This window comes from Rhinoderma darwinii, chromosome 11 (assembly GCF_050947455.1).
Source record: "Rhinoderma darwinii isolate aRhiDar2 chromosome 11, aRhiDar2.hap1, whole genome shotgun sequence".
In the NCBI taxonomy this organism is placed as follows: domain Eukaryota; kingdom Metazoa; phylum Chordata; class Amphibia; order Anura; family Rhinodermatidae; genus Rhinoderma; species Rhinoderma darwinii.
In genome coordinates this window covers 57,090,210-57,378,567 of record NC_134697.1, presented here as the reverse complement: position 1 = coordinate 57,378,567, position 288,358 = coordinate 57,090,210, and the positions used below count along the sequence as shown (strand labels likewise).

Here is a 288,358-nt window from a genome sequence, read left to right as displayed (position 1 = left end):
TATCTAATTTTACCATGCTTAATACTGTCTGCTGAGCATTGGTATCCAATCCCATCATGTAATACTGTCTGCTGAGCATTGGTGTCCAATCCCATCATGTAATACTGTCTGCTGAGCAGCGGTTTCTAATCCTATATATCTTTCTTGGGGGTGGGGGACATATTTTGGGGCTTGTGCCCCTGATCCTTTAATACATTAGCAATGCCCCAGGCGGCTAATGCCTCATCGGTGTGTCAATTAAGCGCATGTTAGCACGTGGTGGAAATTTTCTGCTTTTCCGGATTTTGGCGCAAATTTGTGGCAATTACGCAATGAATCTGCTGCAAAATTCCATCAAAACGACGGAATTCTTGCACAACAGAGACATCAATGGTGATGGAAATGGAAACCTATGGTTTCCGTTTGTGTCTGTCAGGGCTCTGTTCCGACGGAAAGCTCAGACGGAACGTCGGAACGGAGCCCTAGCGCAAATGTGATCGAAGTCTTACTCCCACACTGTTTAGATTAAGGCTGGCATCTGAAACTTAAGGCCCCATGCACACAAACTTATTTTTGCGGCCGCAATTTACCCGCAAATCTGCAGGTGAATTGCGACCCCTTTCATTTCAATGGGCCCATGCACATGACCATGGTTTCCACAGTCCGTGCATGGCCCAGGATCCTGGACTGCAAAAAGAATGGGCATGTCTTATTACGGCCATGTTTTGCGGTCTAGGCTCATAGAAATTAATGCATGGCTACGGTCGTGTGCATGAGGCCTTAGTCTTAATAAATTCCCCCTATGGATTTCTAAAACAAAAAAAGGGATACTTTCTGCAAGTTTACTTCTTGCCACAAGATGGAGCAATTGTGATGTACAAAGACTACCAATAATTTTTTGCACTTGTTAAAGCTTTATTGGCACTGCGGTTCTACAGCTTCAAGGGAGTGCTATATATTTTATGTCAAATATAGAAGTCTATCCCGTCAGAGAAAAAATAGGGAGACCTTTCTCAAAGAAAAATTTTAGAAAATTTCCCTACTTTCCTTTGATTGGATCCAAAATGTACGGTAAACATTTTTGATTTTTGTGATCATACGTCCAAATATAGGAACTGCCTCAAATTCGCGCACTTTTGTACATTGTTGTAGTAAATTTTATGTATGCCTAGTTAATTTTGCCAAGAAAATTTAGAAAATTAGACTTTTTGTAAATTGTGAGGGACTTAAAACATAAAGTTATTTAGACTGCACAGCCCCTTTTAAAAACCATGGACACTAAAGACACCTAAAAATATCACTATGGGGCCTGTCCACATTTAGGGGATTTGCTGCCGAAAATTACCGCAGCATTTACGCATCAACTAGCAGACAATTTGCTGCGGAAATTCGGCCCCAATTCATGAAGTTTTTTTTATTGCATAAAATAGTGTGGATTTTTGCTGCGTTTTTTTTTTGTTGCTTTTGTTTCAAGGGCTGTGGGATGGTGATGTTTCTTCTTGCTGTGATGACCTTTACATCTCCTGTAAGAAATTCTGCAGCAAATTATACTGTACATTGTAGTTTGCTGCGGAATTGTGAGAAAATCAGTCCACTTTCAAGAGCAATAATTAACATGCTGCGGAAATAAAATTACGCACCGCAGGTGAATTTCTGGACGAAATTTTTCTGCAGCGTGTGGATGACATTTGTTAAATCACACCCACTTTCCTGCTGCTGTATTCCGCTGCGTATTTTACGTCCGCAATTAAGGACAGAAAATATGCAGCGATTCCGTTACGTGTGGACAAACTCTAAGAGCTAGTTCACACTAAGTTTTTTGGTGCTATTTTTGACTCGGGAAAACACGTTGGAAACCGTGCCAAAAACGGCTAAAATTGGAGGTGTTTTCTCCCGCTCGCAGGAAAAAACGCTGCCTGGAATTACGGCGGAAAATACTGCTTGAAAGCGTCGGCAAACATCTGTCCATTTATTTGAATGGGCTTTACGATGTTCTGTGCCGACGGTCATTTTTTTTACGCGCTGCTGTCAAAAGACGGCGCGTAAAAAAGATGCCCGCGTCAAAGAAGTGCATGTCACTTCTTGAGAGGTAATTGGAGCCGTTTTCCATGGACTCCATAGAAACACAGCTCCAATTACGTCCGTAATGGACGCAGCGAAAAGCGCCTGCACATGCCATTACGTCTGAAATTCAGGAGCTGTTTTCGCCTGAAAACAGCTCCGTAATTTCAGACGTGCACGTGTGAACATACCCTAACAAGCACAAAATCGGCAGTGAGAGCGGGGGGGGGGGGGGGGAGGGGGGCGCTAAGGCCGGGTTCCCACACAGTGTAAACACTGCGGAATTTCTGCAAGTGAATTCTGCACAGAAATTCAGCAGTATTCGCAGTAGCAGCAAAGTGGATGAAATTTTGCAAATCTCAGACACACGCGTGGGAACAAAACACAGAAAAGTTGTGCGGAAAGTGTTCTGCAGCATGTCAGTTTATGCTGTGTGTTTTGTGCTGAGATGCTGCGTGTTTGGTTCATAGACTTCAATGGAGAACAAAAATTCTGCACTAAAAATTGACAATGGAATTGCAGTTCATACTGCAGAAAACTTGCAGGTGCACATAAGGATTGCTATAATAAATGCTTCACATTAAATCCGCATGTGAAACCGCTGTGGAAAATCTGCAGCGTTTCTACAGCAATATGCGCAGCAATTACGCAGTTTATTGCTGCAGATTTCCATGACCGATTTATCTGTGTGTTTTTTTAGAATCCGCTGCAATTTTTGTGGCAGGGATTTCGGCAACTGAAAATCTGTCCCATTCATCCGAATGGGGTTATTTCTGCTGTTTACGAAAATCTGCAGCATGTGATGTCCATTCACACGTTGTGGTTAAGGTGCGGTTAAAACGCATTAAAATAATGCATGCATTTTGACCGCTATTTGGTGCATTTTTTGGATGCAGTTTTTTAATGCAGTTTTAACCGTACCTCAACTGCAAAGTGTGAATGGATCCTGAGACTTTCTTCACACGCTATTTGCGTGGCATTTTTATGGGCAAAAAAACCCAAAACGCATCTAAAAAATACTCGTGATCTAAAGATCATGTGATGCAAAGATTCCTCTCTGCAATACATGATTTACATGATTTATTCTGAAAAAGCTTCAAAAAAGAAACTCCATTTATAAACACAATACACATTGACAACTGCATTTTTTTTTTGGAAAGGAAAAAAACCCCTATGTAAGTCTATGGGAGACAAATGGCATTATCGAAAGATAAAATGAAAACGTCACCTAAAAAAAACCCATGTTTGTAGTGCATTTTATATTTCTTTTTTGACTTGTAGCTAACTTCTTCCCTCAGCGTTTATTGCTGCAAAGAACCCACCACCGTTTTTCTTAAAAATGTGAAGCCACCCTAAAACCAGATTCATATAGAGCAGTTTTTGCTAAAATAAAAATAAAATGTATTTTTTTAGGCTATGTGCACACGTTGCGTAATTTGATATTGAAAATCTGCGTCAAACTGCAGCTAAGCACCGATATTTCTGCAGGTAAAATACGGACTTAATTATGTGTATTTAGATGCGTATTTTACATATATGGAAACAGGTGCGGATTTTATGCTGCCGATTTTTGTGCAGTTTTTATAGGCTTGTCAGATACAACTCTGAAACAGAAACGCAGGATGAATTGACATTTTCAAATACGCACTACAGGTCAATTTAAGTGCAAAAAAAGGACTGCAATGTGTAAATGAGATTTCTTGAAATCTCATTTACGTTGCTGGTACTGTATTTTTTGTTATTTTGGTTATTGTATTTTCACGGATCCCTCAATAGACTCAAGTTTATGGTGATCCGTTAAGACGAGACCCACACGGGGGCAACTCGGAAGTTAAAAACGCCCGTTTTTCACGTCCGAGTTTCCCCACGTTCGTCTGAATTTGGCCTTACTGTGAATTTGTGGAATAGCCTACCTCAGTAGCTGGTCACAGAAGGAACAGTAGATGGCTTTAAAAAAGGCTTAGATCATTTCCTAGAACTAAAAAATATCAGCTCCTACCATATGTGAATATGTAGAATTCTTGTTCGAACGTTGATCCAGTCGGATTAAATCTTCCTCAGGATCAACAGGGATAAAACAAAGTTCTATTGTTTCTTCCATCCCTTCCCTTTCCCCCATCCCTTGGTTGAACTTGATGGACATATATTTTTGGACCATACTATGTAACTATGTAATCTACATAGACATCAGAACAAAATGTTGCACTCTTCCCATGAAAGGGATTGTCTCATGAAGAAAACCCCTGTCCGTAAACCTTATAAGGGAAAATGGATGTCATAGGGGGGTTCCCCACTCAGGACACCCTCAATGAGCTTGAATGAAGAGCTACACCTATGTAATGCTACATTTCTCCTTCAGCACTCGCTGTAGGGGAAACGAATAGCCTGATGTGACTTTCCCCGATAACAGCTGATTGCCGGGGGTTAGGAAGCCAGACCCACAGATGATCACCCAGCCGGCTTCCATACAAAAAGGGGTTGTCACACCAGCAAAAAAATAAATGAAAAAAATCATAACTACAGCTAGCTTTTTCCTGTATCCTTAATACCTTTTCATGGATCAGTGGCATGTGACGAGAGAATGTTATTCAAGGCGCCATTCCAACTGATAGGTGGTTCTCTCAAGAGATCCCAAGAAAAACATCCTGCTCTGTTGTAATCGCACTCTGCATACACGTGCCATGAACTTATTATTACCTCTTATGATTACTCTAATGCACTTTGATACTTGACGTGATACTTCAGAACAATACACCATGTGAGAGATGAATTTTCATTTTCACCAAAAATCCATTTATTACATATTAACGAATTTAAAACTAAAAAATATTTGTTATTCGTGTTTGCCATTTATACTGAGCATGTTATGAATTGACACTGAATCAGACTGGTTGGCTCACTGAGGATCAGCGACAACGTTGCTCCAACTGTTTCCATGATAGCAGGCACAAGCTGATAATGTGCAGGTCTCATCCAAAAGGACCCAGAATCCTTTGTTGTTGTATTCAGATACACCAGTTCCCAGCAGGATGCAGGCCAAAATAACGAATAATTCATGTTTATCGTTTTTGCAGGATGCAGTCTGACCGTGTGATGTTGGGGTAGAATTGGGTGGCAGTGCTATGTATGGTACACTTGGAAGGCACTGGGCAGCTCGCCTGGTCTAATAGTATGGGCGTCTCTAATAGACTGTAAGCCTGTATGGTGCACTACACATAACCTGTGCCTGGTACCTTTATAGAAGACTTATCTGGGTGCAAGTAGAACACTTAGGGTATGTGCACACTTGAAAAATCGGAAGCAGAATGCTTCCAAACATTTGCCCATTGATTTCAATAGGAAAACGGCGTTCTTTTCCAACGGGACATTTTTTTACGCGCCCGTTTTGAAAAACACCTGCGTAAAAAAATGGCAGCGAAAAAAAAGTGCATGTCACTTCTTGAGCCGTTTTTGGAGCCATTTTTCATTGACTCTATAGAAAAACAGCTACAAAAGCGGCCGTAAAAACGCAGCGAAAAATGCGAGTTGCTAAAAAAAAGTCTGAAAATCAGGAGCTGTTTTCCCTTGAAAACGGCTCCATATCTTCAGACGTTTTTGGTTAAGCATGTGAACATACCCTTAGGGTATATTCAGATGCAGTATTCATGTCGCAGTTTATTACTGCAACGAATGACAAAATTGCGGCAAAACTGTGTTTGTTTTTTTTTGCAAAATCACTGTAAAACCGCTGTATTTTTCAGTGATTTTGTGCTCGTTGCAACGGAAAATCGCGGCATGACAACTACATCTGAATAAACCATAAGGAGCCACCCCCTCATGAATGGTAGGTGTGTGATTGACTGTTCATCAGAATTTTGCACCTATGTGACCTCTCATATAGCATTGTGGCTTGTCTCCTACAGCTGTGAACTGGCGTTTTAACCTGCCCTTGTATCAGTGAATTTTTCAGTGAATTTTATGTACATTTAATCCCATTTTCTTTGATTTGTTTGTGGGATATTTTAGTCAGCAGGTGAACAAGAAGTTCTTGAAGTTGATGTGTTGGAAGCAGGATGCCCTATGGGAAGTAGGCAAACCGATGAAGGTAGTGTGAGGCTCTGGGAAATGTTTTTCTGAATAACCTTGAGTCCTGGCTGTTAATTTGGGTTCTGGCATTCATGTGAATGTTACTTTGACACGTACACCTGCCAAAACATTGTTGCAGACCAAGTAAACCCCTTTATTGCAATGGTATTCCCTAATGGCAGTGGCCTCTTTTTCAGCAGGAAAACGCGCCCTGCCACGCTGCATGCATGGTTTGAGGAACATGACAAAGAACAAGGTCTTGACTTGCCCTCCAAATTCCCCAAATCGCAAACTGATTGAGCATCTGTGGGATGTGCTGGAAAAACAAATCCATGGAAGCCTTAGGGTATGTGCACACACACTAATTACGTCCGTAATTTACGGACGTATTTCGGCCGCAAGTTCCGGACCGAACTCAGTGCAGGGAGCCAGGCTTCTAGCATCATACTTATGTACGATGCTAGGAGTCCCTGCCTCGCTGCAGGACCACTGTCACGTACTGAAAACATGATTACAGTACGGGACAGTTGTCCTGCAGCGAGGCAGAGACTCCTAGCATCGTACATAACTATGATGCTAGGAGCCCGGCTCCCTGCACTGTGTTCGGTCCGGGACTTGCGGCCGAAATACGTCCGTCAATCACGGACGTAATTAGTGTGTGTGCACATACCCTTACCTTGCAGTTTACAAGACTTAAAGGATCTGCTGCTAAACTCTTGGTACTGGATACCACAGGACGCCTCAGACCTCTTGTGAAGTCCATGCCTGGACTGGTCAAAGCTGTTTAATGGATCTAGAGCAGGGGTCTCAAACTCGGCCGGGTAAGTGGGCCGCATATAGAAAAAATGGGAAGTTGACGGGCCGAATTACTTTCAAATTTGATACAATACAACATTTTTGTTAATCAATTAGTTATTTGAACGACTATAATACTATATTACTAGAATAATAATACTCCAGTTTAAGTGTCGCTAAATGCAGTCCGGTGGCTCAGTTAGCACACATGTCAAGATTGGGCAGCCCCTTTTTAGGTGCCGCAGTGCCCTCTGTGGATGCTGCCGCAGTGCCCTCTGTGGATGCTGCCGCAGTGCCCTCTGTGGATGCTGCCGCAGTGCCCTCTGTGGATGCTGCCGCAGTGCCCTCTGTGGATGCTGCCGCAGTGCCCTCTGTGGATGCTGCCGCAGTGCCCTCTGTGGATGCTGCCGCAGTGCCCTCTGTGGATGCTGCCGCAGTGCCCTCTGTGGATGCTGCCGCAGTGCCCTCTGTGGATAATGCAACACACCCCTAGATAAGGCCACAGTGCCCTCTGTAGATAAGGCCACAGTGCCCTCTGTAGATAAGGCCACAGTGCCCTCTGTAGATAAGGCCACAGTGCCCTCTGTAGATAAGGCCACAGTGCCCTCTGTAGATAAGGCCACAGTGCCCTCTGTAAATAAGGCCACAGTGCCCTCTGTAGATAAGGCCACAGTGCCCTCTGTAGATAAGGCCACAGTGCCCTCTGTAGATAAGGCCACAGTGCCCTCTGTAGATAAGGCCACAGTGCCCTCTGTAGATAAGGCCACAGTGCCCTCTGTAGATAAGGCCACAGTGCCCTCTGTAGACAAGGCCACAGTGCCCTCTGTAGACAAGGCCACAGTGCCCTCTGTAGATAAGGCCACAGTGCCCTCTGTAGATAAGGCCACTGTGCCCTCTGTAGACAAGGCCACTGTGCCCTCTGTAGATAATGCAACACACCCCTAGATAATGCCAGTGTCCTCTTCAGATACTGCCACACACCCACTTGTAGATATTGCCACAGTGCCCTCTGTAGAGGCTGCCCCAGTGATGTCAGGGGCTTGCCCAGAGCTGGAGTCCTGGAGCAGAGCCGCTTCTGGTACTCTGCCTGGGATTCCAGCTCTGCTCCTGACATCACTGTCCATATATGGACAGAGATGTCAGGGGCAACCCCAGAGCTGGAGTCCCAGGCAGAGCGCTAGTAGGCTCTTCCTGGGACTCCAGCTGTGCTCCTGACATCACTGGGACTCCTGCTCTGGGGAAGCCCCTGACATCATTGTCGATGTATGGACAGCGATGTCAGAGGCTTCCCCAGAGTCCCGGAGCAGAGCCGATAATAGTGCTCTGCCCGGGACTCCGCTCTGGGAAAGACCCTGACACACTGTCCATATATGGGCAGCGATGTCAGGGAATTCCACAGAGTCTCGGAGCAGAGCCTGTACTAGCGCTCTGCCCGGGACTCCGGCTCTGGGGAAGCCCCAGACATCGCTGTTCATATGTGGACAGCGATGTCAGGGAATTAAAGAGTCTCGGAGCAGAGCCGATACTAGCGGCTCTGTGCCCCGCGGGCCGCAGATGACAGCCCCAGGGGCCGCATGCGGTCCGCGGGCCGCGTGCTTGAGACCCCTGGTCTAGAGGGACCTACACAATATAAGGCAGGTGGTTTCAATGTTATGACTGAACAGTATGTACTGTATATGTATAATCATTTGGATTGGAATTACACTACACCTTGACAAATTTACTTTACCATAATTGACTTTCACTGGCAGCTCTGCTTGCTTTTGGCCTCATGCGGCGAAATTGGTTGTGTGTAGATTGTACAGTGTTACGTGGAGCAATGCTTTTAAGTGCGTATACCTCTGTAAGGGTATGTTCACACGTAGTGTTTTCAGTGTTTTCATAGACTCTATAGAAAAAGACAGCTCCAAAAACGGCCGTGAAAAACGCGACTTTGATTAAAAAACATCTGAAAATCAGTAGCGGTTTTCCCTTGAAAACGGCTCCGTATTTTCAGACGTTTTTTATTTTGTGTGTGCACATACCCTGATACAGCATCCAATGGTGCACGCTGTGATTTATTTTACCACAGATTCCATATGAATAAGTGAGGACAAACTTCTGTATAAGAGTGGAATCTTGCAGAGGTATAGTATGGGCTCATTTGTTTCTATGGGTGCACAGATCCATAATACAGCTGTGTGCATGAGGCCATCAGATCAGTAACCTGAGGCAGCTAATCGATGAATAATTTTCTGTAGTCCCCTACTTCTAGCTCTGGGCCCATTCACGTTTTTTTTCCCCCAACGTTTAGTGTGTATGCCGGGAAAGCACCCAACGTACGCGCTAAACGTGTCCATAGGGATGGTATATGCTATACGTTAGTGTACCCCCCCCCCCCCTTTTTTTTTTTTCTTTACTAGTGTAGCCTACCCTGTTCCATTAAACCGGATCCTGCAAAAAAATGTAAACTGTCCGGTATCCGTTTTTTGGTTTGTTTTTTTAAAAACATATTTTTATTATTTAACCCCTTAGTGACCAGCCCATTTTAGGCCTTAATGACCAAGCTATTTTATTCGTTTTTCTATAGTCGCATTCAAAGAGCTATAACTTTTTTATTTTTTTCGTCTACATAGCTGTATGAGGACTTGTTTTTTGCGGGATTAGTTGTACTTTTTAATAGCACCATTTTTAAGTACATATAATATTTTTCTTAACTTTTATTAACTTTTTTTGGGGGGATTATAAAAAAAAACTGAAATTCCACCATTGTTCTATGCGTTTTTAAATTGACGCCGTTCACTGTGCGGCGTAAATAACATGTTGCCTTTATTCTATGGGTCGGTACGATTACGGCGATACCACATGTGTGGAGGTTTTTTATGTTTTACGACTTTTGCACAATAAAAACACTTTTGAACTAAAATTATTTGTTTTTGCATCGTTGCTTTCCAAGAGCCGTAATTTTTTTATTTTTCATCAATCTAGTAATTTTTTCGACTTGTTTTTTTGCGGGACGAGTCGTAGTTTTGATTGGTACTGTTTTGGGGTGCATGGGACTTATTGATTCATTTTTATTATGACTTTTTTGGGGGGCAATGGAAAAAAATTGCAATTTCACCATTGTTTTTTGCGTTTTTTTTTTACGGTGTTCACCTTGCGGTTTAAATTACATATTAACTTTATTAATTGAGTCATTACGGTCGCGGCGATACCATATATATGTACTTTTATTTATTTTTTACACTTTTACTAAATAAAACCACTTTTTATGGAAAAAAATGGTTTTATTTATTTTTCTACTGTACTTTTTATTAATAATCTTTATTTCACTTTGATGACTTATTTTATTAGTCCCACTAGGGGACTTTACTGTGCGATCTTCCGATCGCTGCTATAATGCTTTGGTATACTTCGTATACCAGAGCATTATTGCCTGTGAGTGTAAATCTGACAGGCAATCTGTTAGGACGTGCCTCCGGCGCGTCCTAACAGGCATATGTCCAGGGCAGACCTGGGGGCTTTTATCAAGCCCCCGGCTGCCATGACACCCCATCGGAGACCCGCGATTGCATTCGCGGGCCGCCGATGGGTGACAGAGGGAGCTCACTCCCTCTGTAAACAAAGTTAAATGCCGCGGTCGCTATTGACTGCGGCATTTAACGGGTTAAACGGCCGCGATCGAAGTAGACTTCGATCGCGGGCGTTGGAGCAGGAGCCCAGCTGTCATCAGACAGCTGAGCCCCGGCTCCAGCCTGCACGGGAGACCCGTGCAGGACTTAGGCTAGGCGAACGTGAAAAGGCGTCAGCCTAGCCTAAGGCCCCTTAGTGACAGATGTGAAAAGGCGTATTGGTGGTCACTAAGGGGTTAAATCACAACAAATACAATTATCAAACAGACGGTTTTCAGAAAAGGTTCTCTCAGGAGCATACATTGGTTAGCAAAGAAGAAGAACAAAAACAAAATCTTTTTTTTTTTTTTAATACAGATCATAATGATAATCCAATGTGTAGTTTCCCTTCTATCCAAAATATTATTTAAAACATTCTGATCGGTATCTGTTAACCTTCTATTTCCGTATATTCTGTCGCATCGATCCCTATCGCTGTGAAACTCTACCTTTCTGACCCAGTCCCCTTTGCCCTGGTACTTCCTGTTTTTCCTCCTTCAGGTGTTAACCCTAAGTCAGCTGAGCCATTTTTAATTTACCCAAGGTTCCTTTTATTTCTTCAGTGAGATACCATGTTGTGTATTTGAAGCTATTCACTACCTCACCAATGTCTGCATCCGGTAGTTGCTCAAGAAAGGGTTTCCATTTCTTAAAAAACCCAGCTGTCTTTTCCTTTTTATGTTTTGCCGCTTCTATTTTATCTGAAAACAGACAAATTCTCATTTGTTGTGTTAGTTGCGCTAGAGCCGGTATGCTGGGTTCCAGCCAATGTCTCAACAGACTCCTTTTAGCTATGATAAGTATGATATGTACCAGGGGAGGAGATGTGTGTCAAGAACCCCTCTCCCACCTCATCAGCTGAGGTCGCTGAGTGAAAGAGAAGTATCATGGGATCTGTTGGGAGTGTGGCCCCCCCATAGTTTCTGCACGTGGTCTAACACTATTTTCCAGTATCTCTGGGTCTCCGGGCATAACCATATGCTATGATACAGATCAGTGCGCGGTTGTTTACATTTTGGACATGCCTGCATTCTATTGAGATTATCAACAGTAGGTGGTATATTAAAAGCGTAGATGGCCGCATGCATAATTTTGAATTGAGACTCCCTCCACACCTCATTCACCACGTGTTTTCGGACTGTTTCCCAACCTTTCAAAATGGAAGTAGTAATGTCTGGTGTGTTCAGTGTGCGTCTCCAGTAAGAAAAATGGCCCCCCGTGCTCACCTTTACATACAAATCCTTAATTGTTTTATAGAGTTCAGACAACGACTTTCTATGTGTTCCTTCTCCAACCATCACATCAAATGAATTATCTATAATTTCTGGTTCTAAATTTCTTACCAATTTGGTGCAAAAAGACTTAACTTGTAGATATTGCCAGACGTGATTCGGTAATATCCCAAACTCTCCCACTAACTCAGGTAGAGTTTTTAATCTAGGTTCTGTGGCATGTAAAATGTGGCCCATTGTCTGTATCCCCTGTTGTTTCCACATGGTAAAGAGGGAGCTGGAGCTCCCGGCCTCAAAATCTATATGGGACCACAGTGGCAGATGCTTGGATAGCTGAAATGATAACCCCAACTTTTTTCTCACTTACTTCCAGCACATGATAGTGTCTCTCAACAGCAACGAGCCCCTAACATGTTTTGGGAGAGATGCTAGTTTGGTGTGTAATAATGCAGTGAGATCATATTTTCCTGCTAGCGCACCTTCCAGTGCACAATTGGAATAGTGATCGGAGTGATGCATCCAGTCCAAGACGTGTCGAAAGAGAGTGGCAATATTATATCCCCTCAGATGTGGAATGTTCAAAGCACCCTGCCAATGGTAGCCGTGTAACTTGGCTAAGGAAATGCGAGGGCGTTTATTCCGCCATATAAACTTTGAAATAGCAGTATTAAAGCTTTTGACATCCTTATGCTTCAAGAGAATGTGTAAAGTCTGTAGTGGGTATAACAACCTTGCAAAAGATATCATTTTAACCAGATGACATCTGCCAAACATTGAAAGTGGTAATTTCGCCCATCTTTCCAGTTCACCTTTTATTTTATGAAACAACGGTTCAAAATGTAATTTATACAGGGATCCCGGTGATTTCCCTATCTGTATCCCTAAGTATGTGATGTGAGTCTTCGCAACCTTCATGCCCATTTTCTGTATTTCCAAGTCCTTATAGGGATTATATGTCGATAAGCTCAGCATTTCACATTTATTTGGGTTAATCTTGAGTCCCGTAAAGGATCTGTAATGTCGAAACAATTCAAAGACTCTCTGTAGATGTTGTGTTGGATGCGAGAGAGAGTAGAATGTCATCTGCGAAAACTGCCGTTTTCACTTCTTTTTTCCCTACTGTTATACCAGTAAACAAACCGTCACTTTCTAACGCTTGTATCAATGGTTCCAGCGCCAAATCAAAAAATAAGGGTGACAAGGGGCATCCCTGACATGTTCCCTTGTGTAGAGTGAAAGCCTGGGATCGAAATCCCGGAGTGCACACCGCTGCCGTGGGAGTATTATACAATGCTTTTAAATACATTCGGAAACTACCCTTTACATTAAATTTATCTAGCACCCTGTTCAGCCATCGCCACTCAACATTATCAAATGCCTTCTCGGCGTCTAGTAGCACCAATGCTGGATGGTTGGATGGCGATGGCCAAGCCTTAATCTCGTCCATGACCCCCAAAACTTTCCTAATGTTTGTTACCGCAGCTCTTCCCTTGATGAATCCCACCTGTGATGGTCCCACTAACTGGGGCATTAAAACTGCCAATCGGTCTGCCATGATCTTTGATACCAGCTTCAGATCTTGATTTATTAGCGAAATTGGCCTATACGATCCTGGCTGCGAGAGGTCTTTCCCTGCCTTGGGCAAGACTTTTATGTTCGCAGTGTTCGCCGCTAATGGTATGTCAGTACCTTGCAATAGAGAATTAAAGTAGGCCAATAGTGTTGAGGTTAATTGTTCTAGTAGTATCTTATAAAATTCTGCCGGGTATCCATCAGGTCCCGGGGCCTTCCCATTTAATAAGCCTTTTATAGTACTTTGCAGCTCCTCTAACGTTATCGGAGCGTTTAGACTTTCCAATTGTTCTGAGGTCAAAGTGGGCAATTCTAAATTGGAGAGGAACTGACTCCCCCTTGTGTCATCTGCAGACAGATCTGTTTCATACAGTTTCTGATAAAAAGATTTTAAGGTGTCATTTATTTTCCTAGGATCAGTGTGTGATTGCCCTGTGTGGTCTGTCAGCTTTATTATATGTGTCCTTGGGCGATATCCTCTGGAGAGTCCTGCCAGCAACCTCCCAGCCTTATTTCCAAAGCAGAACAATTCGGCCTCATAGATTGATCTACCGAATCTTTCTTTCTTGTCCAACCATTCTTCGAAATTTAGTTTGGCTTCTACCCATTTATGCTTGTTGTCAAGCGACGGATCTGCCAGGAAGAGAGAGTACGCCCCTCTAAGCCCATCGCTATATTTCTGGTATGTCCATTTTTTTTAAATGAAACATAACCAATGAGCCTCCCTCGCAGGACCGCCTTAGCTGTTTCCCAATATAAGACCTGGTCTGTTTTGTGGGCCGCATTTTCACTTTCGTATTCTAGCCACGAACCTTTTAAGATTTCCTTAAAACCCTCATCAGTTGTTAGGAAGGTTGGAAATCTCCAGATAAAATCTCCTCCTTTTGGGTAAGCATCTGCCAACAGTAGACACACAGGGGCATGGTCAGATATGATCAAGTCCACAATGTCAACCTGTTCCAGACTTTGCAATAAATGTGAGCTTAGAAAGATATATAATCCAGTCTGGACCAAGATTTGTGATATGATGAATAATACGTGTATTCCCTGCCATCAGGATGTGCATGCCTCCAGCTATCTCGCAATTGCGTGGCCTGCAACAGGTCAGATAAAATTCCATCTGTGGCCAGTGTTTGTGTAGGTATATTACGTAGTCTATATTCATCTTCATGTACGACCGAGTTGAAATCTCCCCCCACTATTTTCTTCGCATTTGTGTCCGCTAATATGGTACATTGAAGAGCTTGAAAAAACTGACGATTGCTTGAGTTTGGCGCATATATATTGTAAATACTCAGCTCTCCCATCTGTGTGTCTAATAAGATTTGTATGAGGCGTCCCTCAGAGTCCACCTGTTTCGAGCGTAGCGTGGACGCCAAATTTTTATGTAATAGAATCATTACCCCATTTTTTCTGTTCGGTATCCGTTTTTTAGCATGGGTGCCTATGGGTACCGTATTCCACTGTATAACATCCGTTTAACTTGTACATCATGAGCTATTTATGATACATATGTTAAACTAAGAACATAATACTCTAAGGGTGGCAAATGCCTATGAACGATGCCTTAGTGCCATCCGTCATTCATAGGCTTTAGCGGCATCTGTTTAACGTATATTTCATAAAAAGCTCCCTAGTTGTATAAATACTATGGGTAACAGATGCCACTGTTTAGCATCAGAGAAAGCCTCCGTATACCGTATATGACAGTAGCTTCTTCCAATGTATACACTAAACATAGTGAAAAAACTTTGTAAGTGGGGCATAACTTACCAAGTATAAGTTAGAAAAAAGTAGGGGACAGATGAAAGAGTATGACTGCAGAGTCAGACTACAGTTTGTTGTCTGTTGCTATGGAGACATATAGGAGCTGTAGAAAGAAAGCAATAGGACCTTTTTTAATCAACACTATTTGCAAAGTTCATTCGTTTTTCATTCAAGATGGATTGGGACATTTTAAAAAAAATTAATTGTTTTTAAATGTGGACATAGTGACTGGGTAGCTGCAGAAATTCCCACAGCTGTCTGTCTACTTACACCAGTGGTTCCCTATGGGAGAATCCCTGAACTATTTTTCTATTCTGGGAATACCCTATGCACATTCCTACCTCAAAGGAGCTTGATGTAGCGATGAGTAAAGAATTTCTTAAATCTTGCTGCTGTGTTTTTGGGGAAACTTAGACCAGATTGTGAGGTATCCTAGGGTTCTAGGGAACCCTCGTTGGAAAAGACTAACTTATATAATAATTGCCAACATTCTAAAAAAAACGTCCAGGGTTACTTTTTCGACCAGCAGTGGGGAAAGTACGGACAAATATAAATAGCATACAATATATACTGTAGTAACCTAACCAAGCTTAATGCTTAGATATGCATGATGCCAGAGCCAAAAGCAGTGTATAGTTATAGTAACAGAGCTGACATAAGTGAATATAAAAATAAGCCAAAAGAGGAACAGTTGTCCATAGCAACCAATCCGATTGCTTCTTTCATTTTCAAAATGGCGTGTTAAAAATTACAGCTTATACCTGATTGGTTGCGATGGGCAACTACTCTACGTTTCCTTTGCACCAGTTTTGACCAATCTTCCCCATAAAGTCCTCATTGTAACATTTAAGGCCAGGCTTTCCCTCATCCAGACATGAAGACAATCACTCACACATTCCCCTCTACACTTTTATAGCATACCTCCCAACTGTCCCGGATTCAGCGGTGTCCAGCTGTCCTGGGTGGCCAGTGATATGTCCTGGTGTCAACTGTATCTGCATCTTTAGGACGCAGACACAGTTGAATCCAATGCTGAACCAAGGAACCGTCCGCTCCCTGCTTCAGCAATGTATGGACAGTTATGTTGGCTTTGAACTCTGTAGTCCCCAGCCAGCTCTCTGGCTGGGGACTCCTGTCTTGGGAAAGCTCAGTGGCTCCTCCAAGAGCAGAATCCCTGTCAAAAACATTGCCGACGCTCAGGCCAGGGATCCCGCTCCTGGAGAAGCCCCTGGCCTCACTATCCATATATGGAAAGTGAAGTCAGGGGCTACTCCTGGAGCGGAATCCCATGCCAGAGCGTTGCTGATGCTCTGGCCGGGGATTCCTATCCTATGGGGAATTCCTGGCGTCACTGTCAGGGGCTCCTCCTGGAGTGGAATCCCCTCCACAGCGTGGCCGGTAATCTTGCTGAGGATTCCGCTCCTAGAGGAAGCCCCAATGGCGATATCTTCGAGGGGGGTAGGCACTACCTACAGGGGACACTGTGGCGCTATCCGCTATCTACATGGGCACTGTGTGTGGCACTATATACATGGGTGGGGTCAGCTATTTGGCATTATACTGTGTGGGAAGCACTGTGGGTTTTTATATTGTGTGGGGGATTCTATGTGGTCATTATACTGTGGGGAGGTATTAGGCGAGCATGACACTGTGTGGGCTGAACCGACTGTGTATGGGCGGGGATTGGACATGGTTAGAGGCGTGTCTCAAAAAGAACAAATATTGCCTCACAGTGTTACGTGCGCCGCATCGGTTGTCCCTCTTTGCGATACTTGAAAGTAAGGAGGTATGCTTATAGAGCATCCACCTATTTAGCGCCACGAGGTAAAAGCACGCACACAGCATTAAGAAAACAACGTAATGTATGTTCACACAAGACAGATTTGTGGCAGAAAGGCAAGTTTGAGAGCCAAAAATCGCTGTGATACACTGCCAGAAAGTCATGCCATTAAGCACAACTGACAAGGTGCTGCCTTTAGAAAATCTTTTACTGTTTATTCTGTTGGAAATGCACTACTCTTTTATGTAAATATAAATCAGAAGCATGTGCACTGGCGTCGGAAGTAGGATGCAAGTATCCGAGTTGGTAAAGGCTTCTTTATCATTTTCGTTCACGGACAAAAAAACTGCCGGGATTCTGTTGCTAAGGGCTCATGTACACATCAGGATTTTTCTTCAGTGTGCTATCCATTTTATTAACGGATGGAACACGGACCCATTAATTTCTATGGGGCCATGCACCCATCCATTTTTCTTTTTTTTTTTTGCGGATCCGTGTGCCGATCCACAAAAACTCAGAGCAGATCCTATTCCTGTCAGTTTTTGCGGATCTGTCTCGCCCATTCTATTCAATGGCCCATTAAAAAAATTAACCATGTTTTGAGGATCCGATTTTTCCAACCATATAAAAGGATAGCATGCATGAATAAGGCCTAAGGCCGGATTCACACGAGCGTGTGCGTTTTGCGCGCGCAAAAAAACCCGGTGTTTTGCGCGCACAAAAGGTCCATAACAGCTCCGTGTGTCATCACCATATGATGCGTGGCTGCGTGATTTTAGCGCTGCCGCCATCATTATGACACTGTGTATGTTCGTAAACAGAAAAGCACGTGGTGCTTCCTAAGGGCTTATTCAGACGAACGTATAATAGGTCCGTGCAACGCACGTGATTTTCACGCGCCTCGCACGGACCTATGTTAGTCTATGGGGCCGTTCAGACTGTCCGTGAGTTTCACTCAGCGTGTGTCCGCTGCGTAAAACTCACGACATGTCCTATATTTGTGCGTTGTTCGCGCATCACGCACCCATTGAAGTCAATGGGTGCGTGAAAATCACGCGCAGCACACGGAAGCACTAAAACAGCAGTAAAACTATGAATGAAAACCGTAAAGCACCCCGTGCTTTTCTGTTTACAAACATAGTGTCATAATGATGGCGGCTGCGCGAAAACCACGCAGCCACGCATCATATGGTGATGACACACGGAGCTGTTATGGACTTTTTGCGCGCGCGAAACGCACACGTCGTGTGAATCAGGCCTGATACTGAGACTTTCCTAGCAAATTTGGGACAACTGTGACTTGGACTACACTCTGACAATTCGTCACCAGTCTACAGGCTTCCCTAAATAGCAGCTGCCATCTTGTAGCCAGTTGAGCAGTGGCGTAACTACCGCTGTAGCAGCAAAGCGGCTGCAACGGGGTCCGCAGCATGGGGGGCCTATGCCATCTGCCAACAAGCCCCCCCCCACCATGCCCGGTGGCGGGCCACTATGCCATGCCCGGTGGTGGGCCACTACGGGGCCTGCGCTGCCCGGCCCCTAACATTTAGGGGCTGGGCGGCACAGGCCCCCTTATTCCCGGTGGCGTCGCTAGCCATGCCCGGTGCTAGCGACAGCCACATTCATTTGTTTCTGCGTCCTCAGGGTGGCACTATATACAAGTGGGGAGCAGGGTGGCGCTATTTACAAGGGGGAGGGCTGTGTGGCGCACTCTACAAGGGGGAGGGCTGTGTGGCGCACTCTACAAGGGGGCTGTGTGTGGCGCACTCTACAAGGGGGCTGTGTGTGGCGCACTCTACAAGGGGGCTGTGTGTGGCGCACTCTACAAGGGGGCTGTGTGTGGCGCACTCTACAAGGGGGCTGTGTGTGGCGCACTCTACAAGGGGGCTGTGTGCGGCGCACTCTACAAGGGGGCTGTGTGTGGCACTATATACAAGTATGGCTGTGTGGCACTATGCACAGGGGGGTCGGTGTGCCACTATGCACAGGGGGGTCGGTGTGGCACTATATGCAAGGGGGAGCTGTGTGGCACTATATACAAGGGGGCTGTGTGGCACTATTAGGGGGTCTCTGTGGCAGAATCTGCAGGGGTCGGTGTGTGGCGTGATCTACAGGGTCTGTGTGGCGCGATCTACAGGGTCTATGTGGCGCGATCTACTAAGGGGGCTGTGTGGCACTATATACAAGGGAGGGGGCTGTGTGGCACTTTATATAAGGGAGGGGGGCTTTATGGTGATATCTACAGGGGGCTGTATGCCACTATCTACAAGGGGGAGGGGGGGCGCTATCTACAAGTGGGGTGTGACACTGTCTACAGGGGGCGGCAGTATCTACAGGGGGCACTATCTATAAGGGGGGCTGCGTGTGGCACCTAGGGGGGGCCCAGTCAAAAGTTTGCTAGGGTGCCCAGTCTTTCCTAGTTACGCCCCTGCAGTGGAGTAGGTGCTGCTGCAGTAGTATTTAATTGCAGAATGCTCAGTTTCTTACACTAAGGTGTGGCACATCTGCCTTCCTAGTGTTAGGCCTCTGTATTATAAATATATTACTGGTTCTTACTATACATCTGTTTATCTTACATCTTCCCATCCTTTAGATTAACCCTTTTGGGCCCATTTTTCCACACCAAATTATATTATGTTTCTTATTTCTATTTATTCCTCTTTTACATTCTGTCTAATTATAATGTTTTTTTTATCAAAGTGACCTTTCAAAGATTTACCGATATTTTATAAAAATCCATTACCCTTGCCAGCAGCTGTATCAACTACTAAAAGCTATTGATTTTGTGTAGTGTTTGAGACAGGAAGTTGTGTGGCTGTGAGAGGAGGAGGGAGTGGTGATTTTATGGTTCAATCTTTTTTATTAAAGTTTTCACATATAACAAGCATGACAATATACTTATTGTTTTCATAAGCACAGTACTACACAATTTGTCATACATACAGTCAAGTAATATTTTCAACATAACAGAAGCCTTGAATAACACGTAAAATAACACATAAACATACATAAAGTCCACAAAGTTGACATTAAGATGCCTCATTAAACTTACATTAGCATTTATCTTGTATACATTTTTAACAATTTTGTCTCGGATTGTTTTTGTCATTTCATCTTACTTAGTACCTTTAGGTTCTCCCCCCTCCCGTTCTCCCCAGCCATTGAAGCCATTAGTTTTTAAAATTAGGATTTATTTTCCATGCATCCCATATATTCGAAAAGGCTTGGGGAGCCGGTGATCCATATGCCACCATTTTCTCATACAGATATGTATTATTTATTTCTATTATCACTTCTTCTATTGATGGGACGTAATCGGATTTCCAATACCTGGACAAGATAATTTTAGCTATTACCAATATTTTGCATATCAGAACTCTGTATCTCGGAGGGATAATCTGAAGTTCCATAAATAATAAAGCCACCTGAGGTGTTCCTATGACAGTTGTCCCGCTAATATCCGAGATTATATTGAATATCTTTCTCCAGTACCCTAAAATACAGGGACATGTCCACAGAGTGTGTAATAAGGTACCCTTTTGGCCACAACTCCTCCAACACAAGTATGAGGATGTTGGATACATTTTGCTTAACCGTTCTGGAGTATAATACCATCTCAGTATTGTTTTCATTGCTGATTCATAATGCGAGCTGCATATTAGAGATTTGTTAATCCATCTGAACGCCTTGGCCCACTCCTCATTTTCAAAGGTAATACCTAAATCTCTTTCCCATTCCCGAAATGGATATGTCTTACCAAACTTATTTTTTCCCTCAATAAAAGAATATATATGTTTTAACCCTTTGCTTTGCTGTGTGAATACCTGAAAGATAGGTTCATTACCTCTGATCTCCTCCTGACATCTCACTGTCATAAAATGTTTAATTTGTATATATTTATATCTATCTTTCTCTGTAAGAGCATATATATCCGATATTCTCTCAAAAGGCATAATTTGGGACTTTACACATATTTTAGAGATGTCCGTGATACCCTTTTGGATCCATGTTGTCATATTTAAATTTGGGATCGCTAATTCCATTAGTTCCGTGGGGTAGGAATATATATCTAAAACATTGTTTGGTATTGACAGCTCGTGAAATTTTGACCACATATGTAGGGAGGCTTTAATTAATGGAGAAACCTTTAGACAAATGGGCATCTTCCAGTATGCAGCCTTCATCATCAGTTTCAAATTAAACGGCTGAGCTCCGTGGTTTTCAATTTGTACCCAATGTTTGTGGGTGTCCATTTGCCACCAAGATACAAGCGGAGATATTAGAGAGGCCATATAATAGTGGTATATGTCTGGTACACCAACCCCGCCTGCTTTCCTATCTTTGGTTAATAGTGTATATGAAGTCCTAGGTTTACCCCCAGCCCATATAAATTTTGAGATAATCTTCTGTATGGAAGCAAAGAATGACTTAGGGATTGAGATAGGGAGGGTGCGGAAGAGGTATAGAAGCTTAGGGAGTAGCATCATTTTAAAAGCTGCTATCCGTCCTATCCACGAAATTTCAAATTTAGTAATTCTCTGAGTCTCAAGTTGAACAATGTTTAACATTGGTATATAATTGCGTTTATAGAGATCCTTATGAGCTGAGGTTAATACTACCCCTAGATAATCTATCCCTTTTGGTTGCCAGTCAAAAAAGAATCGATTTTTCATAAAAGAAAGTGAATGACCAGCAATATTTATGGGGAGAACTTGAGATTTGGAGGTGTTCAGTTTGTAATGTGAGATGCGCCCAAATTTCGTGATAATGTCTACTGCTGCTTCAAGAGATTCCTCTGGATCTGATAATGTGAGGATCACATCATCTGCATATAGTGAAACGGTATGTTCCCGCTCTCCTATCTTTACCCCTTTAACCAAAGGGTCTTCTCTTAAGGCTTGTGCTAGTGGTTCTATTGATAGGACAAATATTAGGGGGGATAACGGACATCCCTGCCTGGTCCCATTGGAAATATGGAACGCGTCTGATAGAGCTCCATTTGTAAAAACCCTTGCTGAAGGAGCCGAATATAGTGCCATAATGGCTGTCAATATGTTACCCCTGAATCCCATATGTTTAAGGACCGAAAACGCATACATCCAATTAATCCGGTCGAATGCTTTCTCAGCGTCTAATGATACCAGTATGGAGGGTATGTTCTCCGTCTCCAGATAATGTAAAATGTTTAGGATGCGTCTGGTGTTGTCCGGGGCTTGTCTGTTTTTGACAAATCCAACCTGGTCAGGATTCACCAAATCAGGTATTAAAGGAGCTAATCTAACAGCTAATAATTTGGCATAAATTTTCAGATCTGAATTCAGTAATGATATAGGCCTAAAATTTTGTGGAACATCTGAATGCTTTCCTGGTTTGGGCAATGTTACAATTAGGGCCTCCTGGTTTTCCCTTGGGAACGAACCCGACTCCATAGCCTTCTCAAACACCCTTTGCATGTATGGGGCAAGAATAGGTTGAAATGTTTTGTAATAGTCATTTGCCAGTCCATCTGGTCCCGGCGATTTAAATGTAGGAAGGGAAGCGATAATTTTAGATATCTCTTCCTTTGTCACAGGAGAGTTCAGCTCCTCTATTTGTTCTTCCGTTAGTTTGCTAAGTTTTAATTTAGACAAGAACTGTTGGATTTCTGTTTCTAGTATTGGGAAAGAAAAAGGGTCTGAGCGCAGGTCATAGAGCGTACCATAATAGTCTTTAAATCTATTAGCAATCTCAATAGGGCTATATAGCTTACCATTCTCTGTTTTATTTTTCAGATAGGGAATTCTATTTTTAGTATGTTGTATCTTGATCCGGGAAGCTAGAAGTTTAGTTGCTCTATCATTCTGGGAGTAGTATTTGGCTTTCACCTTTTTTAAATTTTGTTGATAGCGAAAAAGGAGAGAGGTACGGAGTTTCTGTCTAAGATTCGCCAGGGCCTCTACTTGTGCCGATGTTTGTTGGGCTTTATTAAGTACTTCTAGTTGTTTGATTTCTTCAAGAAGCTTAGTTATCTGTTCATTCCGTACTTTTTTGTCCCTATGTCCCAGCTTAATAAATGTTCCCCTTATAAAAGCTTTATGGGCATTCCATAATGTGTATGGATCATTCACCGAGTCAACATTAGCCTCAAAATATTCCTGTAAATCTGTTTCAAAAATAGGTCTATATTTTGAGTGATTTAAGATGTATGAATTACTTCTCCATATGTATGTCTGTTTGGAATTGTGCGTCTCTTCTATTGACAAAGTAATGGCGGCATGGTCCGACCACGTGATGTTTTCAATCGTGGACGCCTGAGTTTTTGTTAAACTTTCTTTGTCTACTACAAACATATCTATTCTTGAATATGTTTTGTGTGCTGCCGAGAAGAATGAATAATCTCGTTCTGTCGTATGATGTGTTCTCCATACATCATACAACTCCCTCTGCCACAGTACTCTGCCCAGTGACGGTACATTTCCTCTGGCAGAAGAGGTTGTATCCACCTCAGGATCTGATATAGTGTTAAAATCCCCACATATGACAAGTCTCCCCTGTTTGATCTTATTTACCCGTCTTAATAGTTTGTGCACAAATCTTATTTGGCCTTTATTTGGAGCGTATATAGATGCTATTGTGTATATTACACTATTAATGGAGCAGACCAGTATGACAAATCTACCCATTGGGTCCACCTCCTCAGTAATAAGTTGAAAAGCCAGGGAATCTTTCATAGCAATAAGTACCCCTCTAGATTTGGAATGATAGTGTGCTTGAAAAACGCATCTGAAATTTGGATGCTTCATCCGAAAGGCATCCTTCTGTACAAGATGCGTCTCCTGAGCACATATGACATCGCACGATAGGCTTTTTGCTTCCGCCCACAGGGATGCCCTTTTTTGTGGACTATTTAGCCCTTTTACATTTAAGGAAAGAATTTTAAGTACCATTGGGAAATACAACAAGATTGATATATGTTAGAGATGCACCTGTCAGCGGATGAACTTTCACATAATGATGTGACCTCCGTATACTTAAACATATTGTCAGACTTTGTGGAAAAACAGACAAACAATAAACTTGAATAATCATGAGTAACCATGACTTTGTGTATAATGCCCTTGCGGGCAGACAAACAAAAAGGTCTAGCATTTTAGCTAACCTCAAATTTTCGGGTTTAGAGAACATTGTCCCTGAGTACCGAGTCTACAGGAAATAGCCGCTCGGTTTACCCGAGATCTCTCTTAGGAACCTCAGATCTTATCCCTTCTCCTCTGTTTTGCGGACTGCCATCCATCCGATATCGGTCTCGGAATTTGTCGTTGTGTTGGCTCTGCATTCGGCGCTTGTAAATTCCACTTGCGTAATAAGGCCATCCCTTCTTCCATATTCCTAACGATGTGGAATTCGTTATTACTGGATATAATCAGCCGCACCGGAAATCCCCACTTATATACAATCTTGTTTTCTCTCAATACCGCAGTAATCGGATTCAGTTGTCGACGAAGTTGAAGCGTTGCCGCTGATAGATCCGTAAATAACATTAGCTTCCGGTAGGGCTCTGGTAGATTTCCTAGCTTTCTTGTCGCCGCCATTAAATTCTCTTTGGTCTGATAAAAATGGATCCGAGCTAATACATCTCTAGGTATTGATTCTTCCAGGTGTCTAGGGCGAGGGACTCTATGAGCTCTGTCTATCAGCATATCAGATGGTCGACATGTGGGAAGCATAACATGTATAAACTTTTGAATAAATTGCTCCAACTCTTGGGGGGCTACATTTTCAGGTATACCCCTAAATTTGATGTTGTTTCTCCTTGACCTGTCCTCCAGATCTGCCACCTTGGTGCGGAGAAACTGCACTTCTGATTCCATTTGGTAATGTGCATCAATTAAATTATTATGTGAGCTTGCAAATTCTCCCATCTTGGATTCCACAGCGTGAACCCTTTGATCCACTTCCTGCACCGCTACTTGGAGAGGATTAATTAAATGGCCAATGTCCGTTTGCAATGAGCGTCTCAACGCTTGCAACATGTGCTTCATGCTGGACTCAGTAAGCGCCATGTCGGATGTAGGAATGCCCTCAAACATGTCCGCTGTCTCCAGAACCCCCATCCCTGGAATAACATCGTGGCTTACCTCATTGCTGAGGACAGACGAAAGTTGTATCTGCTGGGCATGACTCTTCTTGCTGATGGGGGATGGTGACGACGGAGCCGATGAGGAGAGCTCTCTTGAATGGCGTCTCGCTGGTAAGTCTGTTGCCGTGTCTCTCCCCTCCTCTCCCTCTTGGTTCCACTTATTTGCTGGAGATATTACCGGAGGATGGGGAGGTGCTGATGTACTGCGTCTCGGCATGTTCGCTGCAGTGCGCGCGTCCCTTTGTCCGGTCGGATGTTCAGACACCACGAGGCCTGTGCCTGCTTCTGCGGCCGCGCCATCTTGGCTTCTCTCTGATGTTGCGGAGAAGAAGAAATCCATCAACTTCTCCGGTTTCGCCGTCAGTTTTTTCTTCTTAGGCATGTCGGCAGCAGTTTCCCACGATTGATTCTTGTCTTTGAAGGTACTTGGTTATCTTTATCGTCGCTGTTTTAAGATCTCGGGTACGGAGCTAACCTCTCATGCAGCCATCTCGGTCAGCAGCCAGGCCACGCCCCGAGTGGTGATTTTATAAGACAGAGTCCAATAAATTTAATAAAACAATTGTAATCACAATCCAATGCAGAACAGCAAATTTCAGTCCCATGCTAATAAAGAATAATTAATATTTTAGATTCATTACTAGGTTTGCGATGACATTCAAGGTGTTGGGCCTGTCACTACCCTAGACCACCAGGGATATTACCATTAGACAACAGTGGACGCTGGCAATAACCCTTTCACTCCCCTAGACAAAGCCGGAATACGACCCTAGATCACTCTCCATAGGCCATAAACTCTATTTATAACCTCTAGACCACCAGGGATATTATCATTATTTCCTAAGACAAACTGGGAACCCATCCCTTGGGACAGGTGATAAATGTATGATTGCTGGAGGTCCACTTCTGGGACTTCCCCTTGATTACTATACAGGGGTGTCGAGTCCCACGTTCCTCCTCACTGCAAGACTAGGTGAAAAGGAGTTTGAAGAAAGCGGCTTTCGAGGTTATGTGATAAATGTGTTTTGTGTGATAACCCTTAAGCCACCTCAGATTGCCAGCATTCAGTGTTTAACCCTAGACACCTTCAGATCTTAGGAAACACCAGGTATTAACTCCTAAACTCCGTAGTTTTAGAGGTTGTTGCCAAAGTATTTTTAGAAGTATTCTGCTTCTTAGAATCTCTTGTCAGGACAGGATCAGTGCCACAGGATTTGAGGTCGGCTTATGTTGTACCAATATTTAAGAAGGGTAAAAAGGTGGAACCGAGTAACTACCGTCCAGTAAGTTTGACATCTGTGGTATGTAAAGTATTTGAGGGTATTCTAAGAGATGAACTGCAGCAGTATATAGCGGTGAATAATGTAATAACTGATAATCAGCATGGATTCATGAAAAACAGGTTGTGCCTAAGTAACATGCTTGGTTTCTATGAGGAGGTAAGTGCAAATCTGGATGTTGGTCATGCGGCTGATGTGATTTGATTGGTTTTTGCAAAAGCATTTGATATTGTTCCACACAACAGTTTTGTTCTGGAGCTGCAGACAGAGGGACTGGTGGACCATATATTCAAGTGGGTAAAGAATTGGTTAAGGGACAGAAAACAAAGTTGTTATAAATGGAACTTACTCAAAATGGGTTGAAGTCAGCAGTGGGGTACCAAAAGTATCGGTGTTAGGCCCAATTTGTCACGATCCGTGGGTATATGGACCCACTAGGCCGCACCGCCGTAGTGGTGTAGCAGCTGGCCAAACAGTCTATACAAAGTCCTAGTAAAAGAGTACCTGTGATAGTCATGACAGTAGCAGAGGCTTAGGCACAGATGAAAATTGAAGGTAGATGACATCACACATGGCGGATGATATCAGGCGTGGCAGATGACATCAGACGTGGTTTATGACAGCAGGTGTCACAGGTGGCACAACACCAACACTCTAAGGCTCAGGAACAAACACAGCACGGAATACAGGTAGCAGGGCACGGGAACAACAGGAACAGGATAACACTAAGGGACCATTTGCTACGACTAACATGGAAATACACAACAACGCTCAGGCAAGGAGTGAAAGGTCAGGGCCTTTTTTATAGTCCAGGGTGATATGGAATGAATTCATTATCCTTATAAGTGCGCTCTGGCCCTTTAAGGCTGGGAACGATTACACGCACCCTAGAATGAAGCGCTGGTCGGATGCAAGCGCTGGCGTCTCCTGGGAGGGAGGTGCCGGCCCGAACATAGAAGTCTGCAGTCATGGCCGTCGGGGGGTGAGTAGGAGTGACGGTCCGCGGCCGATACAGTACCCCACCTTACGTCCCTTCTTCTTGGGTCCAGAGCGTAAGAGTTATTTCTTAATGCGGGTAGGGGCATTAAGATTCTCTTCTGGCTCCCAGGACCTCTCCTCAGGGCCAAACCCTCTCTAATCCACTAAATAAAAAGTCCTTCCTCCTATACTCTTGTAGTCCAGGGTCTCTTTTACTTCGAACACCTAGGAAGAACCAGTGGGAGCAACTGCAGGACTAGGAGTTTCATTGTAGAGGTTCAGAACCACAGGTTTCAGGAGGGACACCTGAAAGGAGTTGGGGATTTTGAGGGTAGGAGGTAGCCGAAGCTTATAGGAGACCAGGTTAATCTATTGCAAAAGGTCCGAAGAACCTGGAAGCAAATTTGTACGAGGGCACCATCAGGTGAATATTCCTTGATGACAGCCAGACTGTGGTACCAGGAAGAAACTGAGAAGACTCTCTTCTTTGTGTATCCGCTTTTCGCTTCATGTGGTCAACTGCCAGCAGAATAGAGGACCGGGTCTGCTTCCAGATTTGTAGAAAGTCCACAAATGCAGAGTCATCTGCAGGTACCTGAGATGTAGCCAGAAAAGGAAGAGGGATTCGTGGATTCTGGCCGTAGACAATGTAGAACGGTCTAGAAGTAGTGGACTCACTTGTGTGGTTGTTATGTGAGAATCCGGCCCATGGAAGAAGCTGTACCCAGTCATCATGCTGCATGGAGATAAAGTGACAAAGATAATTCTCCATTGTTTGGTTCATTCTCTCGACTAGACCATTGGACTGGGGATGGTAGGCTGAGGAAAAGTATAATTTCACCTCCAGGAGTTTACAGAGGGCTCTCCAGAGTTTTGAGGTGAACTGAAACCCCTGATCAGAACGGAAAGCAAACGAAAGATGTGAAGAAAGAAGATTTGCCAGTGGAGCAGAAGGGGACAAAATGTGCCATCTTTGAGAACCGGTCCACCACCACCCAGACAGTATTGCATCCTGCTGAGGGAAGAAGATGCGTGATAAAGTCCATTGCGATATTGGAGCAGACCAGCCTGGAGTGAGCAACCTTGTTAGAAGCACAGACAGTGCAGGAAGAATCCACAATATCTTTGGGCAGCGTGGGCCACCAGAAATGCCGAGCAATCCTCGCGGGATGTTTCTAACTTTCAGTGCCAACTTGATGGCCAGTAACTTCCAATCCCCAATATTTATTTATTTCAGTTACTTATATAGCGCTAACATATTACGCAGCACTGTACAGAGGTCCTCTTTTACTGTACCCATTGGGGCTCACAATCTAAATTCCCTATTGGTATGTTTTTGGGGTGTGGGAGGAAACCGGAGTACCCGGAGGAAACCCACGCAAACACCATTGCAGATGTTGTCCTTGGTTGGATTTGAACCCAGGACCCCAGTGCTGCAAGGCAACAGTGCTAACCACTGAGTCACCGTGCTGCCCGATAGAGTAATTGCGCTCTGCGGGAGAAGAAAGTCTCAAGTAATAGCTACACATCACTGCCTTTCCTTTGAAGCTCCTCTGGAACAGAAGTGTAACTGCACCAAGAGAGGAAGCATCCACCTGCAATGAGCACTGTCAAGACACGTCAGGATGATGCAGAATTGAGGCAGAAGTGAAGGCACCCTTGAGTCTACTAAATGCAGTTTCTGCCTCTGGGGTCCACACCTTGGCGTTTATACCTTTCTTGGTAAGGGTAGAGATGGGAGCCATCAGTGATGAGATATTTGGGATAAACTGCCGGTAGAAGTTAGTGAATCCTAAAAAACACTGTATGGACCGCAGGCCCTGAGGATGTGGCCATCCAGGACTGACTTTACTTTCTCAGGATCCATCTTGATGCCTTGATCTGAGATGATGTAGCCCAGGAAGGGCAGAGAATTTTTTTTTTCAAAAATGCACTTCTCCAGCTTGGCATACAGGCGATTCTCCCGTAACCGCAGCAGACATTGACGGACATGCCTCCGATGTGTCGTCGGATCTGGGGAGAAGATCAAAATATTATCGAAATAGACCACAACACAGACATAGCGAAGGTCTCGGAAGATATAATTTACAAATTCCTGGAAGACCGCGGGAGCGTTACACAGACCGAAGGGCATCACCAGGTATTTATAGTGCCCTTCTCGAGTGTTGAATGGCGTCTTCCACTCGTCACCCTGACTGATTCGGATCAAATTGTAAGCCCCATGCAAGTCCAGTTTAGAGAAAATCCTGGCTCTTCATATACGGTCAAATAGTTAGTATATTAGTGGCAATGGGTATTTATTCTTGACCGTGATCTGGTTGAGACCACAGTAGCCAATGCAGGGTCGAAGGGATTTGTCTTTCTTTTTAACGAAGAAGAACCCGGCACCAGCCGGGGAGGAGGATCATCGTATGAAACCCCACTCCAGATTCTCCTTGACATAGGCTGACATGAACTGAGTCTCTGGCAAGGAGAGAAGATATACCTGAAGACGGGGAGGTGCAGCATCGGGAACCAGTTCAATCGGACAGTCGTATGACTGCTGTGGGGGAAGCATCTCACCCTCTTTCTTGTTGAAGACGTCTGCAAACTGAGCATAATGAGTGGGTAATCCCGTTAACGACTGAGACAGAGCATGCTGAACAGGATGGATCTTTAACAGGCAGCGGTGGAGACATTTGGAGCCCCATTGGAGAACTTCTCTGGAATTCCAGTCCAGGAAGGGGGCAGGTAACAGGAGCCAAGGCAGACCCAGCAGAAAAGGATTGATGGCTTTAGGCAAGACAAGAAATGTAAACAGTTCAGTATGAAGGACTCCAACTTGGAGATTCAGTGGCTTGGTCTCCGACACGATCGGATCGGGTAGAGGAAGTCCATTCACCGAGGCAACAGGCAGGGGCGTCTACATAGGAACTGTGTGCAACTAGAGACTATCCACTAGGTCTTGTTGGATGAAGTTTGCCGCGGACCCCAAGTCCAGATAGGCAGAGACCTGGTGCGTCTTCTCGTCGGACACTATGGTCACAGGAATGAACAGTTTGGAAAATCATTCCGCCTAGTGTTGTCTCTCCAACCAATCCTAGGCACTGGAGTTTTTTGGCTTTTGGGAACACAAACGCACAAAATGGCCTCCGAGGCAGCAATACAGACAAAGTCTGGTGGCAGATCTCGAGCGGCAAGCTCGTCTTTAATCTTAGAAAACCGTCCCTGCCAGAATGTAGCCACCAAGGCCTCGTTCCGGGTTAGTTCCGCAGCCAGGGTACGGAACTGAATGGCGTACTCGCTCATAGAGATGTCTCCCTGGTGAAGGGTCAGCAGAGATGCAGCAGCAGAAGAAACTCTCCCAGGTTCCTCAAATACTGTACAGAAAGTCTGTAAGAAACACTGTAAGTCACGGGTCTCTGGTCCCTGATGTCCAAATGGGGTTCGGCCTTGCCAGTAAGGAGAGAGATTATGAAGGCGATCCTTGCATCATCAAAAGGAAGGCCTTTGCATGCAGTCTGAAGTGGATCTGGCATTGGTTCAGAAATCCCCTGCAGGTCCTACCATCTGTCATAGTGAGGAGGTAGTGGCATGGAGAATCGTGAGTCGGCACTGGTACTGACAGGAGGTGTAACAGGAGGAACAGAAGGAGGAGCAGGAACAGGTGATGTGATGACTGCAGCTTGCGCATCCAGCAGATGTGAAATGGTGTTCACCACCTGGAGGAGTTGGTCTTGTCCTGACCGAAGGTCTCGCATGTCTGCCTGCATGACTTGTGATATCGTCATGGTCTTGGGTTGACCAGCGGGGTCCATGGCCTGAGCGTATTGTCACAATCTGTGGGTATGTGGACCCACTAGGCCACACCGCCGTAGCGGAGTAGCAGCTGGCCAAACATTCTATACAAAGTCCTAGTACAAGAGTACCTGTCATAGTCTATTCAGTAGCAGAGGCTTAGGCACAGATGAAACTTGAAGGTAGATGACTCCACACGTGGCGTATGATATAAGGCATGGCAGATGACACCAGATGTGGTGTTTGATCGCAGGCGTGACAGGTGGCACAACACGACACCAACACTCTAAGGCTCGGGAATAAATACAGCACAGGATACAGGCAGCAGGGCACGGGATCAATGGGAACAGGATAACACTAAGGGAACATTTGCTAAGACTATCATGGGAATACTCAACAATTCCCAGGCTAGAAGTGAAAGGGCAGGGTCCTCTTTATAGTCCAGGGTGATAATGAATGAATTCCATATGTGAGCTCTGGCCCTTTAAGGCCGGTAATGAACGCGCGCTAGAGACCAGTGCAGTGCTGGATGGATGCGAGCGCTGGCGTCTCCTGGGAGGGAGATGCTGGCCCAAACATGGAAGTCTGCAGTCGTGGCCGTTTGGGTGTGAGTAAGAGCGACGGTCCACGGCCGCTATATAATAATTTTTCTCTTAATGACCTTGTGGGTGGGATTGATAGCGAGGTGTCCGATTTTGCTGACGATACTTAACTTTGTAGGATGCTTAAAACTCAACATGACTATAAAGTATTACAGAGACCTAGATAAGCTGGGAGCATGGGCAAAAAACATGGCAGATGAAATTTAACAAATCAGCTAAGCAGCAGCACTCAATGTCAAGCAGCAGCTGCAAAAGCAAATCGGATTTTAAGGTGCAAAAAAGAGGGATTAAAAACCTGTGATTCAAATGTAATATTACCCCTCAATGAATCCCTTGTAAGGCCAGATCTTGAATATGGAATTGAGTTTTGAGCTCCACATTGTAAAAAGGATCTAGGGGAACTGGAGAGGGTTCAAAGGTGGGCAACTAGAATATTAAATGGGATGGGAGGTGTCGCTTAGGCTGGGTTCACACGACCTATTTTCAGACGTAAACGAAGCGTTTTATGCCTCGTTTTACGTCTGAAAATAGGGCTACAATACGTCGGCAAACCTCTGCCCATTCATTTGAATGGGTTTGCCGACGTACTGTGCAGACAACCTGTTATTTACGCGTCGTCGTTTGACAGCTGTCAAACGAAGACGGGTAAAAATACAGCCTCGTCAAAAGAAGTGCAGGACACTTCTTTCAGACGTAATTTGAGCCGTTCTTCATTGAACTCCATGAAGCACAGCTCAAAATTTACAGCTGTCAGACAAGCCTCGCAAAATGCGAGGAGGAGGAATTACGGCTGAAACGAGGCAGCTGTTTTCTCCTGAAAACAGTCTGTCATTTCAGCCGTAAATGACAGCTAGCGTGTGCACATACCCTTACAATGAAAGGCTAGAAAAATTGGGCTTGTTCAGCTTGGAAAAAAGGTATCTTAGAGGTGATCTTATTAACATGTATAAATATGAGTGGTCAATACAAAGAACCAGCACATGATCTGTTCCTTCCAAGTACTCTACAAAGGACCAGGGGACACCCAGTAGAAGAAAGACGTTTCCGAAATCAATAGAGAAAAGGTTTCTTTACAGTTAGTGATCAAGCTCTGGAATGCCATACCCCAAGAGGTAGTGATGGCAGATACTATGTCACCATTTAAAAAAGGGCTAGATGATTATTTACTGACGATTGGCATTGAGGGTTAGAATTAATTAATCATATATACACAAAAGGAGCTGCCTGCAACAGCCAAACCCAATTTCCCAACTACCACTGACAAGGAGAATAATACTCTTTAATAGCTACGTATAGCTGGACTAACCACAATTATGATTAAAATTATCACCAACCTAGATCGGACATACAAGTATGTAACCTGATTGAACAGGCATGTATATGTGTAACATAGAGATGTGTCGTCCCTAACCAGTTAAATTGTTTAACATATAGTGGTTAGCAATAAGTCCGATCAACGGCAGTGTCTAAAACATTAACAGCCCCCCCGACATGTTTCGCTAACAAGTAGCGTCTTCAGGGGCACACGGGGCTAATGGCGGCGCGGGGTAAATTAGATCCTGATATAGACACACACAATGACGTGTCTGAAGGTGTGTACGGCCGGATGGCCAATGGCATTGAGGGAGACAAGGACGTCTCTCAGCTGTGTTCAACCGACCAATGAACAACAGTGTAAGGTACCTCAATCAGAGACAGGTTGCGACGCATGCGCACAAGGATGAAAAAATGACTTGGTGTATTTAGACCAGCCGGGACCGCGACTTACCTAGTAAGTTGCTTGCGCCTGCGCAGATGTGACAGACAGGGACTTAGTGCCAGAGGCTCGCTCTAACTAGCGATGTCTACTGTCATATATACTAGTGCCAATTGCCAACTATGTCATGCAAGCGGCATTCAATGAGTATGAATCCAGCAATAGTAAGGGCACACAAAGCAACTATATAAGAGGGACCTGCAGTCTATTAAGACATGCACAAAGTAATTAAGCCAGCGTCAATATAGACTGACTAGATCAAATAAGGGGAGAAGGAAGGTTAAGGGGAACTACAGACATCCCTCCTCATATAACCTTAACGTGCTCCCTGACAGGTAATTGCCATATCGATGTTTACGTCACGGTCCGGGTTCTTAAACCCGATGCTGTGTCACAATAAAAGAAGGGAAGAGAAAAGTCATCCTTCTCAAATAGAGTGTCTCCAAAAACCCTATTTTTGGGACATGCCATATTTACAAGAATCAGTACAGGATCAATGAACATATACACACTATGTCAGTGATAGCCAAACGCCTCCATTATGTGGTCGAAATCCTAATAGTTGTCACTACGTAGATCATTCTAACCATTTGATCAGAATGATTCTCACTTTGTTAGATTATTTTATTTTTTTTTTTTTTTTTTTTTTTTTTTTTATTTGTATCATTTGGAAAAGTCCTCCACATCACTGTGAAGACCATTATGGCAAAGAGGTAATGGTGGACTATGAGTATTTCCTATAAATATATACGTAATTCCACAGAGGTCCATAAATATGGACAATAATATCGGGAAAAATTCTCGATGCTCAACTGTAGAGCTAAAGAAACGCACTGAAGGTAAAACCCTCATTAAGACCTAAAGGAGACATGGTATTAAGTCGGTGAATCCACCTCGCTTCCTCTTGCAGAAGTTTACGGTCCAAATTGCCCGCTCTGGGTCCCATTTTAACCTGGGCAATGCCCCAAAATTTAAGCAGCTTGGAGTTACCTCCGTGAAATTTTACAATGTGTCTAGAAAGAGCGGTATCCTCATTACAGGTCACCGCACTTATATGTCTAGACACACGTCTTCTCAATTCCTGACTGGTTTTACCCACATATAGCTTAGGACAGGGACACTTGGCAACATAGATCACTCCCTTGCTTTGACAATTCATAAATTGTTCAATTCTATATAGCCTACCATCGACAGGATTATAAAAGTTTTTTACAGTCGGCATTAAGGGGCAAAAGGAACATTTGCCGCAAGAGTGGAAGCCCTTCAGGGGTGACTTGAGCCATGTCGATGTGGTATTAGATTGTTTAGAATAATGGCTATGAACCAAAAATTCCCGTAGGTTCTTACCCCTACGGTAAGTGACACTAGGGTTGGCCATTATGGCATCTTTAAGATCAGGGTCAGCCATGAGAATAGCCCAGTGTCTCTTTAGAATTTGGACAACCTGAGGAGAACAGGCATCAAAGGTGCCAATACATCGAATGACCCCAGATGACTTATCCCTAGCAATTTCGCCAGCACTCGACAATAAATCCCTCCTCTCAGAAGCCCTTGCTCTAGCGTATGCCCTATGCAGCCATTTTTTAGGATAGCCACGTGCTGTAAACTTGTTGAAAAGACCATCGCATTCTGTTTGAAAGGCTAGGTCGCTCGAGCAATTGCGTCTAGCCCTCAAGTATTGGCCAATTGGTATGCCTCTCTTGAGGGCAGAGGGGTGATAGCTCTGCCAATGCAGAAGGCTATTGGTCGCAGTAGCCTTACGGAAAACATCCGTTTGGACACCGCCACCAGGATCCAACGATATCTCGAGATCAAGAAAATTTACAGTATGATCATGAATTTCATATGTAAATTTCATGCCAATATCATTGGCATTGAGCATAGACATGAAGTCACTAAAAGTGTTGACATCCCCATCCCAAAGGATGAGAATGTCATCAATATATCTCCCCCAAAAAGAAATATGTGAGGTGAAGGAGGAGAAATCATCAGAAAAAACTATAGTGTCTTCCCACCACCCTAAGAAAAGGTTCGCATAAGTGGGTGCACAGACCGTACCCATCGCCGTCCCCTTTATTTGGTGATAATATTTATGATCAAAAATAAAATAATTGTGAGTAAGTAAGAAACGTAAAAGTGACAAAACAAATTTATTGTGACTTTGGAATTGAGTGCCTTTAGTGTTTAAAAAGTGTTTTATAGCAGTGAGTCCTAATTCATGCTGAATGTTAGTGTAAAGCGACTCCACGTCTATGCTCGCTATCATTGTGGTTGAAGTAACATTGATCTCATGGATCCTGGTGACGGTGTCCTTGGTGTCCCTAAGGTAAGAGGACAGAGAAGAGACAAATGGTATCAACATTTCATTGACATAGTGGCTAATGCCCTGTGTCAGACTGTCATTACCCGATACTATGGGTCTACCAGGGAGAGGAGAAGTTGCCTTGTGCACCTTTGGCAGCGCATAAAAGGTTGCCAAAGTTGGAGTGGAATTATAAAGGTATTTAAATTCGTCGGTAGTGATAAGGTTCTCATTCTTAGCACCATTAAGGAGAGAGTATAATTCGGCAAGATACTTGACCGTAGGGTTCGAATCTAGAATGACATTGAGGGTTAGAATTAATTAATCAAGCACTGAATGATGGGTAATTTATTGAGAGCGGTTGAACTCCATGGACCAGTGTCTTTTTTTTTTCAACCTATAACTTTTCTGGCGCCATTTTTTAATCTATAAAACGTGCTATTTTCAGTTGTACTTACCGTTCCATAAACACTGAATGGAGTGTCAGGCACCTGCATGACCACCGCTCCATTCAAGCGGGGGTGCATTGAAGAGGATCTTGGGGTTCGGGACCCCTGTTCTCGCAATCGGTGGTGGTCTCATTGATTAGACAATTATCACTTATGATGTAGATTGTCGATTCTGGGTTAACTCCGTTAATGGCAGATTTATCGAAGAAGGCACCTGCAGTCGTAAATTTTACGCAACATATGTGAATAAAGTATTCTAGCTTTAACTTTAGCTAAAATGACACCACTTATGAAAAATCTGGGCTATTATTTACAACCGGAGGCTGAAAACCTGTTCAGATTCAGTTTACGAATGTGATTTATACCCACTGCTGTATAGTGAGGGTCATTTTTGGGTGAAGTCCGTTGGTAGAAATGTACTAACTCCGGCTTCAAAATAAAAATCAAAAATATTCTATACTATTGAATTAATTTATTAAATGCATAGCTTGTTGCATATTTACTTTCATATGAATTTTAGAGTTTAGACCTTTTAACCCATTCCCCCCCCCCCTGCAGCCCTTTTTTCCGATTTATTTTTTTTTATTTATTTATTTTTTTTCATTTTCGTTTTTTTCCTCCCACATTAAAAAAGCCATAACAGTTTTTTTATTTTTCCGTCGATATTGTCCTGTGAGGGCTTTATTTTTGCGGGACGAGTTGTAGTTTTTTGTAGCACCATTTATTGTGCCATATAATGTACTAGAAAACGGGAAAATAATTATTTGTGGGGTACAAAATGAAAAAAACAGCAATTCCTCCATGTTTTTTTGCGCATAGTTTTTACAGAATTCACTGTGCTATTAAAACAACATGTTATCTTTATTCTGTGGGTCAATACGATTACGGTGATAGCAAATATATATAGTTTTTTTCTATATTTTACTACTTTGACAAGTAAAAACTTTGGCGACAAAATAAATAAATTTTATTTTTTACACTAAATTCCGAGAGCCATAACTTTTTTTTATTGTTCCATCGATTTTAAGTGGTATGAGGGCTTATTTTTTACGGGATAAGCTGTCGTTTTTAATGATACCATTTTGGAGTACATGCAATGTTTTGATCACTTTTTTTTTTTTTTTTTTTTTGTGGGAGATGAGGTGAGATTCCGGCGTTTACAAATGTATTTTATTTTACACGGCGTTCACCGTGTGGGTTAAATAATGATATATTGTAATAGTTCAGACTTCTACGGACTCGGTGATACCAATTATGTTTGTTTATTAATTTTTTTACTATGCTCTAGGGGGAAATTTTTATTTTTTTACATAAAAAAAACTCTTTATTTTACTCCTTTTTACTTTTTTTACTTGTTTTATTCAACCAGTGATTGTTAGATAGCTTGCACGATATACTGCAATATATTCCGTGACCCTGCAGCAAGGCGTAAGCCGATGAACGGAACTACAGGAGGGAGAGCGGACAGACCGACACAGAAAGGGAGAAGGAAGACAGATGGCCCTTGTCTCCATGACCTTCATTGGTTAACAGGGGAAGACACGAGCACTGCTGTTCTACCCACTGTCTCTGGATGTCCACCCCCAAACCCACCTTACAAATTTCCATCACAGTTGAAAATGGTGCCACAGCCAGGATGGCCATTGCTGGTGCACTAGTTGCCCTATGGTTAAAGCGGCCTTTAATGGGCATACCTGCAGTCCTCTCAGAACTGCTAGATAGAACAGGAAGACCGTATTAAGGCAAGTACTCTAAAAAGCATGATATACTTTTTAAATATTTGTTTTATTTCTATTCATACTTGCACCTGATTTCCAAGGCATATACAAATAGATAGTGTTAGGAAACGTCTGTCACTTTTACGTTGTCATGACTACTAGCCAAGCTTCTGGGTGGCCCTGGTTTGAGATGCAGAGCCAATCTTATTTCTCTGTCTGCAACCTATCAGGGCCAAGGGTGGAGTATTTGAGTCTGTTCAGTTTTTCTTTGTTGCTTGAGATTTTCTTGTGAATGCATGTGTCTGATCAAGCTCCTGTTTAAACTTTAAATCACCTTGACTACTTGGCCTCTTTGAACTGGACTTCAGCGTTGTCTTTGGATTTACCCTCTGCTCACTGATTTGGATATTCTGCTTATGGCTGGTTTCGACCTCTGCAACTCCTGGTATTCTTCTGTTTTGCAATTTGGACTTTTAGTCTCTTCTGGTTTGAACTCTGCATGTTGACCACCTTATTCTGTAAAAGCAACCTGGGTTCTATGCGGTAAAAATCCAACCTGCCCTGCGGCAGGCTCTGGTGAAGACCATAGAGTAGCGTTAGACTCTGCCGAACAGAGTGGTGACGAACTTGAGGTAGCTGATTTACTTGTATGCTTCCCCTTTGGCAAATTGCTCGTATAGCAATTCCATAAACATTTACTCTGGGGAATTGCTCAAGTAGTGATTCCTTGGCAGATAGCTGCATGAAGTTATCTGCGTGCATGCTGTTCTGTTACATTGTTACTAATTACACATACATTTATACATACTGAGTAGATAATTAGGCTTCTTACACATGAGCCAGGTATGAAGGAGCAGAGTTTGGCTTACCAACTTCACAACCCTGTTTATAACCCTATAGCATAAAGCATACACATATTTATTATTCAGTTAGTCATATGTTTAACAGTATTCACTGTATAGTCTGAGGATAAGTTATAACAGGTGGATCTGTTGCTTGTTGCTGGGTGTGATGAACTGTATTTCGATGTGATGAACTGTGATGTCGCATACTTTGTCACTTGACCCTGGGATTGTAGAGTTCGTTCAGTCTAAGGAAAAACAATGACATTCCTTTTTATCCCCAAAGTGGCCAGACCTCTTAATTTACCCAGCCCATAAAACACAGACACATTAGGTTGGATAAATCTTGGCCACAGCAGCCATTTTATTGACAAACCTAAATAACCATAAACAACAGTTTACAAAGAAAATAACGAGGAAAGGGGAGTCGTTGGAGCTACAAAAATCTGGCACCAAACTGCCCATCTGCATAATATTTTACCACCAGCCATCTCCCCACAGGCTCAGGTGCACCATCATAAACTGCAGTTGGCTGTCTTTAAGTGCAACCACTCCCCAGGACACCACCCAGCAGGAGCCCATATTGAGCCAGACCCCTGATCAATTCTATAATTCGGGAGGGGCCACACCCATGATGAATCCCCCACACACAATTTACCACCAACTCCAAAGACCCCCAATCCATCACACGAACATACTTAGAAAACCTTCAAGTATGGGAGCCCCCTCACATCACTCAGGCACGTTCTATTCCCTGCTGGATCCGACGGGCTCAAAGGTCAATGCCAACCGCGTTAAGGTGGATGCCATCACCCAACCAAAAACTCCCCTGGCTGTCTTCAAAGTCATAGTGACGGACAAAAATACCCCCATTCCCGACAATGACAATGACAGGTGTACACGTACCGTTCTCGCATCCCTTCCACTCCATTTCCCAACCGTACTTATAGATCTGAGGATATTTCAGAGTCTGACATATCTGGGACAGACAAATCCAGACCATCTTCGGATGATACTAGGTTGGGAGCAAAACGAAAAATTAAAAGCAACAAATATAATCCATCCAAGAGAACACCTACTGTGTCCCAAAAATTTACTGCACCATGTTCCACTCACAGTGGACAACGTGCAACTTCCTTCACATCATCGGCATCTTCCTTTTGCTCGTCCCTCCTTTTACGGCTATGACTACAAATATACCATCAACCCCAACAATTATGGGGATCATTTCAAATGTAGATGTCCCAGGGAGAAATCCTATATCCACACCGGGTACAGGCTCTCTGACGAGTGGCCCTCCGAATGCTTTCCCTTTTTTAGGGATACACCATACTCCATGGAACCAGACCAAATAGCACGACAGGGTAATTACACCTCAGACGATCTACAGATTTGTAACCTTTCATCCTTTCAGTTAAGTCAACATCAAGAGACACTTCTACGTAAGGGTCTCTCCTACACTCCCACCTTTGCCTTTGATGAGTTTTCCTGGGTCAAAGACATTCATCTTTTTGCCAGAAAACTGGCATTGCACAAATATTTTAAGACATCCTATGGATTCCAACGAACGTAGGACCCTACAAATCCTTGAGGACTTGTCTGATGAAAATGAATATAGAATTAGCTCAGCCACGGGCCCTTTCTCTTCCTTACGTCCCAGATCACGGATGACCCCTCCATTTGCACAATATGCACATATTGACATTTTTGTCAAACTAGTAAGTTCTGAATTGGGTAAATTAAAAGCAAAAAAACATGGGATCAATAAAAATCTTAACAAAGTGGAACAGAATGCACTAGACACATTATGTAACAACAATGAAATTATCCTAAAATCCTCAGACAAGGGTGGTAATATCGTCATCATGGACCGAACCTATTATACATCCATGGTATATAAACTATTAGATGATAGATCTACGTATACCATCCTAGAGAATAATCCCACTAATCTTTTTATATCGGAATTACGCTCCCTACTCGATGACGCTAAATCCAGGGAACTCATTACCTCGGATGAATTCAAATTTCTGTATAACTCCACTCCTACCATTTCAACTTTTTATGCACTCCCAAAGATTCACAAAAACATTAGACCACTCCCTGGGAGACCTATTGTTTCTGGAAACGATAATTTGACACAGGGTATCAGTGCATACGTTGATGAAATGCTGGCACCTTTTGTTAAGGCCCTACCTTCCTTCTTGAGAGACACCAAGGACACCCTCACCAGAATCCAGGGGATTAATGTCACAGACACCACTTTAATTGCCACTATTGATGTAGAATCACTTTACACCAACATTAAGCACGATCTAGGTCTAAAAGCGGTACAATATTTTCTGAACACTAAAGGGATACAGTTTCAGGCACACAATGCCTTGATACTCTCCCTTCTTAAATTTCTACTCACTCACAATTATTTTCTGTTTGGCAAATTCTATCACCGAGTGAAAGGCACTGCCATGGGCACAATGATATTGGGATGAAATTCACCCACCGTATACACACAAACACTATTGATTTCCTTGATCTTCAGATCTCTCTGGATTCTGGTGGTGGTGTCCACACGGATATCTTCAGAAAGGAGACTGCTACCAATATCTTTCTACACTATGGGAGCTTTCATCCACCGGCTCAAAAGAAGGGAATACCAATCGGACAATACCTTAGGGCCAGAAGGAACTGCTCTGAGGAACACACTTTCCAGTTGGAATGTGATGCTCTTTTTCGGAAATTTTTGGCACGAGGCTATCCAAAGAAAACCCTACATCGAGCTTATGCTAGAGCTAGAGCTACCCCAAGAGAGGAACTACTCTATGGAAGGAAAATAAATATAGTGGAAAAACATGACAAAAATTCCACTATTAGATGTATAGGGAATTTCGATACCTGTTCCACTCAGTTTTCTAAAATCCTAAAGAAACACTGGTCTATTTTACAGTCAGATCCAGATTTAGTTGATGTGATTCCAAACACCCCGAACATTACCTATCGACGTGGTAGGAATCTTCGTGAATTCTTAACACGGAGTCATTATTCGAGATCGCTGATTCCTCGCAACACGTGGCTTTCATCTCCAACTGTGGGTTCCTTCCCTTGCGGCAGATGTTCTTTCTGTACATACATGCCCAAGACAAAGCATTTCAATAATCCCCTAGACGGTCATAACTATACCATCAGACATTTTATTAATTGTCAGAGCAGTGGCGTTGTATATGCCACCAGATGCCCTTGCCCCAAACTGTATGTTGGCAAGACCATCCAACAACTCAGGAGAAGGATCTCCAAACATGTCAGTACCATCAATACGAAAGAGGACACTCCCCTCTCCAGACATGTGAGATCCCTCCATGAGGGCGATCCTAAGGTCCTCCAATTTTTGGGCATTACCCAGGTAAAACTGGGTCCTAGGGCTGGCAACCTAGACAAGAGGCTTTTACAGGAGGAAGCCCGTTGGATACACAAGCTGAATTCTCTCAGCCCCAATGGACTCAATGAAGGCTTCACCTTCATGGCCTTTTTGTAGAAATGTACCTTTGTATTATGACATTACTGTCAGACTGACAGTTTATAAAACATAGTAACTACAAATTATATATGTACACCATGTCCAAAAATTCCTGATGTATATCTACTTATATTACACAGTGCTTACGAAGTATTTATGATATCACCGTTATGACATACAACTTAGTATTTTGATTCCTGCCTCCTTTTTCATTATTTGATCATCATCCACTGGATACATGGATATGTCTATCCCATTTGTATACAGTGACAACTTTTGTATGGTGTTCAAATATCCAAACTCATACGCTACATTCATTGGCGTCATGCCCCCCTGTTTACATTCCTACTGACATCCAATCCTACTAGCTGCTCTGCCGTGTCATGCATAGTTAGTTATTTATTTTCATTTTATAGTTTTCAATTTTTCTTTGCTCTTTCATGAAGGCACTGATGTGCTGCGTTCAAGGCATGTTAATATATAGCACTTCTATTAGTAGGTAAATCTTCACAAGCTATCTCCACTGTCTATACTTACGATTTGTATGACAGACGGCAGTGGCATTTACAGTCATTCGTTTTGACTGCTACACGCATGCGCGTGATGCATGCGATGATTGGACCTTGTCTTGGTGCATCTCATTGGCCGCTGACTGTCATTCATTTGGCATGGAGGCCTGTCATAGGGGATGAGAAATGATTGGCACGGAGGAGAGATGACGCTTTCATACGCAATGAGCACAAGTTTATATAAGGAGGAGAAAAACAAACGCGCGCTTAGTAGCCCCGAATTATCCCCTGAGGACGCTGCTTGTGCAGCGAAACATGTCGGGGGGGGGGGCGGCTATCGCCATTTTAATATTCACTGAGGGCTCAGCGATCCTTTTCACTTCAGTGTGACTGCATGAACAAACTGCAGTCTGCAGCTGCCGAATCAGCTTGTCACACTGTGTATAGCGATGTTCTATATACACTTATTCAATTTCCTATGACATGCTGGCCGTCCTTTGAAAACAATTTTAACCTTTGCTTGTTGTATGTCCTTTATTTGATACATTAATAAAAGTTAGATTTTAACTGATACAATTCAAACAGTGGTTGGGAAATTGGGACCTTTGAGCCCAGGCACATTATTTCTCATTCCCGACAATGAACCCAGAAACCGCCCGATTAACTTTAACCTGCGCCTTGTTCAGACGTGCCACAGACCGAGCGTGCCGCCAGGATTTTCAGGGGACAATTTCCGACCAAACAACTACTACTCCGGGAAAACAGGACCACAAGTGGAGGAGCTCATATTTAATGTCCCTAATGAGCTGCCTAAAGGGGCGAACACGCAGATCGTTCCGCTCCCCAGTGCACATCAGAGTGTAGCCACACCAATCGGTGGGGGGGATCTATAATGACAAAAGAAGAGAGGAGAGGAAGGGGGGGTTTAGGGAGAGGGGTGGTTAACAGGGCAAAACACTTCACACCAAAACAAACAGCACAGATATATTGTCACAATAACTGAGGACACACGTAAGACTGAAACCTGTAAGAATCCCATCGGTCAATGCGTTTCACCACGTTTCACCACTTCTGATCCTAACCCCCCAGGAGGCCGCCTCCGTTGCGGCCCCAATACAAAAGGAATGAGGAGTGAACAGCGACCAATCCTGCCCCAAGACCTGTAAACATCGGCCTAACACCCAAGTAAATTGATTCAGCGACAAATAGATCATGCTGTAACGGGCAAAACACTCTACCGGGCACAACCGAGCTGCAGCGGTGGCCCGTAACCCCACCCTCTTACTACAACCACATTGATCCGTCTGGAACTTCTAATCCAAAATTCAACACGCCTGTCCAACAATAAAATTTCTTTCGCCCGCAACCCGCCAGGCCTCTTAGTGCTAGGCGATACCAATTTCCCTACCCGAAGGGTCCAAAAAATGCCCACGAAAATGCCAACTTCTAGAACATTACTTCAAAAGCCGAAAAACAAACCCCCACCAACACTTTCCACAGGTGTTCTAATAATGAAAAGGCGACAACCATCAGGTAAGACCCTACCTTTACGATAACCCATCAGGGCCTGGCCCACCAAGAAATCCTTTGTGACATCCCTACAACCACGGAGTTTGAAACCAAAAGCTAGAGCTGCCACATACCGATTGACCCTGGATACTGACCAGCCCACAACAGAAGCCTAACCCAGGAAAACCAGCGGTGCCACCACCCGATCGCCATCCCTTCGCACATCAAGTAAACCAGCTAGCCATACCTCCCAATCCATCCGCGCCATGTCATGAGCTGACCAAGTGCCTAGACTGGATCAATCCTCCTGCCAACTCCCATAGCCATTCGGGGAAGGCAATCCTCTCTGTGTCTGCCTCAGGAGCCAAAGAGCGAAACCGATCCTACTGCAAGCGAGAAAGAGAATCTGCTATATAATTTTGAACCCCGGGAACATGCACCACAATTAGCCAGGCGTTAAGGGACAAACGCCGCAACACAAAATAGCCCAAGAGCCGAACCACCGGGGGGGGGGGGGGGGGGGGGGGGGGGGGGGGGGAGGACACCGACACGTTATTAATGGCTACTGCAACCCCCATATTGTCACAATGAAAGCGTACTTTGCTGTCCCGGAACCTGTCGCACCAAATATCCACTGCAACCAAAATATGAAATCGTTCTAGAAGAGCAATTTCCTTTACCAATCCCAGGTTGACCCACTCCGTCGGCCATCGCTACGCATACAGTTGACCCTTACAATAAGCACCGGGCCCTATGCCCCCTGCCGTGACGGTAAAGAGCTCCCAGACAAAACTATCGACCACCGGGGACGTACTAAGTGACTTACCATCATACGATTGTAGCAAATCGGACCAAACTGCCAAATCCGCTCTATGTACCTTATTCAGCCGAATAAAATGGTGGGGAGCCCTGACAATGACTGTCGCACCCGATAGACGCCTGCAAAAGACCCGTCCCATGGGCATAATTCGACAGGCAAAGTTAAGCTTGTCCAAAAGAGACTGCAGCTCTCTAAGGGAAATTTCCTGTAGATGTCGAGCCTGACTCACTGCCGCAGTGACACACAGAACCTCTAGCTTAACCCACGGAAGGCGATACTCCATCTTAACGGAATCAATTGTGATTCCAAGAAAAACCATGCACGAGCGCGGCCCCTCTGTCTTTTCAGGGGCCACGGAATGCAAAACTGTTTTGCCATCCATTCAATCGAGTGCAGCAGGGTAGCATACTCGGGGGAACCCGCAGGACCAATGCACAAAAATTGTTAAGGTAGTAGATAACAGTCGAGCTAAAAACCTCGAAGTAAGCTCAGGAAATCAAGCAGTCCATCGGGAGGCATCGATCCACGAAATAAGCCCCGTCCCAATAACACCCCAACATCCGCAGGCTATCGGGTTGCACCGGGAGAAGGTGAAAGGCAGACTCTGTCAATTTTTGCCATTACCGCACCCCCGCCGTAACGTCACACCCACTCCACATAAGACGTGTACACCACGGAGCAAAGTTCATGAGCGAGACCGTCGTTGACTGACAGCCCACGTGCATTAGATAAGTGGTGAAGGAGCCAAAATTTCCTCGGCTCCTTCTTGGGCATCACTCCAAGCGGTGAGACCACCAAGTCGGGGAGAGGGATATCTACAAAGGGGACTGCCATCCTACCTCTTGACTCAACTTCTCCCTGACCACATCATAAAATTGAAACGCCGAGCGCAAATTACGCAACGAAAATAGGACCTCATACGGGGGGATCCGAAAACCAACTAACCTTAGTATTGCCCTTGCTCTATCAGGAAATCTATTTAGGTAAGGTTCCATCTCTAACCACTTCACCGGGGCTCAGACCCTACACATGTAGTGCAGTGTATTAGAATTGCGATCACGGCCTCCTGTACAAAAATAAAAAAAAGTTTTAAAAGTAATCAAAAGTAAAAATCCCCCTTTTTCCCTATTTTTTTTGTAAAAAGTATTTAATTGTGCAAACGCCATAAGACATTAAAAAAACCTATAAACATATGGTATCGCCATAATCGTATCGCCCCGCAGAAGAAAGTGAATATGTAATTTATAGCGCACGGTGAACGCTGTAAAAAAAAAAAAAGGGATTAAAAACAATAGTAGAATTGCTGCTTTTTAGTCACCTCATGAAAACTACAATGAATTCCTCAAGGGGTCTAGTTTCCAAAATGGGGTCACTTTTAAGGTGCTTCCCCTGTAATGGTACCTCAGAAGCTCTGCAAATGCGACATGGCGTCCAGAAACCAATCCAGCAAAATCGACATGCCAAATAGCGCTCCTGCCTTTGTGAGCCCTGCCGTTTGTCCAACCAGCAGTGTATGACCACATATGGGATATTGCCATAATCGTGAGAAATTGCTTTACAAATCTTGTGGTGCTTTTTCACCTTTTATTTCGTGTCAAAATTAAAAAATTTCTACCTTTTTTGGGAAAAATGTGATTTTCAATTGCACAGCCTCACTCCACAAAATGCAGCATAAAACCTGTGGGATCTAAATATCCACTATACCCCTCGATAAGTTCTTTGAGGGGTGTAGTTTGCCAAATAGGGTCACTTTTGGGGGGTTTCCACTGTTTTGGTACCACAAGACCTCTTCAAACCAGACATTGTGCGTAATAAAAAGGAGGCCTCAAAAGCCACTACGTGCTCCTTTGCTTCTGAGGCTTGTGTTTCAGTCCATTACCACACTAGGGCCACATATGGGATATTTCTAAAAACTGCAGAATCTGGGCAATAAGTATTGAGTTGTGTTTTCTCTGGTAAAACGTTCTGTTTTGCAGAACGAAAAATGAAATAAAAAGGATTTTTTGACAAAAAAATGAAATTTGTAAATGTCACGTCTACTGTGCCTTAAATTTCTGTGAAACACCTAAAGGGTTAATAAACTTTCTAAATGCTGTTTAGAATACTTTGAGGGGTCTAGTTTCTAAAATGGGGTGTTTCTAATATATAGGCCCCTCAAAGCCACTTCAAACCTGAACTGGTACCTAAAAAAAAAAGAGGCCTTTTGAAATTTTATTCAAAATATGAGAAATTGCTGCTTATGTTCTAAGCCTTGTAACGTCATAGAAGAAAAAAGAGTGTTCAAAAAATTATGCCAACGTATAGTAGACATTGTGAACTAGTAGCTATTTAGGGTGGTATAACCCTCTGTCTTACAAGCAGATGCATTTTAAATTCTGAAAAATGTATATATTTTTTTCAAATTTTCTCTACATTTTTCACAAACATTGAATATATTGACCAAATTTTACCACTAACCTAAAGCCCAATGTCTCACGAGAAAACAGTCTCAGAATCGCTTGGATAGGTTTAAGCATTACAAAGTTATTACCACATAAAGTGAAATATGTCCGATTTGAAAAATCGGCTCTGAGCCTTAAAGGGGTGGTCCAAGATACCATCATATTTTCAAAAACCCCTTTAATGTATGTAATTTATAAATGTAAATACATTTGTAATATACTTACATTTTCCAAAGTGGCCCCGTTTCCAGATCCTGCTGTGGGGAACTTGACTGGTGACGTCACTCTCTGCACTGGCTCTGCCGCTTTGTTGATCTTGAATTTTTTGCCGGGTATACGATGCGTCACTTGTCACGTGGTGTATATCGGCTTGTTCTTCTGTAATGCGCATGCGCGGCCCCTGCTGTTATCTCGAGAACAGCAGGGACCGCGAAATCAGCAGTGACAGCGCATGCGCGTTATAGTCTGTGAAGCAGAACAAGCCGATATACACCACGTGACAAGTGACGTTTTGTCTACCCGGCAAAGAATTCAAGATCAACAAAGCGGCAGAGCCAGTGCAGAGAGTGACGTCACGAGTCAAGTTCCCCACAGCAGGATCTGGAAACGGGGCCACTTTGGAAAATGTAAGTATATTACAAATGTATTTACATTTATAAATGACATGCATTAAAGGGGTTTTTGAAAATGTGATGGTATCTCGGACAACCCCTTTAAGGCCAAAACTAGGCTGCGTCCTTAAGGGGTTAAAGAGGCTCTGTCACCAGTTTATAACTTCCCTATCTCCTACCTAATCTAATAGGCGCTTTGATGTAGATAATGACTGTTTTTTTTAAAAAAAATAATCGTTTATTATTGACCAAGTTATGAACATTTTTTGATTTTTGCACATTTTTTCTAAATACCCTACTGGACGTTTTTTTCTATTCACCAAGTGGGTATTGTATAGAAAAGTGTATGACGCTGACCGCGTCATACAATTTTCTTCATTCCAGCCTGGCTTGATTCACAGCCCAGCGTAATCACGCTGTGACGTGACATCCTCCCACAGGTCATTCACCAGAACGACGGAAGACTGAACAGACCTCTCTTCCAGCCGTGCCAGGACGTTTATCCGAATTTGCAGCGGCTGGAGGCGATGTCTGTTCAGTCTTCGGTCGCTCCGGTGAAGGACCTGCGGGAGGAAGTCACGTCACAGTGTGATCTCGCGAGATCACTCTCTGCTGTGAATCAAGCTGGGCTGGAATGAAGAGAAGTGTATCACGCTGATTTTAAAAAAAACTAAAAAAAAAAAAACAGTCATCTTCATCAAAGCGCCTATTAGATTAGGTAGAAGATAGGGAAGTTATAAACTGGGGACCGAGCCTCATTAAGGCCTTTTTACATGGGCCAATTATTGGGAAAACAAGCGTTCACAGAAAGCTCGTTCCCGATAATTGCCTTGTGTAAACAGGGCATCGATCAGCAGATGAAGCAGCAAACGCTCGTTCATCAGCTGATCGTGTAGCTTTAAATGTGTAAAATATTATCGTTGTCGGGAGCACATCTGTAAACAGGGAGACGCGCTGCCGAAGTGATACAAATGTATGGGCACGATCAATTGGAGTAACGGAAGTAAAAGGAGAAAACGAGCGCCGATCAATGAGATGTCTCGTTGACCGGTGCTCGTTGCACCTGCCGAAATTGGTGTAAAAGTACCTTTAGTCTACAACTTAGACAAATGCCTCAACAGAAAAGGTGATTATGTTGAAAACGAAACTATATAGGTCCTTCTAGTAGCTTTAGCTTTAGACTATGTGCGCTAGGAATTAGCAGCAGAATATAAATGCACATTTACAATGCTGAGAAATGCAGGCAGCTGAGGCACAATGAAGAAATAGACTAAGCTGGGGAGCACGAGGCTTCTCTGAGTACAATGGGCAGTGCTGTGGTTCATGAACAGCAGAATATTCATAACTCTGTACCAGTGCTTCCCTCTACCCTATCATGCTAATCACAAGGGTTTTTGGACAACACAAAAACTTCTAAGCTTTAAGAAGCAGCTGTAGAAATATATCTCATATTATACCTGTAACTTTGATTTTAAATACTGCCATTTTATTTCCCAAGAGACACAATTTGTTCAATCTTCCTAAACCTGACTTTTATTGTAATCACTTTCTACCGGTCTATTAACCCCTTCCCGCACCAGGCTGTACATTCACGGCACTGTCAGAAGGTACAGCGCCATAAACGTGCAGCAAAGGGATGGCTCAGGAGCAGTGGCAGATTAAGTAGACCATAGGCCCTGGGCTGTAACCCAAAATTGTGCCCCCCTTCTCCACCGCCACCCTGTAACTATTGTTAACACTTCCTTTTTGTCCAGGCATTAACAAATGGGTGTCACGACTCCCCTTGTCAAAAGGCTGTGTCCCTACATACTGACAGTCTCCAACCATTGCTGACAGTATCGCACCGTGTAGGGACCCATCCTCCTGACAAGGGGAATAGTAACACTCATTTGTCTATCAGTCCTGGACTGCACAATGGCTTTTTGTGAAATACAAGGATTTCCTATAATAAACATGTCAGGAGAGATGACAGATTCTCTATAAATCTAGTGACTCACAGGTGACGACGTAGTTTTTTTCCTCTTTTCTACTCCATCCAGTCCAGACTTCATGACGACTTCTCCCGGCCATGACCCATTTCTGCACAATTTGGCACTCCGATGTCTTCGGCTCCTCACTTTTCCAAGATTTCCACACCTATAAACAAAGATAAAATGATCATGGTGCCACAAACTTTGCCCCAGAATAAAATAGTACCAAACGCTGTGCCCCTAAATATTATAGCATCATAGACTGCGCCCCTGAATATAATTGTGTCAAACACTGTAAAGTAAAGCACCACATACACCCAGCCCCTGTAGATAGCGCAACACACAGCCCCCTTAACATAGTGCCACACACAGCCCCTGTAGATAGCATCACGTGCACACACCCCTGTAGATCGTGCCACACCCACCCCCTATAGATAGTGCCACCCCCCCTGTGGATAGCACCACCCCCCCTGTGGATAGCGCCACACACATCCCCCTGTGGATAGCGCCACACACATCCCCCTGTGGATAGCGCCACACACATCCCCCTGTGGATAGCGCCACCCCCCCTGTGGATAGCGCCACCCCCCCTGTGGATAGCGCCACCCCCCCTGTGGATAGCGCCACCCCCCCTGTGGATAGCGCCACCCCCCCTGTGGATAGCGCCACCCCCCCTGTGGATAGCGCCACCCCACCTGTGTATAGCGCCACACCCCCCCCTGTGCGTAGCGCCACACTCATCCTCCTGTAGATGGCATCACACACAGCCCAACCTATAGATAGCGCCACACCCCCTGCAGATAGCGCCAAACGCAGCCCCTGTAGATAGCGTCACGCGCAGCCCCCTGTAGATAGCGTCACGCGCAGCCCCCTGTAGATAGCTTCACACACAGACCCCCTGTAGATAGCTTCACACACAGACCCCCTGTAGATAGCTTCACACACAGACCTCCTGTAGATAGCTTCACACACAGACCCCCTGTAGAAAGCTTCACACACAGACCCCCTGTAGAAAGCTTCACACACAGACCCCCTGTAGAAAGCTTCACACACAGACCCCCTGTAGAAAGCTTCACACACAGACCCCCTGTAGAAAGCTTCACATACAGACCCCCTGTAGAAAGCTTCACACACAGACCCCCTGTAGAAAGCTTCACACACAGACCCCCTGTAGAAAGCTTCACACACAGACCCCCTGTAGAAAGCTTCACACACAGACCCCCTGTAGAAAGCTTCACACACAGACCCCCTGTAGAAAGCTTCACACACAGACCCCCTGTAGAAAGCTTCACACACAGACCCCCTGTAGATAGCTTCACACACTGCCCCCCTGTAGAAAGCTTCACACACAGACCCCCTGTAGATAGCTTCACACACTGCCCCCCTGTATATAGCTTCACACACTGCCCCCCTGTAGATAGCTTCACACACAGACCCCCCTGTAGATAGCTTCACATACAGACCCCCCTGTAGATAGCTTCACACACAGACCCCTCTAAATAGCTTCACACAGCCCTCCGCCACTTGTATATAGTGCCACACAGCCCCCCTTGTATATAGTGCTACAGAGCAATCCCCCCTTAGATATAGTGATACACAGCGCTCCCCCTTGTATATAGTGCCACACTGCGCCACCCCCCTTGTATATAGTGCTACACAGAGCCTCCCCCTGTTGGACCTGCAGCACTTGTAATAGCTCAGTATAATGTCCCCCATAGCTATCCCCACAGTATATTGCCACCCATAGCTGCCCCATACCGTATAATGCCCCCCCATACAATATAAGGCCCAACATAGCTGCCCCATACACTATAATGCCTCATACAGTATAATGCCCCCCATAGCTGCCCCATACTGTATAATGCTCTCCATAGCTGCCCCATACAGTATAATGCCCCCTATAGCTGCCCCTATAGCTGCTCCATACAGTATAATGCCCCCTATCGCTGCCCATACAGTATAATGTTCCCCTTAACTGTCCTATACAGTATAATGCCCCCGTATGTACCTAATAGAAAAAATAATAACATTATTACTTACCTTTTCCCGTTCCCACGACGGGTGGAGGATGTTCCCACTACATCGCGCCTGCCTGCGACAAGCCGCTCACGGCAGAGTGAATGCTGGAGTGAGGCTCCAGCATTCAACCCAACTGAATCTGCGTTCTGCGTGCACAGGTTTAGTTGGAAGCGGGACCAGCGCGGTCAGCGCTGTGTGGCAACGGGGGCCCTGTGGGCCCACAGGCTTAGGGGTCCAGTCAAAAGCGTGACCATGGCGACCACTATAGCTACACTACTCTCCACAGCGGCAGTTCGCAGCGCTAGAGCGTTGCATAGTTTTTTAAGATTATGTGCGGTTCGGGCGGCCATGGGCCCTCTGGAATCCTCGGGCCCCGGGTGGCCACCCAAAACGCCCATATGATCCGCCATTTCTCAGGAGCTGAGCTCACATCATTCGCAGTGGGTGTCAGCTGTAACTTACAGTTGACATCCTGCTACAATGATATAATGAGATCCTGGCTGTTTAACCCCTTAGATGCCGTGATCAATAGCGTCATGATTGATGGGAGCTGAGGGGCTGTCATGGCAGCCAAGAGCCTAATAAAATGCTCATAGGATTGTTAAGTTCCAAAAATTAAAAAGTTAAATAAAGTGAACCGAAAAATAAATCGGGTTCCAAATCAAAAAACACCTAAAATCCTTTCTTTCCCATTTTTTACAAAATTTTATATTATAATTGATATGACCGCTACTATAAATTGAAAGCGGTATTTATCCCATACAGTGAATACTGAAAAAAAAAAAAAAGGGAGAATTGTTTTGTTTATCCCACCTCCTTCCACAAAAATAAAATCAAAGCAAATCAATTAATTCTATGTAGCCCCAAATTATGCCAATGAAAACGACTACGTGTCCCCCAAAAAACAAGCCCTTATAAAGCTACCTCGACACTAAAAATAATTATGGCTTTCATATTCTGGCAATACAAAAAAAAATTAATTTGAAAAAAAAAGTGTCTTTATTGTACAAAAGTAGTAAAAAAATTTTTTTAAAACTATATGCGTTTTTGGTATTGCTATAATAGTCAGTTATTCCACATTGTGAATGCCATAAAAGCAAAACCCAAACTACAATGTCGGAATTGCTATATTTTTTCAGTCCTCCAAAAAAATATAAAAATGTATGGATCCTGCAGGGGCGGACATATTGCTGGTGCAGCTGGTTCCGGTTCGGCTGCACAAGGGCCTGGAGGGGAGGGGGCACGCTCAGCTTTCCTAAACTCTGTGTGCATACAGTGAAGGAAATAAGTATTTGATCCCTTGCTGATTTTGTAAGTTTGCCCACTGTCAAAGACATGAACAGTCTAGAATTTTTAGGCTAGGTTAATTTTACCGGTGAGAGCTAGATTATATTAAAAAAAAAACTGAAAATCACATTGTCAAAATTATATATATTTATTTGCGTTGTGCACAGAGAAATAAGTATTTGATCCCTTTGGCAAACAAGACTTAATACTTGGTGGCAAAACCCTTGTTGGCAAGCACAGCAGTCAGCAACTTTTTTTGTAGTTGATGATGAGGTTTGCACACATGTTAGATGGAATTTTGGCCCACTCCTCTTTGCAGATCATCTGTAAATCATTAAGATTTCAAGGCTGTCGCTTGGCAACTCGGATCTTCAGCTCCCTCCATAAGTTTTCGATGGGATTAAGGTCTGGAGACTGGCTAGGCCACTCCATGACCTTAATGTGCTTCTTTTTGAGCCACTCCTTTGTTGCCTTGGCTGTATGTTTTGGGTCATTGTCGTGTTGGAAGACCCAGCCACGAGCCATTTTTAATGTCCTGGTGGGGGGAAGGAGGTTGACACTCAGGATTTGACGGTACATGGCTCCATCCATTCTCCCATTGATGCGGTGAAGTAGTCCTGTGCCCTTCGCAGAGAAACACCCCCAAAACATAATGTTTCCACCTCCATGCTTGACAGTGGGGACAGTGTTCTTTGGGTCATAGGCAGCATTTCTCTTCCTCCAAACACGGCGAGTTGAGTTAATGCCAAAGAGCTCAATTTTAGTCTCATCTGACCACAGCACCTTCTCCCAATCACTCTCAGAATCGTCCAGATGTTCATTTGCAAACTTCAGACGGGCCTGTACATTTGCCTTCTTGAGCAGGGGGACCTTGCGGGCACTGCAGGATTTTAATCCATTGCGGCGTAATGTGTTACCAATGGTTTTCTTGGTGACTGTGGTCCCAGCTGCCTTGAGATCATTAACAAGTCCCCCCCTGTGTAGTTTTCGGTGAGCTCTCACCTTCCTCAGGATCAAGGATACCCCACGAGGTGAGATTTTGCATGGAGCCCCAGATCGATGTCGATTGACAGTCATTTTGTATGTCTTCCATTTTCTTACTATTGCACCAACAGTTGTCTCCTTCTCACCCAGCGTCTTACTTATGGTTTTGTAGCCCATTCCAGCCTTGTGCAGGTCTATGATCTTGTCCCTGACATCCTTAGAAAGCTCTTTGGTCTTGCCCATGTTGTAGAGGTTAGAGTCAGACTGATTAATGGAGTCTGTGGACAGGAGTCTTTTATACAGGTGACCATTTAAGACAGCTGTCTTTAATGCAGGCACCAAGTTGATTTGGAGCGTGTAACTGGTCTGGAGGAGGCTGAACTCTTAATGGTTGGTAGGGGATCAAATACTTATTTTTCTGTGAACAATGCAAATAAATATATATAATTTTGACATTGTGATTTTTTGTATTTTTTTTTTTATATAATCTATCTCTCACTGGTAAAATTAACCTAGTCTAAAAATACTAGACTGTTCATGTCTTTGACAGTGGGCAAACTTACAAAATCAGCAAGGGATCAAATACTTATTTCCTTCACTGTAGATCGGCACGGCCGTGCGGCAGATGGAGCTGGGGCCCCGCTCACAGAACGGGCCCCCTTCACATATGTTATTGATGGCATCAATAACATATATTACGGAAAGGGGCCCAATCTGTGAGTTGCCGAATGTGCGCAGGGTGGGAGGGGGCCCCCTTCATCTGCCGCGTGGCTGCACCAATCTTTTACTTAGAAAACGTATTAGGAGGGGAGGGGCCTGGCGAGGCTTGATCTGTCTGGTGTTCTTCGTCACCTAGTAACCAGCGTTGCGGTCAGATGCAGCACAACATCTTACAGTGATGCTCATTAGTTGACCAAGACCACCAGATAGCGCGCGCCGCACCTAGCAAGCAGTATCACCATCTTTGGACCAGTTATTTATTCTGGATAGCGGCACTGCTGAATTTAAGCCTAACAGCCAATCAGTGTTCGGGTTCTTCTTGCTCTGCTGTGCGTGCGTGCGTGCATGCGTGCGTGCGCCGTGTCGGGGACTGAATGAAAATAAAAAGAACTAGGAGGTAGTGGTTGCTGTCCTGTCTGTAGAAAACGTTTGGAGTGGAGCTCCGTGGACAATTAAAGGGGTTTGACCTTCTTTAACATTTATAGCATATCCACAGAATATGCCATAAATGTTCGATTGATGCAGTTCCCACTTATGGGACCTGCGCCTATCTCTAGAGCGGGGCCACCTAAACCCTGTTTTGCCCTTCTCTGCCCCTGCTGCTTCCCAGCCACTTCTTGATTTTATGGTCGGGGGTTACGAAAACAGCAAAGCTTGCTGAGTTATGCTGTTTCCGTAACTCCCATAGAAGTGAATGGCAGTTACGGAAGCGGCTCAGCACGGCAGCTACGCTGCTTCCGTAACTGCCATTCATTTCTATAGGAGTTACGGAAACCGTGTAGCTCAGTGAGCTTTGCTGTTTTCATAACCCCCGACTATCTACTCAGGAAGTGGCCGGAAAGCAGCGGGAGCCGAGAAAGGCAGAACAGGGTTTAGGGGGCCCTGTTCTAGAGATAGGTTCGGGTCCCAGAGGGGCGTCATGGCAAAGGCCGCTCTGCCGACAGCCATGACGATGCGAGGCTGGAGGAGGGGATGCAGACACTTGGATGGAGGAAGAGGACCGGATGTGAAAGGGAGGAAAAAGGCGGGCGGAAGTGAAGGGAACGGCGCGAAAAGAGAGGGAGCTGGAGAGTGACGAGCAGGAGTAAGAGGAAGGCCAGGTGGAGCCGGTGCCCGGACAAACTCCTAGGGAGAAGCCCACAGCTGGACCGCATGATACAGCAGGACAGGGAACTGCTGGACGAGTGACGTCAGAAGGAGTGTGGCAGCAACTGAGGACCGTCTAAGTGGAACGTGTCTCCCTGCAGCAGAGCCAAAAGCAGAGGGAGTTACAGCTGCAGAGGACTGACCAAAGCAGGAGTGGATTGGGCCATCAGCATCTGCTACCGGTACCGGCCATACACCTTAGCTCCCCTGACTAGGATCCTAGGCCCTTCCCAGGCACGGTATCCGTACCCACATTACAGTCAGTGACCCTCCAAGAGAAGTGACGGCCCTCGTTCATCCTGGTCACAGTGTACATGGAAGACTAGCCCTGAAATCCACAGATGACTTAGCCCGAATTAGGCCCAAGAACAGTCTTGCTACCTCACTAACCATGCCAGTGTCCCTGCGTGTCCTCCAGAGTGTAAACGTCTGTAATCACCATCTGTAATATTTGCATTGAACTGTTATTGATGAACATTGTTGGATCAGGAGCAGACCGAAAGAACGGTCAGGTTGACGGGACTTTATTGGACTATTAAGTGGACTTTGTATAAACGTTAGTGTCAACCTCACCTGTTCAGTTGCGTCCTTGGGGGTCCAATGTGCGGACCGCTGACTGAGGAGAGAGAGGGTTTGTCGCGAAAGGTAGCTGATAGCTCCACAAGGACCCGTGACGGTGCCAGTAGGTACGGGTAGTTCACTGATTCCCACGACACGACCCATGAGCCGAGGGTAGGCTGTCAGTAGTGGGTAGCTCCCACCGTGATGGACAGCGGCGTAACCGTAGCCAAGCCTGGCAACGTGGGGTCAGGCACAACCTCTCTCCGGGGGACTTCCAGCGGGATCGAAGTCCTCAACCTCAGGATTCCTATCTGCTCCGTTTATTTATATATATATATAATATATATGCGTCTATTCACATGGTGCTGTCAAGTCACGGATAATTGCTGCATTTACTACTAAATTGTGGCAAAATGGTGCGTTTTGCCGCAATTTTGCATTCATTGTGGCAATAAACCGCAATTTGATCACCATGTGATTAGACCCTTAGAATGTGTATATTATATCTAGTGGGTGTGTGTGTACATATATACAACGATCAGCCATAACATTAAAACTATGTCTTCTATTGTGTATGTCCTCCTCATGCCGCCAAAGCAGCTCCTACCAGCATCGGACTGGCCGACCGAAGGACCGGAGGATCCTCCGGTGGGCCCAGGCAGCGAGCTGCTTTTATCCGGCAGGGGAGCAGAGAGACATTGTCTCCCTGCTGCGCTGCTTACTCTTGTAACAGAACCCGCGGCATGAGGAGGGCCACGCCGCCCGGCACATAAATGTTATGTGCCGGGCGGCACGGGTCCCCTCATGCGCGGTGGCATCGCTAGCACTGGAGCGGGCTCTGGTGCTAGCGACTGCCACATTCACTTGTATCTGCGTCCACGGATACAATTAAATAGTATAGGCTGCAGGCCATGTTAGGCCTGCAGCCTATAAGCCGCTGAGACGGAGTCCCTGCGCAGGCTCGCGTGATGACGTCATTGCATCACGCTGGCCTACGACATCTGAGACAGTGGAGCGCTCTGTCCGTCGTGGGAACGGGGCTAGGTAAGTACAATTTTATTTATTTTTTTCGGAGGAGCTATCTACTAGGGGGAGTGTGTGCCACTATACAGGGGGAGCGCTGTGTGGTGCTATCTACTAGGGGGGCTGTGAGGCGCTACCTACTAGGAGGGCTGTGTGGCACTATACAGGGGGAGGGCTGTGTGGCACTATACAGGGGGAGGGCTGTGTGGCACTATACAGGGGGAGGGCTGTGTGGCACTATACAGGGGGAGTGCTGTGTGGTGCGATCTACTAGGGGGCTGTGTGGCACTATACAGGGGGAGGGCTGCGTGGTAATATCTACTAGGGGGGCTGTGTGACACTATCTACAGTGGTCTATGTGTGGTACTATTATTATTATTGTTGGGCCTAAATGGGTGTACTAGTATAGTGTGTGGCACCGAGGGGGCATTATTTCCATTTGGGGCACTATAGATGGTGAGGGTTTTGTAGAGGGTGGCAAGGTGCTACAAAAGCGAGAAGCCAAAGATGTTTGTGGTTCAAATTCTGCAGAGGCGATTTGTAGTTGGGAGAAGGTGTCAGGGTAATCTGGGCCAGATGAAGAAGAAAAAGGAAAAGTGAGCGACTCCAATCTGAGAAGTCACTGGATTTCACTGTATTGTATTAAAGGAGTTTCCCATCTTAGACATTTATGGCACATGCAGGGGAAATGCCAAAAATGTCTGATAGATGCGGATCCCTGCTCTGGTACCCGCAGCTATATCTAGAACTGACCGCAGGATCCAGGTGGAGACCAGTGGAGAGAGGGTCACATGTGCGCGCAGCTCTCTATTGTTGTATGGTTGTTATGGAAACAGCCGAGCAGCTCTTGCTCAGCTGTTTCCGTAACTCTCATTGAACAGAATGGAGAGTCTCTGGTCATTATGTGGTGGTAATACTGGTCTTTGGTTTACTACACGTTTTACTACGCAGTTAATATAGCTGACAGGTGGGCCTCAATAATTATTTCCTCTAGTGAGCCCAAGGTGTCCCACACTGGCTCCTACCCATTAAAGTATGGACCCCATAAGACCTCTGAAGGTGTCCTGTGGTATCGGACACTAAGGCCTCATGCACACGAACGTGTTTATTCGTCCGCAATTCACCCGGAAATCTGTGGGTGAATTGCGGACCCATTCATTGCTATGGGCCCATGCACACGACCGTGGTTTCCATGGTCTGTGCACTGGCTGGCAGCCTGGACCGCAAAAAGATAGGACGTGTCTTATTACGGGCCACATTTGCGGTCCAGGCTCATTGAGATCAATGTGTGCACAGTCCGTGATTTGCGGGCGGCCTGCGAATGACCCCCCGCGGCCATCCGTGCCGCGATCAAGGGCCGTGCACGCAGCTCCAGCCTAAGACACTAGCAGCAGATCATTTAAGTCCTGCAAGTAGAGAGGTAGGTCCTCCATGGATTGAACTTGTTTTTCTAGCACATACCAAAGATACTCGTTAAGATTGAGATTTTGAGGCCAAATCAACACCTTGAACTCTTTACAATGTTTCTCAAGCCATTTCTGAACAGTTTTTGCAGTGTGGCAGGGTGCATTATCCTGCTGAAAGAGGCGACTGCCATTAGGGAATACCGTTGCAATTAAGGGGTGTACTTGGTCTGCAACAATTATTAGGTAGGGGTACGTGACAAAGTAACATCCACATAACTGCCAGGACCTAAGTTTTCCCAGCAGAACATTGTCCAGAGCATCACACTGCATCTGCCGGCTTGCCCTTCGTGCATCCTGTTGCCATCTCTTCTCCAGGTAAGCAATGCACATGCACTTGGACAGTCACATGATGTAAAAGAAAATGCGCTAATCACACCAAACCATCTTCCATTGCTCTATGGTCCAGTTATGAGGATCACATACCCATTGTAGGCGCGCATTTGGTAGTGGAGAGGGGTCAGTGTGGGCACTGTGACTGATCTGCGGATACGCAGTACGAAACGCAGCAAGCTGCGATGCGCACACTGTGTTCTGCCACCTTTCTATATATATAGGCACCAATACTGAAAAGACACCGTAAAATATTATTCCCCAAAGCGGGGAATTGTGCTGCATTCACTCTTTTGTGGGATTGGATCACCCATGCTAGTCTTTGCTCCCTATGCAAATTTTGAGCCTTGGGTGCCTGTGACCCTGTTGCTCGTACACAGGTTGTCCTTCCTTAGACAAGTTTTGGTAGGTACTAATCACCACATACCAACAGCATCCCACAAGACCTGCCATTTTGGAGATGCTCCTACCCAGTCATCTAGCCATCACAATTTGGCCCATGCCTAATTCACTCAGATTCTTACATTTGGCGATTTTGACCCGGCTTCCAACACATCAACTTTGAGAGCTGACCGTTCACTTGATGAGACCTATATCCCACCCCTGGACAGATGCCATCGGTATGCGATTTATAAAGTATACTACAGGACCATAGCTAGGCTTTGCTTCACCTGGGGCAAAGGTTCAGTTTGTTGCCCCCATCCCTGTATCTAACTATACTGGCCAATTTGCTTGTTACAACCCCCTGGCACTCGGGTGCACATAATCCATTAGCCCCCCCAGCTACACCCCTTGTATATTATATGTAGTATGTGTGTATATATACATTCGGGCAGATTTACTAATCGTGTTTTGGACCGTGTAAACCTAAATTTGGCACATTTTCTGACTGCCTGGTCTATCACAGTGGTACATGCTGTATGATAAATTTGACACCTCTAGTTAGACACTTCTCTCTTCCTTATAACTTTTGTTGGTTGACTTACTTTTTAGCGCCAATTTGTGTAAATGTATGTGTGTGTGTGTGTGTGTGTATATATATATATATTATATGTAGTGTGTGTGTATATATATACATATATATATATATATTACATGGTGTGTGTGTGTGTGTGTGTGTGTGTGTGTATGTATATATATATATATATATTATATGTAATGTCTGTGTGTATAGATATATGTAATGTGTGTATGTATATACCTTAGTTAACGTGTGTGTGTGTGTGTGTATTTATATTATATGGTGTGTGTGTGTGTGTATGTATATGTATGTGTGTGTGTGTGTGTGTGTGTATGTATATATATGTATGTGTGTGTATATATATATATATATATATATATATATATATATATATATATATATATATATATATATATATATACACACGTGTGTGTGTGTTTATCAGGTTTAGGGAGGATTTACACGAGCGTGTGCGATTTGCGCGCACAAAAGGCACTTAACAGCTCCATGTTTCATTACCATATGATGCGTGGCTGCGTTATTTTCGCGCAGCCGCCATCATTAGGACACTTTGTGTGTTTGTAAACAGAAAAGCACGTGGTGCTTTTCTGTTTTCAATCATACTTCTTACTGCTGTTGCAGGAATCACACGCGTCCCACGGAAGTGCTTCTGTGTGGTGCGCGTGATTTTCACGTACCCATTGACATAAATGGGTGCGTGATGCACGAGAAACGCAGAACTATAGGACGTGTCGTGAGTTTTACGTAGCGGATGCTTGCTGCGTAAAAATCACGGACTGTCTGCACGGCCCCATAGACTAATAAAGGTCCGTGCGAGGCGCGTGAAAATCACGTGCGTTGCACGGACGTATATCACGTTCATGTAAATCTGCCCTAAATGTGTGTACATTACATCTATATATATATATACACACACACACACACACTTACAATTTGTGTATATGTTATATATGTGTGTGTATATAATATATTCTATAACCTAGTATGTTTGTATCTGTTACTAGGGAAATATTTTTTCAATTTTAAGGGTTAAAGCACAGCAGATGTGAGCATATTGTAGAGCAGGAGAAGTGGGAAAACCCCAAATGATCGCTGATTGGCTAATGAGGATCAGACAAGTGAGCAGCGCGCTGTGATTGGTCAGAGGTGGGTCAGGAGCTGTAGGCTGTTCACAGACGTGAAGTCTATGACCTACAGTTACCTCTATCTGAGTAGTTCACAGGTTTACCCGTAGTGCTGCCGCTTATTGGTCAGCTCATCCCTGCGTGTTACCCGGCAGCCAGTGACTGCACAGTCTTCAGGCCTCAGTGCACAGAAGAAGTGTGGGACGTGTTCAATAACAGTTGTCTGTAATGTTAGAAATATGTGTAACCACCACAGACGCCCCTGTAACACATTGCTAAACAAAGCTGATGCAAGGTGTGAAATGCGTTGCTTGAACAAACGTCCTGTCCTGACATATAGGTGAATGAATATCCGTGCAAAGCTGCACAAAATAGGTCAACAAGTTTACCTCTCCACGGCATTAAAACGGAGCAATTGCATCAGTTTGGCGCATGAATAGGGCAACATACGTGTTATTGAGTATACTGCAGACCACCGCTATAGGCTTTCTAACAATTTTGCAAGGATCTGGTTAATATGATAATTGCATATCCGTTCAGAAGGATGTTTACGCCTAGTTATTCTTTGATATGGTGCCAACTATTCCTTGGTGACATTCATTGACGTTTATTATTCGTTCCCTTTATGGAGTGACTAGAAATTCTGCTACTCACGTGGCGCAACGATAGGCCTGTGTGCAGACACCATTTTTAACTTGTAGGCTCAGTTTTATATATGGAACAAAGGGCTGGCACCAGTGGCGCAACTACTGCTATAGCAGCCGTAACGGCTGCTACGGGGGCCCGCAGCATGAGGGGGCCCATGCCACCCGCCGGCACGAGCCCCCCCCCCATGGCCGGAGGCTCCGCTAGCAGCTGCTATGGCTGCTACAGCGCAACACCACTGAAGGGGTTGTTCCTACAAAAGACATGCATCCCCCATCCACAGGATAGGGGATACATGTGTGATTGCTGGGACGCCCAGCGATAAGGAGAACGGGGGACCGAAAGTCCCCTGAAGTTCTCCATGACAAACCTCGGACTTCCGGGAGCTGTCTGCAGCTCCATAGAAATGACTTGCGCACGGGTCTCGCTTGTGCGCATGCGTGACCAGCGCTCCTTTCATTTTTATTGAACTGTGCAGACGCCGGAAGTCCAAGGTTTGTCATGGAGAACTTCGGGGGACTTTCGGTTCCCCATTCTCCTTATCGCTGCCAGCGATCACACATGTATCCCCTGTCCTGTGTATAGGGGATGCATGTCTTTTGTAGGACAAACTATAGGCCGTTTTTTTTTTGTGAGGGGCTATATGGCGTTATCTACAGGGGGGTCTGTATGGCGTTATCTACAGGGGGGGGTCTGTATGGCGTTATCTACAGCGGGGCTGTATGACATTATCTACATGGGAGGCTGTATGGCATTATCTAGAGGGGGGGCTGTATGGCGTTATCTACAGGGGGCTGTATGGCGTTATCTACAGGGGGGACTTGGGGCTGTAAGGTGTTATCTACAGGGGGCTGTGTATGGCGCTATCTACAGGAGGCTGTGTATGGTGCTATCTATAGGGGGGCGCTGTGTGGTGGAATCTATAGGGTGGCACTATCTACAAGAGGGGGGTTGTGTGATACCCAGCGGAGGGGGGAGGCCCCAGTCAAAAGTTTGCTATGGGGCCCAGTCTTTCTTAGTTGCGCCCCTGGCTGGCACCGCTATACTACCATAGTACGCTCTTTATATGGTGACTCTGTGATGTTAAAATTGCATTAATTTGTGTACTTCTGGGGCAGGGGCAGTTTTTTCTAAAGCCATAAAGTTGTACTAATTTTTAAGAAGCTGGAACCGTGTAACTACCAACGCCCTTTAAGTTTGACATCTGTGGTATCTAAAATCTTTGAGGGTTTTCTGATAAACGCAAAAAGTTTACAGTGGTGAATTATTTTTATTTTATTTTTTAATTCTTTATTTTAAAGTTTTCCATAACATATGCAAGGGGGATACAGAAAGGAAAAACAAAGGGGGAATACACAGTAAGGGGGGTAGATACATATCTCAAATTTGTCATATCATAAAACAAGTTATCAATAGTACATAGGTGCATGTACAGCAAATATCACAAGTTCTCATAAAATATTCCTAACATTGCATCTGATATGCTGTTATTTCACAGAGAACCAATCATCTTATAATCACCGACAACACTCGTGGCGTCTACTAAAATTTACTACCAGGAGTAATCCAGGTACCTACTGTTCATAGGATTAGGGGGTAGGCAGGAATAGGCACCTTTCGGCGTGGATAAAACAGAGAGAGAAAAGAAAAAGACAAAGAACAAACTAAAATGTATCAGACAGACGTATGTTTAAGAGTTAAGCGCCTCAAACTCTGGAGTGGCACGGAAATCATGCCACTTCTGCCAAGTCTGAAAGTGAGAGACAGAGCGCTGGTGGACTATAGCTATCGACTCTTCCATGTCGTGTATATGTGACATTTCCCTAATCCATTCCGACACCGTAGGGATAACAGTACTTTTCCAATGTCTGGGGATCACCATTCTAGCTGCCACCAGTATGTAGCCCAATAACGAACGGGCCCGTCCCTTGGTTGCCCCCGGTATTATGGATAGGAGTAATACTTCTGGGCTGTCCTCTAAGGATATGTCTAGGATGTTCTTGATCAAAGATAGTATTGATCCCCAAAATGGGCGAAGGATAGGGCAATCCCACCATATATGGGTCATCGTTCCCCTCGCTAATCCACAGCGCCAACACCGATCCGGTGTAGACGGGTATATCCGACTCAGAACTGCCGGCATCTTATACCACCGAGACAAGATTTTAAAATTAGTTTCTTGCGCTTTGCATGAGATTGAGAATTTATGGCATAAAGTAAATGCCCTGGACCAGTCAGCGGGTGGAATAGATGCCCCCAGTTCTTTTTCCCAACTTAGGGCATAGGAAGGTTTGGATATCCTCTTCTCTTCCAGTAAAAGAGCATAAAGCAGCGCTATCGGCCTCGGCGCCGTGGAGGACGAGGAGACCAGAGACTCGAAAGGGGTCATTTCCCTGGACAGGTGTCGGGAGTGTTTATTTTTGCTAAAATAGTGCTGCAGCTGAAGATAGTCCCACTTCGACCTTAAGGACCTGGCATCTACTGTGACCAAGTCTTCATACTGTCTTAATTGACCCGATACCATCACATTTTTAAACGGGACACCCAAGACCCCATCACCTCCCAGTCTACCCAAAAAGGATGGCTGCAATCCCGGGGCGAAATCCCTGTTCCCTACTACTGGCGTCAACGGCCCATTTATAGAGAACAGGCCAGTCCTGGCGAGGTACCTGTGTAGGGTACGCAATAGCTCCCCTACTACCATAGGTAAGGACTTGGATGCCATCCTACTGCCTGGTGGCCTAGGCGCCCAAGGAAGGGTGATCAGTGGTAGTTTCGTCTGGGCTGCTTCTAACTGTATCCACGTCTTGTCCGATGGGGTATGAGCAATGTCAAGTAACCTTGCCAAGGTTGCAGCCATGTAATAAAAGAAGCAATCCGGTAAAGCCAACCCCCCATTATTTTTCTGTTGTACCAGGGTGTGGCGTGCCACCCTTGGCCGACTCGAAGCCCAGACAAATTTCTTAAAGCAAACATTTAAATCTCGAAACAGCGTCTTAGGGGGGGTACAGGGTAGCATTTGATATAAGTATAGTAAGCGGGGTAATACATTCATTTTTAAGACATTGATTCTCGCTAGCCAGGACAGCCACTTTCCCTCCCATGCGTTCAAGTCTCGTCTTATAGTTTGTAAGAGGGGAACATAGTTCATGGCATATATTTGCGTTATGTCCGAGGGTATCATTATACCCAGGTATTTAATCGCCCTAGGTTGCCAGGTAAAGCCAAAAGAGGACTGCAAGTCTTGTAAGGTGCTGCTATCAAGAGATATGTTCAACGCCGTGCTCTTAGTGAGGTTGATCTTAAAATTGCTATGTCGGCTATACTCCTCAATAGTGGACATCAGTACCGGCAGGAAGATACGAGGCTGCGTGATGTATACCAGTACATCGTCTGCGAAAGCGGAGCATTTGACGTGATGTGCCCCGACCTGTATGCCGCTGATGTCCGGGTTACGCCTAATCGCCTGTAAAAGGTGCTCCATGGTTAAGGCATAGAGAAGGGGAGATAGGGGGCAGCCCTGTCTGGTACCGTTGTTTATTTTGAAAGTAGAGGATAGCTGACCGTTTATCCTGACCCTAGCTCGCGGGCCCGAATACAGCGCTTTTATACTTTGCAGCATGGATGGGCCTACTCCAATCTGTTCCAGAGTCTTCCACATAAATCCCCAGTCCACCCGGTCAAAGGCTTTCTCAGCATCGAGTGAGAGCAACATGCAGGGGAGTGAAGTCCGCTTTGCATGGTCTATAAGAGAGAAAGATTTCAACGTGTTGTCTCAGGCCTCTCTGGTGGGGACAAAGCCAACCTGATCCGGGTGGACTAGGGACCCCAGCAGGCCTCCCAACCTATTCGCCAATAATTTTGCGTATATTTTTGCGTCTGTGTTTATCAAGGAGATAGGTCGGTAGCTAGTGCACAATTGTGGATCCTTGCCCTCTTTGGGAATAACGGTGATATGAGCTAGTAAAAACTCAGGTGGTGTTGGTGCCCCTCCAGACAGCGCCTGTAGGGAACGTAACAATGTTGGAGAAATCCCATCGGACAGAGACTTATAAAAGGCTGCTGTGAACCCGTCTGGTCCCGGACTCTTACCCATTGGCAGTTGTTTAATTACATTCGTTAATTCCTCTAGTGTAAAGGGGGACTCTAATAGCTCAATATCTGCAGTGGCCAACGTGGGAAGAGCTGTGTCTAGCACGTACTTCGTCAGTGAGCGGGATTCTGGGGTTCCGCCGGAGCGGGGAGGTTGTACAATGCTCTATAATATTGTAGGAAAGCCTCCGCTATCTTTTCCGAGGTATGTACTGCTACCCCCGCCTCATCCTTGATCGAAGGGATATAGGAGGCTGACATCCGGTTTTTAAGCGCTAGGGCTAATGTTCTTCCGGGTTTATTTCCCCATTCATACATGGAGCGGGAAAATAGTTGGCGCAAGCGAGCATATTTTTTATTGAGCACATGCTGAATTTCCTGTCTTTTTAGGAGTAATTTTTGTAATGCGTCTTGCCTGCAGTGTACGTTTATGTTGGGTTTCCTGCGCGTGCAGTTCAGCAAGTAGGGAGTGCTTCCCATTTAATTCGCGGGGAGGTAGGATTATCAGCATGATCCTGTTCAAAGTGCGTCACTGCTCTTTCAAGATCGAGCTTACATAAGGAGTCTTGTAGGAGTGACTCATTGAGCCTCCATGTGTAAGAACCCCTCTGTTTGGGGAGTAAGGTGATCGCACAGAAAACAGGTGCATGATCCGACAACAATATATTCCCAATACGTGATGAGGTAATTTGAGGAAGCAAACTATGGTTCGACAAAATGTAATCAATCCTACTATAAGAGTTATGAACGTGGGAAAAGAAGGTGTAGTCCCTGTCCGACGGGTGCGCCAGTCTCCATACATCGCAGAGCTGCATGTCATGGAAGAGTTTTTTTATTTTATTCAGCTTATTATGTGCAATGCTAGATCTCCCAGATGAGGTGTCCCAGGATGTGTTAAGAGGTATGTTAAAATCACCGCATAAAAGCAGGCTCCCTTTCTTGAAGACTTGCAGTGCTTCTAGTGTCTTGATTAAAAATGCAACCTGATTTATATTCGGGGCGTATAAACTCGCAATCGTGTATATTTGTTCCCCTATCTCACAGGTGAGGAAGAGGAACCGTGCGTCAGGATCTGTTTGGACCTGAAGGACTTTGTGGGGGAGAGATTTATGAAGAAAAATAGAGACCCCTTTTGTTTTACCCTCTGGATTAGTACTATGATACATGGATGTATAGTATCTGTTCTTTATGTCAGGAAAATGGTTTGTGTGGAAGTGGGTTTCTTGTAGGCACACAATATGTGCTTTCTGCTTGTGCATTGCATATAGGACTTGGGACCTCTTCTGGGGGACATTGAACCCCTGTACATTAAACGAGGCCACATTGATATCAGTCATCTTGTCAAGAAGCAAGCACCCTTAACCACGTCTGTCTCCAACAATAAACAAAAAAAAAATAAAAAATATAGTAAGGTAAAGTAGTGGAACAAAAAAGAGCAAGGTAAAAGGAGAGGTGAGGAAAAGGAACCAAAACAAGCGACAGTAGATACTGTCAGCAGGATAATCTATCAGTAAAGCGCACTCGCGCTAATTCTTTACTAGTAAACTAGTTTAAACCCTATGAGGGGGTCACAGAAGACTAGACCAGAGAACAATTACTCCCTCCGAAGGACCAGGTCAAACCCTATAAGTCAAACAGTAACATATGAAACAGGAGAATGCAAATGACATTTAAGGAGAAAGAGAAACATTAGTAGAAATCTGCAATCACATCATCGCCAGTAGCATATTCACCCACTGGAAGCTGATAAAGAAACGGGAATGAGGAATCAGCGATCCCGGGGTCGTCTCGGCGGAGTGGCCGGTCTGCGACGCAGGCGCTGTGGTCTCGGCGATGATGGTCGCTCAGGAGCAATCCTCAGATCCCAAGAGGCGGCAGAAGACGACGTGCCCGATGGCTCTCAAAGGAAGCCTTCCCAGGCCGGGAGGGACAACCGCGGCAGTTCTAATTCTCGTAAAAAAGTAGGAAGCTCTTCCGGTACCGCAAGGCTTGCCATCGTGTTTCCCCACTTTACATGGAGAGCAAAAGGGAATCTCCATCTATAAGGAATGTTCCGGGACTGGAGAACCGATAATAAAGCTTTCAAAAGTGTTCTTTGTCGCAGGGTGCGCCGCGAGAGATCTGGGAAGTGAAATCGTTGCTCCATCGAAATCAATGGTCGGGAGAGCTCTTGCTTGCTGCATAATTTCCTCTTTGACTTCGAAGTAATGAATACGGCAAATTACGTCCCGGTGTCTACTGGGATCATTGCTGCGGGCTCTGAGCGCTCGATGGGCTCGATCAATTTCGATGTGGGACTCCACAGGTTTCTTCATGAGGCCATTGAAAATTCCTCTAAGGGTGGGAAGGAGGTCAGCCGTGCGTGTCGCTTCTGGAAGGCCGCGCACTCGTATGTTATTCCTTCGATTTCTATTCTCCAAATCGTCTTGTTGTGACGCCAGGAATCGTTGTTGTGTCGCTTGAGTCTCAGTGATCCTTTCCAACTCCTGTACGGACTACGAGATATGGCTTTTAAACTCCTCCAAGTCGTCTACTTGGGCATGTAGCGCCGTGACCTCACCTTGTACTCTTTGAAGATCTTGACGCCAAGCTGCTTTAAGGTCTGCAGCTAATAGAGACATGTCGTTCTTTGTGGGTAGGAGGGCAAGTAGTGCCTGTAGCTCCGGGTGTCCCCTCAGGGTTAGCGCTGCTTCATCAGGAGGGGGCAACCCCTGCATGGATCTCGCTCTCCCGGCCGTTTTAGGTGGCCAGTGACCACGGTGATCGCGACCTGGCTCCCTGACAGGTAATGCGTCTGCCTCCATACATGAAAAGCCCCTCTCTCTCTACTAATGCCTGGTACGGGGCTTGGTTTAGGTGCGTACAGCGTTTTCTTCGTCGGCGGGCTCAGGATTCTGTCGGCATCCTCTGGGCTTATCGGGGAGTGTGCTGGACTAACAGGAGGAGGTGCAGGGGAGGTTGCCACGTGGTCATGCGGCTGGGGAGCTGTACCCGCCGCCCAGTCTCGCTGTCCCGTGGGCTGGTGATGGTGGTGATTCCGCTCTCCTTCCCCCCTATCTGAGGGCTGATCGTCGGGGCATGGGCCCTGGTCTGACTCGCCCTCCACCACGGTTGTCCCCAGGCTTGGCTCCATTTCCGGATGAGGCGCCTCCGCCTCTGTCTCATGGTCCGGGCAAGATGGCGCCTGCAGGCCTACCAATCCGGCGCCCTCTTCGTCCGGGTCTACCAGCTCCTGGAGCGGCTGAAAAAACTTGCGGATGGGTACGTCCGAAGTGCCCGGTGTTTGTGGGCATTTGAGGGAGCTACGGGTCTTAGCTTTCCCCATTGCAGCGGTGTATTCTCCCGTTATTCACGGACCTGGCCTGGAGCTCTCTTTAGGTGCGTCCGCTCTCCAGTGCGCCTAGCCACGCCCCCCAAATATTTTTTTTTTAACAGTTAACCAGCACAGATGAAAAACTGCTCCATGCTGTTTCTATGAGGAGGTAAGTGCATATCTGGATTTTGGGCATGCAGCTGATGTGATCTATATGGATTTTGCAAAAGCATTTGCTACTGCACCGCACAATAAAAGCTACAAATGCAGGGACTGGGGACAATGTACGCAAGTGGGTAAAGAATTGTTTGAGACAGAAAACAAAGAGTTGCTATAAATGGAACTTACTCAAAATGGGCTGAAGTCCGCAGCGGGGTACCACAAGGATTTGTGTTAGGCCCAATTCTTTTTATGTCTTTATTAATGACCTTGTGGATGGGATTGATAGCAAGGTGTCAGTTTTTACTGATGATATAAAACTTTGTAGGATACTTAAAACTTAGCTTGATTGTAAAACATTACAGAAAAACCTAGATAAGCTGGCAGAATGGGCAAAAACATGGGAGATGAATGTTAACGTTGATAAATGTAAAGTAATGCACCTAGGCTGCAGTAAAAGTATTAATGCATGTACATTAATTGGAATAAAACTGGAGACCACAGAAAAAGAGGAGGACCTGGCTATTCTGTTAAAGAGGCTCTGTCACCATATTATAAGTGGCCTATATTGTACATAATGTGATCGGCGCTATATTGTAGATTACAGCAGTGTTTTTTTATTTAGAAAAACAATAATTTTTGACGGAGTTATGACCTATTTTAGCTTTATGCTAATGAGTTTCTTAATGGACAACTGGGCGTGTTTTACTTTTTGACCAAGTGGGCGTTGTACAGAGGAGTGTATGACGCTGACCAATCGGCGTCATACACTTCTCTCCATTCATTTACCCAGCACATAGTGATCTTACTAGATCACTATGTGCAGCCACATACACACATACTAACGTTACTCAAGTGTCCTGAGATAGCGAGTGAGGAGGAGAAGTGACCGTTTACCTTAACCTGGGCCGATGGAGAGGAGTAGAGACTCGAAATCCATTGCATCATCTGCGTGCCCAGTACAACATACCACAAGGTAGCCAGCATAAAATCCCAGTTGGCTCTGTCGAAGGCCTTCTCCGCATCCGTTGACAGAAAGCAAGTGGGCAGGGCCGAGGCAGCAGCTTGATACATCAGGTTAATTGCCCGAGTGGTATTATCTCCGGCTTCCCTTAGGGGCATGAAGCCCATCTGGTCGTTATGTATCACATTATGTAGTAGTGTGGTCATCCTATGTGCCAGAATCTTTGCAAACCTCTTTAGATCGACGTTTAACAAAGATATGCGGCGATAATTTTGGCACATGGATGGGTCCTTTCCCTCTTTGGGTATCACCGTGATGTGGGCCCTCAACGTGTCTTGAGGAAGGGAACTCCCCTCCGTGAGTGAATTGAAGGCATGTAGGAAATGGGATGAGAGCAGAACTGAGCAGGGCTTATAGTATTGTAAAGGTAGTCCATCCGGGCCCGGTGCCTTCCCCACATGCGAGTCCTTCAATGCCCACGACAACTCCTCCGGTGAAATAGGAGCCTCCAGGGCAGCAATAGCCTCCTGGGGGATACATTTCATCCCTGAGGACCGGAGATATGTCTCAATCCTCTCCAAGTGGCTCCCTCTATCCGGAAAAGAAGGGGCCTGAGGAAGATTATAAAGAGAGTGATAATAGGCATGGAAGGCCTCCGAGATGTCGTGTAGGAGCTGCAGGCGCCTATTGTGTGAGGTTTGAACATGAAGGACATAGGTGCGAGAATGTGTTTTCCTAAGTGCCCGCGCCAGGGTCCTACCAGGTTTATTACTGAATTTGTAAAAGTGCCGTCTGCATTTAACTAAGGAGGCCCTAGCCTTGGAAAGACAGAGCGAACGAACCTGCACTCTCCGCTGCCCCAGCTCCGCCCCCACAACCCGGTCCTGGGTGACCTTATGGGACTGTTCCAACCTGTGTATAAAGGACAAGAGGTCCAGGAGGTGTGCCGTCCGCTCCTTCTTTAGTTTGGAACCAATACGAATGAAGGAACCTCGCACTACACATTTATGCGCCTCCCAAATGCAAAGCGGGTTAACCCCCGGAAAAGCATTTGTGGCAAAGTACTCCACGAGGTCTCTGCGAATGTCCGAGACCACCTTCGAATCCTGCAAGAGCGATTCGTTCAAGCGCCACTGCCAGGAGCGAGGGTGAACCGTTGCGAGTGAGAGGGTAAGAGTTATAAGAGCATGGTCAGAGAATGTGATATCATCTATGGAAGCAGATGTGAGGCCGGGAAGATGTGAATGGCGTAGAAAAAGTAGTCTATTCTGGAATATGAGTTGTGGGGAGCCAAAAAGAACGTGTAGTGATTGGTCGAGGGATGCAGGAGCCGCCACGTATCGACTAGTTGGTGCTCATGCAATAGCCGACGTATACGACGGTGAGCTGGCCTGGATAAAGATGAGTGCCCTCGTGAGGAATCTAATGTGGGATCTAAGGTGGCATTTAAGTCTCCCCCCCCCCCCCCCCCCCCAGTATTAGAGTGCCTTCCAGAAAGTCATCCATTTCCACCAAAATCTAGGAAGGCAACCTGACCAGTGTTGGGGAGATAGTACGATGCCAGTGTGAACCGAGTGTTAGCCAGCTTACCTTTCACAAAGAGGTGCCTTCCCGCTCCATCTGTGCGAGTCTCCACATGTTCCCAATGGAGAGAGTGTGAAATCAGGATGGAGACCCCCTTAGTCTTGGAATCAGGGGACACACTATGATAACCCACCGTATAATGATGAGTTTTTGTATGCAGTCAGCCTGAAAGTGGGTCTCCTGTAGAAATGCCACTTGCGCTTTTTTCTTCCAGAGAAGACAGAAAATGGCGGACCTCTTTTCCGGGATATTCAGGCCCTGTGCATTCAGGGAGACCATGGTTATGTCAGTCATAATAGGAGATGGAGGAGAAGACAGAGGTGGAAAGGGGAAGAAAGATAGAAAGAGAAAAGCCCCTTTACAGGGATAGAAGTACCGGAGCTGCGGAACAACACAGTTCCTCTAATAGCGGAGTACAATACCCCTCAACAACTCGTCGTGTGCTATGTCGTACTCGGAAGGAAAAATACCCTCCGACTGCGACACAGCAACACGGGACCCAATGGGAATGGCAGCGGTGCGACAGAAACAGTTCCTCAAAAATTACAACAATAGACTAGAAATCTCAAATTGAGCTCAATGAAACCCCGGACTCACCCGGTTAACTACAGTGGAAACCTCCCCTCTCCTGCTTGACTAAACAGTTGTAGATACCTTACTGGAGCAACCCCCAGATCCGCATACTGTACATAATGTCCCATTCTAGAATACCATCAATGCCGTCCTCTGCATCTCTTGAATAACCCTGCAAAAAAAGAAGGTAAGAGCAAATAACATTCAAACCATGGCCTGTGCCCCAGTGATGGGTACTAGGCTACACAAGAAGAATGTAGATCATCAGTGTCTGCGTGGGGAACGTCGCCCTGGGGTCCGGATCACGGCTGGCCCGACTCTGGAGCGAGGCGGGATTGGGTGCACAAAATCAGGATGGGCCTCCTCTGATAAAGAGCGGTGTCGGGGGCTCTGTCCAATCCGGTAGCTGCACTGGGAAGATCTCCAAAAACCGGAAGGCCTCCTCTAGGTCATCTGGAGACCGGACTGCAAACGATTGCCCCTGTCTGCGGAGTATGATGTGGAAGGGGTGGCCCCATCTGTAGGTAGCTCCCGCTGCTTTGGTCGCCTCAAGCAAGGGTCAGACAGTCCTGCGCATGTAGAGGGTCAGTCTTGAGACATCCGGCAAGACTGTAATCTCGGAACCATTGAGGGAACGGCCCCCCTCTCCCAAGTTCTCCGTGCAATGTCCTCTTTTTGTTTGTAGAAATGTGCTCTACATATGACGTCCCGTGGGCGGTTACCATCTCTAGCCCGTTTGCCCGCCAGTCTGTGCACCCTGTCCATCTCAATGGCCATATCACGTGGCTGTCCAGGAGCTTATTTAAGATATGCGTCACCGCATCATATAGGCCAACCTGGGGCACAGATTCCGATATGCCTCTCAGTTTCAAGTTGTTCTGTCTCCCTCTGTTTTCAACATCATCCAGGTGTAAGGAAAAGTCTCGCATTTGTGTAGCTTCAGTGGCCAGGGTCTGGGAAAGGACCGAGATGTCCATGGAGGATATGGAATTCCTGTGCTTCAATGTCTACACCCTTGCGGTCAAAGCGCGTACCTCCTGTGAGACAGCGCCAATGGCCTTGTCATGCTTCTCCTCCAGCCGGGAGAGGCGCAGATCCAGATCGGATTTGGTGGGCAGCACCCTCACTATTTCCCAAAGTTCTGCCAGGGTCCATACCATTGAGAGCGGGGGACCCAGAGAAGGGGCTGGCTGGTGTTCCCCTGACCCCGCTGATGGAGTGGGCGGCCCCCTTAAAATTGCAGGCATCCCCATGACTCAGCTGCATCCAGTCCGGCGAGTGAGACTGCCGCGGGGTGGCAAGAAAAGATGACGCCGGGACCTCCCTGCCTGGCGGATCCATGCGGTCCTCACCCTATCTGGTACGGACTGGAGCTGGAGGGGGGAAAGTCCTCTACCAGGGCCGGAGGAGCCGACCCCGGGGAGTCCTCTGTGCTCTGGCGTCGCCAGGACAGATCCGGGGATGCGGGAGAAGCTGTTGGTACTTGCCTTCCCGGAGGAGCAGGAAGGCGGTGTGCCCACGTGGCGGCGAGGTCCGGCTGCAGCCTGAAGGAGGAATGGAGGAGCGCCACGGCGAGGTTCCGTCCTGCGTGGAACGAAGGTACCTGCCGATTGACGAGGTGCCAGGAGTGACACAGAGGCTTTTGCAACTTCTCCCTTTCGTCATCGTATGCTGAGGTCAGGTAAGTGAGGCGATTTTCTGTGCGGTGAGTCCGGAGCTCCATAAAAGTGCGTTCTCACACCGCCATGCCAAAGCCACGCCCCTGACTAATCAATATTTTAAAATGGGAGACCACTGTATAGATTACCAAGTGTTTTTCCTCTTTAAAGGGGTTCTCTCATGAAGACAACGGTCCATATGCCCTATTTGGTGATATGGATGTCATTGAGCCAACACGGACAGGCTCTCTGTAGGAGTGGCTCCCGCTCTGGTGGTCCTGACACGTCCATGCATTACATGGAAAGCCATTCAATTAAATGGTGGCATGCATTGTTTCAGTTGCATTGAAGCACAGCCCCCTATGGTGAAATGTATAGTCAGGTCTGAACATATAGGACCCCTAAATAGTGCTAATGGAGAATTGGTCACAGGGGATCAAGAGAAGGCAGAGTTACTAAATAGGTTCTTTAGCTCTGTATGTACAAAAAGAAGAGAGACCAGCTTATGTAGCCGGTGCCAGTGCTGTTAATACATCAATTAATATACTGAATTGGCTGAATGTAGATATGGTCCAACCTAAGGCCTTATTTACACGAACGTGTGCGATTTGCGCGCGTACAAAACGCAGCGTTTTGCGCGAGTTGCAGTTCCATGTGTCATTGTATTATAAGTGGCAACCAGCACAGATTTTCTAAGAACAGAAGTTGTCAAACCAACCTGATTTGTTTTTATAAAGAGGTGAGTAGAAGCCTAGACAGAGGGACCCCTGTGGATATAGTGTTTTCCGACATTTGACACTGTCCCTCATAGACGTCTTATGGTTAAATTAAGGACTATAGGTTTAGAAAGTATAGTTTGTAATTGGATTGAGAATTGGCTCAAGGACCGTATCCAGAGAGTTGTGGTCAATGATTCCTACTCTGAATGGTCCCCGGTTATAAGTGGTGACACCAGGGTTCAGTGCTGGGACCACTATTATTCAACTTATTTATTAGGCTGGGTTCGCATGACCTATTTTCAGACGTAAACGAGGCGTTTTATGCCTCGTTTTACGTCTGAAAATAGGGCTACAATACGTCGGCAAACATCTGCCCATTCATTTGAATGGGTTTGCCGACGTACTGTGCAGGCAACCTGTCATTTACGCGTCGTCGTTTGACAGCTGTCAAACGACGACGCGTAAAAATACAGCCTCCTCAAAACAAGTGCAGGACACTTCTTTCAGACGTAAATTGAGCCGTTCTTCATTGAACTCAATGAAGCACAGCTCAAAATTTACGGCTGTCAGAGAAGCCTCGCAAAATGCGAGGAGGAGCATTTACGCCTGAAACGAGGCAGCTGTTTTCTCCTGAAAACAGTCTGTCTTTTCAGACGTAAAAGCCTGCTACCGTGTGCACATACCATTAATGATATAGAGGATGGGATTAATAGCACTGTTTTTATTTTTGCAGATGACACCAAGCTATGTAGTATTGTTCAGTCTATAGAAGATGTTTATAAATTACAAGCCAATTTGAACACACTGAGTGTTTGGGCGTCCACTTGGCAAATGAGGTTTAATATAGATAAATGTAAAGTTACGCATCTTGGTACTAAGAATCTGCATGCATCATATGTCCTAGAGGAAGTAAAAATGGGAGAGTCCCTTGTGGAGAAGGATCTGGGTGTACTTGTAGATCAAAGACTAAATAACAGCATGCAATGTCAATCTGCCTCTCCAAGGGCCAGCAGGATATTGTCGTGTATTAAAAGAGGCATGGACTCGCGGGACAGGGATGTAATATTACCACTTTACAAAGCATTCGTGCGGCCTCATCTAGAATATGCAGTTAAGTTCTGGGCTTCAGTTCATAGGATGCCCTGGAGTTGGAAAAAATATAAAGAAGAGCAACTAAACTAATAAGGGGCATGGAGAATCTAAGTTATGAAGAAAGATTAAAAGAATTAAATCTATTTAGCCTTGAAAAGAGACGACTAATGCCCCATGCACACGACCGTATTCTCATCTATCCTGAAATACTGTCCGTAAATACAGATCAGTAGGCATCTGTATTTTATACGTATGTACGGAAGTGCAATGCTTCTCGAAATACGGACGGTTTACGGATGCACATCAGTAGCCGTCCGTATTTACGGAAGCTCCCATAGACTTCTATGGGAGAGTCCTTGCCGTAATTACTGACAAGAATAGGACAGGTTCTATCATTTTTTTCAGCATGGACACCCATCAGTAAAAATACTGAAAGGTGTCAGTGGTCAATAGAAATGAATGGGTCCGTAATTACTGTCCAGAATTACTAATGAAAAATACTGTCGTGTGCATGGGGCCTAAGGGGGGACATGATTAATTTGTATAAATATATGAATGGCCCATACAAAAAATATTGTGAAATCCTGTTACATGTAAAACCCCTCAAAAAACAAGGGGGCACTCCCTCCGTCTGGAGAAAAGAAAGGTTGAACCTGCAGAGGCGACAATCCTTCTTTACTGTGAGAACGGTGAATCTATGGAATAGTCTACCGCAGGGGCCGTCACAGCAGGGACAGTAGATAGCTTTAAAAAAAGGCTTAGATAATTTCCTGGAACAAAAAAAATATTCGCTCCTATCAATGTGTAGAATTTTAGTTTCATCCCTTCCCTTTCTCCCATCCTTAGTTGAACTTGATGAACATATGTATTTTTTTTAACCGTATTAACTATGTAACTGTTATCACTGGTGGTTTTAGAATCACAATCACACCCACCAAGAACCTGCCCCAAAGTTCTAAAGGGGGTGCTGATAAAACACTACTTACCTCTGTGGAGTCACATGATGTGTTCCATGAGCCCTGTCAGCCAGTCAGAAGATCTGAAAAGGTTTTATTGGATGCAGTCTGTGATTTTTTTTTTCCCCCCTTCCAGTGTATGTCACCTGATTCATTTCAAAACTGCTAATTTGCTCATAAGGATAATAATGTCAAACAATATGTGACTCAACAAAACCAAGAATTTGGTTTATTTTCAGCCCTCCTGTTAAGGACCTTTGGGGCTGTTTGGTGGCTGCAGTTTTATATTTGCTAGTATTATTTTAAGCATATTTAACTTTTTTAAATCATGGAAATCCCCTGTATGAAGATAATACAGTGGTTGCCAAGCATATCTGACTGACATACATCTGGCTTTTATACACTGAATGGGAACTTGATTAGAGACACCTGTCGTTTCACGATTGTATGAAAATTAGATACGTGGCCCCCAGAGTGCAGCATAAAATTAGGCGAGCAAGTTTTTCGTGTATTTGTTTCAGTGTGAATCCAGATTGCTCAGCCACCGCTCCATTTACTTTCTATGGGGCTACCGGAGATACTGCTGGGTTATCTCCGGCAGCCCCATAGAAAGTGAATAGGGCAGTGGACAGGCATGCACACTCTGGGGCTCCAGTGGTCGAACCCACCAATGTGACATTTATCACCTATCCTGTGTATAGGTAATACATTATCACAATAAAATAAAAAAAATTTAAATAGGACCTGTCACCTCTCCCGACATGTCTGTTTTAGTAAATATTTGCCTTCCCCATGAAATAATTATTTTCTTAGAACTCATCGTGGTGCTGTTCCTCTGTTTTTCCTCCTATAATTTTATGAATAAAATGACAACTGGGTGTGACCATTCCTCTTGTCAAAGGGGCTTGTCCCTTTTTAGCCCTGTTTGGATATTGTCAGTCTGTGTGTATGGACACACCCTGAACTGGTAACACCCAGTCGTCAATTTATTCGTACATCACTAGGAGGAATAACAGAGGAACGGTACAATTACAGTTCGAATAAAAGATGCTCCAGAATTGTCACTTTATTAGTTAGACAATTATTTACTAAAACCGATCTGTCAGGAGAGATGGCAGGTCTTCTTTAGTAGGAAAATCCCTTTAACCCCTTAGTGACCACTAATACGCCTTTTTACGTGATTCACTAATGGGCTTTAGGCTAGGCTGACGCCTTTTCACGTCAGCCTAGTCTAAGTCCTGCACGGGTCTCCCGTGCAGGCAGGAGCCGGGGCTCTGATGACAGCTGAGCTCCTGCTCCAACGCCCGCGATCGAAGTTTACTTCGATCGCGGCCGTTTAACCCGTTAAATGCCGCCGTCAATAGCGACCGCGGCATTTAACTTTGTTTACAGATGGAGTGCGCTCCCTCTCTCACCCATCGGCGGCCCGCGAATGCAATCGCGGGTCTCCGATGGGGTGTCATGGCAGCCTGGGGACTGATAAAAGCCCCCAGGTCTGCCCTGGACATATGCCTGTTAGGACGCGCCGGAGGCACGTCCTAACAGATTGCCTGTCAGATTTACACTGACAGGCAATAATGCTCTGGTATACGAAGTATACCAGAGCATTATAGCAGCGATCGGAACATCGCACAGTAAAGTCCCCTAGTGGGACTAATAAAATCAGTCCTCAAAGTGAAATAAAGATTATTAATAAAAAGTACAGTAAAAAAATAAATCCATTTTTTTCCATAAAAAGTGGTTTTATTTAGTAAAAGTGTAAAAAAAAAAAAAGTACACATATGTGGTATCGCCGCGACCGTAATGACTCCATTAATAAAGTTAATAGGTAATTTAAACCGCAAAGTGAACACCGTAAAAAAAAAACGCAAAAAACCATGGCGAAATTGCGATTTTTTTCCATTGCCCCCCAAAAAAGTCATAATAAAAATGAATCAATAAGTCCCATGTACCCCAAAACAGTACCATTCAAAACTACGTCTTGTCCCGCAGAAAACAAGTCCAAAAAATCACTACATTGATGGAAAAATAAAAAAATTACGGCTCTTGGAAAGCGACGATGCAAAAACAAATAATGTGTTTTTTATTGTGCAAAAGTCGTAAAACATAAAAAAAACCTCTACATATGTGGTATCGCCGTAATCGTACCGACCCATAGAATAAAGGTAACATGTTATTTACGTCGCATAGTGAACGGCGTCAATTTAAAAACGCATAGAACAATGGCGGAATTTCAGTTTTTTTTTATAATCCCCCCCCAAAAAGGTTAATAAAAGTTAATATAAAAATTATATGTACCCAAAAATGGTGCTATTAAAAAGCACAACTAATCCCGCAAAAAACAAGTCCTCATACAGCTATGTAGACAAAAAAATAAAAACGTTATAGCTCTTTGAATGCGACTATAGAAAAACGAATAAAATAGCTTGGTCATTAAGGCCTAAAATGGGCTGGTCACTAAGGGGTTAATCACATTTATCACTTATTCGAGTTGCGTTCAGCTGTTTACATCTCTGAGTTTAAATACTTGCACTCCATCGAAACTTCTAACTATGGTCATGCAGGTGTGAAGGATTTGGGGGACTTGTTACCCTGGTTCTATAAACTGGTGGGGTTACTAATAGTGGGGCTCCAGCGATCAATGAGATTGGTGGAAATATCTCTTTAATATCTGAGAATTGGGAGATAGTGGCAGATCCTAGTGAATGGCTTATGCAGCTTTATGTGCACTAACCTCTTTTATGAAAGGTGGCTTGAACATTGTACAAAACAAGCACTCCTACATTTTGTGTCCAACCATTTTCCTCATAGATTGTAAGCTCTTGCGAGCGGGGTCCTTACTCCTGTTTGTTAATTAGTTTTGTCACTTTGTGATGTCTGATTTTGTCTGCACATGTTCCCTCTGAATTGTAAAGTGCTATGGAAAATGTTTAAATATATAAAGATTATTCTTCTTTCACATTGCACCCCCTACCTCATCAATGTAGTGAGTTAGGACTTTACAGAATCCAAACTGTAGTTTTGTGGTTGTATAGTGTACACACCTAGGCTATGTTCACACAGGGCGGATATGTTGTGTAAAAGCACACAGCGTTTCTGTCCTGGGCGCCGCAGGAAATACCGGCTAAAAAACTGCACCAAATTGTGCAGTTTCTCGTCCGGAATGTCTGCCAACTAATACTGCACGTATAAATAACAAAAAAAAAAAACCTCTGACGTCCAGCAGACCAGCTCCTGGGATGACGTTTTGTCCCAGGTGACCGCTGTAGCCTGATTGGTCGCATGTGATGAAACGTCATCCCAGGAGGCCGGCCAGGACCAAGAAACAGAGAATTCTGGGTAAGTTATAAGATTAATTTTTTTGAGTTGTGTTTTTTTGCGGCAAAATGGCAAATTTTCCGCCTGAAAAAATGCAATATCTACTATTTTTGTTGCAGGTTTTACCTCCTCATTGAATTTAGTAGGGAAAATCTGCAACACAAAAGCAGCGATGACTCAAATACTATTGACCTGCTGCGGAATAAACTACCGCACCGCAGGTCAATTTGTGAGCGTTTTTTTCCGCTCATTTACGGAGCGTGTGGATGAGATTTGTTCAGTCATGCAGGACGGCATACAGTACATGTTAAAAGACTAATGGGAGACGGCACAATGTCTTAATAGGTTTTTATTAATAGAAAACTTATGTTGCACATTTAAACACTTTGTTGGAACAGTATACAAACAGCTACACATTTCAATGCCACTTTTTCTAAGGGTGTCGAATGTTCATCCCCTAGTTCATTTTCTGTTTCCTTTTTTTTTTTTTAAGTTTGATTCCATGATGTCAGTCCCCAGAAACCTATATTTAACTGGATATTCCCAAATCAAGAAATCGAGACAAAGACACACAGTTGTTTTTCCAACAAAAATCACAAGACATCGTACTATACTGAAATTACACAAATGGTTTTTTTCTACACATGTATGAAAAGCGGTTGCCTTTAAAGACCCTCTAAGTTTAAAGAAAGATGTCCATTGCTGTCTCTATAAAGTCCCTGAAAGTCCTTATTTTATTTACTAGCTTCCCTTTCTTAGTAGAAATGTAGCATAATATTTTAAATTAATTTCCTGTCCTGAAGAATAAATTTCTAAACTACTAAAATGTTCTTGAGCATGTTGCTGGGCTAAAAAAAAATAAACTGGACTTCCAAAGCCTGAAGTAGAGAATGGAGCAGCCTATATGGAGCAAGTTCTACTAAATACAAGTGAAAATCTTAAGGGTTAGTGTTGTCACAGTGTCAAGCCATGAGAACCAAAAAGTCTTATATGACCAACTTTTCAATGAGTGGGCTTCTTTACTGTAGTGCTAAGCTAGACTCTGCACACCACAACCAAAAAAAGAGGCATTAAGAAAATGGGAAACACAACGTTAAGCCCAACATACAATCACACACGCACACACAAACCGGTCTTGCGTCATATCTACTCCAGCGCCATGTATAACCAAAGAATAGATGTGGCATTGCAGAGAAGGCACCTCAAACATAAAAATGATGTAAGTATATTATAGAATTAATTAAAAGCAGAGAGCCATTGTTGTATTCACAGAATGTCTGTCTTGGCGTGTAAACATGTACCACTTCAATTCAAGTGCAGTACCACACCATAGCGGAGGACTGTATGCCGGTTATGCCTGTATTTCGTCTTAAATTCAAGTCATTGCAGAGACTGGCATTTTATGGAAATATAGTTTATCCGTTCATTAGAAATGTGCAATGGGGCACTTTGGTTCATCTCACACAATGCCTCTTTCTATTATGCGTACATAACATCGTGCAACAGCTGAAGCGATACCATGCCAAAGACAGCATAAGCAAAAAAAAAAAGTCTACGTGACCATTACCGCATGGATAAGTTCTGTATACATGCAATTCAATCTAAACCGAAGTCAGGTTTTTTTTTTCCCTCTATAGGTACCTACAAACTCAATAACCTGGATTAATAGTTAACCTTTCACAACTTCATTTGTTTGCTCTGACTTGCATAATTCCTAGAGCTAACCGTAAAGAGCTTTTACACCTAAATATAATGTAGGGATAATACGGAATTTTTCAGTGGCAATTCTATAATAAGCTGAAGACCAAAGTAATCTAAGATAGGTTGCTAGGGACTTTGTCTGATAAACTATTCAGACAATTGTTAGGTACTGTATACCTAGCGACTAACTGTCAGACATGACTTAACTTTCAGTTAAAAGTTGGACTTACCATATGGTGACTGCAAACAAAGAGAGAATCAGCTTAGCACCAGGCACTGGTGTCCATATTGGAAAGGGGCCCCATAGCAAATATAAAAATAGGCCCCTTTCATGTGTTGTATGAAACCACAACACTCCTAACCACCTATGTCAAAGGGGTCCTCGTGCCCCCATCCTAGTTTCATGACTTGAGTACGTTTTCTTCTTCCTTATCTGCTAAGTTTGCTGCACCTGGAGACCACATCCCTGTGCAGTTTCTTACAAGGAATCTCTCCAGGGGCCGCATAACAGCCGCGCGATCTGCCTTTATCGTACTTAAGCCATTGGCAATAAGTCAAACCATGTATTTTCTCATGTAAGGCTGTAATTTTATTCAGATTTTTCTATAGCTGAGTTATAACTCTCAATAAATATCACTTTCCTGCTCCATTATTCAATTCTCAAACTTTTTTTTTTACTTTTCGTTAAAAGATGAGCTCAAGTTGACCCATAAACACCCAGCATTTTCCATGTTCCATGATCACCCAGTCATTTACCCTGTCCTTAACACTGTATAGCTGGGGTCATGTTGATACTCCGAAAAAGACATACAGACATTTTGCAGAAAGGACTGCTAACACAAGATGATTTGTAGGTGCAGAAAGTATTTTATTACTTTTTTTATTTTAAAAACATTTAGGTCACTAAAGGAAGGTAGTTAGACTTTAATTTTCTGGTGGACATTTTATTTTAAGAATTTTACATTGATAAAAGTGCTTGATATCTGCTGTAAGTGCTTCCGTTCAAAATATGTAAAATACGTCTAATAGAGCTGATGGGAAAGTACATTTGGTATATAACCAATACCCCACCTCCATTTAAACAAACCTAGCATAAGGCTAACATTTTTGGTATATATATATTTTTCTTATGTCTGGTCAGTTTTGTCATCACTGCGTTTTTTGTTGGGTTTTCTCTAAATGGAGAGAAGAGCTAATATTTTGCACCGCGGAAGTGCATGCGTATATATTAGGCTATCTAGCTAACCACTAAAAAAAAAAAACATCTAGCAGTGCATAGTCAAAAACCTACTGGATATTGGTATGCACAATTAGGACAAGGTCATCACATGGCACTATTTACTGTTTTACTACATTTCAAGCTTGTAGTCCTTCGAATAATTCGGATCTGAATGTATTGTAATTTACTATACTATGTTTAACGTAAGGTTACATACAGTACTTAGCTAGCTTATAAACATTCAATACTTAATATAACATTAATTGGTTGTCAAACATAACAATAGAGAACACAATTTGATGGAATTAGTGCCATTATAATATTATAGACAGAAAATACATGTGATCTTGTGTACAAAGAAAGCATGACTGTATGGAGAGGATAGTAGCCTCATTTATTTTCAAATATCCTACAATTGAATTCCAATAGAAGGGGTCCCCTATCTTAAGACCCTCATCTATAATTCAGGGTGGCAATCGACTCTGAAGGGCGTCTCTTGCTCTGGGGGACACAGCACATTCATGCATGGATAGCACATTGATTTTAATAGCCATTGTGTAATGCTTCATTTTTACTGGGGTGGCGCTGCAGGGAAATTATATACTCACTGCCGAATTCCCTCACAGATTAATCTGATTACTAGAGTCCCAGTAGTGGAAGGACCCTTCCAACAAAAAAAGAGATTGTCTAAAGTGGACAACCCCTTTTTAACTTTTCATATATAAATTTGTTCTACTATATCTCTTCATTGCTCACTTTATTTATTCAGTCATCTTTTACGCACACTCGAGAAATTGTTTTTCGAGATTTACAGATAAATACATTGAATATGAAGGATGTAATAAGTCTATGTTCTGGTTCCGATCAGTCGTTTCCATCTACATCCTTTAAAAGCACAACATGGTGCAGTTTTCAGGTGTGAGCGATGAGGCCTCATTCTTATGTCTGCACACGGTTGAGCACTGGACTCGTTACTGAGGATCCCGTTACTAATATCTCTGTACGAAATCTTATGTTGGTGCAGAGAGAGATTTTTTCCTTCATGTTTATGCCGTAGCGCAAACAGGAGAGAAAATAAAATCACTTCTTTTTTTGGCGCAAGCCATTTAAGTGCTTTTTGTTCATATAAGGTACATGTTAAATTATGTTCATTCACTTCTGAATATCTAGGAGGAAATTAGAATAAAGTGCTACAAGCATTATTAGCAACTACTTCAATGTTGATTTCGATAGCTAAAGAAATGTCTTAATATACAAAATGAGGATGACCAAAGCCATGCCCCCTGTACTCACTAACAAATACTACCAAACCAGGCTAATCTAGTCTGCAAGGCCGATCAGGACCAATACATCAAGCTACATAACCAAATAACCTTGTCAACATTTCATCCCAGCACGTAATGAAATGGAATAAAATTTAGCATGCTCTTATCATATTCCTGAGCCGCTTTCAGAGCTAAATATTTACTAGTGATGCCACACTACCACTATACACTTTACATCAAGGTTGACTACTTGAGGATAATGTCATTTTCATGCCTACCTAATAGATATTGTTATGGCTGAGAGGCAACAATTCTACACTGTTTGAGATGGAGAACATGTCCACGGGTTAACATAAGACTCTTAACTTCTTTATATCAAACCTGTAGCAACCATAAGATAAAGCTAATCGTTCTACTGAGGAAGCCAATGAAAATATATAGAATTCCTCTACCTTTTGTATCGTACATTTCCAGTTAGTTACAAGAATTAAGGTGTTAATGCAAGAACTAGGAGTCTAAGCAAACGTTATTATGCATACTGCCACAACTCGCATAAAGCACTTACTGTGTCCGAAGTTCTGCAACCCATCGCTGTATCCAAGCAGGATCCAGTGGTGGGACAGTCAGTAGCTTAAATAGCGAGACCGCACAAAAACGGTCTAAAAACCACTCTGCTTGCACAAGAGTAAATTATATAAATATAAAACTCATTTAGCTTTTATCCCTTATGTACAAATTGTTAAAAATGGCACTTGTAAGTTGTTCTCTTATTGGATTTCATTCTTTTTGCATATAGCCTGAGAGCAGTCAAAAAAAACTGAAGAGAGAGCAAGCTGGAGTTGTGGTCAGTGCTTACATATATTATTTTTTTTTACAGTAGGTAGAGAAGTTGTCCATTTAGGACAAGAACGTATACCAACTGTAAATGAAATTAAGAAAAAAAAAAATCTTGGAAAAAAACAAAATAGAACAAAACAAAATAACACAATATAAATTACAAAAACGACTGAACATACAAAAGCCTAAGGAAGAGACAATGCACAGAGAAAAGCCAATGGAAGAAGAGATGAAAACTCAAGGTAAAGCTATAATTACTTTAAGTACATAATTAAAAGAACACTGTGCTGGGTCATGTTAAAGTAATCATATTTAGCCTTGCTCTATATTTGTTGTTGGTTTGTTAAATAGATTAGAAAATGTCATCCTTCCTATCGTTGTTGTTTTCAGCCACTCCTGTGGCTTCCATCTCCAGTGCGTAATCGACGAGCCGTTATGGTCTCTTTGGATACTCTCTTGCAGTCACTGGCGAGGCCCAAAACGCACATAGTATTTATAAAGCACGTGGTGAAGTTGTACCGGATTCCAAATTCACTTGCAGTATAGTCATAGGGGAAAGTGTGATGGTAATTATGAAAGCCTTCACCTGGGAAGAGAGAGAGTACAAATTACCAGGTGCCCGGACAACAAAAAATACATTTGACAATCACAACTGTATGGAAAAATGATCATTCATATACTGAAATTGCAGGGGATATGTCATAAAGGTCTGATAGATGCAGGTCCCACCTAAGGGACCTGCATCGATCTCGAGTTTACCCGACCCCTGTCATGCCTGGTGATGCAGCCACCAGGCGAAAATAAATGAAGGAAAGGTGGCCACGGCTCTCTCCATTAATTCCTATGGGAGTTGTGGACACAGCCGTGCAAGAAAAGTTGTTTGATATGCCATAAAGGTCTTTGGTCAAGATACTGAAAGGCAGAATGAATTGCATCTGTGGTTATAGGACAGTATCACTAATGAATGATGTAATATGGACAGAATGCCTCCTGCCTTTCCTTCCTGTATTATTTTTATTGTGAGGTACGGTTTGCTCAATTTTAGGATCGGGAACAATTGTAACAAAGTATATTCGTAATTGGCTAAAATTGTTATCAAACAATAATTGGCTACAATTTTTTTATTATCTCCAATGCAAATTACATAAATCCACATATTTCTATTATTTTGCAATATTCAAGTCCATAATTTCTGGGGATTCTCCTAATTTAATTTTATTTTTTTCAAAAAAATGAGACTATTGACAATGCTAGGAGTCCCTGCCTCTCCGTGGAACTGCTGTCCCGTACTGAAAACATGATTACAGTACGGGACAGTTGTCCTGCAGCGAGGCAGGGACTCCTAGCGTCGTACATAACTATGATGCTAGGAGCCCGGCTCCCTGCAGTGTGTTCGGTCCGGGACTTGCGGACGTAATGTGCTCGTGTGAATCCAGCCTTATGGGTAGATTTGAAGGAAAAATACAATGTGTTTTTTATATGCCTTAAGGCCCTATTACACGGGCCAATGATCGGGCAAATGAGCGATCATATGAACGCTCGTTTCCGATGATTGCCCTGTGTAATCAGGGGGGCAACAATCAGCCAATAAACAAGCAAACGCTCGTTCATCCACTGATCTGCTCTTCTATGTAGAATTAAAAATCATCGTAGTCGGAAGCACATCTCACTGTGTAATCCGGGAGATGTGCTGCCGACGTGATGAAAATGTATAGAGATGAGCAATCCTAGTAACGAGCGCTCTTCCACATATATATCCAATCATTGCTCCGTGTGATCGGAGCAAACGAGCGCCGATCAACAAGCTGTCTTGTAGATCGGCGCTTGTTTACATGGCCCATGTTGGCCCGAGCAATAGTACCCTTACCCTACAAAGCCTTAAAGAGGCTCTGTCACCAGATTATAAGTGCCCTGTCTCCTACATAATCTGATCGGCGCTGGAATGTAGATAACAGTAGTGGTTTTTATTTTGAAAAACGATCATTTTTGAACAAGTTATGAGCAATTTTACCAGTGCCGTCTGAGCGGTAAACTTCACTGTACTTTATATATGTTATTTAGGGTATTTGTTGGATCATACCCAATTTAGTTTTGCCTGCTCCGGTCTGAGAGAGATTTTGTGGGCATTTGAGCCAAGAGAAACCACCATTATATTTGTATCTCCACTGCTGTTGGTACTGGGGAAACATCGTCCTAATGCAAAATGGCCTCAAATATGTCCTATGGAGGTCCATTAGAATTCAGTAATGTCCAGCATAAACGTTGTACCCGTTCATGCCATTTTATTTTTTATCTAGATACTAGAAAACTTGTAGAATTGCACCATTGTGGTATTAAAGCTATCTAACTAACTAATTGTATCTATCTATATATTCATTCAGGGTAGCTGGCACAGCAACTGTGATGGTGCAAGGCAGGTGAGCGCCCAATTCCATTGTTAATAAAGGTTGAGAAGCAGTTTATGATCTCTGTAGATGATGGAGGGCATAATAAATGGAAGAGACAAAAGGAACTTGGCAAAGAATAAAGAGATATAGATAGGGGACATTTTTTTAGGTAATTTGCTGATGAAAACTGAGGCCCCATTCCAATTTTTGCTATGGGGCCCCACGATTACTTGTTATGCCACAGGGTAATGGGTGGTAGAAAAGCCTCAACTTGGCCTGGCTCTACAGCAAATTCTAACTTTTTTTTTTGTGCAAAATTAAGCAATATTGCCTAGACGTTAAATAGACTAAAACAGTGAAATGTTTGTAGAATGATGACCTAAGTCTAAAACAAAGATAAGCATGAGATAAGCATGCAGTTGTATTGCCAGACGCTTTGGCTTTTGTCCACATGTCCAGAGAGCAATTGAAAGGTCTAGAGTCAAATTCCTATAGGAGATAACTGTTTTATGTGTTAAACTAATAAATTCTGCGGAAATCATCGAGTTATCTTGAGTTCTGCTCACATTAATCTAGAACAGAACTTCCAATTGCTTTACAGCCTTATAAAAGGGATAATTTTACTCTGTATTATCTTTACTGCAGGGTGACATGACTGTGGAGTGTGTTTTTACCAGGTACAAAAAAAAATCATGGTCACTCAAATATTCTTCAGAACATCTAAGTACTGCTGATAAACATTACAGTATCTGATCGAAAACGTGCTGATAAACATTACAGTATCTGACAGAAAACGTGCTGATAAACATTACAGTATTTGACAGAAAACGCGCTGATAAACATTACAGTATCTGACAGAAAACGTGCTGATAAACATTACAGTATCTGACAGAAAACGCGCTGATAAACATTACAGTATCTGACAGACATAGAAAACGTACCAATTGCTCCTAATGCGACAAATCTGTTTTCTCTGGGGTTGATGGTCTTGTCATATGGTCGGTTTCCATACATATGAGCCGCACTGTTCACCAGCCATGTTGCATTTAGTACTAATGCGTAACGCAGGAGGCAGGGAACATAGAATGCCGTATACAGTGATTCTCCCCAGAAATACCAAGGAACCACAGTGGGAAATATAAAGCACATCAGCAGGATCAATTTCTTGTAGTGTCTGATGGGAAGAATAAATATAAAATGAATTAAGGCCATAACAACTTTGACCCTTTTGGTACATCAGGCTGGTTATTAAATGTAGGTATAAAACTCCAATATACTTTTGGGTAAATTGGGCTCATTGAACATATTACAAGACATTGATATTGGAAAAATACCACAATTATTTTGCTGCTAGTTCCTTATGGTTCTAGTAGAATAGACCAGTTGAAAAAGAATTAACCTTTTTTTTTAATTTTCAAGAATAAAAAAAGACTATTTGTAATGACAGAAAAATGTTGATATTCTTGACAAGTCTTCCAATCAAGAGGAATTGCCAAGTTCCTGTTGACGCCGGCACCTGGACTGGCCAATTACTCTCCTTTGCCATTTTTTTCACTTCATATAGCTTTATAGGAGGCTATAAATGCATGAAGCCGTACCAAAGTGGGGCTTCACTTTTATTACTATAGAACACTGGCAATACTGGTGTGGAAGAAATGTGATCAAGATGTACATTATCAGCCTATATATAGGCTGAAAAATTTCCAGCTGCACTTAAGCTGCCTATACACATTAGATGTATGTCGGCCGAACATGCTGTTTATCTAATGTGTATAAACATGCGTGTGTATGTGGGAGTCAGGAGGAACAACTGCCTGTTATCTAAAGTGCATGGCCAGCTTAACTGGCTGCGACTGAGCCCAAGGGCTGTTTTTTGCTATGGAGTCATCAAGTGGAAAAAATAAATAAAAAATCACTTAACCCTTTGTTCATGTAGCAAGATCATTCTTTGTGTACCGCTAGGGTTACTGAAGACAATCTCTTGACAATAGCCAGTAAGGTAGGGAATACTATTTAAGTTAACTACTCTCCCTCACCCCGTAATTCCATAAAAATTGCTTTTTATCTGAAGTTTAAAGGGGTTTTCTGATCTTTAAAAATTGTTTGAATGATCTGTCTGTAGCTGAAATGCCTCTGTGAGCCAGTCTTACATGCAGTCACACGACCATGCTCCTGTGTTTACCTCCTGCTTGTGTGATGTCCCGTACACTGAACACCTGGTTATCTCCCCCTCCCTGTAGTAGGGGGAAGTCAAACATTACATGACTATTATCCCCACTGCTCCCTCCTCTCCCTCATTCCCCCTAGCTGCACTTTGTAAGATAAGGAAAAAGAAAAATAACTACTTCTGAGCTATGAGGGCGCCATGTGATAAGAATTCAAACACATACTGTAAATGACCTTTTCTATTTTTTTTTTTTAGTTCAACAGCAATATGAATGATTCCTCTCTTTTTTGGTTCAACATTTGTGGCATTATCAATGTTTTATTTACATACATAGTACAATAACCTATAAAGATCAATGAGGTTCAGCGTGTTTGTGGGGATCCTTGCTGAGAACCCTCAAAAGGTCAAACATGGAAAGTCCTCACGGGAGATTTATTAAAATGCTTTAAATTGGAGCAATTGCCCAAAGGAACCAATCAGATGCCATATATAAGTCTTCAGAGGTATTTTTGAAAATGAAAGAAGCAATCTGATTTGTTACGGGCAACTCCTCCAATTTTCCTTTGCCCTAGTTTTGATAAATCTCCCCAGACCAGAACGGTGGCATAAACATTGCATTTGTTTTAATGTTTGACACAAAGCAACTGTGTTTCTGCCAGGATAGAAAACGCACCTTCTCTGGAACATCACCACTTTGTCTGCTTGAAGATCACTTAAGTCAAGCTTCTTCCCCTTTTCTATTACATCTGGGTGTTTCCTCAGAAGAAGCCAACCAATGTGAGAAAAGAAAAATCCTCTCATTGCATTATGAGGGTCTGCATCAGTTTCCGAATACTTGTGATGTGCACGGTGGTCTCTGGCCCATTCATATATGTCATTCTAGGAAATCAATGAAAATATATTTATTAACTAGGTCACATAGGCCAGGGGAAGTCTGCCATATGCCCTTTTAGTTTTTTTTTTTTTAATGAGATTATTTTCTTGTCCTAAACATGTACAAACCATTTTAGAGCGTTTCGTATATGTACAAGAGTCTTGTATAGGAGTTCTCAGTTGGTGGTATTTCCTGCCCTTTCTATTTAAGATGTTTTCTGTCCTTTTAAACAGGGCAATCAATTCTAACCACCTGTAGTTCACCCCCATTGTGAGTTCAGAATTGGCTCACTACCTTCAATGCTCAGTCAAAACTAAACAAAATATAGACTTATAGACACATGTTTAAGAGCATAGATAAGCCATTCTTAATGTACGCTCACAGGACTTCTCCACTGCTTCACTGTTAGGCTTCGCTTACATCTGCGCCAGGGTCGCGTTCCGTCTGAGCTTTCCGTCGGAATGGGACCCTGACTGACACAAATGGAAGCCAAAAGTTTCCGTTTCCATCAACATTGATTTCAATGGTGACGGATCCAGCGCCAATGGTAAGTACAGTGGAAAAATACAAGATGCGCGGATCGGTAAGTATTTTTGCACACACCACCCCACTTCAACACCAATGTAGAAATGGAGGGTGAAATAAAAAAAATAAAGTGGAGTGCGCCTTGAAAGTACAAAAAAGCAACACATGTATGTATATAATTGGAGAAGGGAAACTTGTTCATCTTGTAGGTTAATCGCTAAATAGGTAAGAGTTAATTTAGCCTAAAATGGAAGTTAGTAAAAGGATATTCTATAAAATAATGTTCAAGGCACAGGTTTTTTGTTTTTTTTTTGCTATATAGACAATTGTTCACAACCAAGCCAAGTCCCTTGATAAGCCTCCAGAACAGGAGCTAAAATAGTAACAACAACAACTAGATTATACTTATCAACGTTAAATACTAGTTTCCATTGTAGCCTAGCAAGTAATTATTGTTGTTTATTAAGTGGTTTACTCCTTTTATAAGCTGAACAATAAGGACAGTTAGGCAAATATTAATTACATGGCATTATGTGAACCTACACCTTAGAAATTAGGAGGGTTCCCCCATTGAAAAGCGGATCACAGGGTATACTTTACAGCAGCTACATGGACCATAGGAACCTGTTAACTGTAGATGTTCATTAACGTCTATGGGAGAGCTTTGCCGGCATGCTCTGTGACCTGTGCAGTGAGCGGTGTCCATCACTTATTGTCAGTGAAGGTTCCAGTGTGTGTATATATATATATATATATATATATATATATATATGAGAGGTGTTACCTCTCACTGTAATCCTGTCTGTGATAAGTAGATGCTGAGAACAGGAAGTATCAGTCTAGTGTGAAAACGGCAAGATTTTTTTTTTTTTTACTATTGATAGACATAGGGGGGAAAAAAAAAAAAAAAAACGCCCACAAAAACCTTAAAATATGTTTAACAAAGAATTGATTTAAACAATAGGTCATTTTCTTATGACACACAACATTAACTCCTAGTTCCTTAATAAGGTACTTGAAAATTAGTTTTCTAAACTGGACAACCCCTTGCATTAATGACTACTTTATTAACAAATTACTTTTGCAAAATATCTCCGCCATACCTGCTTCTTCCTCTGTTCTATAGACGGACCATACACAAAAGTTAGTTTATAGATCAGAAAAAAAAGCTATCTTTTCTAAATATTTGTTAACATGCTCAAATAATTGGCTGATGGAAATAAAATAAAATGGGCTAAAATGCAATCTATCACTCGTCCCGGGACGGTTGGGATGTTTCAATAAAATATCACTGGATACTGGTGACATTTGCAGGATCAACCGACAAAAATCTCACGGTTCCCAGTTTACCATAGGTGAGGGTTAATTAAGAAGAAGTCTACCATAAAATAGAAGTAAATGTCTAGTAAGCTCTGGGAATCCGTACGGATTCCTCCAAGGTCTGAGAAAGTATTTACCTGAAATGCCATGGTGTTTGAAACTGCCAAAAATATCTTCAGAGGCAGCTTGGCTTTAAAGGATCGATGACTCCAGAGACGATGGGCACCAGCAGTCACTCCCAGGGCACTCAACATAAAACACAAGACGCCTGTGGGAACAATTGGATTAATTACTGGAAAGAATATAGAGCAGGAAGAATGTGTCTAAAGCTGATGGTTCACTAAATACCCCAGCAAGTTCTTAGCCAGTTAAATATATTCTTTGTCAATCCTTTTGGATGTGTTACAGTGATTGTTGCAAGATTAGAGCATCAGTTATGTTTTTGAGTTATAAAATATCACAGAGATTTTCTCAGAAGGGTTACGCTGACCTCAGTGCAATTATCTACTTTAGAAATTGTACGTTTCTCATTATGAATGCCATATAACCGGTTTTACAGAATATCTGGGAACCTACAAAACGCATCATTTTCTTCTCATTACAAAAATAAAGCAATCCATGCAGTGTAACGAGACAACGAAGCACCCAGTCTTTTGTACACGCACAAAAATGTATAAGAAAAAAAAAAGATATTTAGGCCAACCATTATTTCAGGCCCTTTCACAAAAGCCAATGATCAGGTGAATGAATGTTCGTACGAGTGCTCATTCCCGATCATTTCCCTGTCTCTACGGGGCAGCGACCATCCGATGAACGAGTGAACGCTTGTTCGTCAACTGATCGAGTTTTTTATGCAGCCATAAAAACAGGCGCTGGTTGGCAGCACATCTCCCTGTGTAACAATTGTAGTAACGAACATTAGTCCCTATACTCACTGCCCCGTTAAAAGGTGGTTAACACAGGAAAATATCCGCCCACGGCAAAACCACCTTTAGTCTGCTGACATAAGGTTAAAGAGGATCTGTCCCTAGTTTAGTAATGCCCAATCTCCTAGCTAATCTAATAGGCGCTGTCACACTAATAATGCTAGTGAATATTGTGTCCCAAAAAGTTTATTATTTTAAAAGTTATGAGCTTTTTTTATTACTATGCAAATGAGCCTACACTAGACAAGTGGGTGTCACCACCAGCGATTCTCCTGAGGTGGAGCCTCCTCAGAGCCTCTGACACTGTCCAATCAGCATGAAGCTGCGTCACACAATGTGAGAGACTGAGGCTGGAGGGAAGGGGATCACTTCCAATAGCTATATCTCTGGTTGTGTACCACCTAGAACAGTGGTTCTGGTGGCATATGAAAGATGATATTCTAATCTTTCATATGCCACCAGTATCGCAGTTCAAGCTGTGGAACAACCAAAGGTATCACCAGTTGAAAACACAGTCGGGAATGGAAGCTGTATACTATATAATCACGCTGTGTTGCTGGGCTGGGAAGAGAACTGTATGACGCGGATTTGACCGTGTCATACAAAAAAATATTACACTTCCCAGAGTGAAAAGAAAGAGTCACCACCTATTTGGCTATTAGAGCCACATTAGTGTATTTAGAAAAATGCTCATAACTCTGAAAATACGTTTTTGGGAAAAAAAAAAAAATCACACTGTAGTGATCAGCAGCAAAGCGCCTATTAGATTAGTTAGGAGATAGGGCATTAATAAACTGGTGACAGAGCCTCTTTAATACATTGTTTTTCCAGCCACCACAAATAACTGCTTTCTCATTAGAACAGGAAGGACAGAATAATTAGCAGGATAATGTATTGAACAATTGAGATACCAGGAAAATACACTCCATTAGTTCTATGTGGACTGTGACTATTACCTTGTAGCTATTTTTATTACATTGTATATGGCTTTATCCAACTCATGTTTATAGGGTCTTTTATAGTTTTGCTTTTCAAGAAATGGGTTAATAGACTTACATTGCAGTTCCTTGTCAAGGCATTGCCGTTTTGTAGCATATAGTCTATACATGTATAAGGGATTTGGCATAAAGGTTATTTCATTTTCAAAGAACAATTCTAGACTGTTTGGAGGCTCCTTAATAGGCGCCATATGAGTGGCTTATGTTTAAAGCCCAAATAGCCTAATTCAGTAGATAGAACAAAAGGGACAAGATGGATTGGAGATTGTTCTCCCTGCATACCCAGAAAAGCACTTTTGCCCGTTTACTTATTACTTCAAGAGGTACTTAGTTCATAAAATGTCTAGCCAAGGGGGTGGGAATGCAAAAAAATATAAGAGCCTTTAGGGTCAGTTCACACGGCAGGTTTTGCGTGTCTGGTCCCGCCGCAAAATCAGCCGCGGAATTATTTCTGTCGGCAGGAAGATTTCTCCTTCTATTTACTTTAATGGGAGGTTCGGGGCGGAATCCGCCCAAAGATCGAGCAAGATCAAAAAAATCAGCTATTGGGAAAAAGAAGCGTCCGACTCCCATTTGAAATAACTGTAGGTGAAACATTGTGGCTGGTTCCGCCAGGTGAACAGAGCCTAACTCATCTCACAGATTCCCCGACATTTCGGTGTAGTTACTCCGGTGCTGCTTGTGCCCATATACCCATGAGATCGCAGTCGATAGTAACTGGCCTCAGTTGTATTCACAACGGGACTGATGACCAGTGACTGGCTGCAGCGATTTTGGGGGTATACGGGCACGTTACTGCTGCAGACATGTCAATAAACAGCGGCGGGGAGGACCTAAATGGCTGTGCTGGAACGCCGGGGGATCAGTTAGGTAAGTAATGGCTCTTTTATGGTTTTCTTTCCCCCTTTCTTGGCCAGATTTTTTTATGAGCACGGAAAACCTCATTAAGCTGGGTTTACAAAAAATTTCTCACCAATCCGATCTTACAGATATTGAAATTGGTCAGAGTTGGCCATTAGATATTTTGTTAAAATAGACTCCATTCTTGTCTTCCTCATCTTCCTACAATAAAACGGTTTATACACTACAATCGTGGTGATTGGCAGATCAAGTCAAATCAGTTTTCTGGCAGATTAGACCGATTTCAATCTAATCAATTGGCCGTTTACATACAAATTTAGATTGATATTGGTCCGATTGGATAGAAATTGTATTGATACATGTAAAGGCTCCTTGAGTTTGCTCATACCACGGAGTCCGACCTGGGACACCCTTTCTGAATAATAATGTTCACTTTATTATTCCCCTTTTATGTTCCACGTAAATGGCCTATATCTCCAAACGATCTAATCCACTGATATAACACTCCTAAAATCAATGTTCATTTCTACGTAGAATTTAGATGTATCTTATTTAAACAGCCAAATGATACTTTATTGATCTACCTGTTAAATACCCCTAAGCCCTACAAAACCATAAATCATTTAGTAAAATACAAATATTGAACCATTTAAGAAATACTCCATACTAGAAACATCAGATTACTTATTTACACTTGAACGTAAGTTATGAGATACTTGCTGCCAACACTTTTTAGATTTACACAAGTGTATTTAGATGCTTAATAAAGCAAAATAAGTCCAATTACACATGGTGGGTGCTTCTTATTAATATAGATCACATAAATATGAATTAAACCTATGGTAATACTGAAAACCAGTAAGTCTGACCGCATACAGAAGGCTGTACTCTACTATTTTGTGGTTGAGGTCAAGGCCAAAAAAGGCAGTAAATGGCAATACTATGGAAGAGAATTTTTTATTTAGCTAAGGCTCTTACATGAAAGAAAGTTCCCAGGTAGCATTACCTGAAAGTCTACTAACCACCGTTACTCAACATTTGAATTAGCCAATTTGATAATCTCATATGATTCCACGTAAAAGCACCATGAAATCTACTAAATAATGCAATATATAACAGCCTCAGAATACAGCGCTCCTACTCCTTCCAGAGCTAAAAATAATCATCCTAAGTAGAGAACATCTAAAGAGCTATTATCTTCTGCTTGTAGAAACAAGCTACAAAGAAGCAACACCACCAATCACCTTGGATTTTAGTCTATGGGATCTACAATTACTGGCTGCCTCAACACTGAATTGCATGATAAACCAAAAGTCAGGTTTGTAATTGGAAGAATTTTAAAGGGGTTGTTCAACTGAATGGGGCCGAGTGTCCATACAAGACACAGCCCATGGAAAGAAATGGTGGTGTTTTTCAAAACAAGTGCAGACCCTTTTTTTTTTTCTAATCCCAGACAATTCATTTAGATAAGACTCCACTTGTTTAGAAAGGAACATAAGAAGACATTGAGGGGAATTTATCAACTTTTCTACGCCAGTTTTCTGGCATAGAAAAAAAAGAAATCAAAAGTCGCAATTTGTGCAAAAAAATAATTTTGATGAATTTAAGCCGCTCGCTGCGCTTAAAAAGGTGGCAGAGCCACCCACCACCCAACACATCTACTATAATTTGCCAGAAACTGCCAAAAATTATTTCTATACAGACAGCAGAAGATGCAACAAATTTATTAAGAAGTGTGCGCCTTTTAATAAATTAGTCACATCGTACTCTTGCGGGCTTCATACTAAAAGGTACTTTTACACTGGCCAGTGTTGGCCGGTGCAACGAGCAATGAGACAGCTGGTTGATCGCCACTCGTTTGCTCTTTTCACAAGGAGCTAGTATGGGGACGAGCGATCGTTACTCTGATTGCTCGTCCCCATACATTTGTATCATGTCGGCAGCACATCCCAGGTAGATGTGCTGCCAACAACGACAATATTTTTCACATTTAAAACGATACGATCAGCTGAACGAGCGTTTGCCCGATTCTCGACCATTGTAAAAGGACCTTAAGGCTGGCGTATGAAATTCCGGTCTTCGTAAATCTGCCCCATTGCTAACAGCACTTAGTTTCTATAACTATTTCTCAGTGATCAAGGTTTCTTGAAAATTAATCCATTAGAACAGGACATTTTTTGTTTGATTGAATTTTTTGGGGGTGAAAATAACCATAACATATAAAGAAATTAAAATAAAGAAAAAATATAAAAAGAGGTAGAAGAGAAGAGTGTCTTACTCCAAGCAAGCGTAGCAGGTTTTGCCAAAGGTATATACCAGAACCCATATATTGCTCCCGCATGTAGCAAAGTCATCAGTATGACATTTCTCCATACTATTTTCCTGGGAGGTTTGGGACCTTCCTTCTCACAATAAGTAGTGTCAAATATGTCATCTCTCATTCCACGATCTTGTCCAATATCCTCCTCGGCATTTGGTTTGGGAGTTTCCACATATGTGGTCACAGTTTGACTTCCCCGATACATCATGTTAACTGTGGATCAACGCTGAGAAAAAGAACAGGAAAAATAAATGGTACAAAGATTCTGTACTATTTTTGAATGACAAGGTTAGGAAACAAGGTTAGTGATACTATACAATGTCAATGATGCTTTCTAAGGGTCATTAATCGAATCATTGCTACAGCATGTGTCCAATTTCATATGGATCCGTATGAAAGATTTTTATTCTGTTGGATTGTATGCAAATCTGACAAAAAAAAAAAGATGCATGCTCCATTGGTTGTGGGGGACAATAAGTCCATACGTACATCACCAGACAGAGCCTTTATGGCAGCACACGGAGGCTGTGTGGCTCTGTACATGGGACCCATATGGCCTCTGTACACTGTTGTACAGACTCCCTGCACGTGGCATCGCAGTATATTTATTTATTCATTTACACTTTTATTTTTATTAACTCAACGTTCTAAACAAAGAACCTTTTATATGTTTTACTTAAAAAAATAAAATGTAAAAAAAATAAAAAACCCTCCTCAGAAAAACATTTTATTTAAGACTCGAGTCAGACGCTGTGAAAGGAGTTTATAGCACAAGTTAAAAAGCTTTGATGTGTTTATTGAAGTGATATAACTCCTAGTGGCATGTTTGGGCATCAAAGAGCAATTCCAGCCAGAATTTATTTATACATGGATGGATGTAGTCAGCATTTATTTAGAAATCTAGCATTAGGCAGAGGTATAACTTAAAGTTTCTGGGCCCCAATGCAAAATCTGTAACCCGGTCCCCCACCTACCATGTGCTATTTATAACACATATCTTTTTATGTGGCAGAAAGGGTGCATTGGGCCCCCTCGGGCACAATGGTCGGGTGTGACTGCTACCTCTGCCCCCCTTATAGCTACACCCCTGGCATTAGGGGCCACTAAATGGCTTTCTAATGGTCTTAAAATTCAGGAACGTGAAGCTTTGTAGGAAGGTATCTCTTTACAACTTCCATGAGCAGATCTTTTATTTAAAAGAACCCCCCCCCCCTCCCCATTGTGCACTCTAGAGCTAGAAAACGAGTGGCTGCCATTCCGACTGCACACTATATCTTTAGTTCAAGTCTTTTTATAGGCAGTAATGATAAAATAGTGGCTGACACTGTGTATTGTAGGTTATAGTTGATCCAATAATTAAAGTTATAGGGCAGGAGAAAGTGAGTGAGTATCATGATATATAGTTTTGTGGGAATTATTCCGCATAACTTGTATTTTATTTAAATACCTGTAACTCTGGGCTAATGCGTCCAGAAATGAACAGCTGTCTCTATATGCATGCTCATACAGGAAAGTCACTCCACTCATAAGCCCACAGGGTGCAGAGATTCAAATGAATAAAATGCAAGTTACAGTATTTTGGCGATTTGATCATAGATGCAGTGAGCTGCACACATTTTGCCAAGAACTACTTCAAAGGCAAGTGCACACCAAGAAAGCTGGTGCCTAGTCCAAAGGGAGATGTGGTTGTCTGTGGTTGCATGTGGAAACCGCTGCTAACTTTAAATTGTCCATTAAAGGATTTGTCCGGTTTCTGCAAATTTAGTGTTATTTTTTTGGTATATTTTAAAAGTTTTATACAATTTTTCAATATATATATTCATATATGAATAGTGATATCAAGAGCTGCAGCGCCGGAGTTCCCAGCCAGAGCGTCTGAAGAGTTCTGGCCTGGGACTTCCGGCCCTGGTGAAGCCCCTGATGTCACTGTCCATATATAGACTATGATGTCGGGTTCTTCCTAATGTATATGTTTAACGTATAGATGTTCTCTCTTGCAGGATCCCTCAGGAAGTTTTAGTGCAGTCTACTACGCTATTCCATCCATAAAAAAAAAAAAGCCAGACAGAGGCCAAAACGACACTCTTCTGGTCTCTGTTGGGCTGATAGAGCGATATGGACATGTTTATCGAGTACGTTGGAAATTATCCCGACACACAAACTCAGGGCGCATATATGATGTGACTGTAACGAGTCGTGAACCTGTGTGATTATCACATGACCAGGATAGACTTTTATTCACCTGAAGTAAACAATATATGTTCCTACTGAATAACAAAAAGCAGAGATCTTGAAAACCACAAGGAGTTAAGATAGAAAGTATATTAGAAAATTGTATAACTTTTAAAGATACGAAAAAACAAACACATTGTTTTGCTGAAATTGGACAACCCCTTTGAATAGTAACTTTGATATGGAAATTAGACTTAAATGTTACTACAATAATAATAATAAGCTTTACTGATATAGCATTAACAGATTTACAATAATGAGACACGGTATACGTATAAAATGAAAAATTATTGAAACATGAAATCGCTGCTCCAACGAAATAACAATGAACCAGTCACCTGTGACTAGCCGGTATCTTTGCCAACACAGATAAAGTGAATTGCGATACGAAGAAAAAAGCAAACGAAAAAAGGACAACAGAGGGATAGGTAAGGCTCTTCACACTGGCATCATGGCTTGTTTCATCATCTTTTTGATGGTTCTGTCCCCGTCCCCCCCCATTGACTAATAATGGGTCCATCTGGTCTCTGTCCACTTAACTGGAAAAAATAGCCGACCATGCATTAGCTGTTTTCCAGCAGATTGCCACTGGTGTTTGACAGCCCGAATAGCCCAGCCTGCTGCACTATTCTGTCCAGCAAAGAAGGAAAACCTAAAGGACCCGTTATAAGTTACTTGGAGGAAAAAAATGGATCAAGACGCTCTTACACATCGTGAAGCCTTTAATAGAACGTAAGCCATGGTGCAAGTGCGAGTCTAAAAAGTTACATAGCTAGTGTTGAAAAAGTGAGTGTTTAGGACACTTTAAAGTATGATGGTCCCAAGTAAAGCGTTCCAGAGTAGTAGTGCAGCACAGGAGAAGTCTTCCACAAAGGATGTGATGGATGAGCAAATTGGCTGTTACTCTTTGGGCGATAGGATAGCAGAAGTTAGTAAGGGACAGAGTAGAGAAATGAGACGTAGAAAAGGTGCAGCACTATAATGAGGTCTGTTGAGTAACAGTCATTTGTATTTTATTCTAGAAGAAAAACATGATCACGGACAGGGAGTGGCAGCAATAGCACGTAACCATTGGACAGGAGAATAAACATGGCTGCTGCTTTTATGGTGGACTGAAGTGTAGTTGGTTTGATTAAAGGAAGCACCATTACTAAGTTATAGCAGTCAAAGGGAAAAGTTATTTGGACCTGGATGAGTATTTTAATAGTGCCGTTCAATCATAATATATTCTGATCACACGATTGCTTGGTCACCTAAAGCCTGCCCTCATAGAACGAATGATGTTGTGTACTGATCACCATAAACTGAGGTTACTCGGAGAACAGAGAAGACGTGTGATTCTGCCTTCCTACTGGTTGGGTTATTGAAGTTCAAAACTTTTGTACTGCATGTGGAATGCTGCGGTTAAGAAGAACTAGGTCAGTAGGCTAAAGTGCAACATACTGTAATGCCTTCATTTATGTAAATATGTCACGTGTGCCATCTTTGGGAGTTTTAGAGAAATGCAGTTTAAATTATAAATACTGAAAAATTTGTTCTGGATGACCATATTATTCCTCTGATAAATACAATATATTCTGAATATTAAAAATCCAAGTTTTGTCTTAATCGGTTTCATTGATGACATCATATTAAGCAGTTCCTGAACCTCAAGGTGCGTTCTCCATATTCCTGGTTTGACATTTTCCGTGGGTAGACAAAAATGACTATTATTATGAGAAATAATTGCTGACTGTCATATGGAGAAGTATACAGGGAAGGTGATTATCTCAGGATGACACAAGGAAGATTGAAGTGTTCAGCATGTCGTATTCTGCTGCATTTCGAACAGAAGAAAAAATATGCTATTTTACTCATCCAATAGCTCCTCTCTGCTAGTTAAAGTAGACCAGGAATGGGTAAAAACTTCAGAATGAAGGTACCATTTAAAATATTTTTTTGTGGCTGATCAATAAGAATCTCATAGATACAGATGGAAATGAAACCCAAAAACTTAGGTGCTAGCAGAAAAATTCTAGGCACACTAGTTACCTGGCCCAGTAATATGAGTATTAGAATATTTCACCTTTCACTGCGGATTTCATTTTTTTTTGGGCACCACAGTAAATTAGTTTGACTTCATGTACCTGTTTGGGGGCACACTGGGCAATATATTAGGGGGATCTACATTTCCCTAATATACCTATCATTCGCTGCAATCAGTAGAGTTCTCCAGTTAGTGGCAGGTATATATGGAGAAAGCAAATTCCCTTGTGTTGCCTATGAAGACAGTCCCTGTCTATATGCCCTATTACCTCATGACATCATAGAGAAGGGTCCCCACTCTGAACTCTATTACAGAGTGGGTCTGGCGGACCCCACCCGTCTATGAACTATATTTCCCCTGCAGGAGCCGTTGGCTAGACACGCCTTAGCCGGTAAGAACAGCTGATCTCCAAAGGACCAGTGGCAATCAGCTGATTGCCGAGCTGACTTTCATCTACTTTGGGGTTTTCTTCTTGACGCAGCCTTTTTTAATATTTCATCATTTATCCGAGCTGAAGAACTTTGAAATAAGTTTTGCAGAAGTCTTCCAGGCAGCTGTTTTTATATTTGTGGCCCACGCAATCCTTAAAGGAGTTGTCCCATGAAGACTATCCCTCTCCATATGTCCTATTAGTGCATATAAACATGATAGAGGGGCCTCCTAAGTACCGGAAATGAAAGCCTCTCTGGGGGACGTGACGCATCCATGCATGCCATGGACAGCCGCGCAGGGGAAATGTGCGTGGGGTCGCGACTTTCCCCAGCGAGAACAGCTGATCGACGCGAGGTAGACTTCATGAGACAACCCCTTTAACATTTAGAAGGGTTTCATATTTCTATTACTTTGTGATGTCCACCGATTTTATTTTTTTTATCCCCTACTGAGTACAACTTTGGTGAACCTACTGGTTAAGTGGAAGACATCCTATAAAAAAAATCTTGCAGGTTTACTGGGAATTCAGATTCACCACTGCTGCACTGCAAACCTGTCAGCAAAATGGTTAACGGCTGTGGTTAAACACCCAGTAACTGCAGACCGAACCGCGTCAGGGAATTGAAATGGCCTGCAGCTTATCTGCTCAATTATTGATTGTTCCGACTTGTAACGAGAAGATTAGTATGTGTTCAGGAATGGTTTATTTATGAAGATTCGGAACATATTAGGGTAAATATTACTGTAAATTCAACAATTGTACCCAAATAGAAGAAGGCAGTCTTCTAATACATGTCTGAATACATAGATTCCCTCAAAAGATCCTTTTCTGCTTAGGTTCAATATCTGGCTTATGAATTCTTTATAATATTTCCACTCTGACAGCCACGGTATATATATATATATCTATCCGTTCATAGTCTGCCATGTATATTCTATCTAACAGACATAGGACAATGGTTGGCAGATGTTGGCGGTGTGGCTTTTCCTTTAATAAGCGGGGTGAACTCCCTGATGTTCGATGCTGCATGCAGTAATCCTGACACATGATGTCGCATCACAACAATTAGCACAAATGAAAAAAAATGACTGCAACGCAGTAACATAAGAGCCCGTCCGTGAACAAAGGCCTGCTCTCCAGCTCTGCCTGCACAAAAATGGTCTCCAAACGAATCTACGCACAGTGAAAAGGAAAGTCACGCCATGGAAGCAAATGCAAACACAGCACAAGCGAACTTTCCTGAAATGTCTCATTGTTTCCAGTCTACATCATTTATTTCATCTGCAAGCTAGATCACCTTGCTGGCTTAGTCACGAACGCAGGCCAGAACCGTCACCTACCCTCACCCAGTCTATGCAGAATGGCATAGCTCACGCCTAATGCCATAAACATACCATGGTACGTGCTCCAATATTTTTGTGCCTTGGGCCAGTCTGTTCACCCGAGGACAGAGCTGTAGCCTAGTCTAGGTCTTATATAAAGCAGAATTTCCGTCCGCCCTTTGTAAGATCTGGCAGGTCTGACAGCTCCTACACGCACAGCATCCATCTATTTGCGTAACAAAGAAGAATTGCAGCCGATAAGCGCTCATTCACACACATTACCATCCGGACGCCTATATTAATAGATATGTCGGCTCCATTCACGTAAAATCATACAAGTCTATTACAAATGTATCTACGTTCTAAAAGCGACTAAACCACGTTACATGCAGCCTCGATGGTGCGGCGTTCTGCGCAGCTCGCCCCAGTGGAACGTCCGTATAACATTCGATTTTTATAGAAATGCAGAAAAAGCCATGATTAAGAGCGCCAGGACGCCAGGGACATGATGCGGCGTCCTGGATTTATTATGCCCTTATGGCCTTATTATTTCATTAATACAAAGCAAGAAAAATAAAATCTAGTAGAAAAAAATAAATAAAGCATATTCCATACTGATCAGATGTAGAATAGGAAAGACTGCATATCTGCTTATTAGATCTTCATGGGAAATGACACCTAGGAGTCTATGAGCTGGATGTCGTCACCCCACTGCAGGAGCTGCGAGTGCCAGGCTAGCAGTCAGTGTATTGGTACCTGCTCTGTGCTGGATCCTGGTCTCTCCGCAGTTCTTGATGCAGTGCTGGGTAATAATCTGTCAAATACCGCAGGGATGGGTGCTGCGTACAGACGATGCACAGGCTGTGCTGCGGCTATGACGGCTGCTAGGTGCATGGGATCCTCAATGGAGCTGTACCCTGCTGCCGCTGCTGACGGTGACGGTGAGGGGATTGAAATGATAATGATGGCTGTACATTATTCCAGGAAGAGCGCGGCCATTCTATTGGCGTAGTGAAATTTGGTGCCACATGATCTGCGCGCTTCTATTGGCTGCCCACAATCTGCTGACTTCTCTACAAGCCGGAATTCGAACACGCACACACCTCCTGCTCTTAACCCCGTGTTACCCAGGAGAAAGTGGATGACTCGTGTTTTTATAAAGATGCAATTCAGTGAATGACGGGGAAGCTGCACTGGAAATCAAAGCCTTTCTATGTCATTTATGAGCCATTAAAACCACCGTAATGTCTGACGCATTTTAGACCACAGGTCCTTCACCACAGCTAATACTGCAGCAACACAACTATAGTATAAATAATACAGAGCCAGGCAAAGCAGCAGCATTATAATGTACCACACTGTACAGGCCTGTGTCTGCGCAATGTACTCTGTGTATATAGTATATACTGCATGGATGAGAGCTGAGGAATAATGACAATATATGTCACCAACAAGTACTAAATGTTACAGGACATCATTTATAATAAACAAGTATACAATAGATTCGGGACATTTAGTGCTTGGCCACACGTAGCGGAATTGCGGACGGGAAAAAACGCACTAGAATACGGTAGAAGCAAAGTGGAGATTTAACAAATGTCATCCACACGCTGAGCAAAATTTCTGAGCAGAAATTCACCTGCGCTGCGTATTTTTCCTACCGCAGCACGTCAATTCCTGCTGCGGAAAACGGACTGGTGCAAAATACGCACCATTTTCTGCAGTAAAATGGCGCGGAACGTCTGCTAGTTTTAATGGAATTGCTGCAGAAATTTTCTGCAGCAATCCCGTTACATGTGGACCTTATGTTTTCGATTTCCTATAGTTGTTCTGCTTTGTTTATGATCAATAGTAAAATAAATAAATCTTGTATGTGATGTGAAGATCTACAGCACCTCCCCCTGGAATAACAGAGTTGATTTCCTCTTCACTTGTGTAGGTAACTATTTCTTGCACAGAGGAAAGAAATGGCACCAAAGTGTGTTTACCCGAACTGCCTGCCATTAGTAGAACGTTTTCACGTAGACGAAGGCTGGTATACCCCACAATATATCACATTCCTGGTATTGCAATTAAAATAGGACTGTCATATATTGGTTGTATCTGCAGGAAACTAGAAGGTAGAGTTCAGACGTAAGAGCACGCAGCGTATCCGCCCTGTGCACCGCAGAGAATTCCGGCCGAAAAAGCGCACGAAACGGTGGTGCAGTTTTTCACCTGGAATGTCCGCTGCAAAAAACTGCAGCACTTACCGGCCTGCTAGGATGAGGTTTCATCCCATGTGACCGCAGCTTCAGCCTGTGATTGGCTGCAGTGGTCACTTGGGTTGAAACGTCATCCCAGGAGGCGAGGCTGGAGGGAGGAACACAGACTTCTGGGTAAGTATGAGATTTATTTCTTTTTCTGAATTGTGTTCTTTGTGGCGGAATCGCTGTGAACCCGCCTGCTATTTGTTGCAGGATTTACCGCCCCATTGAATGCAATGGGGAAAACCCGCAACAAATAAGCAGCGTTTACACAAATACAATTGACATTCTGTAGAATAAAATTCCGCACCGCAGGTCAATTTCTGAGCGTTTTTTTACGCTTAATATTTACACAGCGTGTGGATGAGATTAGTTTTATCTCAGCCACTTTGCTGCTACTATATTTTCTGTGGATTTTCTGCAACAAAATCCGTTGCGGAAAAACGGCAGTATTTACGCAACGTGTGAACTGACCCTAGGGGTGAGAATACACAGCGCAGCTGAAACCACAGCCACATACGGGGGTGTATGGCCGCACAATTTTGCTGGTAATAATATAGTTTTCCCTGCTAAATCATGTGGCCATTCATCACCCATGCCTATATGCTGGGATATGTTGCAACTTTCCATCGGAAGTATATGTCCGAAATCCTCTAGACGTATACCACCGACGCAAGGTTCCAAACGTGATGTGAACAGGCACACTACACTACGTCTGTGGTGCACAGTCGGCGAATGCGTCGGGTCTAAGGGTGTCATTTTTAACATACATTTTGTCAGTATGCAGCCCAAACTGTATTGAAAAGCATTTTTACCTGTGCTTTACGATACAACTGTAAGGAAGAAAAAAAAAAACCCATGTCAAATGCTTTTGTTTTTCTTACGCAGGGGCGTAGCTAGGGGGGCAGGCGGGGCATGTGCCCCGAGCGCAACTTAGATGGGTGCGCCAGCGCCACCCCCTCTTGCACTATAATTGTACCTGCGTCTATAGGACACAGGTACAATTAGAAGCCATGAATGGCCGGGTACGTTCCGTGCCCAGCCATTCAGCGTCTTTCTACGAGTGAAGCGGCACAATACTTTGCGTTTTTGACGGAACAGTCTCGGCCATTCCATTCATTTGGTCCTTTGAAACAACAGACTGCACACGGAAGCCATCCGTTATTAGTGGCCGTACAACGGGCAACGGAAGTGTGCATGAGGGTTTTACAAATCAGCTAGGGGATATTTTCCTATTTTTGAGCGTAACTAAATGTTACTGTGTGTGTGTATGTATGTATGTATGTATGTATGTATGTATGTATGTGTATATATATATATATATATATATATACACACACACACACACATATTGTCACGGGCACTGGGTTTTTGGACCCACCAGGCCGCTCCGCCGTAGCGGGGAGGCAGCTCACCAGGTCACAGTCTATGTGAAAGTAGATAGCAGACAGTAATGTTTAGGTACCTGTAATAGTCCGGGCGGTGACTGTGGCCTCAGCACGGATGGAGACAGATGCGGAAAGTGGCGTGCCCAGCCAGTTTAGAACTGTGTCCCCAGCGGAGAATTCTTTTTCTGTCAGCCAACCGAACAAAAGTTCTCCCTGGAGGAATATCTCTAAGCTGCAGAGGATTGGCGGTGACAACGCAGGATGGGTCTATGATCGTCTGAAGGGACTCCACCGTGTTTTCCATTTCGAATGATCTGGACAGGGCATCGGCCCTCACATTCTTGTCCGCGGGACGGTAGTGGAGCAGAAATTGGAAACGGGTGAAGAACAGTGACCACCTGGCTTGACAAGGGTTCAGTCTTTGAGCGGACTGAAGGTAAGTGAGATTCTTGTGGTCGGTGAAGATCAGGATGGGGTGAGCAGCGCCCTCCAGAAGATGTCTCCACTCCTCCAGAGCCAATTTGATAGCCAGTAGCTCCCGATCTCCAATGGAATAATTGCGCTCAGCAGAGGAAAACAGTCTTGAGTAGTAGCCACACACTACTGCCTTTCCTTTGGAGCTCCTCTGGAACTGAAGTGCGCCTGCACCAACAGAGGAAGCATCCACCTCCAGTGAGAACTGCCGAGATATGTCAGGGTGATGGAGGATCGAAGCTGAAGTGAAGGCTTTCTTGAGGCTAATGAATGCGGACTCTGCCTCCGGAGTCCACACCTTGGCGTTCACACCCTTCTTGGTAAGGGTAGAGATGGGGGCCATCAGAGAAGAAAAGTTCGGAATAAACTGCCGATAGAAATTGGCGAAACCCAGGAACCGCTGTATGGCCCTTAGGCCTTGAGGACGTGGCCATTCCAGGACAGACTTTAGCTTCTCAGGGTCCATCTTAAGGCCTTGATCCGAGATGACATAGCCCAGGAAGGGCAGAGACCTCTTTTCAAATGTGCATTTCTCTAACTTGGCATACAAGTGATTCTCTCTTAGTCGCAGAAGAACTTGACGAACGTGCCTCCGATGGGTCATCAGATCTGGGGAGAAGATTAGAATATCATCGAGATAAACTACAACACACGTATAGAGGAGATCTCGGAAGATGTCATTAACGAACTCCTGAAATACTGCGGGAGCGTTACACAGTCCGAAGGGCATCACTCGGTATTCGTAGTACCCATCGCGGGTGTTAAATGCCGTCTTCCATTCGTCACCCCGGCGAATCCGGATTAGATTATAGGCCCCTCGCAGGTCTAGCTTGGAAAAAATTTTGGCTCCTCGTATGCGATCAAACAGCTCGGAAATGAGTGGCAACGGGTATTTGTTCTTGACCGTGATCTGATTGAGACCACGGTAGTCAATGCAGGGTCGGAGAGATCCATCTTTCTTTTTAACGAAGAAGAATCCTGCCCCGGCCGGGGAGGAAGATTTTCTAATAAAACCCCTCTCCAAGTTCTCCTTGATATAGGCGGACATTGATAACGTCTGGCAAGGAGAGAGGATATACTCGTCCACGGGGAAGAGAAGCATTGGGCACCAGTTCAATGGGACAGTCATAACTCCGATGAGGAGGCAACGTCTCAGCCTCTCGTTTGCAGAAGACATCCGCAAAACTGGCATACTGAGAAGGTAGGTCGGAGAGTGACTGAGGCAGAGGAGGCACAACAGGACGGACTTGTGACAGGCAATGGCTATGGCACCTGGAACCCCATTGTAGAACTTCTCCAGAACTCCAGTCGAGTGTCGGGGCGTGTAGACGGAGCCATGGCAGACCCAGCCTGATAGGATTGATAGCCTTGGGTAGTACCAGAAAGGAGATCTGTTCTGAGTGAAGAGCTCCGAACCGTAATGTCACCGGCTCAGTGATGAGCATGATTGGATCAGGCAGCGGTAGACCATTCACAGAGGCAACTGCCAGGGGTCTCTCCAGACGGACTGTGGGTAGTTGAAACCGATCCACTAGATCTTGGTGGATAAAATTAGCAGCCGCTCCAGAGTCAAGATAGGCGGAGGAAGGATGTGATGCCTGTCCGGTGACGATGGCCACAGGTATCGATAATTTGGAAGAGGTTTTAACGTTTGGAGACGTTCCACCTAGAGTTGCCCCTCCAACCAACCCTAGGTACTGGAGTTTCCCGGTTTCTGTGGGCATTGACGCACAAAATGACCCTTGAGGCCGCAATACATGCAAAGTCCAGAGGAGTGTCTGCGCTGCTTCTCCTGTTCAGATAACCGGACTCTGTCTACCTGCATGGGTTCCTCAGGTAGCGCACTAGGAGTGAACAATTGTGGTCTCTGGGCAGGGGGTGCTTGTCTGTGGACCCAGCTCTCCTGACGAACCTCTTGAGAGCGCTCCCGGATTCTCATATCAACCCGGGTGGCTAACAGGATGAGGGCATCCAAGGTAGAAGGAAGGTCGCGGGCTGCCAGTTCGTCCTTGATGTGAGAGGACAGTCCCTGCCAGAAGGTCGCCACCAGTGCCTCATTGTTCCATGCCAGCTCGGCTGCTAGGGTACGGAAGGAGATCGCATACTCCCCTACTGTGGAGCCTTCTTGCTTGAGGGTCAACAGAGTGGCTGCGGCAGAGGATGTTCGACCCGGCTCCTCGAACACGGCACGAAAGGACTGCAGGAACAAGGCTAGGTCCGCGGATACAGCACCTTGTTGCTCCAAGATTGGGTTTGCCCATGCGAGGGCCTTGCCAGCGAGGAGGGAGATAATGAACGCTACTTTAGCCTCGTCGGAGGGGAAGAGATGAGGCCGTAGCCTAAAATGCACCGTGCATTAAGAAATCCTCGGCATGCTCTGGGATCACCGTCATAGCGAGGAGGAAGAGGCAGAGGAACTGAGGATTCGGAACAAACAGGGGGAGCAACAGGCAGTTGCACGGCAACAGCTTCTGGAGGAAGATCCGGGGGTGGAACAGCGAGTAGATCCAGGCGGACCAGAATAGAATTCACCGCCTCAAGGAGTTGATCCTGACGAGTGCGTAGGTCATGCATCTCCGTCTGAATTTTCTGTACTGGGGTCTTGGGCTGGCCAGCGGGTTCCATGGCCTGAGCGTACTGTCACGGGCACTGTGTTTGTGGACCCACTAGGCCGCTCCGCCGTAGCGGGGAGGCAGCTGACCAGGTCACAGTCTATGTGAAAGTAGATAGCAGACAGTAATGTTTAGGTACCTGTAATAGTCCGGGCGGTGACTGTGGCCTCAGCAAGGATGGAGACAGGTGCGGAAAGTGGCGCCAGACGTGGCGGGCAGTATCCGATGAGCCGATGGTACTTGACGTGGCAGATGGCACTTGAACACGGGTAGGCACAGGAACAATGCGGAATACAGGAACGGTAACGGCACGGGTAACAGCAGGAACGGGAGACACTAAGGGACCATTTGCGAGACAGACAGGGAAAGACTACAACGCTCAGGCAAGGATCAGAAGGGCTGGGGCATTCTTATAGAGCAGGGAATCACGTGGGTTAATGATAATTGATTCCATGTGCGCGTGCTGGCCCTTTAAGAGCGGGCGCGAGCGTGCGCGCGCACCCTATGGGACCCGGACGGAGCGGAAGCGAGCGCTGGCATCTCCTAGGAGGGAGAGGGAGGCCAGCGCTCACAGATCCATGGCTGCGGGCGTCGGGAGGTGAGTGAACCAGACGGCCCGCGGCCATGGGCGCTACACATATATATATACACACAGTGTGTGTGTGTGTGTGTGTGTGTGTGTATATATATATATATATATATATATATATATATATACATACATACAGTATATATAAGTGCATGTAACTACATGTTTGGATTGTGTCCCTGTATACACGAGCTGAGACATCCAGAACTATACTTGTGACATCATGTTCACCACATGATGATCTAATTCAGCAACCACACCATCACCAGCTCACATTTGCGCATACAAAGACAAAGCAGTGTAAGGGCTGAGAACGTCATAGCTCCTGTAAATACATTGCAGTGACAGGACTTTGAGGGATAACCGTTATTAATTATATCAATTATTCTCCGGTTATGTACTGTAAGGGGTTTGCTTGCTCGATTATGTTATTTATACTTGGCTTTCTTGGTGGAGTGTTAGCTATGGCTAAAAACCTGTGGTCTGAAACGTGTCAGAAGTCACAGTGATTTTAATGGCTCAGGATTTCATTTCAGTTGCTGGCTTTCTCTGTTTTCTTAACTGCTCTACACGTCCTAGCCCTGTCTGTGGGAACGAAGCATGCGCCCAAAACTGGACTGTAAGCTGGAGACTGGGGAATCTAATAGGAAATGATTCCAACCTGCTGTGCTGATGTGTCAATTCTCTGATGAACTGGAGTTACCTCCTCAGCAGCGTGGGGCATGATCAGTCCTTCACATTTACATAGTTGCCAACATTTGATTTTTTTTTTTACAGGGACACAGAGTTTTTTTGCTGGCAGAAAATTCAGCCTGGAAAAATTGGCTCCGGTTTTTTTTAAGTGGTTTTGCACCACACGTGTTTTTTGCCGTGATTTTTTTGAGCCTTTTTTTTTTGCTATCTCCAACAGAAAGATGGAATAACCGCAAGCGTTTTTTGCCAAAATATCGCTGCAAAAAAACGCGTCTCCCATTGATTTCAATGGGGTTTTTGAGGCGGAAAACACCTAAAGAAAGGGCATGTCGCTTCCTTTTCCCGCGAGCGTTGTTTTTCAATGGGAGTCAATTTCGGACGGTTTTTGTATGATGGGCTGGCTTTCCAGAATTTCTGCATACAAATAAACAAATAAACATTTCTGCACTAGTTTGGCAGACAACTATTTTGGTAGCCAGTATCTGGTTTTTCGGTTGTTTACAGGCAGGTGATATCTCACTTTATCACTAGGGCTAAGCGATATGTGCTGACCACTACTGGTAGTGTAAAAAGCAGCGTAGATAGTGCCACACAGTGCCTATTGTAGATGGTGCTCCACACTGCCCCCAGTATATAGTGCCTCACACTGCCCCCTGTAGATAGTGCCACATGGCCCTCCTGTAGATAGTGCCACATGGCCCTCCTGTAGATATTCAATAGATAATCTATTAATTTATTCTCCCCGGGCACAGAGGATTCCACCCGTGGAATAGCAGCGGGGGAACCTAGAGAAAGACCATAACTAATATCAATACAAAGCAGTAGCATTGTGCCTATACTTGCACAACAAAACTAGGTGAGTAAACCAGCTCACTATGCACGGTTATCTATATACCTTCAAAACAGTATTTCCTTAGAGGAGCGCCGTTTTCCTCTTCTCTCCCTTTTTTTTTCTTTCACATTTTACTCTGTAGATAGTGGCACGCATCTGTTTTTTTTAGATAGTGCCACAGTGCCCTCTGTGGATAAGAGCACAGTACCCTCTGTAGATTGTGCCACACAGCCCCCTTGTAGATCGTGCCACACAGCCCCCTTGTAGATCGTGCCACACAGCCCCCTTGTAGATCGTGCCACACAGCCCCCTTGTAGATCGTGCCACACAGCCCCCTTGTAGATTGTGCCACACAGCCCCCTTGTAGATCGTGCCACACAGCCCCCTTGTAGATCGTGCCACACAGCCCCCTTGTAGATCGTGCCACACAGCCCCCTTGTAGATCGTGCCACACAGCCCCCTTGTAGATTGTGCCACACAGCCCCCTTGTAGATTGTGCCACACAGCCCCCTTGTAGATAGTGCCACACAGCCCCCTTGTACATAGAGCCACAGAGCCCCCTGTAGATAGAGCAACACAGCCCTCCATGTAGATAGTCACACAGCCCTCCCTGTACTTGATGCCACACAGCCCTCCCTGTACTTGATGCCACACAGCCCTCCCTGTACTTTATGCCACACAGCCCTGCTGTACTTGATGCCATACAGCCCCCTGTAGATGCCACGCATTGGCTGGGGATTCCTCTGCTGGAGGAGACCCTGACATCACTGTCCATAGACAGTGACATCAGGGGATCCTCCTGGACTCTAATCTGATGTATGGGGCAACCCCAGAGCAGGAGTCCCGGACAGAGCGCTACTAGCGCTCAGCCTGAGACTTCAGCTCTGCTCCTGCCATCAATGTCCATATATGGACAGTGATGTTAGGGGCTTCCCCAGCCGGAGTCCCTGAGCAGAGCGCCAGTATAGTCTCTGCTCTGGGACTCCTTCTTTGGGGAAGCCCCGGACATCACTGTCCATATGTGGACAGTGAAGTCAGGGGCTCCGTCTATGAGCGGATTCCGAGGCAGAGCATCGGCAATGCTCTGACCGGGGATTCCGCTACAGGAGGTGTTCTGCCCTGATGTCACTGCCCTTATATGGGCAGTGAAGTCAAGGGCTCCGACTTAGAGCGGAATCCCCGGCCAGGGCATCGGCAACGCTTTCGCCGAAGATTCCGGCACTCCAGGAGGAGTGAATGGCAGAGCAGAAAGTGGATAGTTTCCTTCTTAGCCATAGTATTCTATTGTATCTTTTATGAAATCCCATTCACATAGCAAGGTTTAAAACTATAACCGGTTTTGTAAAAAAGTTACGACAAAATAGCATAAAAAAAGCTGCATACTTGCTTTTTTGTGCATTTCTTGTGGTGTGGTAGTGGCATACTTGACAAGTGTCACTGAAAGTTTGGGAGACTCCAGCAAAAAGAAGAGACCTCCTGAGCCCTTAGAAGAGAAGAAATATCTCCTGTGTGCCCCACATTCTGACAAAATACTCACCTCTCTTTGTTCCTCTTCACATGTCTGGTCTGTATTACTTTAGGGGGTCTGAGGTCTCTATTTAGTGGGTACGGTCTGGGAACTCTGTTTATGGGGCATAGGATCTGTGTTTATGTAGGGGTCTGGACTGGGGTCAGTATGTTTCGTAGGTCTGGTCTGGGCTTTGTATTTGTTTAGGAGATCTGTATACATTTTGGGTGTGATGCGCTATTTGTGATTCAAATCCTGTATTGTGGGGGCATATATCTCCGATGTTCTGTCTCATAAGATAGCAAGAATGAGTAGTGGGACAGCTATGTACTGTCCCACTTCCACTGGAGTGAACATACCACTTTCGGCCATTAAATAATTTTTTGGGTTCTCTGCAGGGAAAGCAAATATTGTGCTTTCACACACTGTTTGTTCCCAGTGATTAAAGAACTAATATTAGCCCCTTGTCTAAAATGTATTATAAAGAGTCATGGGACCCTTATCAGGGAGCTCCCTATAATCGATAATTGAAGATAAGAAGTGTAAATATAAAGGAATATTTTTTATCTTTGTGCCTGTTTTACAAAAACTGCGACAAAAGTAAATATCTGAAAAACATTTTGAACGTGAAAAAGGTACAGCACATTTTGTTTTAAAAAAATATTACATTATGTACCATTACTTGTTTTATCAACTAAGCCCAGTGCAAATATGTGCTTGTTTTAATGTGACCTTATGTTTGTTGTTTTATCTCCAGCTCTGTTGCCTCCCTGGCAGAAGCCATCATTTTTAAATGCACCTATTAATCCCATCACCTTTTCAAGGGGAGCAGAATCCTAGTTAAAAGCCCCTCCCTATTTTATCTGCTTTATGTTTTTGCTGTTTGTATCACTTATAATTGGAGTGGCACTTGTGAGAAAATGTTTTTGTGTTTAAATATTTTTAGAACTATAAGCTACTTCTGAAGCAAACGAGTGCTGTTTAGACAATTTCCTTATATATAAAAGGTAACTCATTATTTTGATTTGTAATAAAGGGTAATGCCCAATTTAGAGGTTTATAACATATCCACAGAATTTGCCATAAATGCAGGGCCGGCCTCAGGGCTGTGCGACTTGTGCCATTGCACAGGGTGCCTCACTCCAGCAGGTGGAAGGGGGCGCTGCGCTGGCTCTCTTCCCCTGCTTGTTTCAGAAGAGCCCGGCCCGGCGACTCAGCAGCCGCTTCTCCGCCCGGGCGCTTCTTCACTCAGTGGCGTCTAGCAGCAACACCGGGCATTAGGACGCCCGTGTGCTGCCCGTCTGAACGGGACCCCCCATGGCCGGCGACGCCACTATAGCAGAGCAGGGAGGTATCTCCCTCCTCTGCTATCTACTAGCGCCACTGTAGCTCCCTGAAGGAGCGGAATCCCTGTGTGGTCGGGGATTCTGCTCCTGGACAGAGCGCTTAATGTCTACGTCCATATATGGACAGTGACATCAGGGGTAACTCCTGAAGCGGAATCCCCGTCCACAGTGTTGCCGACTCTGTGACCGGGGATTCCATTCCAGGAGAAGCCCTTGACATCACTGTTCATAAATGGACACAGAGGACAGGGCTTCTCCTGGAGTGGAAACCCCCGGTCACAGCGTCGGCAATGCTGTGGACGGGGATTCTGCTTCAGGAGTTGCCCCTGATGTCACTGTCCATATATATATATATTACTTTTTTAAATACTATAATATTACAAGTCCACCAGTAAAATAGACAGTTATAAACACCAATTATAGGCATCAATGAGAGAATCCCTCATTACACCGCTGTCCCTATAGATAGCGCCACACAAACTCCTGTAGATAGCGCCACACAGACCCTGTAGATAGCAACACACCCCTTCCCTGTAGATAGCGTCACACCCCCTCCCTGTAGATAGCGCCACACAGACCCACTGTAGATAGCGTCACACCCCCTCCCTGTATATACTGCCACAAACAGCAACCCCCCGTAGATAGCACCACACAGCCCCCTGTAGATAGTACTACACAGCCCCCCTGTATATAGCGCCACACACAGCCCCCTGTAGTTAGCGCCACACAGCCCCCCTGGTGATAGCGCCACACAGCCCCCCTGTAGATAGCGTCACTCCCCCTCCCTGTAGATTGCTGCCACACACAGCCCCCTGTAGATAGCGCTACACAGCCACCCTGTAGATAATGCACAAAGCCCCCCCTGTAGATAGGGCCATGCAACCCCCTGTAGATAGCGCCATACAGCCCCCCCTGTATATACTGCCACACAGCAATCCCCCCTTGTGTATATACTGCCACACAGCAATCCCCCCTCCCCTTGTATATATTGCCACACAGCCCCCTTCCTTGTATATACTGCCACACAGCAATCCCCCCTCCCCTTGTATATACTGTAAAAAAAAAAGCAATCCCCCCTCCCCTTGCATATGGTGCTACACAGCAATCCCCCTGTGTATAGTGCTATGCAGCCCCCCTCTCCCCTTGTATATACTGCCATGCAGCCCCGCTTCCCCTTGTATATACTGCCACACAGCCCCCCTTCCCCTTGTATATACTGCCACACAGCCCCCCCTTCCCCTTGTATATAGTGCTAAACAGCAATCCCCCCCCTGTATATTATCACAGCCCCTTGAAAAAATTTATTGTACTTACCTTGCTCCGCTCCCGCGCCGGACGTAGAGCGCTACACTGCCTCTCGGGCGGGACGCATGCGCAGAACGGCATGATGATGTGACGTCATCGCGCCAGCCTGCGCAGGGAGTCTTCCTAGCTTACCTTGCCTGCAGCCTATAGAATTCATTTGTTCCTACGCACATACAAGTGAATGTGGCTGTCGCTAGCACTGGAGCCCCCTCCGGTTCTAGCGACGCCACTGCATCTGCCCACCGCCCGTGACAGTGTGCGGGCTTTAAACTTTAGTGAGCGGACAAACTGTGGAAGGTGCGCAGCCGCGCACCTTCTAGGGAACACTGACCAGGGGGCTGTGTGGCACTACCTACCAGGGGGCTGTGTGGCACTATGTACCAGGAGGCTGTGTGGCACTATCTACGGGGGGCTGTGTGGCACTACCTACAAGGGGGCTGTGTGGCATTATCTACAGGGGAAATCTGTGAGTGGCGGGCTGATGGCCATTTTACTGTGAATGGGGGGCTGATGGTCATTTTACTGTGCGTGCTGGGCTGATGGTAATTTTACTGTGAGTGGGGGGCTGATGGTCATTTGACAGTCCGCGGGCTTTAAACTTTAGTGAGCGGACAGACTGTGGAAGGTGCCTAGCCGAGCACCTTATAGAGAACATTGACCTGGGGGCTGTGTGGCACTACCTACCAGGGGGCTGTGTAGCACTACCTACCAGGAGGCTGTGTGGCACTACCTACAGGGTGCTGTGTGGCACTACCTACAAGGGGCTGCGTTGCACTACCTACAGGGGGCTGTGTGGCACTACCTACTAGAAGCTCTGTGGCACTATCTACAGGGGGCTGTGTAGTACTACCTGCAAGGGGGCTGTGTGGCACTACCTACAAGAGGCTCTGTGGCACTATCTACAGGGGGCTGTGTGGCACTACCTACAAGGGGATGGTGTGGCACTATCTACAGGGGGAATCTGTGAGTGGCGGGCTTATGGCCATTTTACTGTGAATGGGGGGCTGATGGTAATTTTACTGTGAGTGCTGGGCTGATGGTTATTTTACTGTGAGTGGGGGTCTAATAGTCTTCAAGTGGTTTCCACCTCTGACCTTCAATTGAAATTAATAGGAGGCAGAAAATACCTGAGGCGCTCGTTTGGAGTGCTTTTTTGCATGCGTCTTTTGCATTTGCTTCAACGGCTTAAAAAAAACAAAACGTGTGGGGGCACTATATAGGGCATTATACTGTGGGGGGCATTATACTTTTTTTTATGGGGCATCTTTTTTATGGGGCATCATGGGGCGCCGAAATATAATTTTGCACGGGGCGCCATCTATCCCATGGCCGGCCCTCCATAAATGACTGATCGATGTGGGTCCCAGCTCTGGGACCCACACCTATCTTTAAAATGGGGTCACTCGACCACCACCTTGCATGGTGAGGCGGATGCCGGCTACTGCATCCAGGTGGATAAAGAATAAGGAGATGGCCACGCATTCTTAATTCACTTCTATGGGGGTTACGGAAACAACCATAGCAGCTGTTCTGGAGATAGATGCAGGTCCCTATCAGACATTTATAGCATAATCTTGTGGGCATGGGTGTGACTACCAGGGAAGCAGACGTGGCAACTCGAATGGGGCCCAACAACTGAGGCAGTTAGCGATGCCTATGGATGATAAGGGGGAAATGGAAAACCTGTTGTACCCCTGCTGTGCATTATCTATCTGCTCCTGCATCACATTTTGCATTATTCCTGTACTGTGATAACATTTTGTGCATTATACCGGTTGCATTGACAATATTTAGTGTTTTTTCCTGTGCTCATCCATATTGCTGGTACTGTAGTTTGCTGTGGATTTTCCGTGCGTAAATCCGCACAGAAAATAAGCAAAATTTGCCTAGTGTGGGTATCCTTTTACTTAACATATGTAGTCTATGGGGGCATATAGCATTTTTCTCAAACCTACCCCCCAACTGTTGAAAGCATCACTGCCTTATAAGTGTAAAAGCTGGGGGTCCTCTACACTGGAACAATGAAAAGGGTAGCATAGTATGGTTGTTGTTTTTTAGCCTACTCTATTAATAGGATATTTAATTTAATATTTAAAGTGGTTGTCTAGTTTAGAAAAAACAATTTTACATAGTTCCCTATTATGGAATTCTGAGTTTATAAAGGGTAATGCTCTGTTCAGAAGCGTCTCTGTTGTTTTGGAGGTTCTGTCATATCCTGAATTAAAGACAACCCATTAATATGAATGGGAACTGTGTAATCCTTAGGCCCTGTTCACACTGAGGATTTTTTGCCACTGTTTTTGCCGCGGAAACCGCAACAAAAAATGCCTGAAATTGACTCCCATTGATTTCAAAGGGAGGTGGAGGCGTTTTTTTTTACCGCGAGCAAAAAAAACGCTTGCGGGAAAAAGAAGCAACATGCCCTATCTTGAGGCATTTTTCGCATCAAAAACCCCATTGAAATCAATGGGAGACGCGTTTTCTGACGAAAAAAACGCTCGCGGTTATTCCATCTTTCTGTTGAAGAGATAGCTAAAAAAAAAAAAAAAATTAAAAAAAGCTGCAAAAAACTACGGCAAAAATCGCTTCAAAAAACGCGTGTGATGCAAAACCACAGCTGATTTTTCCATGCAGAATTTTCTGCCTGCAAAAAAACTCAGTGTGAACAGAGCCTTAATTTCTCCTATAGTGGCGCTGCTGAGAAATTGCACACTTACTGCCAAGATTCTCCACAGGTTACAGCTGGGGGTCACAACAGGGGCGACACTTTCTGATCAACTTATTGTCAAGGGACCCTTCTAACAAGTAGGGATTTTTCAAAACGGAGAACACCTTTAAGACGTAGTAGCCCCTAGGTAGCGACAGGTGACGCATGAATAAAATGTTTCCTATCCAGATCCAGTGACTGGTCAAACTAATAAAACTACCAATTTCACCAGGATATCCTTGTTGAAAGGAAAATATTATTTACCTGTAAATCATAGTTTTTCGGGTAGTTTATGAAAATCTATAAGTAATAAAATGGCCTAAAATGTATACATAGAAAAATGAATGCTAGAAACATTAACACTAACAACATGAATTTGATGTACTCACCAGAACCTATTTCAGCAGAAGGTAAAAGTGCTGGACCACAGTGCATAGGACAAGATCAGTGCTATCCCTGATCCAGATTAGTACATGCAGTGACCAACTCACAAGCTTTATACACCCGGGCTCCTCTGCATGTGATCGTATCTAGAAGTCCATCCTCCTGGCACAGCGCCACCTAGTGACCTTGTCATACAAATGATAAGAAAGCTATAGATTGCCTAACTACAGATATCTAACACAAATGATTGCTATCTATTTATGTAACAAGTTTCATCATATTTCATCACATTTCTATTCCTCTATTCAAGGTATATAGTAAATATAATTTTTTTATATTCCATTCAGCTTGTGTCGGTTGCACAACGCAGCTTCAGCAGCTCTCAAAAGCGGTTCCAGTCCTTAGCACTTGTCCGCACACTAAACACTAAATTGGCCGGAACACCACATTTCTATAAATAAATCCCAGCGCCAATTAAAATAGATCACCGGCAAGCCCTACCATCATCTGCCTCAACTGCCACGAAAGAAAACAATACGGAGCAAAATAACATGTCGACACAGTGCGCAAATGAAAAAAAAAAAAAAGTTTTTTTTTACGTAAATCAATGTTTTATGGGCTTTTAAAATGTTTTAAATTGAGTTTTATTTAAAAAGTTGTTCTGTCTTTACGATACAGCTCCTATGTATTCTCTATACAGAGATGGTTCGCTACAAGCCGGTTCGGTCAGTTCAGCTTAACAGACGGCATTGAAGTCATTGGGTGCGTGAAAATCATGGAGAGCCCACGGACGTCATCCGAGTGCTGTCTGTGATTCACACAACCGTTGCTAAAGAAATGATGAGAAAAAGAAAAACACCCCCTTCAGTTTTTTTTGCTGACGTAAATAATGCGTGACGTACGGATGACATACGCGCGTAAAAACGCAGACGCGCACCATACACGGATGTCATACAGAACTGCAACGCCGGAAAAATGCTGCATTTTTTACACGCGCAAAACGGACACGCTTGTGTGAATGATGCCTAAGTGTGATGGATATTATTGTGATCCTCTGTGTAAGACGCACACAGTTCCCACTCTCAGACAAGCAGTCAGTTGAGCTGTACTGACAATATCGTCTCATAGCAAACAATACAGCTTCTCCGCATAGAGGATACATAGAACCTGTATCGGAAAAACAAAACAAAATTTTTAATAAAACTCAATTTAAAGAATGTTTAAAATCCCATAGCCATTGCTACCTGCTTTCATTGTATCCAATAGACATAAGCTTTATGACCTCGATCTTCATATGACAGCCCGGCCAAGGTAACCAAAAAAATTAAGTTTTCCTTTTAATTTGGCACAGTCCTTGCTTCAAGTTAACTCTACATGTCATTGCCCAAATAATTACTGCTGAGATTATCATCGCCCAAAATAGAAAGGGTACAGTGATGTGACTTGACTGTTTATTTAGGGCAAGGGTGAATATTTTTTTGCTCCCGGAGCTTCATGATGTGTCTCTGCCAATGGAATTTCTGAACGATATTTCATAATATATTGATAGAGTATCATTATTCCAAAACATGACTTCCCTAAATGCTGCTTCCATTACAATGGCATGTTTGGTTACCAAGATTACCATTGCAACATACAACAGTCCTTTTTTTTATTTGATCCTTTACTTGCAATGCCAGAATATGTCCATGTGATATAATGTTTTGTCATCAGACATTACAAAGTTCAGAACCAAGTGGTGATGCTCAGGAGAAAGCACCCCATATCTCCTGAGAAGGGTAAAGGTTACATTTATACACTTATACAATAAACCTAATAACCTAATGTAGTATAACCCTGAATGTTGTTTTCATTTTACATGGAATAATGGGGCAGAGGTGAATGAAGGAAAATACAACAGAAAGGGACATACTAAAAAGAATGAAGAATATAAATGATCAAAAAGAATTAGTATTATTACAAATTGTGGAAAATATAAAGCGAGGTATAATGAAATGCCTGTGATTGCTATACGTGGAATGAACAGGGTATTTGTCGTTTACAGTGGAATAAACGTATTTCATACAAACATACAGTACGTGTATTGAATTCTTTGTTCTTATTAGGTCCTGATCACATCACGTTTTTGCCGTCTAGTTTGTTCATTGTTAAAGCTCCGGATGTACACACTAGAGGTGTCCATAAGGCTCCATTAACCTAACAAAGGCCAAAAGAGTCATTTAAAAAAAATAAAAAAATAAATGTTTAAGGTATAGAATAAAGTAGTAGACTGCGCTTTTCCATCCCACATGATCCCACAAAAGACTTATACGGCTTTTTGTAAGATGAAACACTATGGATGACGTATGCCACTGTACCCATATAGCTGTACCGACGCATACCCATATACCTAATGGATGGTGGATGCCACTGTTGGGCATCCGCTGCAGCCTACGTTTAACTTATAGTGCTGGCGCTTTTCTCTGTGTCTATGTCAAATGTAACCCAAAAAACGAGATGTGAACATAGCCTAAACCCTATGGTGACATTCAACGTACAGTTACATCGCTGCCACCAAGGTGTTAGAGCATTTCAACGTAACTGTATGTTGGGGTGATGGGGCGGGCTCAGAAGCTGAGCCTGCACCATAGCCAGTAGGTGTCAGTTGGATACTACAGCTAGCTCGGATCCCGGCCATTTAATCTTTTAGATTCCGCGGTCAATAGCAATTGCAGTGTATTATACAGTACCAACGATTAGATACGTGAGTCTTCAAGTCCCCTAGTGGGACTAAAAAAATAAAAAATATAAAGGTTGTAGAAAAATAAAAAACATATAAACATTTCAAGTAAAAAACAAAAACGTGCCTATTTCCCAGTAAAAAGTCTAATATAGGAAAAAAAATAAAACCAATAAAAAAACTTCTGTAATGACCCGAACTATAAAATTGTTATTTATCGCGCACTGTGAACACCGTAAAGATTTTTTAATAAAAAAACAATGCCAGAATTGCTTTTTTTTTTGTCTCCTTGCCTAATAAATTTTTTAATAAAAAGTGATCTAAAAGTCACACATACCCCAAAATAGTATCAATAAAAACTACAGCCCATCCCGCAAAGAGCCAGCTCTGTTTCTCCCACAATTTCTCAAAGGAAAAATGAAAATATTATGGCTCTTAGAATATGGCAACACAAACAATAAATGATTCTTTTTAAAATGTGTTTTTATTGTGCAAAAGCAGTTTTTTTCAATCCATCACCAATTCAGATCTATGACTGAATGGATGAAAACTGATGCACTTTGGGCCCCATACAAATAAATGCAATCCACAAAGAGATCAGTTGAAAAGCACAAGTGTGAACTTAGCCTAAGGCTGCTTTCACACTGTTGGACTCATAATACTGGTGCTTTTTTGAGCCCGTATTACGGATGGAACACTTGGAAATCTAACGGTTCATCAAAACCGAAGTTAGAGCACGATAGGCTTCTGTGGTGCTCTAACTCCGGTTCTAATGAATTGCAGCATGTCAGAGCATTGCGTTCATAATGCGGGCGCAAAATAGCACCCGTATTAGTCCCTTGTGAAAGCAGCCAAAGACTGTGTTTACATTTGCATTGGGAGCCTCCGTCACAGATCTGATCAAAAATTCCAGACAAAATAGTGTCGCATATAGCACTATTTTTTCCAGTAAAAGGATGGACGCCATGACAGAAACTGGATGGACCCAATATAGTCAATGAGGACCGTCAGGGGCGGTTGTGTCTGCAATATGACAGATTAGGCACTGCTATCATTTTCTTTGTTTTGCTCATTAGACTGAGCAAATGTGAACAGAGCCTAGCACATTTGGCTGGATTCACACGAGCATGTTCGGTCCGTAAAGGACGGAACGTATTTCGGCCGCAAGTCCCGGACCGAACACACTGCAGGGAGCCGGGCTCCTAGCATTATAGTTATGTACAACGCTAGGAGTCCGTGCCTCTCCGTGGAACTACTGTCCTGTACTGTAATCATGTTTTCAGTACGGGACAGTTGTCCGGCAGCGAGGCAAGGACTCCTAGCGTCGTACATAACTATGATGCTCGGAGCCCGGCTCCCTGCAGTGTGTTTGGTCCAGGACTTGCGGCCGAAATACGTTCCGTCCATTACGGACCAAAAGTGCTCGTGTGAATCCAGCCTTTGAGTCTCTCTTTAATAGTCTAACACGCATCATGCTGTGATCATGCCATAATTATGGCAATATAGGAACAGGCATAGTTAGGCTTTTTGTCCATCTGGGGCAAAAAAATGCAATTTGGCAGCCCCAACTAAAAGTTTTCTTTTTTGAGCTTTGCGTGGAGAGAGTGGCAGTTTTTTATAATGCTTCCCTAGTCCTGTGTCTTAATACCATGGCCAAGGCATAGTTATTGGAGCCATCATTACATGTTTGCAGGAAAGGGGCTTCAATTATTAACATAGGGACTCTTTACAGTACTCAAACTCTGGAATGCCGCATGAGGTAATAAAGACAAAATCAGAAGTGATCTACTAGCATGGCTGGACAATTATTAGTATCTCTTTACTAAGAGTATTTAAAGATTTTTTTATCCCTCTGTGAGGTGAAGCTGGCTATAATTGCCCAAGCGGTTTCCTTCTGTCTTCCTCTGAATCAAACAGCTAGCTCTGAGAAAGGTTGAACTCGATGGACGTGAATAATTTTTCACTTTCTACAGGGAAGTCGAGAATTTGTCATGGGGTAGAGGAGGCTTAAAGAGGCTCTGTCACCAGATTTTGCAACCCCTATCTGCTATTGCAGCAGATCGGCGCTGCAATGTAGATTACAGTAACGTTTTTCTTTTTAAAAAACGAGCATTTTTGGCCAAGTTATGACCATTTTTGTATTTATGCAAATGAGGCTTGCAAAAGTACAACTGGGCGTGTTGAAAAGTAAAAGTACAACTGGGCGTGTATTATGTGCGTACATCGGGGCGTGTTTACTACTTTTACAAGCTGGGCGTTCTGACGAGAAGTATCATCCACTTCTCTTCACAACGCCCAGCTTCTGGCAGTGCAGACACAGCCGTGTTCTCCAGAGATCACGCTGTGACGTCACTCACAGGTCCTGCATCGTGTCAGACGAGCGAGGACACATCGGCACCAGAGGCTACAGTTGATTCTGCAGCAGCCTCAGTATTTGCAGGTAAGTAGCTACATCGACTTACCTGCAAACGTCGATGCTGCTGCAGAATCATCTGTAGCCTCTGGTGCCGATGTGTCCTCGCTCGTCTGACACGATGCAGGACCTGTGAGTGACGTCACAGCGTGATCTGGCAGAAGCTGGGCGTTGTGAAGAGAAGTGGATGATACTTCTCGTCAGAACGCCCAGCTAGTAAAAGTAGTAAACACGCCCAGATGTAACACACATAATACACGCCCAGTTGTACTTTTACTTTTCAACACGCCCAGTTGAACTTTTGCAAGCCTCATTTGCATAAATACAAAAATGGTCATAACTTGGCCAAAAATGCTCGTTTTTTAAAAATAAAAACGTTACTGTAATCTACATTGCAGCGCCTATCTGCTGCAATAGCAGATAGGGGTTGCAAAATCTGGTGACAGAGCCTCTTTAACTACAGAAGGTAATGTTTTATCACCCAGTCCTTTGTGTTTTCAATGTTTATAGCTGTGCGTTAATATCTATTTAAGTTCTAGTGGCTTGTTGCGGCCCTGAGAACTGGGGGCAGATGGCTCACCAGCCCCACCTATGGCCATGATATCACATATGAGTGGGAAGATCTGTGAGGGATCTGCTCTCCACGTGCTCTGGTAATGACACACTTCTTACTGATAGTTGTCTGCCAGCTCAGCATGACTTTGAATAACCTTTCTGGTGGTGCTTTATATGAACCTCCGCTAGCTATAACATTTGTGATTGAACTTTGTTGTGTCTGTAGGTTCTTTCAAAATCAGAACATATAAAACGGACTTTGTATCTTTGTGAAATGCAAACAGTGATGTAACCAATATATATGATTATGAGGCAGCTGCTGTTATAACGTCTCCAATATGCAGCTATATGAAGAGGAATACTATAAAGCATTACAAGGATCAGAATAAAGTTGCTGATCATATGATCTCCGTAGGTCCGGCTTCTCTAACAGATTATAGGGAAACTGTGGGGGCCACTCAATCCCTATGGTCTTAAAGGGAATGTGTCGCTACCATTTTTTTTTTTCTGTTAAACAGTTAGTATATAAATGATTACACATTGTTCTAATTTTTTTAATTTTTTCACAAGTCAGGAAATATTATAAATTAGATTCTAATTTATAACATTTCCATGTGCTGGTCACTAGAGGGAGCAATTCCCAAAATTGAAGCATTGGCATGTGGTAAAGCAACTTCATTGCTTTATGCTGCAAATTTGGAGTAGACACACTCGCTCTAGTGTCCTCACACAATCCCTCCTCCTTTATCCTGGCTAGTGCCAAGAGAAAGGAGGGGGTTGACTGTTCAAACCTCCTACACTGTGTGCCGGACATTTTCTGAGCGAATGCAGAGTGTAGGAGGATTAGATACAGTGGTAATCAGACAGTATAACACTAACATACACACACATCACATACACAAACATAACTTACCTGCACCTGCCGCCTCCGCCCTGCTTCCCCTAGTCCTTGCGTCTGCGCTGCCTTCAACATATGGCCGGAAGCCGCGACCGGAAGTGGTCATCTTACTGTCCGGCCGCGGCTTCCGGTCCACATGAAAATGGCGCCGGATGTCGCTCTACCAAAGACCTTGCTTTTGATCTGTGTGGGAGTGGTGCATGCAACGTTCCCACACAGACGGCGTACGCTATAGTGAATGAAACGGCTCCCGTTCGCATTCTCTATGGGGATGTATGTGCCGTATTCCATGCCTGTATGTGTCGTTAATCGACACATACAGAGATGAAAAAAAAATGCCAGCCCCCATAGAGAAGTAAAAGAAAGATAAAAGTAAAAAGTACAACACAAAAACACAAATAAATAAAATTTATTTTAATGACATACCAAAAGCAATATTATATAAAAAAATTTTTTTTTCGTGACACCTTCCCTTTAAGTTAGATTCATAGTCATTAAGTTTAAGTCTGACTTAGATATAACATGAAACTGTGATGGCAGGTGTCAAATCTCTGGGACTGGTGAAAAGCAGGGACTCGGATCCTTTTTTCTTGGGATTGGTTGGGTAATATAGCAGTCAAATTCCCACTCATTTTAAGAACAAAGGGTCCCCTGCTGTCAAACCCCCACTGATCATAGTTTTACGTCATATCTCATTGGTATTTCATATCTCAACATGAAAAGCCCAATTCAAATCAATGCGAAACCTACATAGCAGTCATGTTATACCATCCGCCAGAGGCACTGTTTGCAATGGCTCTACTCTGCCTAATAGATGGGGTAGGGGTCTTGAGCGGGGAACCATATGCCCTAGTACGGAATATGGAAAAGGGTGTTGATGCTATTCTTCAGACTCCCCCATTTTGACCAATTTGAGGGAAAATGTACTCTATGGTATAGTTGTCATATCATTTAGGAAATGGAATATTGTTATCATACTTTTTATGGGCCCATATACTAAGATTATATAATGCATACACTAAGCACAGATCTTCGGGTGTTCTCGATGACCCTTTACCTACATGCATAACTTTTTCTCTTTTGTAATACTTGATGTATGGAAAATTACCTTTACAAGCAGCCAATAAAACCTGTATGACTCATGGCAATATACTTGATCAGTTGACACTCCATTGTCAGCCAATAGTTTGCTACATTGGAAAACAAAGTCCAATTTGTTGCCTGCTTAAGAAAGCTTAAAGTGTAGCTAAACGTTCAACAAACTTCTGACATGTCCTAGAGACATGTCAGAAGTTTGGATTGGTGGGGGTCCGAGCACTGAGATCCCCACCAATCGCTAGTCTAAAGCAGCTGAAGCGTTCGTGTGAGCGCTCAGCTGCTTCGTGTCTGTTCAGCTTTTTCCGGAAATAAATGTATCGGCGTACGGACTCAATACAAAGTCTATGAGCCCGCACTTAAATACATCGGCTTTCTGGAAAAAGCCGAACAGACATGAAGCAGCTGATCGCTCACACGAGATCTTCAGCTGCTTCATTCAAGCGATTGGTGGGGGTCTCAGTGCTCGGACCCCCACCAATACAAACTTCTGACATGTCACTATGAAATGTCAGAAGTTTGTCGAACGTTTAGCTACACTTTAAGGTGGTTTTACACAGGCAGATTGTCTGCCCGGTAACGAGCGTGGATCGACAATTACAACATGTCAATCGGCGCTCGTTTGCTCCATTTACACAGAGTAATGATTGGAATTAATCGGGACAAACAATTGTTAATATGATTGTTCCCTTACAGTTTGCATATTATAGGCGGCACATACCCTGTTTACATGGTAAGATGTGTTGCAGACAACCATTTTCTTGGCGGCATAAAAGATGCGTTCCACCGATGAACCAGTGTCTGCTTATTCGTCGGCTGATCCATGGCATGTTTGCACAGGCCAATGATCGGGAACAAGCTTTCGTACGAGTGCTCATTCACCCATTCATCGGCCCGTGTAAAAGGGCCTTTAGGCTGTGTTCACTTTGGTGTGATCGGTTTCCGTCAGGATATCATCTGCTCATTGTAGAACAATACTGTAAAGTGAACATGTCATCTATACTAATATAAGCAGCACTGAATATTCATTGAAACATTAAATTAGTTATGCTAAAACAGCTACACAGGACACCTGAATAAAAATATAATCCTGTTATAATCCATTGTGCCATTACATTAAATCAAGAAATGTGTGGCATCGTAACTAAATGTGGGTGCATCTTTTTTACTCGTTTTAGAACTCTAGCCTGGGTGACTGATGCATTTTTGGTGAATCTTGGACAAGTTGCAAAACTGACCCATTGACCTCAATGTTAAGATAATGACGGATCCTGTAAAAGAAACAAGAAACAGAAAAAGTTCTAGTAAAAGTTAATATTCAAGAGGTGCTATATGTTGCACTGTGCCCGGAAGGATAAATAACATGACATTATATCTTCCTGGTATACTTTCTTCATAGGAATGAACTTCAGAAGAATTCAAATCAGATTAAGATTAATTGGAATCAGATTAGTAACTACTATACAGGTTGTTCAGTCCCTCTCTAACCTTTGTATAATCATGACAGAAAAAAAAAAGCATAAAATATTATGAATTTTTTTTTAATAATTTTTTTCTTTTTTAAAGGGGTTTTCTCGTAAATGTCAGATAGCTGTGGGGCCCATCTCTGGGACCCGCATCTGTCTCTAGAACGGTGCCCCCTAAACCCCGTTCTAGCTTTTTGTTCTCACACGGACTCCCGGACACTTCCTAATTACATGGTCGGGACGTGGTCGGGAGTAACGGAAACAGCGTAACTCGCGGAGCTACGCTGTTTTGCAACTCCCATAGTAGTAAATACAAACTACGCTGTTTCCGTAACTACTATTATTCAGTTTTATGGGAGTTACGAAAAACGCGTAGCTCAGCGAATTACGCTGTTTCCGTAACTCCCGGCCACGTTGTCATTAAGTGGCCTGGAGGCAGCGTGAGCAAAAAAAGCTAGAACGGGGTTTAGGGGGCCCCGTTCTAGAGATAGGTGCGGATCCCAGAGGTGGGACCCGCATCTATCTGACATTCATGACATATCCTGTGGATATGTCATAAATGTCCTTCATGGGAAAACCCCTTTAAGACTTTCAATGTACAGAAAAGTACAACAAAGGTAACACACAAAATACATATGCTGGTGTAGAAAGTAAGATGCAGACAAGGGGTAAATACATGTTAGATTATTAGTCTATTTTGTACAAGTGGAGATCAGAATACCGCCTAAAAGGGAAGACACATCATTGGTGTAATGTCCCAACAGTAAGCACAAAATAAGTTGATTCCTCATTTTAATTGTGGCCTCTACCTGTCTACAGACTATGGTCCATCTCAGAGACCACACCGAACTGAATATTCAGCCATGGAAAATTCTAAGGACCATGGTATTTGTCCATATTATTCTGTAAGGATGCAGTCATGTTCTGTATATCCTTTATTCTAGCATAGATATTCGCAATGGATGGAGGGACTGTCCACTTCTAGAATAGGTCAATCTACCATTTAATGACCATGAGGATGTGGTGGAGCAGCCTGGTGGAAGTATGTTGCAATTCCTTCAGGGGGAAAGAGATACAAGAGGAGTCTATGGAAATTCCTGCCAAACACTTTGTAGAGAAAAGTTCCAATGGAAGCCCAGTACAAAGTAAACATGGGTTATGCAGCAAGAAGGTCAAGTGGGAACGTGGAGGTGATAGTTTATAGCCCCTGTTACAGTATAGACATGGGACCGAACAAGTGAGGATCAAAAATATATTTTAGCGATGAAGTTGTAGATGACGAATATATACCGTATTCAATTAATGTTCAATAAAACCTTTCAATCGCATTGAGGTTAACAGGTCATTGCTATCGTTTCAATGAATATAAATGATGCCATTTCCAGCTCGTGGGGAAACGCAAACAGAGTGTCACTTGAAGTTTAGTATCCAAGCTACACTTGGTAAAGTGAATAAATTTTCTTAGCCAAAGCCAGTGATTCCGACAATTCAATTAATATATATGGGGGTGTATAAGTGGATATACAGTTTAAATAATAGGTAAGTATAATAGCTATACAGTTTAAATAGTATTTTATAGAATAACAAAACAATTCAGTACAATCCCATATATGCTTAACCCCCTAACGACATCCAAGGTACTAGCACGTTGTTGTCGTTAAGTATTTAACGCAGCAGAACGTATAGGTACATTGTATTGCTAGTGCAGACTTTAAAGCTGAGCCCGCACCATCACCAGCGGGTGTCCGCTGTATATTACTGCTGACATCCTGCTGCAAGGCCAGGACCGGATCTAGCCTCTGATACGGCCGATTAACCCCTTAGATGCAGTGCTCAAAAGCGGCGCTGCATCTATGGGTTTTACTAGCAGATCGGAACCCCGCAATGCAATCGCGAGTTTCGATGGCTGCCCTGGCAGACTACGGTATTAATTCTGTCAAAACGACGGAACCCTTGCACAACGGAGATAAACAGAAACCATTGGCGCCGGATCCCTCACCATTGAAATCAATGGTGATGGAAACGGAAACCTATGGTTTCCATTTGTGTCAGTCAAGCCCTGACGCAGATGTGAACGAAGCCTAAGTCATTTGTCTTAGGAGCTCTCATAAGACAAGCCACTGTCCTTGTACATGACCATTGTTCTGGTTCACTGTTTAATGAGGATAAGTGACAAGACAAGCTCACAAATCTCCCAGCTTGGGTGTGTCTTGATTTTACTATTTTATCCAACTTTGGTTTATTCTTTTTAATTTTAAAAAATTTTGCTTCTCTTGCAAGCTTATGTAACACACCCTGGCAATATAATTAATTCTTGTTTGGACGGTTCAGACAGTAAAGCTACAGGGAGATCATGTTAAAAGACTCGCTTATAAAAGTTCATGATTTTATTTTATTTTTTAAAATATATATAGGATTCGATATAAGAATAAAAAATTTCTTCTAGTAAACGACTTTCCAAGACTTTCATGTGATTCAGTTACAAAGAAGCATTATTATCCATAAAAGACTTTCTCTACATTCTGTTACTATATCAGTATTTTTCGTAATATAATTGGCCCATTTTTATACTGATGTTTGACCCAAAGTACATGCCACTGTGGAAAAATCCTGACTTTCTGATTGAACAATTTGGGACATTTTATTTAATTTGTTTGTAAGTATGGATTTTAATAAAAAAAAAAAAAAAAATCAAGGCTCTGTTCACATCTGCGTTTAGGGGTTCCATTAGGGTTTGCCATCGATCTTTCTTGTAATTTTAACATATCACAGTCTGCAGTGCGATTCTTGCCAGGAAAAATACAGGTACCCAGTGGACTGCATTCAAGTCAATGGGTCCATCAGTGTCCGAGTAAATCACTCGGAAAAATGATCTGTCACAGTGTCATGGCTGCTGTTGTAAATGGAAACCATAATGCTTGTGTGAATAGAGCCTAACATTTCCACTTGGTAACTATAGGTATCTAAAGCACAGCTTCCTCTGCGGGGGCTTTAGCAGCAGGAATATGGTGCTTCTTGTCCTCACTATTGGTCGCAATCCATACCAAAATAAAAAATAATCAATCTTATTTGTCTCTTGAATCACAAAATGAGTCATTTACATTTCTGAACCAAATAGTTTTCTCAAAACTACATCCCCAGCTGCGTCTCACCTACTAGAGGTGACTAGAGACCTGCCTCATAGTTTGAGAAACTGCCCTAAAATATGAAACCTTGCCCACATGAAGAACAATTGTTGGCCTTCATATTTTATTCTTTGTACATGACCACCAATAGCTTAGTGCGCATTACATAAAATGGAAGTAAAATTTAAGGATGCTTCGGTCATGGACGGAATATGCTTCATGGTTCCTGGAAAGCAGCTGCAAATTAGCTTTTATAATATGACTGCTTCTCGGCTAGATTGGGATGTCGTATAGACCTACCGTAGTTGGCTATCTTGCCTGCTCTGAAATAAATCTGTAACCATTTATAAATTTAAATTAATTCCCCAGGACAGTTTGTTTTTTTAATTACTTTGTTTCCTAGTGAAAGTTTCATTGCTGTGTCCCTCGGTGTCACTCCCTTTGGATTTCTTCCCTTCCTATATTCCCTGTATGCAGTATTTAGTCATGCACACTAGCTCCCTTCCCATCCAATGCTGCACTTCGGCATAGTTACATAGGTTGAAAAAAGACACAGGTCCATCAAGTTCAACCTCAATAAATTGCCCGTCATTCATTGTTTGATTATTTATAACCCTCAATGCCATTTGTCCGTAAATCATCATCTAGCCTTTTTATTTTAAAATGCGGACATAGATTTTAAGCCTTTAGTAAGCCAAACAATACTTTTTAAGGAAACCATAAGACTCCTCTATAATATATACCACCTACAAAAAAATATACTGGTGTACATATATATAAAAATAATACTTTATTAATCATATTTATTTAAAAATGACCTATTCATACAATGGAAATAACCCTTGAGGGAAAAAAAGGCACCAACACTGCTAATAAATAAACTGCAGTTTTTTTTTTGCTATTTATTAAAGGGGTTGGCCACTTTCTAATGCAATGTCTAAGAAGCCTCACATACAAGCTTGTTTGGTCCGTGATATACGGTCCGTATGTCGGCTGCATTTCTCGGACCGAATACACTGCAGGGAGCCGGGCTCCTAGCATCGTGGTTATTTATGTCGCTAGGTGTCACTGCCTCCCGGCAGAATTACTGTCCCGTACTGTAAAAACATAATTGCAGTACGGGACAGGTGTCCCGCAGCGAGGCAGTGACACCTAGCGACATAAATAACTATGATGCTAGGAGCCCGGCTCCCTGCAGTGTGTTTGGTCCGGGAAATGCGGCCGACATACGGACTGAATATCATGGACTAAACAAGCTTGTGTGTGGGAGGCCTAAAAGGCCCTAAGTTGCTGTGTTCTGACCCCATCACTCACCGCTGCGCTTTAATTCAGGGTCTCCTTCTACCCCTGGAAAAACTTAGTAAACGGACGACGGCGCGATTATTCCATCTATAGATTTCACAGATCCTTATCGCCTATGCTGTAAGTGTGGGAAGTATCTGGCGGAAATCAAGTTCAATATATTTTCAATTGGTCGAGATATTGTAAAGCTAATGCTTCTTTATGTAGGCATTCTAATCTTTGAATTTGAGACGTAAGTGATGTAATTTGTTGCTCTCTCTCTGTTTTTAAGGCGGAATCCAAGACTAATGAGTTGACCCTTGATATATGCTTTATGGGCATCCCACAGCACATAGGTTAAAGTATCTGGTTTGTCATTTATAGCGAAGTATTCCTGTAGCATTTTACCAATATATGTTCTATGACCCTATGAGCATTTCATTCAGTCTTCAACTATCGGTAAATGATCTGAATGTAATTGAGGACTAATCTTGGCTCTTTAATAGAAATGCAGGTGTTCCTTAAAGACAGATAGGGACCATCATCACCTGGATGAGTGCTGAGAAGCTGTGTTAAAGGAGATGCGGCCAAAAGTGTAAACACAGCGTGATCCCGCGATTGAAGCTGAGATCACACTGTGCAGGGAAGAGGAGAAGCTGTATGATGATAATTGGACAGTGTCATACAGACAACACAAACACCTCCCACAGAGAGAGCAGCATTACCGCCCCTGTGGCTAGTAGCCTAATATGCATATTTAGAAAAAAGCTCATAACTTTTTTTAAAAAGGAAACATTTTGGGACAACATTTTTACTGGAATTATCAGCGTGACAGCGCCTATTAGATTAGTTAGGAGATTTGGCATTACTAAAGTAGTGACAGATCCTCTTTAAACAAATGTATAAAAAAACCTTATAACTCCGATGGACGCCATCCTTTGCCCATAGACTCCAAAGTTTTAAAAAGTATACATTTTAACGTATATTCTTTTTACTGGATGGCTGTGATGGATGCCACTGACGGATGAAATCCAGCGGCCATAGACTCCGATGTAAAAAAAAAAAAAGTATACATTTAATGTATACTTTTTTACTGGATGGTGTGAGATTGTATCGAGAGGCGATTCAAGAAAAGTTCAGGGTGGACACACCTGTAAAAACAAGAAGAAAGGATAAAACAGGTCATCATCATTTTATGCATTTATAACGGATAAATAGTCTGCTCCATTGAACCGTCAAGTTCAATTCTCGACAGTGCGTGGAAACGTCTCCTTTACAGCTGGCATATCTACTTCTTAGGATTTGTTTAGTGCAATGATCCTCTTGGGGCTGAGGTGATTGGTACGGTTCTTTGGCCTTTGCTGCTTTGGGGTGGCGACTTATTCCCATAGAGTAGCTGGGGTCACAACTGGCAATGATATAAAATCCCTAACTGTGTCCCAGTTCTCTATATCCAAAGGTGAGATGTCAAGATGCTTGTAAATTTCTCCTAGGTCCGCAAACGTATAGAGTGAAACCCTGGTGGGTGAAAGAACGGTTAAAAGGAAAAGTCCAGAGAAAAGCGATTTTATTGCTCCAGAGCCAGTAGGCAAGAGATTTTAGCATCCTTCTTTTCTGTAGGGTCACAGCCCTCATGGCGGAGATTATCAGTATCTCTTGCTTTTGTCAGGGCTAACTCTTTATCTCTGAAGTTAAGAAACCGTCATTTAGAAAAAGACCTGTCATGAAACAACCCCTTTATGTATTCACCATTATGACTTAGAAACTCCAGCTCCACCTCCACAGATGGAATTTATAGAGATTTGGACCTCAGGATCTTCTCCCACATGGTATGCAAATGAATAATGGAGTATTCCCTTTTCTAAAAGAAGCTGGCTTGTCTAACTTTCAGCGATCAGCTGGTAACGTCGGGGAAACCCGCAACCAATCACACATGGCCGCTGCAGTGGAAATGTAATAGTACATACTGACCGTTCAAATGAATAGCTGTCCATGTAATGAATGGAAGTGCCAGGTCCACTAGAGCGAAAGCAGCCCTAACGCAGTGCCTCTGCATTTTGGCACGTAGAGAGTTTTTTTGTGGGGGTTTTGCCTGTCAATTTTTAGTCTTGTTTTTACTTTCTAACATAAATTCACCCAGTAGATCTTTGTAATGAGGACTTAAAACAGACTAAACATCTGATAAAATATTGTTTACTAGTAATGTTTGGATAATATTCCACGCCAAATAAAGTAATTATGTAACTTTTTGACCCAGACAGTTGACCTTAAAAGATATTGTTGCTGACTCAGGTTTACATGAAACAGATTTAGACACTAATGTACTAGCTTAACTCTATGGTTTCAACATTTATATCGAAATGTTGAAAGGTCACAAGAAGATCTTGCATCTAGAGTAAAGATAATTTACAGAAACTTGCTATTCGTGAAAAGATTACTTAGTATAGATTAAAGGCTATGGAAACCTTTGAAAGGAAATTTTGTAATTTTTTTTTAAATAAAAATGTGTATCAGTGTTTTTGGTGCAACTTTACAAATACTTTTTTATTAAAAATTAGTTTTACTTTTTTAGATACAGCTGCTCTGTATTCTCTTTACAGAGCAGCTGTATCTAGCACTATTAACTGAATCAGTCAGTCCCGCAGACCTGACAAGTTTAGTGACAGCGGCATCCACCCGTAAACTATCACATCCAAGTATATATATGCTTCCTCTTCGTCCTACGGCAGCACAACAGGGATATTTTGTTCCTCAATCCCCATATTAGGACAGCCACCTACAAAAAACAAACTAAAAAAACAGCCATTAGTTCATTGACAGGAAGTATAAGAGACCGGCACGCCCAGCACTAAATGTTTTATTTTGTCCTCATTCCTGGCAGGTGCAGTGTTACTCGCCTGCGTGCACACCTTAGTTTTAAAAAAAAGAAGTTTACCTGAGGAAACCTGTGATATGTGCATGTCTCACTCAAAGGAGTCATAAGTAGAACCACAAGTCCATGCACAGTTTATGCATCATTGTATTCAACCTCTGCTGTTGATTTACCTGAGGAAACCTGTGATCTGTGCATGTCACCATTTGAAGCCCCCTTTCAAAGAGTCATAAAAAGAACCACAAGTCCAAGCGCAGTTTATGCATCAGTTGTATCCAGCCGCTGCCTGACGGTTTTGACGCTAAGATCTGTGCTGATTGTTCTTTTCCTGGCAGTGATGCAGCCAAGAGATATGAAGCTAATCATTTTTTTTTCATGGCTCAAGACACCGGTGAAGTCATCTACATCTAAGGAGTAAAAACATAGCTGTAAACAGAGACTATGACTTGTACTCCACCCACTCTGTATCGGACTCTGAATTATCAAAGGGTTAGGTGATCTCCTCCGAGGCGGAGATACCAGTGTCTGAAGAGAATTTTCTTTTAAAATTGGGGTACCTAGAGGCGGCCTTCTTACCTAATGGATCTCAATCCCAGAGGGATGTCTCTGGTTGCTCTCTCCCTTATTATGCAGAACTGGAGAATGTCGCACAGTACCAGAGGTGTATCTCTGGTCAAGTTTGCCGTATGCCGTACAGTACTGGAGAATGTTGCACAGTACCAGAGGTGTGTCTCTGGTCAAGTTTGCCGTATGCCGTACAGTACTGGAGAATGTTGCACAGTACCATACGTGTGTCTCTGGTCGACTTTGCCATATGCCGCACAGTACTGAAGAATATCGCACAGTACCTGAGGTGTGTCTCTGGTCGACTTTGCCATATGCCGCACAGTATCATAGGTGTGTCTCTGGTCAAATTTGCCATATGCCGCACAGTACTGAAGAATGTCGCACAGTACCAGAGGTGTGTCTCTGGTCAAGTTTGCCATATGCCGCACAGTATTGAAGAATGTCGCACAGTACCAGAGGTGTGTCTCTGGTCAAGTTTGCCATATGCCGCACAGTACTTAAAGAGGCTCTGTCACCAGATTTTGCAACCCCTATCTGCGATTGCAGCAGATAGGCGCTGCAATGTAGATTACAGTAACGTTTTTATTTTTAAAAAACGAGCATTTTTGGCCAAGTTATGACCATTTTTGTAGTTATGCAAATGAGGCTTGCAAAAGTCCAAGTGGGTGTGTTTAAAAGTAAAAGTCCAAGTGGGCGTGTATTATGTGCGTACATCGGGGCGTTTTTAATACTTTTACTAGCTGGGCGCTCTGAAGAGAAGTAACATACTCTTCTCTTCAGAACGCCCAGCTTCTGACAGTGCAGATCTGTGACGTCACTCACAGGTCCTGCATCGTGACGGCCACATCGGCACCAGAGGCTACAGTTGATTCTGCAGCAGCATCAGCGTTTGCAGGTAAGATCGACTTACCTGCAAACGCTGATGCTGCTGCAGAATCAACTGTAGCCTCTGGTGCCGATGTGGCCGTCACGATGCAGGACCTGTGAGTGACGTCACAGATCTGCACTGTCAGAAGCTGGGCGTTCTGAAGAGAAGAGGATGTTACTTCTCTTCAGAGCGCCCAGCTAGTAAAAGTATTAAAAACGCCCCGATGGACGCACATAATACACGCCCACTTGGACTTTTACTTTTAAACACACCCACTTGGACTTTTGCAAGCCTCATTTGCATAACTACAAAAATGGTCATAACTTGGCCAAAAATGCTCGTTTTTTAAAAATAAAAACGTTACTGTAATCTACATTGCAGCGCCTATCTGCTGCAATAGCAGATAGGGGTTGCAAAATCTGGTGACAGAGCCTCTTTAAGAATGTCACAAAGTACCAGAGGCGTGTCTTTGGTCAAGTTTGCCTTATGCCGCACAGTACTGGAGAATGTCTTCATGCCAGAGGTGTCTCTAGTTAGGTATGCAAATAAATACCATTATGGCGCACAGTACTAGAGGAGTCTCTCTTCAGGTATGTTATATGACGCACAGCACTATAGAATAATGCATAGTACTAGAGGAGTCTCTGGTCAGTTATTTCATATATTGCACAGTACTACAGAATGGAGCACAGTACTATAAAATGGCGCACAGTACTAGAGGACTCTCTGGTCAGGTATGTCATATGTCTACAGAATGTTGCACAGTACTACGGAATGCCGCACAGTACTATAGAATGGCGAACCGTACTAGAGGATTCTCTGGTCAGGTATATCATATGTCTACAGAATTACAGAATGTTGCACAGTACTACGGAATGCCGCACAGTACTATAGAATGGCGCACCGTACTAGAGGATTCTCTGGTTAGGTATGTTATATGATGCACAGTACTATAGAATGGCGCACAGTACTAGAGAATTCCGCACAGTACTAGAGGAATCTCTGGTCAGGTATACAAGTTATTGCACAATAATGTTATATGCACTCAGTACCAGAATTGGGTGTCTCCTATGCCAGAGGGCTTCTCTGGTTACATTTATTTTTATCTCCTAATACTAGGAAACTGTATGATGCCATCTAAATCCAGAGAGTTCGTTTTGGCCAATCTTTACTGTACAACCTAATTCTAGAGAGGATTCTCTGGGCTACTTTTCTTTTACCTCGCAGCACCAGTTTATGTGAAAACATGCATGTTACCAGTATACATAGTTGTTTTCTGTGGACTTCTGGTTAGAGTCTGTGTACCGGTTTCTGAGGTCAGTGCTGAGCTGCAGCTACATTATATGTTCATTTTTCCTTTTAGATGTTCTCCATGGTTCCTCAAAGAACCTGGTCCTAGCCAATTTGGTTAGAAAAGCGATTTGGCTCAAACCCTGGAAAGGAGACAGAATCTAATAGCATTTTTGTTTCCTTGCCCTTTGAGCCAGAAAGATTATTTGGAACTGCACTTGACTACATCCAAATCGCTAACAAGGATGGTAAGGTGCTAGTGTTTCTTAGTTTTCCAGAAGTCAGATTCAGAGAATACAGAGCCAGAAACGGCAGACACCCTGAACAGGTTAGAATTGGCGGTAGATACCGCAATAGATTCCAGAACAGGTCTAGAGGGAAACAGAATGTTCCCCGAAACCTAAACAGGAATTCTGATGCCAGAAGTTAATCTGCTGTAGGTGCAAAATTTATTAAATTTCTTTAGTTTCTGGCAGATTACTAGAGACTAGTAGGGCCTGGAGGTTGTTAAAAAAAAAAAAGGGCCCTAGATTTTCTTCAGGGTTTTGGGGTATATTCAAGGATGTTTCCTGTACCCAAACCTGGCGGGGCTTGACGCCTAATCATAGATTTCCGTTACCTGAATTGTCACCTAACGTAGACAAATTTCTGAATAAAGACAATAAGGTTTGTCACAGCATTCCTGAAGCCAGAAGAGTTTATGGCATCTTTAGATTTAACAGATGCGTATCTTCAGATACCAATCAGAGTGAAGACATAACATTCCTAAGACTAGGAGGTGGCTGTAGCTGCAGTTGCTGCCCTCGGCTCCAGGGGAGCCAGATTATTCTGTATCTGGACGACTGGTTAGTCATCGCATCGTCCAAAGATCCTACTGTCTCACCTCCACTCTACTATGGGGCTCCTGAAAGACCTTTGTCTCCTAATCAATTTAAAAAAATCCGACCTAGTTTCAAGTACCAGGAAGCGTTTTCTGGAGTTTGTCATAAAATGCCGTAAATCAGACACTTTATCTTCCATCAGACAAGATGGCCACAATCAAAGAGGTAATTATTCACCTAATCAGAGCTCCTATGAGAGTGCTAGGGCATTTCTCAGCATCTATTGAGGCTGTGCCTTGGTCAAAGGGCTCACATGTGGGAACTCCAGCAAGAGATCCTATCAGTTTGGGATCGCAACCCTCTCAACCTTCAGAAAAGGCTACAGATAAGTTCCTATTGTCACGTAGGGTTTGTGGACCCACTGGGCTGTACCGCCTCCGCGGTATGGCAGCTGGCCAACAGGGCGCAGGTCAGAGTCTATAGTTCATATAGGGTACCTGTGGCAGCTCGGACAGTAGCAAGACAGGCTTGGCCGGAACTAGGCAGCAGGTAGACGTCAGGCGTAGAGAAGCAGGACAGGGTGTGTGCGTGCGTGCGTGCGTGCGTGTAGATATATATATATTATAATTTTATTTTTATTTTTTTTCTTGTGCATGTATATATATTTTCTGTTTTGTCTGATTTATGCCCTTGTCTATGTTAAAAAATATCAATAAAAACGAGTAAGCAAAAAATGATATCCTGCCATTCGTGTCTACAGATCCTATGTGTCTCCATGGGTGGGTACACACTCTAAATAAACCATGTGTGTAGTTTGGTCCTGCAACCATTTTCTGTTTCATATGTCCAACCCTTTTTGTTAACATATATTCTCTAGATTAGCAAGTAGTTGACAGATGGCAGTATGATTGCAAAATCAGACTACATAGGGTTTATGCGTAGTTTGTAACCATGGTGGCACATGGGTTTTTATAAGAGCTATAGACACAAAACGTTAGAAGGTTTTTAATCATGACTATTTGCAAAAAAAAAAAATGGTTTCATATCATATAATTACTTGGTACTTATGATAAAAGAAATACTAATTAAAAATAACATGTTATAAAATCAATACATAATTCAAAGTTGAAATTAAAATCAACGTAAACATCAGGACATCTTTAGTGGGATGGTGGCCTCTGCAGCTCTGCTCCTTGTTGGACTAGCAATTGTATCCTCAGTTCCATGGTTAGCTAGTAGCCTCACCACCTCTGTAATTGTCTTGTGGGCAACTGGTTTCTGGAACTGGTTCAATGCAATTCTTCTCCCTCCGCAAACTCTAATTACCTTGCATACTTTTTCTCCCGATCCATCTGCTCCTTCTACTGTGGACCGCAGTACAATGGTAAGGCACTGTTTCCTTTCAGACGAGATAAATAATTAAATAAGAAATCATTCTATCCGACAGAATTAATTTCTGCTGTTCATTGTAAGGGTTGGCTTAGCTGCCCAACTTAACCACTTAGCATTCGCTCATCTATTTTCAAGAAAACCCTTTATGAATCAGACCTCTACCATTGGCTAATATATAATATACAAGCGTTACAATTCAGCTACTGTAATTTTGACCTGGAACCCCTTCCTCTCTATTATAGAAGTCCCATATGCTGCCTCTACAGTATGTATGTCCTTTCTTCAATGCAGAACTGTACTAGGGTTTAAAAGGTCTTTTTGCCATGTGCCATTCCTCCTAACTAAGATTGCCAAAATAATTTGAGGCTCAATAGAAAGAGACAAGTTTTCATCCACTAGCATACAAGTACGTAGAAGTACTATTATTTAATAAATAATATAATAAGCTGCTTTCAATGCTCCCATTCATTTCAACAGAGAACGACTGCTGTCAACAAAGAACTTAGGCCCCTGATTCCTTGTTATAGTGGGGTCTAAAATCTCCACCTATCATACATTTGTGACCTCTCTTATTGGTCATAAAAAGTTTTATGTCACAACCAATTGAACTCTCTTCTTTTGTAGAGAATGTGTGCTCTTTTTGACAATTGATATAGCATACATAATACATGGTTACTCAGCATAATGGCATCAGTTGTCTGCAATTGTCACCCAACCGCTGCAGGGTGAGATTAAAGGGAACGTGTCATCAGAAAATTACATATTGTTTAGATCAGGTTTTTATGTTAAACACATTTTTGTAAAGAATTTTGGATGATTTATTTTTTTCGACGTCCTTATCTATATTAATATTTTTTTATCCTAAAATCTTGCAGTTTCGACTCCGACCACTGGCCTCACAAAAGACTGACACTTCCTGTTCTGTGGAAATAATTCCTCAGCAGTTATCTCATTATCATCATATATATATTAATTATTCCATCTCAATGAATAAGAATATCATCAAAAAGTTCATTTATTTCAGTAATTCAATAAAAAAGTGAAACTCCTATATTATATAGATTCATTACACACCGTGATCTATTTCCAGCATATTTTTCTTTTACTGTTGATGATTATGGTAACAGTTAATGAAAATCCAAAATTTAGTGTCTCAGAAAATTAGAATATTATATAAGCCCAATTTCAAAAATGATTTTTAATACTGAAAAGTTGGCCTACTGAAAAGTATGTACAGTATCTGCCCTCAATACTTGGTCGGGGCTCCTTTTGCATGAATTACTGCACCAATGCGGCGTGGCATGGAGGTGATCAGCCTGTGGCACTGCTGAGGAGTTATCAATGCGGCGTGGCATGGAGGCGATCAGCCTGTGGCACTGCTGAGGTGTTATCAATGCGGTGTGGCATGGAGGCGATCAGCCTGTGGCACTGCTGAGGTGTTATCAATGCGGCGTGGCATGGAGGCGATCAGCCTGTAGCACTGCTGAGGTGTTATCAATGTGGTGTGGCATGGAGGTGATCAGCCTGTGGCACTGCTGAGGTGTTATCAATGCGGTGTGGCATGGAGACAATCAGCCTGTGGCACTGCTGAGGTGTTCTGGAAGCCCAGGTTGCTTTGATAGCGGCCTTCAGCTCGTCCGCATTGTTGGGTCTGGTGTCTCATCTTCCTCTTGACAATACCCCATAGATTCTCTATGGGGTTTAGGTCAGGCCAGTTTGCAGGGCAATCCAGCACAGTGATACTGTGGTTAGTAAAACAGGTATTGGTACTTTTGGCAGTGTGGGCAGGTGCCAAGTCCTGCCGGAAAATGGAATCAGCATCTCCATAAAGCTTGTCAGCAGAGGGAAGCATGAAGTGCTCGAAAATCTCCTTGTAGACGCTGCGCTGACTCTGGACTTGATATTACCCAGTGGACCAACACCAGCAGATAACATGGCTGCCCAAACCATCACTGACTGTGGAAACTTCACACTGGACCGCAAGCAACTTGGATTGCTGCCTTTGCACTCTTCCTCCGGACTCTGGGACCTTGATTTTTTTCTGGACAACTGTCACGTCAGCAGTCTTCCCCATGATTGTGTAGCAGAACCAGACTGTTGGACTATTTAAAGACTTAGGAAATCATTGCAGGTGTTTTGTGTTGATTCGCTGATTAGAGTGTCACACCATGAGTCTACAATCTTCAACTTTCACCCAATATTAAAATTTTCGGAGAAACTAAATTTTGGGTTCTCATTAACTGTTACCATAATCATCAACATTAAAAGAAAAAAAATGCTGGAAATAAATCACTCTGTGTGTAATGAATCTATATAATATGAGCTTCACTTTTTGAATTGAATTACTGAAATTAATGAACTTTTTGATGATATTCTCTCTCTCATTTATTTATAAGAAAATATATATATATATGAGAAAAAGAGTAAAGCAGCGCAGCAACAGCAGTGGGTGCAGCCCTCCTAGGTTGAGGCTAGGAACCCTTGTTAATGAAATCCAGAAAAATGAAGAGGCAGCACTCCAAGGGAATTGGTGAAAAAAAGTGGTGTGTTTATTCACCCCAGGCAGGCAACGTTTCGATCCGTCTCTATGGGATCTTGACACCCCACAGCGACACACGGACTGTCATACGGCTCGGTATTATGGAGTGTAAATGACTTCTTAAACCTTCTTATAGGCAGAGCCGTGTGCACGAAGCCTAATCCTGGTTTACATGTTTGGTTTGCAAGCAGACAAGATAAAATTCTGCGGAGACCATTTACATTGGCTTAATGGAACTATTTCAGTAATAACGTTGTATTTCACAATTGTTATTTATGCCATTTTATAACTGGTGGAGTCTTACTTTAAAATATAAGGACATATTTTATTCACTGCCTCTTCTGTGTTAGCACCTACTTTTAAAATACTTTGCGTGCAACACAGTGACTAGAAAATGACACTCGCCACCATTGACTAGATAACTAATCATAATCTCACAATGTGCATTTTATTGAACTACATATTTCTATGACTGTTCCATTATCCACATGAAGAATGAACTAATTATGCTGCGTTTTTTTTTGCGATGATGGGACATTTGTATTCCAGGTAGATCCTGACATCTTTTAGACCTGCAAATCTGAGCTCATATCTGTAAAAACACCAAAAAATACAACATTTATTAGCATAAAGCAAATAAGAAAAAATGTACTGCAATGTCGCACTTTTAGAAATATCCTTTTCAGAGCTACTGGATTATAGTAAAGAGTCTGCCACCTGCTGGACAACTGTATAGGTTGAAACATTCAAAACTTTAATTGCAAATGCAGCAATATTATGCTTTGCAGGTTTCCCGCTGTCAGTGTAATTTAATATGTACTTCATGATGAGGGTCTGTTTGTTTTATTAGTGTAGACTTTCTCATTAAATACTATTGTTTAATCATCATGTATCAGCACATACAGTTAGGTCCGGAATTATTTGGACAGTGACACAATCTTCAAGATTTGGGCTCTGCTGCCACCACATTGGATTTGAAAGGAAACAACGGAGATGCAATTGAAGTTTAGACTTTCAGGTTTAATTCAAGGGGTTGAACAAAAATATCCTGTGAAACGTTTAGGAATCGCAACCATTTTTCTACACAATCTCCTCATTTCAGGGGCTCAAAAGTAACTGAACAAACTGACATTACCATAAATAAAATGTTTTTTTTTAATACTTTGTAGAGAATCCTTTGCAGGCAATGACTGCCTGAAGTCTGGAACCCATGGACATCACCAAACGCTGGGTTTCCACCTTAGTGATGCTTTGCCGGCCTTTACTGCAGCGTCTTCAGTTGTTGCTTGTTTGTGGGTCTTTCTGCCGTAAGTTTAGTCTTAAGCAAGTGAAATGCAGCTCGATCAGGTTGAGATCTGGTGATTGACTTGGCCATTGCCGAATATTCCACTTCTTTGCCTTATAAACTCCTGGGTTGCTTTCGCAGTATGTTTTGGGTCATTGTCCATCTGTACTGTGAAGCGACGTCCAATCACCTTGCTGCATGTGGTTGAATCTGAGCAGAAAGTAAATCCCTGAACACTTCAGAATTCATCCGGCTGCTTCTGTCTTCAGTCACATCATCAATAAACGCTAGTGACCCAGTGCCTTTGGCAGCCATGCATGCCCATGCCATCACACTGCCTCCACCATGTTTTACAGAGGATGTGATGTGCTTTGGATCATGAGCCGTTCCAAGCCTTCTCCATACTTTCTTCCTCCCATCATTCTGGTACAGGTTGATCTTAGGCCAAATAATTCTGTTCCAAAACTGGGCTGGCTTCTTTAGACTTTGCCAAACAACATCTAATCTGGCCTTTCTATTTTTGAGGCTGATTAATGGTTTGCAGCTTGTGGTGAACCCCCTGTATTTGATCTCATGAAGGCTTCTCTTTATGGTAGACTTAGATACTGATACACCTACTTCCAGGAGAGTGATCTTCACTTGGGTAGATGTTGTGAACGGTTTTTCTTCACCATGGAAAGGATTCTGCGATCATCCACCACTGTTGTCTTCCGTGGATGTCCAGGCCTTTTGGAGTTCACGTGATCACCAGTGCGCTCTTTTTTTTTTTTTCAAACTGTTGATTTGGCCACTCCTAACATTTGTGCTCTCTCTCTGATGGATTTATTCATTTGTTTTTTAGCCTAATGATGGTCTGTTTCACTTGCATTGAGAGCTCCTTTGACTTCATGTTGTGGGTTCACAGCAACAGCTTCCAAATGCAAATGCCACACCTGGACTCAACTCAACTCCAGACCTTTTACCTGCTTAATTTATTATGGATTGTCCAGTTACCTTTGTTCCCTTGAAAAAGGAGCAGCTACATATTAAAGAGCTCTAATTCCTAAACCCCTCCTCAAATTAGGATGTGAATACCCTCAAATTAAAGCTGAGAGTCTGCACTTTAAGCCCATATTGATTATATAACTGTACGGTCAATATGTTTTGGTAAACAGCTAAAATGCCAAAACTTGTGTCACTGTCCAAATAATTCTGTACCCAACTGTATGTACAGTATGTATAGTACTTTATTTAAAGCATTAGCTCCACTTTGAACATTATTTTATTTACAAAAATACATCTTTTTTATTTTACAGTTTAGAATTATAACTTTCCTTGTCAATTCTGATCTTCACTGAAGTTTTAAAACGTAAGTGCAGTTTTAACACCATTTTACAGTGACTATTTATATATTCTTTATATCTTCTAACTATTTATTCAATATAATCTACATGAATAGTTGAGCAACATTGTAAGCACATTGCATTACTAATCTTGTTTTGAGTTATAACCTGTATTCTAGGGCAGGGGGGACTATACAAAATATAGTTTGATCTGTCTCTTCCCTGAATGTAATGGGCAATGGTGCTTATCTGTGAGTATAAATCCTTTAGAAAGTAGTTGAAGACTTCAGTAAAGGTCCTAGTACACCTGGCAATTTTGGCCGGTGCAACGAGCGCCGATCAATGAGACAGCTCGTTGATCGGCGCTCGTTTGTTCCGGTAACAAGGAGCTATGTATGGGGACGAGCGATCGCTTGTCCCCATACATTATTATCATGTGGCCCGCATGTCTCCCTGTTTACAACGATATGTTTTAAAACGATATGATCATATGAACGAGCGTTTGCTTGTTTATCTGCTGATCGCTGCCCTGTTTACACAGGGCAGCTATCAGCAATGAGCGTTCTATTAACACTTGTCTGCCCGACAATTGCCCAATGTGAAAGGGCCTTTAGGCCAGGATCACACACACAGGTTTGATGCAGTTTATGGTGTTGTTTTTTGAGCCAAAGCCAGAAGTGGATCCAAAAGGAAGGAAAGGTATAATGTCAAGACTGATGCATCTCCTTTCCCTTATATCTACTCCTATGTTTGGCTCAAAAAACGGAGACAAAACCTACCACAACAATTGGATTAAAACTGCTTGTGCGATCTTGGCATGAAGGTGCTTTTTACATTGGCAGATTTTCTGCCTGTTAACGAGCAATAATTGGCAAAAACAGCAGGTTGATTGACGCTCGTTTGTTCCATTTACATGGAGCAATGATCGGCAGTATAGGGACGAACGATCATTACTACGATCGTTCGGTCCCCATACAGTTTACATAATATTGGCCGCACATCCTCTATTTACACAGGGAGATGTGCTGCCGACAAATGATAGTTTTTGTTTTAGCAGCATAAACAATGCGTTCAGTTGACAAATGAGTCTTTGCTCATTTGTTGGCAGATCGCTGCCCTGTTTACACAGCACTCCTCCTGCCGATCATCTGCCCCTGTAAAAATGCCTTAAATAGGAATCTCTGACAAGCAGGTACTTTGGAGTCACCGGGGATTTCAATAGCACCTTATTGTGCATGGCTCAAGAATCGATATTAGGGGTTTTCCGGGACTTTCAATTGATGGCCTTTCCTTAAAGGGGTTTTCCGATCTTGGACATTTATGGCATATTCTCAGGATATGCCATAAATTTTCCATAGATGCATGTCTCACCTATGGGACTGCTGCCCCCCACCCTAGCTTCTACGGCTCCCGCTGCTCTGTGGCCACTGATGAGGTGGTCAGGAGTACGGAAACAATGTAGCATGCTGAGCTATGCTGTTTCAGTTACACCCATAGAAGTGAATGGACGTTATGGAGAAAACTTGGCCATCAATTGAAAATCCTAGAAAAAAAACAATAAAATAATTGCCACTTCCAAACCAGTGATGTGTGCATGATTGATGATTATTGCACCTTTTTTGATGAAATCAGTGGTGGTTCCTACTCGGAGAACCGCACCATTGTTATCTTCAGAAATACAAACGTGGAAAATCCTTTTACAGACTTCTGTATTTACCGGAGAGAAAAAGAGTCACATCTGCATAGCACAACACATTACTACATCTTTATTTGGGAGGATTGAGAAATGTTCCAGAGATGAGATGTATCCATATCTGATAGCAATAATACAAACATAACATAACCATAGCATCAATATTATTACAGACAATAGGTAATTATATGACATGTTTTTGTTTTTCTTAAAAAAGGGAGAAAAAGCTTTATACATAGTAAAGTTTTAAAAATAATCAAAATCAATAAATATAGCAAATTAAAAACTCTGAATCTTGTATGTACAAAACTATACAATCTATAACACTGGGCACAGGAATGAGTAATATGATGATTAGGAGGAAGCATCTTTGCATGCATGCAGCCACACATATATATATATAAAATGGCATTTGCTTCACTAAAATAAATTGCATGTGTAACCCAACCTTTATGAAGCCAGATCTTAAAAACATTATAGAAACTACCAACCGATGCACTATTAGGGCAGTCTAATTGGAAGAACTTGCAGTATACTCAAAGCTGTGTGTCTATGAAGAGGGTGTATTCCCTCCCATGCACTTCTTCGGTCTCTGTGACACTTTGTCCATTTGATGTCATGTGGCCTTGTCCTCTGGATGAAAAAAAGGGCAAAGGGAGCACCCAGGAGGAAGAGTGACATCAGCAGAGGACATAGATAGCAGACTTTATTTTATTTTGTGCCAATTTAAGAATAACCAGACAACCCCTTTTAATGGTTTTGGCACACCTATGGAGCAGCTGAAAGTTTATGGCATATTTCAGAATTAGAATAGTTTCATGGAGATCTGTCCCCCCCCCCTTTCCATTTTTTCTTTTCACCAAAACGAGAACAGATTTTAGAACAGTGCACCAGGAAAATCATTCCCAATTAAACAAATGTAATAGAATCTATCTGAAGCTCGTGAGAAACCAGCCTAAGCCTGCGTTCTTAGACGTTTGGTTGCAGACATAGCTTTAAAGTGTGGCGGACTTTTGTGAAATGAAGATGAGTTGCTTGTGGAAATGCAATTGGTTTGCTGTTTTTTTTTATTACTTTTAATACTTTTTCCTCTCAATTGAGGCTTGTGGTGCACTTATTATAGATGTATCATTCTAAGGCCGTGCAGGGAAAGCTGCCCTTGTTAGGCAGGATTATTATACATGTTTTGAAAGGAAGTCAATGGGTTGACAAAAAGCCACGTATTTCTTACAATTATGCTATCAGGTCACTAAATCAAGTAGAAATGTAGAGGAAGACTGCCCAAATCAAGAAAATCTGGGGAAATTCTATATTTCATTTTTTAACCACTCATATACATGTATCAGCTGGAGATTATTATTATTTTCCATGATTTAATTCCATGGATGGAAGTCTCAGAATCCACTTTTTAGCAATGTACCATACATTTGAGGCTTCCAAAGATGCCTATGAATTCTTACTAAAGATTACTCAATGTGTCCCATCTACAGACAAATGCTGCAAGCCTTACATTATGGAGTAAAATCAACTTTTAAACAATTTATCTGTAATAAATAACTCCATTCTTTCCAAATAATGACTTGTCATAGTTGTGCTTAACTAATGAATTACAATTTTGGCTTAAACAGTTTCTAAGTATTGTATATAGAATTTTGTATACTTTCTTTGGTTAATATCAATGGCACCATGCAAAATGATAGAAAAGCTAATGACATCCGTGCTTCTGAAACTGCTGGAAACAATAAAACAATGGAATTTTTTTTTTTGGAGGAGGGGGTGATATAACGTTCTAAACATGCTTGTTGTGAAATGACACTGGTAATGTTACTAATGGGGCATGGTGATATTTACTAAATTTAGTATCCTACATTTTAGGCCCTGTTCACAGTTTTTTGCAAGCAGAAAAATCTGCCTCAAAATTCTGATTTTGACCTGCCGGCAGAACACTTGCCACGTTTTTCTCTGTATTTTTCGACCCCCGGCCATTGAGCGCAAAAAACGCAGAGAAAACCACTTTCTCTGCCTCCCATTGATGTTAACGAGAGGTCAGAGATGGAAATGCCTGAAAAAAGGGCATGAAGCTTCTTTTTCCCGTGAGCGTTTTTTGCCACTCACAGAAAAAAAAAGCCTCCGCCTCCCATTCAAATCAATGGGAGGCGTTTTTGGCCGTTCTTTTACAAGGTCTTTGTCAAGTTTTCCACGTCAAAATCAGCGTAAAAAAACTGTGTGAACATACCCTAACACTTTTGAAAAGTTTTGCTGGAGTTTGCCATGAGAACACTTGCACTTTTCATAAATAAGTCCAATAATTGAGTCCTCAGTACCATTAGAAAAAGCTCCTACTCCAAAGGCATTAACAAATATAGCAATCCAAGTTATCCGGGTTCCAGTAAAATACTTTTATTGATCCATTTGGGAAGTTACAACTTTAAGGCAATATTTTGGCAACACGTTGCTTTTGTCAAGTGAGTATCTTGTAATCGCTAAAACATTTCCATCCCAATGGATGAATTGGATTGTGTATTGTATTGGTATCCTGGTGCCTTGGATTGTTGTGTTTGTAGTAGAAATGTCAGAATGTAGCCTAAGCTGGTTATACATGACCCGACCTGGGACGTGTAAACGAGCGCCGATCAATGAGACAGCTTCTTGATCGGCGCTCATTTCCTCCTTTAACAAGGAGTTAGTATTGGGACGAGCGCTCGTTACTACAATCGCTCGTCCCCATACATTTCTACCATGTCGGCAGCACGTCTTCCTTTTTTTCACAGGTAGATGTCCTGCCGACAACTATAAGGGTATGTTCACACAGCCTATTTTCAGCCGTTTTTCGGGCTGTAAACGGTAGAAAAATGGCTGAAAAATCGGAAGCAGAACGCCTCCAAACATCTGGCCATTGATTTCAATGGAAAAAACGGCGTTCTGTTTTCAAAACGGCCACGAAAAACGCCCACGAAAAAGTAGTGCATATCACTTCTTGAGCCGTTTTTTGTAGCCATTTTTCATTGACTCTATACAAAAACAGCTCCAAAAACTGCCGCTAAAAACGCAACTTTGATTAAAAAACATCTGAAAAGCAGGAGCTGTTTTCCCTTGAAAACAGCTCCGTAGTTATCCTAATAGTTTTAGTATTTAAAACGATACAATCAGCTGATGAACGAGCTTGTTCATCGGCTGATCGTTGCCCTGTTAACATGTCATGAGGCTTCGAGAAATGCAGTCTGCAATGGCAGGGTAACCCCCTAGAAAAACATTTTGGGTGGTGTTTACACTGCAGAATATAAGTTGCTGAAATAAGCTTTTAACATTTTTCCTTATTAACTTCTGTGGACAGAATGTTACAGGGACGGGTCCGTTGTCCTATTATCCAAAATGACACAAAAAACATTGATGAGTTGAGGAGACCTTGTAACATTGTAGGCAAAAAGACCATCCTTTAAATGAACAACCAATACTATTTGTACACATTATAGAACAATTCTTGCATTTTAATAGCTTACATTTTACACTAAGCTATGTATATATCTCATACAAAATATACAATACTGATTTGAATATAGTTTTTGGGAAAAAAAATTATACTTTGGTTTGACTTAATTGGAATCGATTTACGATTGGTATTAGTTGAAAATAAAATAGTAAAACCTATACAGTACATTGTATACATTGGTATATACCTTGATCTGACACACAAGGTTTAAGGGACACTTAAGGCAAAACTAATACAATGTGTAAAGCTTATTGCAGGGCCTGATGGGGCGGTGCATGACACAGGGATTGAAAGAACACAACAGAAGTCATCAAACACCCTCTCACCATGACATAGGGATAACACCGTGTACAGCATCTGTTTTGCCAGGGGTTTTCCTTTAAGGGCTTTTTCCAGGGTTAAAAAAAACATGGCTGCTTTTTTTCCCCAAAACAGTGCCACACCTGTGTGCAGGTTGTGTGTGGTATTGCAGCCCAACATTAATGGACCTGATCTGCAATACTAGACATAACCAATGGACAGGTGTCGCAGTGTTTCTGGAATTAAACTGCAATGTTTTTCTAAACATGGACAGCCACATTAGGTGTCCATTTACAAGTGGCAAATATGTTGCATAAAAGTTTGGCAAGTCCTATTCATGTGAATGGGACTTACAAAAATAGTTGCATATGCTGCAAAAACAACCCAATTCACAAGTATATAACAGACATGCAGTTGCATAAGTTTTTGCATCAAATCTGCTGCAAACCCCAAGGGTTTCATGTGAATTGTATACCTAAAATGGCCAAGTTGTCCAGAGAGCCAATCCGATCGCTCTTATTTTCAAATCTGGAAACGAAGCAAGCTGGTTGGTGGTTGCTATGGACAACTATGCCACTTTTTACCTGCACTATCTATTTTTCTATATAATGTCCACATCTTATTATTTTTTTTTACTATATACAGCTAGAATATCTGTCTAGAAAATGTTTTACTGTTTTCTATTTCAAGATCATAAAACACAATTCGCACCAACAAAACTCTTTTTGTTTTCTTTGTACAATTAGATTTATACATATTATACATCTGAATCCGCAAAAAACACACAGTAAAATGTTTTTCTAGATTCAGTGGAAAGGGATTGAGAATCTGAATATTGCATAATAAAAAGTGCATATATTTTTTAGCGATCCAATAATTACTCATAGGAAAGACAGAGAAAGGGAGAAATAAGGCAAAGCACTCTAAAATAGATAATATCATAGTAACACATGCACAAATAAATGCAATGCTTGCTAAAAAGGAATAAAAAGGAAAAAAAAAAAAAATCCCACAATTTTGGGGATATTTATTACAAAATATTCTACTTATATCACAAACATATCTCAAAGGAATTCATGTCTAAAAGTTCAGCCTGGAACACCATTAGATAGCACCCCACTGTATCTACGTTCTTTATGCCAGAGGTAGTAAGTAAGACCCTGTGCAACACACTGAGCTCAGCAAAGTACCATAAACATATAGTAAACCTGTTGTCCGATAACCAACAGCAGCTCATTGAAGCCTCATCTGAAGCTACTTATTTGCAGTACTCGACTAAATGGAGTTACTGTTAGCCCTATAGATGCACATTTCAACCCATATAAAGCATCACTTGATTCTTTCCAAAGTAAGAGAATGCCGCTAAAATATCTGGAATTCACAAGAGTTTAAGTACCGGTTATGTGTATGTTCGGCTCAGTGAAAATATAACTACCCTTCTTCATTACCTTTTAGTCATATTTTAAGTTGCCCTATGGTTAAGCTGGTGAGAAATAACATTGTACATAAAGACAACCTCTGTGGCTGCTGTGAGCCCATGGATGTTGCCCTTTACCCATGGATGTTGCCCTTTACCCATGGATGTTGCCCTTTACCCATGGATGTTGCCCTTTACCCATGGATGTTGTGAACCTGCACAGACCTCTTCTCTTGTATGTTTATTTTGGATTACATTTGAACGTTGAACAAAGTTCTGAACCCTCCTTTTTTTGGGATAAAACAGGAGTGATGAAACATGGGGCTCCCTCTTCACTACGCCTGTGCATGTGCCCTTTATATAAAGATATACATGACTCGGGTACCATGCAGTTAGTATAGAGTCATTGGACAACAGTAAGGAAGCCATCTTTACCAACCATTATAGTTTGTTAGAAGAGTGTTAAATATGATTCCATATACTACAAAACCAAACTGTTCTCTATTATTTTCCATTTGAAGTACAGTATTGAGAAAACCTGCCAGTAAAATCAGGAAAAATGAAACTGGAAATTTACAGTCTTGTTAGAAGTTCTAAGCATTAAATAGATGTAACAGGATTTGTTAAAGAATGGAAGTGCCTCCAATGCAGGGTGCTATGCAGTCTTTATTCTTGATGGGTGCTATGGACAATGAAATTGGAATGGGGGTTGCAGATCCTCCCTTGACCTGGCTACAAATGACCAGGAAGCCTGAGTTGCACCCTGACCTCTTTCTTGTATATACCAAAACACTGCTGACATCACTAAGGATCCTGAAACTCTCCGTTCAGCGACCGTTCTATAAGAGTCTGTAATCATAACCATTAGGGAAGAAAGGTGGGTGAAGTATTTTAACTGGGTGTTCACTAACTGCACCCCTAGCTGGACAAGAAACTGAGGCAGATATTAAAGTGAGCATTGAGGACAGGATAAGTTCTCCGATTTCAAAATGTACTCAAAAAGTCAATGGAGAGCGACAGCTTGTATTCTGAAAATGCAGAATGAAGTCATTAAGAGCCTATGTTATACCCTGTATTGGTGATATCACGATTACAGCTGGACAAAAAGAAGTATGTAGAGCTGAAATGTTGGGTAAGTAAAACTAGACTTTCACCTTCGGGTGACACGCTTTTCATGGAGTGCCGAGGGTTACCGTGCTATTATATTTCGTGTTATCACTAGTTTACATTATGGACATAACCCTGTAGATGAGGATAGAAGATAAACTTTTATATGTTTTTCTTATCTGGGCTATAAAACTATTCACAAATAATTATCTGCCGTCTCTCTTTTACCCAGCCAAGGTTATATACCATGCAGTACCACTTATGTCACCTTGCACCTTGCTCAATATACCAGTCAATTCAAGCCTTTGCTGCTGACTAGCATTGCTAACAGTTAGGCTTGATCAAGTCTGAAGAATTGAATATTGGGATGCGGGATACAATACCAAACTAGAAACAGTAGAATATTACTGGCTTCAGCATTAATATGAGACTTTTGTACACACGACCAATGAAAATACCTGAAAATTATTGATGAAAGGTTATACTTATATTTTTTAGAGCAATCCAATATAAAAAGGAAAATGACAGGTGTGCTGTATATATTCGGAATTTTTAGAACTAGACTATGTAAGGCAATGTTCACACATTTAGAAATGTCAGGATTTAGGGGTGTATTCTACTCCTATATCCTGACAGAATCTGCTCATGTTTCGCTGACAATGCGGTATTTTATATCTGTACTGAAAAGCTATGGATTAGTTTACAATGGGACTAACCCGCATCCGACGATCAGCTGTGGATTTCTGCCACGGATTTTGTGAAGAATCTGTGCCAGATTTGCTATAGATAAATCAGTGATGTATGAACATAGCTTAACAATTGTACCCTCAATTTCTTCTTATAATAATAATAAACTAGTAGCAGCAAAAGATTACATAAGTCGGGTAAATTACAGATAGTTCAATTGACTAATATATGTGGCTTGTCGAGCCCTAGGAGCTTTAAAATCAAAAACTTTCACTGCAACTGACCCAACTTCACTGAGGTACAGAAAATGATCGGAAACAAATACTGCACCACTTACATGTAAAACTGTGGTGGTAATTAACCTATTCTAAACTTAAGAAAGCACCATTTTTCTTCATAGCTCAAAAAAAATAAAAAAATAACCGCGACCCCTGGCCTGAATAACTGAGGTGACAGAAATCCTTTTCTTTTCTGTGTTCTGAATCCAGTTGGTAGCACCCTTATGACAACATAAAGTGCATTCACGCTGCACTGTGAGGTAAAAATACAGGGCCAAAATAAACGAAGGCCCAGAGACTTTATCATAGCATTACAATTTCTGTCATTTCTCAATGACTGAGAAGTGCTACCTGTAAAATAGCCTTTTCTTTACTATTTTTTTTTTACTTAAAAAAAATAGTCTGTTCCCAATAAGGCTGCCAGCTCCTCCTTGTCATTTGTAAGGAAACTCATGTAGCCATTGAGGAGCTTTGTCCTGTGTGCTCTTCTTCAGTATCTTCCCTTCTTCGTCTTAGTACTTCAGAAGATGCCAATGCACTGACCTTGCTCTGTTTGCTGACTGATGTTTTATTGAATGGTGTACCAATGTCCTCAGAAAGTCCACCACTGTGTTCTGCTAGTCCAGGATTTCCTACATTTGTAACCGAGCTGTTTTTTTCTTGCACCATTGAAAACCCAGTGGTAACATTGTTGGTCTCTGTTCCCTGTTGAGTTTGTTCAGCTCCAAGGGCAGACAATGGTGCATCTATTGGACTGTTACCTACAGAGGTTTCAGTCAAGACAACTGTAGGAACAGGGGTTACCGGTGGGTTGGGACTAGGAAGGATAGCCCGCTCAGGTGCCCGGAGTTCCAGAGCTGCATGTTCGGAACTTGGGCTCAAGCTGGTAGGAACAATCTTCTTACTGCAGGACTCACAGCACAGCTTATTGTATCCAGGTATAGAGCAGTAACGTGCTAAAACCTCCATCTGACAGAATATGGACTTGTCTCCTTGGCATGAGACTTCTGTAGAGGAAAGAAGTGTTTGGTTATATCTTTCATGTTAACTATGTTATGCAGAGAGACATTCATGTTGGGGAAGGTTTATCAAAAGTAGCGCTTGGGGGAAAAAGAGAAGTTGTTCTAGAAACCAATCCGATTTTAGCCCTCATTTCTTTAATGGTTCTTTGTGCATTACTAAACTAGTGACAGATTCTCTTTAATGCTCCAATCTCCTAGCTAATCTAATAGGCGCTGTCACATTTGAAGTGATCCCCCTTCCCTTCAGCCTCAGCCTCTCACACTGTGTGAAGCAGCTTCATGCTGATAGGACAGCGTCCGAGGCTGTGAGATAGCGCCACCTCAGGGGAATCACTGGTGGTGACACCCACTTGTCTAGTATAGCCTCATTTGCATATTTAGAAAAAAGCTCATAACTTTTAAAATAAAAAACTTTTTGGGACACAATTTTCACTAGCATTCACATCATCAGTGTGACAGCGCCTATTAGATTCGCTAGGAGATTGGGCATTACTAAACTACTGATCGATCCTCTTTAGGGCTTATTCAGACAAGCGATGGTCACGTCTGGGTGTTATCAGATTGTAGAACTGCCAGCACCCTGTTAAAGTCAATGTGCTCATTTACATGTCTGGGTTTATACACGAGAAAATCGCAACAATCACACGTTTGGTCCCATTCAAGTCAGTGGGACAGAAAAAAAAGCGAATTGCACACTGGGGCTATCCAACTGCACTTAGTTTTTCATGGGTAGGCTGCTAGGAGATACTGATAAAAAAAAACAGTCATATTTCTTCACTGACTGGAAAAACTGAAAATCGCAGATGCTACATGGACACTAAAATTCAACTGTGATGTAAAATCGTCACTTTTTCCTTGATAACACACAGGCGGGTTTTACAGCGCTCGTCTGAATACAGCCTAAATCAGTCACATTGGGTTGGCTGTTATAGATAACTCCTCCACATTCCTTTGAACTAGTTTTGATACATTTTCCCATTGAGATTATGAAAATTCCATTCCATTGTGTTTATATAATAGACAAAACACAAATTGTAGATATTAAATCTAGATGTTTGCTGGCTGTCAAATAAAGAAAATTAGCTTATATTACGAATTTTAATGTTTTGTAACTCTACTTATGTGGATTGTAACTAGGCTTTACTTCAGAGCTAAAACAGTAATTGGTCACTGTTTTCGGGAACTTTTATACAAAGTCCTTCTTGGCATTACTCAGTGCTGGAGAGGGGCTGCCACATATTCTACCCTATTGTGTAACCCCCAGAGTGGCACTGTGCAGGGCTGCTTATTGTACCCGCTAGTTCAGCAGTACAAGGGTAGAGATAAATCATGTATTTCAAATTTTCATGACGTAGACCATTTGTGAATGAATTTAGCAATATGAACACTAGATGGCAGTATTATAGTATTGATAATATATGTTTCCACTCAAACCGTAGAGACTATTACGTATACAGCATGTATGCCACATATACAATCTATGAAACATGTATTTACTTTCATTCAGCATAGCAGGGAACATCAGGGCTGTTTAAAATATGGTATTATGTGGCAGCTTTTAATATTAGTGGGGAGCACATAGACCAGAAGCAACCTAATAATAAAGTGGGGGCCCCTGCTATTGCATATTCATGCCATCACACCCCACCATTTTGGGATAGGAGGTTCCAATGCTCATTGCCCACCCACAGTCCCATCCTGTTTCTTTTCAGGAGAGAAATGTAAAGAGAGAAATGTAGCATAGTGCAGTCTCTCCTTCCCTTATTTACTAGAGTTGCTGTAATTGTGGAAATGAGTCCTGTTGGGAGCCCTGGCACACACGACCCATGGAAAAGGGGATAGGGCTATCATGAGCTGCCCCACTCTCCTTCTGATGGGCCCTATAGCAGCTGCTTGGGCTACTTCTGTTATGTACACCATGTTGGGTCTGGTGTCTCATCTTCCTCTTGACAATACCCCATAGATTCTCTATGGGGTTTAGGTCAGGCGAGTTTGCTGGCCAATCAAGCGCAGTGATCCTGTGGTAATTAAACCAGGTATTGGTACTTTTGGCAGTGTGGGCAGGTGCCAAATCCTGCCGGAAAATGAAATCAGCCTCTCCATAAAGCAGAGGGAAGCATGAAGTGCTCGAAAAATTTCCTGGTAGACGCTGCGCTGACTCTGGACTTAATATAACACAGTGGACCAACCTGTTTTCAGATTAAAGTAAATTTTGCATTTCATTTGGAAATCTCGGTCCCAGAGTCTGGAGGAAGAGTGGAGAGGCGTCAATCCAAGTTGCGTGCGGTCCAGTCTGACGTTTCCACAGTCAGTGATGGTTTGGGTAGTCATGTCATCTGCTGGTGTTGATCACTGTGTTATATCAAGTCCAGAGTCATCGCAGCATCTAGCAGGACATTTTCAAGCACTTCATGCTTCCCTCTGCTGACAAGCTTTATGGAGATGCTGATTTCATGTTCCAGCAGGACTTGGCACCTGCCCACACTGCCAAAAGTACCAATACCTGCTTTAATAACCACAGTATCACTGCGTTTGATTGGCCAGCAAACTCTCCTGACCTAAACCCCATAGAGAATCTAAAGTATGGGGTATTGTCAAGAGGAAGATGAGAGACACCAGACCCACCAATGCAGACGAGCTGAAGGCCGCTATCAAAGCAACCTGGGCTTCCATAACACCTCAGCAGTGCCACAGGCTGATCACCAAAATGCCACGCCGCATTGATAACACCTCAGCAGTGCCACAGGCTGATCGCCTCCATGCCACGCCGCCAATGGCGGATTATAATATGGGCGGTTCGGGCGGTCGCCCGGGGCCCGAGGCTGCCAGGGGGCCCGAGGCTGCCAGGGAGCCCATCGCGGCCCGAACCGCACACAAACTTCAAAAACTATGCAGCGCTGCCCGCTTCCAACTAAATCTGCGTCCGCAGGACGCAGATTCAGTTGGGTTGAATGCTGGAGCCTCGCCCCAGCATTCACTCTGCCGTGAGCGGCTCGGTGCAGGCAGGCGCGATGTAGTGACGTCATCGCGCCTGCCTGCACGGAGTCACTCACAGCACAGTGCAGAGGAAGAGAAGCATCCCCCACCGTCGTGGGAACCGGGATAGGTAAGTAATTATGTTTTCTTTTTTATTAGGTATGTACATATGGGGCATTATACTGTGTCACTCACATCTATGGGGCATTATACTGTGTCACTCACATCTATGGGGCATTATACTGTGTCAGCTATGGGGCATTATGCTGTGTCGGCTATGGGGCATTATACTGTGTCAGCTATGGGGCATTATACTGTGTCGGCTATGGGGCATTATGCTGTGTCGGCTATGGGGCATTATACTGTGTCGGCTATGGGGCATTATACTGTGTCGGCTATGGGGCATTATACTGTGTCGGCTATGGGGCATTATACTGTGTCGGCTATGGGGCATTATACTGTGTCGGCTATGGGGCATTATACTGTGTCGGCTATGGGGCATTATACTGTGTCAGCTATGGGGCATTATGCTGTGTCGGCTATGGGGCATTATGCTGTGTCGGCTATGGGGCATTATACTGTGTCGGCTATGGGGCATTATACTGTGTCGGCTATGGGGCATTATACTGTGTCGGCTATGGGGCATTATACTGTGTCGGCTATGGGGCATTATACTGTGCCGGCTATGGGGCATTATACTGTGTCGGCTATGGGGCATTATACTGTGTCACCTCTATGGGGCATTATACTGTGTCCGCTATGGGGCATTATACTGTGTCCGCTATGGGGCATTATACTGTGTCCGCTATGGGGCATTATACTGTGTCACCTCTATGGGGCATTATACTGTGTCACCTCTATGGGGCATTATACTGTGTCACCACTATGGGGCATTATACTGTGTCCCCTCTATGGGGCATTATACTGTGTCACATCTATGGAGGCATTATACTGTGTCACAGCTATGAGGGCATTATACTGTGTCGCAGATATGGGGGCATTATACTGTGTCGCAGCTATGGGGGCATTATACTGTGTCACAGCTATGGGGACATTATACTGTGTCGCAGCTATGGAGGCATTATACTGTGTCGCAGCTATGAAGGGCATTATACTGTGGGGGCAGCTATGGGTGGCAATATACTATGGGGGCAGCTACGGGGGACATTATACTGAGCAATTACAAGAGCTGCAGGTCCAAGGGGGGAGACGCTGTGTAGCACAATATACAAGGGGGGATTGTTGTATAGCACTATATAGAAGGGAGCGCTGTGTATCACTATATCTAAGGGGGATTGCTGTGTAGCACTATATACAAGAGGGGGAGGGCTATGTGATGCTATTTACAGAGGGGGAGGACTGTGTAGCGCTATTTACAGGGGGCTGTGTGTGGTGCTATCTACAGTGTTTGACACAATTATATTCAGGGTCGCAGTCTATGGTGCTATAATATTTAGGGGCACAGTGTTTGTACTATTTTATTCAGGGGCGCAGTGTTTGGTGCTATTATATTTAGGGGCACAGTGTGTGGCACCATGATAATATTATCTTTGTTTATAGGTGTGGAAATGTTGGAAAAGTGAGGAGCCAAAGACATCTGAGTGGCAAATTCTGCAGAAATAGGTCATGGCCGGGAAAAGTCGTCATGAAGTCTGGACTGGATGGAGAAGAGGAAAAAAACTACCTCGTCACCTGTGAGTCACTAGATTTATAGACAATCTGTCATCTCTACTGACATGTTTATTATAGGAAATCCTTGTATTTCACAAAGTCTTTGTGCAGTCCAGGACTAATAGACAAATAAGTGTTACTATTCCCCTTGTCAGGAGAATGTGTCCCTACACGGCGCGATACTGTCAGCGATGGTTGGAGACTGTCAGTATGTGGGGACACAGCCTTTTGACAAGGGGAGTAGTAACACCCATTTGTTAATGTCTGGACAAAAAGAAAGTGTTAACAATAGTTACAGGGCGGCGGTGGAGAAGGGGGGCCCAACTATGGGTAACAGCCCAGGGCCTATGGTCTACTTAATCCGCCACTGCACGCCGCATTGATGCAGTAATTCATGTAAAAGGAGACACGAACAAGTATTGAGGGCAGATGCTGTACATACTTTTCAGTAGGCCAACATTTCGGTATTAAAAATAATTTCTGAATTTGGGCTTATAAAATATTCTAATTTCCTGAGACACAAAATTTTGGGTTTTCATTAACTGTTACCATAATCATCAACATTAGAAGAAAAAGATGCTGGAAATAGATCAGTCTGTGTGTAATGAATCTGTATAATATGAGTTTCACCTTTTGAATTGAATTACTGAAATAAATTACCTTTTTGATGGTATTCTAATTAACTGAGAAGGACACCCCTGTGTGTGTGTGTGTGTGTGTGTGTGTGTGTGTGTGTGTGTGTGTGTGTGTGTACGTGTACATATATATATATATATATATATATAGGGGTGTAGGTAAAGGCTCATGGGCCCTGGTTCAAAGGTTTAGCTTGGACCCCCACCCCCCCCTTCCCTGCAACTTTTCTCTTTATGGCCAATGGCTGTGGCCCACCTGTAACTTTCAGCTGCATCACTGGGTCTCTTAAGTGACCCATTAATGCAGCACTAGCAGCCAGAGGCATTGCTGGGTTCTGAAAAGATCATGGGCACAAAACCAAAGACATATGCTTTGTACCGTCCGCCATACCTCTAAATAATGCAGCCCCCAATACGGGTCACATTCAGAGAATAGTGAGCATAGTACAGTTACAGCCAGTGACTTAAATGTGACGTCTTCTTTTTCCCTTCTCTTCTCGACTTCTTCCAAGTTCCAGTCATGACTTGTTTTTGCACACACACTTCCTATTCTGCTGTTACCCCCAATTCTTCTACAGAGTTACGCTATGTTCAAACAGGGCGGATACGCTGTGGCACAGGGAATTCTGGCCGAAAAACGGCACCAAATTGTGTTGACGTTTTTCGGCCAGAATATCCGCTGTGGAAAACTGCATGTAAAAAATGTCATACTTGCCTAGCCATGGCGTCCCTCTGTTGTCCTGCAGGCCGGCCTCCTGGGATGACATTTCATTCCATGTGACCGCTGCAGCCTGTGATTGGCTGCAGCAGTCACATGGGATGAAAAGTCATCTCAGGAGGCCGGCCTGGACTAAGAAACACAGAATTCTGGGTAAGTATAAGATTTTTTTTCTGAGTTGCCTTTTTTTGCGGTGGAATCGCTTTCCGCCACAAAAAAATGCAACATCTGTGTCACGTGGGGTGCCTGGACCCACTGGGCCATACCGCCTTGATGGTATGGCAGCTGGCCAATAGGATGCAGGTCACAGTCTATAGTTCGTATAGTGTACCTGTGGAAGCTCGGACAGTAGCAATGACCGGCTTGGCTGGGACTTAGGCAGCAGGCAGATATCAGGCGTGGTGTAACAGGACAGGCGTGGAATACAGAACAGCACGACTATAGCTCAGCATGGCACTTGACCAGGTAGCACGGGATACAGGATACAGGTACAGGAACGGGGAACACTGGGAACTGGGAAACACTTGAGACCATTTGCTTAGACAAACTTAGGGTACGACAACAACGCTCAGGCATGGGTGGAAGGGGCTGGGCTCTTCTTATAGTCCAGGGTACTCATGCGCTAATTTTGACATTACAGGACCCGGCCAAGGTAAACGGAAGTGAGTGCTGGCGTCTCCCGAGGAGGAGACTGGGGTCAGCGCTCGCAGACCCATGGCTGCGGCCGTCAGGAGGTGAGTGAGCACACATTATACATAGAGATCTAAATATCTCTGCACTCTCCAGAAGAAAGAAATCAGAGTTTTTATTTTCTTTCTCTATCCCTGTGCTATTGTCTCGGGTAAACTCTGCCAGATCTGCGTCGGAGGCCTCTAACGGAGCCTTTGACGCACATGTGAACATAGCCTTATAAAGCTAATTAACACCTCTGTTCTCAGGTTGCAGCATCCTCAGAGTCTATGCAGGAGGGAAGGGGGAGAATCACACAGGCACAGAGACCGGTGTGCACTGCTAATAGATCCTAATGAGAGGGAAGTAGCAGCGCATGCACGTCCACCACTGATGCCTGACAAAGCGCAGAGTCCGGCAAACTGAGTATCCGGAATGAATAGTGCAGTAGACTACGGTATTGATTTTGTCAAAACTACGGAACCCTTACACAATGGTGAAAAACGGAAACCATTTGCACCGGATTCGTCACCACTGAAATCAATGGTCATGCAAACGGAATGTTTCAGTTTGGATTCCGTTCATGGGTTACCCTGACGGAAAGATCCAACAGAACCCATGAACGGAGTCACGACGCAGATGAGAACGAAGGCTTAGACATGCCACCAATGTGTAATTAATTGGTCAACCACAGGGAACTTCACCAACCAAGAGAACAAAAAGGCAATCCCAAACACAGTGCTTGGACGAGAGCATCGCTATGTCTGTAAAGAATTGGAAGAGGAACTGGTGCTCTAGTGAGCACTGCAGCCTCTTAATTCTCATGGTCATTGGGGGTCCAACCCCTGAGATCTAGGGATAATCAGGCCTAATCCCATTCTTGCCAACAGTCCTAATCTTGGCGGGAGAGTCAGAAAACTGAACATTTTGGGGGCTGGGCATCATGGTTGGGATGGTGCTGGGCTTAAATGGCCTGCATTTTAGGATTCAAATGTTGGTAGGTATATGTAATGCCCGCGGTTGCTGACAGCCAGCATTTCCCACTTTCTGGCAGCCCCGACCACAGGCCTTACAGGACTTGCCGTCGTCTCCTCCTCCAGAGATGCTGGCACAAACTGCTCTCTCCCCCTGCTGTTACTCTTACGGTGCGCGTGCTAGTCCCTGGCCTTAAAGGGCCAGCGTGCTCCAACAATTTAGTTCCTGTCCAGTCCCAGCACACCCGGGACTTTAAGAGGGACTCTGTCCACTTCCACTTTGCCTGACCAATGTTGTGTCTTCCCTATGTTTGTCTTGCAAATGTTCCTTAGCTGTATCCGGTTTCCCGTTTCCCATATCCAGTATCTGTGTCTAGTTCTACTGCCTAAGTTGAGTGTCCAAGACTACATCACCATCTGTGTCCGGTGCCTGTGCCAAACAGAGTGCCTGAGACGACTTCACCATCTGTGTCCGGTGCCCGTGCCAAGCTGAATGTGTCCAAGACGACTTCACCATCTGAGTCCGATGTCCTAGCCTATTCCAGAGTCCGAGGAGGACTGCACTAATCCAGTCCGGTGTCCTAGCCAGGTCCAGTGTCCGAGATAACTAAACTACTCCAGTCCGGTGTCCTAGCCAAGTCCAGTGTCCGAGAAAACTGCACTACTCCGGTCTGGTGTCCTAGACGACTGCACTACTCCAGTCCGGTGTCCTAGCCAAACTTCATTATCCTGCACAGGCCTGCTTCCCCCTGACTGTCTGGCATATACCCACTTCTGACCTTCCAGTTACTTTATCTTTACTGACTCTCACAGACTCTGTTGATAAGCAGCTGCTCCGTTACAGCGGAGGGACCCAGTGGGTCTAAATTCCTGCAAGTAGTTACAGTATGTAATTCCATCCTTCATTACCTACAGGGTAAAAGGGTAGCTTTACCTTTGGGCTTGGACTTGATCACAGTATGCAAGAGGGTAGGGACTGTCCCAATTAAGAAGCTCCTTAGTAGCCACAATGTAAAAAGGGTGAAGTGTACAACCTCCATTTGCAGCCTAGGAACTGCTAACGCATTGCCCATTTTGTTCACGGTTAGATGTTCACTGTATGTATTTATACTGAATGGCCACTTTATTAGAGACACCTTTTCATTCATAATTGGAGCTGTCCTGTATGGAAATTAGGCATGTGACCCTGGAGTGCAGCATAAAATAGAGTAAGCATCAGACGTGCTCTGGCCCTGGGGAAGCTCCTGACATCACTCTCCATTGGGAGCGCCCTGGGGAAGCCTTACAACGCCAGAGTCGCCGGACAGAGCATCAGAAGCAATTTGCTCCTGAACTTTGGCCCTGGGAAAGCTACTACACTGTCTATATACTGACAGTAACATCAGGAGCTTCCCCAGGGCCGGTATCCCCGGGCCGAGCACTACCTTCTTGGGGACAGTGGCATTAATCACACATAGGCTGCCATGTTAAGAAAACCTATACTGAGTGCTATATGGTTTGTTTGCAGGACTCCTTTAGGATTAAATGTTATATTTTACTATGAAATAGTAAAAGGTATACCAACATATACCAGTCTGACGAAGGCCAAAAGGACACTGTTTTCGACCCCGTCAGGCAAATGGAGCCCTATAGACACGTTTAGCTTGTACATCGGGAGCTTTCCCGACATACATGCTAAACTTAGGGCCAAAGCATGATGTGAACTAGGCATAAGATATTCTGGATGTGGCCCTTATAATCTAAACAGAAACCTGCAGAGGAAAGATTCCTTGTTTGTTCAGCACTCTAATTGGTTGGTTAAACGTTCCCATACTTTCCCTTCCCTTTATTGAACTTGATGGACATGTGTCTTTTTTCAACTGTACTAACTATGTAACTATACTGCAACGTTAAGAAATTGTGCCACCTCTTGTGTACCGAAACTGTCAAGATTGTGTACATAATTCTAACCACTAAGCATATTGTGCCTCTTAAAGATATAGTAACCATAACGCTTTGTGTGCCACTGAACTTGTTCAGTAAATTTGAACTGTTTACATTTTGTTTGATCTATGATTATCTTCTTTTAAAGGGAAACAACTCTAGTCACCCCACGTTGCAACATGACATGTTTTGTCTAACTAGAATGATCAAACATAAAGGGGTTGCCAAGTTTAAAAAAATATTTTTTTCATATACCTTATTAGGGAATACTGCATTAATAGAGGGGGGTCCTCATCTCTTGGCCGGAGTGGAGAGCGGTTACAAAGAACATCTCTCGCTCAGATAACCCATTGATATAAATAGGCACTGTGTAATGCTTAACTTCCCCTGTGGTGGTGCTGCAGGGAAGCTGAACAGCCAGGTTTCCCCACAGATTATAGCGAATCACTGGGGTTTCCAACGGGGGGAATCTTTGTCATTAGCTTATTGTCAAGTGACTCTTCTAACAAACAGGGTATGGCTAATGTGGAGAACCCCTTTAAGATGTCGGAAACTCATATACCAGGTAGTTGCTTGTACAACAACTCCCTTATATACTTCTATTTTTGTAAAAACTTTTCTTAGGTGATAGATCCAATACCAGAGCTTGAAAACAATGACAGATTTAAAATACAGGCTGCAGTCTACATCAAAAAGTATTTTTTTTTCTTTGACAGCTTGACAGGAAAAACCTAAGGAATTTGCTCTCTATTATCAGACTGCTCCTGTTCGTAAAGCTAGTGAATCCAATAACAGAAGTATTGTAGGGAAATGTTGTGTATGAATTTCACTGATATATAAAAATAAGTTCACATTAGGTTACAAAGGGTGAATCTGTACTATAACTGATGATTGGTTTGTCTAAAGGAGTGAAGACATACAGTGGCGGACCAATAATGGTCTGGGATCCCAGGCAAAAATGAGCCTTTACCACCCACCATAGCTATGATAGCCATTTGGGCTAAGTTAATGTGTTGCATTTATCATGTATTTAGTTTTTTTTGCTCTGCAATTGGTGAGCAGTGCTACATCTGACTGAGGTGCTGAGTTTCGATTTTTGGGATGGGGGGGCCTTAATGGGTTTTCCCATCACGGAAATTTATGACATATCCACAGGATATGCCATAAATGTCAGATAGATGCGGGTCCCACCTCTGGGACCCGCATCTATCTCTAGAATGGGGCCCCGGAATCCTGTTCTACCGCTCTGTGTTCCTGCTGACACTTGTGATTTCTGATCATGTAAGAAGAAAACACCGTAACTCACTGAGCTACGCCGTTTCAATAAGTCCCATAAAAGTGAATGGCAGTTACGCTGTTTCTGAACTTCCATTCACTACTACGGGAGTTACTGAAACAGCGTAGCTCAGCGAATTATGCTGTTTTGTTCTTATATGGTCGGAAACCACAAGCGCCAGCAGGAACACAGAATTCTAGAACGGGGTTTAAGGGGCCACCTCTGGGACCCGCATCTATCTGACATTTATGGCATATCCTGTGCATATGTCATAAATGTCCCTGATGGGAAAAAAAAACCCTTGAAGCACTGCTCGGATGCCTAGAATTTTTGTCTTCCCCTGCTGTCATGAGTTGTGCGGTGTATTTCGCATACAACAAATATAATTACTTACTTGATATTTTATTCACAGGATTTTTAGGAGAATTTGAGGGAGCCCAATGTGTTTTGGGGGTAATTAAGTCACTGGTTTCTGCTTGTTGTGGAAGCCCTGGAGATTTTCCTGAAAAACAACAATAATTATTATAACATTATTTTAGAATAGACATTCACAGAATAAAATTGCGAATTTTGCTTTGTAATTATTCATTAAGTTCTTAAGACTACCAAATGAAATTTGGTCAGCATCGTTTCTACTAAGCAGAAGGTCAGAAATGTAGATCGTTGCTAAATAATACAAGCTGCACTTCGTATGCATCACATTTAGATTAGGATAGGGGCCTCATTTGCTGCCCTTCTTTAGCATTATTTACAACGGAAAGTCCTAGTTTATTTCCACACATGTGTTGCTTGTTGCTGGGTTTAACTTTGACGTCACATAGTGTGATATTTTGACACTAGATGGCAGAAATATATTAAAGGGATTTTCCAGCTGATAAAAATGAATGGTCTATCCTCAGGATAGGCCATCAATAGCTGATGGGTCCTTGTCCGACTCCTGGGACACCTGCCGATCACCTGTTTTGTAGGCGCGGCAGCACTAGTACGGGCGCTGCTTCCCCTTAATTTCTTCTTACTCATTATGAATAGTCGACGCGCATGTAGCGGTGATTCACAGGTATTGCAGCCTTTTCTACCTTTCACTTTAAAGCACGCTTAATGCTGTATGAAGAACTCTGTTCACATGGACGTTATTGACGAAAGAATAATGTAGTCTGCAGCACTATTCTTGCCATCGACTCAATCAGATTTGTTTTAGCTCTGTTGTGAACAGGATCCATAATGCTCGCGTGAACAGTCTTAGGCTTCGTTCACATCAGTGTCGGAGTTCTGTTCATGGGTACCGTCTGACCTTTCAGTCAGGGGAACCCATGAACGGAATCCAAACTGATCCATCACCATTGATTTCAATGGTGACGGATCTGGTGCAAATGGTTACCGTTTGACACCGTTGTGTAAGGGCTCCGTCGTTTTGACGGAATCAATAGCGCAGTCGACTACACTTTTGATTCTGTCAAACCTTTGGTTTCCGTTTGTGTCAGTCAGGGTCCCATTCCGACGGAACGGGACCCTGGCGCAGATGTGAACGAAGCCTAAATTGTTAATACAGGCAAGGTTTAAGCACTTAAAGAGTCAATGTCACCACATTATAACTGCCCTATCTCCTACATAATGCAATCGGCGCTGTAATGTAGATAACAACAGTGTTTTTTATTTTGAAAAACGATCAATTTTGAGCAAGTTATGAGCAATTTTAGATTTATGCTAATTCGTTTCTTAATAGACAACTGGGCGTGGCGTGAGACAACTCGCGAGATCACGCCGTTCTGTGTGAATAAGTCACCAAGAAAATTTACCGAAGTGTCGGGAGTGTGAATAGACATTGCGTCCTGGCTGGAGGCAATGTCAATTCACTCTCAAAACACGTCAATAAAGTTAATGTGGTAGTATGTGACTGCAAAGCGTGATTTCACGAGATCACGCTGTGTGGCGAGTACTGCTAAAAATGAATGGATAGAAGTGTATGACGCTGATTGTTTTTTTGAAAGTACTGAAAAGCTATGCTATTCTGTACTTCAAAAAAAGGTATACGCCACGTAACGTTTTTTTTAGCATTGTTCTCCATGGACGACGTATGCTATACTGTATGTTTGTTCCTTTTTCATATAGAAAAACTATCAGTTTTTTTGCTTTTTTTTCTATCAGTGTTCACTTTTAAAAGAAAAAAAAGTATACTTTTTTTAGGTAAAAAATGGACAGAAACGTATACCGACGTATGAGTATACGCTAAACGTACACGCTATAATAAAACAGACGTAAACAGAAAATGGTACATGTTTGTATACGTTTTCAATGGTCCACGTTTTTATAAAATAACGTATACGCTCGGCGAATAGCACAATAGTGATGTGAATGGGGCCTTAGAGCACTGTTTTTTTGTTACATTTGCCATATATATGTTTAGGTTGAGCTGTTCTGCATCCAAAGCTGTACTATGTCACTGCGGTCTCGACAACCTCCACTGGCATTCCTTTCCAACAAAAATGACACCAAATTTTCAAGAAATCAAATGTTGTTCAGATTCAACCAGAGCAAGAACTAAATGTCACTGCTGCATCTTATTACCGTACCTGGGCATGGTGCCATCTTGCAGACTTGGATTGTTTCAGGCTTTTCGCCTTCACATTGACCGATAACATTATCACTTGCTTTGCACACAACTTGGCGCTGCTGGATGCCCTCGCCGCAACTTGATGAGCACTGTGAAAGCCAATAAGATAACATCAATCAAGAAAGAACACAGCTTGTGGAAGTGTAGAGATTTCCTTCTGAGAATGCAGGATGTGAAGTATCTTCCAAGTCACTGGCTTCTTGCAAACAGACAGCAGATGCACCACAACCTCCCTTGAGTCTCATAAACAAATACAAAAAATATATACAGTATAAATGAAAAGCACATGTTTGGCACCACAGGCTGCATATGTACACTTCGTTTTTTCCAGAAATGTTTTTTGAACTAAATATTTACTTCCATACACTTACATGTAGTAAAGCACCTTTGACGTCAGAGAGGAAATTACACATCTGTAGATGTCTAAGGCTTTGTTCACATCTGTGTCGGAGGCTTTGTTAGGAGCCTCAGTCGCAGATCTGGTCAAAAATGCTGGACAAAATAGCCCAACTTCAGTGAAACGACGGACACATGGGAGAAACCCGACGGAACCCATTAAAGTCAATGGGTTACGTCGGCTGCCATTGGTGTCCGCCATGCAACGGATTCGGTATTTTCGTCGTTCTGCTCCTATGACTACATTCAAGTAGTTTTCTCATTGAAGACATATAATCAATGGCCAACGATGCAGTCGCTCAATGAAAGCTGAGTGGAGGTGAAGAGACATGATTTTTCCTATGGTCGCTGCTATTTTAGCTATTGACGGGGATCACGGCAATGCTTGCAAAAGACTATCAATGCCTTTGCCATTTGCAATCTAAAGAACTGTTTTCTGCTATGTACTGAAGACTTATCTCTAATCCTTTCTAACAATATGTTGGAAAGTCACAGACGGGTTTATGTATCTCTGGTTGCTAAAATAAGTTGTAACACTATGTAATATTGCCATGATTTGTCGCGATTTGAATGATGTCTCACACTTCACCACTATTGATGCAGTGAGGGGCTTATGCAGAATGGATCAGCAGGGCATATGTGCAACCGCCACTCCATTCAAAATGGTCCTCACTTCACGATTGGAACGGAGTGGCTCAGGATCCCCCTTCTAGTGATCGGTGTGGGGTTGGCAGCGATGATACATTTATCACCTATCCTGTAGATAGGTCAATATATGTTCTTTGTGGGAAAATCGCCTTGACTGGAAAAATTAACATATTAATATGCATTCTGTCGGAAATAGACATTATCTGTAAACAGGACATTGTTAAAAATATTAAAGCATGAACTAAATTAGCTGTGTGAATAGTCTAATTGTTCAGATAGGACACTTGAGAAGTCTTATATAGTAAGCGATAAACAGGATATGTACAATAGAGACATTCCCTGCCATGGTTATGAGGTCCATGATGATTTGGTCTCAGGTCCCCACCACACACGCACCACAATGTTAGCAAAAAAACGTAAGTGGGTAACAAAAGCTTCCCTCTGCCACTTTGTTCTACAAAGGGATGGTGGGTGGACAAGATGAAAGCCTTCCTGTCTCAGGATTGGCCATAGTGATGTAAAGCTAGCACTAGAAAGAGGTCCCATTGGTAAAATCCTTGCCTTGTAAGGAGTACATTTATTCAAGAATTTTTTTTTGCTGCTATTCCACAATTCTTAATTTGCTCAGTAAATCTACTTTCTTAATGACCGAGGCATGGTGTCACTGTAGAAGGACTAACCTGTGACCAAGCCCCTGTTCTCCACTGTGCAGGACATGGTATGCGGTTGCATGGCCTCCTTGGTTCTGGCCGTTCAGCAGTACAGTATTTTGTATGTACAGTGCGATTGGTGCCATTTTGCAGGTGCTGGAGACATTGGACTAGTCTGGTTTGGACACCCAGTTTGCCACACGTTTTGCTGCAAGGTCCCCACTCATCTGCTACCCATCTACAGGAGGAGACAAATCTTTGATTTTGGAACTCCATTTCAGTTTTGGAATACTGGTAGTATTATGCAGAATGGTTACAAAACAGCACAAGGTACATAAATAAATGTATAATACATCTCTGAATTTAGACCTAGTCATTCTATGATTAATTTGGGCAGCTTAGCAAGATGGAAACAAAACGTCAGTGAGTCTAATATCCTTTCTGTACAAGCTTTAGAAAGCAATGATGATAACCAGATGCAATGAGGTAACCTAAATAAAGCTGTCCATTAAAAACTGCATGCAAATGAGCATTTAACACAAATCACAGAATGAATAAATGAGAAAAATGTTGAAGTGCCACAAAAAATGTACAAATCATAAATGGTTTAATGTTAAAAGAAATAAAGTATAATAATTTGCTAGAAAATGTATACTATATAAAAATAATAGTTCACATTAATTCTCTTTTGGTCTTAAAATCTTGTCTCGACTGGACAACCCCTTTTCATGGTCTCCATTAGGGTATATGGAGGCTATAGGGGAGGGAAGGTATCACCTTCGGCCTCCTCTCTACTAGCCAGAGCACAGAGCCACTAAAAAACGTAGCTCCTGCTCTGGAGGACACTACATGGCCATGTATTACATGGTCGGCCATTTATGAGAATGGGTGGCCATGGGATAATTGATTTCCACCACAGGGGAAATATGCTATTGCCCAGCGCTACACCTGGTGATATCCGTTGATTGCGGAGGTTCTTAGAAGCTCCACCATTGTGATCAGCTAATTGAGACTGTAGCTGCCCTGGCAAAGGGCGTTGTCTAGTTGGGGCAATTCCTTTGAAGTGTTATGGAATAAGTGTGTATTATTTATAACCGCTCTGAACTACAGTACTGATGATACCTGGTACTAAGCTTGAAATGTAACATTTTCTTTTGCAATAGGTTATTTATAATTTATTTGCTGGTCTATAGGAACTGATATTACAATGTACTAAAATCTCCAGTGTTGTCAAGTGGTGCTCACTTTGTTATATCCAAAATGATATTAATGAATTCAGTACTTTTAGGATCAAGTTACTAACTTGTTCATACCCTGGCTGGGAGCATTCATGCAAATTGCACCGTTTGCGAATAGGCTTTGGCTTTTTGTTGTTGTCACATAGGGTACGTTGGAGCATCCTGTTGTCACTCTTTCTCCGACATCCATACTTTGTATACTGGATACCTGTAAGGCATGACAATAAAGATATGTGATTCAAAAAGTTTTCACAATGTTACATGATGTGGAGTTGTTGTTACTGTTTATTGGCCTTTATGCTGGGTTACCATCCATGCAACCATTCACTGTGGTACTTGAACAGGAATCGCTGAAAACAAAAAAAAAAATCTTCCCAAATCTGTCCTCTTACCAATTAAAGACTGTCTGGTATTGTGAACTCTTTGAACTCTTGTTAAATGTCCTGTCAGAGTATGTTGAGGTTATAGAGGGACCGTCCATCCAATGGCTATCTTTATTTACTCTCCCATTAAAATACACAATCTGTATGGCCTGCTTTAGCCAACAAAGGAAGCTACGTCAAGCATAGACCCCCACTCTAGACACTAGGTTATCTCACGACTTTTTTCCACGACAATTATTTTTCTTTTTTTTCAATGATGGTACACAGTTTGTTCAGATGCCTTATGTACATGGGAAGGGGCATTTTTCTCACCTCCGCCACATGCTTTGGAACACTGGGACCAGCTTTTCAGTGCCCATTCATAAGAATCCATCTCCTCAAGTAGAACATTATTGTTACCAATCATTGGTAAAAGGTCTTCATGAATAATATATTTGTATGTTAGGCTGCTCTTTAGCTCCTCATCTTGGGGCACAACCTTGAAGGCAACAAGACAACATCATGATAGACCCATTCCCAAGAACATGCATAGAAAAACTGTAATAAAAGATCAAGTATAAATTAATAAGCTGGGCTAAACTAAGTTTTGGCACTTTCAAAAATGTCAACAATAAACTTTATATAGAGCATAGTTAAGGTATAATTGAAAATTTACATTTTGCCCAAATTAGCAGCAATTTAAAAGTTTAAAAAAAATCTATTGCCCCCACGAAAAACATAATGCAGAGATTTCACATAAATAAATATTCTTTCGAAGAAAAGGTTTTGGGACTATGAGGTTAGTTCTAAGCAGGGCAAAATATATTTTTTGCCCAGTGGTTCACTTTAAATGATATAATTTTGCCTTAATTATGGCCAAATACAAAAATAAAAACAATGTATAAACATAAATAAAAATGTCATGTTTCACACAGTAAGGCCTCATGCACACATCAGCAAATGTGTGCACGGTCCGTGAATACGGCATGGACAGGCAGCAGAGTCTCGTCCGCGGGCTGTCCGCAATCACGGGCCGTGAACACACAAGATGTGCATTAATTTCAATGAGCCCAGACCGTGGAAATCACAGTCGTGTGCATTGGCCCATAGGATATCATGTGTTTTATACTATCCACAATTGCAGATAGTGTACGGCCGCAGATGCACCGTCACGTGCATGAGGCCAAACACAGATTCTCCTCCCATAATGTCCAATATTGATAGTGATTCAGCTGCTTGAAGTCATGTTTGTTAGGGAATTGCTTTGATGCTGCTATTCGTAACATACATCGTATATGATTAAAAGAATGCAGCATTTTTGTGGGTATTGCCGGCTATGGATAAGCTGAAGTAGATTTGCTGCAGGCACTTAGGACGTAAGATGTCTCTACATTTGCAACCAAATACAGGGCAAGCAACTCGTGTTTTGCAGGTCGTCTGCGTATATTTTTAAAGCCTAAATATACCAACTCAAAATTGATAAAATTTAAGAATAACAAGTACAAATTTCTGAGAATTTCATAAACCATTCTATTTATGTTATTGTACATAAGATCATTTCATTTCAGTACTGATCTATAGTCTGGTCTTTCTGCCTTTCAAACAACAGCACCTCTGTCTTCCATGAAATGTTAGATACAGACTACGTTGGGCCTTTGCTCAAGATTAATATATGTGCCCCTTTCACTCCAATGGCTAATCATACTGCACCTCACATATAAGCCATTCCCTCTGGTGGATTGCAATTCATGGATTGTAAGCCCTAAAAATAATTATCCCAGTCCCTTGAATTCAACGCAATAGATAGTGGGAAGCATATCATTAGAGGCAGTGGACCACCTTATTTAAAGGGCCCTTGGTTGCACATATATGGGCCCCTGGCTCAGTGCCACATAAGGACTCCTGTTAGATCCCCAGTGACTTTGTACAAGGTGTAGACAGAAGTACACGGTGCAGTAAAAAACAAATCATATCTTATTGTAGTGATAAAGTCGATTATCTGCAAGAAAAGTGGCAAATGTATCTTACCAAGAATGCAATAGGCTCATGCAATGGTCCAGTGGTTTTCACAGTTTTCTTTCCATCTTCAACAGTGTATTCCCACTCCAAACCCATTTCTATAAAAGTTCTTGATTTATTATCTTTGCCTTTAACATTCAGAATGAAATTTCCACTCACTTGGTTTTTAATAGCTGTAAGAATACCACACAATGAAACACATGAAATGTGTTAGTTCAAATAATTTTTAAGCTAAGTGTACCATGTTTATATCTGCATTTTTTCTGGTCTTTCCAGCAAGTATCTAGTAGCTGGGTCTTAAGGCCATACAACCAGTGACCTATACGTAGAGAAAAATATTGTGCACTATGTGAACTGTGAATATTATATTTTTAGGTTCAAAACTACTCATTTATTTCATAATGTATTTTTAAATGTCAGAGCTCCTTTCACACAGGCATAGAGTTAAAACATAAATTTCAGGCAGTTTGTAGCCACCACTAGGGGGAGCTTACTGCATGCTGGTTTATACATCTTCCCTTAGATTTAATAATCTGTCTAAAGCTCCCCCTAGTGGTGGCTGCAGGGAGCCAGAATGTTATTATTTAACTCAATGCAGGAAAACAAAAGAACAGAGGATCCAGCGCGGTTAGTTAAAATAGAACATTGTTCCAATTTTATTTGGAGTATTAAAACAAAGTCGGTCCCGAGTGTTGTACTTAGAGATAGATAGAAAGGTGCCTACGCGTTTCAGACACACACCACGTCCTTCCTCATGGGAAAAAGCCACGTGGTGTGCGTCTGAAACGCGTAGGCACCTTTCTATCTATCCCTAAGTACAACACTCGGGACCGACTTTGTTTTAATACTCCAAATAAAATTGGAACAATGTTCTATTTTAACTAACCGCGCTGGATCCTCTGTTCTTTTGTTTTCCTGCATTCAATACCGTGAGCCGTCACGGAGATCCGGGCGCAGAGCGCAGAAAACCTGAAGGTGAGCTGGAGGATTCCTCCCACAGTTTTGTTTGTATTTAACTCAATGGCTATGTAAAGAAGAGCAGGTGGGAGAGCTCTCAAAATTCATAATCTATTTATTCAACTGATTGCAATATTTCAGCTCACCTAGCCTTTCTCTCTTCTCTTCATAGAGCAGGTTTACTAAGCTAAATGCGCCAGAATTCTGGAGCGCACTCCATGCTCTATATTTATAGTACTTTAGACACTTTTTGCTACTCACTCGACAAGCGGGCATGACTTAGCAGAAAAGGGCATGAAATTGCACCCAAATTTTGGTATAAAGTATACATAATTGTTTATAGATGTGCCAAATTAATCATCCAGCATGAGCCACTGTAGTACATTTGATGCATCTAGTGTGATTTTAAGCTGTCCAAATGTTAGAATTTTTAGTAAATCTGTCATTACATCTCTATGGTACCTCCATTTTTCCTTTAACCCCTTCCCGACATTTGAGGTATCCATAGCCGACACTTCAGAGTAACGAGCGGCATCATGCTCAAGCGCGATCCCACTCGTTTAACTCGTTAAATGCTGCAGTCCATAGCGACCACAGCATTAAAATCGTTAGAAAGAGGGAGCGAAACCTCTAACAGCTCATCACGCCCCCCTCCCCGCAATGCAATCGCGGGAGGCGATGGTTGCTATGGCTGCCTGGGGGCCTAATGAAGGCCCCCAGGTCCGCCATCTTTGTGCACCTATTAAGCCCTGACTCCAGCAGGGCTTAATAGATGCCTTTCAGAATCACGATATACTGCAATACATTAGTATTGCAGTATATCGTGCAAGCAATCTAATGATCGCTGGTTGAAGTCCCCTAGGGAGACTAATAAAAAAAGTTTAAAAAAAAACCCTATTCCCATTTTCCCCCTAGAGCATAGTAAAAAAATAATAAAATAAACATAATTGGAATCGCTGCGTCCCTAAAAGTCTGAACTATTACAATATATCATTATTTAACTCGCACGGTGAACGCCGTAAAAATGATCAAAACGTCGCATGTACACCAAAATGGTATTATTAAAAACTACAGCCTATCTCGCGAAAAATAAGCCCTCATACCACTTAATCGACGGAAAAATAAAAAAGTTATGGCTCTCGGAATTTGGCGACACAAAATACATTTTCTTTTTTACACTTAGGTTTTTACTTGTAAAAGTAGTAAAATGTAGAAAAAACTATATATATTTGGTATTGCCGTAATCGTATTGACCCACAGAATAAAGTTAACATGTTATTTTAATTGCACAGTGAATTTCGCAAAAATGTTGCGCAAAAAAACATGGAAGAATCGCTGTTTTTTTCATTTTCTACCCCACAAATTATTTTGTTTCCTGTTTCCTAGTACATTATATGGCAAAATAAATGGTGCTACGAAAAACTACAACTCGTCCCGCAAAAATAAAGCCCTCATAGGACTATATCGACGGAAAAATAAAGAAGTTATGGCTTTTGGAATGTGGGGAGGAAAAAATGAAAATGAAAATCTGAAAAAGGGCTGCGGCGGGAAGGGGTTAAAAGAGCTCCATTACCCTTATATTTATCCTTGAACTTTTAGAATTGTAAACATTTAAATTTTAAATCTGTAAAAAATGTGCCGATAAACCAAAGCGTTGCGTCTGTAAACATTACATTTAAGTAAATAAGCAAGTGTTTTAAAGGCTATGAACACCTTTGACATTGTTGTTTTTCTGTTTGTTTGTTTTTTTTAAATAAAATTATATCCGTGTGATTGGTGCAACTTCTTAAATACATTTTATTAAAAATAATTGGTACTTTTTGAGATACAGCTGCTTTTGTATTCTGTATACAGAGCAGCTGTATAGTGCGCTGAAACCTGAATCAGTCAGGTCCACGGGATCCTGATACGGAGAATGTAGCTGTTACCGATCACATCTACGTTCATTACTTAGATGTGATAGATTACAGGTGGATCCTGCATGTCAGAGACACTCAGGACCCGCTGACACTGAACCCGTCAGTTGCGCAGACCTGATGGATTCAGGTCTTAGCAAATTATACAGCTGCTCCGTATACAGGATACAAAGCAGCTGTATCTCAAAAAGTAAAAATATTTTTTCATAAAATGTATTTAGGATGTTGCACCAATCACATGGATACATAATTTTATATATATATATATATATATATATATATGATCTGAAAGGTGTTCATAGACTTTAAGTTTTCACAGTAATTGGATCCTCTTACCAAGATTGTTAGAAGATACTTCTGTCTCTTCTATTTGTATGTGCCTGGCTCCTGCTGGAATCTCAAACATTTTTAAAACACCAGCTGCAATAAAAATGAATGAACATCGTCATAAATCTGTGTAACATAGAAATATACAAAGTCACTGTATAGTCATCACTTTAAAGAGACTCTCATAAGTTTATTAATTCCCTATCTCCTATGATTCTGATAACTACAGTGTAATTTTTTTTCAAAAACATTTTTTATTTGCAAAGTTATGAAAAAATTTTCTAAATATGCTAATTTGGCTATACTTGCCAAATGGGAGGTTACTCTTTTTATTTCACTCTGGGGGGGGGGGGTGTAATGTTTTCTGTATGACGCTGTCCAATCCGCATACAGCTTCTCCCCCTTCCCAGCCCAGCAACAGAGTGATCATATAGTATACAGCTTCCATTTCCGACTGTGTATTCAACTGGTGATACGTCCGGTTGTGTCACAGCTAGAGCTGCGATCCTGGTGCCATAAGAAAGATTAGGGTCTTTCATATGCCACCAAAACCAAGCAGCATGTCTGTGGATGAGAGTCGCCCGTCATGGCTGGAGGCGATGTAGGGACCGTCTTCATGGAGTACCGCTGAGTCGTTGTGGTGAAGGACCTGAGGCCGGAAGTGGCAACACATCGTGATCTCGTGATTGAAGCTGAGATCAGGCTGGGCTGTGAAGAGGAGACTTGTATGCTGATTGGACACCGTCATACAGAAAACATTACACCGCCCAGAGTGAAAATAAAATGTAACCTCATATTTGTCTATTAGAGCCAAGTTATCATATGTATAAGTATGAACATAACTGATAAAATTATAAATGTTTTTTTAAAACAAATCACACTGTAGTTAGCAGCAAAGCGCCTATTAGATTAGTTAGGAGATAGGAAATTAATAAACTGGAGACAGATTCTCTTTTAAAGGGGCAGACACAGAGCCCTTATATAACTCCAGCCCAACAGCCCCCACTGCCAACCACAAAGGGACTGTAGCATTGTGTCCTAGGATTGTGCTAAATATGGTAGTGTCCCACTTACTGCCACACACTTGACATTCTTAGCCCCGCCACGCACCCCTCCAATATGTCATTGCACAAACTAAAAGGGAACTGTGAAATACATTTTCTTACCAGACAGCTTCGGTGACTTGACTAATGTTCCCTTCACTGTCCGACAATGAGAATTGTCACCTCCGCAAACCCCACACTTATCATCTTCCTTCAGAGAGCCAATTTCCTTGTCACATCCGAAGTTCTGTAATATAAGGTAACAAGACAAGAGCCCTCTATTAGACAAATCCGGTAGATAAAGAACCTGTGTAAACAGTTCTGGGGGATAAGGTAATATTAAAACTTTACCTGTTCTGCAGAAAGATACTAGACATGCTTTGTTGACACAAAAACATATTTGCTGTATATTACATCTCATGTTAGTAACTCATTGAAGGTGCAAAAAACATCATGTAATGATTTAGGATGGAAGGAAACATATCTTTTGTGCAGGAAAAAATATTCACTGACATAATATTAATACGTGCACTAATAGGTACATGGTTTCCAAACGAAAAAGTGCCCCTATTTTGGCAGTACATTTCCTAATATATTATGGAACATAGGAGATAAAGTAAATCTAGAAGTTAAAAAGTTGAAATGTTTGTTTACTTGACAATTTAGTAGATCTGGAGCAATAACATACCCATTCATCCTCAAGGTGGCAACTGAGTGTTACAATAACACAATAGCCTGTAATTAATATTTTGTATAACATTTGCATAGCCATAAATATAAATGACAAGTTCTTAGTGGGATTTCCCTCAAAAGCAGATATGAACTTTAATTTGGACTCTGTATTCTACCCAGAAAACAAAGGTCACATGAGGACACACGTATGTATGTAGAAGTGAATATTTATCAGTGCGATCATTCTCCACCAATGACTGTGCTATAATAAACACCAGCAAACAGATTCCCTGTCTATACAACCAGTGCTATGACTACAAGACCCATGTGTGGGAGAGGAATTAGGAATAGCTCCATTGGAAATTTCCACACTCGTGATATTCTTAGTAATCTCAGTGGATGCAGAGTTAAGTCTTTAGGAATTCTATTTATTTAGATTTGTACCAAATCTGAGCAGTGTCTTGGAATCCACCGCATTTACTGCATCAAGCCGAACTGAGGAAATTGTTCGATTAATGGTCCAGATTGCACCATATTCAATTGTATCTGATTCTTACGATGCAGACACAATTGTGCCTCCACCTGCGGCGGCAACAGCATCCTCAGAGATTACTTCAGCTCCAGGCTGCAGCAAATGGAGGACAGGGCATGTAAGAGGCGGCTCACACCTAACATCCTCATAGACGGCGTGGGAATAAGTATGAGTAGGAGCAGAGCAATCTGCCACCCAGGTTATACATGGGATTACAATCTTGCAGGCACTGCTGTTTATGGCGGCACTATGGCATTTGCACTGTTTATGGGGGTACTCTCAGACTGATGTACTACTTTGGGAACACTCTCTGGCATCTTTACTGTTTTATGGGGCACACTTTGGCATCTCTCCTGTTTACGAGTGGATAGATAGGGCTTAGCATAGGTAGGTGCATGTAGGGCTAAAAAAAAACGTGTAGGCAGGAATAAAAAGAATCTACGGAAGGATACAGATATTGCTGCTAGTGTGGAACATATGGGCATTTTTGTGGCTTTACTTTTTGCTATTAGAAAGTATTAAGGATCTATTACACGGCCCGGCGAGACAGCTCGTTGATCGGCGCTCGTTTGCTCCTTTCACAAGGAACTATGTATAAATGCTCGTTACTCCAATCGCTCATCCCCATACAGTTTTATCATGTCGGCAGCCAGGGGCGTAGCTAAAGGCTCATGGGCCCTGGTGCAAGAATTCAGCTTGGGCCCCCCTACCCCTCCCCAACACCACCAGACCCCTGCGCTTGCCTATGCCAAGCTGCCTTGCCCGACAGAACCCATGAATGCCCCCACAGTATAATGCCCTCCATAGCTGCCCGCACAGTATAATGTCCCTCATAACTGCCCCCACACAGTATAATGCCCCCCATAGTTGCCCACACCCAGTATAATGCTCCCTCCATAGCTGCCCCCCACACAGTATAATGCCCCCCATAGCTAACCACCACAGTATAATGCCCCCCCATAGCTGACCACCACAGTATAATGCCCCCATAGCTGACCCTACAGTATAAAGACCCCACAGTATATTGACACCCATAGCTGCCACATAAAGTATAATGCCCCCATATAGTATAATGCCCCCCATAGCTGCTCCATACAGTATAATGCCTCATATACTATAATGCCCCCATACAGTGTAATGCCCCCATAGCTGTCCCATACAGTATAATGCCCCCCATACAGTATAATGCCCCCACAGCTGCCCTATACAGTATAATGCCCAAATACAGTATAATGCTCCCATAGCTGCCCCATGCAGTTTAATGCCCCATACAGTATAATGCCCCATAGCTGCCCCATACAGTATAATGCCCTCCATACAGTATAATGCCCCCATAGCTGCCCCATACAGTATAATGCCCCATACAGTTTAATGCCCCCCATGGCTACCCCATACAGTATAATGCCCCATACCGTTTAATGCCCCCCATGGCTGCCCCATACAGTATAATGCCCCCAAAGCTGTCCCACACAGTATAATGCCCCCATAGCTGTCCCACACAGTATAATGCCCCCCCATAGCTGCCCTATACAGTATAATGCCCCCAATACAGTATAATGCCCCCTTATCAGCTACCATATGAGCCCCTCCCATACCCAGTATAATGCCCCCATATGTATGTACCTAATAGAAAAATAATAACATAATTACTTACCTATCCCCGTTCCCACGACAGTTGGGGTAGATCCTTCTCTTCCAGTTTGTGCTGTTGTGTTGGAAGCGGGACCAGCGCGGTCAGCGCTGTGTGGCAAAGGGGGCTCATTGCGACCCCTATAGCTTTGCCACTGTCGGCAGTACATCTCCCTGTTTACACACCGAGATGTGCTGCCGGCAACTATAAAAGTTTATGCATTTAGGTCGATTACACAGGGCAATTATCGGGAACGAGCATTATATGAGTGCTTGTTTGTCCGAGAATTAGGCAGTGTAAATTGCGGATAAACATAAGGATAATTTAATGTCATCCAGGCTTCCTTGGCATAGATAGGTAGATCATTAAGTCAAGAAGTGTGAGTGGTGATGCAGATAGCATTGTCACACACATAAAATACCACTCCTAAGCCCTAATAGGGTTCCCAAAGAGATGCATAGAGGGCTTCAACTGTACCTCTGTTTGCCTCCAGTTTCATACGGACACACAAATGTGTTTTTTTTTTGTAGGATTCCGTCAGAATCCAATATGAAAAATTCCCATATAAAAAAATGGAATGCTCTATCGGACTCTGTATGTATGGAGGTTTACTCCCCTAGAAGCATTGCTAGCAGGGGAGAATATCTCTGTGCATACGGCACCTTACATGAGTTCTTGAATGCATATTATTCTTATTTAAAGCCAATTTGCGTCTAAATGGGATCAACAAACCCTAGTCATAGATGCTTTCAGAGTACAAACCATTGCAGATGTACCAGAAGAGCAAGGCAAAGTAACATCCTACGTGTGTATACATCCCAAAACATAATTTTTAAGTTTTTAATGCAGATGTTATGGATAATTTTTTTAATATGATACATTTAATACGATGAGCACATACCACACAATCTCCTCTAGCACAGACACTATAAGGGTCTTTGTAGCTACAACGGGTACCATCATGAACCACCTGATTCATCAAAACCACATCTCCCGTTTCCTTAGACTGGCATATAAGTTCACATTTCTGTGCATCTGTAAAGTAAAGTAGATTGGTGTCAAGAATATATGTAAACAGCCATAAAGGAATGAAGAAAATATGTATATTTGCATTCTTTTTTTCTTCTATACAGGAGTTAGAGATCTTAAGTTATCTGGTTATTCTTTATGGAATTCAGCTAGTTGTACAATCATTGTGCAATAGTTGACTAATGGGAAGAATAACACACTTTTACCATTATATCCTGGATAACACGTGGCTAACAAGCTAATTGTCCGAAATATTCTTATGTCATTTCACAGTTAGTCAGTTGTTCAAAATGGTCACAGCAGATCTTTGGTTAAAAAAATATATATATATTTCTATGGGAACATCCAGACTGCCCCTGATATTTTCCAAATTGTAATCAGAAACATTGAATTGCAAGAATTACAACCCATTGAATTTTATTGTTCCCCCCAAGATAAGTGGTGACAGAAGTGTCTGGCAGTTGCTTATCTTGATCCTTCTATAGAAATAATATGTTCATCCACCTGAGCTGATCCGGTATTGTTTATTTGGCTGACAACTATGTCTATGGCTAGCTTGACAGCTGACTTCCTGTCCTCAACTACTTACCCTACTTTTATCAAAATATCATCAAATTCGAATGGAAAATGTGCATACATTATTGACATGGATCAAGCCTTAAAAACATAGCTTCAAATATTTTTTACCATCATGATGTTCATAGGGAAGCCAAGTGTGCTTGGTATTTTGGTGAGTGTAATATGAGTTTCGCTGTGAGCACTGCTGAGCTCGGAAATCCTCAAATGGTCCGCGGCATTCTTCAGTGTTGCACATCTGATATTCATAGGTGGGACCAGGACAGTCACGACCCCCATACGCTGGTCTACACAACACAATATATAAGATATATGCTTTTAGTGGACAGCATTTGGTCTTTTTTTTTTCTCTCTTTCCCATAACCTATTACAATCTACTGAGCCCAAAGATCCAATTTTTCTCACTGTTTTATTTAATATATAGTAGCAAAGATATAAAGTCCAACTTTATATGTTATTGTGAGCCTTTACACACAGTACCATCTAGGCACTTATTAGAGCCTCTGTGGGTCCACAACTGATTTTTTTTTTTGGGGGAAGTTGCCATCTGCTCATTTCCCACTCTCCTACAGGGGAAATGTAGTATTACATGTGTCCATCCACATGAATGTACCTCCATATAATATAAAAATGGACCATGTCTTGCTCATAGAGAAGAACCAGAGCAGGGGAAACCCCATCCATGATCTTCTCAAGTTTAGGCAACCTCTTTAACTACAATCCCAGCATACAATTTGTTTGGTGGGTGCTTTGCTACTGGGGTTGTGCCTAGATTTTATGGATAATCAGAGGCAGGTTATTGAGTTACTCTCATAATAATGCTAAACATACGCTTTATTCAGCTTTGAGAAATGATCTCTGGATCTATTAAGCTTTGACCTCAGAAGACTGAATCTGATCCTGTCATTGACACTAAATATTGCCGTGTCCATGGAGCCTTATAAAAAGTGTATATTTCCTTCTGTATGGTAGATAGGTCTATTCTTCCATAGGCCGACACCTAACATCCCCTTTAAAAAAAACATTATCCAATAAAGTTAAATAGACACATGTTCAACAACTGAGTAATTATAGTCTACAATTTAACTTCAAAGTCCAAATATTTTGAATGTGAATGTATACATTGTATCTGCGTATCTTCTTTATAAATACTGCATATGGTTCTTCTGTTGAGAATCAGTATCCTAGCACAATTCCTGCACATCAACTGTTGGCTTATACAAACTTGAGATAATACATATATAATTTGTTACATAAGTACATAACGATTTATTTCCATCATCAAGCTCTCCATTCAGTCTTTGAGCTTGATAAAGAACTTGATGTAGATGGCCATGATGTACGCATCTATGGCTGTAACCATGTTCAAGGCTCAATTGTCTTAAAATTTGAATAATTAAATCTTGTGATGACGTATGGCAAAAAAAATGAGAGGGGTTACAAGAGAAAGTAGAAGCTGTTGAAACAGCAAATCATGGTTTTGAGCTATATTAACATTTGCCTTCAATAAATCACAACTTCTGAAAAACTTTTTGTTTTGTTATATGCCCTGTGCCAAGTCTGTGTTTATGTAATCCGAAAATACGGTGGAGAAAGAAGAAAAAGAGCATACAGATGTGGCTTTGCTGAAAAGAAAGAACCACCAGAAGCATAACATATGTTTATATTTCACTGAACTGGAATTTGAAAGATTACTTGCAAGTGTTAGGCACACAAACTAGGGATCTGGTCCCCCAAATATTGCAAATATGAGCCTGTCGGCCATAGATACCATGTAAGCACCTACATACGATTTCCTAAATGAAAAATAAAAATATTTCTCATGTTTAATATTTGTACCTCTCCGCATAATTTAATGGATTGTCTGGAAGTCTTCCCAGAGTGACATAGCAATAATTAGTTTATATGTTTTGCAGATGCCCTTGGTATGAATCTGGTATGCCTTAAAGAAATACACAGCTCAAAGCTTTCAATGTAGAAATAATCGTACTCCAATGTCTATTAAAACAGTGGCATTCATTGTTTTAAAGATGTCTTCTGTATAGATCAGGTTACTAAATATAAAACTTTTAAAAGTATTTGTAGTTTGACACAGATGACATTATAGTTATATTTATATGAAAATTCAACAATAACCCCCCCCCCCCCAAAAGACCCTATAAATAAATAATACAAAATTAAAACTGAAAGCTAATAATCATTTTTATGGTTAACCTCCGACTTGTCCTACTGTCCTGTATTACTAGTAAGATTGAATACAGGAACAAAATATTCATAGTCTTTAAGAAAATCATAATGGTGTGTAGTGTACGGGAATTGTAATGTAACTTGCAGCTGGCCATAGACTTGAGATGTCTGTCGGCTGATTGCTTGGATCCATTGATCTTTCTAATCCCTGCATTGCATTTTGAAAAGGATATTACATAGTAGTGGCGCTATAAGGGTTTCAGAGGTAGCAGTTGCGCCTAGACCCTGGTGCCTAATGGTGCCCAAATATCACTCTGAGACATAAGACACAAGTTATAAAGTTACATAGCTAGTACAGTTTAAAAAAAAATCATATGTTCAACCTGGAGATGGGTGAAGGTAAGGAGTAGGGGTACATTTTATAACTTTGTTTCCCCCCATTAACCCATAGAAAGGCAAAAATAAATCTATAAGGCATGAGCCAATCTTCACTAAGAAGAAATTATTTTGTGATCCCAAGTGGCGATCAGACTGAATCAACATTCAAACAAGAATTCTAAATTTACATGGGTATTAAAAGAGGCATGGACTCGCGGGACAGGGATATATTATTACCATTTTACAAAGCATTAGTGCGGCCTCATCTAGAATATGCAGTTCAGTGCTGGGTACCCGTTCATAGAACAGATGCCCTGGAGATGGAAAAAGGCATGGAGCTCAGAATGTCCATCTGCCCCATATCATGATATAAATACTACAAATAACATGTAATAGTAGGTGAAGGCTGTTACAGATTTTTTATTGATGCCCAGAAACTTCAAGTTATGCCTCTGAAAAGATGTCAGTATTTCTTATTTATCGCTGCGGTTTTAGGAAATCTATGTATTGTTTACAAATGTCTAGATATAACTGTAACATATGATATTTAGGAAAAATTATTTTAGGGTTTCTCTGCTTTTGTACACTTAATACCTAAGCTTACTAGGATCACATAAATTAACATACTATCCATTGCAAATATGCAACAAAAAAAAACAACGGTAAATTAAAAAAAATAATAATAATAATTTGCAGGAGAAATATGGGAAAATAAATAAAATGAGAAACGAAATATAATGGCATGAGGGTATGTTTACACATGGTATTTTGCTGTCATTTTTTTCAGTGATTCTTGTAAAAAAAAATGGCAAGAAAAGTAACTGAGAAAAAAAACAGTTATATGCGAACATACCCTTAGGGGGAAAGTGTCTGTAAATCATATTCACCTGACTTCAACTCATGGGTCAGTAAACTCAAGGTTTGAGATCTTCCCTTTCAAGGCATTATGACTTTATATAAAATGCAGAAAATCTTTTCCGAAGTGCATATGGAAAAACAAACAATCTTTCCAAATTACCAAGGATTTCCATTCCACAAGAACATTGTAACATAGTACTCTCACCACATTCATTTAGTGATGATATTTTCTCGTTCTCGTTCCCATAATTTAACACATGGAGTCAGTAACAATCCCATAATTTATATAAAATCAATTATATTTTATAGTATACACAACCATCAGTATCTTATTATCCAATGAAAACTCAATAACTACTTAAGATACTCTCTAAAACTACCCAGCATAACATGATTATAAAAATCTAAAGTCATGTCAACAAACAACTTTAATTTGAAAAATCCTTTTTCATAGTCATGTAAATCGGGTGGCCTAGTAGTTTTACCCTATTTTTACAGATCCATATACAGTCAGTTTAATATATTCGTTTTTCATTTCTACAGTTCTAGTTTTACTGATAAATTTTAAAACAAACATGATGGTGCTTGAAGAAGGTAGGTAATAACCTGGATAATTGAAGAAGATAGGGCACGACTTTGTCAAAGACGGGCAGAGCCGTAGTATGGTACCTATAGAAGTCAATTGAGTCCTAATGTATCTCTGAATTCATAGTGATGCACATGTAGGATTTTTCTGTCCGATTCATATGAAATCAGGCAAAAAAATAAAAAATAAGGCATGGATACCTTATATCGGAGATATGGTAAATAACGTAGTACAACTATGTAGTATGGAGCCGCCGTACAGCTTCCTGCACATTCCCGAAACCATTCGCTCATCTATAATTTAATTTATCCAATTAAATTTTTCTTAAAATCATGTCAAAAGTAGAACACACCTTTTAAGATAGAAATGCCTGTGGTACTCACTGTGGGTTGTTGCACTGTCTGCCACGGGAACGTATTCCTCCTCCACATGTTCGAGAACAGGATCCAAATCTTGACCATGAGCTCCATCCTCCATCCTGACTGTAAGATTGCTCTGGGGTCTTCCAGATGCAATGACCTTTAAAACACCACTAAAAAAAAAAAAAGGCAAAAATACAATACAGTCCCCATGAAATATACCTTTTAAATAGAATTGATCATATTTTATATATATATACCATCATGTGAAATAGTAATGAAACCCCATGTAGATTTTTTGTGTGGACATATTAATATTTAATCTTCATTCAAACAGTATATACAAGTATATATGATTATAAAACAACAAAAAAACACTAACACATTTTCTTTACAATAATTTATTCAACAAAAAATTCACTGATATGCAATTTCCTTCTGTGGAAAAAAAATGTGTAAAAGTACAGTAAGTGGCTCTAGTATTACCCCCTTTTTCCACAAAAACAATTCCAGCAGGTGTTTCTTATAATTGTCTACCAATCTCTTACACTGACTGGGAGAAATCTTTCCCAAATACCCCCACAGCATTGCGATGGGATTTAACACCCGGCTTTAACTTGACCATTTAAGAACCCTCCATTTTTTTCAGTGATTCATGCTCTATTTACTATTATTTTTAGGATCATTGTCATGTTGCATGATCCACTTTCGGCTGAAGATCAATCTTCTGATAGATGGTCTCACAACAAGCATTCTATGTTACAATAAAGAACTGCTAGTCAATTTTATGATGGGGAGATGCTAAGACCCTGATGCAGCAAAGCAGCCCCAAACTATTGCATTTCCACCACCATGCTTTACAGTTGTCATCAGGTTCTACTGGTGAAATGCTGTCTTTGGGTTCCGCCAGACGTCTTCCAGTTCTGTGGCCAAATAACTATTTGTGCCATGTCTTTTCCAAACACATTGTTTCAGAAGTCTTGGTGTTTGCATAGCTGTTTATGATCAAATGTTAATCTTTACCATACTATATGTATTTTTCTGAATAGCAAAGGTTTCCTCCTGGCAAATCTCCCATGTAGATCTAATGTTTGCAGCCTTTTTCTAACGTTAGACGTGCCCTTTGACGTCAATAGTGACAAGAGCTACCTGTAGGTCACCTGATTCAATTCTGGGGTTCTTTGAGACTTCTTTCAACATCTTGCATTGTGGGCAGGGTGGCAGTTGTTTGAAATCTCCTCTGCTTGTCGATAGTATTCCCATCTTACACACATATAGCGTATCCTGTGTATATGGTACGTTCTTGATCCCGCAGCACTCCGTGTTCCAAGGGTGCGTGAGTAGGCTTCCACACCAACGTATAAAAATGGGAACTCAGCACTCCAAGGTCCACTCCATTATGTAATAAGTGATATTTTATTTCACATATAGCGAAAAGTAGTAATCCAAAAATAGATTTAACGTTTCGGTCTATACTTTCGACCTTCTTCAGACACAGATTACGTCCGTGGATAAGGATATGCGGCGCTTGCGACCTCGGTCGCTGTTAGATAATGGTGCTTTTTTCCTGTGTATATACCATCATTTCATGATAGGTGCGGGTCCCACCTCTGGAACTCCCACTCATTGGGAGAATAGGGCTGCTGTGACCGATGTTCTAAGAATTTGTTTGGCCGCTGACCCCACTGCATTTAAAGGAAAGGTGGGAGTATTCCTGCAACTCTCTATTCAATTCTATCGAAGTTACATAAAGCACCAAGCACTCCAGGAAAAACAGGGATTTGTATTACAGTTGCGTTCCCACCACGTTCTTGTAGGTACATTGAGCGGTACCCACAAAATCACAGTGATTCTATATCTGTCACTGGTCATTATAGGGTAATAAATGATTATTAAGTCAATTTGTTACATTTCTTGGGTTAATTACATAATCATATCTTTATATACCATTTGAATACAGATCAAATATTAAAATGTCCACATATGCTGAAAAAAGGACATCTTACATAGGGTGTCCTTACTTTTTGACATGTCTATGTATGTATATAGATTTTATTTGTAAATGCTCATAAATAATGGTGCTAGTCTTTAGGGTTCACTAGTTTTAATTTAACATAAGCAATGAATCACTCTGTGTGAAAGACTCTTCAAAGTATGATATAGGCTCACAAAACACAAAATAATGTCAAGTCAGCAGCAAATTGTGGAAATGTTGCTATTGAGAATAAGTACCTTTCCAGGAGAACATTCAGTTCCGTCGAGAGGGGGGCCCTTCTTCGTTTTACAGAAATAAGGATTATCTGGGTGACTGCACCACAGCTGCTTGCAAGGGTCAAACGTCCTAAACTGTGAGAACAAACATTTGCAGATTTTCAATTTTGACTGTACATGAACCTGTACCATAATGACTTCCCATACTTTTAATCGGCAAAAAGCTAATGGAGACAAGCCAATTAAGGCAACCACAAAAGAAGAACATACAGTAGAAGTCCATGTGTCTCAATGCACGCCTCTTAAGATTGGTGTGTATTGAAACTTCAGAGAGGCAGAAAAACAGATGCATGCCTATGAGCAGTTGTAGATTTGTGACAAAATTTACATAATTTTCAGTCTCCTTGGAGACCATGCCCACTTTTCTTGTCACTTACCAAATTTGGCGAGTAACGGAAAACGCAGATTTTACCGCAAATTTGTTTCAAAGAATATGAATAAAACATAAATTTAGATCATTTTTTTAGTGCATGGACCTCGACCAGTGGTAAGGCCTAGTTATCAATGCTGGGATTCTATTTTTTTCATCTTTAGCCCCCTTGTCACAATAACTCTGCTCTCAACCCCAGAAGAATTTCTTCACTCGTGCTTCACATGTGCAGGACTTTAAGTGGCCCTGCTCTAGTGCGGCCAGACAAATTCTATCAACTCTGGTGAGGGGAATCCTCGTTCACAGTGTTAGGCTCCCAACTGCCTGCTTGTCTGGGCTGACGCATGGTTCACAGAAGGGGAAGAGCAGCCTTTTTTCTCAGGCTTCAGTGCGGCCACCATGTTGCTCTTCCACTTCCCCCACTCTCTCCCTCTCTAAGCCTCTCCCTCTAATGTCCTCTTAGAATGCGTGGTGTCCTATGATATCCTGGGCATCTGCCCTTCTCCCTGCCTGCTTACTCTCAAGAGAACTTGGAGGAACTAATCCGCCTTCTCCAGTCAACGGGATGCAGTCCCTTGCCTTTGACAGCTCTTTTTCTCTCTACCACTCTGCAGCAAGCCCATTGTGTCTGCATGTAAGATGGACAGGGCGTTCCCAATACTAAGTGACCGGTGCAACACCCTGCTTGCACATAGGAGGAGTAGGCTGTGGCAGGAAGTGACCTCTCAGACACCCAAAGTGGCACGGCAGAACACAATAAGGGCCCACAGTCACTTTAATGCAACCTAACTTGGTGGTTCATCAGCTGCACTGAAGAGAAACAAATTACGTGAAGTGCCCGCATTGTAAAGTCATACTGTGAGAATAATATTAAATCTGTTGACCAGCAACAGTCTGTAATTTATTCGGAACGAACTCTTACAGCCAGAGAAAGACCTGTGCAACATATGATCACTTCTGTCAGAACTGTCCCCTCATCAACAACTGCGGGATGTCTCACCAGTTATGACCTTTTTACACTGGCCAATTAACGGGAAAACGAGCGTTCACAGAACGCTCATTCCCGATAATTGTCCTGTGTAAACAGGGGAATGATCAGTCGAATAACGAGCAAACGCTCTTTCATCGGCTGATTGTATAATTTTAAATGCCCAAAATATTATCGTTGTCGGCAGCAAATCTTCCCGTGTAAAGAGGGAGACAGGGCCGGCCTTAGGTTGGATGGCGCCCTGTGCGGGACTCTATTGCCACCCCCTACACAAACAAAATTAACCACATATATAGACACGCTGGAACATATATACTGTACATACATAAAGGCAGATATTTAGACATACAGGCAAATATACATACACACATCTGGAATATATACATACAGGTAAATATATAGATGTACAGACACATATACACACACACCGGCAGATAAATACACAGACAGGAACATATACAAATACATAAAAGGCACATATATACAAGCACAAACACACATTCACAAACAGACCCATATATACCCACACAGGCACATACATACCCAGTACAGATAATGTTGTAGATTTTATGTGCAGCCCTATGAAACACCACAGATAACACACAGTACTAACTGAGTACAGATAGAGTAGTAGACGTTACCTGCAGTCCTATGTAACACCACAGATAACACAGTGATAACTCTCTAAGTACAGATAATGCAGTAGATATTACCTGCAGTCCTATGTAACACCCCAGATAACACATGGATAGCTCTAAGTACAGATAATGTCGTAGATGTTACCTGCAGTCCTATGTAACACCGCTGGTAACACAGTGACAACTCTCTGAGTACAGATAATGTTGTATTTGATAACTATACCCACAGACACATCTAAATACACATAGAGGCATATATATAAGGGGCAGCAGTGTTTATAAGGGGCAGCAGTGTATATAATGAGTAGCAGGGTATATAAGGGGCAGCAGGGTATATAGGAGGCAGCAGGGTATATAGGAGGCAGCAGGATATATAGGAGGCAGAAGGGTAATAGGGGGCAGCAGGGTATATAGGGGACAGCAGGGCATATAGGGGGCAGCACAGATATCTTTGTTTTATCTGTTCTACTTTAATATTGAACACACACTTTTACAAAGAGACAAACACATGCAGAGACACACACACACACACACACACACACACACACACACACACTGCAACATATACACATACAAACACAGAGACACATACTGTATACACACACACAGTGCAACATATACACATACGAACACAGAGACACATACTGTATACACACAGAGACACATACTGTATACACACAGAGACACATACTGTATACACACAGACACATACTGTATACACACACACTCACTATCTCTCCATGCTGACAGGATCACAGGTTTCGTGCAGTATGGGCTGTGGGCGGAGCTTCCTCCTCTGCTCCTCGGCTCTTATTTACTCCGTGTGTGTAACGAAGAACAGAGCACAGAGTAGAGGCAGAACCCAGTGGCGCCCCCTACATGCTTGGAGGAGGCAGCGCCAAGTGCGCTTGCACAGCTCGCACACCCCTAAGGCCGGCCCTGCAGGGAGACATTCTGCCGACATGATAGAAATTTATGGGGACGAACGATCAGAGTAACGATCGCTCATCCCCATGCTAGCTCCTTGTGAAAGGATGAAACGAACGCTGATCAAAGAGCTGTCTCGTTGATCGGCTTCCATTGTACCAGCCAAAATAGGCCGGTGTAAAAGGACCTTTAGGCTCACCTCACAGTTTGACAAACACTGCTGTAGATAAGATAAATTGTGTTTGTTGTGCTTTCAAATACAGCAGTAGGTTGGTTCTGTCACCAGTTTATTAATTCCCTATTTCCTAACTAATCTAATATGTGCTTTGCTGCTGATAACTACGGTGTGATTTGTTTTTTAAAAAAACAACTTTTATTATTTGCAAAGTTATGATAATTTTTCTAAATATGCTAATTTGGCTATACTTACCAAATGGGAGGTGACTCTTTCTTTTCACTCTGGGCGGTGTAATGTTTTCTGTATGACACTGTCCAATCAGCATACAGCTTCTACCCCTTCCCTGCCCAGCAACACAGTGTGATCTTATTGTATACAGATTCCATTCCTGACTGTGTATGACGGTTGTGTCAAAATTAGAACTGTGATCCTGATGTCATATGAAAGATTAGAATCTCCTTTTTCATATGCCACCAGAACCAAGAAGCAGCACTGCTGTGGATGAAAGTAGTCTGTCACGGCTGGAGGCGATGTAGGGACTGTCTTCTTGGAGTACCGCTGAGTCATTTTGGTGAAGGACATGCGGCCGGGAGTGACAACACAGCGCGATCACGCGGTTGAAGCGGAGATCACGCTGGTCTGTGAAGAGTAGACCTGCATGACGCTTATTGGACAGTGTCATAAAGTTGTCTTTAAATCAGCCAGAGTGAAAATAAAATGAACCGCTATTCTAGGTGGTCCACAGCCCGAGATATGGCTGTTTGAAGTGACCCCCTTCACTTTAGAATGTGTCTCACAATGGGTGAAGCAGCTTCATGCTGATAGGACAGCGTCAGAGGCTGTGAGGAGGCGCCACCTCAGGAGAATCGCTGCTGTTACCTCCCACTTGTCTAATAAAGGCTCATTTGCATATTTAGAAAAAAAGCTCAACTTTTACAATTATCGTTATGGACACAATTTTCACTAGTATTATCAGTGTGACAGCGCCTACTAGATTAGATAGGGCATTACTAAACTAGTGACAGATCCTCTTTAATTAAAGCACTGTTGCTTCCAAAACCTGCAAAAATGACAGCTTAAAGGGTCTGTCTTTTTTGCCCAAAAAAAATAGCTACTCCTGTCCATGGTCTGTGTCTGGTATGGCAGCTGAAGTCATTGTTTCTGAAAAAAAGTAGACCCTTTTTCCTAATCCTATACAACCACTTTAAATTATTGTTGAATGAAAGCAATGAATAATTGAAAGGGGTTGTATGAGATTAGGAAAAGGGTTTTACTTTTTTCCAAAAACAATGCCTTGAGCTGCCATACCAGATACAAACCATAGACAGGGGTAGCAATTTTTCTGGAAAAAAGACAGACCTTTGAAGTATCACTACCCTACATTCAGCAATCCTATTTTTGCTGAAAAAAATGGTGGAAAGAGGGGTGATCAGTATTAACTGCTCTTAAACCTTCATGATTAACTGGAAATTAAGGCCATCATGTATCCTAATAATGGTCTATATATTAGACAACAAGCCTTAATCTTTATAACAGCTACAAACCTATTACATACTTATACTATGGCTACATATGAGCTCTTCTTAGAGTATGTTCACACGAGGTCATTACGTCCGTAAATGACAGATGTATTTCGGCCACAAGTACCGGACCGAACAAAGTGCAGGGAGCCGGGCTCCTAGCATCATAGTTATGTACGACGCTAGGAGTCCCTGCCTCTCCGTGGAACTACTGTCCCGTACTGAAAACATGATTACAGTACGGGACAGTTGACCTGCAGCGAGGCAAGGACTCCTAGCGTCGTACATAACTATGATGCTAGGAGCCTGGCTCCCTGCAGTGTGTTCGGTCCGGTACTTGCGGCCGAAATACGTCCGTCAATTACGGACGTAATGACCTCGTGTGAACATACCCTGACTCTTGTGAGTCTCGAAATCTTCAAGTATTTGCTGTATGGTTATAGCATTAATTGTGATACTCACAGCAGTGCACATCTTGTAACCCACTCCAAAATCAAATCGACATTGTTCATCCATAGAGTAGTTGATTCCTGGTAATTCTGGGAGCTTTGGCCATATATGTTCAAATGGATCATCCAGGAGACAGTCATAGGAACTAAAACATTAGAATTGGAAAGGGGCAGATGATTGGACAATAATCATTAGTAATGGTACAGAAAGTGGTCACAAAAAGTAATCTGTCATCCGTATAAAGCAATGAAATATATCCATTAATAACTTCAAACTCATGAAACTGAAAGGAGTTTGTCTTATAAAGATAATCCCTATCAAAATAGCCAAACATTTCCCCTATAGCTCGCACTTTGGGGAAAAATAAGTATTACATGCCAGCCATTAAAATGAACAAATAATATGATATGTTAATATGATCATTCGGTCCCCATACAGTCTACATAATGTCTGCAGCACATTCCCTGTTTACACTGGGAGATGTGCTGCAGACAATGATGATTTTCAGGGCACCATAAAAGATTAAATCAGCTGACTAACAAGCCCTTGCTCATTTGTCAGCTGATCGCTGCCCTGTTTACAGTGCAACATTCGCGAACAAATTTTTATACGAATGCTCGTTTGCCCGATTATTGGCCTGTGTAAATGGGCTTTAAAGAGGCTCTGTCACCAGATTTTGCAACCCCTATCTGCTATTGCAGCAGATAGGCGCTGCAATGTAGATAACAGTAACGTTTTTATTTTTAAAAAACGAGCATTTTTGGCCAAGTTATGGCCATTTTTGTATTTATGCAAATGAGGCTTGCAAAAGTCCAAGTGGGTGTGTTTAAAGTAAAAGTCCAAGTGGGCGTGTATTATGTGCGTACATCGGGGCGTTTTTACTACTTTTACTAGCTGGGCGTTCTGACGAGAAGTATCATCCTCTTCTCTTCAGAACGCCCAGCTTCTGGCAGTGACAGACACACAGCCGTGTTCTCGAGAGATCACGCTGTGACGTCACTCACAGGTCCTGCATCGTGTCAGACGAGCCGGCACCAGAGGCTACAGAAGATTCTGCAGCAGCATCGGCGTTTGCAGGTAAATCGATGTAGCTACTTACCTGCAAACGTTGATGCTGCTGCAGAATCAACTGTAGCCTCTGGTGCCGATGTGGCCGACACGATGCAGGACCTGTGAGTGACGTCACAGATCTGCACTGCCAGAAGATGGGAGTTCTGAAGAGAAGTGGATGATACTTCTATACACAATGCCCAGCTAGTAAAAGTAGTAAACACGCCCCGATGTACGCACATAATACACGCCCAGTTGTACTTTTACTTTTCAACACGCCCAGTTGTACTTTTGCAAGCCTCATTTGCATAAATACAAAAATGGCCATAACTTGGCCAAAAATGCTCGTTTTTTAAAAATAAAAACGTTACTGTAATCTACATTGCAGCGCCGATCTGCTGCAATAGCAGATAGGGGTTTCAAAATCTGGTGACAGAGCCTCTTTAAAGAGACTCTGTCACCACATTATAGGTGCCCTATCTCCTACATAATGAGATGGGCGCTGTAATGTAGGTGACAACAGAGGTTTTTATTTAGAAAAACAATCTATTTTCACCAAGTTATGACCTATTTTAGATTTATGCTAATGTCTTTCATAATGGACAACTGGGCGTGTTTTTACTTTTGACCAAGTGAGCGTTGTAAAGAGGAGTGTATGACGCTGACCAATCATGACCAATCATGACCAATCCGTGACCAATCAGCGTCATACACTTCTCTCCATTCATGTAATTAGCGCATAGTGAACCTGCATTGTTCACTATGTGCAGCCACATACACACACACATTAACGTTACTGAAGTGTCTTGACAGTGAACAGACATTCCTTCCAGCCAGGACGCTATGTATATTCACAATCCCGACACTTTGGTAAAGTTTGTGTGGTACTTAGCAAGCGTAATCTCGTGAGATCACGCTGTAAATGAAAGTACAGCGTGATCTCGATGTGCTGTGTGAATAAGGGCTTATTCAGACGAACGTAAAATACGTCCGTGCAACGCACGTGATTTTCACGCGCCTCACACGGACCTATGTTGGTCAATGGGGCCGTTCAGACTGTCTGTGATTTTCACGCAGCTTATGTCCGCTGCGTAAAACTCACAACATGTCCTATATTTGCCCGTTTTTCGCGCGTCACGCACCCATTGAAGTCAATGGGTGCGTGAAAACCACGCACGGCACGCGCTACAGTAGTCAAAACTATGAATGAAAACAGAAAAGCACCACGTGCTTTTCTGTTTACAAACATAAAAACAGAGTGTCATAATGATGGCGGCTGCGCGAAAATCACGCAGCCGCGCATCATATGCTGCTGACACACGGAGCTGTTATGGACCTTGTGCGCGCACAAAACGCCACGTTTTCTGCGCGTGCAAAACGCACACGCTCGTGTGAATCCGGCCTTAGTCACACACCAATGTTACTGAAGTGTCAGGATTGTGAATAGACATCACGTCCTGGCTGGAAGTAATGTATATTCACTGTCAAAAGTAAAGAAATACCAGAGCACAGAACCGCCAAAGCGGTGCACGCCTCTTCTGAACTCGGTCCATGGTCCCCAATATCGGACAGAAAAACGGACAAGGAGGCAGCACTTCAAAAACTCAGAAAACCTTTAATCACCCATGCAACGTTTCAATCCCTCAGGACCTTTCTCAAGCATTTGCATATGCTTGAGAAAGGTCCTGAGGGATTGAAACGTTGCATGGGTGATTAAAGGTATTCACTGTCACGACACTTCAGTAATGTTAATGTGTGAGTATGTGACAGCACATAGTGAACAATGTAGGATCACTATGTGCAGAATAAATGAATGGAGAGAAGTGTATGATGCTGATTGGTCACTGATTGGTCAGCGTCATACACTTCTCTCCACAATGCCCACTTGGTCAAAAGTAAAAACACGCCCAGTTGTTTATTGAGAAAGTCATTAGCATAAAGCTAAAATCGCTCATAACTTGGTGAAAATAGATTGTTTTTCTAAATAAAAAACACTGCTATCACCTACATTACAGTGCCCATCTCATTATGTAGGAGATATTATAATGTGGTGACAGAGCCTCTTTAAGGCTAAATGCAGAATAGGAAGATGATTACATTGTTTGAATGAAATTTTCTCAAGCATTTTTACTGTACGATGACCTAATTTCCAGAACACAGATCATATAGATGACAGAGTAGTGCTTCGAGTAGTAGACAAAGAGGAAGGTTTACAGAAATACAGTACATTGCAGGGAGACAGTCAGATTCTAGCTGGTGATTGCACTTAGAGCCCAACCACTCTACAAAAGACTGTCTAGACCTTCATTGTTGCCTATGACTCATCCACTATTCACACGTTTATACATACAGATGTTCAGATTACACTCTCGGGTATAACACATCTCTAAAGCTAAAGTTTTTTTTCTTCCACCTACAGAAAAAAAATAACCCCGGGCATTTTTCCTCTTTATATAATTTCAGGAACTTACTGTATATATCTATTAAGTTCCTGCTTACTGCATCTCGACCAGTGATAACGATGGAATGCGGCTTGCACCAATGGAGCCATGATGCTTCCCATACTGGTTTCATCGGCACAACGATTTCCCTGTCCATCATGTTCCATTCCTAGCCTGTAAAATGAAGAATAATGGAAAAAATATATAGAATCTACTGCGATACAGAAACTCCTCATCTTTCATTCTGCAGCGATCAGCCGATGAACGAGCAAACGCTTGTTTTTGTAGCCGAAAATATTACCGTTTTCAGCAGCTCATCTCCCTGGGAGTCGTGCTGCCGACATGATAGAAATGTATGGGGACGAGCGATCATAGTAACGACCGCCCGTCCCCATACATAGCACCTTGTGAAGAAGCAAATTATCACCAATCAGCGAGCTGTCTCGATGATTGGTGCTCGTTTACACGGCCCACGTCAGGCCGTGTAAGAGGGCCCTTATTGATACAATGACAGGACAAAATACCAGTTTAGTATGGCCCTTTTCTCTAATATGTGGTGCTATTCTAAGCCTGAAGAGCATCTGCCACAGATGTATTTTTTTTTTTTTAGTTAGAAACTTTAACTTATAGTGTCTTAAGAGAACTCAAAGTGTAATGAATTCTAAAGACTTTGCCTACACCTGAACAAGTCTATGTGGCGGAGCTTGTGGACTTGCTTTGACCAATCATTCACCATTCACACTAGAAAATTTAGAAGGACGAAAAGGTTGATTTAGACAATTTTCTGCCAACTATCGGTGCTTTTCCGCTACAGATATCTGTGAAAAAGTTAATCTGCAATGCTGAATTTTTCTCGTCGTTGTTGGAAAGAAGCTCATGCTAAACTACAGATTTGCATCATATCAATAGAAGCCCAGACCAGGCCACAGATCAAGGCAGAGGTCAATCCGCAATTTGTTGTTTTAACTTATGCCGTTGCCAACCAGAACGACAACCTTTAGCGACCAACCATGAAGGTCAAGTCATTCATAAAACATCCGTCTGAAATCACTAGTGTATGACCAACTTTAGGTAACAAGGAACTTAAGACTCCTCTGTTGTCCGCATGAACAGCAATTTGTTAAACAATGGATTCAAACACTATGTTCAAAATGCTTCAGTATTGCGAGACTGGAGCATATTTGCGTAAAAATACAGTATAACCACAGAGGCACAGCGACTAATGAATGCTCATAAGACACCAATATGACTGATACGCACAGATGAAATTCAGGATGATTACAAAGTAATATATTTAAAGTAAGTAAGCTTATCTAAGTAAAACATATTTTCTATATAATTTTAAAATAATTTGTGCAAAATCTATTTTTTTGACTAAGCTAGTTAGGTGGAAAGATTAAGTTCTTCGTTACTGACACAAGGAGTTCCTGACCTCTCTCTTAATCTTCTGTGGTAATGAGTGAAATAATGTCTAAGTCAATGTGAACGTAATATAGACTGTGGTTTGTAGAAAGAAAAACAAAAGCTTATGATAAATGTGCTTACCAAACGTTTAAACAAATTCAATTCCCAAAAGATGTACCTAATTGTAAGCTCCAGGTGGCCCGAGCAATGCTCTTCACATGTTGTCATCACACACTCTTTGATCTCACGATATATAGATACAACAGATAACCTCATTGCACCACAAAAGACCCACTAGATAACCCGTTTTGATAAGTCAATTGCCTAAGGTTGTTATATTTTACCTAATTCTGACTTTTTATTTGTAGAGTAGTATATTAAAAAATGACCTTCCTCTCAGACGCTGAACTTAAAACAAATATCTGTAATTTTGTTCCTCAACCATTCAAATGTAGACTGTATTTTGTGTTATGGATCATTGTCTTGCTATATAACACTAACGTGCTCCAGTTTCACCCAGAGGCATAACTTAAAGATCTTGGGCAATTTGTAAAGGGCCCTCAACTATGCATCATTTACAATACTTGTCTCCTCATATGGGTCACATGGACCTTTCAGACCCATCAGGCTCCAGGATCGGAGTATCACTGCATCCTCTGCACCCTTTATTGTTATGCCCCTTATTTCAGCTTAAGTGACTGGACATTTTTTATGGTCCTTTGGAAGCAAAGCCTTCACCCCACACTATCAAATTACCATCACTATGTTTTACTGTTGGTATGATGATGCTGCTATAATAATACATGCAGATTTACCACTGTTTGCAGTAACTCTTTTTGTTACAGAAGCAGTTCTATGAATTTCTCCTATGGAAAACCACAATCATGACAGTGCACGTAACTGCAGAATGACGTATACGTACACATGACCTGTTTCATGGGCGACCACAAACGCAGAAGAAAACCCATCCTCATGGTTCAGGGTACAGCTGCGTAGTGGGTGGCACATACCCGTAACTGGAGCATATCCTGGTGAACATAAAAATAACATGGGTTAAGCAGGATATTTCAGATTCATATATACTTTTTTCTTTCCAAATGTCAGCCATTTATTTTTAAATAAACATATAATTTACAGTTACTAATTGTATCCAACAACTAAAGGGGTGATTTACAATATCTATTACAGTTCTCTGTTAGATCTCGCAACCCAAAATTATTTTTGAAATGAAATCATGAAAGAAATAATTAGTCACAGCGGAGAGCTGCTACAAAGGACTCTGCTTATCGTCAGAGTAATGGAATGGTCCCTCATAGGGGCGTCCACATGTGGCTGAGACCCCGCTCACTTGGCCGCCTGATTGTTACAGGTAATACCATTTTAAATTGTGTCGCCATTGGTCACTGCAAGTGAGCCAGGATTCGGATGCATGTGGACATTGCTACGTGCGACTGTACCCTAAGCGGACGCTGAGCAGTGGGAGTTTACAGTAAAAAAACCTCCATGGAAGAAGTTTTTCCATGTGGACAGCCTCTTTCCATTTGCCCTGTTAAAAGAGGACTAAACATGAACATATATTACATGGTTGACTATTCATTTGTATAGGCACTATGTAATGCTACATTTCACCAGAGTGGCTGCATAGCGCTGACCCTTGTGATAAAATCACAAAAGGTTTGGGAGAATTGGCTGTCCAGCTGATGCAAAGGAGCTTTCGTATCCCTGCTCCACCACTCACCTTGTAGGCTGCAGGTGAATTCTAGCTTTCAGCCTACCAGTTGCCTCCTTTGCACGCAGACTTGGTAGTCACTATTTATATAGGCATTGTATACACTGCTTATCTCAAGGACCCCAACCTCTGAGGAACATGGAGTTCTCATGATGGCCATTGGGGGATATTGCCAGGCATGCATATTGCTCTCTTCATCTTAGGGTATAGCTGGCTTAGCAGTCTCTATAAAATAACTATAGGCTTCAGTGGAGAGGGCCATGTACATGTGCAGCAACCTTTCCAGTATGTGGTTTGCCTAGGAGTCTTCACCAACCTAATTTAGCTCTGGTTGTACAGCTGTATAATTTATATTTGTGTTCGTTTTTGCTTATATACATACAAATACACACATACAAACTCAGTTTTTTTTTTCATTTTTAAAGCTTCCTACCCTTACTATTTCCAAGTACTCATGTTAAGATACACTACACAAACTGGAAAATCCTCTCTATTTCCCAGTATTCAGTAATGTCCTAAAGTAACTGTATTCCCTTGAAGTCTAACAGGCAGTAACTTGTACAAACCATGTTGAGCTCATTAACATCTAAAGATCAGACATTAAACAAAAAACGCCCGCACTGCCCAATTTTAGCAAGACACTTTTCTTCTAGCAGCTGTCCTTACCAATACAATTTTCAAAGTATATTTAAGTGCTCTGAAAATTGTATGTGCCCGTTTGTCTTTGCCTGACAAGTGCTAAGATCTCACACACTAAGTTTTGGAAATTGGAACTCTAGTATATCCAGCAGGGAGGTCACTCTTTGAAGAGGTAAATTGTTTACAAGACACATTACCAGTTGCGTGCAGCTTATCTATTCCTTAAACAAGATTCCGACATACAATTTACAAGAAGTCATCATGGGACATGACTGACACTAAAGATTGCATTCTATTCAGACTGTTACCAGCAGGTTAGACCTTATCATTATATGGTAGCTTGCATGCAACAGAGGATAACAGGAACCAAGGCCTGAAAGACCCACTATTTTGGTTAATATAGATTTAGTAGTATCTGAACTAACAAAAAGAAATGAATACAATTCAATTACATTTCAGGAGAAATGTAACAGAAATATGCACTGTAATCAATTATGATATTTAAAGGCTACGGACACCTTTGCTAATTTTTTTTAATAAAATGTATGTATTTTTGCATACAAATCACATTTGGAAAATACTTTTTTTTAAACATTTTGCTCTGTTTTAGTTCTGTAACTTTTTTCTATCCTCTGCACATAGATGCTGCAGAACAGCGTTCTTAGCCGAATCAGTCAGTGAGCCGTTCTGACAGGTTGTCTGAAAAAAGCTCCAGTGTGCTTCTGACATCTCATCTTAGGCCTCGTGCACACTTCCGACACCGTTTACACGGCCGTTTTTGACGGATCCGTGTGCCCGGTTTAGCGTCCGTGTGCACTCCGTGTTTCCGTTTCCGAGTGCCGAGCATGGTACTGTCCAGGGTGCTGAAAGAGTTAATGGGCTGCACTGGTCGGCGGTAACTCTTTCAGCACCCTGGACAGTACCATGCTCGGCGCTCGGAAAATACAATTTTAATTAAATAAAAAAAAATAAAAAATAAGTTCATACTTACTTTCCTCCTGTCCGGCCTCCAGCGATGACGTTTCATCCATGTCGCCACTGCAGCCAATCACCGGCTGTAGTAGCAGTCACGCACGTCAGAATGACGTCAGGCCGGCCTCCAGGGATGACGCTTCATCTTACGTGACCGCCTCTGCAGCTAATCACAGGCTGCAGCGACCTCTGCAGCCAATCACAGGCTGCTGCGTCAGAAAGGAAGGTCGGACTGGAGGAAGAAGAGGGACTCGTCACCAAGACAACGACCGGGTATGTATGAACTGCTTTTTATTTTATTTTTAATCAGCAGCCTCTTTTCTCTATCAGTGATTGATAGAGACAAGTAGCTGCCGATTAGTGTAATATTTTTGTAATGTATTTCTGCCCGCCCGGCCGTTGCTAGGCAACAGCTCCGTCACACACTGACGACACACGGATACCTTCCGTGTGCCTTCAGTTTTTTTGACGACCCCATTGACTTGCATGGGCCTCACGGTCACGGAATCTCAAACCAAAGTAGGACATGCTCTACTTTGGATCGGAACGGAGCAACAGGACCGTCAAAAAAATGGCCCCATTGAAATGAATGGATCAGGGTGCTAGCTGTCAGAAAAACGGCTAGCACCCTGAAGAAAAACACTGAAGTGGGCATGAGGCCTTAAGCCTAATACTAATAAAATCAAAGTTGATTTTATCAGTATTCAGCTTAGATGAGGTGTCAGAGGCACACAGGAGCCGCGGTCAGCCACGCCGTTAGACCAGTTCACTGAAGGATTCGGCTGACAACAGCGTTCTGCAGTAAATACATAGAAGCTGAAACTGTGCCAATTATTGTTTTTAATAAAGTTATATTACAAAACTGATTTGTTAAAATACATACATGACAGTAAAAAAAAAAAGGCACCAAAAGGTGTCCATAAACTTTATGTATGATCTATGTGTATATTACTGTTTTCATGCAACATAAGATGCATATTATGTTCATTTATTCTGAATAATACATCTTGCCTGCGCTTAATGCAACATCAAGATAGACAATTCTCAGTAATAAATCTCAATTAACCAATAATAGTGGGTGTAAAATCACTCACAAAATGCACTTTCCACAAAATTCTGAATTAAAGGCTATGGAAACCTTTGAAAACTTTATTTTAGTTGAAAAAAATATATTATAGTGTTTAATTCAACTTTGTAATTTGTTTTTATTAAAAAAATAAAAATAATTACGGGTTGAGATACAGCTTCTATGTAACCTCGATATTGTAACATCCACAGCCGCGGACCGTCATTCTAAATTACCCCTCAACGGTCGCGGCCATGGATGAGTGAGCGCTGGGCGGCATCTACCTCCTGAGAGGCGCCGGCACTCACTTCCGCATCACTGTGCTGGTGTCACTTCCGCATCACTGTGCTGGTTCCCATAGGGTGCGCGCTCGCTCCTGGCCTTAAAGTGCCAGTATGCGCACATGTGTAAAATCTGTAATTAGCCCATGATCAACCTGGACTATAAAAAGGGCAATGCCCTTTCACTCATTGCCTGAGCGTTGTTGTGTTGGTCCCTTAGTGTTATTCTGTTCCCGTTGTTCTCGTGCCCTGCTACCTGTATCCTGTGCTATATTTGTTCCTGTGCCTTAGAGTGTTGGAGTCGTGTTGTGCCACCTGTCACACCTGCTGTTATACACCACATCTGGTGTCATCTGCCTGCAAGTTCATCTGTGCCTAGCTTCCGCTACTGTCTGGACTATCAAAGGTACCCTTGTACTAGGACTGTTGTTTGACCAGCTTTTGCACGGCGGTGCAGCCTAGTGGGTCCACATACCCAAGGATCGTGACAGATATAAAGAAGCTGTATCTTGCACTAAAAACCCGACTCAGACATGATCCATTTGTTATTGATCACACATGATAGATAACACGTGAATCCTGCGTGTCAAGAGTAGAAAAAAAAGTAATTATTTTTTTAATAAGAACAAATTACAAAGTTGCAATAAATACTATAATACACTGTTTTAGTAAAAAAAAAAAAGTCCTCAAAGGTTTACATAGCCTTAAAAGGATCCTGTCACCAGCATTTTAGCTATAAATCCAGCAATACCTGGTGAAAGTGGGTGAAAAATCATTGTCATCTAAGCTATAAATATGTTCTAAGTAAGCTCTGTAGCTTTAGTATTCCGTTCTTCAGTGGTCCCACGCCGTATGCAAATGAGCAGAAAAGAGTCAAATCTTCATCTGAAAAGAGTCCGATTTTCATTCCTCCAGCATCTCAGAGTGGACTCCACCTCCTTCTTTTTGATTGATAGCTCCTTAGCCAGTCAGGGCCGGACAGGTGGTGGCAGTAGGCGTGGTTAAGAAGCTGCATCCCAGAGGGAAAAATAATTACCATAAAAGGCGGGAAAAGTTTAAACGACTACATTTACTGACAGAGGAGGACTTCAGGAAAGAAGAGAACAGGAATGAACTCTGGACAGCTGCGGCCATTGAGGGGTCAGGTGAGTTTAACAGGTAAGATGTTGATGACAGGATCCCTTTAAACATTCAGTAACATGCTTTAATGGCATACTTGTCTACATTGGAGAAATTACTTCAGGGAGTTTTGTTAACATATACCCTGACCCTTAAAATATAGGTCATGTCCCGATCCTAATGCCCTTGAACACATAACAGTACCAGCACTTTTACCAGTGCACTTTTACAAAAACAGCTGTTGTGCGCCCCAAACTAGCGACAGCCACAGTGCCTCTCCTCCTGCCTGGGGCAGTGTTGACAACATTGCTGGTTCAGTGATAGCAGTAGGTACCAGTGCTTGTTCCTGCTGCCTGCACAGTAACGGGGGCATACATGCATATTTACGCACACACGCTACTGTGCCGACAGCTGGGACAAATGCTGGTCCCTGTTTCCACCATTGAACCATCAATTGAGCCCGGGAGAAAAGCCTACTTCTACTCTTTAACCCCTTAAGGACGCAGCCTAGTTTGGGCCTTAAGGCTCAGAGCCCATTTTTCAAATCTGACATATTTCACTTTATGTGGTAATAACGTCGGAATGCTTAAACCTATCCAAGCGATTCTGAGATTGTTTTCTCGTGACACATTGGGCTTCATGTTCGTGGTAAAATTTGGTCGATATATTCAGTCTTTATTTGTGAAAAATTGCAAAAATTAAAGAAAATTTACAAAAAATAGCATTTTTCAGAATTTAAATGCATCTGCTTGAAAAACAGACGGTTATACCACCCAAAATAGTTGCTAGTTCACATTTCCCATATGTCTACTTTAGATTGGCATCGTTTTTTGAACATTATTTTATTTTTCTTGGACGTTACAAGGCTTAGAACATAAACAGCAATTTCTCATATTCTTAAGAAAATTTCAAAAGCCTTTTTTTGAAGGTGCCAGTTCAGTTCTGAAGTGGATTTGAGGGGCCTATGTATTAGAAACCCCCATAAAACACCCCATTTTAAAAACTAGACCCCTCAAAGTATTCAAAACAGCATATAGAAAGTTTTTTAACCCTTCAGGCATTTCACAGGAATTAAAGCAAAGTGGAAATGAAATTTGCAAATTTCATTTTTTCTGCTGAATTTCAATTTTATTCAATTTTTTTTTAGTAACAGAGAAGGTTTTACCAGAGAAATACTACTAAATATGTGTTGCCCAGATTCTGCAGTTTTTAGAAATGTCCCACATGTGACTCTAGTGTGCTCGTGGACTAAAACACAAGCCCTAGAAGCAAAGAAGCACCTAGTGCATTTTGAGGCCTCTTTTTTATTAGAATATATTTTAGGCAGCATGCCAGGTTTGAAGAGGTGTTGAGGTATCAAAACAATGGAAACCCACCACAAGTGACCCCATTTTGGAAATTACACCCCTCAAGGAATTCATTTATGATTTTTTTTATCATTTTGACCGCACAGTTTTTCACAGCACCTATTTGAATTGGGCTGTGAAATGAAAAAAATGATATTTTTTCCAATAAGATGTCATTTTTGATCAAATTTTCTTATTTTCACAGGGAACAACATACCCCATTTTGTTGCCCAATTTGTCCTTAGTGCGGCAATACCCCATTTGTGGTGATAAACTGCCGTTTGGGCCCATGGGAGGGCTCAGAAGGAAAGGAGCGCTATGTGTTTGTTGGAGTCCAGATTTTGCTGGATTGGTTTTCGGGTGCCATGTCGCATTTGCAGAGGCCTAGATCTATCAAAACAATGGAAACCCACCAGAAGTGACCCCATTTTGGAAACTACACCCCTCAAGGAATTCATTTATGGTTTTTGTTATCATTTTGACCACACAGTTTTTTCACAGCACCTATTTGAATTGGGCTGTGAAATGAAAAAAATGATATTTTTTCCAATAAGATGTCATTTTTGATCAAAATTTCTTATTTTCACAGGGAACAACATACCCCATTTTGTTGCCCAATTTGTCCTTAGTGCGGCAATACCCCATTTGTGGTGATAAACTGCCGTTTGGGCCCATGGGAGGGCTCAGACGGAAAGGAGCGCTATGTGTTTGTTGGAGTCCAGATTTTGCTGGATTGGTTTTCGGGTGCCATGTCGCATTTGCAGAGGCCTAGATCTATCAAAACAATGGAAACCCACCAGAAGTGACCCCATTTTGGAAACTACACCCCTCAAGGAATTCATTTATGGTTTTTGTTATCATTTTGACCACACAGTTTTTTCACAGCACCTATTTGAATTGGGCTGTGAAATGAAAAAAATTATATTTTTTCCAATAAGATGTCATTTTTGATCAAAATTTCTTATTTTCACAAGGAACAACATACCTCATTTTGTTGCCCAATTTGTCCTTAGTGCGGCAATACCCTATTTGTGGTGATAAACTGCCGTTTGGGCCCATGGGAGGGCTCAGAAGAAAAGGACCACCATTTGGCCTACTGGAGCTTTTCTGGTGCTAAGTCATGTATGCAGAAGCCCCTGAGGTACCAGTACAGTTGAAACCCCCGAGAAGTGACCCCATTTTAAAAACTACACCCCTTAAGACATTCATCTAGAGGTGTAGTGAGCATTTTGACCCCACAGGTACTGTGTAAAAGATAATGCGCAGCAGATGGTGCAGTGTGAGATTTGCAATTTAATATATATATATGCCATTTCAGTGTCCAATATAGTGTGCCCAGCATGCACCACCGGAGATATACACCCCTTAAATTGTAATGTGGGTTCTCCTGGGTACGGCAATACCCTACATGTGGCTGTTATCAGCTGCCTGGGCATACGGCAGGGCTCAGAAGGGAAAGATGAGGGGGGTAAGCTGTGCGGAGTGCATCAGGGTAAATTAAAAATCAAGGGATGTATGATACATTTTAAAACAATCTTTTATACAGAGCCCTGGTTTTTCGGGACACGTGTCACATTGGTATATTGTGTTCTTCCTTATCCCCCTCTTATAGCAGACTCTGCACCTCTTTTGACTCTTTCCCTTTCCACCGGTTTGGGGAACTTCTCCTGGAAAGTGTTGCCCTGGTACGATGCGTGTGGCCTCGCTTCCAGAAGTACTGGGTGCCCCCACTTCCTGGTCCCTAAAGATTAGATCTTGAAATTCCAGGAAAGTTCCCCTCTGGCCTGCACATCGACGTAGCACGTACGCATTGTACAAAGCCATCTGTATGATGTGCCCGGCCAGCTTCTTATACCACACCGCATGGCACTGTAGGGCTTCAGGACTTGATTTGACAAGTCCATCCCTCCCATGTACCTATTGTAGTCCAGGATGCAGTCTGGTTTGGGGGTGGCCTTTCCTTCATATATCCTAAATCTGTAGGTATACCCTGATGCACTCTCGCACAGCTTATACAATTTCACGCCATACCTTGCCCTCTTACCTGGCAGGTACTGGCGGAATTGAACCCTCCCTTTAAAATGTACCAGGGACTCATCAATAGAAAAACACTTCTCGGGGGTGTATGCTTGGGAAAACCGGGCACTGAAACGGTCTAATAGGGGTCTCCGTTTATACAAACGGTCAAAACTGGGGTAATCTCGGGGTGGGCACGGCTCATTATCAGTATAATGTAAGAAGCGAAGTATTGCCTCATTTATTTCTTTTTTTAGGTTCCAGTTCATTTCTGAAGTTGCTTTGAGGGGCCCATATATTAGAAACCCCTATCAAACACCCCATTTTAGAAACTAGACCCCTCAAAGTATTCACAACAGCATTTAGAAAGTTTATGAACCCTTTAGGTGTTTCACAGAAATTTAGAGCAAAGTAGAGGTGAAATTTACTCTTTTTATACCATTTTTTTTATAACACAAAAGGATTTATCAGAGAAACGCAACTTAATACGTATTGCCCAGATTCTGCAGTTTAGAGAAATATCCCACATGTTGCCCTCGGGCGGTAATGGACTGAAGCACCGGCCTCCGAAGCAAAGGAGCACCTAGCGGATTTTGAGCCCTCTTTTTATTAGGCACCATGTCCGGTTTGAAGAGGTCTTGTGGTGCCAAAACATTGGAAACCCCCCAAAAGTGACCCCAATTTGGAAACTAGACCCCTTGAGGAATCCATTGCAGTTTTCATGTCATGCATGCGGCTTTTTGATCAGTTTTTATTCCATTTTTAGGTGGCGTGGTGACTAATAAACAGCAATTCTACTATTGTTTTTGTATACTTTTTTTTTTACAGCGTTCACCGTGCGCTATAAATGATATATTCACTTTATTCTGCGGGGCGATACGATCACGTCGATACCAGATGTTTATAGTTTTTTTTTTATGTCTTATGGCGTTTGCACAATAAAATACGTTTTGTAAACAATCATTCACTTTTTGTGTTACCTTATTCTAAGAGCCAGAACGTTTTTATTTTTCAATCAATAAAGCCGTGCGAGGACTTATTTTTTGTGTAACGAACTGTAGTTTCAATCATTACCATTTTTAGGTACATGCGAGTTTTTGATCTCTTTTTATTCCATTTTTTGGGAGGTGAAGTGACCAAACAATTGTGATTGTGGTACGGTTTATTAATATTTTTTTTTACGGCGTTCACCGTGCGGGATAAATAACAAAATAATTTTGTAGTTCAGGCCGTTGTGGACGCGGCGATACCAATTATGTATAGTTTGTTTGTTTATATATTTTTATTAATAATAAATGACTGATAAGGGAAAAAGGGGGACTTTTACTTTTATTACTTTTAAAACTTTTATTTTCTTATTTTTACACATCTTTTTTTAACTTTTTTTTTACTTTATTACTTTGTCCCATTAGGGGACTTGAGGGTAGGAGGCCCTGATCGCTATTCTAATACACTGCACTACATGCGTAGTGCAGTGTATTAGAGCTGTCAGCTACTCACTGACAGCAAGCATAGTGGGTCCTGACGTTGTCAGGACCCACTAGGCTTCCGTCTATGGCATAGCCGGACGCCATTGTTTGGTGTCCGGTTGCCATAGTCACCATCGCCGGCCGCTATCGTGTAGCAGGCCGGCGATGGCGGATTAACCCCTAAGAAGCCGCGATCGCTATTGAACGCGGCTTCTGAGGGGTTAATCGGCGGGGGAGCTCCGCGATCGGTCCCGGCACATTGAGCAGTGATAGTCTGCTGTCGGAAACAGCAGCTATCACAGCTCATGAACGCGCCCCGCGCGAACGGCGCCGTGTTTACTCCATGACCTACTATTAGGTCACTGAGCGCGAACGCTACAGTTAGCATGACCTAATAGTAGGTCATGGAGCGTTAAGGGGTTAAGGAGGTCTCCCCTTTTTTCTAGAGTCTCCTGGACATTCCGGTAGAGTTGAAATGTATGATTTTCCCAGCACTCATTTTCACACATGTGTCATCTGTAGTCATATTAACAGGACCTTTACTCTAGGATGAAACGTTCTATACATTATGGACTACGCCTTTGACATATATCATATCAAGCAATGAATGCAGCTAGGGTGTGTTTAGTAGAGCTCCTTTGGGTCAGCGTGTACTCCTGAACAGCAATGGTTTAATACCTCTGTCACAATATAAATTATGCTAGGAGTTAATTTGTACTGAATGACTCTTAACTTGGTCACAGGATTAAATAGAGACAAATGCAATACTAAAATACTAAACTGGTTGCACAGTTGGGCAGAAGCCAATGCAACACTGGCATTCTTAACAGTTAGATCATCCCAGCTTCATGTGCCAAGAATACATTAGTGTTAGAAAAAGAGAGAGACTCTTGGCCAGGAGACAAAAATACGTTACTAATTGTGGAAGCATCTAAGTTTCAGCTGTGAGCCGAATATATAACAGGTCTTTATTCTAAAAGGTTAATTGGCAAAAAGAACAAATAAGTCCAGTTCATGTCTTGAGCCTTGTGACTATGCCTTAACTTATTGATTAGTTGACTCGTACAGTAGACATAGCCATGCTGCAATGCTCGATGACCGTGACAACCTTTTTTGATAGATGCTTATATCATTTGCACTTAACTCTCCAACTTTTATTTTATTATTTTATTAATATGTTGGCGGCGTTCATATGAGTGAAATATTGGCTAAAGGCATGGAATGTGATAAAATAGCAAAACAAACATTACACGCCTGGTATATATACTGCCGCTCCAGCGTTGCCCCTATGACGGTCCAGCCAGTTCACATTTCGACTACCTGCATGTGACCACTTTAGTCATTCAGTGGCCTCAGCGGTGATGCGGTGGTCATGTGCGGATAGGCGGCACATCCTCACTACAGGAAAGCTAACAAAGACTGGCAAGACCATCAGAGTGGCAGCGCTGGAGCAGCTGGGGTATACCAGGTGAGTAATGTTTATTTTGTTATTTTGTCACATTCCCTGCCTTTACCTAACTTTCTTTTGGCTCTCGGAAAACCTCTTTAACTGTGGATAGATATAATGAATTTCACCACTTAGACAAGACAAACAATTAAGATCAACACTTTCAACTGTATGATCATCTTTTCTATATACAACAGTTAGAAACCCCAGAGATCTAATATATATTTGTGTGCGTGTCCCATATTGATTAGTTAGGCTGATATATAGTATTGCTTGATGTTTTGATTTCCTTAGATCAGCTAGAAACACAATGAAATATAAGTGTATACACTAGGTAGTGCATTCACTTCTTAACCCTAAAGATGCTACCGTCATCAGCACCTTGCAGAGAAGAGTGCTCTGCAAACCAAGACGGTTACAGACTGTTTCATGGTGTTAAAATTTAAAGCAATGACAATTTAGGAGTTAGCATTCAGAAGCAGCAAACAAGTGATAACTTTCCTATTAGCCCAAATAAAGTCATGACCTTTGAACTAGCAAGCAATTTTTGGAATGTGGGATGTTTTTTACCATAGACCAGCACAACAGTTTGCCGGTTAAAGGTTAAGTAAATTATCATAGTGAGTTGGGGAAGCACATAAAATAATATATTGTTGGTGGGAAGATGTTATGACATATTGTATCTCTTCATTTTTATTCACTTGTTTATTACTTTATTTGTTTAAGCTTTCCTTTTAACTCCCAGTTACTCATCACGCTAGTTGTAAATTTACATTTAACCAATAACCTCCTAAACTAAAGCTGGCCATTCACATGAGATAGTTACTGGCCTACAACGGTCTTCTTCATGGTGGCCGATTTCTTAATACTGCCTTAAAGATAGACAGGATAAAGCTAGACAGGCAGGCACAAACGTTTCCAAAATTAATCTCAATGGTTCACGCTGTATTAAAACTCTTTCTAGACATGCAGGACACTTTTCTTTTCCTTCCACAACCTCTTGACTGGCGTATAAATATTTTGCTAGCGCCCCTTTTTCAAGACCCTGTCTAGGAAGGTGAAAGAAGTGCCTAAAACATATAATACATTTGGCGCATGCCATGTGACCAGTTTGTTGGTGCAATTTGTGCCAGAAATCTGGCGTATTTTGATTTGTAAATCTCCACAATGACTACTACTACCGACAATGTTTATGTATTGCACCAAACCACAAGTCAAATTTCTATAGGCAGAGACTCCTTTTGGGGTCAGCACCAACCAGCTTGATGCACATACCTGGTTGACATCATACAATATACAGTACCTTGCATACCTGCAGGACCAAAATCTTGCCTGGTGAGAAACACTGCATGATCGTGATGTTCTGCATGATCTGGATCTGATCGCTGCTGGGAATGGGCCCAGCGACACACTTGTTCAAGACTCCTAGATGGATTCCCACGTTCTATGAGACTAATAGACTAAAAAGGAAACATGAAAATGTTACCGCATATTTCAGCATCCATGCAAACATCATAAATAGTTAATGGACGACATTCTTTTATTATTTTAATTGTTAATACTTGGTCTACTTGTTCGAGCGTTTTAATTCTTTGCTAAACAGTTTTAAGGACCATTGAAAAGGGATTCAATCAAGGAGCTAGAGAGTGAACATGAATGATTGAGGATTTTCTGTTTTATACCTCGTGCCATGAAGGCTGTATGGGGCCACATGGAGATCATACTGATATATCTTGTGGAGCCGTAGGAACTCCGTGTGCCACTATGTGGGCTTCTGTACACTGCAGTATTATGGAATTATCCCTAATAGCAATGCTTTTAAGGGGAGTATAGCGGAGCAAAACGGTGTACAAAGGCGTATGGCAAAATTTTACCGAATCCCAGAGGAAAAAAAAACGGAATCGGCATGTCTCCATATAAAATCAGGGGTGTACATGGCTACAGTATAAGCCCATAAAAGTGTAAATCTCTATACAACTCGAAGTTTGTACAAAGCCGTTACGATCATGTGCATAAACCCTTATTATTGTTACCCAGCTTCATGTAAAACATTTATTTTAATAACCAGCTAACATCAGTTTTGCTATACTAATGTTTAAACTGGCCACTACAAGATGGATTAATCTTATATTAACAATAATTTCCCCACATGAAGGATAGAGAAGCTAAAGTCTAAAAATTCCCTCTATTTTGACAATGATCCACATTGAAAACCTTAGCTAATAGGCAAAACTACAGAGACAATATTAATACGGTAAAATATACAGTATGTCACGCTTCTATTAAAAGAATGGATTTGTTCAATATGACTCTGGCGATGACAATTTTTTCCTACAATTTTCTCTTGCTTACAATAAAATAATTTCAAATAATTCCTAAGCATGTTCCATGTATACTATAAGGCCAGCTGACAAGTACCAAGAGCTAAACAGCATTTTCATGATTCCTTACCTGCCTGTATCCTACCATAATCATTCGGACCAACACTATGTTGACATGGACCCCCAGCGATTCATCGTGGTAAATTTCATCTACCTGAAACAAAAAAAATGATTTCGTCGCTTACAGGATAATTTTACAGTTTTCACACATACAGTATATGTTAACAGAAAATTTAAAGCATAAAAAAAACCTGAAACAATGTTTCTTTGTAAATGTAGTTAAAAAAAATAATATATTATCAAGCCTTTTAATCCGTTTCGGCACTGAAAGTGTTAAAACCTATGAACTGTAAGGAAGAGAGAGAGGACATCTAGCAATATGGAATCCCCATTCTTCTGGATCAAGGTATCGCATATCCCACTGACTTTGCCTTTTCATTCCTAGAACATAGTTCCAATTGTGCTCCTGGTGGATGAAGGATGAAGCTGCCTCGAAAGATGTTAACGCCAAATAAAGAAACATATATCAGAGGGCAGACTGTTTGAAGAGTCTCCATAGATACATAAATATACAACCCTTCTGCCCTTCCTCTTTTTATCACTTGTTTTAACAGACTTCTGCAAACTTTACTGAGGCCTAACTGGAAAGTTAGTAGAAAGTTAGAAAAATCTTGTGGTATATCATGTTAAGTTCGAAAGAAGCGATTTACATTATTGCCAACTCACTGAAAAAAACTGCTACAACTAAATAATCTCGGTAAAGGCTTAACACGAAAGATATAAATATAAAACTGTTCACCTTCAGATATTCTTAACCTGCAATGCAGGCTAAAAGTTCAGTACATGAGGGTAATTCCTCAGAGTGTTCAAAAGTTCTACATGTTTTTCAAAAATGGAAATATTCTTAAAACAATTTTCCCACCTTAACATTCCCTTCTCTAAGTAAGGACTCACAGGTGATCATCTGATCGCAGTAGTACCTGAGCTCAGGGGTGGAAATGAACTCACCACCCACTACAGGGGAAATGGGGTATTACATAGCGCTTATTCAAATAAATTGCAATATATGGTTAGACAGAAGTCTCCATAGTTGGTGTCACCCTTTGAAGCTGCTCTCAGTTCTGACCTACCAAGTCCACCATCAAGCTAATATTTGATTTGAGACAATGAAACTTGCAGAGATTTTATTTAACTGGTCCAATATTGTTGGTTTATGAAGCCCACCCAACTTTAGTTACTGTACTCCACACTGTCCAAAAAAGTTTTTTTTTTTTTCTTTCTTTAGAAAAACATCCTCAACAAACTATAATTAACTTTAGTCTTAAATTATACCGTAAGGTAACGGGTAGCTATATAAGACATAGAATATTTTAACAAATCCACCACTGTTCATTTTGCCCAGCCTCTTATCTGCTTGCTGTAAGAATTGATAGACTTTCCCAGAAGGAACCTCTATCCTCCAAGAAACTGAAATGAAATAACCTTTTGTCTCTTGATGAGAAAAACGCCTGCAGGTTACATTTTCCCAGAGAGGATATCAGTTATAGGCAATAATAAAGTGTTCTTATTGCTGCTCAGAGCACAATATTGATGGTTGTAGTCTGCTAAAATAACCATCACCATTCACTCTAAAACATAGTAAATATGAATGCCACTCATTCAAGTATAGATGAAGCAAGCTGTTGTGGAACTTGATATTGTTTAGACCTAAAATGTCATACGATTACTTCTTATGCACTACAAGTATACTTCTTTATGGTTTTTCCTATGAGTACTGCAGGATAAATGTAGTTTTACATGATGCTCATTGGGTGACCATGGTAATACATAGACACACAGAGCCCTCCAGAGTGGGAAATGCTCTTTTCAGCGCATCTGTGTTCTGGCTTATAGAGGGGAATTACAAGTGGGGGAATGTCTATTGTGATATTCACATATGTAGGCTTATAAAAATGTATTGTCTTGATCATAAGACCTCTTTAACTCCTTGCCGTCGCTAATATGTAGATTCACGTCCTAGCCGCATATGCCCCATGCAGCCAGGGCGTGAATCTACAGTTCCGTGTTCGTGCCAGCATAGCGCTGAGGAGAGCGCTCTGACACGGACAATTTCAGTGTCCCCGGCACCCCAGCCATCTGCTCACTGATAGCCAAACCAATTTATAAAACAAACGTCTCGCGCTTGTCCTCTCCTCTCAGCCTCCTTCACAGGTGTCAGATAGAAGGAGACTGATTGAGAGAATTGCAGGAGTGAACAAATTGTGTGTGTGTGTGTGTGTGTATGTATGTGTGTATGTATGTATGTATGTATGTATGTATGTATGTATGTATGTATGTATGTATGTATATATATATATATACACACATATATATATTTTACTGTATGAATGTGTGTGTGTGTGTGTATGTATGTGTGTGTGTATATATATATATATATATATATATATATATATACAGTGAAGGAAATAAGTATTTGATCCCTTGCTGATTTTGTAAGTTTGCCCACAGTCAAAGACATGAACAGTCTAGAATTTTTAGGGTAGGTTAATTTTACCAGTGAGAGATAGATAGATTATATCTAAAAAAAAAAATCACATTGTCAAAATTATATATATTTATTTGCATTGTGCACAGAGAAATAAGTATTTCATCCCTTTGGCAAACAAGACTTAATACTTGGTGGCAAAACCCTTGTTGGCAAGCACAGCAGTCAGACGTTTTTTGTAGTTGATGATGAGCTTTGCACACATGTTAGGTGGAATTTTGGCCCACTCCTCTTTGCAGATCATCTGTAAATCATTAAGATTTCGAGGCTGTCGCTTGATAACTCAGATCTTCAGCTCCCTCCATAAGTTTTCGATGGGATTAAGGTCTAGAGACTGGCTAGGCCACTCCATGACCTTAATGTGCTTCTTTTTCAGCCACTCCTTTGTTGCCTTGGCTGTATGTTTCGGGTCATTGTCGTGCTGGAAGACCCAGCCACGAGCCATTTTTAATGTCCTGGTGGAGGGAAGTAGGTTGTCACTCAGGATTTGACGGTACATGGCTCCATCCATTCTCCCATTGATGCGGTGAAGTAGTCCTGTGCCCTTAGCAGAGAAACACCCCAAAACATAATGTTTCCACCTCCATGCTTGACAGTGGGGATGGTGTTCTTTGGGTCATAGGCAGCATTTCTCTTCCTCCAAACACGGCGAGTTGAGTTAATGCCAAAGAGCTAAATTTTTGTCTCATCTGACCACAGCACTTTCTCCCAATCACTCTCAGAATCATCCAGATGTTCATTTGCAAACTTCAGACGGGCCTGTACATGTGCCTTCTTGAGCAGGGGGACCTTGCGGGCACTGCAGGATTTTAATTCATTACGGCGTAATGTGTTACCAATGGTTTTCTTGGTGACTGTGGTCCTAGCTGCCTTGAGATCATTAACAAGTTCCCCCCGTGTAGTTTTCGGCTGAGCTCTCACCTTCCTCAGGATCAAGGATACCCCACGAGGTGAGATTTTGCATGGAGCCCCAGATCGATGTCGATTGACAGTCATTTTGTATGTCTTCCATTTTCTTACTATTGCACCAACAGTTGTCTCCTTCTCACTCAGCGTCTTACTTATGGTTTTGTAGCCCATTCCAGCCTTGTGCAGGTCTATGATCTTGTCCCTGACATCCTTAGAAAGCTCTTTGGTCTTGCCCATGTTGTAGAGGTTAGAGTCAGACTGATTAATTGAGTCTGTGGACAGGAGTCTTTTATACAGGTGACCATTTAAGACAGCTGTCTTTAATGCAGGCACCAAGTTGATTTGGAGCGTGTAACTGGTCTGGAGGAGGCTGAACTCTTAATGGTTGGTAGGGGATCAAATACTTATTTCTCTGTGCACAATGCAAATAAATATATATAATTTTGACTATGTGATTTTCTGTTTTTTTAAAAAAATATAATCTATCTCTCACTGGTAAAATTAACCTAGCCTAAAAATTCTAGACTGTTCATGTCTTTAACAGTGGGCAAACTTACAAAATTTCCTTCACTGTATATATATGTATAAATAAATATATATATATATATATATATATATATATATATATGTGTGTGTGTGTATGTGTGTGTGTGTGTGTGTATGTATATATATATGTATATATATTTGTGTGTGTGTATGTATATATATATATGTATATATATATGTGTGTGTGTGTGTGTGTGTGTGTGTGTGTGTGTATATATATATCTCCACACACACATTTACAAATTATATGGAAAGTATATACTTTGTATACCCTGTGCCCCTTAGAGTTAGAATAGGCAGGCAGGATAGTAGGTTAGTTAGCTAAAAAAAAAACAAAACAAAAAAAATACAAAAATAGCTATGTTATCCAAAGTACAGTAGTTGAAAAGTTATGACCGTGTAAAAGAGTGAATGCCAAAACTCTAAATTTAGGCCTGGTAATTGAGGCATCGATGACCCTTGGTCCTTAAAGGGTTAAGAGCATCTATTATAGGAATTAGTCATGTCCACTCATGACTGAAGATATTCTGGTCTGGAAAACATAATTTCTGGTATTTTGGAATATTCCGAATCCATCAAAATTGTTATTAATTTTGGAGAACATAATTGTTGGTTTATTTTTAATGGTATTTTCTTCTCTATGTTAGTCTGAAAATTCATAAATCTAGATAATCTTGTTGAGTTGCATGGATACCATGAATACTATTGAGTTAAACATGGATTCAATTATTCTTAATATATCAAATGGAAGATTTATTATTATGTTATATTTTATAGTTGGACCCTATACCAATTGCTGCCTATAGAACAACATTTTAGAAGAATAAAAAAAACTATAATTAAAGCAAATCTGTCATGATGACAGACCCTATAACATCTATAAACATGAGAGTAGGTACTGTTGTCCAGAAAACAAAAAACAGAAAATATGTATTGAAAATATACAAACATTTTTATATTATTATACCAATTTAAAAACAATTTATAGATATGCATGATTAAGGGGATTGTGTCATTGACTGTATTTAACCCCTTCCCTCTTTGGCCACTTCCTGACCTTCCTGAGAGAGCCTCATTTTTCAAATCGGACATGTTTCACTTTATGTGGTAATAACTTCAGAATGCTTTTACGTATCCAAGTGATTGTGAGATGGTTTTCTCGTGACACATTGGACTTTATGTTACTGGCAAAATTTGCTCGAGGCATTTAGTATTTAATAGTGAAAACACCAAAATTTTGCAAAAAATGTGCATTTTCCACAAGGACTAAAAGGAGAAAATGCACCACTACTTTTGTAAAGCAATTTCTCCCGAGTAAAACAATACCCCGCATGTGGTCATAAACGGCTGTTTGGACACACGGCGGAGCTTAGAAGGGAAAGAGCGCCATTTGTCTTTTGGAGCTCAAATTTAGCAGGAATGGTTTGCGGAGACCACGTCGCATTTGCAAAGCCCCTAAGGGACCAAAACAGTGAAAACACCAAAAAAGTGACTCCATTTAGGAAACTAAACCCCTTGAAGAATCCATCTAGGGGTGTAGTGAGCATTTTGAACCCACAGGGGTTTCATAGATTTTATTAGAATTGGGCAGTGAAGATAAAAAAAATCATTTTTTTTCCAATAAGACGTAGCTTTAGCTCAAAATTTTTCATTTTCTCAACAAATAAAGGAATAAAAGAACCCCAACATTTGTAAAGCAACTTCTCTGGAGTACGGCAATACCCACTTTGTGGTCATAAACGGCTGTTTGGGCATACGGCAAGGATCAGAAGAGAAGGAGTGCCATTTGGCTTTTGGAGAACAGATTTTGCTGGATTGGTTTCTTGACACCATGTCACTTTTGCAAAGCTCCTAAGGTGCCAGTACAGTGGAAACTCCCCAAAAGTGACTCGATTCAGAAAACTACACCCCTTGAGGAATTCATCTAGGGGTGTAGTGAGCATTTTGACCCCACAGGTGTTTCATAGATTTTATTAGAATTGGGCAGTGAAAATAAAAAAAATCCTTTTTCTTCAATAAGACGTAGTTTTAGCTGAAAACGTTTCATATTCTCAACAAATAAATGAAAAAAAGCACCCCAACACTTGTAAAGCAACTTCTCCTGTGTACGGCAATACCACATATGTGGTCATAAACTGCTGTTTGGGCACAGAGTAGGGCTCAGAAGGGAAGGAGCGCCATTTGGCTATTGGAGTACAGATTTTGCTGGATTGGTTTCTGGGCGCTATGTCGCATTTGCAAAGTCCCTGTGGGACCAAAATAGTGGATCCCCCCAGAAGTGACCCCATTTTGGAAACTACACCCCTCAAGGTATTCACTTAGGGGTGTAGTGAGCATATTAACACCACAAGTGATTGGCAGAAATTGGTGTGCACTCGATGTTGCAGAATGAAAATGGTTTTTCAATAGATATGCCAATATGTGGCGCCCAGCTTGTGCCACTGGAGACGCACACCCCAAAAATTGTTAAAAGGGTTCTCCCGGGTATGGCGATGCCATATATATGGACGTAAACTGCTGTTTGGGCACACTGTAGGGTTCAGAAGGGAGGTAGCGCCATTTGGCTTTTGGAGCGTGGATTTTGCTTGTAGTAGTTTTGTGTCTTACTGGTGTTTCCGTTTATAATGTGGGGGTACATGTAAGGCGGGCAGAGTATATAAGGGGCATAGTCAGGTGGTATAGTGGGGTAAAAAAAACCAATAAAATAATCCATAGATGTGTGTTATGCTGGGGAGCAATCCTTTCTGCACAGGCCGGTGTCGCACTAATAAATGGTCTTTACTTATTCCCCTTTTGGTCCACACTCGGCACCTTTGAAGTTTGGGGAATTTTGCTGGGAAAGTGTTGTCCTGGTATAATACAGGCGCCCTCACTTCCAGCAGATATGTTTGGGCCCTCCCCTTCCTGGTTCCCTAATTTTAGGGGCCTTGATAATTCGCCACTTGAAACAGAAGAAACGTTCCCCTCGGGCCGGCACAACTGCATATTTTTATTTCCTGGCTTATTGGTGCCTTGACTAATTTTACTTTTTCATAGACATAGTGGTATGAGGGCTGTTTTTTTTTTTTTGTGTGACGAGCTGTAGTTTTTATTGGTACCATTTTGGGGTACATGCGACTTTTTGATCACTTGTTATCCTTTTTTTTTTGGGAGGCCAGGTGACCAAAAAACAGCAATTCTCGCATATTTTTTTAGTTTTTTTTATACAGCATTCACCACGCATTATAAATTACATATTAGCTTTATTCTGCGGGTTAGTCCGATTCTGGTAATACCTAATTTATAGCACTTTTTATGTTTCGCAACTTTTTGCACAATAAAATAACTTTTGTAAAGAGAATGTATTTTCCTGTCGCCAAGTTGTGAGAACCATAACGGTTTTAAATTTTTCATCGACGGAGCTGTATGAGGGCTTGTTTTTAGCGAGACGAGTTATAGTTTTTATAGGTACCATTTTTGGGTACATGCGACTTTTTGATCACTTTTTATTTCAATTTTTGGAAGACAAAGTGACCAAAAAATAGCAATTATGTCAGTATTTTTTAGTTTTTTTTTTACGGCGTTCACTGTGCGGAATAAATAACAACATAATATTTTTATAGTTCAGGTCGTTACGGTCGCAGCGATACCAAATATGTATGGCTTTATTATTTTTTTCAATAATAAATGACTTGATAAGGGAAAAAGGGCGATTGTGTTTTGTGTTATTATTTGAAACTTTTATTGTATTTTTTCCAACTTTTATTTTTACTTTTATTACACTTTTTATTTACACTTTTCTTTAGTCCCACTAGGGGACTTGAAGGTCCAACTGTTTGTTTGATGTTCTAATACATTGCACTACCTATGTAGTGCAATGTATTGGAATTGTCAGTTGTTCACTGACAGCAAGCCGATCAGGCTCCGCCTCCGGGCGGGGCCTAATCGGCTAACGTAATGGCAGATAGGAAGCCATTGTTAGGCATCCTGTTGCCATAGTAGCAGTCGCCAGCCTTGCCATCGCATGGCAAGGCTGCCGATTGCATATAAACCACTTTGATGCAGCGATTGCATTGAATCGCTGCATTGAAGGGGTTAATGGCAGGAATTGGAGCTAGCTCCGGTTCCTGCCGATAGATCGGGGTGTCCGCTGTAACATACAGCGGACACCCACTGCTGATGACGCCGGCTCAGCTTCTGAGCCGGAAGCTGAGCCGGCGCCATCTTGCTGATGGTACCGGAAGCCTCCTGGGCCCCGCCGACGATGTGGCATAGGAGGATTCCGTTACAGGCTGATCGGGAGGTAAGCATTAGCCCTCCAACCGCCTTTGCAGCCACTGGCAACCCAGCGATCACGTTGCTGGAGCGCCGGTGGCTATAAACTCCTCACATGCTGCGATCTCTATTGAACGCAGCATGTGAGGGGTTAATCGGTCGGATCGGATTCTAGCTCCGGTCCTGGCCGATACCTCAGGGTGCCAGCTGTAACATACAGCTGTCACCCGGCGGTGATGTCGCTGGCTCAGCTCCTGAGCCAGCTTCATCTCCATCACGTACAGTTACGTGGAGATGCGCGAAAAGACCATCTCCCATCACGTAACTGTACATGAAATGGCGCGAAGGGGTTAAGGCCTTATATATTAGAAACCTCCAAAAAGTCAACCCATTTTAAAAACGTCACCCCTCAAAGTATTCAAAACAGCATTTAGAAAGTTTCTTAACCCTTTAGATGTTTCACTGGAATTAAAGCAAAGTAGAGGTAAAATGTAGAAATGTCATTTTTTTTTTTTTTGCAGAAATTAATTTTTAATCCATTTTTTTTTCTGTAACACAAAGTTTTACCAGAAAAATGCAACTCAATATTTATTGCCCTCATTCTGAAGTTTTAGGAAATAACTCACATATGGCCCTAGCATGCTAATGGACTGAAGCACCGGCCTCAGGAGCAAAGGAGCATCTAGTAGATTTTGGGGCCTTCTTTTTATTACAATATATTTTGGGCACCATGTCAGGTTTAAAGGGCTCTTGCGGCGCCAAAACAGTGGAAATACAACCCAAAAAGACCCCATTTGGGAAACTACAACCCTCAAGGAAATTATCTAGGGGTGTAGTGAGCATTTTGACACCACAGGTTTATTGCAGAAATTATTGGAAGTAGGACGTGAAAATTAAAATCTAAATTTTTTCAAAGAGAATGTAGGTTTACCTAATTTTTTCTAATTTCCACGAGGAGTAAAGGGAAAAAAGCACTGCAACATTTGTAAAGAAATTTCTCCCGTGTAAATAAAGGCCCCACATGTGGTCATAAACGGCTATTTGGACGCACTGCAGGGCTTAGAATGGAAGGAGCGCCATTTGGCTTTTGGTGCTCAAATTTAGCACGAATGGTTTGCGGAAGCCATGTCGCATTTGCAAAGCCCCTGAGGGGACAAAATAGTGGAAACCCCCCACAAGTGACCGCATTCTGGAAACTACACCCATTGAGGAAATTATCTTGAGGTATAGTGAACATTTTGACTGCACAGGTTTTTTGCAGAAATTATTGGAAGTAGGCCGTGAAAATCTAAATTTTTTGAGCTACTGGGCCAGTGTACAACATTTGTCGTATGGATGCGGCAAAATGGGGGAAGCACTAACTTTCCATGATGTATCCATACAACAAATGTCGGGAAGGGGTTAAAGACAGATATTATCTAAACAGAAAAGGTTAATGACAATGTTTTAAATATGACTGGGTATATGGGGTAATGTTACTTGGTGCCCTCAAGTTGCTCCCCTCTGCCGTGGATCTGCCACTTTGGGATGCTCTCTGTGTTGTCCCAACATGGCTGCAGCGCTTCTCAGACTTCTGATCTGAGGGACTCCCACTGTTCTCCGAATGGCCAGAGCTGCTCACGGTAGATCCACAGCAGAGGGGCACTACTGGAGGGCACCAGGTAATATAAATCCATGTACCACATCACATTTATAATTTTGTCATGGGACAGGAGGGTCGCTTTAACTTATTATCTAAAATACATACATACAAATAGAGGGGTTCACAACCATTCTTCTAATTTAATAAATACAGTCAGTCAGTAGCTAGCATTTATCCCCTGACAGTAATTCTTAGACTTTCCTCCACAAATCAAAAAAATTACTCTCTTGACACAGTCTAATATATTCAGACTTGTCAATAGAGAGGTACAGAAACTTGGCTCCATAGACAATGTTGGATATCTCTCTAGGAACTTGCAGACTGCAGAATGAGATATTGTGTGCAGTGGAATGTCAACATAAGGAAAGTCAGTAACCATTTCTTGAAGGAATATTTATGTTTTGCAGAGCGTACATCTTGAATTGATTTCACAACTAATGGATAAGTGGTCCAACAAAACACAATAACAGCCTCTAAATGTTGTCATTAAAGCATGCAGGGAATGTTAAACTTTAATGCTCTGGAAAAGTACAATTACTAAGTAGTAATAATAAAAACATAGTAAGAAAGCAACATGAAAAATATTACTATCTACTCCACTACCAGTTCCAAGAATAGGTTGAGTTGTCTACATGAGGTGGAAGCAGGGCCAGCCTGAAGTTGCTAGGTGCCCTGTGCGGCACTTTCTATTTTTGCCTCCCCCTTATAGATTACCGTATAGTTCCACAATCATACAGTATAATGCTAAAACAACATTGCGGTAAGGTGCCCAAATTTCGGTACGGTATAAACCAGCACCAGCAGGGCACCATTTTGATTTTTGCTATGAAGGCCCCTCTGCTATATGTATACCACTGCTTAGGCCGTACATTTCCTTAGATCTTTGGAAAGATTAAAAGGAGAATATTTTATATTCCTCAGTAGAATGTTCCTTATCTCTGCAAAATGTTTCCTTACTAAATAGAGAGTTGGAAAATTAGAAGTCGGTATTTCATTCACAACTTTCTTCCTTGTACATGATTTCCACTCTTGCATCTTCTATGGACAACATGGATTCCATGTACAGATTCTTTATTTATGTAAATCGATACAAGTTGAGCCAATGATTGTATATGGGTAGAATTTTACAATCTATTTTATAACCTAGCCAGTAACGTTATATAACCTGTAATTGAAATGAAATTCTGAGAGACCACAGTTGATATTTATAGTTTTGTGCTTTTCATTTACTAGTATTAACTCCAACTAATTCCATATCGTAACTGTTACAGATTGAATCTGACCCGCTGTAAAAATCTGACAGGGGGATTTTTCACACTTAAATCTGATTAAGGTGGCAGGAACTGGTGGCACTTAAAACTGAAAAAAGGAGACTAACTGAAAAGTCCAAAGCCTATAAGGCGATGAAGTCTCTTATCTTGGATAAAATTATATTAAGGTTACACAGTTTAACGAGAAGTCTATATTATGCTCACTTTATTTCTCTTTCTGTTTGTGTATATAAATATATATATATATATATATATATATATATATATATATATATACACAAAATAACTGTAAAAAGGGGGCACTTTTACGACATGTTATAGAATACGTTTTTATTTTTCCACTCTGCTAAATACAGAATAGCAATAAAATTAACTACAAACACTGAACCATAAGGGCATGTTCACACTGGGCGGATTTTCTTCAGCTAGCTACACAGTGAAAGAAATCTGGGCAGATTTTACAGCTTGCTGCAGATTTTTAAATGTGTAGCATGCCCTATTCTGCTGCGGAAAGGTGGCGGAATTAATTTTGGATATTATGCTTAAAAGGGTCGTGCGAGACGATGAGAAAAGAAACTAGCTGTAGGAAATGTGATTAAATAAACCAAACATTACTCACCTATTAAATCCCCTGCCGCTCCAGCACAGATGCTCCTGTTATCCCCACTGGTCCTTGTTTTCTTGTCTTGAAGTGATAACGTGCCATACATCCACGTAACTGCCTCAGGCAACCACTGACCCCAGTAGTGATGGTAGCATGTACGGCGTGTGACCGCTGAGGCAGTGGTTGGCTGCAGCGGTCATGTGGATTTATGGCATGTAATCAATGTATAAAAATAAACAAAGACCGGTGGGGACCACTGAAGCATCGGCGCTAGCGCGGCAGGGGATTTAATAGGGGAGTAATGTTTGGCTTGTTATTTCGTTATCACATTTCCTGCAGCAAGTTTCTTTTTTTTATGCTCTCGGACGACCCATTTAACATTACAAATGGTGAAATACATTTCAATATCCGCATAAGTATGGTGCGGATATTCAATGACTATTTTGTAGCGAATTTGCTGTTGATTTCTCTGCAGCAACTCTTCCCTTTGTGAACATACCCTTAGGCTATTTTCAATTGGGGCAGATTATCGCAGCAAATCTGCAGTAAAATCTGTAACAACAATACAGAACATACTAGTGCGAATAGTGATACAGATTTGACTTTTGTGAATGCTGCTACGAAATCCACTGCATTTTTGCGGAAGCATAGCCCTAAAATCCACACAGATGTTTTGTGTGAATAAGGTTTTAGAAAAAAAAAAACATTAACTTGCATTTTACTATAGTTTGATGTCGATTTTGGGTGCTGAAAATAGTTTTAATGTTATTTAAATTAAGGGGCTGTTGGCAAACTGCAGTATTCACATGTATATTTTTAATGCACAATTTTAATTTGGAATAATTTATGAAGACTACTGTGACTGTAAATCTATATAGACTCTTATATGACATGCAAAACCATTATAACTAACAGAAATATTATTCATATGCAAGTCAAGAGGTGAAAGCAGTGAACAGTGACATTATTTGGCTAAAACATCTTAGAGGGAACTCATAAACACACAATACATGCCTTCACACAGGCTTGGATACAATTGGTAACTGGAGACGTGCCAGTGAAAATGTAAAACACAGTTCTCTGTTCCCCATTAGTCCCTCAGGGTCCTAAATGTTTGGGAACAAATGTTCCCTGTTCCTCAGTTCTGCAAAATGAACTACGAGGAAATGAAGGAGAGGGATGTTTGTGCTGTTTCAAAAGCTGAACCTAGACAGATTGGTCAGGAAATTACATTACAGTGATAAGAATAAGGTAATGTGCACAGTACCCTTGTCTGTCTCCTTTTCTTTTTTTTTTTCCTTAAAGAGTGATCAGAACGCATTGCAAAAGTTATACCAAAGTCTATTTGTTTCCTGTTATAAGCCAATTTTTTAACTTGGTATCTGCTAATCTATATGTACACATCTGTTACCAATCTATCACCCCAATTTCACATCAAAATGCTGCTTTTCTATGTTGTGGGACCAATCATATTAGATAACAAAGTTATTTATTTCAATTCACATGTCTAACTTATAGTTTATATGTAAGATATATCTATATATAAAACGGACTAACTTTGTAAATACATTGCGTTACTTACAGTGCATTCGGATAGTCTTCAGACCCTTTCACTTTTTACACATTTTGTTATGTTGAGGACTTGGGCTAAAATAAAAAAATTAAAAAATCCAGTTTTCCCCCATAATTCTGCACTCAATACCCCATAGTGACAAAGTGAAAACAGAATTATAGAAATTTTTGCAAATTTATTAAAGATGAAAAACTCTTCATTTCGCATGCACGTATTCAGACCCTTTGCTATGAAATTTATCTCTGGGGGCCTCCCATTTCTCTAGATCATCTTTGAAATGTTTCTACCCCTTGATTGGATTCCCACTGTGGTAAATTCATTTGATTGGACATGATTTGGAAAGACACACCCCTGTCTATATAAAGTCTCACAGCTGACAATTTATATCAGAGCAAAAACCAAGCGATAAAGAGGAAAGAACTGCCTGTAGAACTCAGAGACAGGATTGTGTGGAGGCAGAGATCTGGAGAAGGGTACAAAACATGTCTGCTGCACTGAAAGTTCCCAAGAGCACAGTGGCCTCCATAATTCTTAAATGGAAGTAGTTTAGAACAACCAAGACACTTCCTAGAGCTGGCCGTCCCACCAAACTAAGTAATCGGGGGAGAAGGGCCTTGGTAAGTGAGGGGACCAAGAAGCCAATGGTCACACTGGCAGAGCTCCAGATCATGTATTCAAATGGAAGAAACTTCCAGAAGGTCAACCATTACTGCAGCACTCGACCAATCTGGGCTTTATGGCAGAGTGGCCAGAAAGAAGCCACTTCTCAGTAAAAGACACATGAAAGACTGCCTGGAGTTTGCAAAAAATCACCTAAAGGACTCTCAGACTGTAAGAAACCAGATTCTGTGGTCTGATGAAGCCAAGATTGAACTTTTTGGCTTCAATTATAAGTGTCATGTCTGGAGGAAACCAGGAACTGCTCATCACCTGCCCAATACCAGCTCTACAGTGAAGCATGGTGGTGGCAGCATCATGCTGTGGGTGTGTTTTTCCAATGGCTGGGACAGGGATACTGGCCAGAGTTGAGGGAAAATGAATGGAGCAAAGTACAGAGACATTCTTAATGAAAAGCCGATCCAGTATTCTCTGGACCTCAGACTGGGCCAAAGGTTCACTTTCCAACAAGACAATGACCCTAAGCACACAGCCAAGACAACAGAGGAGTGGCTTAGGGACAACTCTGTCTTGAACCCAATCGAACATCTCTGGAGAGACCTGAAAGTGGCTGTCCACCGACGGTCCCCATCCAACCTGACAGGGCTTGAGAGGATCTGCAGTGAAGAATGGCAGAAAAATCCTGAAATCCAGGTGTGCAAACCTTGTGACAACATACCCAAAAGACTGGAGGCTGTTATCACTGCCAAAGGTGCTTCAACTAAGTACTGGGTCTGAATACTTATGTCAATGCAATATTTTAGTTTTTCCTTTTCAGCAAATGAAAAAACATTACTAACATTCTGTTTTCACTTTGTCATTATGGGGTATTGAGTGCAGAATGATGGGGAAAAACTTGATTTTCTTTTATTTTAGCACAAGGCTTCAACATAGCAAAATGTAAAAAAATTTAAAGGGTTTGAAGACTTTCTGAATGCATTTTATCTTGTACTTGTCCTGAGTTACAGCGTTTATTATAGTCCAGAACTTAATTTACAATTCTGCAAGCTTCAGAGCTTAAATCTCCTAAATTTCCTTGATGATGTAATGTCTGGTGCCTCCGGTGATTTGAATTCTGGGAATGCTAGTCCCAATTAGACACTGTACAGTTATTTGATGTAGGAAAAACAAAGGCTGTAGGGTTGGTAAGACAAACTTCCGATTCCATTCCCACTGTCCGACACAGACAATATTAACCCTTAGCACTCCAGACTGTTCAGGGGCGGGGACCACTCATAAAACTTTTACACTTGGTGCAAAGTGTTAAATCGGCCCATCGTCCAGTAGTGAATTTCCTCCACTGGTCTTCACAGGAGGAACATCACTACTGAGCGTGTGTACCACAGATTCTGACATTTTAACTAAGTGCCTTGGAGCAGCAGCATGAAGATACTTAGTCTAAGTGAGAGGAGAGAACAACGGAGAGATGATGAATGATTTTTCTATTGCTGCTAGAACATCCAAGTTATCATTTTCACATCAAGGTATCACTGTTTTTTTTAATTAATAAGGTCCTTAGATTAATACTGTAGAATATAATATATATTTATATAATTAAAATGTCTAACATTTTCTTAATTCTGTTGTAAGTAAATATGCTACATGCTATGCATTTAATAAATTAATACAATGTTAACAATATTTAATATTTCCTCCAACTATGAATTAGACTCCACAGCCCTGGGAAAAACTATTTCGCTAATCTGTTACGGATCTGTCAGATGACACTCTTAAAAACTGTTTCCATATCAACCATAAGTATATAAATAATAAGATAAACAGAAATTCTATTTAGCAAAACCAATCTAATGTAACTATTGAAAACTCTGCATATGTATTAGCTATACATTTGCACATACATTATCAGAACACTCCTAATAAAATTGACAAATCTTTGTAAAGTTGTCTTATCCACATTTGATGAGCAAATTTTCTATTATGGAGCCCTATTGGCCATATATAAGACTATATGGAGGCAGATTTATATTCCAGCACTTCAGACTCCATTAATTTATAATGGGCAAATATGGATCCAAAATAGAGACTGTATGACCGTGAAACACTGTCAAGGCAAATTTTCAAAGATGCAATCAACTCTACGCCATGTAATTGACATAATAACTTTTTTGCCACTATTACAAATTGCCTAATATTTTAGTGAAAGAGGTTCTAATGAAGAAAATTGGAAACAAACCTTATCCATCATAGAGGCCTAAGAGATCACATTTACCAGTGTGTACCACAAATGCATTCACTGACCTTTATGGTTTTTCTGATACACTTTAGGCTGGGTTCACACAACCTATTTTCAGACGTAAACGAGGCGTATTATGCCTCGTTTTACATCTGAAAATACGGCTCCAATACGTCGGCAAACATCTGTCCATTCATTTGAATGGGTTTGCCGACGTACTGTGCTGACAGATGTCAAACGACGACGCGTAAAATGACTGCCTCGTCAAAGAAGTGCAGGACACTTCTTTGAAACTTAATTTGAGCCGTTTTTCATTGAATTCAATGAAGAACAGCTCAAGATTACGGGCGTCAATGACGCCTCGCATAATGCGAGTAGGAGCTTTTACGTCTGAAATGACGGAGCTGTTTTCTCCTGAAAACAGTCTATAATTTCAGACGTAAAAGCCAGTTATCGAGTGCACATACGCTTAAAGTGAATGGCTTGTATTTTAATTTTAGTTTTATTAATTACATTACATTCATGTAGAAGAAAAATAATGGACTACATTAATTTTAACATTTATGCCGGATTTTGGTGGAAATTGCACAGGTTAAAAAGTGTAATAAGAAAAACATCATACTGAAAATCTACTGCCTCTTCAGAGCAACCCCTTAATAAAAATGTAAGTTTCCATGTCTGCTTATACTTCGCTCTAAGGGGATATCAGGACACACTTTATTACAAGGTTTTATGAGTGTAGACCATTACACTACATTGGTCAGAGCGTGCCGAGAAATTTGCTTCTCCGCCAATGTACAAATATAAAGTGGAGTGTGACCAATTAAAACCATATGCCAAGATCCAAAAACTCTAGCTGGTGTGGAACGAAAGTCCTTTCCTTAAATAACCCATGATATTGCATACCCCCACAAAGTAAGGGGTACCCCTGAAATTGTACTTCCACCATTCCACACTCTCATCTTACATTTTTTATTGCAATCTTTTTTTTTTTTTTTTACTCCAGTTGATACTTCAGAACTTATTGTACTTTGTAACAAATGCTTTTGCTCCATCAGTCCTTATCCCTCAGCCAGTATTATCTGTTGTCAACTCCCATTACGGCTCTTGTACACAACTGTATTACAGATATATGTGATGCAGATCAGTAATGAGGTGCCCATAAAATTCTATGGGGTCATACTGGGTTTCCATATGCCTCCAATTTCATATGGATGCACACAGTTTTTTTTTCTCACAGATTCCATATAAAGTTTGGCACACTCCATCGCATGCCATATTACGGAGGTATTCCACTCTAAAAGCATTGTTTCTAGGGAAGAATACAGAGCCGCAGGAGGGCTTTCTTCTGTCTAGCTCTACTATGTGGGTTCTCCTTTTTCGCAAGGATCATAAAATACTACTATGCATTCCTACTCAAGTAAAAGAAGTTATGCTGCTGTTGCATTACTACAATTCAGTTTACAGTCCACAAGGTGGGGGCCTATTTCTGATGTTGCCATTGGGCCCTATGAGTTCTAGTCATGCCCCTGCCATAATAGGTGTATTTTAGGACAGTTGTCTATTATAGTAGACTGATTGTCATCCATTGTGGCCCGCTGTTCCGCACATCCTACGGCCTCGTTCACACTTGCATATGTTGGCTTTATATTCTGTCCATCTTAAGTCGGTGCAGAATATGAAGCCTATATATTTATATGGAGGTGTTCACACACCTGATATTTTGCATGGACATTTTATGCACATACTGCATAATTTTCAATATGCAGCACGTTCTTTCAGATACTGTATAATGCATGTACTCCCAACATACGCAGGCTTTTTTTTTCAGTTCTTCTAGGAGGGAATACAGTGATTTATATGGTATGCAAGCAATTAACAAGCAAGTGTGAATGAGGCCTTGGGCTACGTTCACACTACCGTTAGTATACGTTTACCTCTCTTCCGCCAGAGGAAGAGAGGATCGAAAGATTAAACGGAAAGCAACGGTTCCGTTAGAATTACCATTGATTTCAATGGTAATTCTTTTGTTTCAGCTGCTTTCTGTTTGTCTCCGTTCGCTAGGTTTCCATTTTTATTTTTTTACGGAAGCAAAAGTGCAGTCTGTAGAACTTTTGTTTCCATTGAACCAAAAGAATTACTATTGAAATCAATGGTAATTCTAACGGAACCGTTGCTTTCCGCTAAATCTTTCTATTCTCTCCTCCTTTGATGGAAGGGAGGCAAATGTATACTAATGGTAGTGTGAACTTAGCCTTAGTCATAGCTGTAATGTCCGTGGCTGCGTGCTGTCAGCTCCGGTCCCCTTCTGACAGCTGCAGCCACGAGTCTGCAAGCGCTGGCCCCAGCCTCCTACTCGGGAGACGTCAGCGCTCGCTTCCACTCACCTCAGCCGGATCCCGTAGGGTGCGCACGCACGCTCGTGCCCGCTCTTAAAGGGGCAGCGCGTGCACCGGGCCTTTTGATGAACTTTGACCCGTGAGTACCCTGGACTATAAGAGGGGTCCAGCCCCCTGCTTCGATGCCTGAGCGTTGTTGTTGTTCCCTATAGTTTGACTATGTGATGGTCTCCTAGTGTGTTACCTGTTCCTGTACCTGTTCCAGTTCCTGTCCCTGTCCCAAGCATTCCATACCACCCTGGTCGAGCACTGTGCTGTGCCAAAGTCGTGTCGTGCTGTATCCCTGTCTGACCTGCTTCATCTCGCCTGATGTCTACCTGCTGCCTACTCCTAGCCGAGCCTGCCTTGCTGCTGTCTGGGCTGCCACAGGTACCTATACGAAGTATAGACATTCATCTGCGCCCTGTTGGCCAGCTGCCATACCGCCAAGGCGTTACGGCCCAGTGGGTCCACAGACCCTTCGTGACAATAGCATTAACAGATGGCAGCCAGAATTTACAAGGATATGTGTATCTCTATCCATCTAGTTGTAAAATTAGGAGTATTGATCATATACCTATTTTGTTTCCTCTTGCTCTTTGGCTTGTGTATTTGCTTCTTTAAACTTTGTGTGCTTTAATATTTAAAGAAGGAAAAACAAATATCAGTCGGGCATATTAAGGAAATGTATAAACTAATGGTGTTTTGGAAGACAGACGGAATACCAAAAAGTGGGTCAGCTCTAATGATTTATAATCATCTTAACCCAGTGAAAATAATGTGACTATAAAAATAGCATTGCGCTTTCATTGCATAAAAGGATTGAATAGTTTTTTTATATGTCGACAAACCATCAGGTTGCAGCAGAGAAAGCCCCTGAAGCATCTACAGTGTATGACTGTTTAATGCCGTTATTAACCATTTCATCACCTATAATATATTCACAGTCTATCTGAGATTGTTACAGAATATCAGCAGTTCTAGCCATTTCAGCTATGCCCTGACTAATAGGATAAGGATTAGTGTTGTGTGGTCTTGCTATATCGCAGCCGGCAGGCATTTCTCTATACAAACTCTTACTTGCCCTCTTCTCCCCATGGTTTTCTCAGACCACAAAGCACAGGTTCCTTTACTGAGGGTTTTCAGAAATTGGTAGCATATTTCGAATGTAAAAGTTCGAGTTTTCAACAATTGAGTATTTCTCTCTTCCTGTAAACTTTGTTTTACCAAGTCAATATATGAGTCTGTATATTGTGTCTGTGGTAATCGTATTACTATTATATAACTGTCAGTCTTGGCTTAAGCAGTGATCCTATGTATACGAAAAGTCCAGCAAGTTTTACACATATGTACTTTAATATTCTGAGAGGAAATTGTATCAAAATTCAGTATTACTTGTAGAATTTTCTGGATTTTAGAAAACAATCTCCTGTTGACGGACCTTTTATTCTCAATATGCATAACTATTTATACTTGGTACCTTTTCTGAGTGGTGCACGGCAGAAGTGAGTGCAGGGAGCCCATGCAGCGGTACATGGAGTCCCTTCTATTCTGTATTATGGACTTTGTAAAACACCATATAACGTAGGTATTCTCTTTTAGAAGCAATGTTCCTAGGGGAGAATACTGTACCTCTATAATGTGGCATCCAATGAAACATGGGACTTTTAATTTCTCAGAGATTCCATATGAATCCATAATATACCTCCAGAAAAATATATTATAAGCCCATAGATACAACTTGGAGCTTGTATGGAGCATAATAGAGTTTTGTGCATGAGTCTGAATTGTGAATGGACTGTTGGTCTCGTTGCTTCATTAAAATCTTGATACGTCTCACTGTCCTATTAATTACCATATGGTTACCCAATTAAAGTATTAGGAATTCATATAGTAATCAGACTATATCTTAAATGCCCATTTACACGGGCAACGGTCAGCCGATGAATGAGCAAATTAAGCTCCGAAAATCATGGTGGTCGGCAGCACATCTCACCGAATAAACAAGGGATGTGCTGCCAATATTATATAAACTGTATGGGACCGAATGATCGTATTAACCATCGTTCATCCCAATACAGGTTACATTGGCCTGCGCAAAGGGCATTTAATCCAATGCCGATCGATCTGTAATTATCGGCAATCGGCGCTCGTTATGGGCACAAATCTGATCGTGGAATAAATCTGCAGTAATTTGGCTGTTTGTTGTTAATTTCAATGTATAAACTGATTTTTTTTTCCCTATACTACACAATGCTAACACAGCAAGAAAGGTAATGCAGAAAAAAATCCCTAAGTTTTCAGCGTTTACTGTCTATATCGCCAAAGTTAATCAAAGATGGAGCTTAAAAAGGATTTCCAAGCACTATCTTAAATTCGTAAATTAGTGATTCACACAGCAACTGATCCAGGTTGCTGTGTGAATCACATCTCTTTTAGTTCTAGTCCCAAAGATAATTCTTCCTATGATGTGATCCTGCAGGCTAAGGATGTCATGAAGAACAAAGTGAGGATGCAAATCCATTCCCAATCCATGTCCTTATCCCGGCTGACTAATACCAAAACATTTTCATTGGGACTTGAAGGGAGGATGTGACTATATCTTCAAGGGCTTATTTCTGGCAACTGTAAATAAACTTCTTCAAGGTCATAACGTTCCTTATCATATTTTAGAAGCAATTTAATTTTTTTTCTGTGGATGGCTCAGAATAACAATCCGCCTGGCCACAAATCTCTCAAAAAGGCAGTATCAACACATTTCCTGGAATCGTTAGTCAAATCTGATGCCTAAACAATGTTAACTATATAAAAGCGCAATTTTGAGGTATGAGGATGCGAGGGTGCAGACATTCCCAGACAATATGAAGAAGCATAAATAATAGACTATTTTTTTTATGGCTACGGTAGTATGCTCAGTGCATGCATGATCTAAGATTACAATAAAAAGTATGAAAAAATTTAGAAATGCAGGAAGGACAATGGAACGGAAAGAATTTTTCTACAGGCAGCATCTGGTGCCCAGATAAGTATTACATCTAGAATTATAAACATGAATGCTACAATTGACATTTCCAGTAAAACTATAAAAAAAAATGTGGGAACCAGACCAGTGCAAGCATCTAAAAAGGTTAATGGCAGCATTACAAGAATATTACAAGCAAACAGAGAACTTCTTAGCATTTATTCCATTATCATATATGCATGTCTTATTGAATAGTACTGTATTCAAAATATTATGGAGGAGCACTTAAACATTTGCTAGGTTAAGGGTCCACGTACATGGCATTTCTGCATGCACGAACACTGTATGGCAGTACACCGACTCCACATACATCTGTGTGGTGCCTCAGTGAGCAATGCTTCTACTGTAGGTAAGAATACTTCCGTAATATAGCAGAGGTTGAACATATTATTTTTTTTTATTCCTAATGGATTCCGTACGGATCAGTGGGAAAAAGCTTCAGTGTGTCTCCATATAAAATCTAAGACACATGAAGGTAAAGTATAGGCCTATAGGAGGCTATGGACACTGCTGTGGCGTAACTACCGCCGTAGCAGCCGCTACGGGGCCCACGGCATGAGCCGGAGGCTCCGCTAGCTGCCGCTATGGCTGCTACAGCGCGATGCCACTGAACACTACGGCAGAGCAGGGAGGTATCTCCCAGCTCTGCCATTAAACAAAAGACATGTATCCCCTATCCACAGGATAGGGGATACATGTGTGATCGCTGGCATTGATAGGGAGAACGGGAAACGAAAGTCCCCTGAAGTTCTCCATCACAAACCTCAGACTTCCGGGGTCTGTGTAGGCAGCTCAGTAGAAATGAATGGAGCGCTTGTGCGCATGCGTGACCAGCGCTCCTTTCATTTTTATTGAGCTGCGCAGACGCCGGAAGTCAGAGGTTAGTCATGGAGAACTTCGGGGGACTTTCGGTCCCCCGTTCTCCCTATCGCTGCCAGCGATCAGACATGTATCCCCTCTCCTGTGGATAGGGGATATATGTCTTTTGTAGGACACACTGTAGGTCGGATTTTTTTGGAGGGGTTGGGGCTGCATGGCGTTACCTACAGGGGGGCTGTATAGCGTTACCTACAGGAGAGGCTGTATAGCGTTACCTACAGGGGGCTGTATAGCGTTACCTACAGGGGGGGCTGTATGGCACTATCTACAGGGGGGGCTGTATGGCGTTCTCTACAGTGGGGTCTGTATGGCGTTCTCTACAGAGGGGGCTGTATGGCGTTATCTACAGAGGGGGCTGTATGGCGTCATCTACAGAGGGAGCTGTACGGCGTTATCTACAGAGGGAGCTGTATGGCGTTATCTACAGGGGGGGCTGTATAACAGGCACTATCTACAAGGGGGGGTTGTGTGACACACAGGGGAGGGGGGGCCCCAGTCAAAAGTTTGCTATGGGGCTCAGTCTTTCCTAGTTATTCCCCTGGGACGCTGTATTAGAAATCCATACAACATGGATTTGTAATTCTTAAAGGGTCCCCTGCTTCAGCACTGCTGTTCAGCTGCCCGTCCGAGGAAGCAAGCAGACGGGCAGCTGAAAAATAGTCACAGCAGGTAGAGACTGTGAGTCCAGAACGGCTAACAGCACTGTGTGCTAACAGAGGGGACCCGGCTAGTTGCTAAGTCGCTTTCAGGTCCTGCATCATCACCCCCTCCTGTCTTGCAATTACAACAACCTAGCTTGTTGTAACTTGAGCATTTAGCAGTCGGGCCAGACATGAGGGCAAGACTGCAGACACTCAAACACAAGCGGTTTCCTGGTGTCAATGCTCCTCCACACACATGTGTAATGTGTGTGCAAATATGTTTGTGTATAATGTGCATATATGCTATGTGTGTAAAGTGTTTGTATATATGTGTTATGTATATATGCATGTAATATTTGTGTAAATACTTGTGTAATACGTATACTGTATATGTGTAATATAATGGGTGAATAATATGTATGTATATATGTTTAATGTGTGTGTAATATGTGTGTGTGTATACAGCATGTGTAATGTGTATAATATGTCTATATATACAGTATGTGTAATGTGTGTAGGATGTATGTGTAATGTCTATGTACATATGAGTAATCTAATGTGTGCGTAATGTGTATGCATATACGTGTAATGTGCGTCTGTGTAAATATGCTATATGTATATGTGTGTGTATAATAAATATATATATATATTAATAATGTGTGTGTCCAAGGTTAAATCTGTATATTAATGGGGACTGGTCATTAAAATGCTATTAAAGGGGTATTTTCTTTTTCTAATGTTATGGCATATCACTGTGATATGCAAAAACCTACATATGTACATATGTGTAATGTCATGTGTGTAATTTGTATGCATATATGTGTACGGTGCGTGTGTGTAAATGTGCTATATATATATATATATATATATATATATTTATATATATATATATATTATACACACATATACATGCACATTACAAACCGTATACACATAGTATGTTTATATTACACGCACACACCTGATGTCTTGACAAAGTTTTGTCCCATGTGACCGTTGCAGCCTGTAATTGGCTGCTGCGATCACATGAGACAGCTACATCAGCTCACCTGCCTGCAGGAACGCGTTGCTACGGAAGACCAGGGGAGGTGGTGTGTATGGTGGGCTTTTTTTTAAACCTCCTCCTCTACCCTTTTCTGCTCTATAATCTGCAAAATAGTGTCTGCTATTTTGTAGATTCGTGCACAGCGAACTTCAAATGTGCACAGAGGCGCAAACAACGTCGTAATTTTTGACAGTGTCAGGACCCCGTACAGTGGTGGCCGGAGCTGAATAGAAGCCAAAGGAGGGTAAGTAAGCAGCAACAGTTTGAAGTTTAATTAAGTTTTACTGTCTAAAAGCCGTCCACACTTGTGTGATATTTCGGTGTATACAGGACCTATACCAAACCCTGATCGCCGTGTAGAAATGAGAGGAACTGAGTGGCAGTAGAGCGTAACAGGCGCATGCGGTCATGTGACCTTAGTCACAAACAATAGCGCCACTAGATTTGGACTTCCTCTCCTTTCTACACAGCAATAAGTGTTTGATAAATATCCTCTATAGACCGAAGCCTCACACAAGTGTGGACTGCTTATACACAATAAAACTTAATCACTCTAGTAAAAAGTTATGTGCGTAGTTCTAATTTATATTCATAAGGCAGAACCTAATTCCCTGACAAAAATAAATGAAATAATGAACCACAAAGAAAAGTTTGGAAAAGTGGTGTGATGGATATTATACCATAACCTCTAATAATACAAATAAAAATTCTTATAAAGAAAGACTGTCCCTAATAAAGAGGGGAAAATTGCTTACTTTAGTGGGGCAAACTTCTAGTGTAATCATATACGATGGTGGCCATTTCTAAGGGTAATTAGTCTGAAAAATTATTGTAGTGTGACTGTGGGGATTGTTCTTCCTGCAGAGTATCAGTTTGGTAATTGTCTGCAATATACCCTTGTATTAAAGGATCTTTCCCATCCCAGACATTCATGGCATATGCACAGGACATGCCATAAATGCTCAATAGATGCGGGTCCCAACTCTGGGACCCGCACCTTTCTCTAGAACGGTGCCCCCTGACCCACGCCCTACCTTCTATTGCTGGGCACCGGCCACTATCTGACGAGGTGGCTGGATTTTCCGGAAACAAGCGAGCGCGTTCTGCTACTCTGTTTCTGGAACTGCCATAGATCTCCCATAGAGAGTGGCCAGAGCCCAGTGGGCTGTCCCGTGGATATGCCATATATGTCTGTGATGGGAATACAACATAAACACGTGTTCTGCCTGCATAGAGAAATTTATCCTATGCGCCACTGTTTTGAAGTGGTAACAATCAAAACAAATACTTGTCGGTACAATATTTCCGGATTTGGGGCCCCACTTTTAATTTTGCCCAGTCTACACTTTGTCTAAAACCAGCCCTGTTCGGCAGTTTGCATGAGGCCTAACTAGGTAGAAACTAGGTCATTGCTCAAAACCACCAATCAAATTCTATGACCTATGTAGGACTTGTTGCTGGATTGCAGTTTCATTTTTGCACACTGCTTGGAAATATTCTTAGTGCTCTACCTGTAAGGGTCATATAAGAAACTATTTCAAAATTTCACATTTATTTATGGATATATAACTGTACATGCAAATTGTCTCACACTTCAGTAGAAGTAAATGGAAAGCAAGGTTATTGCACAATTTTTCCCATTCACACCATAAAACTTGAATCAGTTGAAAGTACCAACATATGATTTGGAATACAGGCATGACTGTCCTGTTGGGCAGTAGTTGTGGATTTTTTTCCCCCTGCGATTATCGCAAAATTGCTGCAAAAAAACACATTGGTCTCAAAAAATTGCATCAAAAATGCTGCGGTTTTTCCAAGACCGTGCCATTTTTGCTATGATTTAGCACAACCTGCGTTTCTTCAGCGACTTTGCGATAATTACAACTAAAAATTGCCTTAATACCTGCTTGTGTGCTCTGCCGAAGTGTTGTGTGCACCACGGCCTTATAATGTACATCAACGTAGACATACGTAATGGAAGACATACAATTTAAACAATTCCAATATTCAGCATATGTGTTGAATAAGTGGACCACTAAGCGACTTTAGTCTCATTGATGTTAGCAGTTCAGAGTTAATGGAGTGGCTTGAAAGTGTCATGAACCACCACCAAATGCTATATAGCCAAAAGCCAGAAATTTAGATGACTTCAAACAGATATTGGCTCAAATCATTACCATTTAAACACCAAAGACAGATTCTATACAATAAATTAAAATCCCAAAAAATCGAGCGATCAGGAACAAAACAAAATAATTTTCAAAAACCTCACTATGTTCATAAGGGTAAGGACGTAGTTCTGCACATGCTCTTTTCCATGGAAGCGCACAACAGAGTCATCCACGGCGAGGAGCACCTCTATGTTATAGTCGTCCTTCCTAGCATGGCGTTTCTTGCGTTCGTTGTCCCACAACCTGTCCTGTATTGAATCCAGTGCAAAAGGGAGATCACCCACTTCACTCTTTACAACTGAAAAAAAATATGGATGATAAGTTGCCATGGTACAATTTAGGTGTTCTAGTGTTCCTCTTCCAGCTGAGGTGCATTTACCCTTCATATGCCAAAATGAAATGCTTTAAATTGTTTGCATTGTAACAAATCCCTGTGTCAACAGCGTTTAGTAATTGCATGGATGTATCAGTACATCTATTTGAAAATTTGAGAAAAAAAATGGCACCTATTCATGTGATCGAAATAAAAATACATTAATGACCACCAATGGGGTGACATTGAACTAATATTAGTTTTTACTATTAAAATCAAGGCTACTGTGGTATAAAATGGTTTGTCGAGAATAGACCGTTGGGTATAGAAGTATTTGCACAGTGACACCATTTTCATCATTTAGCCTCTGTGAACCACCACAAAGAATTTGAAACAAAGCAATGAAGATGCGATTAAAGTGTAGACAGAAATAGCCGAGTACAGCGCTCGGCTATCTCTTCCAGTCCTGAAAAGAATGAATAGGGTGGTAGTGCGCACGCGTGTCCACCACTCCATTCAAACGGAGGAGAGGGACCCTCGTTCTCACAATCGTTGGGGTGTGGATAGGTGATAAATTATTTTCATAGGACAACCCCTTTAGGGCCAACACAGGCCTGGTTCCATTGGCAGCCATACATGCCCATGCCATAACCTTGCCTCCACCATGTGTGACAGATGACGTGGCTAGAAGAGGTGAAGGGGTTTTTCTTTACCAAGGAATCATCCACTTTAGTTGTCTTCCGTGATTTACCAAGCCTTTTGGCGTTGCTGAGCTTGCCAGTGGATTCTTACTTTTTAAGAATGTACCAAATTAGTTGATTTAGTAATTCCTAAACTGTATGCTATCTCTGATTAGTTTTTTTTTCTGTTTTGTCAGCCTAATGATGGTCTCTTTCACTTGCATTGACATCTCTATGGAGCGCATATTAAGATTCCCCATGAACAGCTACCAAATGCAAATTTCACACTTGTAATTAACTCCTGACCTTGTATCTCCTTAGGCCTCATGCACATGACCGTACTTTTGCCACTGCAATTTATCCACATTTTTGCGGATAAATTACGAACCCGTTGTTTTCTATGGCCCCATGCACACGACTGTGACTTACACTGATTGGCGCGGGGGCCCAAATCCGGACCGCAAAAACTCATGTCATGTCATTTTACAGTCCGGATTTGCAGATTCGCCAATACTGGACCAATACTATGTCCTGATGACACACAGATGCAGAACAAGCATTTTTTTCAGTCCGATGAACCACAAAGGACCCGTGGTTATCGCAAAAACAATGCGGTTGTGTGCATGAGACCTAAACGTGGAACAGGCCACACCCGACCATGAAACTGCTTATCCGTCACTTGTCCAGTTACTTTTGAGCCTATAAAAATGGAGTGACTATGTAACAAATTGCTGTAATTCCTAAGCAGTCAATTGAATATTTTTGTTAAACGCCTTGAACTAAAACTGTAAGTCTACGCTTCAATCACATTTTGATTGATTATTTCAAAACCATCGTGGTGGTGTACAAAGGCTAAATTATAAAAATTGTGTCACTGTCCAAATACTTCTAGACCCGACTATACATTAATAGCATATTAGGCCATCAATGTGTAACTGGTGGGAGACCAACGCTCAAGTGAATGTGGCTGAGCTGCAGTACCAGGAATAACCTCATATACAGATGAGTCCCTATGTTTGGATAAACATTGAAGGGGCTGCAGTTCTCCAAAGATTGCAACAGCCCCTTCGTTCTGCTGATTGAGTCCTGGGTGTTGGACCCTGAGTGATCAACATTGGAATAGACCATCAATGTACAGTATATCCCTGGAAAAACCACAAGGACAGGCCATCAATGTATATTCCTGGAAAACTCCTTTATCCCAAAATGATCTAGTAATATGAACTGGTATTTGAGCTTTAGCCTTGTACAAACGTAAACTTTTTTTAGTATATTCACTGAAACAGTGTACAGAAAATGAAAATAATTTAGGAAAGGCAACTCAAATATTAGTGGGGGTATGTGAAACGAACATAGAGAGAATATGATTATTTTTGAGGTACCTTCATTATGCAGCTCCCCTTGATTTCCAGTTTTATTGTATTGAACAGCAGATCTCCTGTAGACCACATGAGCACGACCATTCTCTTCATCTTCCTGCCGTCCCCTTTCTAAAGGCTCAATAAAGAACTCACTGCTGTCTGTTCGTATCATTCCAGCCTGAAATAAATAATTTGTTTTAAATTCGTTTTTAAGAAAAATCTAAAGAAAACATACATCTACATGTAGACTTGTATACTACTTGTCATTAGCTATAACTCTTATTCATTTTTAAGGGAACTATGGGGAGTAGTCATAGAACGTTTGGCCACCATGCATGGAAAGCTGCTACATACTACCACAGAGAAGAAGATACTAACACTACCCTACATCAGACTACCATACTATAACAGGGAAGATACATACTATTATGGTGAAAAATGGACTACTACACTAGCTACTACCACCAATATTACCACTACCATAACACATTTCTCATACTACCACAGCAAAGAATAAACTACTACTATCGCCACACTACCACTCACATACTACTATGCAGCCACACAGAAGATACTGGCACTAACATGCTGCTGGGTAGATGCTACCACTGTACCAAGACCTAATAAATGTTACATTTGGTATAGTGAGGGACACAAAATTTAAATCTCTTTAAATATTGGGTAATTTGTTCATCTAATTTGTGAAATACAAATTTTTATAGATTTTTAAAAATTAACATAAAATATGTGAGCCGAAGAAGCTTTCTTGTTAAATTATGCAAGTAGGTATAATGCGTACAGGCTATATTAAGATTACAGAATGGCAAAGTCTTGCTTTAAAATGAAGCTCTTCCTGGGCTTAACATTGGCTTTACAATCTATTTTTGCAATGTATATTTATTACCAGTTTAGCTGTTTTTCAGAATATTTCAGGTTATTATTAAAGGGAAGAAGATTCCAGGAGATTAAAAAAATAATAATCTGGCAGAATATATATGTGATAAAATACCAAAACAGACAATACGTGTTAAATCCCCCACTGCTCCAGCACCGATGATGCATCTATGGTCACCCGCCGGTGTTTGTTCACATGGCACATTACCACTGCAGCCAATCACTGGCACTTCATCACTGCTGCCATGAAAACAAAGGGGCCACGGGAGAATCGGCACATTAACGGCCAGGGATTTAACAGTTGAGTATTGTTAATTTTATCAAATATTCTGATGATAGATCTTTATCTTTTGAACAACCCCTTTAGCCATATTGCAGCCTGCTAGGGGTGCCCTTGGACTTGTCTGCGACAGTTTAAAGCAGACAAGTCGTCATAAGGCCGGGTTCCCATGTAGCCCAAACGCTGCGGAATTTCCGCAATGGAATTGTGTGCGGAAATTCCACAGCATTTACAGTAGCTGCAAAGTGGATGAGATTTAGAAAATCTCATGCCCACGCTGCGGGGAAAAAACGCAGCGTAAACGTTAATAAAGTGACCTGCGGTGCAGAATTTAATTCCACAGCATGTCAATTTATGCTGTGTTTTTGTTGATTTTCTGTTGCGGGTTTTCCCCATTGAATTCAATGGGGATGCAAAACCCGCAACTGAAAGCCAAGTGTTGTAGCTTTTGCAGCATTATTGCAGCTCCGGAAAAAATAAATAAATCATACTTACACAGAAAACTCTCCTTCTTCCTGCAGTCCAGCCACCTAGGATGACGTTTCATCCCATGTGACCGCTGCAGCCAATCACAGTCTGCAGCGTTACATGGCCTACAACGTCATTTGTAGGAGGCCGGACTACGCGCAGAGAAGAGGGAGGGGGGTAAGAATCAATGTTTTTTTTATTTTCTAAGCGCTCTCCTCCGCAGGGGACATTCCGTCCGAAAACCCGCACCATGATTTTTTTGGGATGGAAGGTGCTGCGGGTTCCAGGTCGGATACGCTGCATGATTTTTACGCAGCATATCCGACCCTTGAGAACCGGGCCTAAGCCTGTCTAAACCGTGTCTAAATTTGTGCCTCCCATATTAGGATGTTCTAAAATAATTGTGTGGCCCATGTGCACTCTTGGCATAGTCATGGACATGGCTCAATCATACGAGTTGTCAACTTTAAGCCACAGCTCCGGTTTGGATCCACTTAAATAAATATATAAGTAAACTGCATAAATAGCAGTTCCCTAGTATAATGTTATTTTCAAAAATATTCCCTTAAAGAGTCTCTTGTCACCACATTATAAGTGCCCTATCTCCTACATAATGTGATTGGCACTGTAATGTAGATAACAGTGGTTTTTATTTTGAAAAACTGTAATGGCAGGAAGGAGGTGAAGGGAAAGTGAGCCCTAATCTACCCACCGCCCTGTCCCTGCCTACTTGCAACGACCCGCCCTAGGCGACGAGGTACAACTGGGCGGCGGTCCCTACGCTGGCTAAGTGCACTGGAAGACAAACGGGGAACACGCAAGGGAAGGGGCAGTAGCCACGGAACACCACGAGGAAACGGGGCGGCGAACGAACAGTCAGGACCAGGACGAAGTGAGTACACCCGAGCGGGCACGGAGACAGAAGCAAGCCAGGGCAAGCAAAGCAGGTCAAGCAGAACTGCAGCAAGGCAGAAGCACGGCAGAAGCAGGCTGGAGCAAGCAGCAGTGGGGCCAGGAATCCAAAAGAATTACAAGCACTGAGGGAGAGCACAGGGCAGGTAATAAAGGGCAGGGGGCGGAGCTAACTCCGAGAGACCAGGCCGCGATAGGCTCTCCCACTCCTGAGCCTGCCACCCTGGTTGGTGGGAGATGGTGTCAGTCGAACAGGTCTGGCCTCAGGTGTGGATTGATTAATCCCAGGAGTATAGCTAGATGAAGTACCTGGCAGATCCCTAACAAAAACGATACATTTTTAGCACATTATGAGCAATTTTAAATTTTTGCTAATTCGTTTCTTAATAAAAAACGGTGTGTTTTTTACCTTTTGACCAAGTGGGCGTTGTACAGAGGAGTGTATGACTCTGACCAATCAGCATCATACACTTCTCTCCATTCATGTCCATTTGTATTCACTGCACAGCGTGATCTCGCGAGATCACGCTGTGCTGTCACATACACCCACATTAACTACTGAAGTGTCTTGAGAGTGAATAGACATCACCTCCAGCCAGGACGCGATGTCTATTCAAACTCCCGACACTTCGGTAAAGTTTCTGTGGGACTTAATCACAGCAGAACGTGATCTCGTGAGTGCAGTGAATTCAAATGGACATGAATGGAGAGAAGTGTATGACGCTGATTGGACACGTCATACACTCCTCTGTACAACGCCCACTTGGTCAAAAGGTAAAAAACGCCCAGTTGTCTATTAAGAAACGAATTAGCATAAATCTAAAATTGCTCATAACTTGCTCAAAATTTATAGTTTTTCAAAATAAAAACCACTGTTGTTCTCTACATTACAGCGCCGATCAGATTATGTAGGAGATAGGGCACTTATAATCTGGTGACGGAGCCTCTTTAAGTCATCAGAGCTGTTAAAGAGGCTCTGTCACCAGATTTTGCAACCCCTATCTCCTATTGCAGCAGATCGGCGCTGCAATGTAGATAAGAGTAACATTTTTTGTTTTTTTTTAAAACTAGCATTTTTGGCCAAGTTATAAGCATTTTTATATTTATGTAACTGAGGTTTTCTAAAGTACAACTGGGCGTGTTTAAAGTAAAAGTCCAAGTGGGCGTGTATTATGTGCGTACATCTGGGCGTTTTTACTTCTTTTACTAGCTGGGCGTTGTGTATAGAAGTATCATCCACTTCTCTTCACAACGCCCAGCTTCTGGCAGTGCAGACACAGCGTGTTCTCGAGAGATCACGCTGTGACGTCACTTCCTGCCCCAGGTCCTGCATCGTGTCAGACCAGCGAGGACACATCGGCACCAGAGGCTACATTTGATTCTGCAGCAGCATCGGCATTTGCAGGTAAGTCGATGTAGCTACTTACCTGCAAACGCTGATGCTGCTGCAGAATCAACTGTAGCCTCTGGTGCCGATGTGTCCTCGCTCGTCCGACACGATGCAGGACCTGGGGCAGGAAGTGAGTGACGTCACAGCGTGATCTCTCGAGAACACGCTGTGTGTCTGCACTGCCAGAAGCTGGGCGTTGTGAAGAGAAGTGGATGATACTTCTATACACAACGCCCAGCTAGTAAAAGAAGTAAAAACGCCCAGATGTACATACACAATACACGCCCAGAAAGCCTCATTTGCATATATATAAAAAATGGTCATAACTTGGCCAAAAATGCTCGTTTTTTTTAAAAAAAAAACGTTACTCTTAAATCCATTGCAGCGCCGATCTGCTGCAATAGGAGATAGGGGTTGCAAATTCCCGGTATACATCCTGTCATAAACCAGCTGGTGTCAGTGAAAAGATCTGCATTGCAATCCGAGGCAATGTGAAACTCCTAGCAGGTTCTTTTTTCAATACTTCTGTGTTTAAAGCTGCCCCTATACGTAGCGTTTTGTGCCGTGTGGAACCGCGCAGCGCAAACCACATGTGGTTTACAATGAATTTCCACGGTTTGGCAATGCAGTTTTTTTCACTCTGCAAATACATGTAAAGCACACAGTATTATGTGTTTCACCTGTACTTGCTGCGCAGCGTGCCTATAAACAGTGTGCGGCTATTGTACAGACACCATACCGCTAGAATCACACATGCCGTTTTTGTGCCAATTTTTTATGCCGTTTTTTGGCTAAACACAGAAGTGGTTACAAAAGAGAGGAAACATATCATTCTTTACTTTAAACTTTCCCTTTTTTTTGGATCCACGCCTGGCTTTAGCATAAAAAACTGCCATTAGCCAAATCTAGAAGTGGATCCGAAAGGAAAGAAAGGTATAAAGAAAAGACTGACGCATCTTCTTTTGTTTTGTGTCCATTCCTGTGTTTGGCTAAAAAAAAATTGCATAAAAATTGCGTGTGTGATCCCGGCTTCAAAACTGCCACGAATACTACATGTGTAATTCCAGCCTAAAGAGATTTTTTTTTCCGGCCCTAGTCTTGCTCACAGCTGCCTGCTTTTCAGTGTTAAGCCTTGTTCACACATTGCAGTTTTAATGCAAATTTTTCATGCATTTTTTAAGCCACAACTATATCTGGATTCAGGAGAGCGGACACTAAGGCCAAATGCACACGATGCGTATTACGTGAGGATTTGCGGCACATCCGCAGCATAATACAGTACCAGCAAAGTAAAGGAGATTTCAAGAAACCTCATCCACACATTGCAGATTTGTTTCTGTGCGTAACTTGATCTGTGGTGCGTATTTAAAATCGACAGCATGTAAATTTATCTTGCGTTTACGCTTGTGAATTGTATCTGACTAGAAAACGCACCTAGTTCCGCAAACTGTAAAAACCGCACCTAAAAACGCATTAAAAAAAACCCTATTCGGTGCGGATTTTACCTGCGGAATTACCTGTGTTTACCTGTAGTTTTAATGTGGATTTTCTGCATCAAATTTATTTTTTGGTAGAAAAAATCTGCATCAAAACCGCCGTTAAATCTGCAGGTAAAATCCACACCTAGCGCATTTTTTTATGTGTTCTTGGGAACGGTTTTTACATTTTGATGCAGAAATGGGTGCGTTTTTTTTTAAACAAGTCAAATACAGTTCACAAGTGGAAATGCAAGATAAATTTACATGCTGTAATCACTTAAATACTAATTGTTTAACTGAAAAAAAAATAAAAAATAAAAATTTCTAGCGACACATTCCCTTTAAAGGTATATGCACACGAGAAGTGCCTTTTACGTCTGAAATGACAGACTGTTTTCAGGAGAAAACAGCTGCCTCGTTTCAGACGTAAAAGCTCCTCCTCGTATTTTGCGAGGCGTCTGTGACGCTCGTAAATCTTGAGCTGCTCTTCATGGACTTCAATGAAGAACGGCTCAAATTACGTTGCAAAGAAGTGCACTGCACTTCTTTGCCGAGGCAGTCAATTTACGCGTCGTGGTTTGACATTTGTCAAACGACGACGCGTAAATTACAGGTCTGCACAATACGTCGGCAAATGAATGGGCAGATGTTTGCCGACGTAATGTAATCATGTTTTCAGTACGGGACAGTTGTCCTGCAGCGAGGCAGGGACTCCTGGCATCGTACATAACTATGATGCTAGGAGCCCGGCTTCCTGCAGTGTGTTCGGTCCGTGTCTTCCGGCCGAAATACGTTCCGTACATTACGGACGTAACATGGTCGTGTGAATCCAGCCTTAAGGTCTGCTGTCCTGGATCCAATTCTGTTTTTGGCTTACAAAATGCAGGTAAAATCTGCAGCAAATCTGCACTGTGGGAACCCAGCCTCAGGTTGCAGTCACATGCGGCAGATTTTGTTGCAGAAATATCTGCAACTGAAAATCAGATTAATTTAGGGTAAGGCCACACGGTGCGTCGTTGACAGGGTTTTGTTGCAGTTAAGTTCCGTTTGAAAACCACATGCGGTCAACTGCATGCATTTTGTTATTTCTGTAAGGCCGGATTCACACGAGCGTGTGCGTTTTGCGTGCACAAAAAATGCTGCATTTTTTGCGCATTGCAGTTGCATGTGTCATCAGTATGTGCTTCGGGCTGCGTGATTTTCACGCATCTGCCATGCTTATGACACGCGGTTTTGACGTTTCTGTGTGCCGTGCAAGATTTTCACTCACCCATTGACTTCAATGGGTGCGTGATGTGTGCGAAAAACGGCCAAGTATAGGACATGTCGTGAGTTTTACGCAGCGGACATACGCTGTATGGAAATCGCGGACTGTCTGAACGGCCCCATTCACTAACATAGGTCCGTGCGACGCGTGTGATTTTCATGCGCGTATCACGGACGTAATACACGTTCGTGTGAATAAGGCCTAATGCTGCAGTTCTGTTGCGTTTTTAAGGTAAATAATTGATGGACATAGTTTTCACCCGTGTTGAAGTTTGTTAGGTGCTGCCTGTATATAGTTCATTACAAGGCATTGCAGAACTGTCAGCAAAAACGCAAGCAGTTCAGCAACAACTTTGGCAGCGCGGTCATTAACCACATGTGGTTGGACATTATGAAGACACGTTCAACCGCACAATAAACACATTGTAATATAATAGCAGCCGTCTGTCCATAACAAACATTTCACCATTGACTTCTATTGAAAAATGCTGCAAAACGCAACATAAACGCAACGTGGCTGCACCGTGTGGCCTTACCCTTATTTAAACAGAAATCCAGGTACAGAAATCCAAGCACCTGTTGCAGAAACAACTTCATTGAGATGAATGGAACTGATTTTCAGTTGCAGTAATTCCTGCATCAAAATTTTCCGCATTTGACTTCGCCCTCAGGCCATGATCACGTGTAGCATAAACACTGCGTAATTTCCGTCCAGATTTCTTGCGCAGAAATTCTGCAGCATTTACAGTAGCAGCAAAGTAGATTTTCCATCGGCAGCATGTCAGTTTATCTTGCAAAAATGCTACGGAATTGCCGCACAGAAAATCCGGACCGAAATTCTGCAGTGTTTCCGCTACGTGTGAACATTCCCTAATGGTTTAGGTACTGTAAAAGAGCAATCTGCATTAAATCCAGAACAGGAGAGAGCTTGTGTGCTGCTGTTGTGTTTAGTTTAGATGAAATTGTCAAGATGATACATTGTAATAAACCCATGTCATCAAAAAACAGCTTGGATTTGCAGAATGATTCTATTCACTGAAAGCAAACAGATCTTAAAAATGGTGAGGAATTGAAGTACAAAGTATATAAGAAAGTTGCAGAACATTGCAGAATCACGAAGACTGGGCAATAAGGGCTGGTGAACGAGTGTTTTATGGCCAGATACAACCCAGTAGGGTTGTAGACATGTGAATGAGGCCTAAAGTAACATACAAAATACTTTCCTACTCCTTGTAGAATGCCACATATTCCTTATTGATAAACAGTTGTAGAAACTCTCATCAAACAACAGCAAATATTATGTTTTATAAAAAAAAAGATTGAAAGTGAGACTTGTAAAAATATTGCTATAAAAGATCTGCTTCAAATTCTCTGTCAACTTGTCTCCCGCACTGCGATAATTCCACCTGTAGAATTCCTAAGTTTGGCCTATTACACAGAACTGTAAACGTCATGAAGCACAAGCTGCAGTCATATATTCAGATGGTCTGCATTAAAGTAAAAATTGCCTGAAGTGCTTAGAGCCTTAAATAGCCGCTGTTAGCTACAAGGATGCAGCCAAGACTCGCAGCGCCTTTAGTTTTCTGTTACAGATTTCAGACCATGTGTCTGCTTGATGTTTTGTAGTCTATGTAAAAAAAAGCAACCAAGTCTAAGGCCTCACGCACCCGGCCCGTGATTACAGGCACGGAGGGCCGCGGAGTGTCATCCGCGGGCCATCCGCAATCACTGGCCATGCACACAAAAGATGTGCATTTATTTTAATACTGCCAGACTGCAGTTGTGGACCATAAAATAACTTGTCCTGAATTTTTGGGGTCCACAATTGCAGCCCCCACACGGTCTGTGTAAACCACAGTCGTGTGTGTATGGGCCCATAGAATTTAATGGGTCCGTAAATTCATCTGCACCCTTGCAGTTGAATTGCGGAAGCAAAAAAATGTTTGTGTGCATGAGGCCTAAATCATTATGAACTGTGTAATAACATATTACTGTACCGTAAGATTAAGATATAGATACCAGGTCACCAAACCATTGCGCATTGGAAGTAATTTTAAATTACAGGCCCCCCTCTCCTCTCTCCAATGCAAACACAAATTGCACGATACAATACATTAAAAATGGTGGCTCGCGACCCCTCTGGGGGGTCGTGTGAAGACCTCCAGGGCGTCGCGAGCCACTCACCAAGGTCCCGGTTCCAACTGTATTTGCATCCTCAGGACGCAGATCCAGTTGAATTTACTGCTGGACGGCTCCTTCCTCCAGCATTCACTGTGCCGTGAGCCATTAGCCATTTACTTTTCTATTATGCACATATGGGGGAATTATACTGTATAAGGGAAGGGGGGGCTGATATGGTGGCAGCTATGAGGGGCATTATACCGTGTTGGGCAGCTATGAGGGACATTATACCGTATGGGGTCTGATATGGGGGCATTACACTGTATGGGGGACTGATATGGTAGCAGCTATGGGGGCATTACACTGGGAAGACCGCTATGGGGAATTATACCGTATGGGGCTGCTATGGGGGCATTATACTGTATGGGGGCATTATAGTGTGTGGGGCTGCTTTGGGGGCATTATACTGTATGGGGGCATTATACTGTGTGGGGGAAGCTATGAGGAGCATTATACTGTGTGGACCAGCTATGAGGGGCATTATACTGTATAGGGCAGCTATGGAGGCATTATACTGTATGGGGCAGCTATAGGGGCATTATACTGTATGGAGGCATTATACTGTGTTGGGCAGCTATGAGATTCATTATACTTTCTGGGGTCAGCTACGGGGAGAATTATATTGTATGGGGCAGCTACGGGGAGCATTATACTGTGTGGGGGAGGCTATGGGGGGCATTATACTGTGGGGGCTGTTGGGCAAGGCGGCAAAGTATAGGCGCGGCAGGGGTCTTGTGGTGTTGGGGAGGGGTAGGGGGGCCCAAGCTGATTTCTTGCACCAGGGCCCATGAGCCTTTAGCTACGCCCCTGCTCCTGGTACTATGATTCCCTCACCCACTCCAGGAATGAAAGGCTAAATGGCTTTCTATGAAGTTGGCTGTACTGTATGTTTGCGTTTGAGATAGGGAAACTAGTTTGTAGCCCCATTTGGGATGGATGTGAATAATGATAATACCTGTACATTGCTGATCTCAAAAGTCCCTATTACACAGACCAATGATTGGGCAAACGAGTATTCACAGAATGCTCGTTCTCGATCATTTCCCTGTGTAAATAGGGCAACGATCAGCCAATGAATGAGCAAATACTAGTTTATCTGCTAATCGCATAGTTTCTGCAGCCTAAAATATTATTGTGCTGCCGACATGATAGAAATGCACGGGGACGAGCGATCATAGTAACAATCGCTTGTCCCCATATATAGCTCCTTGTGAAAGGAGCAAACGAGCACCGATCAACGAGCTGTCTCATTGATCAGCACTCATTTACACATCAGGCTGTGTATTAGGACCCTTAGGCCGGGTTCCCACGTAGAGTAAACGGAATTCTGTACGGAAATTCTGCAGCATTTACAGTAGCAGCAAAGTGGATGAGATTTAGAAAACCTCATGCCCATTGCGGAGAAAAAAACCGCAGCATAAACATTAATAAATTGACCTGCGATGCGGAATTGAATTCCGCAGCATGTCAATTTATGCTGCATAGTAGTTGATTTTCCATTGCTGGTTTTCCCTATTGAATTCGATGGGGATGCAAATCCCACAATAGAAAGCTAAGTGTTGCGACGTTTACGGTGTATTCGCAGTGATTATGCCGCAAAAATCGCAACTATGGAGAAAAAAAAAAAAGTAATCGTAGGAGGCCAGACTACGTGCAGAGAAGACCGAGGGGGTATGAACGGCATCCGAAAATCCGTACCACAATGTGGTGTGATTTTTTGGACTAAATGTACTGCAGGTTCCAAGTCGGACACGCTGCGTGATTTTTACGCAGCGTATCCGACCCGTGGGAACCCGGCTGTAGTCTGGCTATGCACAGAGCATGTTGTTGGTGTTTTTGCTGCTATGGTATCTAACTGTAGGAACTAGATGTTAGTGAACGGGAACTTTTCATTTTAAAGAAACATGCATATCAAGCAAGCATTTTTAATGATGGATCAGTTCTTAGATGTCACTATCCCACTACGCCCTCCGTTGGCACCTGGGTGAATAAGGTCCAGTACAGTAAAGCAATCATTGTAACTGGTTTCATGTGCGTGTCTTAGTAAATTCTATTTTATTCTGAAAGTAAATGTAAAAATAATGACATAAATAACCATTCCAAGAGAACCAAGATAAATCAGGTTCATCCATGGGAAAAGAGCCTCCAATGTTGATATAGAAAATAAACACAAAATAATTTTAGGAGATAACTAAAGTGACAAAAAAAAATTCCCAAATTCTGTTAAGTATGAAATAAATGTAACCACACTATCGTCTGAATGCTATCAAATTGAGTTGAAAAGTTTTCCTAAACTCTGAAGCCTAAGTAATAAACAAGCGATACCACCTATGCTAAAACACTTACAATCACTAGTTAACAGTATGTTAAAAACAGAAATTAAATGTTACCTTATTACTTTCCCCAACACTACAGTGGCAAGGGTCATCTTCTCTTTATACCACTAGAATGCCTGCTGAATCTATATCTCCCCTCTCCTTTGCATAGATAACCATCTGAGAAGACAGATAAAAAATAAATAAGTAAAAAAAAAACTACTTCAGAAAAAAGGCGAGTGTGACATAGCTCATATGTAATGTGACACTTAGGCGGTTATATTTATGTTAGGTCAAGTTCACACTAATGGTGAGAACTTCACCTCTATCACACTGAGCTTATGTTCTTCCCCAGCTGTCATCGCTGGGGGAATCTGTGCTCAGCAAGACATTTACCCTGCAGTTCCCACTGCGAGAGAAATATAGTTTTTCATGGCGGAGATTTAAAAAAATGTCCATCCATATAATACAGTGATTGGTCAGGCCCGCCAAAGCGAGAGCTGCCCTTTGTTACCGACTCTCTTCTCTGGCTAACAGAGGGGATCCCAAAGATCCCCCCTCTGACGTCCATATGCCCCAATAGGGCATAAAGAAGGTGGTTGTGTTTGGGTGACAACCCCTTTGACTCCAGGGGTAGGGTACAGTAAATAAAACACAGCATGCCCTAAGAACTACACAGTGTAGTCTTACTGTGTATGAATGGGAATTTATACACTTCAAGGAAGTGTTAACTAAAAAAAGCTGAGGAAAGACATCACGTTACCACCCTGTGTGATTTTAGTGGGCGATTGTTGATTTTTTCAGTATTATCTATTTGAAGCCCTTTTGGGATAGTGTCTGTACTACATAATACTTTGTTTAATACAATGTTAACTTGTACCATTTTCTTTGTTTTTTTGTACTATGTAGTATGGAATATTTTTATGTAATTCAACAATAATAAAAAATTATCTTATTAAAAAAAATAAAAAATATTGATGCCTTTCCTCAATCGTATGGTTAGATTTTTTTCCTATATTACAATATTCTTTTTCTTCTTTTGTGGATGATGTGGTTTACATATTTAAGGGAGATGTAAGGGGCTTGGCAAGGCAAAGAAAATCAGCAGCGCACCGCTCTTTATCCACAATATTGGGAAATGGTAGTGTATTATATGTGGGCTGCTGGGGTTTGTGTGCCAGGGCTGCTTTTTAGTCTTAATCCGGTCCTGGCTGTCAGCACACAGGTTTCCCCCTGGACCCTGCTCTGATTTCACTCATCCAGTCCTCCCCTCTCTCCTTGGCTCCCTCTGCTGACACAAACTGAAGGGAAGTTTCGGCATGTCACCAAGACCGAGGACACTATATAGCTTCCGGGACCACGTGACTGGGTTTTGATCTGGCAGTACCGTGCAGAGTTGAAAGTGCAAGTATATTAGTAAGTGCTTTCTTATTATGTTAGGAAATTAGTGCACCATCATTTTTCGTCTCCCTTTAAACCTACTACTCTACAATTGTGTCTTCCAATTTAATACTTTTCAATATACTCTAATTCAGTCTTTCAGTTTCCTTTCACTTTACAGATCAGACAGAACCGATAAAAACAAGGGGACATATACAAAACCACCGAAAAAGGCCATACTTACAAATGGACACAGCCAGGTCAGAAACGCTGATGAAGGAGTGAGCAGGTGCTTTAAATAATAATAGCCACTCACACTGGTCTTGAGGGGAGTGGTGTGTGGTGCATGGGATGTCTAGTTAGAAATAATAAATGAATAGTGTGTGTGCAAGTGTAATACTATAAGTGAAATATAGGGGGCAGTAATGAGTGAAGTGCCTCAATAGAAATAAATGGATAATGGGGTGCAAGTGTGTGAAACATGGAGGGATAGTGTGTACGTCATGAGGCACAAAGTGTATAGCAAGGTAGAAGCCTATTTGTGACGCCTTGATAGTTCATAGAGCGGGCTACCCTGCTTGCTATGCCAAACAACAACACCACCAGATCAGTTTGCATCTTTGGTGGTTCATTCATAAGTAAAATTTTCTGTATTTCATGCCAATGGCAGATCTGCAAATGGTGGGATGTATTGCTATTATACCAGAGACCAGGAGGAAAACATATCATTAAATGAGTGCAGGGGAAACCTAGACATATTTTTTGCAGTTAGGCTGCCGTTAATATGCACCAGTTTTTTCACCAGTAGCTCGTTGAATGCTCTTTCTCTACCTTATATAAACATTACTACCATATTTAAGTTTCACACTTTGGATATTTCCATCCTCAGGATCAAAGCAAACTACCTGCACTCACTGGCGTAGCTATAGGGGTCGCAGCGGTCGCAATTGCGACCGGGCCCCGAAGCCAGGGGGGCCCACGGCCCCCCGCACCACATCAATAAAAAGTTACTATAGTAATTTGGGCCGCGGGCCCCTGTTACTATAATAACATACTTTACTTACCTTCCTGGTTCCGGATGGCAGCGGAGGTCCTGACGTCAGGCGCTGTGCGCAGCGCATGACGTCACAGCGCTATGCGCCGCGCACAGCATCGAGACGACAGAACTCCCGCCGCGGCCGAAGAGGAAGGTAAGGTTAGCCCTGACTGGCGGGGACCGACTCCCGGGACCCGCCAATCAGCTGTTTTGAAGGGGCTGCTCCCCTTCATTCCTGTCACTTCATTCCGGTCACACTGTGAATCCGTGTCGGCGATTCACAGTGTGAGCGAGTAGTGAAATGAAGGGGAAGCAGCTCTCGTACGAGTGCTGTGGCCCCTTCAAAACAGCTGATTTGCGGGTCCTGGGCGACACATCAGCTATTGATGGCCTATCCTGTAGATAGGCCATCAATGTTTAGGGACTGCACAACCCCTAAGCCTACGATGTAGCAGGCTTAGGGGGCCCATGAGACAGGATCACAGATTGTGTGATCCTGTCTGCTGGGCCCTGTATCTAAGCCAATCACATGGTAGGCTTAGATACATGGCCCATGTGTGATCCTGTCTGGTTGGCCCTGTATATAAGCCTACCACACTGTAGGCTTAGATACATGGCCCATGCGTGATCCTGTCTGCTGGGCCCTGTATCTAAGCCAATCACATGGTAGGCTTAGATACATGGCCCATGTGTGATCCTGTCTGCTGGGCTCTGTATCTAAGCCTACCACACTGTAGGTTTAGATACAGGGCCCCAGCACACAGTAATCTTATACTGTATAAGATTACTGTCTGCTGGACCCTGTATCTAAGCCTAACACACGTGTTACTAATAATTTTTTCTGTGTTTTCTTACAGGTTCGGTCGTTGGACTACGTCGGATTCCAGGACTACTTCGATGACAGCTTTTTTTTTATTATCAATAAAATGGTTAATGAGGGTTGTGTGGGTTTTTTTTTTATTTCAATAAAATATTTTTTCTATGTCTTTGTGTTTTTTTTTAAACTATATTACTACCGCCTTAGTAATGACCGCCGGCTGATTGACGACCTCCATTGCTAAGGCGGGGCTTAGTGTTAGCCGGTGCAGTGGCTAACACTAACCCCCTTTATTACCCCGGTACCCACCGCCACCAGGGGTGCTGGGAAGAGCCAGGTACGATCCAGTACCTGACCATCTGTAGTGATGGTCGGCCACTGGGGTGGCCGCAGGCTGGTATTATCAGGAGGGGAAAGGCCAGATACAGTGGCCCTTCCCACCCTGGTGATGCTAGGCTGCTGCTGCTTTATTGTATCTGGCTGGTTATGAAAAATGGGGGGGACCCCACGTCATTTAAAAAAAAATAAAAAAATTGGAAAGAACGATGTGGGGTCCCCCCCAATTTTCATAACCAGCCAGATGCAACACAGCAGCAGCAGGCAGCATTACCAGGGTGGGATGCGCCACTGTTTTTGGCATTCCCCAGCCTAATACTACCAGCCTGCGGCCACCCCGGTGCCTGCCCGTCACAACAGATGGTCGGGTACTGGTTCGTACCCGGCTCTTCCCAGTACCCCTGGTGGCGGTGGGTACCGGGGTAATAATGGGGGTTAGTGTAGCCTCTGCACCGGCTAACATTAAAGAGGCTCTGTCACCAGATTTTGCAACCCCTATCTGCTATTGCAGCAGATAGGCGCTGCAATGTAGATTACAGTAACGTTTTTACTTTTAAAAAACGAGCATTTTTGGCCAAGTTATGACCATTTTTGTATTTATGCAAATGAGGCTTGCAAAAGTACAACTGGGCGTGTTGAAAAGTAAAAGTACAACTGGGCGTGTATTATGTGCGTACATCGGGGCGTGTTTACTACTTTTACTAGCTGGGCGTTCTGATGAGAAGTATCATCCACTTCTCTTCAGAACGCCCAGCTTCTGGCAGATCACGCTGTGACGTCACTCACTTCCTGCCCCAGGTCCTGCATCGTGTCGGCCACATCGGCACCAGAGGCTACAGTTGATTCTGCAGCAGCATCAGCGTTTGCAGGTAAGTAGCTACATCGATTTACCTGCAAACGCCGATGCTGCTGCAGAATCAACTGTAGCCTCTGGTTCCGATGTGTCCTCGCTCGTCTGACACGATGCAGGACCTGTGAGTGACTTCACAGCGTGATCTCTCGAGAACACGCTGTGTCTGCACTGCCAGAAGCTGGGCGTTCTGAAGAGAAGTGGATGATACTTCTCATCAGAGCGCCCAGCTAGTAAAAGTATTAAAAACGCCCCGATGTACGCACCTAATACACGCCCACTTGGACTTTTACTTTTCAACACACCCACTTGGACTTTTGCAAGCCTCATTTGCATAACTACAAAAATGGTCATAACTTGGCCAAAAATGCTCGTTTTTTAAAAATAAAAACGTTACTGTAATCTACATTGCAGCGCCGATCTGCTGCAATAGCAGATAGGGGTTGCAAAATCTGGTGACAGAGCCTCTTTAAGCCTCGCCTTAGTAATGGAGGCTGTCAATCAGCCAGCGGCCATTACTAAGGCGGTGATAATAAAGTTTAAAAAGATACAAGCACATAGAAAAAATATTTTATTGAAATAAAAAAACACAACCCTCATTAACCATTTTATTGAGAATAAAAAAAAACGCCGTCATTGAAGTCCTCGAATCTGAAGTCCAACAACCGAACCTGTAAAAAAACACAAACACACAAAAATAATCAGTAACACATAAAGAAACAAAATTATTATTCTTACCTGTCCTGGGTCCAGCGCTGGAGCCGCAATGTCAGCAAGCTGGGCCCTGTATCTAATCCAATCATGTGTGATACTGTCTGCTGAGCTGTGTATCTAATCCAATCATGTGTGATACTGTCTGCTGAGCTGTGTATCTAATCCAATCATGTGTGATACTTTCTGCTGGGCCCTGTATCTAATCGTATCTTGTGTGATACTGTCTGCTGAGCTGTGTATCTAATCCTTTCATGTGTGATACTGTCTGCTGAGCCACTGTATCTAATCCTATCATGTGTGATACTGCCTTCTGAGCCACTGTATCTAATCCTATCATGTGTGGTACTGTCTGCTGAGCCACTGTATCTAATCCTATCATGTGTGATACTGTCTGCTGAGCTGTGTATCTAATCCTATCATGTTTGATACTGTCTGCTCAGCCACTGTATCTAATCCTATCATGTGTGATACTGTCTGCTGGGCCCTATATCTAATCCTATCCTGTGTGATACTGTCTGCTGAGCCACTGTATCTAATCCTATCCATAGTTTATAGGGTCGTAGTGCTATAGATATGCTATGCTGTCTCCTATACACATTTTTTTTGGGCGGACACAAATGTATTGGGGCTATTTCCCGTGACATTTTAAGCCCTGAGGGTATGTTCACACGGCAGCGTCTGTTACGGCTGAAATTACGGTTCTGTTTTCAGGAGAAAACAGCACCGTAATTTCAGCCGTAATGGCATGTGCAGGCGTCTTTCGCTGCGTCCATTACGGACGTAATTGGAGCTGTTTTTCTATGGAGTGACAGGCACTTCATTGACGCGGGCGTCTTTTTTACGCGCCACCTTTTGACAGCGGCGCGTAAAAAAAATGCCCGTCGGCACAGAACATCGTAAGACCCATTCAAATGAATGGGCAGATGTTTGCCAACGCTTTTGAGCCGCATTTTCGGACGTAATTCAATGGTAAAACGCCCGAATTACGTCCGTAAATAGGGTGTGTGAACCCAGCCATAGTGACGCCCCCGGCTGCTAGTGCTGCATTGTTGGGTCACTTAGGAGACCCAGCGATGAAACTGAAAGCTGCGGACCGTCGGCCATGAGAAGTTTGCGGGGGGGGGGCAGTAAGAATTCTAGCATCGGGGCCCATGAGCCTTTAGCTACGCCCCTGCCTGCACTGCCATAAAATTGGCTTGTACCATCATGTCGGTTTCTTCCTAGTAATTAAAAAACACTTCTGGATCATCACTACATTCCCTATGAAGGTACCAATGTGCCTGTGCAAAAAAACTCTAAAACATAGGTGAACGTGTAAACCTTTTATTAGATACCAATTAAGTTGCCCTTGAATGCAAATCACTAAATAAAAAGGCAAAATAAGTAACTGTACTGTGTAGTTCACTGCTTGACCTTAGTTACTAGGCTTCCCTGTATGTTCCTTTGGCAGGATGCCACCGACTCCATCATTTTATATTTGTGATCCCATATCCTTAATTAAGCATTTGTAGGACTCTAAGCCTTCTTATCTTTGATTAAAAACTTGTGGGACTGTAAGCTGAAGTTAGATGGACTTAAAGAGGCTCTGTCACCAGATTTTGCAACCCCTATCTGCTATTGCAGCAGATAGGCGCTGCAATGTAGATTACAGTAACGTTTTTATTTTTAAAAAACGAGCATTTTTGGCCAAGTTATGAGCATTTTTGTATTTATGCAAATGAGGCTTGCAAAAGTACAACTGGGCGTGTTGAAAAGTAAAAGTACAACTGGGCGTGTATTATGTGCGTACATCGGGGCGTGTTTACTACTTTTACTAGCTGGGCTTTCTGACGAGAAGTATCATCCACTTCTCTTCAGAACGCCCAGCTTCTGGCAGATCACGCTGTGACGTCACTCACAGGTCCTGCATCGTGTCAGACGAGCGGGGACACATCGGCACCAGAGGCTACAGATGATTCTGCAGCAGCATCGGCGTTTGCAGGTAAATCGATGTAGCTACTTACCTGCAAACGCTGATGCTGCTGCAGAATCAACTGTAGCCTCTGGTGCCGATGTGGCCGACACGATGCAGGACCTGTGAGTGACGTCACAGATCTGCACTGCCAGAAGCTGTGCGTTCTGAAGAGAAGTGGATCATACTTCTCATCAGAACGCCCAGCTAGTAAAAGTAGTAAACACGCCCCGATGTACGCACATAATACACGCCCAGTTGTACTTTTACTTTTCAACACGCCCAGTTGTACTTTTGCAAGCCTCATTTGCATAAATACAAAAATGGTCATAACTTGGCCAAAAATGCTCGTTTTTTAAAAATAAAAACGTTACTGTAATCTACATTGCAGCGCCTATCTGCTGCAATAGCAGATAGGGGTTGCAAAATCTGGTGACAGAGCCTCTTTAAAGAAATTATTATAATTAGTTCCAGCTTACTTCCCAGATGATTGGAAATTACATCCAAATCTAGACAGGAAAGAAAGCTCAAACAGTATCAAATTGACAACAAAGATTATATAAACCATTATATTATGACTAAGCTACACACACTACTAAAACCACGCGTTATTGATCAGTTGCTTTGGGACTTACTTTTGGCTCGGACTGGCTACATTACAGATTGATGAAAAGCTACTGTAGCTCAAATTGCTGAAAAAGTTACTGCTGACTTTGATTAAAAGGTGTTAGAAGACACAGGGCATTGCAGATTGTTATCTCCCTGCTCTGCCATTTACTAGGCTATAGGCCACGTTTGGCCTGCAGCGTATCAGGTGCAGGGACAGGATCCCTGCACAGGCCAGCGTGATGACGTCACTGTATCATGCCGGCCTAAGCAAGGATCCCGTAAGCGTTGGTTCTTTAGAGCCGCTCCATTCATTGTGGTAACGTGGACTAGGTGAGTATAACTTTTTTTTTTTTTTTTATTTGTTTGGGGGGCGCTATCTACCGGAGGGTCTGTATGGCACTATCTACAAGGGGAGGTGGGGGCCCTATCTACAGGAGGGCTGTATGGAACTATCTACAATTGGAAGGTGGGGGCACTGTCTATAGGGGGGCACTAGCTACGAGGGGGGGGCAGTATGTGGCACCCAGGGGAGCAGGGGCCCAGTCAAAAGTTTGCTATGGGGCCCAGTCTTTCCCAGTTACGCCCCTGCTTACCTAAAGATTGTTGGAAACCAAGTACATCCCCTTCATGGCAAGGGTATTCCCTAATGGGAGTATCCTCTTTCAGCAGGAAAGTCTGTCCTGCCACACTGCAAAAATTGTTCCTTAGGACGCAGATACTATTGAACACTATCGCAGAACAGGGAGGTATCTCCCTGCTCTGCCATTTACTAGGCTACAGGCCACGTTTGTGATGACGTCACTGGATCACGCCGGCCTTAGCAAGGATCCCGTCTGCGTTTATTCTTTGGAGCAATTCCATTCGTCGCAGAAACGGGGCCTAGGTGAGTATAAAATGTTCTTGTTTTATTTATTTGGGGAGTGCTATCAACAGGAGGGGCTGTATGGTACTGTCTATAAGGGGGCTGTATGGCACTATCTACATGGGGGCTGTATGGCACTATCTACAGAGGGGCTGTATGGAACTATCTTCAGGGGGCTGTGTGGCACTATCTACAGGGGGCTGTATGGAACTATCTACAGGGGGCTGTGTGGCACTATCTACAGGGGGGCTATATGGCACTATCTACAAGGGGGAGGTAGGGGCAACTATCTACAGGGGGCTGGATGGCACTATCTACAGGGGGGCTGGATGGCGCTATCTACAAGGGGGAGGTGGGGGCACGATCAACATGGGTCTTGTATGGCACTATCTACAAGGGGGAGGAGGGGGGCCACTTCAAACAGCCATATCTCGGGCTGTGTATCACATAGTGCTTCTGGTAAAATATGAAAGATAAGATTCAAATTTTTCCTGTGACACCAGGATCGCAGTTCTAGCTGTGAAACAACCAGATGTATTACCAGTTGAATATACAGTCAGGAATGGAAGCTGTATACTATATGATCATTCTGTGTTGCTGGGAAGGGGAGAAGCTGTATGAGGTTTGGACAGTGTCCTACAGAAAACATTACACCGCCCAGAGTGAAAAGAAAGAGTCACCTCCTATTTGGCAAGTATAGCCAATTTAGCATATTTAGAAAAATGCTCATAACTTTGCAAATAATAAAAGTTTTTGAAAAAAAATCACAGTGTAGTTATCAGCAGCAAAGCGCCTATTAGATTAGTTAGGAGATAGGGCATTAATAAACTGGTGACAGAGCCTCTTTAAAGGATCAGATGCTAACGTCTTGGTACTAGATACGAAAGGACACCTTTTAAAGTGTAACTAAACGTTAGAGAAATTTCTGCCATTTTCAAATTGTTTGATTGATGGGAGTCCGAGCACTGAGACCCCCACCAATTGCTCAAATGAAGTGGCAGAAGCGCTCGTGTGAGCGCTAAGCCGCTTTGTGTCTGTTTGGCTTTTTCCGGAAAGCCGATGTATCGGAGTACAGGCTCATAAACTTTCTATTGAGCCCATACTCCGATACATTTATTTCCAGAAAAAGCTGAACAGATAATGAATAAATGTGAGTACTTTGCCAGAGATCAGTGCCATTTTGTTTTTTTTACATAAAAACACAGATACAATGCAGTCGGGAAAGTTTTCAGACCTTTTCAGTTTTTCCACATTATGTTATGTTGAGGCCTTGTGCTAAAATAAAAAAAAAATAACGTTTTCCCAATCATTCTACACTCAATATCCCATAGTGACAAAGTGAAAACAGAATGTTAGTAATCTTTGCTAATTTATTGAAAGGGAAATACTAAAATATTGCATTGACATAAGTATTCAGACCCTTTACTCAGTACTTAGTTGAAGCCCCAATGGCAGCGATAACAGCCTCCAGTATTCTTGGGTATGATGCCACAAGGTTTGCACATCTGGATTTGGGGATTTTCTGCCATTGTTCTTTGCAGATCCTCCCAAGCTCTGTCAGGTTGGATGGTGACGTCGGTGGACAGCCATTTTCAGGTTTCTCCAGAGATGTTCGATTGGGTTCAAGTCAGGGCTCTGGCTGGGCCACTCAAGAACATTCACAGAGTTGTCCCTAAGCCACTTCTGTGTTGTCTTGGCTGCGTGCTTAGGGTCATTGTTTTGTTGGAAGGTGAACCTCCGATCCAGTCTAAGTTCCAGAGAACTCTGGATCAGGTTTTTAACAAGAATATCTCTGTACTTTGCTCCATTGATCTTTTCCTTCAACCCTGACCAGTCTCCCTGTCCCAGATGCTAAAAACACCCCACAGCATGATGCCGCCACCACCATACTTCACTGTAGGGATGGTATTGGGCAGGTGATGAGCAGTGCCTGGTTTCCTCCAGACATGACTCTTAGAATTGGGGCCGAAAACGTCAAACTTGGTTTCATCAGACCACAGAATCTTGTTTCTCACAGTCTGAGAGTCCTTTGGGTGCTTTTTTGAAAACTGTGTTTTGAAACCTTTCTATCATAGCCAGCAATCTGTGCTACAGTAGATCTTCTGTGAGTTTGGACCAGACGGGCCAGCATTTGCTCCACATGTGCATCAATGTGCCTTGGGCGCAAATGGCCCTGTCGCCGTTTCACCTGTTGTTCTTCTTTGGACCACTTTGGTAGATACTAACACTACATACTGGAAACACCACACAAGACCTGCTGGTTTTGGAGATCCTTGGACCCAGTCGTTTAGCCATCAAATTTGGCACTTCTCCGGGTAGTTCAGATTCTTACCTTTGCCAATTTTTTTCCTGCTTCCACAACTTAAACTTTGAGAACTGACTGTTCAATTGCTGCCTAATACATCCCACCCTGGAGTGCCATTGACAGGTGCCATTTTAACAAGATAATATATATTCATTTCACATGTCAGTGGTTTTAATATTATGACAGATTGATATAGGCAGAGCAGAATACTTGATAATAGTACAATAATATACACAAAGCATATTACGGCTCCCTACAACCTCTGAGTTGTATGGAGCCTAATGAAATGCTTATAGCAGTCTATAAGGCCCAACTATGAATCTAATAGAAAAAAAAAGTGGCATGTTCCATTGGACACCACAATGCTTCTAGGGGATAATATCTTCAAAACATGGTGCCATATGTAGGTACTACACAGCACCTAAAAGAGTAACCACAGCATCATAGTACAGAGCGTATGACTCCGTACAGGCTCCATGCACGTGAGACCTAACAGTACATGAATATAATTAAAGATAGCCAAACCTGTATCAACCAAAACACCTGAGGCCAATGGTGAGCAGCACTCTCAAAGCCCAAAGTCAAGTCCAGCCAGAACAAATGATTGAGATGAGTTAAAAGTAAAGCCAATGTTTGCATTGTAACCCTTTCCCTTGTTCCTCTGCCAGTCTCTATTTGCAAGGCTGCCACGTTGACCTGTCATATAGAAACGTGACTACTGCAGAGGTCATATGCTGTATATACTCACATCACATCTACGGACAATAAAAAATTACATCTAATTCTTTTTGTTATACCTCCCATTGAAAAACTAGGGGCATCAATATGGATTTGGTCCCTCTTTTGCTACTATAGCTGCCTCCACTTTCTTGGGAATATTCTTCACTATATTTTCAAATATGGTTGACGGAGTTCATGTCCATTCAACTGCAAGAGTGTTATTGAAGGTTTGGGTCTGATGTTCTGTGATAAAACTTGGCTCACAGTCAAGATTCCAAGTAATCTCAAAGGTCTTTGGACTTGGCAAACCATTAACCCCTTAGCTACTTGCTTTGGAATTACTGTCATGTAGTAAGTAGCCTTCCCTAAATTGTTTTCATAAAGCTAAAAGCAAAAAATTCTTTAGAATACACATTTACTATATTTGAGCCAATGGCTCAGTACAAACTATAAAAACTGCCCAGACTATTATTTCTTCTCCACCAAGCCGATTGACACTATAAACTCAGACAGGAAGCATTTTACTGGTATATGCTCAACCCTGAATCGTCTGTCAGATGGCCAGATGGTGAAGCATTACTAATCACTTCTCAGAACTTCATTCCTCTGTTCTAGAGGTCGAGGATGGTGTAGTTTACACCACTCTAGATGATGTTTGGAATTGTGTATTATGATCAGCAGTTTAGAATTTAATAGATAGTTTTGTAACAGAGTACAAGCAAATTTTAAAGCACTATGGGGCAGATTTACTAATGCTGATTTACTAATGCTGTCTAAGGCCTCATGCATACGACCATATTCATTTTGTGGCCCGCAAAACCACGGGTCCATTGTGGTCCGTCGGACTGCAAAAAACCCTTTGTGTGCATCCGTGTGTCATCCGGACTCACGGATCCACAACAATTCACCAATGTTGGTGAATCCGAAAATCTGGATTGTGAAAGGACTTGTCCTGAGTTTTTGTGGTCCAGATTTGCGGCCTCTGCACCGATCCGTGTAAATAACAGTCCTGTGCATGGGTCCATAGAAAAGATTGGGTCCGCAAAGATGTGGATAAATTGTGGCCACAAAAATACGGTCGTGTGCATGAGGCCTAAGATTTAGACAGCGTAAAATTAGACCAGGAAGTAGGAAGATGCGCCAAATTTTTCACAGTGGCGCATGCTGTATGATACATTTGGTGCTTCTTGCTAGACATGCAAGACACTTTTCTTTTCCTTATACCACCTCTTGGTTGGTTTAATTTATGACCGTTGTTTTGCGGCAAATTTTGGCACATTTTAAGCCATGGTCTTTTTGCTAATCCACCCCCTTTTTGAAAAGACTTTAGTGTGGTGCAATTATCTGTTATTTTGAGCGATTTATAAATAGGTCTAAAACTTGATGCAGCTTTGTGTGCCAGAAAAGGGCCACGTTTTAGTTTATTTTACAACAAGGTCTAGGCCGAATCACATTTAGTAAATCTGCCTCTAGGTGTTTCCTTGCTTGGTGGTGCCATTCTTTTGTGTGGCCTGATGCCTTAATCTTCACAATAAGGCAAGGGCTACATGGTGACTTTGGTCGGCGCAACAAGAAGATTACAATGTCAATGCGACATTGCAAGTAATGATTGTGAATGTGGTTGCATTACGACACGTAACTTAATGTATCCGCAACACGACAGTCGGAAAAAACTCAAACCTGGATTTTAGGTCAGAGATTGCAAGTCGCATGTGATTTGGCCTGCATAGACTTGACTGTAAATGGCGTGCGACTGCAAATTATTTGTGACATGTCAGCAATTTGTATTTTTTTGGGTCTCTATTGGATGTCGCATACGACATTCTAACTAATTGCACCCTGAAAAAGGCATATTACAGCAAATTGCAGACAGATCACAAAATAGTTTTGTCGTGCAACGTGTGTGCGACTTCACGTAGCTCTAGCCTTTTGCTGGCTATACACAAAAGACAATGATTGGCTGCAATGTTGTGGGATACTTTGTACCAACCATCCCACCAGCAACAGAAGGGACTAATCTGGCCAATCAGAAAGTCAGCATTAAAAAAAGACTCCCTGGTGGAAAATGATTCTCCGAATTCAGCCGATCAGGCCATACACATATCATTTTGGCCTAAAATTTCCCAACCTGGCCGATCACAGTTTTGACTGACAGAAGTCAGCCATCGGGAAAGGTCGCATTAATTTCTTAAATGATGGTCGGCCAAAATGACCATCTCTAATAGGCATAAATTTGTCTTGCTGACGTAATGTAAAGAAAAAGTTGAAAGTACCCACTCTCTGAGAAATGTCAGCCTTGCAGTGGGTTTTAAATATAAATTAGTAAAGCATTTACTTTTATAGAGAATAGGAGAGCTCCAATATCTATTTGCTTAATTTTTTGTGTGACCTGCTAGTTCATCCTCAAAAGTAATGTTTGTTTCATTGTTTGGATCATGACTAGTTAGAAAGGTAGAACCTTATAACAATCCCCAGGGGCGCAACCACTCCTGGAACCCACTGCAAAATCCAAAACAGGGCCCCCACTATTCTACGTCATTTCAAGTATTAGTCTCTACATATGGGACCTTGGGACCATTTGAGCCACTTCAAGGCCCAGCTGTGACCGCAACATCTGCACCGCCTATAAGTCACTTTGCATTTTAGTAGGGCTAATTTAACTGCTAATATTTGTCTATGGAGGACATATAGTTATTTTATACACCTGTTAGCAATAGATGTTGATGAAATGGCCAGAAGTGAGAAGACATGCTTACATACTTTTGTACCAGAAACATCAGACAGCAGCTGCAAACAGCTTTAGCCCTGGAGGACCACTAGCATTAACCCTCAATCAGCTGGTCGGTAGGATAATTGTTAATTGAAAAGGGATTTTTCCAAATTTGGCAACCCCTGTAAGTACAATATACATAATATTTTTAGCATCTAGGTTTGGACAGGTGAAAATCCAACTTGCCCAACTTTTGATTCCTCCGAAGAGTCAGGCTGTCCCAATGCACATTAGATGGTCTCTTTTAGTAACTATTCATGTAGGAATCAAGAAAATTTACAAGAGACGACATTCAAACATTCTCAAAACATTTTGCAGCCAGATACACCAACATTAAGCTGTGGGCTAGTAAGCACTGTTATTTACCACCTCCAGATTTTAGGGATTTCCTTCATTTTTCCATGTGTTGCATTAAATATTTTTTGTTTAAAAGGCTGTGAGAAAACCTGAGACAAACCATAGAAGAAATATGTTCATTGAGGCCGGCATTTTGACAGCATATAAACTAGTGTCTTCAAGTCAAAGCCTCCGTCATACTTTTCTGGGTTTGAAGAACTTACAGTATAATGCGTGGGAAACCGTAAAATCAACTGATTTTTCCACACTCTGACAAAAGGAATTTATCTAATCTTCCCTCTGATCATATTGTGAATGTAAAGGGGTTCAACAGGTTAATGTATAAGCCTTCCTCCTCTTTAAGGGCTTCTACACGCTTAAGTCAGAGGTCACCACTAGGCAGGTCTTCAAGCTGGTTCAAATTCATGGAGAATACATGCTCACCCCCCTGAAGCTTTGTAATAAACTCAAAGACATAAGACGAGGAAAGGATTCAGATACAGGTTGACATTACAAGCATCGGCACCATTACTCTAAAGCCCAATCTCTGCACAGTACGGAGGTGTCTCAGAAGCAGCATTAAATTATCCTGAACATTTTCCTTTACATATCTCTCTGGTAAGCCACCACTTGTTTTGGTACAGGTTCTGTATGCAGTCTCTTAAAAGACGGGCTGGTATATAGATTCATTTCTTCATATCTGTTCAGTTAAATGTATCTATGGGAAGACAATTCTACAGACCCATGAACTCAGTTACTGTGCTTAGCCGACCGATGAGTAGGAAACAGTACCTCACTCATTTACCGGTAACTCACTGACCCCATTGTTGAAGGGGGTGATAGAGCAGTGGAGAGATGAATGGTGCATGGCGATCACACATCCGGGATTTAATTATGTAAGGCATCCGCTCTGTAATAATATCATGTAGTAATGTTGCATGACAACAACCTAGTAATATGATTGCAGGGAAGGAAAGAGATGATGGTGCTTAGTTAAAATACAGAAGTTCCCTTTGTATGCTGTCTAGGTACCAGTCTTCTCTTGCATAGTGTGGGGCACTAGGTTGGTACAGTGGGATGTTGAGTGAACAATGCAGTGTGTTCATTGATGCATGTATAATAGTGAACATATGTGCGTTGCATTTTGAGGTGTGGTCAATGAGTCTAGACTTAGTCAGCACAAAATCCCAATAAAGCTGGATCTTATTAAAAGAGAACACAGCACATGGCTAATCTACATAATAAGACCATACTAAATATTAGCCCATGAATTTTCTTTACAAGCAAGTAAATATGGAATAAAGTATTGGAAATATGACCCCCAAGCTCTCACATCTGCCAAGATTCCAGTAGACCATGTATGATAACGTTAAACTGCCAACAACAATAAGTGAAGTTCAGACATACCCACCAGGCAAACAGGTGGAAATACAATACAAATTTTTGCATGCTCATATTTCTCCAGCTATCAAGAATGTTGCACTATGCAGTTATGTTCTATTTTCGGAAATGCACTTGAAAATCCAAGAATGTTATATACATAGGACTTGTCAAGTAAGCCTCCATAACTCTTCCAGAGATACAAGTAACAAGCCAATGTATTTTTGGCACAAGTTAAACTTACAGCAGTTAGCTGCTAAAGCATATTATGTCCCTAGAGTTGTTCACTGTAATATGAGGTTTTTGATTTATCCAACAAAGAACATCACTAGTATTTTTGTGTAAATATATATATATATATATGTATATATTTATTCTTGAATCCAAAGAAAACGGATATTTGTGTGATCCTTCTCTGACTTTGTTAATTCAGGTATAAACATTAATTTGTATTCGGACAGAGGTTCGAAAAATATTTGTTGGCGAACGTGCACTCTCTGGCTCTTTTTATTTCTTCAGGACCTTGTTTCAATCCCGCATTCCTTTCACCATCTAGCTTCCTAACATATAAAGGCTTTAGAGTAGGTTGGCTTCTCCAGGTTCCATATTCCATAAACATATAGGAAAGGTTGTGGGACATAAAATTGTAAAAAATAGTTGACTTACCAGTCCATCACAGTTGCTGATGGCCACAGTTGTTCCAGGCATATCCGTGATGTCTCCTGTATATACACAATCAGCATGGATTGGGTCATGAGAAATCTCCTGAAAATCCTCCTGCCACTGAATAGTAGCCTCATGAGAAACCAGCTTCCTATTGGGCTTCAAACGCAGATGCAGCTGCTTGCCAAAGACTGTGACATTGAAGTACAAGCACCTATCATCTGACAGAGTTGTTGGTGGATCAGGAATACTTCGGGCAAACCTCTGCCCAGGGTGCTTTAAGGTCATCCTACTTCCTGCTGCTGACACCACGTGGGAAATATATCGGCCTAGATGATCTGTACTGAATGGGACAACCACACCATATTCACTTAGCTTTCCGGGGGGGTGTTCTATTGGGAATAAATAAGAGTTTTAGGCTTTAGACTCTAGAAAAACATTGGCCTAAATAAGTTTTAGCAGTGCTTTTGGTTCTCAACATCACATCTTCCTCCTTCTTGGAAATTTGGACCACACATTTATTACCACTAGTCCAGTCTCTACACAAAATACATTTGCTTTCACATACTTTTGTGTTTGTTGGCAACATATTGGACCTTGGAAAATAGAACCTTTGTTGTATGCTGCAACACATTCACAAAAAGCTGAACACTGCTGTTAAATATTGACCTTAGCCTGTATTCTAAGAAACATTTTACAGCTTTCCCAGCTGAATACTCTCATTACACTTTCCCCGCCAGGGGGGGAATGAGCAAAGCCTTGACTTGCAGCCCCATCTGCATGGAGCAAGTTTATTGACACCTGTCAAAACAAACACACCTATGTATTCATTTACAAAGAAAAAGTGAATTGGAAATCCAATGCAGGAGTCGTAGCTTTACTATGGACCCATGAGTACATTCAATTACAAAATGCAGAGTAATGATTCATTCTTCTATGAAGTGGTAGCATTCACGTAGGACAACCACTGGGCAGACCAACTCATATACATTTAAATAGAAATAAGTGATTATTAAAAACATAAAACTTAGAGGGAAAAATCTAATTAAGTAAACAAAATAGATATTTAACAAAAGTTTAATATTTCCCATCCGGCAAGTTCATCTAAATCGTTCGGATTGCTTTTGAAATCATTCAGCATAGTACAAGGAGTTCTTACTTTGCATCTAGCCAGTTACAAATTCTGTAGATAAATTATTCTGAATTTCTAACATGTATTTTGTGAACTGTTTCATCCATTGTATTAGAATAGCCCCTGCCTGTCGACCGTAAGGCTACATTGATTTAGGCCAAACAAAAATGTCAATGTAAAATTCTTTAAATCCTACCTTTGGAAATAAATGAATCCACAGTCAGCCAGCAGAAAGATGTACAAAAGCAAGACACAATCCCATACACGTAGAGAAAATCCATTGGATAAAGCTTGCAGAGGAGTTTGTATAGTTTCCTAGGTAAGAAGACGCAGAGTGATAAGGTATCCAGTAAATGAGGAGCCTGATTGGCTGTTTTTCTTCTTCTTAAGAGGTTTTCTATTTTGATCTGTTAAAATGACATTTAGAGATTCAGAGAGAGAAGGATCTTGCAGGATTTTCTCCAGCCAGCCAGGCGTTTAACAATCTGTTCTCCTCCTGTTGCAGTGCTGCAGATTGACAGATCATGAGAGGCACACTCTGGAGTGCTGGGGGAGAAACTTAGAGCAGCTTTGATACAGTCGTTTTGGACCCTTGTAAACTGTGCCTATCCAGGAGAAGCCCCATCCATTTAGGAAGGCAAAAGAAAGAAGGGAGGAGGAGAAAAAGAGAGCTGAAAAGGGAGGGAGGTCTGGATAGTCAGAGTGCATTGCCACTCCAGCCAGAGGATGCAAATACTGACATCATCTGTAACATTGTAGCACAGACACACCCTGGGTTCCCTCTGTCCCTCCTCTGGACAGAGGGGGTCTCCCAAATCTGTCACATGTGAAACTGTACTTTGCCGGAAAACTGGAAAAAGGTAGGGGGGGGGGGGAGTAAAAACAGAATCTGTCTGCATGCACTACCTTGACTGTGAATAATAGGTTCAGTGTTCCCAGTAGGAAAACACTTAAGCATTTGAACAAAATCCTACTTTATTCCCTACTTTTCTTCCAGGCGACTGATTTCAATCTCTCTTTGTATAAATGTAATTTTTGACGAGCCGTGATTTTGAAAGTAAGTTCGAAATTATTTACATTAAAAGTTTTTTTGAAACAGGTATACATTGTCATTTACACTTATTAATGTTATAAGATTCATCTATTTCAAAGGCGGACACAGACAAATTTTGGCCCCTTGCTCTCCAACATTTTACACATGGCACCGTCTTCATGTCACTCTAATAAATCCCTCACATGTAAACCAATTGCCCAAGTGGATTGGAATTCACCAGTCGTTGTGAGCCATTACATTTAATTAACTTAGTGCCTTAAATGCAATCTCATATACAGTAGAAATCACTAATATTTGCATTTTGAAGGAGTTGTAAGAAGAGTCTTGTGACAATCAGCTACTCACAAAGTGTCTCCCTACTGGGACCCCCACCATTCAGCTGTAGTCTGCGGAAAAACCTGACCGTAAAAACCTGGCAATATTGGCCGTAAAAACAAGTGGCAATCACGAGACAGGTCGTCGATCGGGACTTGCTTGCCCCTCTCACAAAGAGCTATATATGGGGATGCGCGATTGTTACTATGATTCCTGGTCCCCATTTATTTCCATCATGTTGGAAGCTCATCTCCCTGTTTACACGGGGAGGTGTGCTCCCGACAACGATAACATTTTGTGCTGCATAAACGATATGATTAGCCAATAAATGAGCTCATTCATCAGCTGATCGTTGCCCTGTTTACATAGGGCAATGATTGGGAATGAGCATTCATATGTAAGCTCGTTTGTCCAATCATTGGACCGTGTAAAAGGGTATTTAGAGTTTAATTTCCCTAAAGCGCCACCAGAGGACAAATTAAGCATTACACAGTGCCCATTTAAATCAATGGATTGTCTGTGTAATACAGGACAGGTCCTCCAGGGCGAGAGACACTCCTTGTAACAGCTCTTTACTGGCCAATAGATAAAGATCCTAAACAGAGGACCCCTATATTAACTCAGAATTCCCTAATAGGGTATATGAAAATGGGTTTTCTAAACTAGACAACCCCTTTAAAAAGGCAGTAGACCCCCTATGGGCCCATGTGCAGTTGCAAATCTATCTATTTATCTATCTTTCTTTCTAAAGCCAATATTGTATATAATAAACATTTAGCAGCTTTAATTTTTACTGTAATTACAAATGTATAAGAAATCACTATTATGCCTGCTTATTTAAAAGATGTAACTATATTTTGGTGCCAAACTTATAAGAGTGAAGGCAAAAGAAAGAATTCCGTTTACTGACATGTTGTTATGAGCAGGGTCGCCATCAGAAATTTCTGGGCCCTATACAGTCAAGGAGTCTGGGCCCCCCACAATTACTGTGGTCAGTGGCGGATTAAGTAGACCATAGGCCCTAGGCTGTTACCCAAACTTGGAACCCTATTCTCCACCGCCGCCCCACCGTAACTATTGTTAACACTGCCTTTTTGTGCAAGCATTAACAAATGGGTGTTACGATTCCCCTTGTCAAGGGCTGTGCCCCTACGTACTGGCAGTCTCCAACCATCGCTGACAGTGCAGGTAAACATCCTCCTGACATGGGGAATGGTAACACCAATTTGACCATCAGTCCAGGACTGCACAAAGACTTTTTGTGAAATTCAAGGATTTCCTATAATAAACATGTCAGGAGAGGTGACAGATTCTCTATAAATCCAGTGACTCACAGGCAACGTCTCAGGTTCTAGTAGATTTTTTTCTCTTTTCTTCTCCATCCAGTCCAGACCTCATAATGACTTCTCCCGTCTTGACCCATTTCTGAAGAATTAGCCACTCAAATGTTTTCAGCTCCTCACTTTTCCAACATTTTCACAACTATAAACGAAGATAAAGTTCTAATAGTGCCACACACTGTGCCCCTAAATATAATAGCACCATACTCTGCACCCCTGAATTAAATAGTACAAACACTGTGCCCCTGAATATAATTGTGTCAAACACTGTAAAGTAAAGCACCACATACACAGTGCCCCCTGTGAATAGTGCTACACACATCCTCCCTATAGATAGCACCACACACACCCCCTGTAAAAAGTGCCACCCCCCTGTAAATAGCGTTACACACATCCCCCTAGTAGATAGCGCCACACACAGACCCTGTAGATAGCATCACACATACCCCCTGTAGATAGAGCCACACTGCCCCTGTAGATAGCATCACACCCCCCTTGTAGAAAGTGCCACACCCCCATCACACACAGGCCCCCCTATAGATAGTGCCACACTGCTCCCCTGTAGATAGGGCCCCACACACCCCCCTGTAGATAACATCTACACAGGGACTGTGTTTGATAGTGCCAAAAATACCCACTGGAGATAGAGCCATACAGCCCCCATGTAAATAGTGACACACACCCCCCTATAGTACCACACACCCCTTTGTAGATAGCGACAAACAGCCCCCCTGTAGATAGCGCCACACAGCCCCTCTGTAGAAATCGCCACACAGCCCCCCTGTAGATGCGCTACCCCCGTAGATAATGCCACACATACCTGTCCCCGTTCCAGCGCTGTCCTCTTCGACGATATCATCGTGCCGCTTGCATAAAAAAGGTCGAATGGCGGGGAAGGGAACGGACAGTTACCTTGCCTTGCCAGTGATGTCAATTGTATCCGCGTCCTTTGGACGCGGATATAATTGATTCCAGAGGCCTTCAGTTTTGTTCCGGTTTGTGCTGCGATTCGCAGCAAAAACTTGACAAAACTGCAATGTGGTCTTTGGGCAGCCATGGGCCTCCTGGGAGTCCTGGGTCCTGGGCGGCGGCACATATCGGACCTATGGGGATCTGCCACTGACTGGGGGTGGTAATAGAAAGTGTTGGGCGGGGGCAGTTGTGAGACACAAACTGCCAGTGACTCTGTGGAGGGGAAAGGCAGAGACAGTCGATGGGAAGGGGCTCGGTCAGGAAACAAGGGGGAGAGACTAGTTGACAAGGCTTTTTGAGGGGTTAAGAGAGCAGAAAGTGTCGGCAGGAGTGGGACAAGGGGGCTATACATCCTGACAGGGGTTCTGTGGAAGGGCAGGAAGGGAGGGAGGTGGGCAGGGTTTCTGTGGGAGGCCAAGGAGGAGACAGTAGGTGTGCAGTGGGGCAACATGAAAAAAATCATTGCACTGAAATTGCTGCTTTTCACAGCACAGTCACTCACAAAGTTTAAGTGCTGGCTGCTGCTTCTAGCTCCTGCAGGCTCTTGGATATCCCACCCCGTGGAACCCTGGATGAAGTGTCCTCATTCTCCTCACGCGTGGCACCCACATCACTCGCGGGAGACACCAGACCAGATGCCTAAATTAATTCAGACCCCAGACAAGATCCTAAAATGAATTCAGTCCCTGACTAGACCCCATAAATAGTTACGACTCCCAGCCAGATTCCTAAATTATTTCAGACCCCAGACTAAACCCCTAAATGAACTCACACCTCCAATCAGACAGCCCCCCGATCAGACCCATAAATTAATTCAGACCCCTGACCAGACCCCTAACTTCAAACCTCGATCAGACCCCTAAAATAATTAAGACTTCTGACCAGACCGCTATATTCAGATTTCCGACCAAACCCCTGAATTAATTAAGACTCCTGACCAGACCCTTACATTATTATAGACCCGAGACTACGCCCCTAAATTAATTTAGACACCAGACAAGACCCCCAAATTAAATCAGACCCCCACACCAAAAGCCTAAATTAATTCACAACCCCAACAGACCCACGACCAGACCCTTATGTACTTCCCACTCCCGGGTTCCACTTCCAACCTTGCGGCCCTTCGCCTCTGGGCGCCACGCGATGCTGACACTGGGGCCATGTTTTACAAGGTACTGGACCTTGTAAAACAGGACCTCAGAGTAAGTTGCTTTGGAGAAGGGAAAGTGCCCTGCCGTATAATGGGCCCGTTACTTACTCCAAACTAACTACCACTGGAGCCCTACTTATTCGTTTTCAGATAATATTATATGGGCAGCAGCCGGCACCCTTTTTTTATTTTTGTGGCCAGACCCTGACAGAATCGCCAGCCATACTGCCACGATGGCAGCCCTGATTATGGGATCAATGCTAAATAGGGGTTTTGTACTGGGGCTTTTCATGCAAATCCTTCAATATACTTCTCCAAGGTGCAGCTTAGTTTTAAAGCATTCAATTCACCAAGATGTTTTCAAAGGTTCATGATGGTCTTACTGAATTTGACTGTGTTTTATTACTTCACATACTCGTGTACTATATAATTTTACATTTACCATACGATTTACAATATAGTAGTACAAAGGTAGTAATAGTTCATGAACTGGTAAATTTCCAATATTTAGTTTTCCTGTAAATAATATTCCTAAATTTCCGACGAGGGAACATTACTAGGATGATTAGTGATGTAGCATTTTGTACTTGTATTTTGAAGTGCGTTGAGGTATGCTGTAATAACCCCTGACAGAAATATGTACGAGTGCTCAGGCTACTGAACTGCTTGTTAAACATGTGGAGTCTTATTTACTTGAAATTATTTTACTATCTCTAGTGTTCTACGACAATGTGCACGTCAAATGAAGATATTTAGAGACAAGTATCACTGACAAGTTGTCTGGACCCATTATCATTACATATCTTGAGTGTGGAGATTAAGGCCTCACAACCATAAAATTGTTACTGGCAAATAACTAGTAATATGGGGCCAAAAATACTGAACAAAATTTATTTATCAGTATATTTTTTATAATTTAGACTGTGGTCTAGCTTTTATACTGTATATTCTGTGGAAAAAGCTTGTATAATAGACATACTTATGTATCAATTAGGCTATTTATGAGCATTACACACAAATTTTTATTATACAGTTTTTGCCTCAGTTTTTTTAAGCCAAAGCCAGAAGTGAATCCAAAGCGAAGGAAAGGTATAAAGAAAAGACTGATGCATCTCCTTTCTTTTGTGTCTCCTATAGCCTTCAAAAACGGTGTTCAAGTACACCTAGAAGAATTTATGCTGTTTGGAAGGCAAAGGGTGGTCACACCAAATATTGATTTGATTTAGATTTCTCTTCCGTTCATTCACTTTATTTGATTAAAAAGAACTTAACCCTTCTATTTTTTAAAGCATTTTAACTTTGCAGAATTTTTTCACAACTGACTAAAACATTAGCACAGTACTGTATGTGTACACGTTTTATACATATATATATATATATATATATATATATATATATATATACATACAGTATGTATGGAAAAAATTGTTGGGATCAATTATTTTGCCCATGTTTCTCTGGAAGTAATCTTCAAAACCTACCATGTTGGGGTTCTTGCAAAGATGGCTTTCTTTTAGAGCTGGGCGATTGCAAGAATCTAGATATTTTTAAACTCCTTGGGCGATTTTCAATTTGAATTGATTTTCTTATTTTTTCCGTTAGCGCCGGGCTGGCACTCTGGAGCGAGATTACATTATAGTGTCTGAAGTGTGAGCAGGACCCTGTGTAGTACCGGCCCCACTATGGGGTTTTAATAAGTGACATTGAGGCAGAATTCACACGACCGTTATTGGACTGTGAAAAATGGTCCGTCTGTCCGCCGGATTTCCCAGCCCGATCATGGTACATGTGAACGGGATTCCTGGCATCATAGACATTTAGGCTACAGTCACACGACATTAAAAAAACAAATGGCCATTAAAAACCGATCAAATGTCAGTTTTTCATGTGCATTTTGCATCAGTGTCTCCAAATTCACATCCATTTCCAGTCCGTCTGTCCGTTTTTTACAGCCATTAAAAAAAAAAAAAAAAAAAAAAAAAAGATTGGATTGGATTGAATTTATCAGGGTTTTTGTATTCATCTACCACAGTGCACACATTTAGTGACATAGTGACATTTAGTGACAGCGCCCACATATAGTGACATAGTGGCCACATAGTCAGTGCCACAGTTGACACTTGTGCGTTTTTTGCGCACCACACACCCATTGAAGTCAATGGGTGCGTGAAAATCATGGACAACCCACGGACGTCATCCATGTGCTGTCCGTGATTCACACAACAGTTGCTAAAGAAATGATGAGAAAGAACAGTTTTTTTTGCTGACGTAATAAACGTGTGACATACGGATGACATACGCGCATAAAAAACGCAGCCGCGCACCATACACGGATGTTACACGGAACTGCAACGCGTGCAAAACATTGCGTTTTTTTATGTGCGCAAAACGGACAAGCTCGTGTGACTAAGGCCTAAGTGTATTATTTTTCACTGAAATTGACATTTTGACATTTTCAAGTGAGGACATTGCCACAGAAATGTTGGTACATCTGTATTTCTGTTTCGCACGCCTGTTTTTTTAAACTCTTGTCACTAAAGTACATGTATGTACTTGTGTCATTTCGGAGAAGCTGGCCAAGTACATTTGTCAATAATTCTGAGAGCATGACCTCATGCCTCGGGCCAGCTGGCTCTTGTTGGATATAGTTCAGTAACCTGCACCTTCACACCATGACTTCATCTCGGCTGCCAGGTTAATCAAACACTAGTAATAAGCATGTAATGCGTCATATTCAAATGGATGTTTATGTATTGCTTCTCGTTCAGCTCTGTTAATGTGATGTGGTTACAGATGTTTTACTTTTCCTCATTTGTTTTTTATGGCTACATAATTACGCGGTTATTTAGATTAGAAAAAAAGACACATGTCTATCACGTTCATAGACCTGTTAAAAATTAATTTAATTACTAAAATATTATATTTTCCTAAAAAAAACAAAAATATATCAATATATACATACAAATCACACACTAAATTGAATGGGCAGATAAAGAGAGCCGTGCAAAGCCAATCACAGCCGAAGGGGCACAGTCCTTAGCTGAGCAATTTGCCCCTTCGTTTAAGCGATTGGTAAGTCTTAGTCTCAGGACCCAGGCCCCCACCGATCAAAACTTCTGACCTGTCACTATTACATACGACACACATTTTTCAGAGACTTTTACCTTTTAGGGTGGATTTACAAGTAACAATTTTTTACTTAAACAATTACCGATCGGTGACCCCTTAAAATCGTTACTATCATTAGATAAATATTTGGACATATATAAATATCATACATATTAGGCTCTGTTCACATCTGCACTTCAGTTTTCATTAATCTGTTCCGTCAGAGGACTATAATAACGGAAAAATCGAAGCGCCGGATCCGTCGCATTGACTAGTGGGTTCCGTCATGGTCTCCTTCATTTTATCGGACAAAATAGTATTGCATGCTGGGCTATTTTGTTCAACAAAAATGATGAAAACTGCAGGTGTGAACAGGGCCTTACGAATATTAGGCAAAAATATGTACATATCGCCAATCGTAGCATCTATATAATTCTGTAAGGATTTATTTTTTGCTTTTGCAAGGGTCAATTCTTAATAAAAATCTGTTAAAATGGGCCTTTAGTGGTGGACAATATAAAGACAATTTCAGAAACTGATTAAATATAGCAACTGTAGATTTTCCAATCCGTTTCATTTGCTCATCTGGCGTGGAGATAATAGGGGCCACACTTTGTCAGAATTAGTGTACAGTGCCTTTGACTACAATTACATAATTTAAAAAAATCAAGTTTAATTTAATGTTCATCCATTGGTGTCTGAGTTTGAAGAGAGTAGAGATACATATAATATTCTGTATTCTGTTGATCTTGTGGGAAGAGGTGATCCGTCAACGTGGCTGAGTAAGACCTGTGACCGTTTCATGATGAGCTTTCTACTTCACCTCAATATGAATCAAATAAATACTTCTAACTATGGTATCGATGTGTTGCAGACAAGTTGTACAGGAACAATGGGCCCCCTATTACGGTGTTGGGTTTCGCCGACCCACGACAGAAGGGTGTAGCGTCCATTTCCACGGGCCGTCGGGTTTACTCAACTCCCGATGCCCGCAGCCATGGATCCGTGAGCGCTGGTCCCCATCTCCTTCCTAGGAGACGCCAGCGCTCACTTCCGCTCTGGTCTGCTGTGTCCCGTAGGGTGTGCGCGCACGCTCGTGCCCGCTCTTAAAGAACCAGCACGCACACCTGTAAAACAATCATCATTATCAACCACATGATTTCCTGGTCTATAAGAAGACCCCAGCCCTTCTGATCCTTGCCTGAGCGTTGTTGGTTATTCCCAAGTCTGTCTTGTAAATGGTCCCTTAGTGTTTCCCATTCCAGTTGTTACCCTGTTGGCCTGTTCCTGTATCCCGTGCTGTGTTCTTGTTCCAGTGCCTACTAGTTGGAGTCGTGTCTACTGCACCTGCTGTTGCTTTGCCACGTCCTGTGTCATCTGCCACGTCCAGAGGGATTCGCCACGTCTGGCGCAACCTGCGGCACCTGTGTCATCTGCCACGTCCTGACAGATTCGCCACATCTGGTGCAACCTGCGGCACCTCCTGTCATCTGCCATGTCTGGCGTTACGTGCTGCACCCACCTCCATCCGTGCCCGAGCTGCGGCCACTGTCTGGACTATCCAGGTACCCTTGTGCGGGACTTTGTAATTCTGGGGTTCCTGCTGTTTGGCCGGCTGCCTCCCTGCTTCGGCGGTGCGGCCTAGTGGGTCCACATACCCACAAACCGTGACAAAGGGTCTGCGGTTTGTTTCCACCTCCATTCATTATTCACGACTCTTGGGCCAATTTCCTTATTCCTGCTTGCCAACATCGCACTTCCCCGGGAAAGGGGAAGTCCTGCACAGGTTCTCTCCACCCAACAGAAAAGGGAATAGGACCAAGCAGGTCTCTATCTAGGGGCCCCATAGCAGCCATATGGTCTGTCTCATGGTATGTACGAGAGTTTTTGTCACTATTATGGTTCGAAATTTGTTGCATGCTTTGCTTCCTAATGAGCATCAAATTTGCAGAATCTGGTATTACTTTAATAATAACAAAAATACCAATACACCAGGTCATTTGGAGTGTTTTCTCAGTTCCTGTACATATTGGCCCATGAGTAATGAAAGCAGTTGCTCAAAGCCAAAACAATCTTATTTTTCATGGCACAAGACTAAGTTCTCACAAATATGGGTGGTGGTGCAATGATTTGCTTCCTAGAGACAAATTGAAAAGTTGTGTGATAGTTGTTTTCTCTGCTGAAGAGTCTGTGCCAGGGCTCCTACACCACTGTGCTTGGCAGCCTTGGTTTTAGGCAAAATCCTTCCTTCATAAAAGCGACCTAACACCATATTATTTTTCCCTTGTATTAGGCCTTATTCAGATGAACATGTGTCAAATCGGCTGTATAAAACGGCCGTTTTATTCACAGCCGATTTGCACCTGTGCAGGACCTGTTTTCATGGATCCCATATAGACTTGAGTCTATTGAGGGTTCTGTGAACGGGCCTCTCACACGGTCCGTTAAAACAACGGCTGTGTGAACAGCCCCATAGAAATACATGCAGCCATTAAGAAAATGGCCACCACATGGACGATTTCAACGTTCGTCTGAATAAGGCCTTGGCCTTATGGAAATTTAATGGGTGACTGCATAACAATATATATATTGTAGAATTCCACCTACTTCCATGAAGGTAACTAACTACTACTACTACTACTACTCTAACTACTACCTGAAAATGTTAAATTGTTAACATATTTGATTCTTATGTTGATCCTTTTAAAGCTATCCCTCAAACAGATTAAGATCATACCACAGCATCCTTAAGCGAGGTTTCGTGTCAATATGTAATGATATTTTTGTTGATGAGGTCAACTCAACCATGCTGGTCATACATAGTACTGTACAGAGTTCCTTATGTCTCTTGAGTGGTGAAACTAAAGAGGGCTTTGCAAAGGAAACCCTCACTGTAACCACAGAAGTTTGCAATAGACATTAATATTCAGTTCTGTACTGGTTAATAACTGTATGCCACTTACTCTGTTCCTCACACTAGTCAAAACTATTCACCAAATCAACTTGAAACTCATTTAAATTGAGCACTAAAGTCCTAAGCTCAAGTGACTATCCCCCTTAGAAAGAATAAAGACTGGAATTGTTAAAATAGAATTTTCTTAATATAAAGCCTTTTTTGGAACTGGCCCCGTTGGCTTCAGGTAAGGACAATAGCTAAAGAATCGCAGCTATCAGACATTTGTGTCATATCCTGTAGGTATGCCATAAAGGTTTAGGATGGGAATACCCCTTTAAATTATCAGTTGTTGCCCTCTAGATGCATCAGTAGACTACAGACTACCTTAAAACATCTTCACTTAAAATTTTTGGCATTGTGCTTAAAAAACATTCTATATACTATTCTGCATCTGATATTATTGGTAGAGGCTCGACTTTTTCTAAAGTAATAATGCAAGTTTTATGTCATCTTTTATAGTTAGATAGGTTGGTACGGTCTCTGATTAGCTTATTTATATACTACTGAAAATAAGATTTATATTAGACTTTATAACCAGATTGACAAGAGGGTCAAGTAAAATCACAGAAAAAATATTTTTTGAGATTAAAGCTTAAATCAGTGTTTATTTAAATTTATCCAAATATTACACAGAAAATTACATGAATATTCAGAGAAGCATAAGTTGGGAAAACAGCAAATAACAACGAAATTGAAGTCCGCAGTAGAGGCGCGCCAGCCCAATCTTCAACAACATGAACGCCGGCCCTATAAGATGCACAGTAATCTGACATGTGAAAGACAACAAACATAGAAGAGGAGAACAGAAGAGAAGAAGGGGAAGAGGGATAACTTAAAAAAAAGGTAAAAGCTTAGACTCTAGCGGGCAAGTAGTTTATGGAATCAGGGACAGCAAGGCAATATCTGGAAAATAAGGGAATTTAGCTGGGAAAAATTTGTGTTGTAAAGAAAAAACCTTCTTACAGAAAATTTGAATGCCAGGGCATTCGCGCAAATATGGTAGAATGTGCCTGGGACATTGTTGGACTGCCAGCAGGTATCCAGAATGGGAAGGTATATTTTATGGCTTAATTCAGGCATTTTATACCACCTAGATAACACCTTATAATTATTTTCCTGCTTCTACCCCGAGATAGATGATTTATGTGTATGATGATCCTATCCCATTCAGCAGTGGTCATCGGGCGCCCTACATCACGCTCCCATTTCTCCCAAAAAGGTGGGGACTTAGCTTTAGTCTTCTCATCCCTTAGCCATGCCTACATCAAGGAGACGGTATGTAAGGGCATATATCTTTAAGTGCAAAGTTGTTCAAAAAACGTGAGCTTTCTCTGTGGGAGTCTATTGGGTGTTAGAAAGCGATAGAGACGATCTAACTGCTGGTACAGAAGCCAATCCCCACCAGGGCTCACCTTAAGCTAGGACAGAGTAGCGAAACAATTGAGAGGCATTCAAAAAGTAGCAGATGGTTGTGTGCGGAGATTTGTGTTGAGAAAAGATGGACGGTCTGCGTATTCCCTCAGGAAATGAAGGATTCCCAAAAACAGTCGTCAGTGAGCCATTTAGCCATAAGATGCAGCTTGTTAAAAAAACAATCAATAATGTATTCTCGAGAAAGGAGCTGGATTTGGGGTTGGAGCCCCCAGACAAAGGCCAGTGAGAGTGAAATAAACGTATGGAGGAACCACCTGGGTAACATTATGGGTGGCGCTTGGAAGTAGTACCAAAAACGCAGTAAGATGACAATTTTTTGAGCGTTCATTCTCCCGAACCAAGATAAAGTGACTTTACACCATGTAGATAAATGTGTCTCAATAGCTTTAAATAAATCTGTCTCAGTATGGACTATAGTTATAATGGAAGAACTGAGATAGGCCCAAAGGTATCAGAACCCCCAAATATTTCATGTGATGAGTTTGCTATTGAAAAGTGAAAGATGCACAGAGGTAAGTCACCAGCGGCTGAGAGGGAGAAATGAAAAAGATCAGATTTATTAAATTTAAAGTTACTATGAGCACCAAATATTTCACATTTTATGAGGACAACAGGAATACTAACGGTTGGGGATAAAATATGGTGAAGGAGATCATTCACATATAGGGAATTAAGATGGGTCGTGAGATGCATAAATTGACCCTGTATGTCAGGCTTATGTCCTAAGGTGACCGCAAGGTAAGAGTGACAGGGGACACCCCTAGTGCCATTTCTGATGGAGAAAGATAGGGACAATTGACCATTAACACAAATTTGATCTGACGGGTTGTAGTATAGAGCCATAATATGCCCCTCATGCCAATATGAGATAGGGTGAAACAAAGGAACTCCCAATGAACTCAACTGAAATTAGTAGTCTATGATTTTTCAGCATCGACTACGAATAGGCGCAAGGAAGTTCCCCATGCCCTTGCCCGTGAAATCATGGACAAGGTCTTAATGGTATGGTCTCTGGCCTTGTGCCCCAGCACAAAGCTAACCTGGTTGGTGTAGTTTACAGAAGGCAGGTGGGGCTGGAGTCGGGATGCAATCATTTTAGCATAGAATATTACATATACATTTTTTAGGGAAATAGGGCAGTAATTACCACATTGGGAGTGGAGCTTTCTGGGTTTAGGAATGACTGTGACATGAGCAAGGAGAGATTGTGGTGGGAACTGGGAAGTGTGGTTTTTGTGATTATAGTGTAGAGATTAGTCATTTATTGCTTAATGTTTAGAATAAATTTTACACAAAAAATGCCATGAGTCTAATATAGAAGAGATTGAGCGATTATTTGTGAGGAGCTTTCATATATTCATGGAGAACCTTAAAAACGTTTTCATCTCATACAAAACACATTTACTTTATTTTTTTGCATATGCAGCATAAAAGACAACAGAGGCTGAAATACTATATTATAGATCCATATTCCAGCATGAACTATCTTATAAGCAACAAATATAGCTTTGCACATTTTGGGTCACACATCTCTAGTCCCAATATTTTTGAATTGTAAAGAAATGCTTTATAACCTCGAAATTATATCGAAAGTAAGAAACCATGTAAGTTTCTTTTTTTCTAGCAGAATGCTGTTGTATAACACAAGCCTTTGGCAGTAATGTTTTTCTTTGCTTAGGAAATATTTTATAACAAGAATAATTTACAAACATCAAGAGAACTACTAAGCCTAGTAGTGACTAGGACTTTCCATATGGTCTTGGGTTGCATTGATCTACAGACCCTAAATGATCCGCCACAATCATACATTGCACACTACTACGATATCAGGATCCATAAGGTCCATTTATCTCTGAATGTATCTGGTAGCATGGTTTCATTCACTATACACAGCTGTGGTTAAATCTCTATTAAGGAATGCCTTCCTTTCATGTATTTGTGGGTTATGGTCAACAGATGATGTATGGTTTACAATGTGGCTGAATCCATATAAACTAGGTTGTTACGAACCTGATTCTGAATATTTTTAAGGAGTAAATTAGGGTCTGCTTCTAGTTATGAAGTGTTCAGATTATATTTTATTCCACGTTAATATTAGTATATAGACTGGACTTTAAAGGAATTTTATTGTACATGGTTTCAAGGGCCATCTTTTTACGACATAAATTATCTTACCCAGAATGACTTGTAATGCAAGTAGGAGGTTTTGGAGAACTTGCGTCAAACGTCTTATCTTGCCGTGGGAGTCAACATTATGCTATAGGGTTACGTCTTATGAACTATATATTAATTTTTCAAATGGGCTGTCCCAACTGGACAACCGCTGTGTATATCACCTATTTAGGAAAACGGACATAATAGAGCTGCAGTCCTCTGCTTGGGACCCCCATATATTAGCCAGAGCAGCAACCAATTGTAAAGAGTGGCTGATACTTTAGAGAATTCAGAACTATCATGTCTTATATGGTGACCAATTCAAGTGTGTAGGAGACCGTGTATTACTACTTTTTCTCCTACAGCATGGGAAATTTGTGCCCACTTGCAGCTCCCTTGCTGATATAATCACCCAGTTGTCAATTTATTCTTAAATTTCTAGGAGGGATAAAAGAGGAACGACACAACACAGTTCTAAAAAATTATGTTCCGGAATTGTTATTTCATAGGGAATACAATTATTTACTCTAAGAATATTCTAATATACATGTGCAACCAGGTAAATATTTCAGAACTTGCACTTAAAATTTTTTGTGTAAAGATCCATAAATTAAGCTTTAAATGGTGTTAATCCCCTACTTTACGTTAAGTAGTTAAAGGGGTTATCCCACCAAAACAATTTATCACCTATCTACAGGATAGGTGAAAAGTGTTTGATTAATGAGGATCACACCACTGGAACTCCCACCCTCTAGAGAACGGGGGTCCCGAGTCCCCTGTTTAAACGGAGCAGCTGTCATACATGTGCTCTGCCACTCA

General features: G+C 42.3%; 2 protein-coding genes across 5 annotated transcripts; both read right to left on the bottom strand.

Moving 5' to 3' along the window:
• Window positions 1–81,141: 81,141 nt before the first annotated feature.
• Window positions 81,142–120,394, bottom strand: SCD (stearoyl-CoA desaturase). 4 transcript variants are annotated; one of them, XM_075841577.1, is made up of 6 exons: window positions 120,312–120,394; window positions 98,169–98,436; window positions 93,243–93,373; window positions 91,060–91,265; window positions 89,161–89,393; window positions 81,142–86,418 (listed from the first exon to the last, which is right to left on the bottom strand). In XM_075841577.1, exons 2-6 carry the CDS (start codon window positions 98,416–98,418, stop codon window positions 86,219–86,221), a joined length of 1,020 nt encoding a protein of 339 aa, XP_075697692.1. In that variant the 5' UTR covers window positions 98,419–98,436; window positions 120,312–120,394; the 3' UTR covers window positions 81,142–86,218. The 4 variants fall into 4 exon arrangements, with proteins under 4 accessions (XP_075697692.1, XP_075697690.1, XP_075697691.1 ...); XM_075841575.1 differs by having other exon boundaries at window positions 98,169–98,423; window positions 120,312–120,393; XM_075841576.1 differs by lacking the exon at window positions 120,312–120,394 and adding an exon at window positions 104,980–105,197.
• A 34,877-nt stretch (window positions 120,395–155,271) lies between these two features.
• Window positions 155,272–273,674, bottom strand: ADAMTS14 (ADAM metallopeptidase with thrombospondin type 1 motif 14). Its single transcript, XM_075842728.1, has 22 exons — window positions 273,253–273,674; window positions 271,928–272,316; window positions 244,033–244,189; window positions 241,759–241,955; window positions 215,397–215,480; window positions 214,249–214,405; window positions 201,784–201,889; window positions 199,488–199,631; window positions 195,979–196,111; window positions 190,857–190,970; window positions 188,649–188,797; window positions 184,368–184,543; window positions 183,553–183,686; window positions 179,941–180,064; window positions 178,784–178,867; window positions 175,584–175,747; window positions 173,889–174,054; window positions 173,269–173,401; window positions 171,986–172,193; window positions 170,221–170,350; window positions 168,045–168,152; window positions 155,272–156,793 (listed from the first exon to the last, which is right to left on the bottom strand). Exons 1-22 carry the CDS (start codon window positions 273,335–273,337, stop codon window positions 156,237–156,239), a joined length of 3,699 nt encoding a protein of 1,232 aa, XP_075698843.1. The 5' UTR covers window positions 273,338–273,674; the 3' UTR covers window positions 155,272–156,236.
• Window positions 273,675–288,358: the final 14,684 nt, after the last annotated feature.

Bases quoted from the DNA above. Each gene is read 5' to 3' on its own strand.
- ADAMTS14 (XM_075842728.1), bottom strand. From the start codon at position 273,337: ATGGATTTTCTCTACGTGTATGGGATTGTGTCTTGCTTTTGTACATCT. The intron at 199,632-201,783 runs GTACGTATACGT...TTCATTTTACAG, and splicing joins GCCCATGAAACAGGTCATGT to GCTAGGAATGGAACATGATG. The intron at 172,194-173,268 runs GTATGAACAAGT...CTCCTCCTGTAG, and splicing joins CATGAATGCTCCCAGCCAGG to ATGGGTAGCAGATGAGTGGG.
- SCD (XM_075841575.1), bottom strand. From the start codon at position 120,357: ATGCACTGTGGTCCAGCACTTTTACCTTCTGCTGAAATAGGTTCTG. The intron at 98,424-120,311 runs GTGAGTACATCA...GTTGATCCACAG, and splicing joins TTCTGCTGAAATAGGTTCTG to TTAACATGATGTATCGGGGA. The intron at 93,374-98,168 runs GTAAGACACTCT...TTGTTCCCACAG, and splicing joins ACCTGCTACGCTTGCTTGGA to GCGTCTTGTGTTTTATGTTG.